At 39.0% G+C, this 243,793-nt stretch overlaps 2 protein-coding genes and 1 pseudogene across 3 annotated transcripts; 2 read left to right on the top strand and 1 right to left on the bottom strand.

The window, feature by feature from the left end:
- Nucleotides 1–413: 413 nt before the first annotated feature.
- On the bottom strand, nt 414–2,087 carry LOC133086910 (serpin B4-like; annotated as a pseudogene).
- A 5,510-nt stretch (nt 2,088–7,597) lies between these two features.
- EPRS1 (glutamyl-prolyl-tRNA synthetase 1) lies at nt 7,598–74,690 on the top strand. Its single transcript, XM_061187304.1, has 32 exons — nt 7,598–7,785; nt 11,524–11,608; nt 14,439–14,538; nt 15,399–15,555; nt 17,166–17,305; nt 18,578–18,672; nt 22,209–22,335; nt 23,030–23,222; nt 25,053–25,224; nt 26,635–26,868; nt 27,925–28,009; nt 28,432–28,491; nt 32,417–32,527; nt 35,829–35,965; nt 37,351–37,558; nt 38,174–38,286; nt 41,687–41,804; nt 47,025–47,384; nt 54,380–54,613; nt 55,748–56,010; nt 57,936–57,987; nt 58,466–58,675; nt 59,061–59,133; nt 60,448–60,527; nt 60,760–60,861; nt 61,911–62,066; nt 62,538–62,735; nt 63,208–63,381; nt 67,174–67,334; nt 69,745–69,823; nt 74,252–74,316; nt 74,423–74,690. The coding sequence occupies exons 1-32, from the start codon at nt 7,740–7,742 to the stop codon at nt 74,571–74,573; spliced, it is 4,539 nt and encodes a 1,512-aa protein (XP_061043287.1). The 5' UTR covers nt 7,598–7,739; the 3' UTR covers nt 74,574–74,690.
- Nucleotides 74,691–85,913: 11,223 nt separating this feature from the next.
- SLC30A10 (solute carrier family 30 member 10) lies at nt 85,914–127,372 on the top strand. 2 transcript variants are annotated; one of them, XM_061185321.1, is made up of 4 exons: nt 85,914–86,364; nt 113,282–113,359; nt 119,209–119,448; nt 126,873–127,372. In XM_061185321.1, exons 1-4 carry the CDS (start codon nt 85,914–85,916, stop codon nt 127,370–127,372), a joined length of 1,269 nt encoding a protein of 422 aa, XP_061041304.1. The 2 variants fall into 2 exon arrangements, with proteins under 2 accessions (XP_061041304.1, XP_061041303.1); XM_061185320.1 differs by lacking the exon at nt 85,914–86,364 and adding an exon at nt 111,967–112,597.
- The last annotated feature ends 116,421 nt before the right edge of the window (nt 127,373–243,793 follow it).

Below are 243,793 nucleotides of genomic sequence, written 5' to 3'. Positions count from 1 at the left end.
TTACGTCCTAGCACTAATCTCACCAGTAAACAGTCCCACTCTCTTCTGAACTCTTAAAGCATCTCTGGACTCAACCAGTCATTGGGCCCCTGGAATGCTGTGCTTCGTACTGCAGTACAAAAATAAAAAAGTGTCCAAGTTAACAAGTTTGGAGAGCAGGTGTAATTTGGTTTGGTTCATTTAAAACAGGTCACAAACAGAACAATATTTCAAATTTAGAAGATAACAGTATTGAAATATCCCCTTACCTTATCTTAAAGTTGAACATTTTGTCCAAAGGGAATTTTAATGGGACAAAAAGAGGGTTTCTCTTGTGTGTGGAGAGAGATTGCCTGACATTCTATTTCAACTATTAAATTCTTAGTGATGACTATGATATTGGAAAGGAAAATGAATCAAAGAGAACCTATTATTTCTAGCAGTCAATTTACTGGAACATCTCTGTGATCTTTTCCCAAAAGTAGTGACAGGCTAATAGCATCTAAGGGGAAGAAGCTCTGCCAAAGAAGATGATGCCATTGGTTTTACTGTGCTTGATAAAGAGAAAGGGTAATCACAATAGAAATGTTCATAAATTGGTAATGATGCTAGAACAGTTTCCACACCAGTGGCAGCTGCAGCCTCCATGCTCTCCTCAGTCACCTCCACATAGAACTTGTGCAGGATTTTAGACACCATGATGCCTGAGAAGTCGGTGTCCTACTGACTGAAGGTGTCCACCATCTCCATGGCTCCCAGCATGGCCTTGAGGGCCTAGCTCTCTTCCATTTTGAACTGAGGTAAGTACAAATCCACATCACTCTTGTTCACGTTCTGTGAGCTTGCCCAGGCTCTTAATTTCTCAGTGGTGAGTTTATCCTCAAGCTCCTGCAGACCATTTACTTCATTTGGCAGCAGCAAAGTCATGCTTGGATCAGCAAAATCATGCTTGCTTTGTATGGTATTTCCGGGATCTTGGCTTGCACATCCTTCAGGAAGGTGAAGTGAAGGGTCTTGCTTTGTTTCATCATCTGCATGGATTTGCTCACATCCTTGTTCAGCCAAGAGTCTCCTTCTTCAGTATTTTCTTTATCAAGGTCCTGGTCCCACTGCCCTTTGTAATAGACTGTGTCCACCAGAGCCAGGATGGCAGAGCTGCTGAGAGAGCCCTTGGGAAATGGATCCTCGATTTTTTTTCATTCATTTGGTTTTCCACCCAGGAATTAATCTTTTTACTTTCTTCTACAGCATTTACAAAACCAGCATATTCCACACTGACTAGGTAAAATTTCTTAACATTATTCAAGTACTCCTAAAGAAATTGATACATCATTTCTCCTTAGAGTCTGTTGGTGAGGTTCAGCTCAATATGTATCAGTGGGTTTCTTTAATTCAGAAGCTTTCGAAATTGGGGATGCACATTTCCCGACTTTTCAGCATGATCTATTGTAGCTCTTAATTTTGTGTTCATTAAAGTAAAGGACCTCAATTTTGAATGCAGTGTTTTCTCAGGCTTCTACACAGAGCAGGCCTAAGGCTGATGAGATACTGACAGGAAAAGAAAATATTGTCCTCTTTTGACTTTTTGAGCTTATGAAACAGATCAAATGCAAATTGGGTGTTTGCTTCACTGAGTCATGTGCTGGTATTTTCAAACTAAAGACCTATTATGCTTTTAATTTTTTGATCTATATTTTCTTCACCTCAAGCTTTTCTTTTCCACAAATTACTGAACTGCAGAATTTTTGCCTATAAATATTTTTAAATAAAATATACCTTTTAAACTTAAAAACAATACATATTCACTAAGTGAATATTCACTGTCTTCACAGTACACATAAACTTTTTCATAGTGCTTTCCTCAGCAGTTATAAAGAAAAATAAGTTATCCACAAACACCATTTTCTTTTTTAGTGTCTGCTAAATATGGCACATATCATGACATTTATAATTACAGTTTTCTCTGCACTACCTTCTATAAGAAAGAGGCACAGCCAAGAGTAGAGAACTGTTATCAATGACACTATGATAAACATGATTTACTGTATACAGTAAGACGCTGAAGAATTTTTAAACTTTGTAGTAGCCAGTCTCCAAAGATTGCCCATCTATTAGTTTCCCAGAGCGGCTGTCACAAATGACCACAAACTTGGTGGCTTAAAGCAACAGAAATTTATTCACTCACAGTTCTGGAGGTCAGAAGTCAGAAATCAAGGTGTTGGCAGGGTTGGTTCCTTTGAAGGCTCTGAGGGAGACCATTCCATACCTCTCTCCTCCTTACTGGTAGTTTGCAGTAATCCTTGGCATCCCTTAGCTTGTGGCTGCATCACTCCAATGTCCGCCTCTGTCTTCACATCTCCTTTCCCCGCTGTGTGTCAAATCTCTTTCTCCTGTCTAGGATGATGTCATCGCAAGATTCTTAACTTTATTACATATGCAAAGACTCTATTTTCAAATAGTTAATATTTAGAGGTACTGGGGGCTAGGACTTGGACATATCTTTTCCAGGGGACACAATTCACCCCACTACAGTCCCCAATGAAACACACCTCCTGGTATTCATGACTTTGTATAGTCCCCTCTTTTGTATCTAGGCGGGTCCTGTGACTCATTGGTCACCAATCTAGTGCCACAGAAGTGATGCTGTGTGACTCCCAAGGATAGATCAGGAGAAGTCTTGCAGTCTTCATCTTGGTCTTTTGGAACCTCCACTCTTGGGGCAGCCAGCCACAACTTATAATGTCTTACTACCCTGCTTGTTGTATCACATGGAAAGTACCTGAGAAAATGTGGAGAGTAAGCAGCATCCAGCTGAGCCTAAGCTTCCGGACTTCCTATCCTAAGCACCAGGTGAGTAAAGTTTTTTGCAATTTCAACCACCCTAACCTCCAGTTAAATAGCACCAAAATACCCCACATGATGTTACTTGGGGCTTCTATTGGTTACTCAGCCAAGGACTGTCCCAATTCCTAACCCACAAAAATATGAGATCTAATAAAATGGTGGTGTTGCTTTAAGCCACTAAATTTTGTGGTGATTTGTTAATAGCAAGAGATAAACAGAAAAACTTACTTTGAATTTCTATTTTTCTATTGAAAATAAATAAATCACATATTAAAATAAGGGGACCAACAATAGTTAAATAAATTTAATTGTAAGGAACCAATTTATAATTAAAGCATCAAGAATCCTGTTAGATAAGGAACTAAATTATTCCTCCTCCAGTTCTTACAAATCCATACGTGCACTTTACATTTAACTCATGTCTTTAGTTTTTAAGTCTTCACGTGTGTTATTAGGTGGGTTATTGAGCAAGCATAGTATATTACAGATTGCTTTACATGCATTTATCCACTCATTCATTCAACTCAACATTTATTGAGACCCTTCTGTAAGTCAAGCACAGTGAATAATGTTGGAGACCCAAAGATGAATAATACATAGCTCTTGGCATTGGAGGGCTCAGGTTCAGTGACAATAGTGGGCTGGTTTATATCAGAGATTTGCATCTGAAAGATTCTCCAAAGCAGGATCTACAAATCTTTCTTTAAGAAATAAGTCAACTTTCCCTCCAGTGATGAAACATCAGATCTTTGAATACTTGGATCCTTCTCATTGGACTGGGCTCAGTGTACATGGCTTCTCAAAGAGGCCTTCTTTGACAACTGTATCTGAAGTTCCCCTTCTCTGATTTCATCCCTTTTAATCCTATCATACCCTTTTGTTGTTTTTATAAAACTTATTATTTTATGAAATTAGCTGGTTTATTTTTTGCCTCATCCCACTATAATGTAAGCTCCACGAATTTAGAGACCTTAGTTTTGTTCACTACATATTCCTAGCACAAAGAACACTGCCTGGCACATAGTTAAAATGTTAACTTAAAAAATGTTGAATGAACAATGTATCAAAATTACTGTAGTATGTGTTGAAACCTTTTATGGTGCCCTCTCTATAAGAAACCTTGAGAATGTCTCTGTATTTAATTTAATTCTGGTCTCTGTATTAGCACAGTTGTGCTTTCCTCAACATATAGTAAATATTTTTCCTCTTGGCTTTGATTCCAATTTTTTAGCTCATCCCAAGAAGGTGAATAGGGTTTCATGCCATCTATTTAGTGTTCTAGCTTCTCTCTTGATGTCACCTTCCTTTTACATTCTTATTGTTTGCTTTCCACAATTAAAATGATTTGTTTTATCACGTTTCTAAGTGAGGAATCGAAGGATTTACTCATCAGAACAAGATAAGGCAATATAATAAGTATGATTTAAACTTGGTAAGATCCCAGGTGACTGTTTTCCATTTTGCAAGTCTCTCATAGACCTGTTTTCCTGATATCCCTCAAACTAGCCGGTCAAAGAGCAGGCCCACATCTCTGCATTTGCCCTAAAATGGGATGAATAAAACCGATTCTAGTTTGGTAGTGAGTCACTAATAGGCAAAAATGTAAAGTTTTGTTCTTAAGCCCTTTCCAGGCACTTGCTTTCCACAAGGACAGCTCTTAGGCTCCTGGCCCAAAGCTCTTGCCTCATTCCCTTTGCTCAGCAAGTCAAACAATAAAAAGAAACATTCAATATCTAATTTATTCTGTTCTAAGATAAGAATTAACACATAGTTGCAAGAATACCTAAATTTTGTAAGATAAAAGATGCAAATTTATTTATTTACTTTTAAAAATTTATTTATTTTTTATTTATTTTTATTTTTGGCTGCATTGGGTCTTCATTGCTGCGCGCGGGCTTTCTTTAGCTGCGGCGAGCAGGGTCTACTCTTCATTGTGGTGCACGGGCTTCTCATTGTGGTTGCTTGTCTTGTTGTAGAGCTCCGGTTCTAGGCGCATGGGCTTCAGTAGTTGTGGCTCGCGGGCTCTAGAGCGCAGGCTCAGTAGTTGTGGCGCACAGGCTTAGTTGCTCTGTGGCATGTGGGATCCTCCCGGACCAGGGCTTGAACCTGTGTCCCCTGCATTGTCAGGCGGGTTCTTAACTACTGCGCCACCAGGGAAGTCCCGCAAATTTATTTTCATTGTTTCATAATTCTTCATTATATTTTTCAAAGTCAATTTTGTTCTGTTTTTTAATTAATTATTTATTTATTTATTTTTGGCTGCGTTGGGTCATTGCTGTGCATGGGCTTTCTGTAGTTGTGGTGCACGGGCTTCTCGTTGTCGTGGCTTGTCTTGTTACAGAGCTTGGGCTCTAAGCGCGCAGGCTTCAGTAGTTGTGGCACACGGGCTCAGCAGTTGTGGCTCACAGGCTCTAGAGCGCAGGCTCAGCAGTTTTGGTGCATGGGCTTAGTTGCTCCACGGCATGTGGGATCTTCCCGGACCAGGACTTGAACCCGTGTCCCCTGCATTGGCAGGCGGGTTCTTAACTACCGCGCCACCAGGGAAGTCCCGCAAATTTATTTTCATTGTTTCGTAATTCTTAATTATATTTTTCAAAGTCAATTTTTAAATAATTAATTAATTAATTAATTTTTGGCTGTGTTGGGTCTTCGTTGCTGCACACAGGCTTCCTCTAGTTGCAGTGAGCAGGGGCTACTCTTCGTTGCGGTGCGCAGGCTTCTCATTGTCATGGCTTCTCTTGTTGTGGAGCATGGGCTCTAGGCACACAGGCTTCAGTAGTTGTGGCTTGTGGGCTCTAGAGCTCAGGCTCAGTAGTTGTGGCACACGGGCTTAGTTGCTCTGCGGCACATGGGATCTTCCCGGGCCAGGGCTCTAACCCGTGTCCCTTGCATTGGCAGGCGGATTCTTAACCACTGTGCCACCAGGGAAGTCCTCAAAGTCAATTTTGTATCACTCCCCACTGCCCCAGCAATCAATGATTTTCTGTCCTTTTCCCTGTACCAATTATGATAGAGTAGGAAGGACTCCTAGTATGTGCCGGGCATTGTGGGGAATCCAAGGATGTCTAAGATAAGGTTTCAGCAAACAAGAAAGTGGAGAGCTAGCGGAGTGTGCAGAAGGGAAATCAATTTCAACAAAGAGGTAGAAAGGTGCCGTGTGGTACACGTAGGATCACCTAGGGGACTTGATAAAATGAGATTATGGATCCCAGCCCTACAGATTCTAACAGGAAGGCAGGGGTAAGGGAATTGGTCCTGTTCTGACGCAGGTACCTTACCTACTCCTGAGGATGGCCATACATAAGACGGAGCCATCTCTGATAGTGGGTTAGGACAGGCACGGATAACGCCTCTATAACTGTATTAAGCACTCAAGGCTCATATTTAATTTAAGCAACACTCACTCCCTAGTGATAATAGAGATGTCTTTGGGAAATTGAGATATTTTTGTAATCAGTCCTTGGTCCCTTGAGCTCTAATACCAGCCCCTGGAGTATGCTTGCAGAACACTCGCCAGCACACACGTCACAAGGTTTAAGAGGAGGACAGACGACCCTCTAAAAGGCACGCTTGCACAGTCCAGGCAAACAGAGCCAAGACAAACTGAGGCAACGGCTTTTAGCATTGCCTTTTATAAATAAACCCTTTATTATTCAAGTACGAAAATCACTTTTGAAAATACATTCTTCTTTTGAAAGAACTGAGGAAAATGAGAAAAACCTCCCCCATCCCCAGTGTAACCATGGCTGTTGGTCTACATGCTTCCAGGACTTTTTTTGTGTTTACATACAGTGCCCCCCAACAGTATGATCTCGGGTGGCCTCAGCCTGCAGTGGCTTGAAGCAGGGTTTCGGTTCCCGGCCAGAGATTGAGGCTGGGTCACAGAGCGCCAAATCCTAGCAATTAGACCGGTGGTCAGTGACAAGACCCTGGCTGTTCGGCTTTGCAGAAAAGAATTCCCACGAAGACAGAAAGCAGTGAAAAAAGTAAAGTGTTTATTAGGAGGAAAAGAGTACAGGACATGTGGATAGACACATGGGAGGACCCTAAGAGAGGGAAGGAGAGAGAGAGAGAGAGAGAGAGAGAGAGAGAGAGAGAGAGAGAGAGAGAGAGAGTCGTGCCCTTGGCGTAGTTTAAATCACTAATAAGGGGCATTTCTTCTGTGTTCCCTTTGGCCAATCATTTTGATTCTCCTGGTTCTGAGTCCATGTTTGGTTTATCTTACGGTCCTCCCATGTGCACACGCATCTCTCAGCCAAGATGGATTCCAGCGAAGAGGCCTATGGGTAGCTTGGCATCACTCTCCTTTTGACCTCCAAGGAGCTTTCTAGTCGGGAAGGTCTCCTCGACTTCGAGAAGGAGAAATAGGTGGTCTCTTATCTTTTACCGGCGCAGGGCCCAGCCTCCTCTCTTGACTGCCCTGCTATTGGTATTTCGGAGTTTCTGTCCACAGGGAACGAACTCCAATTGCTCACCCTGGGGGCGGGGCGCCCATCTACCTCCTGCCTCAAGTATACCACCCGTTTGTGGGTTTTGTTTTGGGCTTCCGGTGAACGCCCATCACACTGCAGAAACCGTCTTACCACTTACTTTTCTCGCTTTACGAACTGTCGAAAAACGTCGTGCGTTTCAGCGTCTCTCCCCCTTCAGCGGCTGGAAACTCCACGTTGGCCCTCGTGACCCTAGATGCCCGGGGCAGGGTGGAAGGTCCCCGGAGCAGCCGCCAGACGGCTGCGGCGGGCGGTGATGACGCACTGTGCTGTGCGCCAAGACGCTGGCTGCGGCGCGGGGGAGGGGCTAAGGCTTCCGCAGCGTCAGGCGTGCGCACACGTTGCACCTTCTCGCCTTGGGCGAGTCGGGGGTGTTTCGGGTGGCAGGGCAGGCGCACTGACAGGTAGACTGACGGAGCAGTGCAGATGGCGACGCTCTGTCTGACTGTGAATTCGGGAGACCCTCCGCTGGGTAAGGGCCCGGGGCCGCCAACCTGTGTGGGTTGCATCAGCCTGGGAGGGTGCGGGGCGGGGAAAGTCGCCGCGCCCAGGCTTGGCGCAGTGACGGTCACGGTCTGGGAGGTTAGGCCTGCCTCTCACCCCCGAAGTGTACACGGGGTAGGCTCCGCGCCCGTCGCCCTCTGTCCCTGGCAGGTGGATCTGCTCCTGAAGACATTTTTCTGGGGCGTGGAGATGGGCGCGGTGTGAGCCGGGGCAGGGCTACCCGAGGCTCAGCTTCGGACCTTTTCTCCCAGAGGGATGACTCCCAGCTTACTCTCCTCTCCCTTTTAGAAATGATGTCTCCTGGAGACCGAGCACCGGACGTAGAAATAACATTTTTAAAACTTGAAATCCCATTACTTCGCTCCCCCTCCTTTAGCGTTTTCCCCTAAATCCACTTATCTTTACCTTCCTTCCTTCGTCCTCAGAAAAGATCTTCAACCCCCTTGACTTAACTTTTCTTTACGTTTCATTGGGTTCAAAGGGAACGAGGAAGATGGTCGTAGAAGCATTTAAAATTTTAACCGAGGTTGCATTTATATTAATTAAAGGTGGAAGGGTGATTGCTGGAACACCCAAGTACACTGCGGACTGATGGGGTTGGTTTACTACACATCCGATGGAGGTAGTAAACGTCAGAGAAAAGGTCGGACTTGTCATCTTCCTGATACATCTTAAATTCGATTTGGAATTGCATTTTCAACGTGGCCAAGGTTACTGTGGATAGATAGCTTAGGCTTTCTGCTGTTTTTTTCTATTGCTTTCAGAAATTACACAAAATAATCAGTTTATTGAGCTCATATTTGTTAATGCATTTCTTAACATATGCATGCAAGTACTTTTCTAATGTTTGAGAGGCCTAGACTTTTAGATACAGTTGCCCACATAGGGCTGATGATTACTCAGTACATTCTCATTAGAGGGTGTTTTGAGTCTGTTGGAACAAAAAACACAATTTAATAGCCATTTAAAATACTTTAATAAATGATAATGTTTTAGCATATTGGTTCCAGTAATTATGGGCTAACCTCACACAAATCAATGAACTCTAAAAGAACTGGGTTTGATTCTGCAGTTGGAAAGCACTAGACAGTGTGACCTCATAGTTAAGGGCAACGACACTTGGTTCGTGGAGACCAGGTCCATACTGACTGCCACTTACTAGTTGTGGAACCTTGGCAAGTTCCTTGTTTGGCATCTCCCACTGTTTCCTTGTTTGAGAAACACGGAATAATATCTCCCACATTCAGTTGCTTGCCAGAGTCAAATGAGACTGCAGGTCAAGTTCCTGACACACTGTAGATACTCAATAAATAGCTGTAGTTTTTACTGATGTAATTTAGAAAATCACCCTGAATATGATAGACCCGTTTTCTTAGTGAATTATAATACTGAGAATCCCATCTGCCAGTATTCTGGAAGAGGATCTTAAAGAAATTTGTTGTCATTATGAACTATAGACCAATTATAGAATATATATTTCTATTTGCTTCTGTCCTTCCTTTTTTTGTTTTTGATTTAATTGTTGCCAATTGTTTAATTCAAATACATTCTGTTTTTAAATAATCAATATAATTAGATGAAACATTCAGAAAAACAGATTGCATTGTGAGAATTTCCCTTATTTTATATGCATTCACCATTTTTTTTTAATGTTAAAATAAGTTCACACTTAAAAAGGTATAAGAATAGAACAAAGAACATTTTTTCTCCAGTGCCTTTGGAGAGCATACTGCAGATAATGATGCTTCAACACCCCAGAATACTCCAATATACATCTCTCTTAAGTAAGAAAACTCTATATGACCTCACAGGACCATTAAAATCAGGAAATACACATTGATACAATTCATCCATCTCCGTAGTGCAAGGATCAAAATCTAGGATCATACCTTGCACCTACTCATCACGTTTCCCCAGTTTCTTTCAATCTGGGATGGTTTTTTTTAGTCTTTCATAGGTTTAACCTCTCTGGATATTACAGGCCACTTACTTAAAGAATGTCCCCTGATCAGGTGTTTCATGGTCCCTCATGACTAGATTCAGGCTACACATCTTTGGCAGAAATAGCGTAGAAACAATTCGTTGTTCTTCATTGCAGCACAATAATTGGTACCTGAATTTTTCCCATTACTGATGATCTAATCTTGAGTACTTAAGATGGTGTCTGACAGCTTTCCCCACTGCAGAGTTTTCCGTTTTGCAGTTAACGGGCATTTTGTGGGGAGATGCTCTGGGACCATGTAAACATTTCACTCCCCATCAAACCTTTACCCACTGGTTTCAGCATCCGTTGGTGCTTCCTGCCCAACTTGATTATGATTAAGATGATGCCGGATGGTGACCTTCCATTCTGCCGTTCTTTCCACATGTATTAGTTGGCATTTTTTTGTGAGAAGGTCTTTTTCTCGTTTAAAAAATTTCATAGCAAAACATAACTTAATAGGTTATACTCCGAATTATTTTTTATTTTCTGTTTTTAAAGTTAAAATTTTTTATTTTTAAAATTAGTTTTATTGAGTTATAACTTGCATATAATAAAGTTCACCAATTTTAAGTTGTAAATTGATTGACAGATATGTACAGTGTGTAACCACCAAAATAATGAAATAAAATATTTCCCTCACTTAAGAAAGTTCCCTCATGCCCCTTTGCAGTCAATCCCCTTCCCCCATCTCTGGCCCTTGATCGTCACTGATCTGCTTTCTGTCACTATTGTTTTGCTTTTCCTAGAACTTCATATACATTGAGTCATATCAAACTATTGTATATAGGATAGTTCTTTGAGATTCATCTATCTTGTTGCCTGTAATAGGAATTCAGTTTCAAATTTTGCTGTATAGGATTCTTTGGTGTCAGTACTCTAAAACTTAGATTATTTACTTTAGTGGTTAAATTGGCCCTATTTGCTAGTGGGAGCCCCTGCAAGCTGACGTCTGTGTCCTTTTGGCATATCTCTTATCATTCTTTGAGTACTTCTTGCTTTTTAGCACAATGAAATTTTCCAGGTTTATTTTGTACCTTCCCTACCACAGCCCTGTCTCCAGTGGAGCATGGTATTTAGAAACCAGTATCTGGTTACTAGTTGTCCATCTTAGATAAATTAAGGACAAAGGATTAATGAATATTTATTAAACTTTACGATGTGTTGAGAGGCACATATCACTGTTTTAGAATATGAGTTCTGGACTGCCGTAGACCTGCGTTCAAATCCTGACTGCCACATATTAATCAAGGACTTTGGGCTAGTTATTTAACCCCTCCAAGCCTCAGTTTCCTCTTCTATAAAACAGAGATAAAGGTGCCTACCTCTTAAGGTTACTACAAAGATTAAAAATGATAATGAGTGTAAAGCATTTAGCACAGTCCATACCACATAGTAATCACTCTAATACTATCAACAATAGCTTTTATACAAGGTACTATTCTAATTTCTTCTTTTGTCCTGAGAGAAGGAAAGATTAATTTCAGTGTCCCTAACTGGACACTGAGTATATTCAAAAGCAGTTGGATTATGCCAGGGAATGGTTTCTGGTTTGTTACTTCTCCAAGACCAGAAGGCCATACTTTGCGTCTACAGACTCTAGGGAAAAATGTTTACTCCTTGCAGGTCTTAATACTGGTTTGTTGACTCATCCTCATTGCTTTATGATTCAGGTTTTAAATACCACATTGTTTACAAAGAGAAATCTTTTCATCTCATTTTTAGGAGCTTTGTTGGCAGTAGAACATGTTAAAGACAACGTCAGCATTTCTGTTGAAGACGGGAAAGAGAATATTCTTCGTGTATCTGAGTAAGTGCTTTTATATCTTGGTTTTCAGTACTGAACAGCATTTTAAAAATATTTAGGATTAAATGTTGTATGCTTGTTTTACTTGCTAACTGGTAAACGGTCCCTAAAAAGAAATATACTTTCTTCCTCATTCTAAAAGAACTATATCCAGAGACATATCTGTCAGCACACTATCTGATCACATATCTAATCTGTCAGAAAGAAACTAGAGATATACAGAAAGATTTATATATATGGGTTTTAAATTCTATTGTAATGTATTCTGGTGGAAAATTGGAAGTTTTTAAAATCAGTAATAATAGGAAATAAATTTGGTAAGTCCACAGCATAGAATATTAGGCATCTGTGAAAAAAAGGCTTATGAAGAATTTTTAATGATGGATATGTTCATAATCTAATGTTAGTAAAAAAGCAAGACATAAATGTAAAATTACATATCTGCAAAGAAAAAAATGAGAAGTATACAGCACTTTTAGTATTATTTCTTTCTGAGTTTTGGAATTGTGGGGTTGTTTTTTTCTTTTTGCTTCTCTGTGTTTTCAAAATTTTCTGTAATGAGCATATACTGTATGTTCTTGATTAAGATGGATTATTTGCATCCCAGGATATAGGGAAGATTGCGTGCACTCGGACTTATCTCTTTCTTTTGAAACCCACTGAAAAGAATTTAAAAGAACTGGGAAGGGAAACATTCTCGTTTAACGAAACTAAGGAATAAACACAACCTGGTTTCAGATTCTTTTAAGAATACTTTGCCAGGTCGTGGAATTTGGACCATATTGAAAGGGGGTTTCAAGGGTATTCTCAAGCAGGATGCAGATTCTAAAATGGTTTAAATGGTCTATAATAAACTGACAGAAAGACTTGTATTGGGGAAGGGCATCGTATGCAAAACACTCACTCACACAAACGCACCCTCCACTCCCCGTGTCCTCCTTCCTCCCATTGCAGTTGCATCAGAATTTTGATTGGGTCACCATTTAGTGTTTACACTGGGAGGGTCCTGTAAGTTGTGTTCACTGCTGAGCCACATACTATGATTGCTTTTCATGTACAATTTTTACTTTTCTGTGGAATTATTGTTGTTTGCTTTGTTCTCTTCTGAAGCCTTTCTGATTCCTATCTTTTCTGTGTGACTTCAGGAAGTTTGTGGACATCTTCCCTTAGGATTCAGTATTTAGAAATTTCACAATAATATGCTTTGGTCTGGATCTATTTTTCATCTGTTCTTCTGGGTGCTTGATTGCTCCCTTTAATGTGGAAACTTAGAAATCCTCTTTTGGGAAATAAGAACATTTTTTCTTTGATAACTTTCCATTTTCTGTTCTTTATGTGGATGCTGGGATTAGTCCTCTTATTTTCTTAAAGTGTCACCTTCACTTTCCTTTTTTTTTTTTTCACTTTTCCTCACTTTCTGGAGAGTTCTTCAACTTTTTTATCCCATTTTTCTATTGAGTTTTCGTTTTTGCTGTTACATTTTTTGTATCTGAGCTTTCTGTTATTTATTATCTAGATATAGTATCCTGTTCTTATTTTACGATTGCACTATGTCTTTTCATTGCTCAGAGGAAATTTATTCACTTACTTTTAAAGTTTTCCATTCCTTGATTTGTTCAGTTTACATCTGTGTGTTTGTTTTGGTTGCTACCTTTTAAGTTAAAGGCTTTCTTCAGATATTTGGTAACTCCTTATGGTTTTCTTAGATTTTGACTGGGAGAGTAAAGCTATTTACAAGTTCTGAACTCCAAGGTGAGCCTGTCAGTTCTGAGCTTTACTCTGGGGCGATCTGACTGAGCTGCTCATTTGAAGGAACTTCTGGTGTCAGTATCCTTGGTTCTTTTCTTCCTGGGTGGATCAGATTATCTGTCCAGAGAAGACTTTCAGTCTCCTGTTTGGAAGGTGAAGGAGAGCTGGTGCCAGAATATTATGGGAGCTGAGGGTGGGAAGAAGGCTGAGGGTCTCAGCATCCAGTATCGCGTGTTCTTTTATTCTCTCTGTTACCTCTGTAGCCCAACTTGCACCTGTGCCACATTTCCCCCATTTGAGAGACCCTCGGTTTTAGTCTTTAGAGAATAAGGCTCCGGTTTTTGCCAGGACTGGGTAAGAGGAGTAGCCAAGCTCTGCAGAATAGGCTTTGGAGGTATCTGTGTTTCTGACTGATTTTTAAGTAGACTTTCAACCAAGCCTCCTTATTTTAGCCCCAATTCACTCTCACTTCCAAGGATACCTGGTTTCATTGATTCGTAAGTCTTTAGAGGATTCTAAAATTTAAATTGGGTTGGTTTTCAGCTTTGTCCACTGTCCAGTTAAGATTCAGTTTTTTCAGGCCTATTAACGCCATCTGCTTTCTAGCTTCTGAAATTTTACTGCTATTGTCTCTTCTCCTTAGTCTCTTTTTCCCTGTAGGAGCAGTTTTGATGAGGTTTGATCTACCATGTTTACCTGGAAGTTGATAAAACCAGCTTCTTTATGACAGTATATCCTTGGCTTCATTGCCTCGATTTATTTTAAATCACTTTATTCTCGATATCCCAATTTTCATATTTTCACCACTGAATAGACATGTAGAAACCAATAGTTAGAAAGATAAAACATCATATAGATAGTCTACTCTGAAGTGAATTATTGGATTTAGCTGCACATCTCAAAACAAATTAGAATTTGATAGAATAAAGAACAAATTAGATCTATATTTTTTACTATACTAGAAAATACATGGTATATATTTGTATCTTATTATAAGACTTCTATTTTTACATTTTTCAGAAGTCTCATGACTTACTGATTTGCTAGAGCCACAGTAATATTTTATCTCATGCTTATATTCTAGAAATGTGGTATTCACGGATATAAATTCCATACTTCGCTACTTGGCTAGAATTGCAACTACAGCTGGGCTGTATGGCTCTAACCTGTTGGAACATACTGAGGTAAGGAATGAACGTTTCCTTGGGTGTGTTTTATTTTGTTTTGATTTAGGCTTTGGCTCTTTTGCGAACTTCATTTTATTGTTGGCTTATGGACTATTACTCTATTTAAGGATATTAACAGAGTGTTAATCAGAGACCAAGTTAAGGAGTTCTCATCTGTTTTTATTTTCAGAAAAAAAGTCTTAGCTCCTAAGTTTGCACTTTCAAACCCATACCAGCTGTTGAGTCATTTAGTGCTGTCTTCCTCTTCCTGGATTCCTAGAATTTCATAGCTGGATGTGACTGCAAAGGTCATCTTATGCTCTTATGCAACTTTCTTACCTGGCAGATGAGGCAGCAGTTCTTGAAAAGTTACAAGGGCCCCGGGTCACACACATTTTCCTTTTTAAATATATACCTTATTAACTATAGCAGTAGTAGATTAACTTTCAATATGGCACTTCAGATGCCTTTTTTTTCCCTGTTTGTATTCAGCTCTAACTTTCCTAAATCTTACAAAATTCAGAATACAAAGAATAGTTTCCAAGTATTTACTTTTAAATTCCGCAAGTGGATGAATCCGTTTGGCTGGGTACTGTCTGTTGCATTCGGTCAGGCTCGTTATTCCCTCCTGCTTCCAGCTCCCATATTTTCCTTTTTCTTCCCTGAAGTGCCTCTTCACACCCCTGCAAAAAAAAAAAAAAAGAAAACAGAAAAATAACCATATGTGTTTAAGTGCCAGTTTAGATCCCAGGCAATCACAGTTAAATCCACGTAGTGGTGAATTCTGTAATTGAGATGAGACAGGCATGGTTCTGACTGAGGTCGTTTGTTTGCTTGTTTGTTTAAATCTAAACCCTGGGATGCATTTCTTTTCACAGATTGATCACTGGTTGGAGTTTAGTGCTACAAAATTGTCTTCATGTGATTTGTTTACTTCTGCAATCAACGAACTCAATCATTGCCTGTCTTTGAGAACATACTTAGTTGGAAACTCCTTGAGCTTAGCAGATTTATGTGTTTGGGCCACCCTAAAAGGTATCAGTAATTCTTTTTGAAGAATTTCTATTTTAATTATTTAATATTTTGCTGGATAAGAGGTACATATATTTCTACGTATATGAGCATCTGTCTACCTAATGGCAGTCACTTAGGACTTTCTCATAAAGGAATGACCTCCCTGGCTATTTTATTCCTCTCCGGTTACAGGAATTCCCTGTCCTCTGCTGTCCCTGGAGGTTGGCCCCATCTTGCTACTGCAGCTCCTCTCGTGCCTTTGGAGCTGGCCTTGTTCCTCATCCCATTTATGTCTGCACCTTTCCTGTCTCAGCCATTACTTAACTCCAGTTACTGTTGTTTCTGGTTGCTCAGTATGTGTGTGTGTGGGGCGGGGTGAGCTGGAGTTGTTTCCCTGGGAGGTCACTTTTTCCGTCTTCTGTGAGTAGTCAGAATATGGGATTGATGAGAGATACAAAGGGGGCTTGAATTCTGTTAGTTTATTTAAAAAAAAAACAAAAACAAAAAATCCCTGCAGCAGATATGCCAAAATGTTTTATCATTCTTTAAATCCGGGTTATGTGAGCGTTTTTAAAATTTCTTTAATATACTCTGTACCTTTTTTTTGGGCCACGCCCCGCAGCTTGCAGGATCTTAGTTCCCCGACCAGGGATACTGAACCTGCGCCCTCGGCCGTGAAAACGTGGAGTCCTAACCACTGGGCCGCCAGAGAACTCCCTCTCTGTACTTTTTTTTGTGGCTTAACCTTTTCTCCAAATTAAATTAAATTGTTATAATAATAACCAACGTAAAATGAAGGACTTTCCTAGTTAGAACTTTTCATCTGTAGGTTTATGACATTTTGGTCTTTTGATTTTTGAGTTAATGTTCATAAAAGGAAGATAATATCTTATGGAGGTAGCTTTGTGATGCTAAAGAATTACGTAAACTTTCCTTCAGTACCATTTTTTTTTAATTAATTAATTTATTTATTTATTTATGGCTGTGTTGGGTCTTCGTTTCTGTGCGAGGGCTTTCCCCAGTTGCGGCGAGCGGGGGCCACTCTTCATCGCGGTGCGTGGGCCCCCGACCATCGCGGCCTCTCCCATTGCGGAGCACAGGCTCCAGACGCGCAGGCTCAGCAATTGTGGCTCACGGGCCCAGCCGCTCCGTGGCATGTGGGATCTTCCCAGACCAGGGCTCGAACCCATGTCCCCTGCATTAGCAGGCAGACTCTCAACCACTGCGCCACCGGGGAAGCCCCTTCAGTACCATTTTTGATATTACAACTGAAGAAAAGAGCTACTTCTTGATCTTGATTTTTATTTTGTTCTCTAGTTGATCCACTTAAAGCTTTTCCTCAATTATGAAATGGAGCATTGGCCTTCTAGTGGGTGTGTGGCAGTGGTGAGGGCAGGATTTAGGACTCACTCTAGTGAACTGAAATGAAAAAATATTTTAGATTAATTTTTGTGAATTCTTAAAATATGTTGAAGTATTAGAAATCACTTCCATGTGTACCCAGATTTTTAAAATTGCATTATAGAAGCACAGCTTTAAGCCATCTCATTTACTTAAATTAACCACGACTGGAACTTTGCTTTTGAATTTGCAGATATGTTGAATGGTTTTAAAATTATGTTTGCTAATAGGAAATGCTGCATGGCAGGAACAGCTGGAGCAGAGCAAAGCTCCAGTTCATGTAAAACGCTGGTTTGGTTTTCTTGAAGCCCAGCAGGCCTTCCAGTCAGTAGGTACCAAGTGGAATGTTTCAACAACCAAAGCTAAAGTGGTAAGCCTTTAAAATTTTTTTTAATGCTCACATCTTGTCTGCCTGAGATCTTAGATCAGAAAAGAAAATTATGTTCATAGTTTGGTTGGGTTTTTTTTTTTGCCCGATCAATTAAAAAGGATCTTCTTGGAAGAATTTGTCATTGTTGAGTCTTGGCTTGCCTTTAACTGCTTGCCTACGTTAAGCCTTAATCTTCATAATTATATTTCTAGATGATTATGATCATCCAGTGTGTGTCCCTTAGGAAATCCAAAGTCCAAGTAACTAAAATTACATTATTTTATAGCTATACCATCTTTTCTTCCTCCCAGATTTTCTGTTCTCTGGCTTTTGAACCATTGTGACCTTTGAGTCCTGGAGTTCTGTAGTGCCTTTTTGTTGATTCTGTAGGAAGATGTGACATTGAATACAGTAGGAAAAGGTCCTTTCCCCCAACTAGAGTCTCTCTACTTTGATCTGTTTACATATTACAGATAATATGTTTACATATTTACATATTACAAATTTTACTCCGATGCAGTACAATTTGAAAACTGTTGTCTGCTTGGGTAAAGACACCACAGTCATCTCACTTGTTCTGAGAAAGTATTCACCACTTTCCACCTCTAACTGGTCAACAAGTTCCATTATTACTTCTTGTATTTATAGATTTGATTTCTGTCTCCACTGCTGCTGATTTTTATTGAGGCCTCATTACCCCCAGCTTGTTTTAAGACCATAATCTCATCACTGAACTTCCTTTTTTTTTTGGTCTCTTTTTTCTCGTTGAGACTTTGCACTGTACTGGGTATAGTTTTAGAAAATACAGATAAGTAATTCCATACCCCTGAGGATTCCCCATTGCCAGAAACATAAAAGTCAACCTTATAAAGGCCTTCATGTTTTGGACTCAATCGACTATTAGCGTCTTGCCTACCCACTCAACATGCATTCCTAACATTGCACTGCTCTTCCCTGACTTTGAGTCTTACCTGTGCCGTTATTCCTTTTCTTAGAATGACTGCCCTTGTATACTCTCCATCTGATACATTTGCATTTATTTTTCAAGGTGCAGCTTGGTTCTTGCCTCCTTTTACATTTTCCTGATGACCTTAAATGCTGTTGGTTAACTTCAACTGATTTTGAATCTTCAAGTGCAGGGACAATATTCTAGCCAATTTTTTCTCATAACCATGCTTGGTGCATAGTGGGTACTGAGAAAGTATTTGTTGAATGAATTTATTCTTAAACATTTAACCATGTAACTATTTTTGTTGTTGTTCTGCTTTTCAGGTACCTGAGAAAAAGCAAGATGTTGGGAAATTTGTTGAGCTTCCAGGTGCTGAGATGGGAAAGGTTACCGTCAGATTTCCTCCAGAGGCTAGTGGGTAAGAAAATATAACTTATAATTGGATACATTTAGTGGAAAAGCTTTAAGACAGTTATCAAATACTTTAAAAATCAATAGGTTAATGTATAGAAGGAAATAAGTAAGATTTTAATTGTGGGAGTTAAAATTCTAAACATCTTAATAGTTAATTTATAAAAAGTTTGTAGTTTTCGCTTATTAAAGCAATAGGAAAAATAACATTTTATTTTTATTCCAGGCAGAATTTTAATTGTAAATAGAAACACATCCATTAATAGAAAGGCTTAAGTTTTATTTACATTTTGAGATTTTGGGGGTGTCTTTTAGTAAGGGTTTGTATTTGTACCCTGAGCAATCCTTTCAATTAGCAGAAGAAGTTATGGTAGATGTATTTTAAGTTATTTTTTCCCCAAATAAAGTAAGTGGAGTCCTGAAAAGCCCATTCCTATTCATTTGTTTCCACTATTAGTAGGTTTCAAAACCCTTTTCAATCTTGGCAGCCACAGAAAATAATAATACATGACTAGCTTGTTAGGGAAAAGGACTGCTCTGGCTGGAGCCACCGGCATGGGTCTGCCTGGGTCCTTGCCCAGCATCCCCCAAGGCTGAGGGCAGTCTCTGCCTTTGCACATGTCAGTCTCTGTGACTCATGCTGGACGAACTTTGTAAAAGAACCCTTCCAGTGATGCTAATATAATAAAATGCCTTTTGTTAAAGCAGTTAGCCTCAGGAACTTAGCCATTGGGAAAGTATTGTGCCATATTTTACACATGAGATGGTTTTTTTCCCCCAAATTTTGTTTAATTTCAGATTTTGTGTTCTATAGCCAAATTCTTACCCATCTGTGATAAATGGAGTATGTAGACAGTAGGAAGTGACAGATAAGGAAACAATTTTATTTTAGCTGTTCTTAATGTAGTTCTTCACAAACTGTAAGTGCCATTAACAGCAAACCAGTTTTAGAATTCCACATTTTCTTTCTGCTTTTCTAAGTTTGCCAATTTAGGTGGTGAAGTAAAGGACAGGTAGAAGGAGATGAAAGGGAAATAATGGTTCTGGGAAATACACAGACTGAATCATTAAATGATTGATTGATAGCTGACTAAGTGGAGTCAGTCATAAATAATACTTACTTTACATAGTTTAATCCCCTCAGATATCCTGGGTCCCTACCACCCAATATTCTGCTCTTGTGTTCTTGGTGTGAGAGGTCATGGTGTTCCGCTGGGTAGTGACTTTAATGGTTTGATAAAAGCTAGTTTTTTAGCCATGGCTGTTTATAGCTATGCCATTTGAACGTTTGTCCCTTTGGAGTCTTTTTATATTTTCTGTCACTATCACTTCTTGGAATAGTGAGCTCCTCATATTTATTATTTACTGTATAAAATATGTTTATTTGTTGTGAATTATGTCAGTTTCAGTCCAACAGTTGAATACAGTTTTGGAATTTAGAATATAAGTCAGTGTTCAGGTTTAATAACATTCATAATTTTGATCATATCTCCTTATACTGCAAAACAAGTCTTCTTTAATTAGTTTTTTAATCATTTTTTTTTCCTGTGTCTTTCATGAAGGCCAGGAGGCTTGAATTTTGCCTTTTATTCGTATTCATAGCTAACACATAGATAGCACCTGTTATGTGCAGGTACTTACCAAGCACTTTACATGTAGTAACTTGTTTAATCCTGTCAGCCCTGTGAAGAAGGCGCTGTTATTATCTCCAGTTTTCCAAATGGTTTCAGAAACTGATTCATACAACGTTTTAGCAACTTGCCAAATCCAAACCTACGCTGTCTGGCTCTAGAATGCGTATGACTAAAAATTATATGCCTATGTCTGTTTTGTGTGGGAAAAGCCCAATATAGCATCAGTACTAACTAATGCAGCATGGAACATATTTTTCTTTAGCTCTCCTGATGTAGTTGTCTCTTGAGCCAATTATTTTACTTATCTTGGGAATATTTTATAGTCCTGTTAGCTTTTCTGAGGTTTAGAGTTGTTAGAATTGCACACATTATTTTAGATTCAGAGATAGTATCTTTAAGTATAATAGTTTGATTTCATCACGCCTCTTAAGGGTAATTCCTGTATGTAAAGCACATTAACTGTCAATTAGTAGGTAGTCAGTGATTATTAGTCTTCTTTTTTCTCTTCTTAACATGTTAATTGGATGTAACACTTTCAGTGAAAACTGCACAAAGTATTTCTGTTTCGTTTTCAGAACTCACAGTCCTTTGTTTTACTTTTAATAAACTTTAAATTTTAGAGTAGTTTTAGATTTATAGGAATATTGCAGGAAAAAAAACAAAAAACCAAAAAGTTCCCTTGTACCTGTACCCAGTTTTCCCTAATGTTAACATCTTACATTACTATGGTACCTTTGTCACAATTAATGAATCAATATTGATATATAGTTATTACCTAAACTCCATACTTTTTTGGATTTCATTAGTTCTTCCCTAATGTCCTTTTTCTCTTCCAGGATCTCATCTGGGATGCTACTTATGGTGCTTTATTTTATGCAGAGAGTTTTGAATAACCCTGAATGCATTGCATTGTACTTGTCTGCATTAGCCTATGCATATAAACTCTTTAAAATTGAATCATTGACCTAGAATGCTGTGTGAATATCTAAAGAAATAGATTGATTTTAGAAATGATATAAAGACATATCATTGTACTTTTCCCTCCCCTCTTGATATCAACTGAGATCAGAGGTGTGCATGAAACTAGGTGACTGTAGAGCAGTGCAACTGTGGCTGCTGTTATTGATGAAAAGTGTATTTTCAACAATAGTGGTTTGGGATATTGCTTTTTGCCCACTTCATTGATAGAGGAGGATGTTGATATGTAATAATATTAACAGTGCCTCTGATTTATTTTATTCTATGTAATGGTCAGCTGCCCATAGAACAGAATAGTGTTTTCATAGGTTGTGATCTGTGGAATATTGGTACTGGATGAGACCTTCAAGATCATTCAGTTAAAGTCTTTTCATTTTGGCTTCTGAGAAAACTAAAGCCTAGAGAAGTAAAGTACTTTCTTGTGGCTTTCTAATTCTCATGTGCTCTTTTATTTAGTTATCACAGTCACAGTGGCATCCTCAGAGGTGCTTCTGTCTTGTTTGCAATGGTCGGGTTCCCAGTTCTCAGTAGCATCTGGTCTTACGAAAGATCCACGATTGTGTAGCATTGCAAACAGTTTTGGAAACAGTTTTCCTCTAACTAAATTACCTTTCATTCCTCAGTAAAAAAAAAAAAAAAAAAAGGAAAATAGAGATTAGCCTTAAGGTTGTAATGTTTGTAAATAACTTATTCCTTTGTGAGATTTTACATATGAAATTGTTTCTTGTGATTATTTTATAAATGTTGTAGTCTTTTTTTCCTTCCTCAGGGGCAGATTTTCTATTACAGTACTTCTTGTTAGCAAATAAAATAAGACTGGAATACCAACTAGAAGGATTTTTGTTTAGTTCTCATCTCCTCAAAAAGGTTAAGTTTAAGTATTTAGTTAAAACATGTTAACGAGTTTCTTTGTAAAATGTTTTTGTTTTAGTTACTTACACATTGGGCATGCAAAAGCTGCTCTTCTGAACCAGCACTACCAGGTTAACTTTAAAGGGAAACTGATCATGAGATTTGATGACACAAATCCTGAAAAAGAAAAGGAAGATTTTGAGAAGGTAATTAAAGGTGTAGTGATGACCCTTTGTCAGTAAAGTTGATTAAAATTAGAGGGTGACCTGGTACCTTCATGGTATGAAAATAAATTAAGTTTGTTCTCATAGCTGCTTCTTTTGCTCATCTGTATATTCTTTGCCTGAGACCTAAGCCAAGAATTGTTGAGCTCCCATGCCAAAAAACTTAAATTTATTTTTTTCCTCCTCAACTGTTGTAGAATTTACTTAAGTGTTACATTTTCCTACAAGTATCACTTTCTTAAATGAATTGGTCACTAGAGGCAGGTTTCCTTTTTGTCATATAATTTTATGAATGAAACGAACACTAAGTAGGTATTGGAAAATGTGAAGGTTTCCTAGCCTCTTATATCATCTGTTTAGAAGCACTGTAATATATTCAAAGAGAGGGCAAATAATTGTCAGCATGACCAATAATAATCAGCTTTTCCAGAATAAATGGAAAGCACCATGAGATCAGCTTTCTCAGCTGAAAATTTGGAGGCTAGTATAATGAATATCTCTCTCTTTTTTTTTTTTTTCTTTTCTGATCTAATATCATACAACTTCCACAGCCATTTCCAGGCTCTGTAAGACTGATGGTGTATTATTACATTTGCCCAAATGCAGGGTCAAGGATTGAAAATACACAAGAAAATGCAAAAGATAAACTGATGGTTATTTTGGATTCTTATTGCAGGTTATCTTGGAAGATGTTGCAATGTTGCATATCAAACCAGATCAATTTACTTACACCTCGGATCATTTTGAAACTATAATGAAGTATGCAGAGAAGCTAATTCAGGAAGGGAAGGCTTATGTGGATGATACTCCTGCTGAGCAGATGAAAGCAGAACGTGAGCAGAGGATAGAATCCAAACACAGAAAAAACTGTAAGGCACATTTAGTGTTTTATATTTTAATCGATATTCTTCTTGTATTCTGTGTCTTCAGTAGAAAATGATTTCTGTGAAAGATGCTGGTTTGAAACATATTTGGAAATATGTTTCATATGTTAGTTCATCTCTTAGAAATCTTTTCTCTTTCTCTATCATCTTTACATTGTTATTACTTTGTTAGCATGTGTGTGCCCTCAGCATCTCACTTGTTACCTGTAGTCTTTTGCATTGCATTCACTCCGTGTGATTCCTTCGTCAACTTTTTGTAGTTCTCTCAATTTAAATACTGAGGCTTTCTAATTAGAATGTTTGATGATAATGTTAGCCATACCCAAATCTTCCTGTCAGCGTGTGAGTAAATGTGAATATAATATGTAAGCTTGATGCTATCCAATGTCTGAAATATCACTTAACAAAAAAGCATATCTTTGTTATTACTTGTTCCTGAGCTCTGAATCTGGCTATTTTTATTCTGTGATGATGTTCCAGAACTTCCACACTACTATACTTAAATCTTTTTTTTTTTTAAGTTTTTTTAATCTTATTATCCAGCCTTTTTTTAATATATATATATATATATATATTTTAAATTAATTAATTTACTTATTTTTGGCTGTGTTGGGTCTTCGTTGCTGCACACGGGCTTTCTCTAGTTGTGGCGAGTGGTGGCTACTCTTCGTTGTGGTGTGCGTGCTTCTCATTGAGGTGGCTTCTCTTGTTGCAGAGCACAGACTCTAGGCGCGCAGGCTAAGTAGTTGTGGCTCGTGGGCTCTAGAGCGCAGGCTCAGTAGTTGTGGCGCACGGGCTGAGTTGCTCCGCGGCATGTGGTATCTTCCTGGACCAGGGCTCGAACCCATGTCCCCTGCATTGGCAGGCAGATTCTTAATCACTGCTCCACCAGGGAAGCCCTATACTTAAATCTTGAGTGTCACATTTGGGAAGTGTAGTAAATTCAAAATCTTATGGAAGTCTGTCTTTTTTTTTTTTTTTTCACCCCCTTTTAAATGTTTCTCTACATTTTCAGAGATAGTTAACACCTGGACTTTTAGACCTAACCTGATTCTTTGAGAACAGGTAAAGTGTCCATTGTATCTTAAGTAGTTTCCACAGAGAATCATTGTTTAACAGTTCTTTCTTATTCATATGGGGCAGGTACCTACCTGACATAGGTAGGACCGTAGTCAGTGGGGATATAGAGTTTTTTCCATGGGATAAACTTGTATCACTGTTTCTATCATCTCTCATTTTTTGGGATCCAAGAGTATCCTGCTTTCCGCTGGAATGACTGAAGGTGCTTTTGGGGAGCCAAGGGGCTCAGGCTCTCAGCCAGAGATATGTTCTTTAGATGGGCATGTGCTGCAACACCAATGCCTGGGCTGGGTCAGACCGGTCTGTCCATTGGGTGTGAGGTGACAAAGGAACAGAATGCTTCTACTTCAAACACCCAGTGTTAAATTGGAGGGGGCGACTGACTGGCCAGTTGTGCCATGATGGGAACATGGAAAACACTGGCTGAGAGAAGCCTTCAGGCCTTAGACATCATCTCTTACCCTTCATCAGTGCTACATCAGTGGAATGTATTGACTTCTAAAACATATAGAGAGTACGTTTCCTAAGTGTTTTGTGGAATTTCTTCATTAAAAAAACAATGCATTTACTCTTGGTATCAGATATTGGAACTATTACGGTACTTTTAAACTAGTGGTGTGTGCTTATAAAATCAGAATGAAAATTTCTGTCAAATTATAAGGCTGTTAAAATAATTTGAATTCAACCAGATTAGTAATACATTAGATAAACTATAGTATAACTATCATTTTATAGCTGTTGAGAAGAATCTACAAATGTGGGAAGAAATGAAAAAAGGAAGCCAGTTTGGTCAGTCCTGCTGTTTGCGAGCAAAAATTGACATGAGTAGTAACAATGGGTGCATGAGGGACCCAACGCTTTATCGCTGCAAAATTCAACCACACCCAAGAACTGGAAATAAATACAAGTAGGTGTATTTCATTCATTATGCTCGGTAGCTTACTATGCTTTTGCTTTGATGCCTCTGTAAACATGGAGTAGGGAGTAGCTGCAGAATAGTCAAGAGATCTGGATCTTTGTTCATTCATGGCCTTCGGTAAAGCATGTAGCCTCTCGTTACTTAGCTATCAATTAAGGTTATACTAGGTTATGTCTAAGATCATTTCCATCTATAAAAGTCCTTGAGTCTGCCTAAAGTTGCATTTTATGTATTGATCAGGTATACTGTGTTGTGTTTCTTTAGATGAAGATACTTCTTTTCCTATTATAAACTTTGATTCTGCTAGACATAAGGTTATTCGTAAACATGATAGAAGATTTAAAGAAATATGAACAAGAAAGTATCGTGTTTTTTCTAATTTTGGTTAGTTTTCTGTGTGGTTTTCAGGTTCATAGATTTTTTTTTTTCTTTAAATCTCCCCCACCTGGCCATTAATTTATAAAGTAACCATAGAATATATTTTCTTATACTTTGAAGAAGCCTACTACATACAAATGCTGAATTGTAACTTCTGAAGAGATTGGTGAATGTAAATGATTTCCTGAGTAGCTAATGTAACTTTCTTTAAACTTGTGGGTACAGGTATGTGTATCTGTATCCGGACAAACACTTCATGTGTGTATATGTATGTCCTTCATTTTTAACAGGACAATTGCTCCTTGTTTACTAAGCAGATACTTTGAATACATTTGGAAAAGTGAATTTGGGTACACATTTTCAGTATCAAATAATTACAAAGCATAGTGCAGTAGCATCTTAATGAAGTTGTATCTTAAAACTTAGAAGGCATAATGCAGTAATACATTTTAAAAAATTCAAATGGAAACTGCGGATGTGTTGTGTACATTATTTTAGACAGAAATTGTTTTTAAGACTATTCCATCCTAAATGGAATTTTAATCAACCTAATAATTTTCTTCTCTTTTACTTGTCAGAGAAGGAAACATTCTATTCTTGAATGCATTTACTTATGAAAGTATTAAACCTAGAGATTTACTTGTGTGGGATTATTTAAGATATTGAAAAGCTAAATTCCCTTGAAATTATTATTGCTTCTTACCATGATATACATTGGCCATTACAGAAATGCGATTATAGAATTCACTGCGCCAGTATCCCATTGTCTGTTAAATTGCATATTTGCTTTTTTGTTTGAATATTGAGTGGGTAATTGATTCATTGTCCTCAAAGTCTGATTAAAAAAAATGTTTTGATGTACTTTGAGTATTATGAGTCATAACACCTGTTGGTTTTTAAGGAAGTCTTACCTTGTAAAGAATTATGTTTTAAATTAGTACGGCTGCTTATAATGCCTAATCTAAGGTGAAAAGGGTAAAATCCTTCATTGATTTTCAACATATTCATTTTTTTTCCTAGTGTTTATCCGACATATGATTTTGCCTGCCCCATAGTTGACAGCATTGAAGGTGTTACACATGCCCTGAGAACAACAGAATACCATGACAGAGATGAACAGTTTTACTGGATTATTGAAGCTTTAGGCATAAGAAAACCATACATTTGGGAATATAGTCGGCTAAATCTCAACAACACAGTGCTATCCAAAAGAAAGCTCACATGGTTTGTCAATGAAGGACTAGTAGATGGATGGTATGTTTGCTGTTATCTAGAATTTTGAGAGGAAGTCAGGACATGGTATATCACTAATTTTTAAACTGCTTTGAGGGTTGGGGAGGATGAATGGGAGGGGTTGAAATGGATAGGGCTATAGGGTTTCTGTTCCTTGTCTTTATTTTATCCAGGTTCTCAGGTACTGCTCTCTTTTGCTTTAATGCAGCAAACATGGAGTGCCCATGTTTGGGCACAAAGATGGAGTCCATGTTTGGGACTAGAAAAAGTTTGAAAATCTCTGTAGCACATTAATAACCTATATGAGATTTCCATGAGAACGATGAGTATAAAAACTAAAATCATCTTAGAGGCATGTATCCATGTAAATGAAACCTGTTCAGTTGGGTTACCATACTTATAAGCCTAAGAATGTTTTTTTTTTTTACCTGAATTAACACGAATGTGTGTATTAGTTTTTATTAGCATCATGTAACAGTGACACATATTAAGTATATATTGAATAATATGTAATTTTAGACTGTTTTACTGTGGAGCTGAATTTGATAAAGGGGAAGTTTACCTTGGGCCGCATACAAAGGGTGTTATTGCAAACTTACTGAAGTTTGCAGATCTCTGCAGAATATTAATAACCAACATGTATATTTTTTACAACCCAAAAGGCTTTATAAAGTGTATTTGTACATGAATGAGAGGCTAACCATCTCTTATCTGTGTCTCATGGTCATATGTAGAATAGGGATCTTGTATGTTTGTTAAATAAAAAGCAAATAAAAATGTTGTAATGCATATGTTTTCTGTATTTGAAGATGTCACCTTTGTGTCTTTTTTCAAATGTACTTTTACTGTTTCCAGTAGTGCATTTATTTTACTGAGTAATTTTTGACTAGTAAGCAGCTTTCTTCTTCCATGAACTTGGGCTCAATGGTATTATGATCTGCCTAATTATTATAACCAGCTCTTAGTCCAAATATTTAGCAAATGGAATATAATGTTAGGCAGTAAGATATATTGTACTCTCTGCACCTACACGTTAAAAAAGTCTCCTTGGTTCTTAAAACTTGCTGTATTTCCCAGGGATGACCCACGATTTCCTACAGTTCGCGGTGTGCTGAGAAGAGGGATGACAGTTGAAGGACTGAAACAGTTTATTGCTGCTCAGGTGAGTTATAGTTTCTTTTCTACCTTCTCTGTTTGGATTTTTAAGTATCTAATAATATCCTTTTAGTCTTTATTATTCCTGTTGTTCTTTCTGTTCTTTGCTTGTTGCTTATAATGCAAGGGCAGAGTGTTTTTGAAAAAAACACTGTTATAATAGTGGAAAATTGAGAATGTCCTAAACTATGCTAGGGTTGGACAAAGGCAGCTGTGGTGTTTTTACCCACTGAAACATATGACTCTAACAGTTATGACTCTATAACTGTTCAGGGTAACGAGATTAGTGTGTACATACTAAGTTTTATATTCCAGTGGAAGTAAACTTGTAAGTATTGATTGGGTTTATTTTCTAGCATGCTTAACTTAAAGAAAATATTCTGGTTAATACTTCTTGCCCTTTAAGCTGTTCTATTATTGTTTTTCTAGGGTTCTTCACGTTCAGTTGTGAACATGGAATGGGACAAAATTTGGGCATTTAACAAAAAGGTACATGTTTTGACTCCTGGTCCTCCTTTTTTCATGCCTAACTCCTAAGTAATAGATTACATGTAGAATTCATTAGTGTGCTCATGGTAGGGAAAATTTTGTGAAGAATATTACAGTTTTGCAGATTTTTCAGGAAAATGGAATGTTTTACTTTTTTAAACATATAAAGTGCATTAAGCCTATAAACTATACCAAACAAGAGCAATGATTAAAACAAACTTGGAGTTATGGGGAATGGTAACAGTTTTTTCCTTAAATCTTTTTTGAACACTTTGCATTTCATTTTTCTGCTTTCAAGCTGCGAGCTCTCTGTAAGAAGGTATTATTTAATGCTTTTATTTGCCTTACTTAGCACATAGCTTTGAGCATATTACATGTTATAACCTGAGATGTTATACAGCTTTGAAGCACAATCACATTTATATGAGACTTGCTTATACAGACCCACTGAAATGCATTATTCCTAGTTTAAAAAAACATGTCCTCTAGTTTTCTTAGTGGCAAAGGGAAGATTTGGCTAACTCCATTCTACTGTTCCCTTGTTTACTGAGAGGACATAGAGTTTTAAAGTCACAGATTTCATTGAATTGTATTGAAGGTTCGTTAATTATGATCCCTGTCTTATTGAATCTAGCTTAAAAAAAAAAAAAAAGCTGTGTCTTAAATAAAAGTCAAATGAGGAATACTGCATATTGACATTGTTAATTGGAAGCAGATGCTTAGACACTATAATAAGGCAAATCATTAAAGTGCCATGTTTTAAACTATGGTTTCTGTGATTGTGTTCTGTAAATTCTTTTTCTTTGTATTGCTGCTTGATTGTGCTGATGCCTTGCCTCAAAAAATAGTTGCTTGTCTCGCATGTGTCTTGAATTTATTTTATTTAGTCTTTTGTGTTTAGTCAGTTTTTGGATACATAATGGAATTATTAATTGGTTCGCTCTGTTGCTGCAGTTACTAATAAATACATTCAAAACTTATAGGCAGAGTTAACATTGGAATACTTTTCATTAATAATCCATGTACATTTAGTTCAAATATAAGAAATACATTTCACTACAGGCCGATAATTCTATAGGGTCTGTTAAATGAACAGCATATTCCCCTGTCTTCTTTCCTTCCATTTTCTCTCCCTAGATAAATCACTTTCAGCTCTTTTAGATCATTGTTTTGGTATTTATTGCCCATATCTCTAAATGAGATGTGTGTGTTGCTTGTTCTTGATTTTCTGTTTGTTTGTTTGTTTTAGGCATCATCAGTTTACTTTCCACAAGGGAAGATGAGGATTTAGGTCTCCTATTTTTTCTCATAACTCGTTGGCTTTCTTGTGGCTAATTGTTTTGTTTTGTTTCCCTCATTTGTTTAATTTTCTAATTCCATCTCAGACTCTGCGCAAGTTGTCTAAATTTCCTGCCAAAATGTTCGCGTGCCTCAGGTATTTCAGTTTCACCTTAGAGACATCTCTGCCGGGGCCTTCGTGCTGCTCACGTCTGATCTAGATGAGAGGCCTGTTAACTTCTGAAGCACAGCTGTCTTCCCAGGTCAATCTTCCTCATCATCCTGGGAATTCCCTTTGCTTTTCTTCTGTGATGGATCATCTGGTTCTTGGATCTTCCTTCTCTTTTTATTGCCTTTTTGCTTTGCTGTACTATATCCTCTGGTAGCTCCCTGAGAAGGGGAGCATGGGATGAAGATTTTTGAGACTTTTATATGAACAGCTTCTTCACTTTGAAATTTCACAATGATGTGCCTTGGGGTGGGTCTGTTTTCATTCATATCCATTGGAAGAACATGTGGCTTCCAGACTGGAAACTCATTCCGTCAGTTCTGGGAAATTTTCCTGAGTTCCTTCTGTTTCTTTGTTTTTTTCTCTACTATGTTGTCTTTCTCCTCTGTGGAACGTTTCTTGAGCACATGTTGGGTTTCCTGGTCTGTTGCTCTAATTTTGTTTTCTCTCTTATTTTCCATCTCATCTTTTGGCTCTACTTTCTGGTAGATGTACTCAGCCCTATCGTCTCAACTTTTGTTGAGTTTTTCATTTATGCTGTCGTATTTCCAAGATTTCTCATTTGTGCTTTGAATTTTCAGAATGGGGAAAACTCTGGGGACTTGACCTCTAATATCATACATTTTCTTAATACCCTTGTCTCAGTTCAGAAACCTCAGCTTCAGAAGAAGAGTCTCTGGATCTTTTGGAGTAATTTAAAACCACTGATCCAGAGATTTTGAGAATTGTACAATTTTAGAACTGAAAAAGACGTTAAAATCTTTTAATCCAAGGTTTCCAAAACTTGTCTGCTCCTAACCATCCTGTGGAATGCTTGTTTAAACATGAATTTCCAGACTTGACTTCAGACATTAGAGTCATAGTCGTTCAGGGTTAAGTGGCATGAGGCTCTGTGCCGGCCAGCGCCCTAAGGGGTCATTGTAATCTGTCGAGTGTGAGAAGCAGCGCCCTAAGGGGTCATTGTAATCCGTCGAGTGTGAGAAGCAGCGCCCTAAGGGGTCATTGTAATCCGTCGAGTGTGAGAAGCAGTCTTCTGCTCTCTTTGTCAGTTGAGGAAGCTGAGCTGCAGTGAACTGAAGTTAGTTTCTCAGGTTGGATCGTCTCGTTTTGGCTTCTTTAAAAGAAGAAATTGTATCTTACTGGCTTAAATACTAAACTGAGTAGTCACAAATTAAATCTGTGATCATTCTAACCCAGTAGAAGCTGAAAGAAGGAACCCTCAACCAGTAAGAATGACTTTTAAACCTCAAGGAAGGAAAGAATGAAATAGTGAGTTTAGAGGGAGGCTGGTGCTGATTTAGTACTGGCATGAAATATAAGCAGGTAGGGAGTAGCAATCAAGGGGAAGTTAGATGGCTTTTCAGACTTTTCTGACTGACCCTCTGAGCATGGTTTCTTCTCTAAGTTCATTCAGAATTTCTGAAAAATACTCTCAAAGCAAACAACAACAACAAAATACCAGCCAAACAATAGCAACAACAAAAACCCAATATGAACCAAAAGACACAGCCAAGTTTAATTAGCCATACCACTATCTCCTGCATCCTTCTAATGGGAAAAAAATGACTTTTATTACTTTACTTAGCTATTTGACTCCGCACTTGCTTCTATCTACATTTTTCTTCCAAATGCTTTATTTAGTATCTAAATACTGCTGTTGTGATTGGTCATCATGGATAATTTTAAATTGAATAGTGAAATGAGAAAGATACATCGTATCCAGAAGGGGTGCTGCTTCTGTTTTGGAGGTAGAGTAGGTTAGAATGTAATGAGTACTACCATTCATTCAGTTAACCTGTAAATATGTGTTGATTACCTGCATGTGCCAGGCCCTTGGGAACACAGTGGTCCCTATATACGTGTGTATATATATAGCATGCAGACCAGTAGAAATACTTGTTTACTTTTAATCTATAGAGTTGCCTTATTATAGTGACCTAATGCTGTTCTGCTTTTGATGGTGGTGTGTTGCCTAACACTGCCTATAGAAAATGATACTAAAACACATATATCTATATTCCTTCAAAACAGTCTTCTCCAACAATACAAAATGGAGTATCACATTTACCTGTAGGATTGTTACATAACCCCACAGGATAATTTTTCTTTCTAATATCAGAGTTAAAAATTACTTTCAAAATATTTCTAATATTATGCTTTAACTATTGGTTTCTTTTCGCTTGTCAGTAGTTATTCTTGGAAAGGAACTCTAAATCCTTCATGCGGTCTTTGTTTATGATTGTTTTTCTTTTTTCTACTTGACAGCTAAATGTTAGAGAAGAGTTAGCTGGTAAACCAAAAAATTAGTAAATGCAGTAACAAAGAATGCCAGTTGTTATTCCTGTGCTATTACTTATTTTATTGATGAAGTTCTAAAAAATATCTGAATGTTTTAACACAAGGATGCCTTTGTTGCAGGTTATTGACCCGGTGGCTCCACGATACGTCGCTTTACTGAAGAAAGAGGTGATCCCGGTGAACATCCCCGAGGCCCAGGAGGAGATGAAAGAAGTAGCCAAACACCCAAAGGTCATCCTCCAGTTTCACCAATGTTGTTCTCTCTGTTAAAGGAGCAGGATAATCAAAGGGAAAAATGTGCTTTGGTGGCAATAGCATGATTGGGGATCATTTTTGATCCAGCATTATTTGTCAGGATTTCATACTAATTAAAAAAAATTTTTTTTTCAATTTTTTATGCAGTTTTTAAAGGTTACTTTCTGTTTACAGTTATTACAAAATATTGGCTATATTCTCCGTGTTGTACATCCTTGAGCTTATCTTACACCCATTTGTTGTACCTCCCACCCCCTCACCCCTATATTGTCCTGTCCCCCACCCTTCCCCAACTGGTAACCACTAGTTTGTTCTCTGTATCTGTGAGTCTGCTTCTTTTTTGTTATATTCACTAGTTTGTTGTATTTTTTAGATTCCACATGTAAGTCATATCATATAGTATTTGTTTTTCTCTGTCTGACTTATTTCAGTTAGCATAATGCCTCCCAAGTCCATCCATGTTGCTGCAAATGGCAAAATCTCATTCTTTTTTATGGCTGAGTATTCCTCTGTGTGTGTGTGTGTGTGTGTGTGTGTGTGTGTGTGTGTGTGTACACACCACGTCTTTGTCCATTTATCTGTTGATGGACACTTCGGTTGCTTCCATATCTTGGCAATTGTAAGCAATGCTGCTATGCACATTGGGGTGCATGTATCTTTTCGAATTAGTGTTTTTGTTTTTCTCGGATATATACCCAGGAGTGGAATTGCTGAGTCTTATGGTAGTTTTTTTTTTTTTTTTTTTTTTTTCTCAGCCTCACATTACTTCTTGAACCCATCCAGGTGGTTTTTTTTTTTTTTTAAGTTAATTAATTAATTTATTTTTGGCTGTGTTGGGTCTTCGTTTCTGTGCGAGGGCTTTCTCTAGTTGCGGCAAGTGGGGGCCACTCTTCATCGCGGTGCGCGGGCCTCTCACTATCGTGGCCTCTCTTGTTGTGGAGCACAGGCTCCAGACGCGCAGGCTCAGTAGTTGTGGCTCACGGGCCTAGTTGCTCCGCGGCATGTGGGATCTTCCCAGACCAGGGCTCGAACCCGTGTCCCCTGCATTAGCAGGCAGATTCTCAACCACTGCGCCACCAGGGAAGCCCCCTTATGGTAGTTTTATGCTTAGATTTTGGAGAAACCTCCATACCGTTTTCCACAGTGTCTGCACCAATTTACATTCCCACCAACAGTGCACAAGGGTTCTGTTCTCTCCACATCCTCGCCAACATTTGTTATTTGTGTTCTTTTTGATGATAGCCATTCTGATAGGTGCAAGGTTACATATCTCATTGTGGTTTTGGTTTGCATTTCCCTGATGATTATCGATGTTAAGCATCTTTTCATATGCCTGTTGGCCATCTGCATTTCCTCTGGCAAACCGTCTATTCACTTCTTCTGTCCATTTTTAAATTGGCTTGTTTGTTTTTTTGATGTTGAATTGTATGAGCTCTTTAAGAATTTGATACTAATTGAAGTAAACGTTTTTGTGGATTTCTTACTGAAGAAATTTATTCTAGCGGTATTACTGTCGACAGCACATCACACAGAACTGTTACACTCAGTTGGTGCCTATTTTTTATTTTGTGGAGATGGCATGTTAGTGTATAATAAGAATTTATTTCTTCCTGGAGGTATTATATAATCCATGCTCTTATCTCTGTGTGAAAGCTGAGGTGCATTCTCTGTTAGCTGGGTTATTCGCTATTGCCTTTAAGCCAAAACATTTGACCTAATAGTATTGAATCACAGCTTGAGTCCAGAGTCTATCACGCTGCCATTGGCTGTGTTTTAGAAAATATCAGTGAAGTGACAATGATATCTGTCTATCTAAATTCAGAATATAAATCTTAAATACAGGTAGCAGGGAGTTCCTCTTAGTTAAGCCATGTTTGTTGTCTCACATGGTTATAACTGCTAGGTTGATAGCCTTGAAGCAAAAATAGATCCTTTTGTTCCAGCTTTGTGAGCTGTCTGTAAATATCTTTATTATCCAATGAAGCTTACGTCCATAGACTAACTCACTCGTATACTAATAGACTAATATATGCATAACCTTACTCATAACTATGTTATGTTCATAGACTAACTCACATGTAAGATAATATGCTTCATGAAGAGCTATAAATGTTCTAAGTGGTAGCCTATGATTGCCTTTCTCTGTATGACATTAGCTTCTGTTTAATTTGGAAGACTTATTTTAAGGGTACCCCTAATAAGATCTGGGGAGAGAGAGAGAGAGTGTGTGTGTGTGTGTGTGTGTGTGTGTGTGAGTGTGAGATTGATTTGGCTTTACCGTTGCCTTTATCTTGCATCTGATGGGTTCAGCCAGGTGAATGGTGGTTTCTGATGTATCATACTGCCCACTACAGTTAGCTTAAATGTGAAGCTTAATGTTTTAAAATTTGAACGGTGAGAATAAAGCTTTTTAAGGGTGCTTATTTGTAATAATAAAGAATAAGTAATAGTTAAATAACTAATTGATTAGGAAACACTTCTAATGATGACTGGATTGCTCAGTTTGCTCTGTGGAATTTTCATTATCCTTTCCCTCACAAAGTGTTCTATATTTAGCCTGTCAGTATTCTGTTCTGAGCCCAGCATAGTATAAGTTGTTGCAACATACCGAGTTTTTTCAAGTCCATTGGTGCATTCAATGAACAATTATTGAACGCGTGTTATTTAACATTTATTCAAAGGATCTTCTTACACTTTTTTTTCTTTTGATTTCGGTCAAACAAAAATCTGAAATTTAACAAATATAGCATTCTTTTTATTTTCCAGATCTCTTTTTCTTTTTCATATAATACATACCGAAAAGGCAGAAAATTTGTTTTTCTATACATGTATGCTACTGTCTTTAAAATTTGTCTCCTAAAATGTGAAAGATCTACCATTTCCTGCTAAGATGACGTCTGTTCCTATAGTGATGTTCCACAGCCACTGATGAGGAATGACTTTATTTTCTCCTTTGCTGCAAAAGCAGTGAGATTTTTGAGGCTAGCAAAGCGGATTCTGGTTGGAGGGACACTGTGAGACAAATACTGTCTTAGCTCTAAAAACAAAGAGTGATTGTTTTAGGCTGGAAGTAATCTCAGGAGCAGACCACCTCATCTGACTCCAGTACATTATTGGTCAAGTGTCTGACCCAGGGTCCCAGAGCTGGGAATCAAACTAATACAGATGACTTCTGTTTTTGTTAAGGAATAAAATGAATGAATGTATAAATTTCATACCGGGTTCAATAGTTGTTGTTTCAACGAACATTCTCTTTTTTTTTTTTTTTATCAATCAGAATCCTGATGTTGGCTTGAAACCCGTGTGGTATAGTCCTAAAGTTTTCATTGAAGGTGCTGACGCAGAGACGTTGTCAGAGGGTGAGACGGTTACATTTATAAATTGGGGCAACATCAACATTACTAAAATACACAAGTAAGAACTTTTTGTTTGTTTTCAAATGAATATGGAAGGAAAGTCTTTTATGTTTATTCATTTATTAAAAATTACCTAATTCAGACCCATTCATGATGCTGGCTGGTACATCTGCCCAGGCATAGACGCTGCAAATTCTGGACACATTAAGGTTTTTTTCCCATATATGTTTCATTACATTAATAGGGTATTAGGATATTGCTTGTGATGTTGAAAACGACTACATGTAGGTACAAAAAATAATTCTAATGCTTGAGGCCCCCCCTTTTATCATCTAATTCTCAGAATGCAATTGCATGGTGGAGAGATCCTTTGGACAGAATTTGTATGTATAACATTCTTTATCCTAAAGTCTACTTTATTTTTAAATTTTTTTTATTGGAGTATAGTTGCTTTACAATGTTGTGTTAGCTTCTACTGCACAGCAAAATGAATCAGCCATACATATATATATATCCCCTCCCTTTTGGCTTTCCCTCCCATTTAGGGCACCACAGGGCATTAAGTAGAGTTCTCTATGCTATACAGTATGTTCCCATCAGTTGTCTATTTTATACCTAGTATCAATAGTGTATGTGTGTCAGTCCCAGTCTCCCAATTCCTCCCACCCCACCCCTTTCCCCCTGGTATCCATACTTTTGTTCTCTACGTCTGTGTCTCTGTTTCTGCTTTGCAAATATGGTCCTCTGTACCATTTTTCTAGATTCCACATGTACGGGTTAATATACGATACTTGTTTTTCTCTTTCTGACTTACTTCACTCTATATGACAGTCTCTAGGTCCATCCGTGTCTCTACAAATGACCCACTTTTGTTCCTTTTTATGGCTAGTATTCCATTGTATATATGCACCACATCTTTTTTATCCATTCCTCTGTTGATGGACACTAAAATCTACTTTAAATTTAATCGTTTTGTGGTGAATATGAACTTTCCAGTTATTGTAGTGTGCTACACTTACCAGTTTGTTCTTAAGATTACACAAATGGGACATAGTATGCTAAGATTAATTTAGTAAACTCTGAAATCTCAATTGTCCTGTCATTATATATGATGTCAAGTAATTGATAAATGTTTTGAAATACAGTATTTTAGATTTTTTAATGCTTACTCCAGGTGACTTTAAAATTCATAAACATGTTCATGTTCTTCATCAGATGTATGGGGGATCTGTCCACATATTAGAATCTTGATAGCAGGGACTCTACTTCATTCATCTCTTAACCAGTTAATGTCTGGCACCTACTAGAAACTCAAATAAATGTTTTATTTGAAATTTTTCCGAAGAAAATTCCCTATCCATTTATTACAGGTACAGAACAAAATAATGCATTTGTGGCAGTTAAGGTTTGTTTTCTGAAAACACTTTCCTCTCTTATTTTTAGAAATGCAGAAGGAAAAATTGTATCTCTTGATGCAAAATTGAATTTGGAGAACAAAGACTATAAGAAAACCACTAAGATCACATGGCTTGCCGAGACCGAACGTGCTCTTCCTGTCCCAGCGATCTGTGTCACTTACGAGCACTTGATCACAAAGCCCGTACTGGGAAAAGACGAGGACTTTAAGCAGTATATCAACAAGAACAGTAAGGTAGCCTCCTGAAAGAAACCCTGTTTCATCTTCCTCTGTTGTATCAGTATAACCTGTTCTTTAGAATTTTTAAAATTAGTTTTAAGTATTTGTTTCCTCAGATAAAATGGAAAAGATTTCTAGAATTTTGTTAAAAATGATATAAAAGAATAATGTTCCCATTTTATAAATTCTAGAAACTAAGGCACAGTGAGGTTCAGTAAGTTGCTTGAGGACGGGCAGTAAGGGGTAGAGCTGGGGTTCAAACCCAGGCCTCCTGGCTCTAGAACCCTTGTGCTTTAGTGCTGTGCCAGCGTGCCTTTCAGCTAGGTCTGCGTGTGCTTCTTGCATTGTACTTCATATTTATAGTGGGAGATTTCTTTATATCTGCAGGGACACCAATCAAGTTAGTTAAAAGGTTCATGAAGCCCATCAGTATATAAATGTTAACTTCTAGAAATATAATAAATAATTGTTATTTATTTTAATATTTCACTGTTTTACTGCATGTGCTTAAGTAGTAAAGTTTTTAACATATCCTGTTGCAGCTGCTGGAAAAGCTGCTTGCATCTTAGGGTTGTTTTTAGTGCTCTGATGTTCAAGAAAGTGTATTTTGGTCTTATACCGTCTTTACAGCATGAAGAATTAATGCTGGGGGACCCCTGCCTTAAGGATTTGAAAAAAGGAGACATTATACAACTCCAGAGACGAGGCTTCTTCATATGTGATCAACCTTATGAACCTGTTAGGTAAATCAGTGTAACTGAACATTTAAATGAAAATGCTTAAAATTCTTATAGTGAGTAATATTTTAAAGATTGAACTTCCACTAAAATACTGTACCTAACAATTCTCTGTTCAGTTTCATTTGTTCTTCTGTATTTACTATTTCAGACATCATTGTAACAAATTTTAACTTTGAAACAGCATAATATTAACAAATTTTATTTCTAGAACTAAACCATTCATCTTCACATGGTCCAAGTAAAAAGAAAAAAATTTCAGTGTTATCTTTGGATAAACATTATAACTATTACCTTTTCTTTTTTTTCTAAATTTATTTTTTATTGAAGTATAGTTGATTTACAGTGTTGTATTAATTACTGCTGTACAGCAGAGTGACTCAGTTGCACATGTATATATATACATTTTCATATTCTTTTCCATTATGGTTTATCACAGGCAGCTTTTCTTTATAGTGTACTTTAATGAGATATATTGTAGAATACAAATAGTACAGCAAGTACATTTAGAGGATTATAACAAATCGTTGTGTTTTTTTTAAACCATGAAATAATAGAATTACTAGGAGAACTTTCTCTGAATTTTTATTCGCGTTTCTTTTTTTGTCTTTGCTATTTTTTATTGCTTCTCTTTAACTTTGTGATCAGACCTCACTCCTGAGCTCCAGACTTGTGAATCTAATTAATGCCTTTTAGACATCTCTGAATAGATAACTTTCAAGTACCTCGAACTTCAAAATTCAAGATCCTAGTTACCATCTCTCCTCAGTTCTTCTCCTTCATCCCCCATTCTAATCAGTAAACCTTGTTGTTTGTACTGCTTGCCTAGTTCATCTCTGTGCATCCACTGCTCTGCCTTTGTTTCAGGCCCTTAGCATTTCTTCCTTGATTGCCAAAACAGTTTCTAAAGTAGTCTCTTCCTTCCAGTTTTGCACTTTTCTGATCCAATTTTCATATGGCCCCCAGTCTAAAAATTTCAGAGTAACAATTTTATCACATTATCCCCCCCTGCTTAATAATTCTTGTTAGCTTCAGAGGAAAATCTAAACTTCTTAGTCTGGCATGCAAGATATTTCATGTAATGGCCTCTCGACCCACCTGAGCCATCTGTGTTGTAGTTTACCTCTTCCTGATCCCTTCTGTTCAAGATACTGGACTGCTTGGGGCTTTCCAAAGTCATCAGCTACCTTTGAACTTCTTGCTTTTTCCTGGAATGGCCGTGCTTCTTTTTCTTCATCTGGGTTACCTTTCAAATGTTACGTCTTCCAGAGCTTTCTTGTATTCCTTTAATCTGGGTAGGCACCCAACCTATGTGTCCCCATTGCAGTGAGCACTTTCCTCTTTAGAATATTTATCACGTGCTGTTGTATCTATCTTTCTGTCTGTCTGTCTATCTATCTTGTTTCCACCACTGGAAATTCATTAAGGGCAGATACTTTTTTCATGTTCATCTTAGTATCACGTTGCCGTTAGTCAAATAAGACCATGTGTGTAAACGGCATGCACGGTGCCCAGTACTTATTAAGCCCTTGTTAAATATTTAGTGATGGTGGTGGTGGTGGTGGTGGTGGTAGTGATGGTCCCAACTAGAGTCATGCCCAGAAGAGAGTAGGCTCTCAGTTTATTCTGAAAGAATTGTTGAACTTTTCGACACATGGTGCTGTATCAGCAACCACATGCAAGAGTGAGCGGACCCCTACCTCATACCATGTATAAAAATTAACTCAAATATGGATCAGGGACCTGAATTAAGAGCTAAACTATAAAACTCTTAAAGGAAAACATGAGTTTAAGTCTTTGTAACCTTAGCAGTGCTTTCTTAAATATAACACCTAAAGCATAAGCAACCAAAGAAAATATACATAAATTGGACTATATCAAAAATTTTTGTGCTTCAGAGGACACCATCAGGAAAGTGAAAAGACAGTCCACAGAATGAGAGAAAAACATTTGCACGTGTATCTGATAAAGGACTTGTATGCAGAATAAATAAAGAATCCTTACAACTTGATAATAAAAGGACAGTTAAAAACGGACAAAGACATTCTCCAAAGCAGATATACAAGTGGTCAATAAGCACATGAATAGATGCTCAATATTATTAGTTATTAGGGGAAATGCAAATCAAGACCACAGTGAGATATCATTCCGTATCCCCTTGGATGGCTGTAATCAAGAAGGCAGGCAGTAACAAGTGTTGAGGATGTGGAGAAATTGGAACCCTCATACATTGCTAATAGGATTGTAAAATGATGTAGTTACTTTGGAAAACAATGTGGCAGTTCCTCAAAAAGTTAAATATAGTGTTATCATTTGACCTAGCATTTCCACTTTTATGTATATACCCAAGAAAAGTAATAACATATGTTCACACAAAAATTTGTACATGAATGCTCATAGCAGCATCATTCGTAATAGACAAAAGGTACAAACAACCCAAATGTCCAACAGCTGATGAATGGATAAACAAAATGTGGTGTATCCATACAAGGGAATATTTTTCAGCCATAAAAAAAAGTGAAGCGCTGATTCATGCTATAACATGCATGAACCTTGTAAGCATTATGCTAAGTGAAGTAAGCTAGTCACAACAGACCACGTATTGTATGATTTCGTTTATATGAAATGTCCAGAATAGACAAATTCATACAAACAAAGTTAGATTAGTGGTTGCTAGGGACCAGAGGCATGGGAGACTGGCAGGTAGGGTACAAAGGGCCTTTTTAGGGTGATGAGAATGGTTTAAAATTAGATAGTGGTGATGGTTGCACAGTTTTATGTAACCAGGGATAGTGTACTTTCAAAGGGTGGAGTTTTTGGTATGTGAATTATATTTCAATATGGCCATATTCAGAAATACTGAAGAGATGTATAGGATTCTGTTGTCACTAAATTCTGTCACTTATTTTTACTCTGTGGCCTTTGCCACAAAATTCAAAAAAATATTATGCTTATGAGTAGTCTCAAGGGCAGTGGATTTTGCTAATGACTGTACCCTTTAGAATTGAGAAATTCCTACAAAATAAATGTTGTACAGAAATTCTTCTGCTCATAAGCAGATTAGGTGTGGTATGTAGATGCATTTCTTTTAAGTCAAGAGTGAGACCATGAACATCCACTAATGCCATTTCTGGTGGCCAGAGTAGATGTAACTTTGTCCTGGACTTAGCATTTTCATATCCATGAAAGTTCATAAATTGAAAGTTTATGGTTAGCACTGTCAATTTTTATATATTGTTTTTAAACTACTCTGAAGAGACTCTGATTTGAATAAGAGAATGGACTATATACTTATACCTTGAAAAGTATTAACAGTGCCATTGAATTAACCTAGGAATTCAATTTTAATTGCTGTTCAGATAATTTTGTTCAAACAAACTTTTTTGTCCCTTCATTTTCTTTTTAGTCCATATAGTTGCATAGAAGCTCCATGCATTCTGATATACATTCCTGATGGGCATACGAAGGAAATGCCAACATCTGGGTCAAAGGAAAAGACCAAAGTAGAAACAACAAAGAATGAGGTAAATAATTGACTTTTATGGATATGTCTCTAATCAGTGATCTTTCTGTCCTAGGGTTTAGAATCTGTTTGTTTACAAAGATTGTCTTCCTCACTGTTGAGATCTAAGAAGACAATAACTCTAACTTTTGCGATTTTTGTTGTTGTTGTTGTTCTTTCTTGTAAGATTTTAAAATACCCTGCAAAACAAGATTTTCAAAAGTTAATTTTTTTTATGTGAAAGAGTAAGAAAGACTAGATTAAAAGAATCTTTTAGAGAAGCCTTTTTTAAATTCTAATAGAGCTGCAGTAGATCCTTGCCCAAGAAAACAAGTCGTTACGACAGTGTTAGGACGGTGACCTGGTTTTCTGGCCCCCTGTCTGTACTTTATCAAACTCCAGTGCATCTTGGAGAGGAGCTCCCAACAGTCATTGAGGTTCAGAAAAGAGAAAAAGGGCAGATAAGAAACTTTGCCTCTTTCTGGTTTTTTTTCATCTTGGGGGTAATGCTTAATCTCTGTCTTTAAGAATGAGTTAGGAATCTTCCTGGCAGTCCAGGTCTGGAGGACATTCCAGATAGAGACACAGCTTCTGTCCTCATTTTACAGGATGTGGATTTGAGAGGCCGTGACATGTCTAGAGAATTCGGGAGTTTATTGTGCAGGCCAGAGGTCCTCAAACTTCCTCATTTCATAGCATCCTTAGTTTCCCAGTGATTTTTTTCATGACACCTCTAGGCTGAATGAAATTCCTAACTGTTCTCTTTATTAAGTAGTTAAGTTCAAGCAACTAGATAAATATTTATATCCCAGTAACTTAGTAACCATTTGAAAAAAATAATATACATACATTGAAGGAAAAGAAACTTAAATTTCATTTATAAAAGATTTTGTTCTTAAATGTTAAATATTTAAATTACATTCTTATTTTTATTTCATTCCTAAAATGACGTATTAATTGAAAGAAAAAAATAATACTTTTATTTCTTTCTTGAACCTTGGACTCAGATTGGACACTACCATGCTTATTTTCTGTTTCCACAATGATTTTCCTGTGGTATTTGATTTTTAACACAACAGCTGTGAAAAATCCAGCTTTGCAAAGATATGGCATCGTTGAAAGGAATGTAGCACACTCTAATGTTGAAACCGAGCCACCTTGAACTTGTAGTATGCACTGTTTGACAGATGTTGGATATGTTACTGTTTACCTTAGATATTTAAAACATCCCGTGGTGTCCCTAGGAATTTCCAGTGGCTCCCTGGAATACCTTGCTGCATAGTTTGGGGTCCATAGGTGTTGGCAGTTGGGTAGTCATTGAAGATTTGGTAGCAGTGAAGAAGATGGTTTGGAGGGTGGATTGGATGTAGGATTAGAAGGTGTGATAAGTGGTCAGGAAGCCAGAGCATGAGGGCATGGAGGAAATAAAGTAGGACATGAATTTAGGAAGTAGAATAGGAAGACAGTAACTTCTAGTATTGTTTTGGTTGACTAGGTAAGTGAGTGGTAAATAACCTGAGCTAGGGAAGACAGAAGCACAGTTTATTAGGAGATACAAGTTTGGAACTATTAAGAGCGGGAATGTCATGACTTGAGCTTTTAATTTACACAAACTAAAAGCTATGTAGTCTTAGCCAAAAGAAAATTAAAGGAAGAGAAGTAAGAATTTAAGTAGGGCAGTATCCTTGTGCTATTTATATACCAGCAGTTCTCAAACTTTTTGGTTTCACACTTAGAAATGATTGAGGACCTTTGTTTACGTGGATTATATTTATCAGTGTTTGCCATAAAAATTAAAATTGAGAAGTTTTAAAAGAATTTATTAATTCATTTAAAAAATAGCAATAATAAACCCAACCATATGTTTATATAAATAACATTTTTTTATGAAATATAACTTTTCTAAAACAAAACTTTTAGTTAGGAGAGTGGTATGGTTTTGCATTTTTGCAAATCTTTTTAATTTGCCTTAGCCTCCAAGAAACTGCACTGTGTACTCATGAGAGAGTGAGAGCAAAAAGGACAAATTACATCTTATTATTATCATGAAAATAGCTGTGACCTTGCAGACCTCCTTTGAAAAGGTCTCAGAAACCCTCTGGGGTTTGTAGGCCACACCTTGAGAACTGCTAGTATATATACTAGAATAGCACGAGATGGGAAATTTGGCTACTGTTCCCTCATTGGTCCCAATTTACACCTGTGCCTCTCATCTTTTACATTTCCTGTAAAGTTATTAGTATTATGCTATGAGTTAATGTATGTGTTCTTTTTTTTCGGTCTTCATTGCTGAGCGCGGGCTTTCTCTAGTTGTGGCAAGCAGGGGCTACTCTTCGTTGTGGTGCACAGGCTTCTCATTGTGGTGGCTTCTCTTGTTGCGGAGCATGGGCTCTAGGCATGCGAGCTTCAGTAGTTGTGGCACGCGGGCTCAGTAGTTGTGGCTCGCAGCCCCTAGAGCACAGGCTCAGTAGTTGTGGCACATGGGCTTAGTTGCTCTGCATGTGGGATCTTCCTGGACCAGGGCTCGAACCCGTGTCCCCTGCATTGGCAGGCGGATTCTTAACCACTGCGCCACCAGGGAAGCCCCAGTGTGTGTGTTCTTGAAAAACTTTATGTTCTACAAAATGACATACTAATCAGGAAAAATAGGATTGGGGCAAACCACTAAAAACTTGCATCTTTTGTGGTTTCATTCAGATTGTGGCTGGGTAGCAGTCACTGAAGGCTCAGCGAGGCTGGACATCCCAAATGGCTCACCCACATGGGTGGCAGTTGATGCTGGCTGTTGGCTAGGAGCTCAGTGGATGTGTTGACAGACAGCTTCAGCATGAGTGTCAGGGTGGTGAGACTTTGTATATGACAGATCGGGGCTCCAGAAGTGAGCGTCCAGTAGACAAGTTCGAAGCATCACTGTATGGTTTATGATTTAACCTCGGAAACCTCACATAGCGTCCCTTCTGCCATGTTGTATTGGTTGAACAGTCATAACCTTGCCCAGATTCAAGGAAGAGGATGTAGAGGAGGCTTCTTGGTGGGAGGAGTATCAAAAAGTTTTTGGAAAAGCTTTGAAACCTGCGCAGATCCTAATAGAAGTTAAAATACAGTTGACGGGCATTTGTACCCAACATTGCAGTCAGCCATCGTTGCAGCCTTAAACCTTAGTGGTACTGCTCTCTCTTTTGATATATAGATCTTTGAGGGTATTTGCCTCCAGTAGATACCAGTGTTATCAAAATTAAAGTCTGGGGCTTTCCTGGTGGCGCAGTGGTTAACAATCCACCTGCCAATGCAAGGGACACGGGTTCGAGCCCTTGCCCGGGAAGATCTCACATGCTGTGGAGCAACTAAGCCCGTGCACCACAAGTACTGAGCCTGCGCTCTAGAGCCTGCAAGCCACAAGTACTGAAGGCTGCATGCCACAACTACTGAAGCCCACGCGCCTAGAGCCTGTGCTCCTCAACAAGAGAAGCCACGACAGTGAGAACCTGCACACAGCAAGGAAGAGTAGCCCCCACTCACTGCAACTAGAGAAAGCCCGCGCACAGCAACGAAGACCTAACACAGCCAAAAATAAATAAATTAATTAATTAATTTAAAAAAAATTAAAGTCTGATCCAGGGAGTACCCTGCTTCAACACTCTTTTTTTTTTTTTTGAGCAGAAGAGGATATATAATATCTTTGAAACTTCTTCATCCGTGCTTGCACCTTCATTAGATGGTTTAATGTTATGGAAAACAGTTTTTTTAAAGTACCACCTACCCTAAAGGAATGCACTTATACAGACTTTCTCGTTCTTCTGTAAGATTGTCATGTATTTCTAAAGCTTTCTCTTTAATTGTGAGTAAGCTTTTTCCTTTATGCTCCTTTGACATAAAACATTAACACACTGGGAGAAATCACCTACAAGGTGATGTGATTTTTCAGCATTATATTGATATTGTTCCCCTGTATACCAACCATGAATGAGTCAGTTCATCTTACCAAAAATAAGTGTAGCAGAACAGACTGTATATAGTTTTGATACAATGGCTTCCTTTATTGTAGTCTTCCCTTATTCTATAATATTATGCACTTATATGTGCATATTAATGTTTATGATTGTACATATATATACCTCACCAAAAAAAATACTATAAATTATGAGTGATTTAAGGAATTTTGGGGGACTAATTTTTTAGTGTATGTGGGTTTTGACTTACATGGTGATTTTAGAACCTAATCTCCATGTAAAATGCAACTTTGATACAGCTTGAGGTGCCTCTTAGCTATCCAGGTAAAGATGTCTGGAAGACCATTCAGAATACTGGGTCTGGTATCAGAACAGAGTTCTGAAGTAGAGACAAAACATTTTGGAGTTTAATACATATGGCTCAATGAATATGTATGAGATTATTCTGAAAAATTAAGTAGAAGACCATTAAAAAAGTCACAGGGAAGATATAGTGTAGCAGGGTTTTAAAGTTGGAAGGGTTTCAGTAGGAGGAAAACATTCTAAGCGAAAGAAGAGCATGACATTGAGAATAAATATAGTATAGTTATTCACTATCCAGAAATCAGTTTAGGGAACATATCTCTGGATTTGTTGCACATGCTTATATACAACCATATGCCTGTAAATATATAATTTTACACAAATGGAATTGTTTCACAGCATTACTATAAAATTGTTTCACAGTATTTCATGGAGCTCTTGCCTTGTCAACAATCTAGATACATCTCATCTTTTAAAAAATTAGTAATAATACCTAACTTAATTGATATTTACTTTTTCTCAGCCTTTGTAACTAAGAGCTTTACATAGATTTATTACCTTTTATTTCCCATCAACCTGATGGGTTCAATACAATTATTATCCCTCTCTTATGGTTAAAAAGCAGAACTGGCTTAAGTAACTAATTCAAGGTTGCACAGCTCGTGTGTGGTAGAGCAGTGATTTGTTCTCAGATCTGGTGGGTGTGTCATAATTTCTTTAAATAGTCCTCTAATGGTAATGATTTAGGTTCAGTTTTTTGCTGTAATAAAAATGCTCCAGTGAGTATCTATGTACCTCTACCTTTGTTTACTTCTGTTATTTCTCATTAGGATAAATTTTTAGGAATGAGATTATTCATTTAAACTTTTTAAGGAGTAAAATTTTTAAATTTTGTTTTTAACTTAAAACATTAGAAAACAGTTGGATATAATTTTGTGGAAAGATTTTTAACATGAATTAATTTTACTTTTGGTTTTCTGCCTCTGTAGGCAGCTACTCCTCTTAAGACAAGGTCAGCTCCTTCTTTGAATAATACTTGCGCTACGTCTGAGGATTCCTTGGTCCTTTACAACAGAGTGGCTGTTCAAGGGGATGTGGTTCGTGAGTTAAAAGCCAAGAAAGCAGCAAAGGAAGATATAGATGCAGCTGTAAAACAACTTTTGGCTTTGAAGGCTGAATATAAGGAGAAAACTGGCCAGGAATATAAACTTGGAAATCCTCCTGCTGCGATAGTACAGAATGTTTCTTCTACATCATCATCAGATATTCTGGAAAGTAAATCTCTGTATGATGAAGTTGCTGCACAAGGGGAGGTGGTTCGTAAACTGAAAGCTGAAAAAGCCCCTAAGGTCAGTATCCTGGAATGAGTTTAGACACATTGTAAGTTAGCTTATGAGGTCAAACGACCTAGGCTAGTATCATCTTATGAGACATGTTGTCTATAGACTGTCCGATTGAGTATTTTGACGTAACAATCAACATTTATTGATACGTGCTATCTGCCAAGCTCTGGAAATATTAGTGCGAGACAGCTTACCATCTAGTGGGGGCGTGGGGCTGAGGAAGAGCCATGCACAGACTGTAATCCTGCGGGATATGTGTAAATGGCTCTCAGAAGTGTCTGTGTCTATAAGTGGCAGGCAAGGGGGCAACAGTTAATAAAGGATATTTAAAGTAGTCCTGAAGTAGAAGAAGCCCTTTAAGGTGAATGACTTTCAGAGGAGGTACTCTTAGTGTAGATCTGTGGTTCTCAAGCTTTATTGTGCATCAGAATTACCGGAGAGCTGGCTAAAACATAGACTGCTGGGCCCTACCTCTTGAGTGTCTGCTTCAGTAAGTCCAAAGCATGCACAGAGTATGCATTTGTAAAAAGTTGTTCAGGTGGTACTGATGCCGCTGGCCTGGGACTGGGTGTAGAAGATGCACCAGCAAAAGTTCGAGGTATATTCAGGGAATAATGAGTTGTCAAGAGGTTTCTGACCAGTGACTATTTCAGATTTTTCGTAGGGGAGCCCTCAAGTGATACCACATTTTGACTGAAGTATAAATTTCATTCTCGTTTTAATGCTATCTTTAGGAAAAACATTTAGCCAAGTGGGTGGTAGCACTGAGTGTGGTACAGGATTGCTTGCTCTAAATAAGAGGCAAAAGGAATGGCATCTGGGATAGAGAAGAATCAAGTTTAATAATCAAGACATGTAGTTCTACTCAAATAGTAGCATAGTTCTAAAACATGATCAAATTAGTAGTGCTGTAACTGGATAAGTAAGCTACCAAAAACTGTAGAATCTGGGCTGTGGCATGAACACAGAGAGATGTGACGAACCACTGGGCTTGACTTACGTGACTGGAGGAGATCTGTTCTAAAGTGTTCCCGGGGATCTGTCGTCTGGTCAACATCCTGGGCTTTGGTTGGAGAATGATTGAGTAACTTGAGGTTGTAAATTCCTCACCTCATTAACAAGTTTTTCTGCATCTGACTAGAAACCCTGTCCCCTAAGATACTTTCATTCATGGACATTTGACCTCTGCTGAGGAGAGCAAACGCTTTGGGGAGATCTTGGGTTTTGCTCCAGGAGTTATTATTTTTCTGTCTCTTCATTGTGAAGTGTGAGAAATCTTTTCTCCTTTCTCTTCAACGAGCCTGTTGAAGTCCTGCATAGCTGTGATGCTCTAAAACAGCTTTGCTTCAAGGAATGAAGGCTGGTAGGTGTATGGGTTGGGCATATAAACCCTTGATGTTTCCTATCCTGTGGTGAGGTTAGGAGCATTTTGTACTCTCTGTATATGTCATACACTCACTATGGACCCTTTTCTAGATGTAATTTGAGGGGAAGGGCTTTGCTCTTTACATTCCTTCGTTCTGAGTAGAGTATGTGGTATTCTGTGCTGATTCTTGGTCAGCTGCTTACGTGTGGGGCAGTAACAACGGCAACCATTATACTCACAGCAACAGCCAACTCAATTTCCCATCCTGCTGGGTTAATGGATCACATCCATAAAATAGCACTGTTGAAGTTATGAAAGTCAGCCTGTGGGTAAAAAACTCTAAATTTCTTTGGAAATTGGGCAGGTACTTTCACTAGGTGCTTTTTGATAATGATAAATGTGATACTGAAATGAATCTGACTTCAGTGTAGTTTAACCTACATTTATTGAAAGCCTACAATGTACCATATCTGTGTTTCAAAATATTACTTATATATATATTTTTTTTTCTCTAAATGCTAACAGTAGTAAATTGCTCTTTTTTCCTGAGAACCAACGCAGTTACTATGAATGGAAGTGTTATGTAGACTATATCTGGTACTGTTCACTATACATTGCTATTTTTGCATTTAATCCTCACAACACCACATACAATAATATTCAAATAATACTCCTTTTTTTTATTTGTTGGTTTTAGTAGCCAATGAGAAACTACTTTCTGAAGTGAATATGAATGTAAAAGTAACTTCCTGAAGTTTGCAAAGTGTGGATTCCAATTTTGACTCATTCCCAAGTTATTTCCAGTTAGAGACGTTCTAAGCACCAGAGAGTCATGGTTTTACTAGTTTGTTATTATTTATTAAGCAAGTCTGTGCTTGTTTTACATTAATAATTTGTCTAAGCCGCTTTATCATTCCATTTCCTACGTCATGTTACTACCACTAAAGTAAGGAAAGTGGTCGGCTGAGGTTTTATAGTTACAGGTTTCAACGAGACTTTTCTTCCTCTATTCGTTCCCCCCCCCACCCCCTTTTCTTTTTCAGGATCAGATCGGTGATTCCGTGCACGAACTTTTAAGCATGAAGGCAGAATATAAGCATAATGTGGGCAAAGAATAAAAACCTTCAAGTCCACCTTCCGCTCCCCTTTCCTTTTCCTCCTGCCCAGTAGATTGTTGCGTTACAGTGGTGGATCAAGCAGAGTGTGAGGTGGAAATCCAAGAACACACCAAATATTTAATAACTCTTACTGCTGAGTTACTTTAATAGTTAAGGCCACTTTTCAGATTTTAAGTATTAACTTTGAAAGTTTTAAAGTTGCAGTTCCAAAAAATAAAGTTTTGGTTTTGAACAGATTCTTCTGATTTGAAATTTGAGTGAAGCGTTTTGAACATGAATTTATAGTATTTCTTGAAATGGGAGTCAGAAAATGGTAAGTCAAAGGTTTTATGGAATACTATGACACTTCAGACTCCAGGACAGGGCTTGGCAAACTGTGGCCTGCACCTGTGTTCTGTAAGTGAAATGTTCCTGGAACACAACCACACTTACTAGTTTACATATTGTCCATGGCCGTTTTAGCGCTGTAATTCCAGAGCTGAGTAGTTGCAACAGACTTGCAAAGCCTAATATATTTACTGTCTGGCCCGGGCCCTTTATTATTGAAAAGTCTTTCCCTTAGAGGAAAGACTTTTCAGAACCTTCATAGTTAAGGATTTTAAAAATTGAAGTAATGAATGGCAGCAAAATCAGATGATGACTACGTTGAATCAAAATAATAATCGGGCTTCCCTGGTGGTGCAGTGGTTGGGAATCCGCCTGCCAATGCAGGGGACACGGGTTCGAGCCCTGGTCTGGGAGGATCCCACGTGCCGCGGAGCAACTGGGCCCGTGAGCCACAACTACTGAGCCTGCGTGTCTGGAGCCTGTGCTCCGCAACAAGAGAGGCCGCGACAGTGAGAGGCCCACGCACAGCGATGAAGAGTGGCCCCCGCTCGCCACAACTGGAGAAAGCCCTCGCACAGAAACAAAGACCCAACACAGCCATAAATAAATAAATAAATAAATTTATTAAAAAAAAAATAATAATAATAATAATAATCCACAGTTGTTTGGTCTTGTCAAACCTCGTCTATGTTGAGGGGGTGCTGGTCACCTTTTACTTCTGCGCTGGCAGCATTTTAATTCACAGCACCTTGCATTTCATGCCCCCAGTAATTCATCTTAAATGTTTTGCCAACCTTTGCTCTTTTGTATTTTACACCAGTGTTTTTGGTTTTAAAACCCAAATCACAGTTTATCAAGAAAGGAGACACATTGTTATATCCCTTTGTCCATTAAACAGACTGTTCTAGAAAGCCACTACTCCTCACACCCACCCCAAATAGCCTTAAGAATTCTCAGGCCAAAAAATAAATGTCGTAGGCGGAGAAAATGAGAAGAAACAAACCCGTCTTTCCCTTGATGGTTTTGAGCTTCTTGTTTGGAATTTGTGTTAGTGGGTTTCTGCAATATTTGTATGTGGTACTTAATGCAAACTTACTTTTGCTCTAAGCAAGTATAAATCCAACCATCTTGTGAAACAAGACATTTCATAAGACTGACTTCAGCTGAAGGATCTTCTAGGAAAATCAGAGGAGTTTGTATTGATTTATTTGTGTCAGAAAAGTAACAGATACGTTGTGATGTAGGTAAGTGAACCAGATGAGAAACGGCAAAACAGGTGTTCTAATCCAGGTTGACTGAGGAGTCTGGGCCCTTTCCTGTGCTGTATTGGTTCCTGGGATCCAGGTTCAGTAAACGGGCTGTTTCTTACAGGCTTAAGCTAAACATAGATTTCTAATCCATTGATTCAGAGAAGAAAATGCCTTTCTTTGAAAACCTTCAAACTTTAAGTTTGCTAAATCTCCAAGCAGACTTTTTAATATGATACAAGCTTCGCACTCCCCCTCCCGCATTTGAAAGACTCCCTCTTCTGATTACCATTCACCACCAACCCCCGCCCCCGACCCCCCAACGAAGTGAGAATCTTTGCTTTGGGGAGTCGTCATTAATGTGTGGAGGTGTAATTCCCTCAGCTGTGTTAGTAAGGAGCAAAGGTGGGTGACTGTGAATAGAGTTGGAAAAAAATAAAGTTTGAAAAAAGTATTTTTTAAAGCTTTTTTCACTGATCGTTGAGGTGCTGAGGCCATTTTGAAAGGTTCTGTTCTTACTGTTTTGAATTGGTTAAGTTCTAGGTTTTTCTTTTTATTAAAGTTGCCTCCTTTCCCCATGGGGAAATGCTTCCATCTAGTGGCTGCCGCAAAAACAGTTTGTGTACTTTTCATGCATTCCAACCAGGTGTGTTCTCGTCCATTTTCTACATTTTCAGTCATGTTTTAAATCATTCTTTCAGCGTCATTTTTACTTCCTCAAATTCCCATCTTAAATCTTTACTGAAGTCTTTTTGTGGGCTGTTTCCATTCTTATTCATCCGCATCAACAATTATTTATTGAAAACTTCTTTCTTGTCTGTGTTGGCACATGTTAGGTAAGTTTAAGACAGTCTTTGTCCATTAAAGACTTAAGATCTATTAACAAGTGCTTTTTAACATTCTGCTGTTGTGTAATCTTGTACTACTGAGTAGTACTTTCCAATTTCTCTTTGTAAATGTCTTTTAATCCAGAAAGCTAGAATATTAAAAGAAATTATTTTTTTCTCATTCTATGAGACGTAGTCAAGTAAGAATCAAAGACCTCTTTTGAAAAAGCAGTGTTCATGGCATGTTAGTAAGATTAAATTGAACGTTGAAATTTAGATCATTGTCTCATACCTTCTATAATGCGATGCATACTATTGTGTTCAAGATGAAAGACTCTAGAATAAACCGTAGATTAAAATTCTCGCTCTACCACTTACTGTATAACTTTGGGTAAGGTACTTAATCTTTCTAAGCTTTTCTTCTTTCTTCTATAAAATGGATAAGGGTTGTTTTGAGAATTAAGTAAGATGGTCCATGTAAAGCACTTAGCATAGTATCTGGCACAGAGTAAATAGGCCATAAAATGATAGTAATTATGTTTTATATTGATAATTCTAATTCTTTCAAGAATCTTTAGGTACCTTCTAAATCATCAGATAAGACTGCATAGCAAGTAGTATGATTTCACTGTTTCGAAAAATAACCTGAATAATTTAGTTAACTAATAATAATTTAGTTGGAGAGGATATAGACATATATAGTTTTACTCCACTTTTAGAATATTTCATTCAGTAATGAAGTAGTTTGTCCATATTAATTTTCTCCTTTATAATATTTCAAATTGTAATCTTGCCACACAAGGGTTTTTCCTTTGTGAAATGTGTGCCATCTGACTTCAAACTCTAGTCAATACCTGCTTATAGTATAAAATGGAACTTCTTTCAAATAGACCTCTTTTTGTAGAAATGGTTACAGGAAAGTCCCTTAACTATTTTATGCCATTTTCTTTCTTCTAGCTTATGGAAGTTTCTTGATTCTTATGTGTCTGATTAACTATGTTCTTTTTCTTAGGATTTTGTTGTGGAAACATTCAGTTCTAAAGACAGAATATAAACAAGAGACAGGTCAGGAGTACAAATCAGACAACCTACTCATTTCTCTTTGCAATTTCTCCTCTTACCTTTACTTCCTCTGTGATGCCTAGTGTGGCAGACTCTAACAGGCAGCAAAACTGTATCATAAAGTATCGGACAAGGAAATGTCAGTTGCTGTTTTGTACATGCAAATTCTTTGAAGGTATACCGGTTATTCCTGTGTTCCTTTGACCCCCATTTTAGTATTCTTTCTGCTTGTGTTGGGTTCCTCTTAGCTATTTGGAGCACTGTTAGAACATAGCCATAAAACTTGGATAAGGTAATTGGGAGGCACTTTTTCTCTGTTTTGATTGATGCCTTGACTTTCCAGTGGTATAGTATATAGTATATAGTGTAGTTTGTGGTTAGATGGTATCACCATTCAGGTAAGGTGTCCAGCGTGGGCACTTTGCCTGTCCTTCTCTGCTGAAGTCACAAGTGTCTCAGTTGGGCTGAGTATTTCATTCTTTGTCATGATAATTCTGTTGAAGTATCAGAGGCTGATATATATAGGTGAATGTCTAATTAAAACCAACATACCTTCTCATTTCACTGTAAATTTTTAAGAGTGATGTAGCTATTCTTTAGTTGAGTCCATACTGTGGGGTTTTTTTTCCAGTGCTGTATTTAGTGTCTGTTTAATAGGCTGAAGAAAATAAGGATTCATATAGGCAAATTCTGATTTTGTAAATTCTGGCTCCACTGTTTACAGTCCCAGGGCTTGGAAACTGACAGTTTGCTGGGATGTTCTATAATTTGTTTACATATGTAAAGTGTAAAGTCACAGTATTATATGTGTATTTGCATTTATGTTTACTTTTATGATTTGTATATAGATTTATGATATTTATATTTTGAACTTTTCTTTAGCTTTCATCTGCTATTTTAGGCTGATGATTTAGCTCCTTTGTGCTTGGGTTTCTCCATGATGATTATTTACAGGGATATTTTGGTGGTAGTTAATGATTTTTAATAATCACTGAAATTTTCAGAAATTTCAGAAAGCATTAAATACTTATCTTTTTTTCCTCTTTTATCTCAGGCTAAAGTAAATGAAGCTGTAGAATGCTTACTGTCCCTGAAAGCTCAGTATAAAGAAAAAACTGGGAAGGAGTACGTTCCTGGTCAGCCCCCATCATCACAAAGTTCAGATTCAAGTCCATCCAGAAGCTCTGAGCCTCGTGGTCCAGAAACACCAGAAGCCAAATCACTTTTTGACAAAGTAGCTACTCAAGGAGAAGTAGTTCGAAAACTTAAAGCTGAAAAAGCTTCTAAGGTTAGTGTGGTATTATGTTTGTGTGTTTTTGTTTCTTACACTACAGGCCGTTTTCTTTGCCTGGAACCCTTTGTGTCCCGTCAGATTTGGCTAACTTCTACTCATGATGTTGGTTCTCAAGTCTTTCATCTTGCCTTTTAGAGAAGTGTTCGTTGATCCTAACCCCCATCCCCCATCCCCTATCCCCCATCCCCCATCCCCCATCCCCTATCCCCCATCCCCCATCCCCCATCCCCTATCCCCCATCCCCCATCCCCTATCCCCCATCCCAACTAGAGTGGCCTGGTCATTCTCATATGACACTGCCTTTCTCTGACATAACACTTAAATCGTTTAACAGCTAGTTTAATTGTTAAGTTGTCTGTTTCTCTCTTGTCTGTAAGATCCTTGAGAATAGGGACCTAGACCATATCAGTGCCTGGCATATTGTAGGCCCTCCATGCGTACTCTTTGTTTGACTCATTCTCCTAAAGCTCTGTCAATCTCAAATGGCAAGTTTTATCTTGAGCTCTAGTATAGTATGCGCTAGTTGTATTATCTTTATGGGAGGAGGATTTGTTGGTACCGATTCAGATGAGTGGAAAACAGTAAGTCGTTATAGGTTTTGAAGTTTAACCAGTAATATAGAAACTTGATTACTGTCATTTTTTATAACTGTGAAATGTTCAACTTATGTAATTTAATGACTCAACTTAAATTACAGTAGAATACATATTATATCCTAGTGCTTTCTAATAGGACTTTCTGAGATGATGGAAATGTTCTCTAACAGTTCTGTCCAGTACAGTAGTTACTAGCCGCAAGGGCTGTTGAGCCCTTGAAATGCGGCTACGTGACTGAGGAACTGAATTTTAAGTTTTATTTACTTTAATTTAAATTTAATCGGCCACATGTGGCCAGTGGCTATTCTTTGAACAGTGCAGTTATAGTACAGTTTTTTAGTCAGTATTTTCCAGTTCTGTTTCTGTTTCTCATGCTCTTTTATTCACTTTCAGTAGTGTGTATTTGACATTCTCCACCCCTACCTCATACCCTCTGCCTTTGTGTTTTCAAATCTGCTTCTAAAGTGTTGGACATTGGTGCTGAGACAGTGATTTGAATTAAATGCCCTTTTCTCTTTTTCTTTTATTAAAGGATCAAGTAGATACAGCTGTACAGGAACTCCTTCAGCTGAAGGCACAGTACAAGTCTCTGACGGGAGTAGATTATAAGCCTGTCTCTGCCAATGGGGCTGAGGAAAAAGATAAGAAAAAGAAAGAAAAAGAAAATAAATCTGAAAAGCAGAATAAAACTCAGAAACAAAACGATGGCCAAAAGAAAGACTCTTCTAAAAACCAAGGAAGTGGGCTGTCATCAAGTGGACCAGGGGAAGGACATGGACCTAAGAAGCAGACCAGGTAATAAAACGTGGAAACTTCATTTGAAGTGAAGCAAAGTTTTGGATGAAGTCAACTTTTAATTATTTTTTTAAAAAAACAAATTTTGGTTAGTTTGACTATCACATTAAATTGGAGAATGCTAAAGGTATAATGTCAGCAGAGAGCTTTTGTTCATTTTCTGTTTATTTATTTAAATAGGTAACACATTCGTTTGCTTGGTTCAAGCATCTTAGAATATAAAAAGTTCAGTGCAGTCTCACTCCGATGCTTCCTTCCCATCTTCCCAGTTCCTCCTACCACCATAATGAATTGGTAACCACTGTTACTAGTTTCTTCCCTATCCACTGAGAGATTTTCATTTGCTTACACAATTAAAAACAAATATATATGTGTGTGTATATATATATATATATATATATATTTTTTTTTCCCCCTCTTCTTCCTCCCTTGTAACACAATTGTTAGCCTAACTGTACACATTGTTTTGCACTTCAGCAGATTTTTCAGATGAAAATCTTTTGTGGGGACTAAACGAGAACTTTGTTCTCAATAGGCTTTTAAAATTGGTTAAATATAAAACAAAGCGGGTTTAAAGACAGCACTGTGGAACAGATGGTGTTTCAATATCTTCTAATCCATATGAACAATATGATTCCCCCATTATCCACAACCCAAAATTAGAGTGAACTTTATGTGAGGTTCACTCTAAGCTGAACCTAAGTTAGGCTGTTGTTAGCAACTACTGTTTAGAGGTACTTTGGTGTTAGATTTGTTTAGCTGAATTTCAAATTCTGCCTCTCATCACTCACAGTATACACACAGTGTCTCCTCAAACAAGAGAATACAACAGTTATTTTCTTTCCCATTGACTGGGTGATCAGCATTATAGAATAGTAGAAGTGAGAATAGAACTTCTCATTTTTTACCTTCTGACTGCTTGTGAAAGGGCCAGATTTCATGTAGGCATTTTGTTGAGATGTATCAAAGTGAAACAATGGAGAATTCAAACATAAATACATTAAGATTTTAAGCCAATAAAGCCTTGTTTGTAAACTCTAAAAAGATGTACCTTTTATAAAACATAACTAATGGGTAGATTTTTCTATGTGGATCATAAGACCACAATTTCCTGGATAATGGTTGGTGTTTCAATAAAAAGATTATTGTCTAGAATAGTTTTCTTTGATTTCTTAGAGTTTATTGCACAATCACCATCATTAATGACTTCAAACATTTTTTTTTAACATCTTTATTGAAGTATAATTGCTTTACAATGATGTGTTAGTTTCTGCTTTATAACAAAGTGAATCAGTTATACATATACATGTGTTCCCATATCTCTAGAATAGTTTTTTATTGCAGATCTAATTTATTTTGGAAGCATCTGTCTCTGCAACTTTTATTTACTGTGGTTAAAGGAAAAACTTATAGAAAAAAAACTTACATGTAAGGATATATATATATATACACACTTATATATTGACACATGTATACATATAGCCATTGTCTTTACTACTTTTTACATATTACTTTCAATGAGACACTGATCTTACTAACTATATTTTTATCTGGATTGAAACTGGCAAAAGATTCTTTTTATTTTTTAGTGAGAACACTATGTGAATAGGCTCTGTCTTTGCTACAAATACATTTCCTTATAAAGAACTTTGTAAAAGGAATGTCTGCATTAAAATCATAGCTTTTGTTACGCTTATTAGCTTTCCTAGCTTTTGGTGGATAGCATCACACGATCTTTTAAGAGATGATTGAACTGTTTTCTAGGTTAAGAACATCATGGGAATGAATATAGAAGAGATATAAATATAGAAATAACTCAGACTGAAGAAAAACCAAGCTATTTTGAGGTTTAGAGGTTTATTTCCATTCAACCACAAAGCAATTGCTGGATGAAGAGATTTGTATTTTATTTTTTATATCTGCAGGTTGGGTCTTGAGGCAAAAAAAGAAGAAAATCTTGCAGATTGGTATTCTCAAGTGAGTATGGGTTCAGTTGATTTTTATGTTTGAAATTTCTCAAAGGCTACTTTATATTTAGATTCTAAATCCAGACACAAAGTAATAATGCATAGTGCCTTTAATAATACATAGCATAGTCATGTAACATGTCAGATTTCAAAGCAATGTCACAGAAAGTATTGAATTGAGAAGTAGCCCTATGAGATAGTCATTATTTGATTTTTTTGTTTTGTTTTGTTTTTTTGCTGAGGTAAAGGGATTAGTCCTAAGTCACAAAATAGTAAAACAGCAGAAGCAAGGTTAGAATTCAAGTCATCTTAAGAATTTAGAGCCCTGGTGTTTCACAGTCTAGAATGATCCATTTTACACGCCCATTAAGAGGATGCGCCAACAGGGGAAGCCTCCAGACTTGAAGCTTGGCTATCATACTCTTGGCACTTATACTATAATTTTGGTTCAATTTAGGCTTCATAGACTATATTTTTCTTTTAAAAAGGTCATCACAAAGTCAGAAATGATCGAATACTATGATATAAGTGGCTGCTATATCCTTCGTCCCTGGGCATATTCCATTTGGGAATCCATCAAGGACTTTTTTGATGCTGAGATCAAGAAACTTGGTGTTGGAAACTGCTATTTCCCCATGTTTGTGTCTCAAGGTGCATTAGAGAAAGAGAAGACTCATATTGCTGACTTTGCCCCTGAGGTAAGTTAGCCTGCTTTATTTATTTTTGCAGTTTTCTGTCATGAACTCAGAAGTATATTTTCAGTTCATACTTGAATAGTAATTTAAAAGGCAAGTTACTGCAGCCAACTTAGAGAAATGTAAAGCCATTTAAAAAAAATTAGATTTCTTTCATCAGGGCAAGTCATGATTCTTTTTGTTACATTCACTAATTAACTGGCTTTTACTTTTCAGTAAACATTATAAAGACAGTAAGTATCTACCTTTTCTCACAGTGAACAGAAGCAGTTATTTTAACTTGCCTTAATTGATATAGCAAAACTTGAAATAGAGATTTGACTATATCTTTGCTCTTCCTCTGAAGTGCTGTTTAAAAAATGTATGAAAAATGATTTCATCTTACTAGGTTGCTTGGGTGACAAGATCTGGCAAAACAGAGTTGGCAGAACCAATTGCTGTTCGTCCTACCAGTGAAACAGGTGAGGATGGGCCTTGGAACACAGGAGAAAAGCTCATTGAACATTAGAGACAGCTTCTAGAGTTGAGTCTCACCTTTTATTTTGTGATATTTATAATCCTTATTGATGATACCAAGTTTAATGAATGTTGATGAAGATGAATGCAGACTTAAGTGGCGTAGAATTTTATTCTCTGTACAGTATTCATTGTGGAGCTGTTTATCATTAGGATAAAGATTTTTTTAAAGCACTTTTAAATCATTTTTAATTTCATGCTCTAATTTTTCAGAGCTTTCCAAGAAGTTTTATTCTTGGAATAGTTTTTATTCTTGGAATTGATTATAAAATTGCAAACACTAATGTTTAATGCCTTATTTTCTTCAAATTAGTCATTTTAATATTACATTTACATTTATATAGGGATTTTATAGGTTACTAAGTGATTTCATTTACACCTTGTATTATTCTAACAGTAGTGTAGTTAGGAAAGTAGGGACAGCTATTGTTATTTCCATTTTGCAGGTTAAAAAAAAGATCTCTGAAGGGTTAAATGATTTTCCTAAAATTGCACATAATAAATGGGAGTACCTCTTGGAAATTTTGAGTCTTTGGGCTTGTCACTGTCTCCAAAGGGATTATCTATCTTTAGAGTTAAGGATTGTTTGCTTTTTATTTGATACTTTTAGCGATACTCTTGTATAATAGTATAATGATGTATTATTAAAATTATGACACCAGCTTTTTTTCACATACCAGATTGGCAAAGTTATATTTTGTTTTACTAATTATAGATAATCCTGAATAGGCTATGATAAGAAAGGCACCTTCACTTAAATTAGCAGTTAATGGCAAGAGGTTTCAGACCCTGGGTAGATACATCAGATGGATTTAACCTAAATTCTGCTTCTAATTCTGGATTCAGCAAGTGATTTAACTTCTCTAAGCTCAGCTTCCACGTTGTCAATATTGAGATTATGATATCTATTTCGTGGGTTGAATGTGAGGATTGAACAGGATAATGAAAGGAAAGAACTTAACATAGAACACAGTATATACTATAAGATCTTCACTTAGTGTTTTTAGAAGTAAAACAGCCGAAAAGCTATCAAATTAAATGTAAATCTCATTGTGAAGAAAATAAAATACGGTCAGTTATAGGCGGACTTATTCCCTTGACTAATTCGTTTGATGAAATACAATACCGTTCACTTACCTGCACAAGCATAGCATTTTAATTCCTATTAATTACGTTTCCTGTTTAACGCTAACCAGCCTTCAAAGGGGAATAAAACCTTTAGTGACTAACTCTGCCTGTATTTTCCTGTGTCTTTTCAGTAATGTATCCTGCATACGCGAAATGGGTGCAGTCCCACAGAGACCTGCCCATCAGGCTCAATCAGTGGTGCAATGTGGTGGTAGGTGCACACCCCTTCTTACATTCTTTCATTATTCTTCTTATTCATTTAAAAACACACACACACACGGTTTTTTTTTCTTGTTTTTATATTCAAAGGATTGGGAGTATGGAAGCATTTTTGAAGTATTTTGGATTACAATTATGATTTCTTATTACTTACCATATAAAGTTGTTAACCAAAAATTGAAAAGCTCTCTCTAAAGATTAAATTGTGTTCTTGCCTCTTCCAGCGTTGGGAGTTCAAGCATCCTCAACCTTTCCTACGTACTCGTGAATTCCTTTGGCAGGAAGGGCACAGTGCATTTGCTACATTTGAAGAGGCAGCAGAAGAGGTATAACAGTTGTCTTCCATATTAATTATGTTCTAATTCTTTGTCCAGGCTGTGCTTTTTCCCTCCCCTCCAGCTGTAAGTAATGCAGTGCTATCTATTTACATAGTAATCATTCAGTAAATAACTGTAAGTTGAAATTTGGTCTGATCTCAAAATGACATTAAAAGATAATTTCCTGGTATAAATTATTTTGTTCCTTAAAATTTATGTATCTGTTACAAGAAAAAACAAGTTAATTCAAATGTACGTGGACTTAAGAAACTGCTTACTGAAATTTTATTAGAAAATGTGCTGTTTTAAATTTTCAGATGAAAATAGTTTTGGACTTCAATGTATAGAAGAAATTATAATCCCATGGGTGAAATTAATTATTCTTCAGGAGATTTTTTACCTTTGTTACTGTGTATCTTTCATAAGCATTTATTTTCTCTTATATTCTAAAGTTATTTATATTTTAAAAAATTATTCCACTTATTTGCATACTGCTTTGTTGAATGTTTTAATAAATTCACACTGGCTGCTTTGACCTTTCCATAAAAAAAGATTTTTATTGTTTGAAGTGCTTTTCCCACCACAATTAGTTTTTTTTTCCTTTTCTTTTTTAATACATTTATTTATTTTATTTATTTTATTTTTGGCTGCGTTGGGTCTTTGTTGTTGCTGCACGGGCTTTCTCTAGTTGCGGCGAGCGGGGGCTACTCTTCGTTGCAGTGCGCAGGCTTCTCATTGCAGTGGCTTCTCTTGTTGCAGAGCACGGGCTCTAGGCGTGTGGACTTCAGTAGTTGCGACATGTGGGCTCAGTAGTTGTGGCTTGCAGGCTCTAGAGCGCAGGTTCAGAAGTTGTGGCGCATGGGCTTAGTTGCTCCGCGGCACGTGGGATCTTCCCGGACCAGGGCTCGGACCCGTGTCCCCTGCACTGGCAGGCAGATTCTTAACCACTGCGCCACCAGGGAAGCCCCACAATTAGTTTTAAATACTACAGTTTTTATAGATCTATCATCAATAAATATACCATAAATTTGAACACTTCATTTAAAACGTTGTTACAGGTTTTGCAGATACTTGACTTATATGCTCAGGTATATGAAGAACTCCTGGCAATTCCTGTTGTAAAGGGAAGAAAGACTGAAAAGGAGAAATTTGCGGGAGGAGACTACACAACTACAGTAGAAGCATTTATATCTGCCAGTGGAAGAGCTATCCAGGTATCAAACTGCTGCATAGGATTCCTAGGTGACTGTAAGCATAGCCTGTGGGCAGATCTGACAAGTTTCTTCTGTCATCAGAGAAGTAGACTCTTAAAAATCAGTATATCACATGCTTTCTAAGGCCATATTATAGTTTCAGGCTAATTTGTCCCATTCCCTGTAAATCTCCAAGGTCAGTTAAATCAAGGCTTATATCCTGAATTACCAAAGCATGGATCTTTTAAAAACCTTTGTAATTAAAGTAACTCCTATAAGAGGGGCTGCTCATAGCTGTATGCTACTATATATTTTTTGACTAATCTTCGTCTCTTTGTTGTATCAGTTATGCTTTAAAAACTTATTTAATATAAAAAATCAGGGAAGATAAAGCAGGTCTAGCGCCATTTTAAGGTGTGTGATCTTAACAGTAATTATTTTCAAAGGCATTAATAGGTTATTAAAATTAAAAGATGTGTTTCTCTATTTTAGGGAGCAACATCACATCATTTAGGGCAGAACTTTTCTAAAATGTTTGAAATCATTTTTGAAGATCCAAAGACACCAGGAGAGAAGCAATTTGCCTATCAAAACTCCTGGGGCCTGACAACTCGAACTATTGGTGTTATGACCATGGTTCATGGGGACAACATGGGCTTAGTATTACCACCCCGTGTAGCCTGTGTTCAGGTAAGGAAAATATTTCTGTTTATCATTTCTTTTATAAAATACAAGCCATACTTAGCGAAGAAAATTTTAAAGTGTGATTTTTTTTTCTGAGTGTCATTCAGGTAGATTTCGCTGATACAGAAACAACGTAGAATACAGTCTAGAGCTTGCTATTGTGTAACTATGTATATTATTTGTGTTACTTTTTTTTACTCTTAATTTTTTTACCTACTTTATAAAAATTTTAGAAATTATTTTTTGAATAATGATTTATAATAGGTTAAATGAAAAACAAATGTATTTAACATGGACAAACAATATGCAGCTATTAAATAGTTGCTAGATAATCTGCATAGATTAGAAACCATACAGGTTGATTTATGTGAAGGTTTATAGTCACCTGGATACTCCTGGATACTAGGTGGTGATGTGACTTCATTACTTCCATATACTGCTCCTTTGTATAAATTTGTGATACTGTGCTGGATTCTAGGTGGTGGTTATTCCTTGTGGCATTACAAATGCACTTTCTGAAGAAGACAGAGATGCTCTGATTGCAAAATGCAATGATTATCGAAGGCGGTTACTCAGTGTTAATATTCGAGTTAGAGCTGATTTGCGAGATAACTATTCACCAGGTTGGAAGTTCAATCACTGGGAGCTCAAGGTAAATTCTTCAGTTGCATATTTTACTCCCATGCTCCCAATTTGGATTTTTGTTACGTTAGAATTAAAGTGATCGTGAAGAGCTTGTTTATGGTTAATAAACCTCATATGGTTGTTACTAAAATGTTTATATCAAGAATTCATAAAATAAATACGTTATTTAAATAGACTATCAGAGTAGTGGTGCATGGGCATCAACTAGCTGTCATTGTTACAGCTAATCAGAGATTAATTTCATACTTGGTTTTTCACACCACATTGTTTCACAGCAGTTTGTTGATTTTTATTTTCTATATTCAAGGCTAGTCTAAATTCTGGTTTAATGTTTTTGATATAACTTTTATTTGTTGCACATTGTCATTAATAGATGATCTGTATTCTTTATTCCATTTTTCAAACGTCTGGGATTTAACTTTTTTCTTACGATGAAACGGGATCTTGTTAGAAGTAGCAATTAGGAGTCAAGAATTTATAAACTCATATTACAGGCAGTGGATGAGAAGGTGTAGTGACATTGCAGCTTCAGTCTTTCAAATATGGAAGCTCAGTAATACTGGGATTATTCAGTGTACATGTCGGGTTCCCAAAGTTGCTAATCTTTATCCCTTTATTTGTTTTAAATGGCCCCTAAGATAAATCTCTGTGCTGAAGAATAGTAGTTATATTGATACTGCTTTCCTTTTTGTAATATATCTTTTCCTTTAACGAAGGAAAAAATTTATTACTCTCTTACCTTTAATGAAGACTTTAAAGGTGAATATTTTCTCTGTAATTTCCCTTTAATTGCAGTTTTTTTTACTTACTTTGAAATAGTGGTTGTGTGATTGCAGTAATACCTTGCTAAACCCATTTGTACTTGCCTGAGGTACCAAAAAGAAACCTGTTCCTTGCTACTAGCTGGATTGAAAGGGAAGAACAAAAGTCATCCACACTTACTTCTGTGTCTCTCCTCTTTCCCTTTCTCTTTCATCTCACTCCTCCTCCTCGGACTGACTTGACTTTGTCTCTGTCCCTCTTCTTTGCAGTACCCTGGTGAACCTGTACTGTGTGGGGGAGGCATCTTAGTATGACTTGGCTCCGCTGCAGCTTCCTTGTCTACAATAGTTAGGAAAGAAAACAAAGTTCCTAAGTTCTAAACTTGGGGCCGAAAATTAAAGAACAATGAGAAAGAGAGTTCGTTAGCTAGTGAAAAGTACTGCTAGTGCATTTAAGGCCAGGAATTTCCGAGGAAAGAAAACAGTTTGGGAGATCTAGATGCATAATTATTCGATAGTGATTCACGTTGTAAAGTGTGTGCGTGTGTGTGTGTGTGTGTGTGTGTGATTTATGTATTGTGAGGCTCACCCAGATTAATAAATGAGGTGTATGGTTTGGTTGCCAGACTAGGACCCAGCGACTGACTCCCATAACTCTTCGTTAGAAAATAGGGGAAAATAGGAAATAGAAAGGGGAAAATAATATGAGTGAATTAACTACTTTTTTTTTTACTGTATTGGATTATTAAGATAATTTTGTGTTGCTGTTGAAAGCCAAACAAAAAACAAGAGTCCCTTATAAGTAAATTCGTAACTAGTTACTTAGAAAAACTGCCAACAAAATACATGCCTCTTGTATGACTTGACCTCAGATGATCTTTCCACTTTTGTTTTCCGTTATCCCCTTTCATAGATCTTTTCTCTCTTCTCAGTCTATTTTTCCACCTCTGTGTCTTTGCTTGTGCTGTTTCTTCCACTTGGGTTATAAAATTTTTTATCATGAAACAAACACAAATTTACAATAAAGGAAGTACAGTACAAAAATTTTTTTCCCTGCCTGAACCATTTGAAAACAAGATGCTACCTTGATGCCCCATCACTCTACAAACATGTTCTCCTGTATAATCACAATAAAGCCTGTAAAATTAGGATGTTAACATTGAGACTTATTGCCATCTAATTCTAGGACCCGTTCAGGTTTTGTGAGTTGTCCAACTAGTGTCCTTCATAGCAGAAGGATCTAGTTCAGAATTATGTGTTGCATACAGTTATCATGCCCCTTTAGTCTCTTTTAGTCTGGAATAGTTCCTTAGTTTTTCTTTAGTTATCATGGTCTTGACATTCCTCACTAGCTTTTTACTTAATTAAAATTTTTTATGGGCCCATGGTTTCTGAGATTATTCAGTGGGTTATAATCTGTTACTATTATTATTTATTTTGATGCTCAAATTTGTCTTTTGTGGGACCAGTAGGATCCCTTAAAGCTAACTTTTGTGTTCTTTAGCACGTCCTTGCTTTTTGGCAGAAGATCTTGTAGGGTTTATCTTGTTCTCTCTCTCTCCCCCAACTCTGCAATTAGCCATATCTCTAAGAAGCCCTGGTTCTTTTTAGGAAAGAATGGTATTTAGTGTGGGTGTGCCCATCACTTTTGAGCTCTCATTGCTTCCAAGCCTTCTCAGTAGATGGGGCTATGGAATGCGTGTGCGTGTGTACATACACACACACACGTACGTACATACTCACATGTATTTACATCTATTTTTCTGTATCCATTATGTAATTTGATAACCGTGAGTTCACACTGATACCTTCAATTCCAGTCAAAACCCACGTGACCCCATCTAGTTTTCTCCCATTCCATATTTTAACTCTCTTCTCTGACAGTGAAAAACCTAGCTCCAGTTGTCCTTAGTATGTTTATTTGATCGGTCCCCCTGTGTTCATCCACTCTCTCATTGCTGTTGCCACCCACTCCCCTGCATGAGTGCCCTCCTCATCCCTCATGGGCTCTGACACCCCGTGCCAGGCTCTTCTCCTGTGAAGATGCCTTTTCACCCAGCTGCGGCTTCAAAACCTTGCTCTGAGCTGTCCCAGCTCTCCCCTTTTCCAGTACAGGATATAGTTCTATTGCATTTTATTGTCATGTCTTTTTAGTTTCCTTTAATCAGAAGTAGTTCCTCAGCCTTTCTTTGTCATTCGTGGCATTGACATTTTTGTAAATATAGGTCAGTTATTTTATAGTATGTTCTTCAATTCTGATGAATTTACTCATTAATTTTTGCCTTCTCCAGTAACTTTTCTTCTCTCTTCCAACTGAGGATAGTTTCTCACTTTTGATTTTCTGTACTGATTTTTATTATTTGTATGCATGCCTTATTTACCCTGCAAAACATGAAGCTTCTTGAGGACAGGATCTCTTTCTTATTCATCTTTTAAATCTCATTGCACTTAACACTGTTTCTTACACAGGCATGCATTGCATGAATAAAGAAAACAATAAAATAATGTAATAGTATATGATCAGAAACTTGGGCGGTGGAGCCCAGCAGTCTGTGCTTTGACAAGCCCTTCAGTGATGCTGATGCTCAGGGTAGAGCAGCCAGAGCTAGGGCTTCCCAACCAAAGCACACCACGTGCCATGAATGAGTCAAGGATGTACCCAGGTGGCTTGGGGTGGCTTCAGCCTCAAGAAGCCTTCTGTATTTACCCCCATGTGCCATACAAGTGTAATTTTCTATGTGTGCTGTTATGGGAGAGAAGTTAGGAACACTGAGCTAGACAACTGCAGCCACCCTCATGTTTCCCCGTTAAACTCTTAGCTCAGAACCACTCGGGCAGTACCGTCTTTCCTTAGGTTTATGCCTTCTCATTGGAAGAGGTTTCTGTAATATCTCAGGAATATTACCTACTTTTTAAAGTGGTTTGTTTCTGTCTTTGTTTTTTGGATTTTTATGATTTATAGTAGATAAAGCCATGGAATAAGTCTATATATTCAGTTGGAGACATGCATGTATTATGTTTAACTGCCTTTTTCCTAGGGAGTTCCGATTAGACTTGAAGTTGGGCCACGTGATATGAAGAGCTGTCAGTTTGTTGCTGTCAGACGAGACACTGGAGAAAAGCTGACAGTTGCTGAAAATGAGGCTGAGATGAAACTTCACGCTATTTTGGAAGACATCCATGTTAACCTCTTTACCCGGTCAGTTCCTTAGAGTTGCTTGTGTCTCTCATCTTCACATTGTGCTCAGCCTTTGAGATATATACCAAGGAATCCTTGATTGCCCCAGTGGGAAGTACTCTTTCCCTCTGAACTCTCATGGTTCTTAATTGGCCTTTCTCTTTGTGTTTTTTAACTTGTATTATGAATGTTTTTCTATATGCTTTCTGCTGCCTACTAAGTTTGCAGTGATGGACTGTCTGCCCCATGGAGTAATCTGGGTTAATTTTAGATCCAGGCTTTCACGATATATAAAATTTGAGGGACAAAGGCATGGAGTCTCACCTGTTGGATACACATTAGCAGCACCTGGGAAGCTTTTCAAAATACTTGTGCCTGGGACTCTCCCCAAGGGATGTTAATTTAATTGGTCTAAAATGGGCCTGGCACCTAGAGTATTAAATGCTCCCTAGGTGATTATGATGTGTCACGAAGGCTAAGAACCTCCTGATTGGGATTGGGGGTGAAAGGTGAGGGGAGGCCTCGGGGCTGCCCTGACTTCTGGAGTGGGGACTTTTAGAATCACAGATCTCAAGGCAGAGGCACTAAAAGATTGGTGGCATGTGTGTGGCACCCTATTTTCTTTCCTACCCACCTGAAGCAGAGAGGAAGGCCCATGGCCACTGGGAATAGAGGCTCAGTTCCTAAGGGAGAGTAGTGCCTGTATCTTACTCGTTTATCTTCTAATACCTTGTGCCTGATTCATATTCATGTTCAATAAATCTTGCATTTAAGGAGTGAACCAATTTTAGCTTTGGCTTTGGTGCTTATTTATGTGATTTTAGGCAAGTGATTTTGCTTCTCTTGGCTTGCTTGCCCTAAAATGCGAATGATAATGTATCTTTTGAAGGGTTACTTCACGGATTTATTTGGCCTACAAATTCATAATTCATGTGAAGTTCATCTGAACGCAGAACAGGCGATACTGTCAGAGACGAAAGATTAGAAAGCGGCCTGTCCTTGTTGCTACCATTCGAATAGTGCTCTCAGTGCAAAGGTGCTTTTCCAGAGACTCTCCTCAGGATCACCTGGGGGCTTTGGGAACAGAAACTTACCTGAGCCTCGTACCTGGAGATTCTGATTCATTAGTTTTAAGATACCTTCAGGTCGGGCTTCCCTGGTGGCACAGCGGTTAAGAATCTGCCTGCCAATGCAGGGGACACGGGTTCGAGCCCTGGTCCGGGAAGATCCCACATGCCGTGGAGAAACTAAGCCCGTGCGCCACAACTACTGAGCCTGCGCTCTGGAGCCCGCGAGCCACACCTACTGAGCTCATGCAGCTAGAGCCTGTGCTCTGCAGCAAGAGAAGCCACTGCAATGAGAAGTCTGTGTACCGGAACGAAGAGTAGCCCCAGCTCGCCGCAACTAGGGAAAGCCCGCGCACAACAACGAAGACCCAATGCAGCCATAAATAAATAAATAAATAAATAAATAAATTTATTTTTAAAAAAAGATACCTTCAGGTTATCTGTAATGTTAAAATGCTCTCTCTGTGATACACATGTACACCCTTGGTTGGAAAACCACTGCTTTAGTGACTAAAAAGCAGGGTTATTTGTTGACATTTTTATTCAGTAAATTTATTAATGTAAGTTGCTTAAAGGTGCATTTTTCTCCCTCCTTAAGGCTTCAGCCTGGGAAGTGGCGAGTTCCTTCCTCTGCATCTCATTGGCTATAACTTAGTCACTTGGGCCCACCTCACTGCAAAAAAGTTGGAAGAAAAGGAAACAGATTTGGTGGATAGCTAGCAGTTGCTTCCAGGGTCCACACAGTCTAGCCCTGAGGTTCAGAAAAGAAAAATATGCCTTCTCTTCCTTGGTCACCACCTCATGTAATGTGTGACTTTGAGTGTGGAAGAGAATAATATTTATTCCCATTTCTGAAACCTGAGGTTCTTACAAAAGACTTACATAGTATGTGAAAATAGCTCGAATAATGTATATTTATGTGTTTTTCCTTTCTTAAACATTTTCATGCCTTTGTATTTGATTCTAACAACAATTTGATATGGTAGTTAGATTTGAATATTTTTCCAATTTTGTAGAAGGGAAAACTAAGACCAGAGAGGTTTAAATAATAACCCACTCTTGTAGGTAATAAGTGATAATGCCAGGAATTAGGATGTTGATCAGTAGAGATTTAATGGCGATTACAAAAGTAATTGTTACCTGTACGTGCTTGGCAAATTCTCCATTCATTTGGTGGTCACGATTATGCAGTGATGAGCTAACTGAGATTTACTGAATGTCACTGCTAGAGACAGAGTTGTGGTTCATATTGAATTCTTCTCTCTTCCAGGTTATTATTCTTTCATTAAATTATGCTATTTAAAAAAAAAAACTTTGTCATATTAGTAAGAAAAAATATGTATTCTTTTCTAATTGTTTGTTAGGGCTTCTGAAGACCTTAAGACTCATATGGTTGTGGCTAATACAATGGAGGACTTTCAGAAGGAGCTTGATTCTGGGAAGGTAAGAGACTTCCGCGAAGGTTTGAATATAAACATATTTCAATAAATGGTACTTTAAGACTCACTGAATTTATGCATGATGTTAATCCCTTTTTCAAAGCCTGTCACACAAAAGGATTATATATTACTCAGCATTACATACTCTTGTTTTCCACTGTCTTTCCTGCAGCATTACAACATTACATCATTTTTGGCTAACACTGTAAACTGATTATGTAAGAGTTTTTGTCTCATGCTCCTTATGCTGGCTGAACAAAATTCTGTATGACCCCTAATATTTTTATTATTGAAAAATTTTGTTTTCTCAGTTTGATGTAAGTTCCTAAAGTAAGCATTGTTCTAGTTTTAGAAATGTAATGTACAGATTCCTAAAATAAGGAAGACCCGTTTCTATTCTCTGAGCATATATACTTACCCAGATCTTAATTGATTGAACTTTCTGAATAATAAGTGAAACATATTACTTATTTCTAAGTAATATGTTTTTGTGAATGAGTGTGTACTTCTGGATTCCTTAAAACTACACAGGTTTCCCTAATGGCTCTTTAAGATTTTATCAGCTTTATGTGTTGTGTGTATGTAGATGTTGCCAGCCGATACTTAATTTTCATAAAGAAGAGGTCTTGATTTGCAAAGTTATTAATTCCTGGAATGAATCACTTATGAACTTTAGTATTTTGGTGCACATGTTTGATTATACAGCCAGTTCTGTGTCCCCAGGTTATAAATGAGAAAACCATGGACCAGAGTCTAAATAAATTACCCCAAGCCGTACAGAAGCAGACCTGGTATTAGAATTTAGATTTCTCTTCTGATTCAGCTTAACACATTATTGACTGGGGGATTTTTGCAGAAACTAATGCCTGTGGCCATAATACGTCTCTGGTCAAAAATGTGTTAATGTACTTTCCTCTGTATCTTTTTTTTTTTTTTTTTTTAATTCATGCTGAGGGTATAAGACAAAATTTTGCTTGGCTATGTTCATTCCCTCCTAATATGTCTTTTATTGCATGAGCTGAGAAAATGTTAATCTCTCTGGCTCTCAGTTTACTAATCTGTGAAATGAGTACAAAATAGATGGTATCAAAATCCCCTTCAGATCATAACTCTTCAGTATTTAGCCTTCTGTTATTCTTGGTTTATTGCCCTTGTAATCTTCCACCTTTCTGGTGTCCATAGTTTGCCATGTGACTTCAAACTATATATTTCTAATCTCTATTTCTTCTAGCCCTCTGCCTGCAGAATGGATAGCCATCTGATTCCATGTATATTTTTTCTTTCACTCTAATTTATTCTTTATAATTTTTTGTTCCATTAATTATTGACTTTTAAAATTTCCTGTATTATAGAAGCATGCTAGTCACTTTTGCAGTACAGTCTTAAAGACATTGCATAAGAGTTAATAAATCGATAGAGTATCAGTTAATCCATTGCTGTCAAAGAAATGAATCTCAGCAGATATTAGTGGAATCATATCTTTTATTCTAATATTAGATAAGATACAGGAGAGATTTCAACATCTCTCCTGAACCAGAATATAGTATTTTAGTTGTGTGTCCAAAGATCATGTAGAGACCAAAGCAGATTTTGTTTCTTGTATTCAGTAGTCAGTTTCATCCCTCATCTCACCTCATGTTGGTCAGCTTAGGTATGTTGACTGACCATCAAGCTAGCTTTGAGGCTGTTGTATATAAAGTTGGATTTACTGGGAGGGGAGAAGGAGGAAGGGATCTTCAGAACTTGAATGTAGGTGAGAGTTTGATTTTCTACTCTTCCCTGTTGGTATAAATGAAAAAAGACATTTTTTTTATGTCTGATTTATAGGACTTGATTTTAGCAAATTTTTCCAAGGGGATATGATCTTAATTGAATGAAAAATAAATGTCATTTATATGTAACATACTTATTACTGTTGACATTCATTATTAATCTATTGATCAATGATTTTTGAGTATTAATATTTCTCATCATTACCATTTTCTGCTGCAGAGTTCAAGATATATATTGTAAAAGATTGTGTCTTTTTAAAACATAGATGTAGAAATAATAAAAGACAAAAAGGTAAAAACCTTTCCATGGCTGAATAAATAGCCTAAAAATGCATGTTCTACTTTCATATTAATGAATTATGTGTGTAGTAAAAAGAAGTTTCAGGTCATATCATCTAAACTTCACTTTGAAGCTAGAAAGAATTAAAACATGGTTTTTTTTTTTTATAAAATTATCATTTATGAGTCCAAATACATTTAATAACAGCTTTCGTTTAATTTGTTCATATGCTGCACCATTTTAAATTTTAAAAATTATTATTTTAGAAATACTTTCTCAAGGCTTAGTGATTTTTTTTTTTGCTTGGAGAAAAGAGAATAAGACTACTTACTGTAAACTGTGAAAGTTATAAAAAAAATAGCTTTAAGTGTTGTGAGTTAACACAAGTAAAATTTCTGATAAACCAAATTTATTATTCAAAAACATTCTTTGTAATTGTCTTAATATTTTTATCATTACATAATTAGAGGCTGATTAAAGTTTTCCCCCTATTCTGTCTTTTGGAATGAATTGTAATTCTTTTATGAATGTACAGTTTTTTCATGCTTTTTGTTTGTATAAATGCTAATGATTTACCAAGTTTCAATACAGGTAAGTAACTTTGTGTTATTTCAGCTCTTATATCTCTAGGTTTGTTTTTGCTTCAGTTTTCATTGAAAAATTTCTATATTTAAATTTTATATTATTTATATATCCAATAATTATTAATTTTATATTATTTGTATATTTAATTAAAATATTTATATATTTAAAATAATTATATAATTGTTAATATATAATTTAAGTATATATTTTAAAAGCTGTACTAAAATTTTTCAAAATACTTGTTATTACCTTCCTTTCCACCTTCCCTTCACCCGTTCGTCACACCCACCATGCCTAGAAGTTGACCACCTCTTTATTGTCTTAATGCACATCATCAAAATAACAGTTTATCAACTGTGGGAATTAGGCTAACATATTTTGCTTAATCAACACAAGAGACGTAGAAAACTAACCCTTCCTTGCCCTGCACTAACGTTCTCCTGTTGAATTACTCGTTTTTTTGTAATGTCCTCATCTCTATTTACTTTTACTTTACTTCTTAGAGAAGCCTTTTGAAAAATGTTTAACCAAATCCCTGTGCAAAGACGGGTTTCCAGAAGGGACTCGATTTGAGCATGGAAGGTGTGGCTGGGACTAGTTGATGGGAAGTTGGCAAAGAAGCTGGATGACCTTCTAGTTGCTTTTAAACTAGCATTTCTGATGTTTGGGAATTATCCATGTCTTTCATCTCTCTGCTACTAACAGGAGTTCTTTATAGGACTAATGCATAATTATTATTGCAGAGAAGCCTCATTTTGAAGTAGACATGCGATGAAAAATTTAAGATTCACAGCTGTGAGAAATCTTAATTCTTGTCTAGTCCAGTATCCAATTTTACGAAAGAAAACTCAGGGCTAGAGATTTGCATATAGGCCGTGAATTTCAAAATTAGGATAAAATCCCAGGTCTCTTGATTCTGCCTATTACTCTTTTTTTTTTTTTTTTTCTTAACATTTATTAATTTATTTGGTTGTGCTGGGTCTTTGTTATGGCAGCTGGGCTTGTTAGTTGCAGTTCTCCAATGCCTCAGTTGCGGCACACAGGCTCCTTAGTTGTGGCATGTGAACTCTTAGTTGCGGCATGCACGTGGGATCTAGTTCCCTGACCAGGGATCGAACCCGGCCGGGCCCCCTGCATTGGGAGCACGGAGTCTTAACCGCTGCACCACCAGGGAAGTCCCACTGCCTATTATTCTATATGGTCTATGAAAGAAAATTTGAGAGGTTTTTGTTTCTGATACAAAATGATTTTTGATTTTTTTTTTTTTACTTTTAAAATACCCTTGGACTTGAAAAATGATTCACTTACCTATAACATGTTAAAAACAGCACGGTTTTTTTTTATAAGGATGTATAAAGTGAGGTTTGCTTGATTGTTAATTGTTATTTTAACAACAGCTTAAAAATCAGTTTACTATTTGTCCTTTCCCCTCTGTCCTCCTTGTAACCACGTGGCCAGGTAGAGCAGGCAGCAGTGCAAATTTGAAATGAAAAAGATTCGAAATTCACCCTTTGTTCCTTCTCTTCAGCACTATGTTGCAGCCAGTTTATTTGGACATTTAAGTGTATTGCAAAAATTCTTTGTTACATCCGGATGTTATATGATGTGTGGGTTTGGGATAGTGAAAGACATTCTTTGTTATCTTGAGTACCTCTGAGCAGAGTTGCTAGCAGGTTTGCAAAAGTACCATGGCCTGAAAAAGACTGGGAGACCTATCCTTTTTGCTTATAGGTTTAATAGAGAACTCAAATGTTCCTTTTACAGAATGTAAATACTGAACGTTTTTCCTTATTAGATTGCTCAGATTCCATTCTGTGGGGAAATGGACTGTGAAGATTGGATCAAAAAGACCACTGCCAGGTAAGATAATTACATGTAACAGATAAAACCCACGAGGTATTGCAGTGAAAAAGAATAGAAATGTATGGCATAAAAGAATGGAATTCTTATTTGTTTTTAATTTCAGGGATCAAGATCTTGAACCTGGTGCCCCGTCGATGGGAGCTAAAAGCCTTTGCATCCCCTTCAGACCACTCTGTGAGCTGCAGCCTGGAGCCCAGTGCATCTGCGGCAAGAACCCTGCCAAGTACTACACCTTGTTTGGTCGTAGTTACTAAGGGATAAGACAAAACCCTGTCTCCAACCCTCCTCACTTTTTAAAAAGTTGATACTATTATCTTCCCAGATATAGACAGTTTTATGATTTTTTTTTTTAAATAAAGGATCTAAAAGGAGGTCACATGAGAAAAATACCTATTCTTATGCCTAAATAGTAGAAAAGAGATTTTTCTGTAAACAACCCCAGTAATAAATATCATGAACTAATACTGTTCCATGTATTCATTTGTTTCCGAAATACCTGAATTCTATGCTACAGAGAAATTCCTATGAAGAGGTGACGATAACTGCTCTGATCTAAGTATCCCTCATGTTTCAGACCTTGAACCACCGGTTTTCTGTTTCTTCTCTGTTGGTGTACTTCTTTTCCATAACTCCTACTGAATTTAAAATTGCCCTAAATCTTTCTGATTAAAAAGCAAAACACAACCACGAATGTAACAAAAAAGATGTCTACTGAGCTCCTCTCTCCCTCTTGTGTCTCGTAGTTACTATGGCGTCTTCAAAAAACCAGTCATGCTTTCTGAGAGAGTGGTCAGCCCTCCTCACCTCTCTGCTTCCTATTTTGCGTTCTCCCTCGCGCTGCTCCTGCCTCCACCGCACCACTGTTCTCACAGAGCTCACGCTGCCACTCCTGCCCAGAGCTAACTTCTTCGTTCCTTGTCTTACCATAGCTCTCTGCTGCAGTTCTGCTGCTGTAACACGTTTCTCCTGTTTACTAAAATTACTCCCGTGACTTGCCCTGCTACCTTTCTGCCTCTTTTTCTCCGTCACGTGTCTCCCACTGGCTTCCCTTCCTTGGCCTGCTTCTTAGACATCAGTGCTCAGTGTCCCTACTTGGTCCTCTTCTTAGGCTCCCTGATCAGCCTTATCTCACCCCACGGTTTCAAATTGCATTAATAGGATGATGACTCCAACATTTTTATCGCCCAGTCTGACCTCTAGACCTCCATTCCAACTGCATCCTGGATTTTCTTGAGTGTTCATCAGCATTTCAGGGCCGCCTGTCTCAGAAACCTCATTTCACTCTCGACTCCCAGACCTGTTCCTCCTACAGTACTTCCTGCCTGAAAGGTCAGTGTTACCAAAATGGACCCAGTAACCTAAACCAGAACCCCAAGAGTCCTCCCAGTCAGCCCCTCCAGCACCCCAGCAGCCCTTATTATCAGTTGGCTGTAAAACATACGGCTACTACTTCTGATGTCTCTTGGGTCCACCCTGTCACAGATCTGGATTGCCTTCTTGCCTGTTTCCTCTTATGCTGATTACTATACTGGCCTCCAGTTTCATCTCCAGGCCAGATTCCACATTTCCACAGGCTTTTTTTTTTCTAGTGTACAGTTTATTAAGATGTTTTTCTTCCCCTTAAAATCCCTTCGTGACTCACCATCAATCACTAACAGGATAAAATGTAAACCCTTTAGCCTATTCTGGTTCAGCCTACCTGTCTCCAGTCTCCTTTTCAACCAATCCAGCAGAGTCCTTTGCAACCTAACCATTTGGGATTTCCTAAAAACAACACGCTATTTCTCACCTCTGGCCCTTTGCCTGAAATGCCTTTTATCCCTCATTTCTAGTCGACTTGGTATAGCTCCTTATTTCAGGGCCCTGCTCCAATATGCTTTCCCACTTGGTAGTGATAAATATACCAATAAAGGGCAAAGCTTCAAAAAGAGGAAATTCGAGCTGTGTTTTGAAGGGTGAGTAGAATTTTAATAAACAGAAGAGGAAGAACATTCCAGGCAGAAGGAACAACATATGCAAAGCCTTTCAAAGTATCTGCTGTGTATGAGAACACAGCAAAACTGTCCTTAAGTTGGTGAGAAATTGTCAAATGAAAGATTAAATACAGCATGCTTTCAAGATCAATGTTTTGAGCATGTGTATTCATATGCCTAGCTTAATGAGATAAATATCTGGGCCACACTTTTGTACTCAGAATCAGTATTTCTTATAGATTTATGGCAGTTCAGGATGCTTTATCTTGTTTTTCTGCCCTTAGTAGCTGTGTAAGCTCCCTATTCCTTCAGTTGTAAAATGGAGACGAAGTCTAATATCTATTTCATAGTTACTCTACCTTATAAAGTACTCAGAACAATACCTAGCACATAATAATAGCTAATGTTAGTTATGGCAGTGATGCAGGGTCACCTGGAAGTTGTTCCTTGTATACAGCTCTAGTTAACAGTTACTACCTTAGTGCCTAGGGATTTTTTTTTTGGTTTTTGTTTTTCTGCAAACTAACAAATGCTTTCATGGACAAGGGTTTTTTTAGCCAGTCCCTGACAAAAGCCTGAAAAGTAGATCAAAGACTCATAACATTTTGTTCTGTAGCCCCTGGCCATTTTGGAGGTGGCCATCTCTGACGCAAAGATAAATCCCCAGGCTATTTTTTGAAGCTTCAGATAAGTAGAGCTGATCACAGAAAAGCTTGACCTTTGCTCCTTTAAGGGAATCCACTATTTAAAGGAACTCTACAGTAAGTAGTTATGCTAAGGAAGGAATACTTCACCCCAAATCTACATGTGATAAATTGTCTGTTTTCTTAAATTGAGGTTCAGCTAAAATATCAGAACTCTTTCAGACACCTTAAGCGTGGTGGTGCTTTTCAAGAGTGTATAAACCTGACTCCAAACAATATCCTTTAAGAAATAATCACCAGTTTTTACTTGCAGACCACAGCCACTAACTAGATACCCGACTGATAGCCACAAAAGTAATTGTGTGCCTAGTGTTCGTGGTTTGCAAAAAGAAAACAAGTCAAGGTGTATTTACTACTGGCTCTGCTCACTGGGATTTCTGGTATAGATCACGTGTTAGCAATCTCTAGTTTATCCATGACAGTGTGTTTAAAATAGTTCCTGGACTTCCCTGGTGGCGCAGTGGTTAAGAATCCGCCTGCCAATGCAGGGCACGTGGGTTCGATCCCTAGTCCGGGAAGATTCCACATGCTGCGGAGCTACGGAGCCCACATACTGCAACTACTGAAGCCCTCTAGCTCTAGGGCCCACATGCCGCAACTACTGAGCCCGCGAGCCACAACTACTGAGCCCACGTGCTGCAACTACTGAAGCCCGTGCGCCTAGAGCCTGTGCTCCACAACAAGAGAAGCCACTGCAATGAGGAGCCCGCGCACCGCAACGAAGAGTAGCCCCCGCTCGCCGCAACTAGAGAAAGCCCACGCACAGCAACGAAGACCCAACACAGACCAAAAAAAAAAAAAGTTCGTAATTATGCCAGTAAGTCACATGAAGCCCTTATGAGAATTGGACATTAACAGCAACTCATTTGGCTGCTACTGGAGAGGCTTCGAGTCTTAAGATCAGCAGCAGTGGAACACTCCGTAAGACAAGCAGAAACACGGCATTATGGCTAGAGAGTGTGGATATATCACCCTACTTATATTCGATTTTAGTTATAAATATTGATACTAGTCATTTGTCATATAACTATGGTGTTCAGCGGCTGTCAGGAGCATCAAAAGTTTGGGGAGGCAGCTACCCCTACCCTGTTATTTTCAAACATATCTTCGGCCCTTTGTCATTTTTACTACGTCTAGAAAAGGCTAGCCATTTATTTCTTTAATAAATTGAGTGCTTGTTTTGTACAAAGTGCCAGAGCAGACAGTAGTGAGTTAAACCAAACATGCTTTTTCCCTTTCTTGGCTTTATCTCCTCAAAGGTGTTCTATTTTAGGTGGAAAATCAGGCAATCAAGTGGACACGGAGATGGAGCAATGGTAGGAGGCCATTGCCTAGTGACAATGACACTGACACGTCATGAGATGATCCTTGCCAATAGTAGCACACTGAGAACTACCCTACACTTGAGATGTTAACAGCTGGAAAATTAAACTACCCTATTCTGCCACACCCATCAGGCTTAATATAACAAATACAAACACATTTCTATGGCTCAGTAGGTGATGTTAAACCAGTGGCTTTGTTCAACTTTACTGGAAGATTTAAGAGCTTGGAACATCAATAGTACTGAAATGATATAAAAAGATCCTATTAAATAAGTCTCACGTAATAGGGGTATTTCAAATATATTTGAAGTATGTCACCAAAACCAAATTTTGTGATTGAGAAATACCTGCTGAATGAGTGAGGAGCTTGGGGTTTAACAGGCTGGTGACAGTGTTCGCATCGGGGTTACTTTATATGTGCTAAATAGGTAATCGTATTATATTTCCCTCATTCATTCATTTTCTCCACTCTCCTGGACAATTATTTCATAACTTTTTTCTCCTGGGATTTTTCCATACTTCCCCCTTCTGACTTTTGGTTGATCATCTTGATTTCTATTTCACTAAGATAGAGAAAATATGAACAGAACCCTCCACCACATCTACCCCACTCATATGTCCGTATATCTTCCTTCTCTGCTGTTTCAGACAAACCGTCTTCTTTTTTTTAAATTTATTTTATTGAAGTATAGTATATGATTTACAATGTTGTGTTAATTTCTGCTGTACAACAAAGTGACCCAGTTATACTCTTTTTCATATTCTTTTCCATAATGGTTTATCCCAGGATACTGAATATAGTTCCCTGTGCTGTACAGTAGGACCTTGTTGTTTATCCATCCTATATATAATAGTTTGCATCTGCTAATCCCAAACTCCCAATACTTCCCTTCCCCCTCCCCCTTGGCAACCACAAGTCTGTTCTCTATGTCTGTGAGTCTGTTTCATAGATATGTTCATTTGTGTCTTATTTTAGATTCCACATATAAGTGATATCATATGGTATTTATCTTTCTCTTTCTAACTTAGTATGGTAATCTCTAGGTCCATCCATGTTACTGCAAATGGCATTATTTCCTTCTTTTTTAAGGTTGAGTGATATTCCATTGTATATATGTACCACATCTTCTTTATCCATTCATCTGTCGATGGACATGTAGGTTGTTTCCATGTCTTGGCTATTGTGAATAGTGCTGCTAGGAACATAGGGGTACATGAATCTTTTTGAATTATGTTTTTGTCCCTATGTATGCCCAGGAGTGAGATTGCTGGATCATATGGTAGTTCTATTTTTAGCTTTTTAAGGACCCTCCACACTGTTCTCCATAGGGCTGCACCAATTTACACTCCCACCAAGAGTGTAGGAGGGTTCCCTTTTCTCCACACCCACTCGAGCATTCGTTATTTGTAGATTTTTTAATAATGGCCATTCTGACCAGTGTGAGGTGATATCACATTGTAGTTTTGATTTGCATTTCTCTAATAATTAGCGATGTTGAGCATTTTTCATGTGCTTGCTGGTCATCTGTATGTCTTCTTTGGAGAAATGTCTATTTAGGCAGATGAACTTCTCATAGCAAAGGGCAACCCCTCCTCTTGTGCATTTGTCCTCTCATCCCCTCTGGCCTTCTCAATGGTGGCACTTCAGCAACCCTCCCCATGTGTCATCACATCTTCTTTCACTACTGGATCTTTCCATCAGCTTACAAATGTGCGGCTATCTTCCCCAACCTAAAAATACCCTTTCTTGGCTCCATATTCCTTTTGCTTTACCGTAAAATTCCTTGAAAGAATTGTCTGTACTTGCCATCTCTGATTTCTCCTCTCTGTTCTCTTGAACCCACTTCATGTTTGCCCTCTTGCTAAGGTCACCAATGGCCTCCATGTGGTTAAATCCAGTCGTCATTCCCAGTCCTCATGTTTCTTGCCCTCTCAACATTTGACTCAGCTGGTTCTCTCCTCCTCTTTTTTTTTTTAACATCTTTAATGGAGTATAATTGCTTTACAATGGTGTGTTAGTTTCTGCTTTATAACAAAGTGAATCAGTTATACATATACATATGTTCCCATATCTCTTCCCTCTTGCGTCTCCCTCCCTCCCACCCTCCCTATCCCACCCCTCTAGGTGGTCACAAAGCACCGAGCTGATCTCCCTGTGCTATGCGGCTGCTTCCCACTAGATATCTATTTTACGTTTGGTAGTGTATATATGTCCATGCCACTCTCTCACTTTGTCACAGCTTACCCTTCCCCCTCCCCATATCCTCAAGTCCATTCTCTAGTAGGTCTGTGTCTTTATTCCTGTCTTGCCCCTAGGTTCTTCATGACCATTTTTTTTTCTTAGATTCCATATATATGTGTTAGCATACTGTATTTGTTTTTCTCTTTCTGACTTACTTCACTCTCTATGACAGACTCTGAGTCCATCCACCTCACTACAAAAAACTCAGTTTCGTTTCTTTTTATGGCTGAGTAATATTCCATTGTATATATGTGCCACATCTTTTTTTTTAAACATCTTTATTGAAGTATAATTGCTTTACAATGGTGTGTTACTTTCTGCTTTATAACAAAGTGAATCAGTTATACATATACATATGTTCCCATATCTCTTCCCTCTTGCATCTCCCTCCCTCCCACCCTCCCTATCCCACCCCTCTAGGTGGTCACAAAGCACCGAGCTGATCTCCCTGTGCTATGTGGCTGCTTCCCACTAGCTATCTATTTTACATTTGGTAGTGTATATATGTCCATGACACTCTCTCACATCTCACCCCTCCCCCTCCCCATATCCTCAAGTCCATTCTCTAGTAGGTCTGTGTCTTTATTCCCGTCTTGCCACTAGGTTCTTCATGACCTTTTTTTTTTTTTTTTTTCTTAGATTCCATATATATGTGTTAGCATACTGTATTTCTTTTTCTCTTTCTGACTCACTTCACTCTGTATGACAGACTCTAACTCCATCCACCTCATTACAAATACCTCCATTTCATTTCTTTTTATGGCTGAGTAATATTCCATTGTATATATGTGCCACATCTTCTTTATCCATTCATCTGTTGATGGACACTTAGGTTGCTTCCATGTCCTGGCTACTGTAAATAGAGCTAAAATGAACATTGTGGTACATGACTCTTTTTGAATTATGGTTTTCTCAGGGTATATGCCCAGTAGTGGGATTGCTGGGTCGTATGGTAGTTCTATTTTTAGTTTTTTAAGGAACCTCCATACTGTTCTCCATAGTGGCTGTATCAATTTACATTCCCACCAACAGTGCAAGAGGGTTCCCTTTTCTCCACACCCTCTCCAGCATTTATTGTTTGTAGATTTTTTGATGATGGCCATTCTGACCGGTGTGAGATGATATCTCATTGTAGTTTTGATTTGCATTTCTCTAATGATTAATGATGTTGAGCATTCTTTCATGTGTTTGTTGGCAATGTGTATATCTTCTTTGGAGAAATGTCTATTTAGGTCTTCTGCCCATTTTTGGATTGGGTTGTTTGCTGTTTTGATATTGAGCTGCATGAGCTGCTTGTAAATTTTGGAGATTAATCCTTTCTCCTCCTCTTTGAAGCACATTCTTTCTTGGCCTTCAGAATACTGTACTCTCCAATTTTCCCTTTCATCCCTCTGGTCCCTCCCTCTTATCTGTTTGTATCTTCTTTTTCTATTTTCTCTCATTTCCTTGGTTATCTCAGGCAGTCTTATGGCTTTTAAATCTGTATATTGTCAATTCTCAAGATCATGTATTCCCAGCCTATCCATCTCCTCTGAACTCCAGACCCCCTTGTTTAACTCCCTACTTAGCGCTTCAACTTGGATGTCTAATAGATACATCAAACGACGTCATTTCCACCTCTTGCTCCCACTCTGTTCCTACAACTGTCACCTTTGTTTTACCTTCATCTCAGTTGCAATGGCATTCTTCTAGGCCAAAACCCTTAGTGTCACCTTGACTGTTCTCTTTCTCTCGTACCTCACATCCAATTGCTCAGCCAATGCTGTTGACTCTAACTTCAAATATATCCTGGATATATTCAGGGCCCTGGGATTGCTTTAATGCTCTGCTGTTGCTGTGTTGAAACTTTGAATAGGGTAAAAAATTTAATTGTGATAAAATAACATAAAGTTTATCATCTTAATCATTTTTAAGTGTACACTTCAGTGTTGAGTATGTTTACACTGTTGGGCAACCAATCACCAGATCTTTTTCATCTTGTAAAACTGAAACTCAAAACCCTTTAAGCAACAACTCCCTCACGCCCTCCTCCACTCAGCCCCTGGCTACCATCATTCTACTTTCTGTTTCTATGAATTTGACTATGTTAGATAGCCCATATAATTGGTATCACACAACATGTCTTTTTGTGACTGGCTTATTTCACAGGGCATAATAATATCCTCAAGGTTCTTCTATGCTGTAACGTGTGTCAAAGTTTCCTTCCTTTTTAAGATGGAGTAATATTCCATTGTATGTATAGATCACATTTTGTTTATCCTTTCTTCTGTCAATGGACACTTGGGTTTCTTCCGTCTCTTGGCTATTGAGAATAGTGCTGCTGTGAACATAGGTGTACAAATATCCCTTTGAGACTCTGCTTTCAATTCTTTTGAATATATACCCAGAAGTGGGATTACTGGATCATATGACACTTCTATTTTCAATTTTTTGAGGAACTGCCATACTGTTTTCCATAGTGGCTGCACCATTTAAAAACTCAGTAATTTTTGAACAAGGGATCCTGCACTGCCATTGTACTAGAACCATGAGTTATATAGCTGGTTCTGCCTGGATATTCCCACTTCCTACCTGGTCTAAGTCGCCCATATTTTCTTTAGATTATTGCCAACAGCCCCCTAACTGGTACCTCTGCCCCATGGAATCTCAACATGGGATCCAATTATTCTTTTAAAACATAAATTAGATCTTGTCATTCTTCTCCATAATCTCCTGTCTCAGGACGCCACATGATCTGCCCCCTCCCTCCATCACCTCCCTGACTTCATATTCTATTTCTCTCCCTCAGTCACTCCTCCTCAACCGTGCTGAACTCTTTGGGTGGTCCTTGAACTTCCTATGCCCATTGCTTCCTCTGCCTAGAAAGATCTTCTTCAGATGTCTTCATGGCCCAGTTTCTTACCTCCTTTACTCAAAGAACATCTCAGTAAATTCTTCGCTGACCACTTTATTTAAAATTACAACCTCACCCCTTTGCCAACACTCTATCCCTCTTCTGTGCTTCGTCTCCATCATTTTTTATTACCAGCTGACATTCAATATGTTTTATGATCTATTTTGTTCATTACCTATGTCTTCCCCCATTAGAATGTAAGCTTCATAACGGCAGGGATTTTTCTCTGTTTTGGTCACTGCTCTCTCCCCAGAGACTAGAACTGTGTCTGACATGTAGGAACTCAGTATTTGTTGCATGAATGGGTGAACGAGATAGTCTTAGTGCAATAATTTTTACAACCTGGTTGTATTAGAAGTCTCACTGTTAGACTATCAACTGAATTGGAGATTATTTATGAGATGCTAAGGAAATTATTAAGGCTGCATCTAAAGTATCAGGTTTTAGTCAAAGTCAGTGTGTTAGTCTAAGTTCTCCAGATAAATAGAACCAATTGGATGTGTCTATAAATATAGACTTATTCAAAGGAATTGGCTCACATGATTATGAAGGCTGAGAAGGTCCCAAGATCTACGTGGTGAGCAGGAGACTCAGGAGAACCAATGGTGTAGTTCTAGCCCACAGGCTCGAGACATAGGAAGAGCTGATCTTTTGGTTTGAGCCTGAAGGTAAGAAAAAGCCAATGTCCCAGCTTGAAGGCAGTCAGTAGGAGGAATCCTCCCTTACTTGCAGGAGGGTCAGCTAGTTTGTTCTGTTCAAGCCTTCAACTGATTGGGCGAGGCCCACCGACATTAAGGATGACAATCTGTTTTACTCAGTCTACTGACTCAAATGTTAATCTCATCCAAAAACACCCTCACAGACACACTCACAATAATGTTTGACCAAATGTCTGGGCACCTGGAAGCTCAGTGAATTTGACATATAAAATTAACCATCAGGGATTTTTCTGTAAACCTACATCATTGGAAACGCCTCATAGATTAACTGTGTGGTTTCCTTTACTCATAGAACTAACTACCTGTTAGATCTGTGGGAAAGAGCTACAAGACAGAGCTGCCAAGTAAACTATGAAAAACCTAACAGTCAAACTTTTTAGCTTAGGTTTTGGCATATCCCAATGATCTGTACTGTTCTAGGGTGTGATGGCTTAGGAGTGAATATGATTTGAACCTAATACATTTTTAGAGGGTGTCAAATTCAGAACCATGCAGATCCATCTTCTGACCCTAAACATGGTCCTAAAGTAAATCGCTTGAGGAAATTGGATCCCAAAGATTACAGGTGGGGAATTTTGAAGTGTGTCCATATTTCATTGGAGATCAAAGAAGCCTAACTAAAAGAATTGTGGGCTGACTCACATGATAACTTCTTTTTGAAAGGGCTATTTTATCTTGAAGATTATGAGTTTGGAGGAACTAAGGTGATTGGCAGTGGAAAGAATCAGAACATGTGAAATTCCTTAAAAATTTATTGACTTAAATAATTTTGTCTGTGTTACACATAATTAAAAAAAAACCTTAAAAAAAATTAACCATCATAGTCAGACTTAAAATTCAGAAAATATTGGGTATAGTAATTTCACTATATTTCTTTAAAGGATTGACTGTAGGCAGTCTACTCAAAACAATAGAGGCTGCTACTGTTTTAGATGTTCGGGAACTGGTAAACCTTTAAGGGTTATAAGTGACAGATGATAAGATTAAAAACAAAAAAATTTCCTTGCATCAGTTAAATCAAGTAATTAGAATTTGGCCTTCTTCCTGAAACTAACTGGGGTTATGTCTTTAGGTCCTCCAGTTTAAAGGTATTATATCTTTCCTGAACATGAGGAATGTTTTTCTTGTCTTATTTATGGAGAACGTTTGGAAGTAGGGTGCTTGTTCATTCCAGATCAGTGGGCAAGGCAGTAGAAAAAAAATCACCCTAGCTTCTTCTTTGTCTTTCACTTACTGTAGCTCTAATGTCTGGATTAGTGACCCTAGAATATTCCCTGTTCCATGCAGTAAACAGAATTCAAAACCATTTACACAGCAGGTCAACAAGATATGATTGTTTATGTCAAATACTGGAGCAGTTATTGCAAACATGGAGCGTGGAATCTGAGAAGGCCACAGCTACGTGTGAGTTTCTGCGTGATTCAAACACAGAGGGTCTTAACTTCTGTAACGATACACAAAAACAAATAAACAAAAGAAAGCCCTCAAGTTCATATCTGGAAGTCAGTGTCTTCGATTTCCGCAAGTCCCCGCTCACGTGACATCTCTTGCTTAATTGCCCTTTAAACTGTTTTATGGCTTTATAGCAGCCCGTAAAAGGTGATTTCCAAATATGACAGGCGCTGTAAAGGCTGAAGGGGAGAGTTATCCAGGAACTGTAATCACTACATCTGTAGCTGCTCCCCTAAGAGCTCAGCCTTCCCAGGAAAGGGAGAGGGGCAGTGGAGAGCAGGGCACCATGGGGCGATACTCAGGCAGAAGCTTCCGTTTAATCCTCATGTGCGTTGTGAGCATCCTTCTTTTCGTGATGGAGCTGGTGATCTCCCACATAGGCAACTCCCTCTCGTTGGCCTCCGATGCTTTCGCCGTCCTTTCCCACTTAATCTCCATGATCATTGGTCTTTTTGGCGTAAGGGCCAGCAGCATAAAACAGCACCGGAAGAGCACGTTTGGCTTTCTTCGGGCAGATGTCGTGGGAGCATTTGGCAACTCCATTTTTGCCGTGGCCCTGATGTTCAGCATCCTGGTTGAAGCCGTCAAAAGGTATATTGATCCCCAGAAGACAGAGGCTCCACTGCTGGTTCTCAGCGCTGGAGTCATAGGGCTGCTCTTCAATGTTCTTAACTATGTCATCTTCTTGGACTGCTGTTACTGCGCGGCCCCAGGGCCCCAGGGAGACGCTGAAACAGGTAAATGGCTCCGCAGACATTGTAGTTGGGTCAGAGTCCTGGCAGGTGCTATCTTAGGGGGCCCCTGGGGGTGCTATGGAGAGAGGCCCCATTCATTTGATCGCCCTCTCGTCCCCCGGACTTTATTAAAGGTCTTTCTCCAAAGAGTCGCTTTCAGTCCAAAGTTCCTTATGAGCTGGGTGGCAGCTGGCCACATGGGGGTCTTTTTTAGTCACAGGGAATGAGGAAATATGCAGACAGGTAGACAGGGGGAAAGGCACTAAACTGCGGCCATAGAGGGAGCACTTTGAAAGTGGAGGTGCCATTGAAAGCAGTCTGCTTTAATTAGTGACTCATTTTTGTTTACCCAGACATGACACGACTGTGTTTGAATTTAAAAATAATATTTTAATGTCCCCTAAAAATATGTTCAAAAAATACTGGGGTACATAACCAGCTCCCATGGAGCAAAGGAGCAAACAATTGGTTAGGCAGATCAACTCTTAGGAATATATTCAAGGAATGTGATGTAAAAGGGAGAGAGAAAATAAAGCAGATGATCTAGTAAACTTAGCTCTTTTTTCTGAATGGAAATATTTGTATTTATTTATTGTAGACATCTGTCCTGTTTGAGAAAAAGGAAAGCTTATTTACATGTGAATCTTTAGGAGGGACTTAAGAGTGGGTACAAAACTCATTGGGTCATCGGTCAAAAGACTGAGTTAAGTCTTGGAAGAGAACAATAAATCGAAAAAAAACAAATCCAAAAGATAAATTATTAGATGGAACCATGTTTCTTCAGTGCCACAAAAGGAATTTAAAAAATATATGTTAAAAGCTTCTTGCAGAAGAGCAATTCCCAGTGCTTTTTAAGGAGTCGTGTAGCATGAACAGACCAGGTCCAAATCATGGTTCTCCTACAGGGCAGCTGTCAAATTACTTCACCTGGCTGTTTACCCACCTGTAATGTGGAGTCAATAAGGACTCAATGGGAATCTAAGTGTCTAGCACTCAATAGGCACTTGGTATAGACTAGTTATTGTTTTTTAAAGAAGCCACAATGCAAGCCTTTGAATTATGTGATCACCCAGTATCACTGAATTCTAATTTCTCATCTGGATTTTAAGAAATTTAAAGATTTTTCTTATTTGATGCTGAAAAGTTTTCTCTCACTAGTCAGGGCATCATATAACTCAGCCCAGGGACCTCAGAGTAAGAGTCTGCATCTTTTATTGTATTCCTCCTGTCTTTCCTGCCGTTGTAAACTTTCTCAGCTGGGAGCAGTCCTTTATTCTATCTTGGTCTAAGTTTTCCTATTGGTAGAATGTATGTTATGAGAATCTCTAAAGTATGTGTTAAGTATAAAAGGGAACAGACAAGAAACTAGAGTCTGTATCTTTATTTGATTTAATGAATCAGTTAGGACCTCATCTTTTGTAAAAGACAATAATTAGTTAACTTGAGATTTTATGCCTTGGTTACATGAGTCATCATGCAAAAATTACTCCTTGAGGTTCCAGATCATAAAATTCACATATTTGATATAGGAAAAAAATATTTACTGCTAAGTATAAGTTTAAGGCAAGGAAGCTGATCAAACCCATGGTTATTGACAATGATAGTGTCAGCATTACTAAACTTGTGTTTTGAGTTCTAGTTTTGTCTTTACTCTAGACATATGATATTTACCTGCATATAGCAAAAGCAATTTAGGCAAAGAGTTTGACTCTTTGACCAACACAAAAATTGGTGGACAGCCATAGTTCTTTTTTTTATAAATTGAATTATTATCAGGTAGATCTTAGTTCAGCCCTTGTTTGGGAAGCAGTACTTTCCAATGTTTATGTCCATGCTCAGATAGCAAGAGACTTAAAGACAAATATTTCACCCTGAACATATGGGTTTCTACTGTCTTAATTCCAGATTATCTATCTTCTCTTGAAGTGTTTGATGCTGTATAGTATTCTACTTTAAATAATTGTAATGATAGGTACTATATACACATATAGATAATGCTTTAAGATTTATGTTCTATGTTTAAATTATTATTTTAGGTACTATACACACATATAGCTAATGCTTTAAGGTCCATGTTCTTATGTTAAAATTATTATTTTGGTAGCTTTTGTATTGCTGAATTCTTCTATTAGAAATTTTAGAGTATTTAAACCCTCCAAGTGATTTTAGGATAGCTGCTTAGCTTCTTAGCATTTATGTCTCGAGTTATGTATTTATCACTTTCACTAAAATATACATTTTGATATCCTTCCCATCACCTAAATAAGCTTAAAGAGTAAATATTTGGCTTAGATACATCTTACTTATTGACATTAACCCAACTATCTCCTAGTGTAAGAAAAAATGTGATTAATCCATACATATTGATTTAAACCAGGAGGTGTAAAATAAGAAGAAAAAATGATTCTTGATTTCAAAAGATTCAACCCAAATTTAGGATAAAGATTTTCTATATATCTAAATTTTAGCTTGAAGCATTTTGAAGTACCTGAAAACTAAAGAACTGTGGTACCTCCTGATTTAGTGATCAGAATCAAATAATCCATCACTTTTTTTGGTGGGATCTGTGGCCAAAGAGAATTTTTTACTTGGCAAGCCTTTAGTCTCTCCCGGTTCTATGGGTCTTTTACACGTTTTGCTTTGTCTGGTGTAGGAATTGACACGAGTTATATTTTATGTCTGAGATCACAGAAGAGAAAGAAATAAGACCACTAATTTATTTTAAATATTAGCAAAACAGACTGTATATACTGTAAAGACTTTAAACCTCTCCGGGACTCATGGAGTGAGATACGTTGAAGAATCAGACAGAGGGAGGCAGAAATTTAAAAAATCACCTGGGAGAACAGAATGTCTGGAAGATTTAGTTGAGACAGGGAGTCTGGAAGCCTTAGATCAGTAGCTAGCCAGTGGGTGTCCATCTCCGACAGGAAAAGGTGATGGTGGAGCAGATTTGGCTAAAGTAAAAAGCAAAATGAAAAAAGTAAAAATTGCAAGCACGAAAGAAAAAAGCAAACAAAATAGGTTTAAAGTCCAAAATTTGGATGGCTATATGCGTGAGTGTATTCGGGGGAAGAGAGTTATAAATGTGTTTGAGGAAGAGGAAGAGGGGTGAAAACAACGTGTCGATTCAGATCCTAGGAAATACGGGGCACCCACTACCTTCTTTCTCCAGATTTAGGGATGAAACTTGCTTTGTTTGCATTTTTCCTACTCCTTGTTTACTTTATTAGATTTACCTTGACTTTCACATTATCTTTTATGTTTGCATTTTCTTTTTGATTATTTTTCAGGCTTGAGTTTTCTTTAAAATTTAATGGACAGAACTCTCTTTGCCCTTGACTTGCATTTGAACAAATACTGTGCTGTACATTGGCTTTTATTTTAAACCAAAGGTAATTTCGTGCAGCTCTGTCCTGGATAGGCTTGCCGTGTACAACAATTTAGATCTAAAATATCTGTTTGTATTTAAAAATTTTTTTTAACAAAATACCTTTCCTGTGTATTTATTAACATTAATTTTGTTTGGTTTCCAAACTGTTTTCTTTCCCTCTCTCTCCCTGTCTTGCTCTTTCTCTCTCTCTCACCACCTTTCTGGCATTACATTTCCCCAGCCAACCTGCTAGAGGCAGTGCCAGCCCAGTAATCAGCAAAGTTTGTTGCCGGGGAGGCTTTTAACAGGCTTCTGATTAGCTGTTCTCACAAGCTTCTCGTTGACTCAGTGCTGTAGACTAATGGGAACATTTTACACGGACAGTCCTGTAGACACTGAAAGTAACTCGCTTTCCTTTTAGAGCAAATTTTATCCAGAGACAAGCAAAGTAGGCAGGGCTCTGAGGGTTTAGGAGAGGCAAGGTAGGTGGGTGGGGGGGTGGAACTGGCTGCCTCTCTCCTGGCAGCAAGTCACGGAGTAAGTCAGAGATCAGAAACTTCACAAGTGAAGGCGGCTTTTCAAACCAGAAAGGGGAAGAAGGCTTTCTAGATATTGGTTCCCTGAGTACTTTTTCTACTTCAGAGGCAGGATTGGAATGATTGGGCGTTTGCAATAATTATTAAACAGTTTTAGGAAGCATGATGCTTATTCCCAGAAGGTGTTACTTTCTCGTTTGTCCATATCTGACACTCACTGTTGTTTTCCAAGCGTTTTGAACAGTTCACTTCCACAGGAGCACTCAGTGGTAAGTATACACACACCCACCACAGATCACAGCATCTATTCCAGAGCAGGTGCTCTTATGTCTCTTCTGTACATTCATGCCAGCTTGCGTACCCCCTCACCTCTCTTGCTGCCCAGGGACCGGGTTCTGGGTCAGTTATAGGAAACGAGTAAGAAAGATTAAAGGAAGACTGAAAAATAGGTGCCGTTTCATGGTTTTTAAAAAAAAAAAAAAAAATTATTTTTTTCTGGCTGCTTTGGGTCTTCATTGCTGCGTGCAGGCTTTCTCTAGTTGCGGCAAGTGGGGGCTACTCTTTGTTGCAGTGCACAGGCTTCTCACTGCAGTGGCTTCTCTTGTTGTGGAGCACGGGCTCTAGGTGTGCGGGCTTCAGTAGTTGTGGCACGTGGGCTCAGTAGTTGTGGCTCGTGGGCTCTAGAGCGCAGGCTCAGCAGTTGTGGCTCATGGGTTCAGTAGTTGTGGCTCACGGGCCCTAGGCACACGGGCTTCAGTAGTTGTGGCATGCGGGCTCTCGAGTGCAGGCTCAGTAGTTGTGGCGCACGGGCTTAGTTGCTCCGTGCCATGTGGGATTTTCCTGGACCAGGGATCGAACCTGTGTCCCCTGCATTGGCAGGCGGATTCTTAACCACTGAGCCACCAGGGAAGTCCCTGTTTCATGTTTGTGAAATAAATTCAACCGAAGAAAAAAAAGGAAGATAAAGAAACCAGCTCCCTGTTCTCAGCCATGTTTTTCTAATATGCAGAGGCCACTCTGTCTGACACCTGAGTTAAATCTTAATGAAAACCAAGTCTTTCTTGACATCTGTGAGTTGTCAGGTGCTGTGAAAGTCTAGGGAGAATAATCACAGCAGCATATCACATACGTTTGGAGCATTATATGTTTTGTGAAATGATTAGCGAGAAAGAATACTTGCTATTTCTACTTTTTCAGATAAGAAAACAGAAACAGAGTCAGGACCACAATCATGCAGCGAGTTAATGGTAGAGGACAAAGACTTAGAAGGTTTAATTATAAAACCTACTCTGCTTGACCAAAGAAAGAAAGAAAAAAAAACCATGGACAGTGAAAACTTATTTGGAAATAATCACAAAATTGCATGTCAAAAAGTGCAAATTAATACACCACAAATTGATCCTAATTCCAGTAGCTAAATGACCTCCAGAAAGTTACTTCAACTTATTAAACCTCAGTTTCTTTATCTGTAAAGTGGGGAATTATCTATCTCCTAAGGATGTTGGGAGGATGAAAGGATATAGCGTGTATAAACTGCTCAACATGGCACTTGGTGGTGGTGGTTGGTCGTGATTGCCCAAGGGCTGAAGGGACAAGAAGAAAGGAAATGTTAGTAAGATCCCTCTGTGGACAGGTCCTTGCCTACTCCACATCCACGGACCGGCAGCTGACCTCATCCCGGGCCAACACACACAACGGTTTTCTGTTGGTCATACGTATGGTCCATACAGATCCGTCGCCATTCCTGGAAAACCTCACAAAGCACATGTCTTCCTGATGACAGGTTAGTAGCATCTTTAGTGGGGTGACCCAGCAGGAGCAGCGACTGTAACAGGAAAATACAGGTTCTGGAGCTTCTTCCCTCTTTCACTGGGTCTGACCCTGGAGAAGACATTATGAGCCTCACCTCAGGTATCATTACACCTATTTTAAAGAATCTCCATGCTTTTCTTTTGATAAATAATAATACCTTCACGATGCATTATTTTTCAAAGGGCTCTCGTAAATGTTGCATTCCTCATCTTCAGTGCTCAAGATAGCACTTTGTAGAAGGGCATTACTTGTATTTTTCAACTGTTAACATTATATATTTTAAACTGTTGTAATGGTATTAACATGTCAACATATCACTCATTAAAATAATGCAAATGTAGCTCGTATTTCCAAGTCACATATTTACCAGTTACGAATGAAGAAACCGAGACATGAAGTGTTTTTTTTTTTAAATAATTTTGACAAATCTTGATGTTTTCAACATTTAGATTTTTTTTTTAATTATTTATTTATTTATTTTTGGCTGTGTTGGGTCTTTGTTTCTGTGCGAGGGCTTTCTCTAGTTGCGGCGAGCGGGGGCCACTCTTCATCGCGGTGCGCGGGCCTCTCACTATCGTGGCCTCTTTTGTTGCGGAGCACAGGCTCCAGATGCGCAGGCTCAGTAGTTGTGGCTCACGGGCCCAGCCGCTCCGCGGCATGTGGGATCCTCCCAGACCAGGGCTCGAACCTGTGTCCCCTGCACTAGCAGGCAGATTCTCAACCACTGCGCCACCAGGGAAGCCCCTGAAGTGTTTTATAGTTAACACAAAATTGATGTTAGAACCAAGACTTTGCATTTCCACACCTCTTTTCTGCCGTAAGATGGTTTGCCTTTTAAATGTTCTGCAGTTCTGCCTGGTTAGATACTCCTATTTTCCTTACTGAGAGGCTTAATTTTCCAGGAAAGTGGGGTAAAAGTAAGCTTATTATTATTTTTTTCTTTTGGTCAGATGCTTACAAGATATAAAGAATATATTTGTTATTTTTTGCCTCCTTCTTGCTCTTTTGTGGAGACAGTAGTCATTGAGATTTATATAAAACATTGTATATAACTCCCTCTGATGATTATGACATAGACTAGTTTTGTCATCATTTTTTATAAGAGGCAATGATATCTAGAGACTCCTTTTTCCTAGAAGAATGTCTTCCAACATCTGTGTCATGCTATTTATTGTCTGCATCTGAGAAGGTGTCTGGAGAGAATTTTGAGGGAAGTGATTTTCGATGAACTATATCTGTGGTCTTGTTCTTTATCTGCCTTGACAACACTATAAATGTATCAGCCCAATAGACATTGGAAAAAAGAAAGATGATCCTTGACTCAGGCCAATGAGAACTAGAGGTTGACTCCTTATAGGAGAGCAACCAGGAAGTCAGGTTGAAGGAGGAACTGCCTGGACAGACCACCTGTTTTCTGTCGAATTCTTAACCTGAAGAAACCACCATGAGATTTTGCAGGAGAGAAAATAGGGGAGCCGGTAACCAGATCTATTGCTCCTGACCAGAGTTGATTGATGACATTGTTGGGACTTTATGGGGCCAATAAGTAATGTCTACTCATGAGTCTAGAGCTAACTGAGAACTAAGGGATCAAAGATAGTCAAATGGCGATTAAAATTGTAGCTCTGTTTTTGAAAAAACTGAATTGGAAGATAGACCTTGGATGTCCCAAAATGCTTCCTAATATTATACTTATCTCAGCAGTAAACATACCCATCTTCTTTGGGGCCAAGCTCAACAACGGGGGGCACAGAGTTGGACCCAGGAGCAGAGAGAATGGACACTCCGAGGACAGGTAGTTCAAAGTGTAAAGCACGGGAGGGGCTGAGCCAAGCTTATTCCTTTTACTAAGCCCACCAATGAGAGAAGACCTTCCCACCCCAGGAGTGACTTCTCACATGGAGGTTGGAGAGGGAATGAAGGGGTCAGTAAGAGCCTACGTGGTGGTCCCCTCATGGAAACACAAGACCAGAGGAATGATCTCCTCCCAATACTCTCCAGCTTTATGTGTTCTTCACTGGGGGCTCCCCTTGAAGAGCTAGGTAGACAGTTATCAGGATAGTATTGCTGTCAGTATTCACAAGGCCTGCATCCCCTACAATAACCACTGTTTCCTTTGGGTATTTTCCTTGTGACCAGTGTTAAGCAATTTTGATACCCATCCCCTCAACGACTAAAATGGATTAGAACAGAAAGTATATTAGTTAAATGAACTCTGAGGCCCCCAAAAATGTTCATTATTGCTCATTAGAGATTACATAGTGACATGAAATGATAACATCAAGATAGTCTAATAATTCAATGTCAGTAACATAAAAATGCCCCAAATTTAAATAACATGAATCCCCTGTTAATATCAAATTATAAGGGAAAAATTAAAATTCAAAATTAAATATATTTGACCTTATGACTTTCTATCTGAAGAAATCAAAGCCCCTGATTATTAACTTAAAGTCCAGATCAAAGATAAATCAAAACGAAATCACAAAACACCAAATCTTCCTCAGTTTGGGAACTTCCTCTGAGTTCAATCTCAGGCCTGGTAGAGTCATGATCCCTTCAGGAGTTTTAGTCTGGATTGTTTTCCACTGGAATAGATGGCATTCCTTCAGGACATCCAAGGTTGGATAAGTTCACCGCCTTTTAAAGATCTTTTCTTTGTCTTTGGTGTTCTTCAGTTTTGCTACAATATTTCCAGATGTGAATTTCTTTTTATTTATCCTCCCTGAGAATTGTCACGTTTCCCAAATCTAAGCATTTATAGCTTTTATAAATTCTGGAAGATTTTCAGATATGATCTTTTCTAGTTTTGCCTCTGCCCCATTTCTCCTTCTGCAACACTAATTAGATAATTCTAGATCTTCTCACACTGTCCTCCATGTTTTGTAAACTGTTTTTCATATTTTCTACTTTTTGTTGTTCTGTGTTGCATTCTAGGTAGTCTAGGTAGTTCTTTAGAGGTACCTGCACTTATTCAGAAATTGACATTGGTGCAATGTGTGTATATAGTTCTATGGCATTTTACCACATGTGTAGATTTGTGTAACCACTACCAAAATCAAGGTGCAGAATGAATACATCACCACAAATTTATCCCCCGTGCTACCCTTTTATAATCATACCCATCATTCCATATCCTCACTCCCCATCTCTATGCCCTCGAAACCACTCTTTCCATATTTATAATCTTCTAATTTCAGGAATGCTATATAAATGGAATCATACATATGTGACCTTTGAAATTGGCTTTTTCCTTTCAGTATAATGCCCTTAAGATCCATCCCAGTTGTTCTGTGTATCAGTAGTTTGTTTCTTTTTACTGGTGACTATTCGATGGTATGAAGGTAGTTGGGTGTATTTTTTTAGACTCTCTGCCAATCTTATGCCTTTTAATTGGTATATTTAGACCATTTACATTTAAGGGGTGTGGCGCTCCCATGCCCTCTCTGAGTGCACCACCATCCCAGCATCCCGATGTGTTCAAGGACCTGGAAGCTCCTGTTCATTTTCCCACCTATTTTCTCTCTGTTGCTCAGATAGGGAACTTTCTGTTATTCTATCCTCAAGTTCACTGATTTTTTTCTCTATCTTCTCCACTCTGCCGTTGAGCCTATTCATGGAGGTTTTTTCGGTCATGTTGCACAGCATGTGGGATTTTAGCTTCCTGACCAGGGATCGAACCCAGGCCCTCGGCAGTGAGAGCATGGAGTCCTAACCACTGGACTGCCAGGGAATTCCTCATTGAATTTTAAAATTTTGGTTATTGTATTTTTCAGTCTTAAAATTTCCATTTGATTCTTCTTTATATCTTCTATTTCTTTGCTGAGACTTTCTATTTTTTGATTTCTTTCAATTGTGTTTGCAATTGCTTGTGGAAGTATTTTTATAATAGCTACTTTAAAGTCCTCATCAGATAATTCTAACATCTGTGTCATCTCAGCACTGGTGACCTTTCTCACTTAAGTTGAGATTTCCCTGGTTTTTGGTATGATGAAAGATTTTCAAACGAATCCTGGACATTTGGGGTATTACGAGACTGTGGATCTTATTTAAATTTTCTGTTTGAGCAGGCCTTCTCTGACATGGTGCTGGTGGGAGGAGGGAGGTGCTGCTTTGTTATTGTAAGATGGGAGTGGAAATTCAGGTTTCCCACTTGGAGTCTGTTGACCCCCTGAGGAAGAGGGGTACTTCATCACTGCTGGGCAGGACTGGGAGTTCAGGCTCCCCACCAGGCCTTCACTGATAACACCCTGGCTAGTAGGAGTAGGGGTGCCTTGTATTGAGTTTTCAATTTCAACTAATATATTTTTCATTTATAGCACCTTGATCTTTACTTATATTTTCTTTACCTTCCTTTATTCCTGTATATTAAATATACTCAGTTTATATTCTGTAGCTGATATTCTCAACATCTGCAACTTTTGAATGTCTGATTCTGCTGTTTATTATTTTCCCTGCCTCTCTCAAAGTGGTTTCCTTCTTCATGTTTTGTGTGTTTCATAATTTTTTATTGTGAACTCATGATCAATGGAACTTTCTTTGAGGGAATTCTTTGAGGAATAGATTGTAAGTACATTTTTCCACAGAAGATTTGCATTTCTTTTCATTGGGTCCCTGAAGCCATTACCAACTTGTGAGCACTTTAAAAATTCTTTGCTTGAGGACTATTATTATTATTATTATTATTGTGAGAGTTTAGACTTCATTCCCACATGAAGGCCACAGTACCATTCCAACTTCCCATAGGGGATGTTTTTCTCTCCACCCAAAACCAAGGCTGAAACATGCAAGTTTTCATGCTGTCTCCTTTGAGGTAGTGAGTTTTTGTTTATTTTATCATTTGTTTTGTTTTGATTCAAACTTTCACCAAAAGATTTAACTTTATGAGGGGAAGCTCTGATCTCATCTTGCATGGATCTAACTTTTGTCTCTTATGCCATACCTGATCACGTGGCTATTAAAATCCAAGGCTAGAGCGTTTGTCTTTTATTGGACAGATATCCTTAAGTCGGATTCTGGCTTCAACTCACCTTTCTGGATTTGGGATTTCACTTCATTTCTGGCCTCTAAGTATTTTCTTAATTTCCTGCCACACTTTTTGAAGAGTCCAAAAAGTTTGACAGAACCACGTAATATTATCCCAGAGCTAGAGCACTTAATAGAGGTAAACTTATGTTCCCAGAACTCAGCACTTAGTATGAGCCAGGCCCTCATTACTACTTACAAGGATCATAGCAGAGGCTCAAGGATGTCAGAGGAAAGGGTGACTGACAGATGGAGTCTTCTTGGTTTCTGCCTCTCTAAGATGTGGGTTGGTATGTGCCAACAGACTTGGCTCTGCTGGCACAGACCTCACAACAGGAGGTTAATAATGATACCAAGATTTTTGTATCTGGTAAACCCACTGCATCCTTTTTCAGGGAGCGACATTTAAAATATTCCCTGCCTACTTGCAGAGTTTAGAAATTTGCAGCAATGACATCCTAGGCTCCAGATTTTATTTGTGGCACTTTTCCTTCCTAGTCAGTGTGTGTGTGTGTGTGTGTGTGTGTGTGTGTGTATGAGAGAGAGAGAGAAGGAAGGAAGGAAGGAAGGAAGGAAGGAAGGGAGGGAGGGAAGGAGGGAGGGAGGGAGGAGGGAGGGAGGAAGGGAGGGGTGAGGGAGGGAGGGATGGGAGAAGGAGGGAGAGAGGGAGGGAGGAGGTGGGGGAGGGAGGGGGGAGCGAGGGAGGGGCGGAGTGAGGGAGGGAAGGGAGGGAGGGAGGAAGGGAGGAAGGAAGGAATGCAAATAAGCAAACTCCTGAATTCCATTTCCATGTTGAGTGCCTATTCCTGCTCTGTCTACACTGACTCTCCTGTGAGTGGGCTCTTATTAATCCTGTGCTCTGTCTACACTGACTCTCCTGTGAGTGGGCTCTTATTAATCCTGTGCTCTGTCTACACTGACTCTCCTGTGAGTGGGCTCTTATTAATCCTGTGCTCTGTCTACACTGACTCTCCTGTGAGTGGGCTCTTATTAATCCTGTGCTCTGTCTACACTGACTCTCCTGTGAGTGGGCTCTTATTAATCCTGTGCCTCAGGGATTTGCTGCTGTCTCCAGCTGCAGAGCTGCTTAGGCCTGTGACTCCTGCCTCCTGAGGAAGCCTCTCCCTCACTCCCATGTTTGTTTCAGCCTGAGGGTCAGTCTCTGTGGATTTCTGAGCTGAAGCTGTTTTGAAATATTGGAAGCTCATCCTGTTGTTCCTGCTCCTGCTTTCCGACCCTCCAGAGATTGTCTGCCCACAGGCTTTGACTGTTGCAGACCTTGCGGAGTGGATCATCCTGCTGAATCTTCTGAAGTGTAGGAGGGGCTTCTAGTGTTTTCCTTCCTCTTGTGCTCTTCTCTCAGGAAGGCTCAGCTGAGTTGTTCATGGTTTCATGGCTTAATAAGTTCTTAAAGTTGTTCTCTTTCCTTCTCTACCCCACATAAGGCTAGTGTTTTTGTTGGACTTTTTTCTGTTTACTTGGTCCTTGTTTTCTGGGCCAGACATTTATTTTTCCAACATAGATTTTTTTTCTTATCACAGTGAGGGAAATGAATTCAGTGTTTATGGATCTGCCAAAAGCAACTGTTGTCCAAACAGATCTCGTCAACTCTCACCTCTCTGAGTTGGATCATCTCACTTGAAAAGCATTTTCCAAATAAACCAAAAGTCTAAGTCAGGCCTGGGCTCACACTATTATGTTCTTGCCTGATCCCCTTCAGTACATCTCATCCTCCTTTCCCCTGACCTTGGTGTCCTAGCTCTGTCTGTTCTGGACCTGTCCAACATGACACAGGCAAACCGCCACATCCACGATAACTGTTTTGCTTTGAAGGACATCTAATAACACCTTAAATATTCTATGCTAATCTTCCTGGCTTCTCCTCTCAAATAGCTCCAAATTGTGTAGAAGCTTTGGTATAGCTCTGCCAGTCTTTACATGGTGGTTCCCTGTTCCGGTTACTGTGTAACAAACCACCACAAATAGTGGCGTAAAACAGTAAAACAACAATCGTCTGATGATACTCAGGATTCTCCGGGCCAGAAATGGGAAAGCACATAGTGGGAACAGCTTGTCTGCTCCAAGACGTCTGAGGCCTCGGCTGGGAAGATTCAATGGCTGGGGGTAGCGAGGTGATGGTGAGAGGCTGCATCATCATATGTCTGGCTCCTGGGCTGGGAGGGCTCAATGTCTAGGACTGCTCACTGGACCCCTACACATGCCCTTGCTGTGGGGCTTGGTTTCCTCACACAGCATGGCCTCAGGACATCGTCCACAGTGGGTTAGGTTTCAAACATGAGTGTTCCATCAAACAAGGTAGACACCTCAATGCCTTTTCTGGCCCAACCTCAGATTGTATGGGTTACAAGCAAGTGACAAGATGGAAGGAGAATCAAGCCCTCAGACCCACTTCTGGATAGAAGCATCAAGGTCTCCCTGTGGAATAGGAGATATGGTTGTGGGCATCTTTGGAAAAAACTGTCTGCACAGTCTGCCCTCTGGCTATAGTTCACATCATTTCCACATACAAAATCATTCATTGCTCCCCAAACCCCTACAGTCTCATCCCATAGGGCGTCAGCTTCATGTTTAGGATCTTGTCATCTTACACAGGGCCAGGGCAAATGAGGCTCCTCAGGTGCAGCTCCTTAAGTCTTCTCCCCTCCATCCCCACCCTGAAGATCTGTGAACTAAAGAAACAAAGAAAGGGCCTGCGTTCCGCATCCCCAGCATATGACAATGGGGCAGATGTGGGACAATTGCTGTATTCCCCAGTTGCTTTTATTTCAGATGGTATCATAGCTTTAAGAGGATGCCTTTTTTGTTAAGACTATTGACTCTCTTTTTAAATTTTTTAAAAATTTATTTTATTGAAGTATAGTTGATTTACAGTATTGTGTTAATTGCTACTGTACAGCAAAGTGATTCAGTTATACATATATTTACATTCTTTTTCATATTGTTTTCCATTATGGTTTATCACAGGATATTGAATATAGTTCCCTGTGCTATACAGTGGGGCCTTGTTTATCCATCCTATATATAATAGTTTGCATCTGCTAATCCCCAACTCCCAATCCATCCCTCCCCTCCACCCCTTGGCAACCCTAAGTCTGTTCTAAGAGGATGACTTTTAATAGGTCCCTGCATCTGGTTCCCTCTGGGGGTGGTGAGGTGCATTCCTAGATGCCAGTCAGCCATCTGAAATCTTGCTTCCTATCTCTGAAAGATATCTTTGGTTCCCAGTTCCCAGTCTGATCTAATCTAATCCCCTCTTTAAGTATATTTAGATAGATGTGCATCTCCTTTTCTTTTCTGCATTTGTCTAGCCTGAAGAAAACTCTCTCTTCCTGTGGTGCAATGTCCTTGTTTTTGAGAGCAAACTACTCTCTCTCTCACTTCGCACAGTAAGACTGAAGCACATAGTAAAAAAACAGTCTTAAAAACTCATGCTCTCAAAGGCCTATTAAAACATCTATGACAGCAGCCATTCTTATGTAGGCAATAAGCTGCTTTGATTTGCCAAGGTCAAAATGCTGCCTGGCTCACACTTACTGGAGACCTAAAACTTAACAGCGCCTGCTCTGGCCTCACCAGAAGCCTCAATCTCCATGTGTTAGTTTGGCCTCTAGACTCTCACCTTTACCCTTCTCAAGGTTCCTGCCAACTCACCAGTATGTTAGGGCTTTAGGGACTAATTAAGAATACCCCTTTCTCACTCTCCTAGGTTTGGAAGCAATTGATAGGTAAGAGACAGATGATAGTTGAACATAACACCAACTTTATTATAGGTATGACATATTACAGGATATGGCTTAGATGTGTAGCAGCGAAGAGCTTTTTAATAGTTCATCCCAGAATTAAACTCACCCGCCCAGTTCCAGACCTCCCTCCACGGGACAGATCCTGATGGTTAGTTTCCCTCATGTCTAGGATTGCAGGTCTCTGAGGGAAGGCAAATCTGAAAAAGACAGGCCAGAAGAGGTTATCTGGGTATGCGCCACTCTTTCTCCCATGCTTACTAACCCAGGCAGTTATCCTGCCTCTGGGAAAAGGCGGGCAAGTGACAGGAAGTGGGCAGGAATGTTACTCCCGGGAGGTGCCCTTGTGGGGAATGTGAAGCTTGGGGAATAGAGGGTCTCCTTAAAACAAACAAAAAACCGTCAGCTGGAAGGATCCAACCTGTAGACTATCTGTCGGTGACCTACTTACCTTGATGGGAAGAAGCATATTTGGTAAGGAAGTTCTGAGACATGTCCAACCTGAAGTCACCAGATACCTATATCTTGATCCCTCCTCCACCCATTCCCACACTATCAGCAGACTTGGAGCTAAGTGCCCCACTCAAAGGTGCTTAATAAATAGCAAAGACCCAATGCGGGAACACACAAATATACTACAGAGAAAAAGTGAGAAAGGAACCAGCAAAAAGGCAGATGAAAAATACATGGAAGAATAATAACCCAGGTGACAGAAGTTGTTTTCAGCTAAAACAATGAACATGAACTGTCAGAACTCAGGGGGAGAAATGGAAGATTAAAAAATATTACAGAAATGAAAAACCATTTTGGAAGCAGTGAGACGTAGAATAAGCACTATGGAAAGCAATAGATGATGTGGAAGGCAAGCTTGAGAAACTGACCAAGGAATTTAAGGCAATTAGGAGGAAGATAATAGATATGAACAACAAACAATAGAGGTACTTCATGTACATACTAGGTGTTTCCTAAGGTAGAAAGCAGACAGATGTATCAGAAAAAAATATTCAAAGATATAATAGAAGAATTTATTCTGAAATATTCTAAAGGAAGATAAGAAAATGTGCAAAACAAAATGGAAAATTGATATGGAGCAATCAATGCATACATTTTGTGAAAGTTTCTGAATATCAGGCAAAAGAAAGACTCCCATAGGCATCCAGGCAGAAAACAAACTCATCTACAAGGAGCAAATGTCAGGCTGGATTCAGATTTCTTTACAACAATATGCAGTGCCAATGCCAGTGAATCAATGTCTACATAGTCCTGAGAGATAAAGTAAAGCATGAACCTAAGAATTGTATACCCATCTAAGTTTTGTTCATTTATAAAAGCAACATAAAGACCATATATATACATATCCATCCCAAGAACACTTGAAAAAAACCACTAAATGATCTGGTCAACTAAAATATGAATGAAGATGAGTTCAGAAATTCAAAAGCCATGGTATGAAAAGACTCTTAGTAAGCATTAAGCCAATTGAAATATAAAACTAAAGCTAATACAATGGAGCAAATATAATCTTTTTAACAGAAGGTGCTGGAAGAACTGGACCATCACATGCAAAAATAAATAAATCTAGACACAGACCTTATACCTTTCACTGAAATTATCTCAAAGTGCATCAGAGACCTAAATGTAAATTGCATAACTATAAAACTCCTAGAAGATAACATAGGAGAAAACCTAGATGACCTGATGTATGGTGATGATTTTTTAGATACAACACCAAAGACACATTCCATGAAAGAATTGATAAGCTAGACTTCATTAAAATAAAAATCTCTGCTGTGCAACAGACAAGAGAATGAGAAGACAGGTCACAGACTGGAAAAAAATATCTGCAGAAGTCACAGCTGATAAATGACTGTTAGATAAAATATACAAAGAACTTTTAAAACTCAACAATAAGAAAACAACTAATCATATTAAAAATAAGCCAAAGACCTTAACACACATCATCAAAGAAGATAAACACATGGCACATAAGCATGCTTCACATGTACACCTATTAGAATCTCTAAACTATGGAACACTGACAACACCAAATGCTGGTGAGGATGTAGAGCAACATGAACCGTACAACATTGCTGATGGGAATGCAAAATGATTACAGCCACTGTGTGAAACAGTTTGGAAGTTTTTAACAAAACTAAACTTACTCTTAACCATACGATCCAGCAATCATGCTCCTTAGTATTTACCCAAAGGAGCTGAAAATTTATGTCCACACAAAAACCTACACATGGATGTTTATAGCAGCTTTACTCATAGTTATCAATACTGAAAAGCAACTATGATGTTCTTCAGTAGATGAATGGATTCATGAACTGTACCTCCAGACAATGGAATATTATTCAGTACTGAAAAGAAATGAGCTATTAAGCCATGAAAAGACATAGAAGAACCTTAAATGTATATAACTAAGTGAAAGAAGTCAATCTGAAAAGGCAACATACACTGTGATTCCAATTATATAACATTCTGGAAAAGGCAAAACTGTGGATATAATAAAAATATCAGTGGTTCCCAAGGGTTGGTATTGGGGGAGAGTGATGATTAGGCAGAGCACAGAGGATTTTTAGGGCAGTGAAAATACTCTGTTTGATATAATGGTGGATAAATGTCATTAAACATTTGTCCAAAACCATAGAATGTTCAATACTAAAGGTGAACCATAATGTAAAATATGGACTTCGGGTAATTATGATGTGTCAATGTAGATTCATTACTTGTAACAAATGTACCACTCCGGCAGGGGATTTTGATAATTGGAGAGTCTATTATCTCCAATAATAGGTTGGGGCAGGTGATATGTGGGAAATCTCTGTACCTTCTGTTCAATTTTTCTGTGAATCTAAGACTGCTCTATGAAAATTGTTTTAATTAAAAAAAAATGTATCACCTAATTAAAAAAAAAACTAAAGCTAAATCACTTTCAGAATTCTATGTACAGAATAGAATGTAAATTATTTAGATACTAATGAGACTACCATCAGAAAAAATTATTAAAATGAAACCATCCCACCCCAAAATTTTACAGAACTTATGGGCTAGCGATATTAGAAGCCTAGGGAAATGGAACTCTCATACTTTTCTTTTTTTAATAAAAGGAAAAAATAAAATTGTCTTTATTTGCAGATGATATGATTGTCTACCTAGAAAATATTGGGAAATCTATGAAACAACTATAAGAACTAATAAGTGAATTTAGCAAGGTCAGAGGATAGCAGGTTAATATAACAGAATCAATTACATTTTTATACACTAGCAACAAACAATCAGAAATTAATACAAAGGCAATCTCATGAATTTTTGACAGAAGTATAAATTTGTACAATATTTTTGGGTGGCATTTGGAGGTGGCTATAAACAGTTTTAAATGCCCATACTTTTTGACTCAGTATTTCTAGGAATTTACACTCCAAAAATGAGCAATGAAAAATGTACAAGGATTTTTACTACAGAGTGTTTACATAAACAATCACAATAATGACCACAATGATGACAAAATACAAGTGGATAAAAAAGAAAACTAAATATCCATCAGTAGATATGAGGGTTGCTTAAATAAACTACATACATCTCTACTATGAAATAGCATAAGCAGGTAGAAAGAATGAGGTAATCATATGAGAACTTTCCAGGATAATGATATAATAAAATTATGTGATGAACTCTAGAGGATCAACATTTGAGATTTTTTTTTCATGAAACTGTTGCCATTGTCCACATGATACACTTGGTGGCAGAGTCAATATTTAAAGTCAAGTCTGCTTATTTCTGAAGTTCATAATATCATTTAACTCTTCCTAGCTGGAAAAACTTGAATAAGTTATTGACTTTTCCAACCTCAGTTTTCTCAGGATAGATAATGTCAGAAAAGACATGGGAACGTGTCTGAAGGGCACCCGTGAAGTTCTAGCTGCCATCATGCCTCCGATGTCCCAGCTCCATTTCGTTATATGACTCCACTGAAAATGGAAGGCACCATCTACAGGGCAGGATGAGCTGGACACTTGTTCATAATGTTTCACATAATTTCCTCTGCAGAAAAGAACTTAGTTTGTTCTGAGTGCTTTGCTTACCTCACATTTTTAAAAGTATAGCCATCTTTGCCATCTATATGACATTCTGGAAAATGCAAATATATGGAGACAGGAAAAAGATGACTGGATGCCAGGGGTTAAGGAAGAGGGAGGGCTGAATAGGTGTTGTACAGAGGATTCTTAGGGCAGTGAAACTAGTCTGTGTGATACTTTAATGGTGGATACATGTCATTATATGTTTGTCCAAATCCATAGAACATACAAGACCAAGAGTGAACCCCAATGTAAACTATGGACTCTGGGTTACAATGATCTGTCAATGTAGTTTTATCAGTTACAACTAGTGTACCATGCTGGTGCTGGATGTTGATAATGGGGGATGTGTATGGGAGAAGGTTATATGGAAGCACTGTACTTTGTGATCAGTTTTGCTGTGAACCTAAAACTGTTTCAAAAAATAAAGTCTACTTTAAAAAAAAGTTTAGCCATGCAGTGGATACTCAAATTCCTCCAGAGATCAGGTAGCTAATACAAAGAGTAAAAGCAGGTCAGCCTTAAGAAACATTTTTGTACTGCATGGCTTTCTTTTCTTTCATGCTTCCCTTTTTGATAGAGACATGGCTCCAAGAAACATCTCACTTTCCTCGTGCCTCTCTGATTTCAGGTCTTACCCCTCTCCCCTTGCTTACTAAGTTCTAGCCATCCCAGCCATCTTTTACTCCACGAAACATCCCACTCATTTCTCTGCTGTAGGGATTTTGCACTTCTGGGCTCTGCCTGGAATGCTCTTCCCAGTTCTTCTCAGGGCTGGCTTCTGCTGTCATTTAGGTTTCAGCTTAATTTTCATCTCTTTGGAGAGGGCTTCCATGACCATCCCATCTAAAGTAGTTCCACAGCTATTCCATAGTACCAAACTGTTTGAAGGCCACTGGAGTAGACAATTTATTTTCAAAATAGCCTTTATCACTACCTGACAACTCCCTTCCTCCCTCCCGCCCTCCCTTCTCTTCTTCCTTCCTTTTCTTTCTCTCTCCCTCTCTCCCACTTTCTTTTATTCTTTAGTTCATTCTTTCTTTTAATTTCCTGTTATCTCCTCTAGAATGTAGGATCTACAAGAGCAGGGTCCTTGTCTCTTATTCTCAGCTATATCCTTTCTTAGATCAGTGCCTAGAATATGGCAAATGTTCACTAAACATCTGTTGACTGACCAATGGCTCTCACTCCCCTGATTGATCAGTGGCTTCCTATTTCCCTAAGATTGAGTCCCAAATCCTTTACCTGGCTTAGGAAACTTTCAATAATCTGTCCTTTGCCACCCAAAGCCTCATCTCCTTCCACTCTACCACTCCAAACTCCATTCTCCAGGCCTTGGCTCATGCCATTCCCTCCTCCTTCTGGAGCCCTCTGTGCATTGGGGATATGGAAACCAGTGAGACAGACATGGTCTCTACCTCCCACATGGGCAGTAACACCCAATTACCACAGCATAGACACAGAGGAGAGGGGAGCCTAGGACTGAGTGCTGGGATGCTGCACTATTTAGAGATTTAGAGAAGAGATGGAGGAACTATCAATGAGATATAAGGGAAACCAAGAGGGTACATTGTTCAGTGGTCAAATGGAGAGTGTCCAAGAAGGAAAGCAAGGTCTTTATCAACAAATGTTGCTGAGAATTCCAGCAAGATGAGGATAGAAAACCAATGGATTCAAGAATTAGGAGGCCATGAGTAACTTTGACAAAGCCTTTCCAGTGGCCTGGTGGAGATGGAGATGGGATTGGAGTCAGTGGCAGAGAGAATGGAATTTGAGGAAATAAAGACTGTCACAATTTTTCAAGTTTTTCCTCTGGAGGGAGGAAGAGAATGAAGCAGAAATAATTTTTCCAGCACTGGGGAAGAATCGAAGTGAGGAAAGGTCATATTTATTTTGCCATTTTTTTTTTAAGGCTTAAATTTATATTTCTCATGTGTCTTGAATGTGCAGAAGGCGAGAAACCATTCTTAGCACTTTATAATAGGCATGGGTTCTTGGCCAACTATTGACCGGAAGTATCTGCTTGCAAGTGACAAAAATCCAACTTATATTTGCTTGAGCAAAAAGGGAAAATGTATTGGTTCACATAGTCAAGTTGGAACCAGAGACTTAAATTCCATTAGTGATTCTCATTTCTTTCTGTTTCCTTTCCTACTGCAGATTGAAGGGTATTGGAAAGCAAGCAGCGGGAAACATAATTACCAGGGGCTCTGAGTCACACCCTCACTGCTTAGTAACCAGACAAGGAATGGAAACCCTTTCTTTCCCAGATCCATTCTGAAAATTCCAAGAGAAGAACTCTGGCCCATCTTGGATTAAGTGCCCATCCCTTGAGTCAAGCACTGTGACTAATGGATGAGGAACTATGATTGGCTCAGCCTCCATTACATGCCCATGTCTGTGTCAAAGAGGACAGGGTATCTTATGAGAAGGAAGCAGGGAGGGAGTTCCAGACAACCTAAAACCTTAGCTGACCTATTTCAATTGCTGGTTGTTACAAATATAGTACTTGCTTTCTAGAACTCATGTTGATTATGGATCCATGGCTTCATAATTACAATAACAATGCCTTTTATTTGTCTATGTATTTGTACCTTCATTATCTTATTTGATGTTTAGAACATCAAATATGCATTAAGTAGTATGACGTTCTTATTTCCACTTACAGATTAGGAAACTAAAGCTCAGAAATTTAGTGACTGGTTTAAGTTGTACAATAATTTAGTGTTGGAGGCCGAGAATCTTAGTTTCCCTCTAGACTTTATTTCAATACTCGACACAACCTCTCATTTTGCAATGGTAATAAAGTTATGTCTCCCAGTCCTGTTACTCTGATTCTCTTTATTCTTCTACCATGTAATAACAGAAGATAAGGTCATGATGGACGAAGAAGGATAGCAATGATAGCTGAGAAGTTTGAAGTTGTATATTCATAAAATATTTTATTTTAAATATTTTAATATTCATAAAATATTTCACTAATCAATATTTTACATTCATAATACATTAATCAATAGTTAATTAGTCCTAAGCTAATTAGATTATTTGAACAAAGGGGGAATAGATGATCTTATAAAACCTAGGGTAATAGAAATAACTGTGAAGGGGATTCTACAATGTTACTTACTAGAAGTCAACAAGTCTGGGAATGATGATGGCCAGAAGTTAAGGAAAGGAGCCACTATTTGTTGATTATCTACTCAAGGTGCCATGCAGGGCCCTCCACTATGCTATCCTTTTTGATTCCCATCACCATTGTGTGAAAGAGTGATGTCTCTATCTCCAGATTATAGATGAGAACATAGACCACAGTATAGTGTAAACATAGCTTTTAAATACACTGGGAAACCAAAAATTCTGTGTGACTCACTTTATTGTGATATTCGCTTCATTGGGCTTCATTGGGGTCGTCTGGAACCGAACCCACAATATCTCTGAAGTCTTCCTGTACTTATTTTATGGGGCTGTTGTGAGGATGAAATGAGATAATGACTATAAAGTACTCAACACAAGGGCTAGGCAGAGAGTCAGAACTCAATAACCAAAAGCTCCCAATCCTGGGCAGATATCTGGAGAAAACCATAATTCAAAAAGATACATGCACCCCAATGTTCATTGCAGCACTATTTACAATAGCCAAGACATGGAAGCAACCTAAATGTCCATCAACAGAGGAATGGATAAAGAAGATGTGGTACATATATACAATGGAATATCACTCAGTCATAAAGAAGAATGAAATAATGTCATTTGCAGCAACATGGATGGACCTAGAGATTGGCATACTGAGTGAAGTCAGAGAAAGAGAAATATCATATGATATTGCTTATATGTGGAATTTAAAAAAATGGTACAAATGAACTTTACAAAACAGAAATAGAGTTACAGATGTAGAAAACAAACTTATAGTTATCAGGGGGTTGGGGGGGAGGGATAAACTGGGAGATTGGAATTGACATATACACACTACTATATATAAAATAGATAACTAATAAGGACCTACTGTATAGCACAGGGAACTCTACTTAATACTCTTTAATGGCCTATATGGGAAAAGAATCTAAAAAAAAAAAGAGTGGATATATGTATATGTATAACTGATTCACTTGCTATGCGCCTGAGACTAACACAACATTGTAAATCAACTATACTCCATTAAAAATTTAAAAAAAAAAGCTACCGAAACCTCATAATTCATAGTAACTATAAGATGCGGTCTAAATTTTTGGCAATTAACTTAGATTATATATGTATAACCTATATACATATAGATGTGTATGTATACATACACACACACACAAACTATATGTCTATTTACACACAACTATATATATATGTACACCCAGCGATATGTATGTATATACATATACACACAACTATATATATCAGACCATTTTCCTTAAGTGCTTTTGGTTGACATCCTTAGTCTTTAGACTTTCTTGAAGTCAGGAACTAGGCGCTGGGCAGGGCACTAGGCTTCCTCAGCCGCTGGCTTTCTAGTTCCACTGACTGCCCTCCCGGGGCAATGACATAATTCTTCTTATATGCCTTTGGTTAGCAGAATGACTGGGCAACAGGCACAAGTGATATATTTTTGCTGCTCTCAGGTTTTTCTTGCAGTTGTGAATGGCAGAGAAATGCAATCAGCGGGGACTGTGTTAGCGCTGTCAAGTGATCTCCAAAAGGCCTTTCTCTCTTATTTTCATTGCTTGGCTTTCTGTCGTAGGTTACATGTCTCAGGGGTTTCGTAGTCTGCAGTACTGGGGCACAGCTTCTTCTTGTATTAGAGTGTGTCATCTGTGGCTCAATAGCAATTTTGTTACACATGCTGTATTACTAATACTAATACTAATCATGTGGCCCTCTGGACCACTTCGTTCTTCCCTTCTCTTGCCCACTCTCTTCTTCATCCCACACCTTCTTTTTCTTCCTGTTTGCTTTTTTTTTTTTTTTTAAATAAGCAGTTAACATTTATTGAGTGCTTACTATTATAATCTGTTACAATAGCACTGTTATAATCACTTTACACCTATTAACCCCTTCAATCCACACAACCTTATGAGAGGGCACTATTATTATCCTCATTTTACAGTAGTGAAAACAGGCCCAGACAATTAAGGAACTTGTGCAAGACCATTCAGCCTCAAAACTTTCATCAGCCTGTATCTCTTTACTGCTTTTTAGTTTTTGGTCATTTTAATACTAATTTTTGAAGAAGACTTTATTTATTGATTTATTTTTGAAATAATGGTGGTGTGTGTTTTTTTTTTAATTTTATTTTTGGCCGCGCCGTGGGGCATGCGGGATCTTAGATCCCTGACCAGTGCTCGAACCCGTGTCCCCTGCATTGGTAGCACGGAGTCTTAACCACTGGACCTCCAGGGAAGTCCCTAGAGAAGACTTTAAATGATCAATTTCCTCAAGTTCTCAGTGTAGGGATATTTTCCTGGAGGTGGGAAGGGAACGCATCACAGGTTCCCAGAATTTCGAGGATCATCTGGTATAAGGTGGAACCCTCAGATCCAAGAAGTTTTTGCATGCTTGTTAAGGACCCTCGGGGACCATTAAAAGACAAGATCATGCTTTACAAGGCTAAGGCAATGAATGGGACTAGAATTAGAATGTTCCCTGAATGGATTCTGTGTCTATTTTGGAGTGAGACATTTTTATTCATCTCCAAGCCAAAAGCAGATGTGTTTTCTTAGTAATGGTTAAAGTTCAGGGGTTGGGGATGGGGGAGGGAGAAGAGAGATCATCAGACGTCACCCTCAGATCTTTTTCGGAATGAGACAAGAGTATAAAACTAAAACAAACCAATAAAGAAACCTGCAAGGTTCCCCCACCCCGCTCCCTGAACTGACCAAGAGCAAACACTCATCTTCAAGGACCTGGATCCTTGATTTTTCCCCGAGTCCTGGAGACAGTCCTTTTCTGGGTAACATTTACTTGGAACACAGCCTGTTGTCAACAGAAAGGCTCTATTTGGAATAAGCCTTCACGTAGGTCAGTCACCGAACTCTATCAGGTCATTCTGGGAGGGACCCATGGGGGTGAGGAGAATATTCTCTCCAATGGAGAACGGAGACAAGTACACAGAGGAGGCCAGCCTTGTCTTCTTTGGTGGCCAAGGGACCTGCACCTATGGCAGAGAAACTGCATTTCTGAGAGCTGGGAGGGGGTGCCAGGCTCACAGAAGTGTGATCTGAGCTCTCCCCCAGGGCTGCCTGCAGTTCACCTCTGGAAGGCGACCTTGTGAGCCAAGTTCCTAAAGGCGGCCAGGGATGATGCTGGGCCATGAGGGGGTGACAGAAGCGAGAGTGTGCCCTTTATGAAGGCTGTGAGCAAGAAAAGAGGATAAAATAGCTATACCACGTGTGGTGGTGGAGTGGGAGCGCCAAGTGAGCAATCAGCTCAAACTTCGCAAAATGCAAGGCAGGAAGCACCCGGAAGGGCAGGGTGGGACGGGTCGGTGCTCCCTGCTTAGTAGGGGATCTGTAATAAATCGGCGTCTGGGCACGTACGCGAAGGTGTTCACGTCCACCACTGCGAACACACCCCGCAGCAGTCAAGGTCCTTATCACTAAAAGCCAACAGTCACGGCCCGGATGACCGGAGGGACTGGAGAAAAGGGGTCGTCGGGTGAACACCGCTTGTGTTTAGGGGGTGTCTGTGACGAGTGCCATCCAGGCACGCCCCCTCTTTTCGGCAGCTCCCCTCTCTGCCCACTGCCGTCCTTAGAAGGACAGACACTGGCCCGTGGCCACGTGCCAAGGGAGGCCGAGCCGCGAGGGAGGGGCAGGGGTCGGGGAGGCGGCGAAAGGTCCCTTAGATACGGCCGCCCGGCCCTTCCTTTAGACTCTGGACGTGCGGGACCGGGGCCGCTCGGCCTCCGCCTCCGCCTTATAAGAAGCCCGGGCGCCGGCGGGCAGGGCGGCCCGGGAGGCGGGGACCAGGCCACGGCAGAGTCCAGGGCGCCGCGCCCCACCTGTGGCGGCGGGACGATCGGCCGGGCGGGGATGGGCCGCTACTCGGGCAAGACGTGCCGGCTGCTGTTCATGCTCGTGCTCACCGTCGCCTTCTTCGTGGCCGAGCTGGTGTCGGGCTACCTGGGCAACTCCATCGCGCTGCTGTCCGACTCCTTCAACATGCTGTCGGACCTGATCTCGCTGTGCGTGGGGCTGAGCGCCGGCTACATCGCCCGGCGCCCCCGCGGGGGCCTGAGCGCCACCTACGGCTACGCCCGCGCCGAGGTGGTGGGCGCGCTCGGCAACGCCGTCTTCCTTACCGCGCTCTGCTTCACCATCTTCGTGGAGGCCGTGCTGCGCCTGGCCCGGCCCGAGCGCATCGATGACCCCGAGCTGGTGCTCATCGTCGGCGCCCTGGGGCTGGCCGTCAACGTGGTCGGGCTGCTCATCTTCCAGGACTGCGCCGCCTGGTTCGCCTGCTGCGGCCGCCGCCGCCGCCAGCAGCAGCGGCATCAGCAGCCGGCGGCCGGGGGCGGCCCTCGCGGCGTCTTCCCGGGTCCCCAAGGCGCCGAGGGCCGCTGGCACGCCGCCGCCCTGCCAGCCCCCGGCCGCGACTCGGCCGTGACCCTCCGTGTGGCCTCGGTGGACGAGAAGGGGGCGACCGTGTTCTCCAACGTAGCAGGTGCCTTTCGGTTGCATCTTCTGGACCGCGTTGCCCTTCCCTCCCCCGCGCGCCCGGTCCCTTCCTCCTCGCCCCACGCCCTCTTTTTACCTGTCTGCTTTAAAAAAAACAAAACAAAAAAACAAACCACAACTATTTCCTCTGCCGGCCGGCTTTAAGTCTGTGCCGCTAACTGAACGTGTTCCCCCGATTTCTTTTCTTTTTCCTCCTGGGTCCTCGGGCCCCCTTTGCTTCTTTTCCCCTCCCCCTATTCTCTTTGTATAGGAGTATTGATTCTCTTGGAAATCAGTTATTATTATTGGGCAACAGATAGCACTCCCCACCCCTCCCTCCTCCATTGGATACTATCTGCACTTTGTTTTTCTCCCTCCCCCTTTGCCCATCCTTCCGTCCCCCTGGGAGTTATGGGTTTGGGGTTGGGGGGTGGATTCCCACTGCCTCCTTTTTTGTTTGTTTGTTTGTTTGAACTTGAATGAAAGTGTGAAAGAAGTCCAAAGGTGAATCACAAGGCTGATTTAAAAGCCAAAATGTGCTACTCTGGGCTGTGTGTTTGGAGAGGTGGGGTGGGGGTGGGGGGCTGATGAGGTAGTGGGCTTTGAAAATAACAAAACGCTTTTTTGAGTCCATTGGTTCTTTTTGTTTGTAGAACTTATACACAACACAAGGTTTCTTCTTTGAATGCAGGTGATTCCCTGACTACGCAGAATGAACCAGAAGAGACTATGAAAAAGGAGAAGAAGTCCGAAGCCCTGAATATCAGAGGTAGGATTGACTTGGGGTCAAGCTGAAATCCTTTTCAGTGTTACACATGGACTGGGTTGGACTCTTCATTTCTGTTTGCCTTTTCATAGGTGTGTTAGAAAGTAGGCTGGTTACATGCAGAGACTATTACCTAGGTCTCTTGCCCAATCACGGCATCGATTCTGGGGGAGACAGAGTTGCTAATGATTTATCCTTGCTCCACTTAGGCCCATGTTCACGCTGACTGCTCCAGAGTCTCACAGATCCCTGGCATGCTACCGCTTGATTTTGCCCGCCCATGGATATTGCTAACATAAAATGCAGCCTGTTTGAATTGGATATCATTTTGATAAAGGTTGGAAGAGAGTAGGTGGGATCTATCCAAGGTTATGCCCCAAGTGACCTTGCTGACTGACCCGCATTGCCTCACTTATTTTGGCCAGAAAACTGCTCCTGAGATGGTCTGTTGGTTCAGTTGAGTCTCCACCTCAAGGTCCAAAGAGGGGGGTTCTGGGGAGACAGAGGAAGGCACATCACTTGCATCCCTCCTACCATGCGCTCAAGGTCACAAACCCAGGTCAAAGTTTAGCCCTGGGAGTTCAAAAGTGGGTTTCTTACCAGACACCAACATGGTACACTACATCTCCCCTTTCCAACTTCTTGGGCACAGATTTTGCTTCAGAGTGATTCAAGAAAGCCCAATTCCCAATCTGATGGAGAATTTCAACAAAAGTTATGCAGCCCTTTACATTTAGATGGTTTGAGGAAGCCTGAAGTGGGGCTTAGAGGTAAATAATACAAAGAAAAACAAATAATGCAGGAAACGCCTTCATTTCTGAGAGTCTCACATCTGTTTTACAAAGTGATACCCAGAATGAATCTGGAGGGAAAATCAGAAAAGAACAACAGCAGCACATGAGCTCCTAAAAATTTCTAAGTGAATTAGTTAAAAAAATTTAACTGCAACAGGGGAATTCCTAAAAAACATGGTGGTGAATCTTTTTGGAAAGAGCATCTGTGATGAAAACTCATAATCCTTTAGTTTATCCTTTTATTTAGGCTCAGTTTAAATATAAATATATATATATAGAATATATATATTATTACTATGTATTACATATATAATATATATTAATAACATATATATTCTATATATATATTTAATGGGTTTTTAAGATGGAGTTCACCATCATAGCACTTTACCTTTTCAAAGCACATTCTGTTTTTTATTCTTTCTTTAATTGAGATATTATTGGCATATAACACTAGTTTCAGGTGTACAACATAATGATTCGATCTTCGTATGTATTGTGAAATGATCACCACAGTATAAATATAAATACATGAATAACAGTGTCTGGTTAACATCCATCATTATGCACAGTAACAATTTTTTTTTTCTCATAATGAGAACTTTTAAGATCTACTCTCTTGGCAACTTTCAAATATATGGTACAGTATTATTATATTTTTCTTATTTTATTTATTATTATTTTTTAATACACATTTATTGGAGTATAATTGCTTCACAACACTGTGTTAGTTTCTGTTGTACAACAAAGTGGATCAGCCATATGCATACACATGTCCCCATATCCCCTCCCTCCCACCCTCCCTATCCCACCCCTCTAGGTGGTCACAAAGCACCGAGCTGATCTCCCTGTGCTATGCGGCTGCTTCCCACTAGCTATCTATTTTACGTTTGGTAGTATATATAAGTCCATGCCACTCTCTCACTTTGTCCCAGCTTCCCCCTCTGCAGCCGGTGTCCTCAAGTCGACGCTCTATGTCTGTCTTTATTCCTGCCCTGCCACTAGGTTCATCATTATAGTCACCCTGATGTACCTGGCATCTCCATGACTTATTTATCTTATAACTGGAAGTTTGTACCTTTTGACTCCATTCACTCATTTTGCGCACCCCTCCACCACCTCTGTCAACCACCAATCTGTTCTCTGTATCTGTGAGCTTGTTTTTTTTTTTTTTTTTTTTAAGATGCCACATACAAGTGAGCTTGTTGATTTTGTTGCTCAAGGAGACGTTTGTCCAGGTGCAAGCACTGCAGCAAAGGGTCCCAGGTCCCAGGTCCCAGCCTGTCTCACCACCATTTAAGACAGACGAATAGTGGGGTGAGGAGGGCTTAGGCAGGCGGATCTGGTTTGAGTTCTGTCTCTGCCTTCCTCTAGCTATGTGACCTTGGGCAAGTAACGTTCCCTCTTTGACCTTCAGTTTCCTTATCTACATAAGGGAGATAACAGCAGTGCCGACATCTCTGTGCTGTTGTGAGAGATACATGGCTGATGGGAACAGCACAGAGGATTCGCTTAATGAATCACCTTCCCATCAGTTCTGTGCACTTACTTCTCAGTGGGTTTTCAGACGTTGTTTCACGTCCTCTTTTTTTTTTAATTTCTACATTTTATTTTTATTATAAATTATATATGCATAATAAGTGACTCAAATTTCAGCTAGACATAGAAATAACAAAATAAAACATCTTTTGACTAGCATGATAATAAGACATTATCCCTGAAAGTCTTTGAGATGGCAACATGCAACACAAATGTATTCAAGATAGCTGAGTCACTAACAAGTTTCAGAGCTACAGATTAGGTCACATCAATTTCCAAGCGTTCTACTGACTCTGTTATTCTATGATCCTGACAGTCAATAGCAAAAAGCAAATCACTGCAGTATTTCAACAGTTTATCCTGCCATACACACACACACACACACACACACACACACACACACACCGGCTATGTTTTCATTAGATTTTTATACACATTTTTTTCTAGTATCACGTCCTCTTCAGAACGAGCCTCTTCGAGAAGTGAGGCAGATGTTATTCTTATTCCCATTTCACCAGTGAGAATCTTGCTTCTCAGAGAGGTTGACTTTCACAAGATCCATGACCCACAGAGACTGTCAGGCCTGTGACTCTAAATGTAGCGCACCCGTCTCCCACGTTGCCTGACAAGCACATCCTCTTCTGCAGCCTCCTTTGAGTTCTCTGCTTGGAACACCTTTGCTCTGAGTTTCTCTGCCTGGGACTATTGCCTTTTGAAGTCTGTTTCCTCTTCAGAGTCTTGCCCATCTCTCGAGAAGCCTTTCTTGAGATTTCTCATCACAGGGAATAATCCTCCATCTGGAAGTTACTGACGCACTTATCCAGAATCCTGCCAGTGGACTGAGGTCCCCAGAAGATAATGACTATCTTTGCATGGGAGGCCAGAAAACACACAGCAATATCTCAGGAATTTAGTGAAATGAAGCTGTAAGCAGTTTTTCAGACTGAAGGTCATGATAGTTTGGGTTGTAAAGTCAATTTAGTAGAGTATGATCAGCATTTTGAAAACTAACTAGAATTGAATGAAATAGAATAGAAAATAGTAATAAATCCCGTGTAAGGATAGGTTTTGTTTTTTCAAGAAACATTTGTTTCAGTGTGTGTTTGTGCCTGGGCTAGGATGCAAAATAAGATTCTTGCTGTGGATTATGTGAAAAATAAGTTTGAACACTCTTTTATATAATTCTTAGGGGCCAGTAATGAGATTTCTCAGAAGGAGAACCTGAAACTGGAATTTAGGACTTAGATGGGGCAGGATGCACAACGGTTCTCTAGTCATACTATGGAGATTTATATCCCCACACACTTTCTAGCTGTGTGCTCTTGGATAAGTTACTAAGCTACTCTGTGCCTCAGTTTTCTCATTTGTAGAGTGGAGAGAGTAACCACTTTAGAGAGTCCTTAAGAGGACTTAATGTGTAAATACATGTAACATACTTACAACAATGTCTGGTGCATATATGTTAGCTAGCAGTACAGTTATTATAATTAAGTAAAAGGCAGAAGGTACTCTATGTCGTGGAGTTATGACTGACCAACCAGAAAACAGTTTTTTTATTGAGTGCCTAGATTGTATGCCTCCAGTGCTAAAATACAAACAAAGGAAATGCAGGGTACGACCCTCACCTTCATGTTACTTATAGTCTAATGGAGGAAACGAGGCTGACATCCATGAAAAAGAGAATAACAGATGGTCTCAGGCAGTGAAAATGATGTCGAGTGCATATAGGAAATATTTGGTCTTCATATTTTTATGGTAGTATTTTGTACTGTCCTGGAGAAGGTTAAAGCTTTGATCTTCAGTTCCTCCTGGAGAAACAAGCTGTAGAGACGAACTCTTGGGAACATTTTGAGTTTCTCTCTGTGGCTGAGGACAGGGACTGGGGAGTAAGAAGCTCCCGTAGGGGTGGGGTGGAAAGAAGGGGGCACAGAATTTAAAAATGGGACTACTTAATGTATTTATTGAATCGGACCCTATTACCATAAGTAAACACTCAGCCAGAAGGAGATGTGGGGATTCTTTTTATTCTTGTATTGTTTTGGTGGCGGGGGGGGAGGTTGCCACAAACTACATTTAGTGTGTTTACAAAATGCCATTCGACCTATGATGCTACTCAGAATCTTAGAAGTGCTGCCAGGAGGAAGTAACCTCTTCTAAGTGAAACTATTCAGTTGCAGCCATGAGTGAGTTGTTAGTATTTTGGATGATTATTAATTCTACTGAGTGAATCTGGGATACATGGAGGGACAAAGCAGATCTTTCTTAATCCATATACTTTCTTCTAGAGCAGCGCTTTGAAAACTTTTATGTGCATTTAAGTCACCTGGGGATCCTATTAAAATGCAGAATCGATTCAATAGATCGGAGGTGGGGCCTGAGATTCTGCCTTTCTCAGAAGCTTCTAGGTGATGTTGATGCTTCTGGTCTGCAAACCATACTTTGGAAAGAAAGATTCTGATGTTGCTTTCTGTAAAAAAAAAAACTTTGTGTTTATACTTTATAATCCTAACAAATCTCCACCCCATTCACGAAATCCCAGCTCAGTCTATGTCCAACAAACAACTGGACACTTAGATTTTCTTTAGAATTACACGCTTTCTGTATCATAACCGAAAACTTTCGAAGTGGTTCCCTTAAGTAAAGGCATCCACAATTTTTGTTATTATCTGTAGAATTTAAATGTTATTTTATTGTTACAAAGGGCTCTTTATTTAGTGGGAATGTTGCTGGACACTGTGGAGGACCTCTTAAGCCAAAGGCAGTTTAAGTGACCACAGGCTAAGTGAGAAGTAGGTAAATGCATTTAGGGAAGGGGAAAATGGATCAAGGTAGAGGGAAGACAAAGAATAAATAAATAAATAAATAAATAAATAAATAAAAATATTATATTTATCCTGTAACAAACCATAATGGAAAAGAATATGGCAAAGAATATGTATACCTGAATCACTTTGCTGTACACCAGAAACTAACACAACGTTGTAAATCAACTACACTTCAACTAGGAAGAAAAAGTTTGAGAATTCCCTGGTGGTCCAGTGGATAAGACTCTGTGGTTTTACTGCTGTGGGCCTGGGTTTGATCCCTGGTTGGGGAACTAAGATCCCACAAACCACGTGGCATGGCACCCCCCCCCCCAAAAAAAGGAATTGTTTAAAACAATTTAAATCACACCTGTCTGAAAGAAAAAGAAACCATTTGCATAGCGTCTGTTTACGGCTTGGTGCCCTCTGATGGGTGGTAGGTGGCAGCAATGTGGCACCTTGAACTGGCACAGTCCCTCTTCCCACAGGTGTCTGCAGCTCAGAATCTTCCTAGGCTGTTCCAGGTTCTCTGGGTCCTGGGATGGTGACCTGAGGTTTTGTTTTCTGTGCAGCAGTGGCCATTGTTTTTTGCTTTCGAATCCAGCCTGCTGTTCTAACTGAACAGAGAACAAATAGCAACAGGTATTCATAGACTTGGGAAGCCAAGTCAGTGAGTGTCACGTGGGCTTTATTGGTCTTTCTTTCTTCCCCACAGGGGTACTTTTACATGTGATGGGAGATGCCCTGGGGTCGGTGGTTGTGGTGATTACGGCCATCATATTCTATGTGCTTCCCCTGAAACATGAGGACCCATGTAACTGGCAGTGCTACATTGACCCCAGCCTGACTGTCATCATGGTCATCATCATTTTGTCATCTGCCTTCCCACTCATCAAGGAGACTGCTGCCATTCTGCTGCAGATGGTCCCCAAAAACGTCAACATGGAAGAGCTGAGTAAGTCATGCAATTCTTATCTCGAACCACTGCCCAGTGAACGTTCTTCAGACCAAAGGGCAAGCATTATTTCAGAGCAGTGTTTGATTTATGTATCCTGAAATACTTTAAATCACAAAGCAATAGAGACATCCTCACATGTTTTGTAAATGACTGCTGCTACTAAAATGACTCACAGCTCCGAGAACCAAAGGTCCTTTTTAGCCCATCATTCTCTGACTCTACTGCAAATTTTTAAGAATGTATTGCTTGGGCAATACCTATTCCTGGGCTATTTATTTACCTTCATGTCAGAGATTTATTCTAACTCAGATAAGGCCACTCTGCCCAGGACTTGATTTTTATTTCCCCTATTCTGAAAACATGAGTCATTCCTTCCTATTCTAGATCCTACTTTTTAGTTAACTGATTTTTGTGGGCATGCAAGTCACCGTGTGTCCTATAACACAGTAAAATGGACCATATTTAAATTCACTCATTCAGTAGTGGAATCTGTTTCTTTGCTTTGCTCAAACAGAAGGTCAAACTCTCACTTGAGTTTATGTGCATCTGAGGATATAACATTTTTATAGACTTTATAGAATGTCTGAATGGGAACTCTCCAGATGTTGGTGAGAAACTGAATGTGCAACTTTAGTTCTAGTGTTTCTAAATGGAGATGAAGTTTTTATAGGAAAAAAAATTTTTTCATGAATATTTGCTATTATTCTATCTATCATTACTTCATCAGTGAGCCAGTAAACATGAACTATAGCCCAGGCCCACTATGCAACTGAAAGTCGGAAGACCTTATTTCATGACAAATAACTGAAATTAGATTTGATGGGCCTTAATATATTGAACAGCCATGGCTAGCCTTTCCTCCTACAGGCATGATTTACAGTGTGACTGTCCTGAATGCCTACTCTTTGCCCAGTGCTTCAGGCAGAGGATGACAGAGGTAAAAGAGGCTCCAAGGAGCAGATATACAGCATCATTTTCCTCCAGGGGCTTGTTTGCCAATGGAAAAAACAAAATAAGCATATACAAAGCAATTTATGATATATATTGGCTTATATTGCCTTTTAACAAAGTAATATATATATATTGAAAAGGAGATATTAAAAAAATTAGATTGTAATAATGATAGCAACACTTTTATGATACTTATTACATGCTAGGTAATATTGTCCAAGTGCTTTACTTATATTAACTCATTTTAATCCTTAAAATAAACTTATGAGGTGCTGTCATTATCATTCCTAATTTACACATAAGGAAACCAAGGCACAGAGGGACTGGGTAAATTTTACAAGGTCATGCAGGTAGTAAATGATTAACTGGGATTCAAACTCTAGGTGGCTACAGGTTGTTCATAATCACTGTTCAATACCATCTTTCTAAATACATACTAATTTTAGAAAGTATGGAAAATATAGAAGAGCCTAAATAAGAAAATAGAAATCTCTCATAATCCTACCACCCAGAAATTACCACTCTTAATATTTTTGTGTTAGTCATTCAATAAAAAAGACTTAATCTACCTAAAAAAATCATTTTTGTGTGTATATATATACACTGATGTTTCATTTTTTAAAAAAAGGAAAGATAAGCAAAATAAGAAGACAGAGAAATACGCAGCAGATGAAGGAGCATAGTAAAAACCCACCAGACCAAACAAATGAAGAGGAAATAGGCAGTCTACCTGAAAAAGAATTCAGAGTAATGATAGGAAAGATATCCAAAATCTTGGAAATAGAATGGAGAAAATACAGGAAACATTTAACAAGGACCTAGAAGAACTAAAGAGCAAATAAACAATGATGAACAACACAGTAAATGAAATTAAAAATTCTGCAGAAGGAATCAATAGCAGAATAACTGAGGCAGAAGAACGGATAAGTGACCTGGAAGATAAAATAGTGGAAATAACTACCACAGAGCAGAATAAAGAAAAAAGAATGAAAAGAATTGAGGACAGTCTCAGAGACCTCTGGGACAACATTAAACGCACCAACATTCGAATTATAGGGGTCCCAGAAGAAGAAGAGAAAAAGAAAGGGACTGAGAAAATATTTGAAGAGATTATAGTTGAAAAATTCCCTAATATGGGAAAGGAAATAGTTAATCAAGTCCAGGAAGCACAGAGAGTTCCAGACAGGATAAATCCAAGGAGAAACACACCAAGACACATATTAATCAAACTATCAAAAATTAAATAAAAAGAAAAAATATTAAAAGCAGCAAAAGAGAAGCAACAAATAACATAAAAGGGAATCCCCATAAGGTTAACAGCTGATTTTTCAGCAGAAACTCTGCAAGCCAGAAGGGAGTGGCAGGACATATTTAAAGTGATGAAAGGGAAAAACCTACAAGCAAGATTACTCTACCCAGCAAGGATCTCATTCAAATTCAACAGAGAAATTAAAAGCTTTATGGACAAGCAAAAGCTAAAAGAATTCACCACCACCAAACCAGCTTTACAACAAATGCTAAAGGAACTTCTCTAGGCAGGAAACACAGGAGAAGGAAAACACCTACAATAACAAACCCAAAACAAATAAGAAAATGGTAATAGGAACACACATATCGATAACTACCTTAAATGTAAATGGATTAAATGTTCCAAACCAAAAGACATAGACTGGCTGAATGGATACAGAAACAAGACCCATATATATACTGTCTACAAGAGACCCACTTCAGACCAAGGGACACATACAGACTGAAAGTGTGGGGATGGAAAAAGATATTCCATGCAAATGGAAATCAAAAGAGAGCTGGAGTAGCAGTTCTTATATCAGACAAAACACACTTTAAAATAAAGACTATTACAAGAGACAAAGGAGGACACTACATAATGATCAAGGGCTCAATCCAAGAAGAAGATATAACAATTGTAAATATTTATGCACCCAACATACGAGCACCTCAATACATAAGGCAAATGCTAAGAGCCATAAAAGGGGAAACTGACAGTAACACAATCATAGTAGGGGACTTTAACACCCCACTTTCACCAATGGACAGACCAACCAAAATGACAATAAATAAAGAAACACAAGCTTTAAATGATACATTAAACAAGATGGACTTAATTGATAGTTAAAAGACATTCCATCCAAAAACAATAGAATACACTTTCTTCTCAAGTGCTCATGGAACATTCTCCAGGATAGATCACATTTTGGGTCACAAATCAAGCCTTGGTAAATTTAAGAAAATTGAAATCATATCAAGTATCTTTTCCGACCACAACGCTATGAGACTAGATATCAATTACAGGAAAAAATCTGTAAAAACAACAAACACACGGACGTTAAACAATACATTACTAAAAGATGTATTGTATACAAGAGATCACTGAAGAAATCAAAGAGGAAATCAAAAAATACCCAGAAACAAATGACAATGAAAACATGATGACCCAAAACCTATGGGATGCAGCAAAAGCAGTTCTAAGAGGGAAGTTTATAGCAATACAATCCTACCTCAAGAAACAAGAAAAAATCTCAAACAACCTAACCTTACACCTAATGCAATTAGAGAAAGAAGAACAAAAAAAACTCCAAAGTTAGCAGAAGGAAAGAAATAATAAAGATCAGATCAGAAATAAATAAAAAAGAAATGAAGGAAACAATAGCAAAGATCAATAAAATTAAATAAAAACTAAATAATAAAACCTTTTTCAGGTTCTTTGAGAAGATAAACAAAACTGATAAACCATTAGCGAGACCCATCAAGAAAAAAGGGGAGAAGACTCAAATCAACAGAATTAGAAATGAAAAAGGAGAAGTAACAACTGACACTGCAGAAATACAAAGGATCATGAGAGATTACTACAGGCAACTATATGCCAATAGAATGGACAAGCTGGAAGAAATGGACAAATTCTTAGAAAAGCACAAACTTCCGAGACTGAATCAGGAAGAAATAGAAAATATAAACAGACCAATCACAAGCACTGAAATTGAAACTGTGATTTAAAATCTTCCAACAAACAAAACCCAGGACCAGATGGCTTCACAGGGGAATTCTATCAAACATTTAGAGAAGAGCTAATGCCTATCCTTCTCAAACTCTTCCAAAGTATAGCAGAGGGAGGAACACTCACAAACTCATTCTATGAGGCCACCATCACCCCAATACCAAAACCAGACAAAGATGTCACAAAGAAAGAAAACTACAGGCCAATATCACTGATGAACATAGATGCAAAAATCCTCAATGAAATACTAGCAAACAGAATCCAACAGCACATTAAAAGGATCATATACCATGATCAAGTGGGGTTTATCCCAGGAATGCAAGGATTCTTCAACATACGCAAATCAATCAATGTGATACACCATATTAACTTATTGAAGGAAAAAAACCATATGATCATCTCAGTAGGTGCAGCAAAAGCTTTCGACAAAATTCAACACCAATTTATGATAAAAACCCTGCAGAAAGTAGGCATAGAGGGAACTTACCTCAACATAATTAAGGCCATATATGACAAACCCAAAGCCAACATCGTTCTCAATGGTGAAAAAAAGGAAACCATTTCCACTAAGATCAGGAACAAGACAAGGCTGCCCACCCTCACCACTATTATTCAACATAGTTTTGGAAGTTTTAACCACAGCAATCAGAGAAGAAAAAGAAATAAAAGGAATCCAAATCAGAAGAGAAGAAGTAAAACTGTCACTGTTTGCAGGTGACATGATGCTATACATAGAGAATCCTAAAGATGCTACCAGAAAACTACTAGAGCTAATCAATGAATTTGGTAAAGTAGCAGGATACAAAATTAATGCACAGAAATCTCTTGCATTCCTATACACTAATGATGAAAAGTCTGAAAGAGAAGTTAAGGAAACACTCCCATTTACCATTGCAACAAAAAGAATAAAATATCTAGAAATAAACCTACCTAAGGAGACAAAAGACCTGTATGCAGAAAACTGTAAGACACTGATGAAAGAAATTAAAGATGATACAAACAGATGGAGAGATATACCATGTTCTTGGATTGAAAAAATCAACCTTGTGAAAATGGCTCTACTACCCAAAGCAATCTACAGATTCAATGCAATCCCTATCAAACTACCAATGGCATTTTTCACAGAACCAGAACAAAATATTGTGCAATTTGTATGGAAACACAAAAGACCCTGAATAGCCGAAGCGATCTTGAGAAAGAAAAACAGAGCTGGAGGAATCAGGCTCCCTGACTTCAGACTATGCTACAAAGCTACAGTAATCAAGATAGTATAATATTGGCACAAAAACAGAAATATAGATCAATGGAACAGGGTAGAAAGTCCAGAGATAAACCCACACACATATAATCACCTTATCTTTGGTAAAGGAGGCAAGAATATTAAATGGAGAAAAGACAGCCTCTTCAATAAGTGGTGTTGGAAAAACTGGACAGCTACATGTAAAAGAATGAAATTAGAACACTCCCTAACACCATACACAAAAATAAATTCAAAATGGATTAAAGACCTAAATGTAAGACCAGACACCATAAAACTCTTGGAGGAAAACATAGGCAGAACAGTCTATGACATAAATCACAGCGAGATCCTTTTTGACCCACCTCCTAGAGAAAGGGAAATAAAAACAAAAATGAACAAATGGGACCTAATGAAACTTAAAAGCTTTTGCACAGCAAAGGAAACCATAAACAAGATGAAAAGACAACCCTCAGAATGGGAGAAAATATTTGCAAACGGAGCAACTGACACAGGATTAATCTCCAAAATATATAAGCAGCTCATGCAGCTCAATATCAAAAAAACAAAGAACCCAATCCAACAATAGGCCGAAGACCTAAATAGACATTTCTCCAAAGAAGATATTCATGTTGCCAACAAACACATGAAAGCATGCTCAACATCACTAATCATTAGAGAAATCCAAATCAAAACTACAATGAGGTATCACCTCACACCAGTCAGAATGGCCATCATCAAAAAATCTACAAACAATAAATGCTGGAGAAGGTGTGGAGAAAAGGGAACCCTCTTGCACTGTTGGTGGGAATGTAAATTGATACAGCCACTATGGAGAACAGTATGGAGGTTCCTTAAAAAACTAAAAATAGAACTACCATACGACCCAGCAATCCCACTACTGGGCATATACCCTGAGAAAACCATAATTCAAAAAGAGTCATGTACCACAATGTTCATCGCAGCACTATTTACAATAGCCAGGACATGGAAGCAACCTAAGTGTCCATCGATAGATGAATGGATAAAGAAGATGTGGCACATATGTACAATGGAATATTACTCAGCCATAAAAAGAAACAAAATTGAGTTATTTGTAGTGAGGTGGATGGACCTAGAGTCTGTCATACAGAGTGAAGTAAGTCAGAAAGAATAAAACAAATACTGTATGCTAACACATAGATATGGAAATAAAAAAAAAAAAGGTTCTCAAGAACCTAGGGGCAGGACAGGAATAAAGATGTAGACGTAGAGAATGGACTTGAGGACACGGGGAGGGGGAAGGGTAAGCTGTGATGAAGTGAGAGAGTGGCATGGACATATATACACTACCAAATGTAAAATAGGTAGCTAGTGGGAAGCAGCCACATAGCACAGGGAGATCAGCTCTGTGCTTTGTGACCACCTAGAGGGGTGGGATAGGGAGGGTGGGAGGGAGGCTCAAGAGGAAGGGGATATGGAGATATATATATACGTATAGCTGATTCCCTTTGTTATACAGCAGAAACTGACACAACATTGTAAAGCAATTATACTCCAGTAAAGATATTTAAAAAAAAAAGAGGAAAAAATATCATACCACATATACATTCTAGCTATTTGCCTTTTCACTTAAAAATACATTATATACCCTTTCTCATATCCTTAAATATGCAACTTACTTTTTCACAGCTGTATCATATTCTATCACATAATTGATTTAACAATTTCCATTTTTTTTCATTAACACAAAAAGCATTGCCCAAACCATTATTGTACATAAATATTTGGTTATTTCTTTCGGTTAAATTCCTAGTATTAGAATTGCTGGTAAAGGTTTTTGATCCACATTGCCAAATCCCCTTTAAAAAAGGCTTTATATTCCCACTTTATACTTTATATACTTTATATTCCCACGCCAGTCCATCAGAGTGCCGAATGCCTTGTAAACTCAACCACCCTGGGCATTTTCAGGAGGGGATTGTTATGAAACTTATTTTCTTGAATTGCCTTTTATGGGCTAACAGTGTATGGTAGAGGAATTCAGAGAGGAAGAAGAAGATTATGGGAAAATGTACGGGAAGATGTACCCATATACAGTACAGCTATTTTGCTTCCTGTTATTCTTAGTAACTACATCATTCTGGTGAGAATGCTTAAGGGGACCCTATCCTCCCGTGGTGGTTCCATGTTTCACATGGAGCCCTCACCTTGGGTATTGTTTTCTCTCCCCTATTCTAGTGAGTAAGCTCTCTGCCGTGCCCGGAATTAGCAGTGTCCATGAAGTTCACATCTGGGAACTGATAAGTGGGAAGATCATTGCCACTCTGCACATCAAGTATCAGCAGGACGGGGGAGATCGGGATGCCAGTATAAAAATTCGAGAAATCTTCCACAACACGGGAATCCACAATGTGACCATCCAGTTTGAGAAGGTGGACCTGAAGGGGCCCCTAGAGCCGAAGGACGTGCAGTTGCTCTGCAGCTCACCCTGCATCTCCAAGGGCTGCAGCAAGCAGCTGTGCTGTCCCCCCGGGGCGCTGCCTCTGGCCCACATCAATGGCTGTGCCGAGCACAATGGCTGTCCCCCACTGGACTTGTCCCGGAGTGATGGCCTTGGGAGACGACAAACAGCAGAAGTGGCTCTTGAAGTATCTTTGGAAGGTTGTCTGAGTGACCACGGACAAGCTCTTAGCAAATCTCAGGAGGACTCACGTTATATCAACAGCACACATTTTTAGTTTGGTGCCCACATCAGTAAGCTGTATAGGCGAGGCACTTTGGAACCACTAGCTGGGCTTGTGGGAAGAGATTTGTGGGTCATAGACTCTGATCACACTCACAGTGTGGACACGCTCTGTGTTCAATAGGGGGTTGGCTGTTTGGGATGTTAGTTGAACTTGTCTGTTAATTTTTATGTGACCGAGAACCCTTTTACATTATCCTGGGTGTTTCATGCTGCTCTTCAACAGTTTTGTTTGAACATTTATTTTCCGAAGCAAACGCACTAGTATACGTATCAGGGACATTGAAGGCTGGGACTCAATAATTGTGGACACAGGATTCAAAGTAGTTTTTGTTTGAAATTGCTTAGAACTGCTAGCTGACTCTCAGGTGAGCTCATAGCCAAGCACATCAAAAAAACTTAAGAACCATAATAGCTATATTCTTTTCTATTCCACTGGGAGATCATAAAAGAGGAAAGTTAGGTAGTCCTACAACTGCAGAAAGTTTTTTCTTTGACTAATTTTTGAATAAACGTAAAACGAATAGCTAGTAAGGTAGAAAATATTCTCAGAACATTAGAGGACGTCAAGTTTATTGGGGGTGGGGAAAGGCAGGAAGAAAATGCATTTTGATGATTTCTTCATTTTGAGAAGTAGAGAGAAAAAGACTTTCTGCTGTGAACTGAACTACAGCTATAGGATGTTTCAAATGTTCAAATACATAAGATGCTTTTTTTTTCACTTGGAAGTGTGGGAATATTTCTACTTCTTTAAGTATGACACAGTACTTATATACTGTCTTTTAGAGTCCGTCTAGTTAGGACTGTTTTCATTTATTGCTTATTAATGATTTACTAATTTGCCCAAATTTCCCTTCAGTCTTCTTTTATATGATCACATTGATCTATGTAGCATTTACCAGGAGAAAATGAGTATTCTCGGGATAGGAGAATATATGGCATTGAGTATGCATTCTTGCCCAAAAAATAAGCTAGATTGACTTTCCTTTAATTAGACATATTTTAAAGTATTTACTATAGTTGCCAACTAGTAATTTGATGGAAAAGTGTATGTCCAAGGGAGAGATGAGAATTAATTAAATTGCTGCCTTTAATGTGTTTCAAGGAGCTTACATTTTTCTTTTATGTCTCTTGACCCATATTATCAAGTTCAAATACATCTATGAGAATCTGATTTTCGTTCCATGTACTGGAGAAACATCTGGCATGAATTTAACAAACTGTTTAGGCAGCAATATTTTCACCAGAACAGTCTCAAAATAAGTATAAGAAAACGGGAGGTGCCTCGCTAAAGAACTAGAATCTTTTTTGATGGGTTGCAAAATTGACTGTAAAAGATCATCCCTCAGGCTCTAAGCATTGAGTCTGCACAGTTTAGAATCTTCACAGTTCTCATCAGAAATGCTGGATTGGGAACAGAAAAAGCACCCACATTTTTCAACACAAACACCATTTAAAAAACTGTGTCTTAAAAAAAAAACAAAAAACAAAAAAACTGTGTCTTAGTTTTAAATTCTAAGGCTGAAATAAAGAAGCAACTGTGATCAGTAGAATAGGAAAATTTTTATTCCTTGAAAATTTATTATCCGCGTTTAAATTGGCCATGAATTAGGTAAATAGAAAAATGCCTAAGTATGTTTTTATCCCTAGGAGTTTATTAAACATATATACTTAATAGTATTATATAGTATGTACTATAGTGTATATATACTTAATAGCTAAAACGGGGGTAGATATAAGGCAACATTTTTACTTTTAATATTAAAAGCATGGCATGTACTCACACAAAACAGAGGATTCTCTGTGAAACTCACCACAGTAATATGTGGACCAAATTCTTTTGTATAAATGTTGGTTGAGATGCACTGATTAGAGCCAAAGAAGAAATGTCTCTCACTTCCAGATTTGAAGGTCTAATTTGATTTCATATCATTCTGCTTTTATTAAAAGGGAAAAATTATAATTTTATAATTTTTTTTGCAGCTGGGTAAAGGAATGCATATTAGTTTACATCCAAATAATGTTCTTTAATTAATCTCTAAAGTATTTTTCTGGAAAGGAAAAGGCTCTTAATTCCAACATAATTAAATCTAACCTCAGAAAATTATCTCGATGGACATTTATGAACATACCGAATTATGGAATGCAGTCAATGTGAAATAGTACCTTTTGAAGACAGTTGGGATCGGTGTGTTTAATAATGTCCAAACAAGCTAATTAAGTGCAATATTTTTCTATTGGGTTAGGTGCTTGCATTTGCCACTCAGGCTCTGTGATGCCTGCTGTATGGTGTTTTTACTTGGATTTTACTCTCCCTTTAGTTGTCCTGCATTTTAATTCTCCCAAGGAAACAAAAATATTTTCTTTTTTCCTTTGAATGAGTTCTGCAAAGTGGCAGTGGTGCCTAAACAACACTGTTTTTTTTTTCTGAGATTAGAAAAATACTGCTACTCAGTTTCGCGTTCCTGTGTGCTTAGGTTAGTTTCAGAAAATTCTCTCTCTTTTTTTTAGAAACTGAAAATAATTTTTTAAGAGTCTAGGGAATCCTCTGTGTGTCAGATCAGGACCAGCCATCAGGTGTTCTAACCTGGGGAAGAGGGATAGCCTCCTATTTCTATGGAAAGAGTCCTTTCCGCATTATTTCAGCACCAGCTATAGGAAAAACTAAGTTTGCTTTTATTTTCCAACTTTCAACTCTGTTTGTGAAAATAGAGGTTACTTTTTTTTTTCACGATATTTGTCTGTTATGAATACCCGTGGGGCTACCAGGTTCCATTGTTGACAGAAAAAAATATTATCCCTTTAATTTTTTGATCAATAAAATAGGGAGACATTGAGGAAGAATTTAGAATACTCTCCATGTTTAGTTACGTTTTTTTCCTTCTTCCTTTTTTTTTTTTTTTTGCCACCAGCTGGCCAAACTCTAGTGGAGGTAAATCAGGAACTTCAAAGTTCAGTAGGAATGGGTGCTTTGAATGTCAAAGAAATCACTGGGGTAGATTTTGGATCATAATAAACTGCCTTTTGAGGTAGTAAGAGCTTTTGCTATGCTTCTTCAATCTCCTTGTCCTTGACATTTGAACTGGATAACTCCTTGTTGTGTGGGGCTGTCTTGGCCTTGTAGGATTTTTAGCAGTATCTCTTGGCTTCTACCCCCTAGATACCAGTAGCATCCCCCCAAGTTGTGACAACCAACAATGTCCCCAGACATTGCCACAGGTCCGCTGGGGAGCTAGCCCCTAGTTCTGAGCCACTGACTTAACCTAAGTAAGGGTTCTTGAGGGATATTGTTGATGAAAGCCCTTCCAGGGCCCAGTAATCCTTTTAATCTAATCACTCTGCAGAATTTGCTCTTTAAAAAAATATTTTTAAAGGCTAGATAAAACTATTTATAAAAATACAGTCGTCTTTACATAGAACAATGTAATTTGGAAAATAAAGCCCTTATAAATCTGACTATACAGATCAGTCAATATAACAGTGAATGAAATGCTCTCACTGTTCTGTGATGATCTCTTCAACTCATGAATATCCTCAGTTTGATCAGCTCACTGCTAAATGAGAAGGGGTTACATCAGCACAGTTGATTCTTGGAGTTAAGGTGTTTAATTTCCCACCAGTTTTAAACTTGATGATATTTTTTTGTTACTGGTTTCTGACAAACAGCGCATCTTAGTGCAATGACAAATTCGGATGTTAAAAACATTTTTTTATTGTTCATGACTCACTTAATCCTTTGCCAAATCATATCCATTTTTTTCCAAGAGGACAAAATACATTTCCTGCTTTTAAATGATCCCGCGTGTAATGTATCTTCACACTCTCGCAATTAAAGATCGCAGAAAAGACTGGTTTAAAAAAAACGAGGAAACGCAACCTAATTTGGGTTTCTAATTTAGGCTTAGTAAGCATGCCTATTGTATAGCCCTTGTCGTTCACTTGATAAATTGTCACCTATTTGCGCTTCTGAGCGTATTTGCATGTGATCAGCCCCAGGAATAAAACAGGAATGAAGCTGTTGAATCGGGGAACTAGCTGCTCAAATGGAACTTGCATCAGACCCTAATCCTCACTGTAATCTCAATGTTCTTATGAACTTGCAGTTTAGCTAATGAAAATGTGCATTGTTTTCTGGAACTTTTCAGGTGTTTCATTCTGGACTTTTTTTGTTTATGTGGAACTTTCTTGCTTATTGCTAGATGGATCAATGGTCTCCTCTTGGTACAAAGCCAGGCCAGAGACACTGAACCTGCTCTGAATTCTGATGGGAATAACCTGGAAAGGATGATGATTTTCAAGGGAGAATAACCCCTTCCTGGAGGTCTGAAATTATGTTACAGTATTGTGGAGTTTTGTTGCTTGAAGTCTTCCTTCTGTCCTTACAGGTGATTTTGCCAAAGTATAATTGCCACATTTGGGGGAATTATTAAAACTCTAAGATACAAAGTTTCAATAACTCATCGCTAATTGCATGTGAAGTCCCCCAGTGATGTATGCACAGATGCATACCTTTAAAAGTGAAGATGTTCAATGGTGCTATCAATAAAAAGTTTTTAAAATAAACACATGACTGAGAGATATGTTTATGAAAATTAAACAGATAACGCAAAGTAGCTGAACGCATTTTGTCTTTGTCACTTTTACTCTAGTCAATTTCCACTCAGTAACTCCGTGGATTGATTTTAATAATTCGGGACTAATTCTGTCTCCATTTCACACCTCTCTGCCACTCTCCACTCTTGGCAGAAATGTCACCAATTGACCCAGCTACCTTACTTACTGTAACCTGGACTGATCTGGTTTTCTAGTGGGGCCTGTTTGGCCCTGACTACCCAATGGGTTTGTGTAGGAGGGGAACTCCTGGGATTTAGGGCATGGTGAGAGGTTAGGCTTTTTTTGGGAGAGACCCTATAGATTTGAAAATCTCTCCAATGAATGGACTGGCATCTTTATGACTATTGAATAAGGGGAACAGTCTTCCACTTCTTTCAATTGCTTTTATCCTACCCATCAGTCAACTGATTAATCGGCTTATACTTATTGTAAACCATGTACAAGTGCTTCTTGCCTCTAAGGAGTTTATAGTCTATATGTGAAAAAGGCAGTCCACCTTTGTGGGAGTTTAAAGAGAGCTACCTGTAGCCTGGATGGCCGGGGAGTGGGGGGATCTTGTGCTGGAGGTGTTCTGGTGCTCAAATGTGCACATTCTAAGCCCTGGGCAACATCTGCAAAAGGAGAGGTTTACATAATATTTCATGACCATTAGCTTCCTTCAGCAATAAGAGTCTGGAGTATGGAGCAGGGGTGAAAGTACTCAGTACTCTAGGGCTTAGGCTCCAGAATCTCTGACTACTCTGTTTAAAAGAGAACCCAGCCTCTCTCTGTGTCTCTTACCTTCCTTAATGTTTCTTCATAGCACTGTCGCTTGGTAACATTGTATTACGCATTTGTTTATTTCCTGTCTCTCCAAATAGAATAAGGCTCTGTATAATCCACCACTGTGTTCTTCCGCCTCTACCCCAGTGCTTGGAACAGTGCCGCAGTACCTGGCACATGAATGAATGAACACATGAATGAACGAATAGGTTCAACACTTGGTGTTCCTGGTTGGAGGCTTTGGACAAATCATTGAACTTCACTGTGCTTCAGTTTTCTTATCTATAAATGAGGTTAATGATGAAAGTCTGTGTTATCTTCCTTACAGGGTTATTGTAGGAATCCTAGGAGATCAAATAGGTGAGAGCAGAGTTAAATGTCAATGGATTTTATTATCTTATGCTTTCAATCTGGCGCTCGCATCCTTCCTGCTCTTATCTCGCCTCCTCTCATCTCTGTAATCCCACTTTGTCAGTTAAATACCACTTAAAGCTAAATGGCACTAAACAGTGGTACCATCAACACGGGTAAAAGTGAGGAGGAGAGAATGAAGAGTCAGGGACAGCGCAGAAGATTTCCATTTGAAACTAGCCTTGGAATAGTTCAGTGGGTGAAGAAACAGGGAGAGGACAACCCATCTGGAGAGCTGAGACTTCATTCCCTAGGCAGCAGGTGCTAAGCTTTTGTAGGAGGGTTGTTGGAAGGTGCAAATTGGGGAAATACCAGGAACAAAATTTTTTGGTGAAACGATTTTATGTAGACATCTTCCCCACCACGATCTATGCTGCTCTGTGTTCAGTGTTCAGCAGACCTACCACCTCGTCTCCCACCTCACGCAGGATCTTGAGCCCCAGGAGCTGTTGCTAAGGACTCCCTGGGGATGTCCTACAGGAGTCTACAGACATTCCACATTCACTGGGAGTTTGTCCCAATTCTTTTTTTCTCTAATGAAGTATGGTTGATTTACAATGTTGTGTTAATTTCTGCTATACAGCAAGGTGATTCAGTTATTCATGTATATATACATTCTTTTTTAAAATATTCTTTTCCATTATGGTTTATCATAGGATACTGAACGCAGTTCCTTGTGCTGTACAGTAGGACCTTGTTGTTTATGCATTGTATATATAATCGCTTACATCTGCTAATCCCAACTTCCCACTCCATCCCTCCCCCAACCCCCTCCCTCTTGGCAACCACAAGTCTGTTCTCTGTGTCTGTGAGTCTGTTTCTGTTTCCTAGATAGGTTCATTTGTGCCATATTTTAGATTCCACATATAAGTGATATCATATGGTGTTTGTCTTTCTCTTTCTGACTTACTTCACTTAGAATGATAATCTCTAGTTGCATCCATGTTGCTGCAAATGGCATTATTTCGTGCTTTTTTATGGCTGAGTAGTATTCCATTGTATATATGTACCACATCTTCTTTATCCATGAGTTTATCCCAATTCTAAAATCAGCGTTCCGTGATGCTCCTCTGTTGGTTTTAGTGGGAGCATTCTGCCCACAATCCCTCCTCCATGCTCCTCTTCCCAAACCAGCTGGAACCTTGCTGCCACATTTAATACCACCTTCCCTCTCATCCCGTGTCTAACTAATCTTTATGCTCAATTAACGTTCCCTTCAAAGGACTCTCCACGTCAGCCCCTCCTTTTCTATTCCTGTCCCGTTTCTTGGGCGCAGCTTTAACACCTCACACCTGTGCTGGTGCAGAAAGCTCCTGACCAGCCTCCTGGCGCCTTGAACTTCCTGTCGACCCTCTTGTTTCCCTCTGCTCCAGGAAGAGGACAAACTCCTCAGCCTGTCGCCGAAGCCCCCTCTGCCCCGCCGGGCCCCAGCAAGCTTTATCTTCTTCAGCAGACAAGAAGAGCACCAAGATAACCTAAGGAAGTTAGAACGTGAGAGGGTGTAAGGGTGGTTCCTTGTGGACTGGTAAATGGAGTTTCGTATGAGTTGGGGAGTGAAAATCACACAGTAGCCTGTCCTGTTTATCCTAAAAAGACATTTTCACTTTTTTGAGTTTTGAATGAGATTTGCCAAGTGATTTCCTTTCTGCTCTCTCTCTCTCTCTTTTTTTTTTTCTGATTCCTTCCTTTTCTATGTTAGCATGTCACTTTGCCCCAAAGGGTGATTTTCTGTGGATGACAAACAGCCACTCTTCCAGCCCTAGTGTCCTGATTCAGGAGCACGGTCTGAAATGAATATATTCCACGCAGGGAAATAGAGCCACGATCTCGCTCATCTTTTGTAGGCAGAAGGATGGTGGACTTTCCTTTGTCTCATACTTGAACCGTATGTTCACAGAGGTGGCTGTACCATTCTAATGAGCTCCCATATAGAGTCACAATATTTGGTACATCACACTGGTTCTTTTTTTTTTTTTTAAATGTTTTTTGTAATAGCAACTCTTTTAAATTTATTTATTTTTGGCTGTGTTGGGTCTTCGTTTCTGTGTGAGGGCTTTCTCCAGTTGCGGCGAGCGGGGGCCACTCTTCATCGCGGTGCGCGGGCCTCTCACTATCGCGGCCTCTCTTGTTGCGGAGCACAGGCTCCAGACGCGCAGGCTCAGTAGTTGTGGCTCACGGGCCTAGTTGCTCTGCGGCATATGGGATCTTCCCGGACCAGGGTTCGAACCCGTGTCCCCTGCATTGGCAGGCAGATTCTTAACCACTGCGCCACCGGGGAAGCCCCCACACTGGTTCATTTAGGCTTGGAGATGCAAATGTAATTTTCATGGAATTTTTAACCACAGGGCTGGGTGGGTTTTTTGCCTGCATTTTCTCAGGGGAGGGAGGGGAAGGAGGAGGTATAAATTCTCGGAGTGGCTGGTGTCGATATGGGCTTGCAGCAGCGATGATAATAACCAGGTCTTCTATCTGCCTCAGAAACCTGGGGCCTGTGCTGGGCTGTGAGTGTGTGGCTCTAGTCTGGTGTTCAAAAGTATTTAGAAAAAACAAATATGACACTTTTAGAAGGAGTGATGCCTGAAGCTTTGCTTTATAGCTTTTGCTTTCTATTGTCAAAACTTGCACATCAGAGAGCTTCCTAAGTGGGGAGATGTGATCTGGCCCATGGCCTGACCAAATCTAGGTTATAGAAAAGGGCTTTCCAGGAGGGTGAGAGGAATTGGGAGATTGGGATTGACACGTATACACTATTGATACTATGTATAAAATAGACAGCTAATGAGAACATACTGTATAGCACAGAGAACTCTGCTTAATGCACTGTGGTGACCTAAATGGGAAGGAAATCTAAAAAAGAGGGGATATATGTATATATATAGCTGATTCATTTTGCTGTGCAGTAGAAACTAACACACCATTGTAAAGCAACTATACTCCAATAAAAATTAATTTTAAAAAAGAGCAAAGGTGTTTCCAGAGAGATTTTATTATAAGAATGAACATATACTATGAAGTATAGCTTGGAGTTTGAGCATTCTGGCTCTGGGGTCTGCCTGCTGTCAAGTCCCAGCTCCACCAGCTGCTTGACCTCAGGAAGTCCACTATCTGTGAATAAAAAAAGTTTCCTGAGCCTCATTTTTACCATCTGTAAAAGTGGAGAAAGTCATAATTCCTGCCTCATGAGATTTTCGGGAGGATTAAAGGCGATGGTCCCTGTGGAGTACCCAGCACAGAGCCCGGATCTATAAATGCTCTTAGGAATGCTAAGCCTTCTTTAAACTACCAACTTTAATAAGTAAGATTTCAACAGTTAGTCTTATTTTTGACTCACTACTCACAGTGGAAATGCCAAAATGTATAGCATAGACCAGCCTTGAGTGTCAGCCCCCAATTAGATTTTAAACGTCTTGAGGGCAGAGGCCATATTCCACTATTTCACCAAAGAACAATATAGACTTGATCACATACCGAAAAATCCCAAGGCACCTTATTCCTAGGAAAGCGAAATTGACCCAATGCTGAAGGGCTTCAGTGGATTACCAGGGCCCAGTTCTGCAGGACCTCAGCTCCCAACCAAGTTGGTGTCTCCAACAAGAGCTTTACGGAGGGTTTCTGGGTCCAGGTTCCAGTCAGAGGCAGTGAGGGCTTCAGCTCCATGGCTGTCACTGCCTTTCAGCCACAGACCACCAGGACACACCTGAGGGTAAATAATAAAACAAATGGGTTTTAATGCTCAATGCAGGGAGGGGACTGTCCACCATGGGGAACCATGAAGCATCTTAGCAAGAGTGTGTTCACAAGGATTTGTTACAGCATCTGGGCTGTGTTAGCTGATCTGGGGGAGGATTCAAGGAAGGGGGGCTTTGCCCTGGATTAGATGCTGCTGGCAAGTGGGATAATTCTATGACTGGGTGTCTTAATAAATTCTGTCTATAAGGTGAGGGGAATGAAGCGAGGCTTCAGTTTTAACTGGTAAAGAACAGCAGTCATTCATATTATCCTGGGTAGGGGGATGTCCAGTATTTCTCTGGCTGGCAGAGTGCTCTTGTTCTGTTTTTTTTTTTTTCATAATTTTATGTATCATCCACATCATAACATTTCCCACACTGTGTTTTTTTTTTTTTAATTAATTAATTAATTAATTTATTTTTGGCTGTGTTGGGTCTTCGTTTCTGTGCGAGGGCTTTCTCTAGTTGCGGCAAGCGGAGGCCATTCTTCATTGCGGTGCGCGGGCCTCTCACTATCGCGGCCTCTCCTGTTGTGGAGCACAGGCTCCAGACGTGCAGGCTCAGTAGTTGTGGCTCACGGGCCTAGTCGCTCCGTGGCATGTGGGATCTTCCCAGACCAGGGCTCGAACTCGTGTCCCCTGCATTGGTAGGCAGATTCTCAACCACTGCGCCACCAAGGAAGCCCCAATGTGCTCTTGTTTTTATCTGAGCTTAAGATCAGAGGGCAGAGTGACTTCTTGTCTGGTGCTGATGTCCTGAGAGATTGTGTTCAACAGAACACTCCGACTTAGCCGTGAGTGCCAGGCCAGTCCTAGCAACATCAAGGCCGAGCTGTGTCAGTTCCAGATGTCAGGGGACCTGCTTGGCTCTTTTGCATATTTTCAGTACTTAATATATTTGTTGATGCATTTTAATGAAGCAGGCTCTGAGCATGTAAATCCTGTTTAGAAGATCACTTAGAAGCTGTGTGACCCTGGGCAAGTTACTTCACCTCTTGGAGTGTCAGTATCCTCCAAACTTTTCGACGTGAGGTATGATACCTACTCCCAGGAGTGCTGTGAAAATAAAATGAGATCATGCATATTCCTGGCAAAGACTCAGTGACTTTAAAATGTTAGCTGTTTTTATTGAGCCCCTCTACGTATATATCTGCCTCCATGACTGTCTCATGTTTAGGACATGAATCAAATGCACTTTCTCCTTTTGCCTCATTTTATTTCCTTGCATCATGGGACTATTAAAAAAATCCTTTAAGAAAAGGGAACCCTCCTACACTATTGGTGGGAATGTAAATTGGTGCAGCCACTATGGAGAACAGTATGGAGGTTCCTTAAAAAACTAAAAATAGAACTACCATATGATCCAGCAATCCCACTACTGGGCATATATCTGGAGGAAAACATGGGTTTCAAAGGATACATGTACCCCAATGTTCATTGCAGTGCTGTTTACAATAGCCAAGACATGGAAGCCACCTAAATGTCCATCAACAGATGAATGAATAAAGAAGATGTGGTGCATATATGCAATGGAATATTACTCAGCCATTAAAAAGAATGAAATAATGCCATTTGCAGCAACATGGATGGACCTAGAGATTGTCATACTAAGTGAAGTAAACCAGAAAAAGACAAGTATCACATGATATCCCTTCTATGAGGAATCTAAAAAAATGATACAAATGAACTTGTCTACAAAACAGAAACAGACTCACAGAGTAAGAGAATGAACTTATGGTTACCAGGGGGGAAGGGTGGCGGGGAGGGATAGATTGGGAGTTTGGGATTGACATGTACATACTGCTATATTTAAAATAGATAACCAACAAGGACCTAATGTAAAACAAAATCCTTTAAATATCATGATTAGAAGACTTGCTAGATGCCTAAGGTGATTTCTTCTTTTGTGGTCACTCCTAGGAAATACTCTTCATGTCACTGCCGCCATCACTACTGCTGTAGCCAATAAGATGGTGTCAAATAATCAGGGCTAGACAGAGTCTGGCTAACGTGTGTGTCCTAGCACAGGGTGTCACACAGCTTGTCAGTGGCCAGACTGTTACCCAAATACTCAGGTAACTATCTGTCAAACATCAATACATGAATGAATGAAGGGAGGTAAATGGTGAAGTGTGGTTCACCTCTCACCCCACGGTCTGTCAAGTAGGTATTTTCTTTCTCTTTTGACACCAACATTCAAATGAGGCTCTGATATACAGTTTATAAGTCACTTCGGTGCTCATCACTTCACTGCAAAGAATGCCCTGGGTGAGATATCTGTGGTTTCCAACAATGTTGGCCTCCTATCTCCTCCTTACAGTGTCCTGGACTTGGACTTCCACACCCACATATGTTTCAGGCCATCACATTTGAAACAGATGTTTTGAGCCCCATTGCTCATATGCTAAGATAGTGTCCTTTGTTATTTGGGAGTTCTTTTTTTAAAAATTTTTATTGGAGTATAGTTGATTTACAATGTTGTGTTAGTTTCTGCTGTACAGCAAAGTGAATCAGTTATACATATACATATATCCACTCTTTTTTATTTTTTTATTTTTAAAAAATTTATTCATTTTATTTATTTTTGGCTGCGTTGGGTCTTTGTTGCTGTGCGCAGGCTTCCTCTAGTTGTGGCGAGCGGGGGCTACTCTTCCTTCCGTGGGCTTCTCATTGCCTTGGCTTCTCTTGTTGCGGAGCATGGGCTCTAGGTGTGCAGGCTTCAGTAGTTGTGGCACGTGGGCTCAGTAGTTATGGCACACGGGCTTAGTTGCTCCACGGCATATGGGATCTTCCGGGGCCAGGGCTCGAACCCGTGTCCCCTGCATTGGCAGGCGGATTCTTAACCACTGCACCACCAGGGAAGCCCTCCACTCTTTTTAAGATTCTTTTCCCATATAGGCTATTACAGAGTATTGAGTAGTTCAACTGTGCTCTACAGTAGGTCCTTATTAGTTATCTATTTTATATATAGTAGTGTGTATATGTCTATCCCAATCTCCCACTTTATCCCCCCCACTTTCCCCCTGGTAACCATAAGATTGTTTTCCACATCTGTGACTCTATTTCTGTTTTGTAAATAAGTTCATTTGTACCATTTTTTTGGATTCCACATATAAGCAATATCATATGATATTTGTCTTTCTCTGTGTGACTTCCTTCACTCAGTATGATAATTTCTAGGTCCATCCATGTTACTGCAAATGGCATTATTTCATTCTTTTTTATGGCTGAGTAATATTCCATTGTATATATGTACCACATCTTCTTTATTCATTCCTCTGTTGATGGACATTTAGGTTGCGTCCATGTTATTTGGGGATTCTTGATGTCTTTTTGCCTTTCTTAGAACTATTTTTTAAATTACTAAACTGTCATAAAACAGAATTGTGCAGACATGTATAAAGTGTTTGAGATAATTCCAAACCTCAGAGGAAAGCATGCTTAATAAAATAACCATTTCCAACTATATATTTTTTTCTTCAACTTGCTTTTTATTCATATTAAAAAACGGAAGTGTATTGATTTACAACAGTGTGTTAGTTTCAGGTGTACGGCAAACTGATTCAGTTATACACACACACATATGTATATATCTATACTCCTTTTTTGATTCTTTTACATTATCATTTATTACAAGATATTGAATATAGTTCCCTGTGTTTATCCTTGTTGTTTATCTATTTTATATATGGTAGTGTGCATCTGTTAATCCCATACTCCCGATTTATCTTCAACTTGCTTTTTATTTTAATTAAAAAAAATTTTTGTCCATGCTGTGTGGCTTTCAGGATCTTAGTTCCCTGAACAGAGATTGAACCCAGGCCTTTGGCAGTGAGTGTGGAGTCCTAACCACTGGACCACCAGGGAATTCCCTTCAACTTGCTTGTTAAAGTGAGCAATATATTCTGGCTACTTTCCAAGTCAGGACATAAAGATTCACTCTATTTCTATTAATAGCTACATAGTATTCCATTGCATGTCTATATCAATAAATATCTAATCTCCTACTGATGAATTTTACTTCTAGAAAACCATATGGACTTAAATCTACATACAATTTTATGGGTATTATGGGTGAGTATGTTTGGACTTCATGCCATTAAAAGTGTTTCTTCTTTATACTTTTTGCCCCCCCCATTTTCTATAATGAGTATAAGATACTTATTAATATCAGAAAAAAAGTTATTTAAAAATAGTATTCATTTCACAAATGTTCGGTTCAATTCAACATTGTCTCATATCTTCAAATAAAGTTGTTCCTTGACAACATAGACTGCATCTTCATATAATGATAACATTGACTCAGCACTCCTATGTGCCAGGTACTTGACATGTATACATGATCTCATTTAATCATCACAAATGTCTGCAAAGTCAGTTTGCTCTTTTACTTATGAGGAAAATAAAGCCCAGAGAGTGTTTTTCTTTATTTTAATTTTTAAATATATTTATTTTTTTCGCTGTGTTGGGTTTTCGTTGCTATGCGCGGGCTTTCTCTAGTTGCGGCGAGCGGGGGCTAGTCTTTGTTGCGGTGCACGGGCTTCTCATTATGGTGGCTTCTCTTGTTGCGGAGCACGGACTCTAGGCGCACGGGCTTCAGTAGTTGTGGCATGCAGGCTCAGTAGTTGTGGTGCACGGGCTCAGTAGTTGTGGCATGCAGGCTCAGTAGTTGTGGTGCACGGGCTCAGTAGTTGTGGCATATGGGCTTAGTTGCTCTGCGGTACGTGGGATCTTCCTGGACCAGGGATTGAATCTGTGTCCCCTGCATTGGCAGGAGGTTTCTTTTTTTTTTTTTTACTTCTTTATTGGTGTATAATTGCTTTACAATGTTGTGTTGGTTTCTGCCATATAACAAAGTAGATCATCTATATGTATACATAAATCCTCATATCTCCTCCCTCTTGCATCTCCCTCCCACCCTCCCTATCCCACCCCTCTAGGTGGTCACAAAGCACTGAGCTGATCTCCCTGTGCTATGCGGCTGCTTCCCACTAGCTATCTATTATACATTTGGTAGTGTATATACGTCAATGCTACTCTCTCACTTTGTCCCAGCTTACCCTTCACCCTCCCCGTGCCCTTAAGTCCACTCTCTAAATCTGCGTCTTTATTCCTGTTCTGCCCCTAGGTTCTTCAGAACCATTTTTTTTTTTAGATTCCATATATATGTGTTAGCATATGGTATTTGTTTTATTCTTTCTGACTTACTTCACTCTGTATGACAGACTCTAGTTCCATCCACCTCACTACAAATAACTCAATTTCGTTTCTTTTTATGGCTGAGTAATATTCCATTGTATATATGTACCACATCTTCTTTATCCATTCATCTATCGATGGACACTTAGGTTGCTTCCATGTCCTGGCTATTGTAAATAGAGCTGCAATGAACATTGTGGTACATGACCCTTTTTGAATTATGGTTTTCTCAGGGTATATGCCCATTAGTGAGATTGCTGGGTCATATGGTAGTTCTAATTTTAGTTTTTTTTTTTTTAAAAAATATTTATTTATTTATTTATGGCTGTGTTGGGTCTTCGTTTCTGTGCAAGGGCTTTCTCTAGTTGTGGCAAGCGGGGGCCACTCTTCATCGCGGTGCGCGGGCCTCTCACTATCGCGGCCTCTCTTGTTGCGGAGCACAGGTTCCAGACGCGCAGGCTCAGTAGTTGTGGCTCACGGGCCCAGCTGCTCCGCAGCATGTGGGATCTTCCCAGACCAGGGCTCGAACCCGTGTCCCCTGCATTGGCAGGCAGATTCTCAACCACTGCGCCACCAGGGAAGCCCCTAATTTTAGTTTTTTTAAGGAACCTCCATACTGTTCTCCATAGTGGCTGTATCAATTTACATTCCCACCACCAGTGCAAGAGGGTTCCCTTTTCTCCACACCCTCTCCAGCATTTATTGCTTCTAGATATTTTGATAATGGCCATTCTGACTGGTGTGAGGTGATACCTCATTGCAGTTTTGATTTGCATTTCTGTAATAATTAGTGATGTTGAGCATCTTTTCATATGCCTCTTGGCCATCTGTATGTCTTCTTTGGTGAAATGTCTATTTAGGTATTCTGCCCATTTTTTAATTGGATTATTTGTTTTTTTGATATTGAGCTCCATGAGCTGTTTGTATATTTTGGAGATTAATCCTTTGTCTGTAGTTTCATTTGCAAATATTTTCTCCCATTCTGAGGGTTGTCTTTTCATCTTGTTTATGGTTTCCTTTGCTGTACAAAAGCATTTAAGTTTCATTAGGTCCCATTTGTTTATTTTTGTTTTTATTTTCATTACTCTAGGAGGTGGGTCAAAAAAGATCTTGCTGTGATTTATGTCAAAGAGTGTTCTTCCTATGTTTTCCTCTAAGAGTTTTATAGTGTCTGGTCTTACATTTAGGTCTTTAATCCATTTTGAGTTTATTTTTGTGTATGGTGTTAGGAAGTGTTCTAATTTCATTCTTTTACATGTAGTTGTCCAGTTTTCCCAGCACCACTTATTGAAGAGGCGGTCTTTTCTCCATTGTATGTCCTTGCCTCCTTTGTCGTAAATTAGGTGACCATATATGCGTGGGTTTATCTCTGAGCTTTCGATCCTGTACCATTGATCTATATTTCTGTTTTTGTGCCAGTACCATACTGTCTCAATTACTGTAGCTTTGTAGTACAGTTTGAAGTTGGGGCGCCTGATTCCTCCAGCTCCGTTTTTCTTTCTCAAGATTGCTTTGGCTATTCAGGGTCTTCTGTGTTTCCATATGAATTGTAAAATTTTTTGTTCTAATTCTGTGAAGAATGCCATTGGTAGTTTGAGAGGGATTGCTTTGAATATGTAGATTGCTTTGGGTAGTATAGTCATTTTCACAATATTGATTATTCCAATCTAAGAATATGGTATATTTCTCCATCTGTTTATGTCATCTTTGACTTCTTTCATCAGTGTTTTATAGTTTTCTGAGTACAAGTCTTTCATCTCCTTAGGTAGGTTTATTCCTAGGTATTTTATTCTTTTCGTTGCAACAATAAATGGGAGTGTTTCCTTAATTTCTCTTTCAGATTTTTTGTTGTTAGTGTATAGGAATGCAAGAGATCTGTGCATAAATTTTGTATCCTGCTACTTTACCAAATTCATTGATTAGCTCTAGTAGTTTTCTGGTGGCATCTTTAGGATTTTCTATTTATAGTATCATGTCATCTGAAACAGTGACAGTTTTACTTCTTCTTTTCCGATTTGGATTACTTTTATTTCTTTTTCTGCTCTGATTGTCGTGGCTAGGACTTCCAAAACTATGATGGCGAGAGTGGACATCCTTGTCTCGTCCCTGATCTTAGAGGAAATGCTTTCAGTTTTTCACCATTGAGAATGATGTTTGCTGTGGTTTTGTTGTATAAGGCCTTTATTATGTTGAGGTAGGGTCTCTCTATGCCCATTTTCTGGAGAGTTTTTATCATAAATGGGTGTTGAATTTTGTCAAAAGCTTTTTCTGCATCTATTGAGATGATCATATGGTTTTTATACCTTAATTTGTTAATACGGTGTATCACATTGATTGATTTGCGTATATTGAAGAATCCTTCCATCCCTGGGATAAATCCCACTTGACCATGGTGTATGATCCTTTTAATATGCTGTTGGATTCTGCTTGCTAGTATTTTGTTGAGGATTTTTGCATATATGTTCATCAGTGATATTGGTGTATAATTTTCTTTTTTTGTGATATGTTTTTCTGGTGTTGTAATCAGGGTGATGGTGGCTTTGTAGAATGAATTTGGGAGTGTTCCTCCCTCTGCAATTTTTTGGAAGAGTTTGAGAAGGATGGGTGTTAGCTCTTCTCTAAATGTTTGATAGAATTCACATGTGAAGCCATCTGGTCCTGGACTTTTGTTTGTTGGAAGATTTTAAATTACAGTTTCAATTTCATAACTTGTGACAGGTCTGTTTATATTTTCTATTTCTTCCTGGTTCAGTCTTAGAAAATTGTACCTTTCCAAGAATCTGTCCATTTCTTTGTGGTTGTCCATTTTATTGGCATATACTTGTTTGTAGTAGTCTCTTATAATCCTTTGTATTTCTGCAGTGTCAGTTGTTATTTCTCCTTTTCATTTCTAATTTTATTGATTTGCGTCCTCTCCCTTTTTTTCTTGATGGGTCTGGCTAAAGGTTTATCAATTTTGTTTATCTTTTCAAAGAACCAACTTTTAGTTCTATTGATCTTTGTTTTTGTTTTCTTCATTTATATTTCATTTATTTCTGATCTGATCTTTATGATTTCTTTCCTTCTGCTAACTTTGGTTTTTTTTTTTTTGGTTCTGTTCTTTCTCTAGCTGCTTTACGTGTAGGGTTAGATTGTTTATTTGAGATTTTTCTTGTTTCTTGAGGTGCGATTGCATTGCTATAAACTTCCCTCTTAGAACTGCTTTTGCTGCATCCCATAGGTTTTGGGTCATCGTGTTTTCATTCTCATTTGTTTCTAGGTATTTTTTGTTTTCCTCTTTGATTTCTTCAGTGATTTCTTGGTTAGTTAGTAGCACACTGTTTAGCCTCCATGTATTTGTGTTTTTTACAGTATTTTTTCCCCTTGTAATTAATTTCCCACCTCATAGCGTTGGGGTCAGAAATGATGCTTGATATGATTTCAGTTTTGTTAAATTTTCCAAGGCTTGATTTGTGACTCAAGATGTGATCCATCCTGGAGAACGTTCCATGTGTACTTGAGAAGAAAGTGTATTCTGCCACTTTTGGGTGGAATGTTCTATAAATATCAATTAAATCTATTTGGTCTAGTGTGTCATTTAAAGCTTGTGTTTCCTTATTTATTTTCATTTTGGATTATCTGTCCATTGGTGTAAGTGGGGTGTTAAAGTCCCCTACTATGATTGTGTTACTGTAGAGTTCCCCTTTCATGGTTGTTAGCATTTGCCTTATGTATTGAGGTGCTCCTATGTTGGGTGCATAAACATTTATAATTGTTATATCTTCTTCTTGGATTGAGCCCTTGATCATTATGTAGTGCCCTTCCCTATCTCTTGTAACAGTCTGTATTTTAAAGTCTATTTTATCTGATATGAGTATTGCTACTCCAGCTTTCTTTGGATTTCCATTTGCATGGAGTGTCTTTTTCCATCCCTTCACTTTCAGTCTGTATGTGTCCCTAGGTCTGAAGTGGGTCTCTTGTAGACAGCATATATATGGGTCTTCTTTTTGTATCCATTCAGTCTGTGTCTTTTGGTTGGGGCATTTAATCCATTTACATTCAAGGTTATTATCGTTATGTATGTTCCCATTACCATTTTCTTAATTCTTTTGGGTTTGTTTTTGTGGGTCTTTTTCTTCTCTTGTGTTTCCCACCTAGAGAAATTTCTTTAGCATTTGTTGTAAAGCCAGTTTGGTGGTGCTGAATTCTCTTAGCTTTTGCTTGTCTGTAAAGGTTTTAATTTCTCCATCGAATATGAATGAGATCCTTGCTGGGTAGAGTAATCTTGGTTGCAGGTTTTTCTGTTTCATCACTTGAAGTATATCCTGCCACTCCCTTCTGGCCTTCAGAGTTTCTGCTGAAAAATCAGCTGATAACCTTATGGGGATTCCTTTGTGTGCAATTTTTTGTTTTTCCCTGCTGCTTTTAATATTTTTTCTTTGAATTTAATTTTTGATAGCTTGATTAATATGTGTCTTGGTGTGTTTCTCCTTGGATTTATCCTGTATGGAACTCTCTGTGCTTCCCGGATTTGATTGACTATTTCCTTTCCCATGTTAGGGGAGTTTTCCACTATAATCTCTTCAAATATTTTCTCAGACCATTTCTTTTTCTATTCTTCTTCTGGGACCCCTATAATTAGAATGTTCGTGCATTTAGTGTTGTCCCAGAGGTTTCTGAGATGTGTTCAATTCTTTTCATTCTTTCTTCTTTATTCTGCTCCTCGGCAGTTATTTCCACCATTTTGTTTTCCAGCTCACTTATTCGTTCTTCTGCCTCAGTTATTCTGTTATTGATTCCTTCTATTGTATTTCTCATTTCAATTATTGTGTTGTTTATTTCTGTTTGTTCTTTATTCTTCTAGATCTTTGTTAAACATTTCTTGTATTTTCTCAATCCATGCTTCCATTCTATTTCTGAGATCTGGATCATCTATACTATCATTACTCTGAATTCTTTTTCAGGTAGCTTGCCTATTTCCTCTTCCATTTATTTGGTCTTGTACGTTTTTACCTTGCTCCTTCATCTGTGACATATTTTTTTGCCATCTTATTATTATTATTATTTTGATGAGTGGCATTGTGTTCCTATCTTACTGGTTGTTTGGCCTGAGGCTTCCCACACTGGAGTCTGTAGGCTATTGGGTAGAGCTGGGTCTTGGTGCTGAGATGAAGACCTCTGGGAGACCTCACTCCACTGAATATTCCCTGGGGTCTGAGGGTCTCTGTTAGTCCAGTGGTTCTGACTCAGAGCTCCCACTGCAGGAGCTTCAGCCCGACCCCCAGCTCGTGAAACAAGATCCTGCAAGCTGTGTGGGGTGGCAAAAAAAACAAGAAAAACAATAACAAAGTAAAAAATAAAATTAGACTAGGAAACTAACAGATATGTTAGAAAGAATATAAAAATAAAAATACAGATGAAACAACAACCGGAAGGTAAAACAGAACCACAGTTGTAAAAAAGAGGAGGAGGAAAAAAAAAAAGGTGGAAAAGGCCTTGGCTATGGAGGGAGGGCCTTAAGCAGGGGTGGGGTTTGGGCAGTGGGGGCGCCTATGCTCAGGACCCACAGGGCTGGAAAAGGCCCTGAGGGTGTGGGAGGTGGGGCTTAGGCTCAACAGAACAGAAGGGGCCAAGAGTGCCTTTGCCTCTGGTCTCAGAGGGCAGGGGATCCCACCTGGGAGCCCGGCAGGCTTCCTGAGCTCAAGTGGGCAGGGCAAATGCCCTCCTCTCCTTCTCTTCCAGGTCCTGGAATGCCCTCCCACCTGCCTCTCCTGTTCTCCCCCCTGGCCTCCCTCCTACACCCCCAGGACCAACGTGGCCCAGAGGGGGCCTCTGAGGGCATAGGACCCGGCCAGAGAGCTGGGCAGACTGGGCAGACTTCCCAGGCCGATTGGGCAGGGGAAACGTTGGGTGTGCTCCCCCCTGATCTGAGCCCCTGTGGATCCCTCCAGGGGTGAGAACCCCTCCCCCTTCTCAGCCACCCCTCAGGGGTGCCGTTCCTGTCTGGCCTCCACTTTTCCTCCCCCCCAGTCCCCCCACGTCCTACTGATTCACTTGGGGGTTCCTCCCGTCCCCTTGGGCATCAAGGTTCCCCCACTAGTGTCCGGCAGGTGCCCTAGTTGTGGGGAGGCGCAAACTCCGTGTCTTCCCACACTGCCATCTTGACTCCGCCCCCTTAATTCTATCTTTTATCCTTTATATAGCCTGTTCTCAATTGAGAACAGGCTCAATTGTAGATTGAGCTTATTGTAAATTCCATGCTGGAGATTCAAAAAGTTAAAAAGAAGAACACTAAATGATTGTCTCTTTAAGAGTCATGTCTTATATTTTTCTTCCCCATTTAAGTGAATTCTCTTTTATCCTCTAATTAAAGAATGGGTTTCTATTTTGCTGTCACATTTTGGATGTTGGATATGAACTTGGATTTGAACTGGGCTGTGCTTCAGTATCTTGGATAAGTCTTTTCCCCCTGGACCTTCTTTTCTCTCTCTGTGACATGAGGTCGTTGGGTGAATGATCTCCAGGGTCCCTTCAGTGCACCTATCCTAGGGTCTCATGGTTCAGGTTTGAGTTTCTTGTTTTATTCTTGAGCATCTTGAGTAATTCTTGCTACTTTGCTTCGGTGTCCTTCTCTGCTTGTACATCTGTGGCCCATGATGAGTCTTTCAGTTCTGTTCTTGGCTAACTTTATTTCCCTTCAGCTCCGCCCTGTTTTCTTTGCCTAAAGGTTTTTTATCTTATATCCTTTCCCCTTATTTTCTTGCAATGAATTCTTCTGGGCTCCTGTCCCCCTTGTAGCTCCCTCACACAGGATCTCTTTGTAACTCAAGCGTCAGAAGATTGGCCTAAGGTCTGTTCTGAAGGCCACTCGTGTTCTTTCAGGATGTCCTCCCCACAGGAGACAGCTGGATCCATGGAAATAATAGTCTTGCAAAAATTGTGCTTTCTTTCCTTTGCTAGAGGGTTTTGGCATCTGGTCTGTTACATTCCACTTCTATCTTTTTATTTTATTTTTTATTTTATTTCCCCTACATCTAGGAAGCTTAAAACTTTCTCTAAGATTACCTTTAAGCTTTAAAAACTCAACTTCCTATATTCTCTTTATGGATAACAGACAGCCTGATGTGGACTGTATTCCCAAAGCAGGATATGGGAAATGATTTTAGGTGATACATGAACAAACACCTTTTTAAAAAATATTGTATATTGATTTGAATGTTTGTTGAAATATAACTATCACATAAAACTTATAGGTTCACAGCTGTGTTATAAAAGCTCTCCTTTTTAATACATTTCCTTAACTAGCAAAAGCCTGATTTAAAGAAAATTCTGAAATAATGCAAGTTAACTTTGACCACTTAGTATAGTGTTTTAACATATGTTAATTCATTTAATCCTCAAAACAATTCTGTGAAGTAGGTGCTATTATTCACCTCCATTTTATTTATTTATTTATTATTATTTTTATAAGGTGAAATTTTTATTTGATATTTGTGTTTTGTTTTGGTTACACCATTTTAAAAGATATTGCTTATTGTTTTTTCAAGGATTCACAAGAGAAATTTTTCATTAAATTAACAGCTACAAAATTTTTTTCCCTCAACATAAGGATACATGTATGCACCAATTTTGTATTAAACATTGATTAAATACATATTTTAATTAGAAAAAGGAAATTCAACTATTCAATACTTTTTCTTTATTCCTAGATACCAGGAATTCACCCCCATTTTAAACACGAGGAAAGAGGCGTAAGTCAAGTCAGCTGCCCAAAGTCACAAAGCTAGTAGGAGGCAACACCAGGATTGGAACTTAGGTAGGTTGATTTCAGGACTGTGTTCTAACCACTAAACAATACTGCCTCAAGAAAGTAATAGAGTACATGGCATAAGATTTTAGCAAAAGTCATGAAGGTGGTTTTGAATGACTGAAGCTTGGAAAGCTTCCACGTAATGGAAAACACATGGGCTTTGGAGTTGGACATACCTCAAATGGTGGATTGGTTATTGATCAATTGTGTGTTTCTAGACACATCACTTAACCTCTATTAAAATGCTGGAGAAAATATAAGGGGCTCATTGTGTCATAAGTTTTAACACATATTAATTCCCTTTCCTCCCTGTGAATCTCATTTTTTTAATCCATAAGACACCAAGATCAGTGAATATTGAGAGGATTAGATCAAGTAGCAGTTATCAATGCATGGTAAGTGTTTGTAAAGACACACTGATGTCTTCCACTTTGTTGATCTCTCGTAGTGGACACCTTGACATTTATGATCCCCAAGTGCTTTAAGAAAAGGACGCTCTTACCTTCTCCCCACCAGCAACCAACACAGGGTCAGCCTGGTGAATTTCACTGATGCCAGGCTCTCCACTGGAAAGGGCAGAGAGTGTAGGGTAACCATAGCTAGGAAGAGAGTACATTCTTGATTGGAGCTGGGCTGATGGGAGAGGGGTTGTATCTCCATCAGAAGAGAAGGGAGTGGGAGATGGAGGTGACCTCTCAGGGGTCCATTCCAGCTCTATGAGGCCATGTGTGGGTAGCTTCAGAATTGGTTTGTTCACTACATGTATCATTATAAAACGAAGTTCTTGACCTGCAAGATGTAACTGTGGGCAGGGACAGCTGAGGTTCAAAATGGGAAATGCCTATAGCAGCATTCTTGTGGTAAAATATTTCCAGATTTTACAACTTTGAACCCATTATCCTGTAAGGAATAATACACATGGCTCCAGACTATTTACCCAAGTGATTACAACGGCATTTGGTAAAGATAGGGCCATTTTATTCCTCACAAATGATTAAACCTCTATGACTAATACAAGGGCAGTTGCATTTTAAAGGAAAAGATCAATTTGCTAAGCATTTTGAAAAATAGCCGTATGCCCTGGATACATAACTGAAAATGAAATTTCATGCATTTTGGTTGAAAGGGCTTTTTATAAGCCCTCCACCTCCCCTCATGAATGTATGTGCCTTTTTAAAAAAAGGCACATTCTCCTTGACTTCATTCTCCTTGACTTCTTCTGTAATGCAGGGAAAAGCAGAATTTGGGTCCAAAGCTCTAATTCAGGTCTCCGCATTTATATTTAAATGACCTTGGGTAATTCATGAACCATTCTGCACCTGAGTTCCTTATCAATAAAGTAGGGGTAATGACACCTGCCCTGCCTGCCTTTTAGATTTAAGGCGGGGGTTATCACATAAGATAATACATGTGAAAGTGTTTTGAAAACAGTGAAGTGCCATAAAATGCAAGTTCTTATTATTTTCCACATCTTCCGCTCAGACACCAGGTCATTTTCCCCTTCCAAATTTCAAGTGCCTTTCCTATCTCCTCCTTAAAGCTTAACTCCAAAATGGTTCAGGAGTTGGAGAATGTGAGATTCTGCTGTCCAATTTAAGCCTTGGTGACTACCGAAGAATTGTACCTTTGTTTGGATTTTTTTTTTTTTTGTAAACACAAAATGAAATCTCATTAACTTGGGGGAAAGTGATTGAAAATTATAGGAAGAAAAGGAGCAATTCAAAATACTAACACGAATTTATTATGTTTTTCCATAATAGTAAGAGTTTTACATGCCTACCATGTGTGCTCACCAATATTAGAGGAGATGCAAAAGAAACTTTTGATGGAGCTTTAGTTCAGTCTGCGTGTGTGGCTTAGCCTTAGATCTTCCATGAACACAATGCGGATTTGGTTTCCTACTTCCTTCAGTTGTTGAAAATACTTTATCTCATCTTTGGCTTGTCCAATTGGCAAATGATCTGAATCTACTGAGTCTGCAGGTTCTACAGTGGGATGTCTTGTCAAACGCGTGATACAAATCTTATCATTTTAGAGGCAGAGGGGATAGCTTGGGGCTGTGAAAACTTTGTGGAGGGGTGACTTCAGCCAATTGTTGAATATAGGGCAACAGGGACACAAAACTACAGTAAGTAGGGTAATTTCATTTTCTAAAGTTGGTTATTATTATTATTTTTTAACTACGTGTCAAGTGGACCCTCCAATGCTAATGCAAATGTGGCCATTAGCTCAGCTCAAGTCAAATGATTACACATTTTAAATTGGTATTGATTCATCAATGACAGTTTTTTCCTTCCTCTTAGACATTAGCATAATAAATTAGTCCCATTTAGAGAATTATACATGCAAGAGGCTGAACCATCATAGAATTATCTTAAGACAACTTTGTGGGACTACCATAAGTAATAATAGTAAATCTGAGTAGAACTTTATAGTTTGCAAAGTACTCTTAGATAAAGTATAAAATATTGGCATATGGCATCATGCATGCAACAAGGCAAAGCATGATCTACATTACAGTGTCAGAAGTTATTATTTACCTTTTGTGTATGGGAAAAAAGTTACAGAGAAATTCAGTGGGCTGCCTCCAGTTTACTGATGAGCTAAACTCTTTCCTCGGCTTCCATGATGCTGCTCCAATCTTTCTGGTGACTTGTCCTCTGTCTCCTTCACTGGCATCTCTTTTTCTACTGCTTCCCTATCCTCTGCCTTCTTTCCTTCTTTTAGTCCATGTTTTCACTTGATTGTGTCATGGTTTCCACCCCATGAATGGCTCCAAATCTTATCTCCACACTTCATTTTTTTCCTAAGCACTAGAGGCTCTGTACTTAATTGTCTGTTGAACATTCCCAGCTAGAGGTCTTATCAGCCTCAAACTCAACTGTGTTAAAAACAAACTTCATTATCCATATGCCAAATCATCTCTTCTTCTTGACCTCCTTAACTTTGTCAGTAACATCACCAACCTCCAAGCCACTGAGGCACTCCTATAATACGAGCTATCACGTAATGAGAACGTGTGTGCTGTATTTATGTTGTTTCCATAATCTTAGCAGAACCAGCTGAGTAGCGTTCTTTATTTCATTGCTCCTTGTTTCCCATATCCCTGGCTGAGGCTTGGTACCAGAGAGACCTAGCTCCCTATAAGAGCTTCTAAACAGATTGGTCGTGGTGACCCTGAGCATGTGACTTCAGCTCAGTTTTCCTAGAATGTAAAATGGGAATAAGAGTATCCATTTGTTTAGGAGGAAAAACATCTTGAGGTAGGAAAGAGGAGAAGATAAAAGGCAGGTGAATTGGTAGCTGAGGGACAGTAAGTTGAGGGGCTCCCTCTATGGTGGTCTCTATTTCATTCAGAAGTCAGGGTCCTTCTATTGAGAAAATATAACCATGAGGCCAGGCTGAAGGAGAGTTGTGAAAATTGCACAGCTGCTCTGAAGTAAAGAGCTAGGGAGGACCGGAAGGGATGGCTTAATTTACATTAAAAAGCAAGATCAGGGTGAATAGGGAACAAGAAATAAATATCTAAGAGTGGACAATTGAGGTTTCAGATTGCAGAGGTGGAATGGTTCCTGGTGAAAAGGGTGGATTGTAAGAGTGAGTGGCTGCTATAAAATGCAGGTGAAGGTTATTGGAATCAAGGAATTGGAGCATGGGCTACAGGATGGGTAATCCACTTGCATGGTGGAATTTGCTAGGATGATGGCAAGATTAGAAGATGGTGAACAGGTGTCAAATTAAAAAAAAAAAATAATGGCAAGGGGAGAGACCAAGGGCTGGGTATTCAATAGGCAAGGAGACATTTAAAAGGCGGCATGAGGACACTCCACTCTCTGTCATACCTCTGTTCTTGCAGATGTTCATGTCTTCTTTTTGTTCATCCTGCACAAAGTTTCCAGAATTATCTTTACAAAGAACAGAGTTGATCATGCCATTTCCGGCCTCAGAATCTTTCAAACTGTTCCCATCCTAAAAAGAATCTGGTAAAGAATGGATATATGTATATGTATAACTGACTTATTTTGCTGTACACCTGAAACTAACACAACATTGTAAATCAGCTATCCTCCAATATAAAATAAAAATTAAAAAAAGAAAAAAGTTGTTCCCATCACCTACAGGAAAAGCCTCAACTTCTAATTTAAAGTTCAAGTGAACTCTCTTCATCTTTTCTTTCCAGCCCCCCCCCCCTTTTTTTTTTATCACAGCCCTTTTTTCACCTCTTGTGTCAGTCAAACTGAATTATCTGCTTTTCCCTTATCCTCAACTTCTCTTTCTTACCTCTGTGCACTTATCTGCTCACGTTGTCTCTGTGACTAGAATGACTGTGCATCCTCTCACCCAGAAGCTGCACAAAGCTGATACTGACTCCCCCTGGCTTGAAGTGCTGTTTCTCTCTGAACTCCTGTAGCGCTTTACCTGAATCCCACTTCTGGCGTTTATGACATGGGCCTTATTTTACAATTTTCTCTCTGTGTATCTGATTTCAATGTTGCACAATTCTTGAGATGAAGGATGTTGTGTTGGCATCTAGCACATAAACTATAAGTGTGTTTATACACATATATACTTATATACAGATATATAAGTGCGTGTGCTTATATATTACACATATATACTTATATACAGATATATATGTGCATGTACTTATATATTACATATAAGTATATTTTAAAAATAATACTTTTAATAAAGTGGTAATATATGTAATACAAAAAAATTGAAACCACAGAAAGGCACCCCCCCATACATACACATAAAAAGAAAATAAAAATCCTAGGAATTCTAGCAGTTAGAAATAAGATTGCTAACATATTAGTATATAACCTTCCAACTGAAGGCTTAAATTATAATACATGGTCATAGCCCTACAATCCTTGGCTACACATTGGAGTTACTTGGTTGGAGTTACTTGGGGAGAGTTTGTGCCTGGGCCTCCCCCTTAAAGATTCTGATTTAATTGGTCTTAGATATGGCCTGGATATCATCTTTGAATTTGTGTAATAATAATATCTAACATTAATCATTACTGTTTCAAGCACTTTATAAGACTAGTTCTGAGTCATTGAATTCTCCACATAATCACTTGAAATTAATATTCTTGTTACCTATTCCTTTATTTCCTACTTTTAGTTGGGAAAACTAAAAACCAGAGAGGTAAGTAATTTGCCCCAAACAAGTGTTAAGTGGCAGAGCCAGGAAGCGAACCCAGACATTCAGACACCCTAGCCTACCAATGAGTATACAACCTGATTGACTGTTCCATAACATATATTCACAAATTATATATATTTAAAGATCAAAAGGATGTCATTCTTAAAATTGATGCATTTTCTATTTGCTTTCCAAGTATTTAGATTGCCTTAATTTCTCCTTCCTTGTCATTTTAAATATTGCAAGTTGATATTTAGCATGGCATAAGTGAGCAAAATGATCTGTTTTTAAAATATATTTTATTAGATGTTTGAACTTGTCTTGAACTTTGGTTTTATAATCTCATGAAAGGAAGCTTTGTATTTGTTTCTGAGAAAAATGTCCATGAATTTTATGTTTGGGGTTAAGGGTTTTGCTTTGACTACCCAGAGACAGTATTCCTGAGAACTCCTAACATTATCTCTCATATATTTGGTTTTATTAAAGTACCAGAAGGCTCTCAGGACATCCAATATGCAGGTCTAGTTCCATGCTCTTGAGATAAACACCCAAAGATGAAACACACCAGTTCAAGAAATCTAATCTGACTGCTGAAGCAGATTATAATCTAAGCATCAATTTTCTTCTTTTAAGAGCACGTCCCAAACTAGAAATCAGTATCTGTCAGACTCAGTACATTTGCAACAACTGGTTTATAATCTACATCAATGATACAATTATCAGTTGTGAAAAATACGTTTTCCCAAGATTGTTTATAATGCCCTTGCATCTGGTAAAGGAACATAGAGAAAAATGGGAATGTGAGAAAGAACTTAAACTTTTCAGAGCCTTAGGAAATTCATGTCAATTACCCAGACTTTATCACCGTTAAATTCACTGGAAGGAATCTTTCTAATCAAGAACATAGCAGAGTATCCATTCTCCTTCTTCTCCTCATTAATAGAACCCTGAATATTAGCTGGGCACGTAGATACTCAGAATAAAGACTACATTCCCAGTGTCCCTTGAAGATCAATGTGGCCTTGTGATAAGTTTTGGAAAATGGAATATATGGAGAAGTTGTGTGTGCAAATTTGTCCCCCTTCTTTCTGGCTGGCTAGAATGCAAATGTAATGGCTGGGACACAAGGAGGGGGTAACAAATGTGACCATTTTACAGTCAACAACTATGATCATTCTAATTGTGTGTGTTAAAAGTATCTTTTCCCACTTGGTGCTTACCTTTTCACTCTCTTAATCGTTTGTGTCCTTTGATAAACAGGAATTCTTAATTTTAATGCCATTCAGTTTATCAGGTTTTTACCCTTTTACACAGTCGGTGTTTATTGTGTGTTGTTCAAGTAGCTTTTCTACCTTAAGAGCACAAAGACTCTCCTATGGTATTTTCAAAAAACTTTGTTTGAGAATTCACAGTTAGATATACAGTTCTCCTGGAATTTATATATACATAGAGTGTGAGGCTGGGGCTAAGTTTTATCTTTTTCTATATGCCTAATCAATTGACCCTGTACCATCTATTGAAAAGATACTTTACTGCTATGCAGTGTCACCTTTGTCACAAATCCAGTGTCCATATATACATAGATCTGTTTCATGACTCTGTTCTATTACATTGGTCATTTGTGTATCCTTGGATAGGTACCACACTGTTTTAATTGCTATAGCCTCATAATAAGTCTTTATAGCAGGTGTAGAATTCTTGGTCAGCAGTCATGTTCTTTTAGAAGGTAAACATAGTATCCTTTTGTCTTCTGGCTTTTGTTATTTTTATAGAAATATCAGCTGGTTGTCCAACCTTTTTGAAGACAATCTTTTCTTTTTTTTCTTTCCCTTCCTTTTCCTTTCATTCTCAAAAATTCCTAAATGACCTATTCTCATTGTCTTTGGTTTTCATCAGCTTTATTATAATGTACTTAGTGTGGCTTTCTTTTTATTTTTTTCTGCTTGGAGTTCATTTCATTTGCAGTTTTTCATCAGCCATTATCTCATCAAATATTGCTTCTGTTCATTCTTCCTCTCCTTTTCTTCTCTGAGTAATCATATGTTAAACTTTCTCACTGCATCCAATATACCTCTTATCCAATTATGTATTTTCCATCTTTTTATCTTTCTGTGCTTTATTCTGAATATTTTCTTCTGACTTATGTGCTAGTCTACTGCTTCTTTTTTCCAGATATATTTAAATAGCTGTTATACCCATCCATTTCAATTATTTTACTTTCTAGCTCTTGAATATACATTTTTTAATTTATGTGCATACATATTTTTCTTAGTTTTCTGCTGAATTTTTCATGTCTTTTATTTCTTTAAATGTCTTTAGCATATTTATTTTAAAGTCTGTGTCTGGAAACCTAATAATTGGAGTCCCTGTTGATCTATTTATATTGTCTGATTTTTTTCCTGCTGTTTTTTGTTCGTGTCATATTGTCTTCTTTTTTGTCTGCTTAATTTTGATTGTGTGCTGCATATTGCATAGCAAAATTCTTTGTATAAATAATTTGAGGCTGGGCTAATCTTAACTTCCTACAGAGAAGATATCATTTTGCCTCTTCTAAGCAACTAGGGGGCACTAGCAATGCTGGATCATTTCAATCCAATTTACGGACTGAGAGGATTTGAAGTTGAATTTCTATCCTGTAAGAATCTACTTAATTCTGGTTAATCATCATTGGTGTCCTAAAAGGAGAAGAGAGGGAGAAAGGGGTAGAAAGCTTATTTAGAGAAAAAATGGCTGAGAATGTCCTAAATCTGGGGAGAGATTTGGACATCCAAATTCATGAAGCTAATAGGTCACTCCAAAATTTCAATCCAAAATCATCTTCTCCAAGACACATAATTATAAAACTGTCTCGAATCAAAAACAGAGAGAATTTTAAAAGCAGCAAGAGAAAAAAATTTTTTTCTCATACAAAGGAATCCTCATAAGGTTATCAGTGGATTTCTCAATAGAGACCTTGCAAGCCAGGAGAGAATGGGATGATAAATTCAAAGTACTGGAAAAAAAAAAAGACACAATGCCTACCAAGAATACTTTACCCAGCAAAGTTGTCCTTTAAAAGTGAAGGTGAGATAAAGACTTTCCTAATAAACAAAAGCTGAGGGGATTCTTCACCATTAAACCTGCCTTACCAAAAAATGCTGGAAGAAAATTCTTCAAGCTGAAATGAAAAGATACTAAAAGTAACATGAAAACATATATGTACAACACACTAGTAAAGGTCAGCATAATGTCAGATTCAGAATACCCTTATACTGTAAAACGGTAATGTGTTAACTACTTAACTCTAGCATAAAGATTAAAGGACAAAAGTATTAAAAATAGCTATAGCTACAATAATTTGTTAGTGGATACACAATATAAAAAGATGTAAATGGTGACATTAAAAACATAAAAGTGGGGAGAGTGAAAGGGTAAATTTTTCTTTGTAACTGATCAAAGTTAAATGGTTATCACCATAAAATAGACTGTTACATTCATAAGATGTTTTATGTAAGCCTCATGGTAACCAAAGCAATCCTGAGAAAGAAGAACAAAACTGGAGGCAGCACACGTCCTAATTTCAAAATATTCTACTAAGCTACAGTAATCAAAACAGTTGGTTCTGGAAAAAAAATAGACACCTAAACCAATGGAACAGAATCAAGAGTCCAGAAACAAAGCCTCACATATATGGTTAACTGATATTTACAAGAGAGCTAAGAATATTCAATGGAGAAATGATAGGCTCTTCAATAAATGGTGTTGGGAAAACGGGATAATCACATGCAGAAAAATGAAATTGGACCCCTATCTTACACCACTTATAAAAATTAACTTGAAATGGATTAAAGACTTAAACATAAGTTTCAAAACCATAAAACTCCTGGAAGAAAATGTAAAGAAAAAGTTCCTTGATGTTGGTCATATTTTTTGGATATGATCCCCAAAACACAAGCAACAAAAGCAAAAATAAATAGGTGGGAATGTATGAATCTAAAAAACTTTCACACAGCAAAAGAAACAATCAACAAAATGAAATCGTAACTTATGAAATGAGAGAAAATATTTTCAAATCATCTATCTGATAAGGGGTTGATATCCAAAATATATAAAGAACTCATACAACTTGATAACAAAAACTCCTAAACAATCCAATGAAACAAAATGGACAGAGGATCTGAATAGACATTTTTCCAAAGAAGATATACAAATGGCCAACAGGTACGTGAAAAAGTGCTCAGCATCACTAATCATCAGGAGAATGAAAATCAAAACCACAATGAGATATCATCTCACACCTGTTAAAATAGTTGTCACTAAAATGACAGGAGATGATGAGTCTTGGAGATGATGAGTCTTGGAGATGATGTGGAGAAAAGGGAACTCTTGTGCGCTGTTGGTGTGAATGTAAATTGGTGCAGTGACTATGGAAAAAAGTATGGAGGTTCCTCAAAAGATTAAAAATAGAACTACCATATGATCCAGCAATTCCACTTCTTGGTATATATCCAAAGGAAACAAAACCACTATCTATCTCGAAGAAATTTCTGCACAGCCATGTTCATTGCAGTATTATTTATAATATAGCCAAGGCATAGAAACGAACTAAGTGTCCATTGATACAGGAATAAATAAAGAAAATGTGGTGTCACACACACATACAATGAAATATTATTCAGCCATAAAAAGAAGGAAATGCTGCCATTTGTGACAACATGGATGGACCTTGAAGGCATTGTGCTAAGTGAAATAAGTCAGATGGAGAAAGACAAACACTGTACAATAGCACTTGTATGTGGACTCTAAAAACACCAAACTCAAAGAAACAGAACAGATTGGTGATTGCCTGAGGTGGGGGGGGTGGGGGGCAGGGAAGGGGCAAGGGGAAATGGGGAGATGTTTGTCAAAGGATACAAACTTCCAGTTATAAGATATACAAGTTCTGGTGATCTATTTTACAATGTGGTAATTATAGCTACTATATACTTGAAAGTTGCTAAGAGAGTAGATCTTAAATTTCTCACCACAAAAAGCAATGATAGCTATGTGATGTGTGGGAGGTGTTGGCTATGGTGCAGCAATGGAAGTCCTCAAAATTTTTTGTCCCAAGAGTTTGACAATTACTCAAGTATAAAATATATTGGTGAAGTTTTTTTAAATCTCTTTTTTTTCTGGAATAAAGAGGGTCTTTGTTTCTCTTCTCAGTCTCCAGAACATTAACCAGACCTCTGCTTGTATAGAGGAATTAATAGTATGACTCAAAAGAACTGTTCTCATACTGGCTAAGAAGACTGCTTTTGAGGGACTCATCAGAGACTTGGCTGCAAAAGCTTCAGTTGCCTGGGTAACTGAGCAAAGTAGAAGCAGAATCCTGGTATTCAATTGCTTCCCAAGGCAGGCTTTATTTAGTTCAGGAAGACAGGGAATGCTCTGTGATTCTTAAAGAAACTTGGTGGAATTTTGCATTACAATTACAGATTTGTAAGGCATCCCTTTTCCCTGTGTATTTCCTTGCGGGGGGCGGGGAAAGGAGTAGACTGCAATGATCTATTCTGTTCCACTGAAATAGCAGAAGACATTAAAAACATGAACAGTTATATGGTAAATATATACAATGGACTATTACTCAGCCATAAAAAAGAATAATTTCTGTCATTTGCAACAACATGGATGGACCTAGAGGGTATTATGCTTAGTGAAATAAGTCAGACAGAGAAAGACAAATACTCTATGTTATCACGTTATGTGGAATCTAAAAAATAACATAAATGAAAATACATAATGAAACAGAAACAGAACCACAGCTATAGAGAACAAACTAGTGGTTACTAGTGGGGAGAGAAAAGAGGGGAGGGGCAAATTAGTGGTATGGGATTAAGAGATATAAACTATTAATACTATGTATAAAATAAATAAATGACAAGGATATATTGTAGAGCACAGGGAAATATAGCCATTATTTTGTGGTAACTTAAAGTGGAGTATAATTTATAAAAATAATGAATCACTATGCTGTACACCTGAAATTAATATAATGTTTTAAATCAACTATACTTCAATTACCTACAGTCTGTCATACAGAGTGAACTAAGTCAGAAAGAGAAAAACAAATACCATATGCTAACACATATATATGGGATCTGAAAAAAAAAATGGTTATGAAGAACCTAGCGGCAGAACAGGAATAAAGATGCAGATGTAGAGAATGGACCTGAGGACAAGGGGAGGGGGAAGGGTAAGCTGGGACGAAGTGAGAGAGTGGTATGGACTTATATATACTACCAAATGTAAAATAGATAGCTAGTGGGAAGCAGCTGCATAGCACAGGGAGATCAGCTCAGTGCTTTGTGACCACCTAGAGGTGTGGGATAGGGAGGGTGGGAGGGAGACGCAAGAGGGAGGAGAAATGGGGATACATGTATACGTATAGCTGATTCACTTTGTTATACAGCAGAAACTAAAACACACCATTGTAAAGCAATTATATTCCAATAAAGATGTTAAAAAACAAAACAAAACAAAAGACAACATGAGCAGCTAGATGATTCAGACTGTGTGAAGTTGACCAGGGACCTCTTACTGAACCCTATGTATCCATTCCTGTTCTTGACTTCCTTAGCAAGATTGTAAGGCTGACGTTTTTTTTTGGCTGCGTTGTGTCTTTGCGGCTGTGTGCAGGCTTTCTCCAGTTGCAGTGAGCCGGGGTTACTCTTCGTTGCCGTGAGCAGGCTTCTCATTGCGGTGGCTTCCCTTGCTGTGGAGCACAGGCTCTAGGTGTGCGGGCTCAGTAGTTGTGGCTCGTGGGCTCTAGAGCACAAGCTTAGTAGTTGTGGCACACAGGCTTAGTTGCTCCGCGGCATGCGAGATCTTCCCGGATCAGGGCTTGAACCACTGTCCCCTGTATTGCCAGGCATGATTCTTAACCACTGCACAACCAGGGAAGTCCAAGACTGACTTTTTGGTGCAGGGAGCCATAGCTGTTTTTATAGCCCTGTGACAACTTTATAAGGGTTGAAAAAAATAGAACGTTATTTTCATAGACTTGTAGATTGACTCCTTGGTGAGAAAAAAAAGGTTTAATTTGGGTTCAAGAAATTGTTCCTAAATACTATAATAAATTTTCACCACTCTTATAGAAACTGCTTTGAATTCTAGTTTATTCTAGCAAATAATAGATAACCAATAATATTTCTTGAGTGAATTAATGAATGAACATTTTATTCCCATGTGATACTTTTCAAATAAATATTATTTTGCCATATTATTTGACAAGGGACTATACTTTTCCATTTTGACCATTTACTGGCAGATATCTCATGCCTTGAAAAACCTTAATCTTAAACTGGAATTTTTCATAAAATGTGAATAAGGTAACATAAAAATTTACATTCCTTAACAATAACCACATTTGTTAATGAGATGTTAGGATCAGGCATCTTTATTTTTTATCACAAATTGATAGTCATCTTATCTCCAATCCAGCTGATAGACACGTAAAGGCAAAAACACAAGTGAATGTTTTCTCCCATTCTGAGGGTTGTCTTTTTCATGGTTTCCTTTGCTGTGCAAAAGCTTTTAAGTTTCATTAGGTCCCATTTGTTTATTTTTGTTTTTATTTCCATTTCTCTAGGAGGTGGGTCAACAAGGATCTTGCTGTGATTTATGTCATAGAGTGTTCTGCCTATGTTTTCCTCTAAGAGTTTTATAGAGTCTGGCCTTACATTTAGGTCTTTAATCCATTTTGAGTTTATTTTTGTGTATGGTGTTAGGAAGTGCTCTAATTTCATTCTTTTACATGTCGCTGTGCAGTTTTCCCAGCACCACTTACTGAAGAGGCTGTCTTTTCTCCATTGTATAGTATTGCCTCCTTTATCAAAGGCAAGGTGACCATATGTGCATGGGTTTATTCTGGGCTCTCTATCCTGTTCCACTGATCTATATTTCTGTTTTTGTGCCAGTACCATACTGTCTTGATTACTGTAGCTTTGTAGTATAGTCTGAAGTCTGGGAGCCTGATTCTTCCAACTCCGTTTTTCTTTCTCAAGATTGCTTTGGCTATTCGGGGTCTTTTGTGTTTCCATACAAATTGTGCAATTTTTTGTTCTAGTTCTGTGAAAAATGCCATTGGTAGTTTGATAGGGATTGCATTGAATCTGTAGATTGCTTTGAGTAGTATAGTCATTTTCACAATGTTGAGTCTTCCAGTCCAAGGACATGGTATATCTCTCTCCATCTGTTTGTATCATCTTTAATTTCTTTCATCAGTGTCTTATAGTTTTCTGCATACAGGTATTTTGTCTCCCCAAGCAGCTCATGCAGCTCAATATCAAAAAAACAAACAACCCAATCCAAAAATGGGCAAAAGACCTAAATAGACATTTCTCCAAAGAAGATATGTAGATTGCCAACAAACACATGAAAGAATGTTCAACATCACTAATCATTAGAGAAATGCAAATCAAAACTACAATGAGGTATCACCTCACACTGGTCAGAATGGCCATCCTCAAAAAATCTACAAACAGTAAATGCTGGAGAGGGTGTGGAGAAAGGGAACCCTCTTGCTCTCATGGTGGGAATGTAAATTGATATAGCCACTATGGAGAACAGTATGGAGGTTCCTTAAAAAACTAAAAATAGAACTACCATGTGACCCTACAATCCCACTACTGGGCATATACCCTGAGAAGACCATAATTCAAAAAGAGTCATGTACCACAATGTTCATTGCAGCTCTATTTACAATAGCCAGGACATGGAAGCAACTGAAGTGTCCATCGACAGATGAATGGATAAAGAAGATGTGGCACATATATACGATGGAATATTACTCAGCCTTAAAAAGAAACGAAATTGAGTTATTTGTAGTGAGGTGGATGGACCTAGAGTCTGTCATACAAAGTGAAGTAAGTCAGAAAGAGAAAAACAAATACTGTATGCTAACACATATATATGGAATCTAAAAAAGAAAAAGGGTTCTGATTAAACTAGGGGCAGGATGGGAATAAAGAGAGAAATGTAGAGAATGGACTTGAGGACACGGGGAGGGGGAAGGGTAAGCTGGGACGAAGTGAGAGAGTAACATGGACATATATGCACTACCAAATGTAAAGTAGATAGCTAGTGGGAAACAGCTGCATGGCACAGGGAGATCAGCTCCGTGCTTTGCGACCACCTACAGGGGTGGGATAAGGAGGGTGGGAGGGAGACGCAAGAAGGAGGGGATATGGGGATATACGTATGCATATAGCTGATTCACTTTGTTATACAGCAGAAACTAACCCAACATTGTAAAGGAATTATAGTCCAATAAAGATGTTAAAAAAAAAAAAGCACAAGTGAATTACTACTTACCAATGTTTTTCACGGTAAGACTTATTAAATAGATGAATTCGTTGCAAAGGAAAGAGAAAAGATCTGAAATAAAAGTCGGAGTTCCCAGTTACTGTCGTCGGCCACGATAAGGTATTAAAGATAAACGATAACAAAGGTAGAGCTTGATAGCCGGTCTTTGCAAAATTGGGAAAATAAAACTACCACTCTGATGTGAATAAACATAAATTCACGAAAAGCATGTAATCATTTAAAATGTGAGTCACTGCCTGTCTTAAGCTGTTCACAGCTTAAACTCATTTATTCCCTCAATGATTCAACAAAGCAGATATAATTATTATCATCCATTCCCCTGTTATTCATTCCTCAGATAAGGACAACTGAGCTATAGAAAAATGAAGTGATTTCTCTAAATTCATCCAGCTAGTAAGTGCTAAAGCCAGGGTCTAGACCCAGGGAGTCTGGCTCCAGAGCCCTTACTCTTGACGTTCCCTCTCAAAAGTCAGCAGCGAATATAAATCAACTATTGTTTATCTTCAAATATCAAGTGAAGACCCAGCTCTCACAAGTTATGCTTTCGAGAAAAAAAAGAACACTATTGTCGTTGCTGAAAGAGTCTTCTTTATCATCTTTATTCCCAAGGGGGTAGACAGGCTTCAGGAGATAATGCGAGTAAAATACTTTCAGCTTTCTACAACTTAAAGGCAGAGAGAATTATTATCTATTCATGTGAGCAGTTTTATATACTATAAATACACACAGAAGGGTGCATATAATAAGTCAGATAAAAAACCTGTGTTAGATACAGAGAAAACCAATCCCCTCCCTCCCCAAGAAACATACAAAGGGCACAAATTTCATAGGCACGCACTTTTGCTGCATTATTGATTAGGCTGCATTTTTTGATTAATGGTTTTTTATTTTTATTTTTTAAATTCTGTCAAAGATTAGCGAGAGCAGTGGCTGTAAAGAATTTTCAGATGTGGAGGGAATAATTTTATTACTTTTATTCCAAAAAGACTACAGAAAGTCTTCAAGTGATAGACTGAAATCCTGGGTACTAAGATCTCCTGATGCTTTAGAATATAGACAATTTCCATTCATCATTAACTAGTTCCTGGATAAATTTAATGCTGTTTGTGTTGCATAATTTAATTCACTCAATTAACAGGGTAAAGATACAGATGTCATTAAAAAAATTACCCCCAAATGACAAATATTATAAATAAGACAGGCATTTTATTATATTAGAGAAAATGAATTCACAGTATACGGTTATTGGTTACAAAATAAGAGAACTGATATAAATGTAATGCTATTTAGATATTTACTTTTGATTTGCAAGGTGAACCATTAATCAAACATTTTGATTCAGTGGCTAAGGGAAAATTAATCATTGATACTATTAACGGCTTGTAGGAATGTTATATTAGGCAAGTGAGTTTGTTACTTCCGAATTTCCCCGCTGACAATAATCTCATTATATTTCTTAAAACCTGTAGCTTATCCAAGGTAGGCAGGAAGTTAAGTATTATAAGAAGGCAATTTTCAATACGTAGTTATAAATATGACACTCATAAGTTTCACATTTGAAATATTTTCAAAATGAAACATTTACTCAATTGCTAAACTTTCAATGTACTTATTCAGTGATTTAATTTTCTTTTGTAGAATCAATAACACACTTGGTTGTAATAAGAATGTTACAGAGTATCATATCATATAACTTGTGCACATGTATTTATTTTCTTAATATCAATTTTTATATCCTGCACCATGTTAACTTTACATCAGACCAGCATGAAGAGGACATGAAATTTATGAGTTCAACAGTTTTTCCCATATATATATATAATGGATTAGAAACAAATTAAAGAATCTGAAATTCTATATTTTCTTCCTAAATATCTTGCTTATTTTCTTAAGAATCTAGTATTTCCTATTAGAAATCTGATGTTATCTGGAATAGTTTAGCATGATATTAAAAGCTAAAAATATTTAATCCATAAAATCAGTTCTCCATTAATTCAGGAATGGTCAGTTATAATAGGCTTGGTGAGATAACGGTATCAATATCTTTCCATTTCCTTTTCGGTGTAATTGTCTATGTAGCTTTTATTTATTCCTGAAATACATTTATATTTAATTTTTATTTATATACTCTACAAAACTGATGGAGCTATTTAAAAATTTTGAGCACATTCTGCATTTTCTCATTTAATGTTTTTGAGTTGAGTAACAGGACTGTATTTAGTTTTGTTTTGAAAATGTCCTAGTTGAAGGAAAATGACTTTACAATTAATTATGATTGAACAGGTCAACATTTCGAACTGTGAGCAACTCATCTGCTTACCTCACTGGTTATAGTGCAATTTGCATTTATATTTCCTCAATATTTCTCCCCTTTGATTTCTTTGAAAAAAGAATCTGAAAAGTTACTTGATAATTTTATAAATAAATAAAATAATCTTCTGGTATGATTATAGTTTTGTTTGTAACAATTATGAGGACATATTTGTAACCTGATACATTAGTGTACAAATTTACCCACTCACAAGGAGTTAATATTTTTCAAACTGTAAAAAAAAAAGAAGACTAATGCTAATTTTTCAAACTCCAGCGTTCAGTAAATAGAATTTTTTTTGGTTTGTTTTATAATGGTACTAGAACCTTGTATGTTCTCAAGATGTAGAGAAAAATTTCTGGCATAGATTGATATAGAAGATAATTTCAAAGAGCCTACTCTTTTTTAAATTAAATTGCCCACATAGGGACTGCAGAAATCTAAAACTCAGTCTGGAATTAAGTCCTGTGTAAGCTGAGGTCCAACTTTCTATTTTACAGGTTTGTTAAGGGATTTATCCAAGCAAAAGCAGGATTTCCAAGGTTGACTCTCAAAGGAATAGGCTGTGTTTTATGCATCTAAATAGAGCTCAAATTTGTCCAAAAATTCATTCATGTTTATCAATACATAGTGTAAAAGCAAAGAAAATAACCTTTTGATAAGTAACTGATGAGCAATTAGTTTAGTAATTTTTTGATATGGATAAGTTTAGTAGGTAATATGAAACCAGTTAAGTTTCTACAATAAGAAAGCAGAAGAGGAGATTTAATAATCAACATTAAAAATTGTCCAAGGCTCTCTCAAATTTTAAATTTAATGGTGTTTCTCCTGCCCCCATTTAACTGTTTTCTAAGAAATTATTTTTCTGGAGGTTTGATCACCTATACTTTAAAAGTTTACCTCTTAGTGTATTACATTTATTAACATTTTCTTAAATACCTTATTTTCATTTTCATCAACTTGAAATATCCTCTGCATTTCACACAATGTACTTCACAAGAAAATTGTATATTATGCACACATTTTGCCTCTAGTTCCTTAAGCCAACTAAAGATAAAGCATAGACATGTAAGTTAATTTCTCTCACTGCAGAAGAAACTGATCATTCCTTCCTTTTTCCCTCTGAACTTGTACCCATATTTTGCTCTATATTATTCTGCAACTTTCTAATATGAAGCCTTATGCCCTGCAAAAATTATGCTGTGTCTAAAAGTTCAGTTTTGTAAGATTATAAGTTACAGGCTAAGTTCCCTACTATCTTGATTTACTGCCACCGATTGCATTCCTATTGGGATGACCTGATTTCATCCATTTCACTTACTTTGGGGACAGTCTACGAGTTTTCCAGGGTTGATTTAACCACTTTAGTCTCTTCTAGGAAAATAGCCTTTTTCCTTCCATTTCAGCATCAAAGCTTAAAATTAACCTTTAGTTTTAAAATATTTATATTTTATATATTCTTTGTACATTTGTATTATTTTTGTAAGATCAGGAAAAATGAAAACAGAAAAGTTTGAGAAATGAACAGCATGTTCTTTCATCTGTAGACACTTTGAAAAGAAGAAAAATCCCTACAAATGCAATGAAGAGATTATCTGATATTTTAACATATAAACTTGTTTTACTGGATTTAGTCAGAAACAAATAAAATAAACTATCACTTTTGTTTGGAGGAGAGAGAATATATATCTAGAGGTAGAGGGGGAATCCCACTGAAGCTGTTTTGACTAAATTCTTATTCGTTGCATGTTTTTTTGACATTGGTGGCCCAAGATACTGTCTACCATTGCTTAAGAAAGTATACTGAATGTGTAACTAAAAACAAGTATCTTTAAAATTTTAAGGTCGTTCAGATTTATATAAAATATGATAACTAATCTTAAAAATTATCTTGATTGCAAAAGATGGCTATGATGGAGAAAACTGATAGGTTTATTATTATTGTTATTACTAAATATTTTTATTCTAGCTTTGCATATTACTTACCCTGTGGCCCAAAGAAAGTTTCTACAGGTCCTCTTGGATTGGATGAGTTTTTTTTTTTACAAATCCTCTGTAGTTAGATACATTCACAGCAGCTTCAAAATCTATAAATGCCGAATGTGTCTGCTGAGAAAAATCCTTTCCTTTTCTCCTCAGGGCTATAGCAGATCCTAGTGAGTTTTGGAAGTTAAAAGCAGAAATCAAGCTGAGCCTTCATCTATGGCCTGGCAGCGCCTCCTTATGTCCAGGATCTAGAATATACAACAAATGATCTCTAAATCTTGAAGTGAAAAACCAAAACTGTTGGCTTGGGTCCTACTATCAGCAACAGAATTGGCTTTAACTCGCCATTTACTGTCTGTTGAAGACCCAGCACCAGTAATTTCTTGTTTTCTTTCCAGCCCCCCAATCTGGTTTTTGGGAGGTATTCAGTAGACTACTGAACATTAGGATATATTTGCTGGGATTTAATATGCTGGTCCCTTTGGGAGATCTGCATGTTAATTGCAGACAATACTTTAAAAAGAGGGGCTCCTGAAGTGTGGAATTTCTGGGGTCACTGAGTCAGTACAGAAAAGCCAGGATTAGGATGAGGTGAGTGAAGCTGAACCATGCAAGCGCAAGGTGCAATTCTGTATTTACATTTTTGACAGTTTGCTCATCCTGGATTTTCCACACTAATGTTTTTATTTTTATTTTTAAAATTTATTTTATTGAAGTACAGTTGATTTGCAATTTGCAATTTCTACTGTACAGCAAAGTAATCCAGTTATACATATACATAAATCTACTCTTTTTCATATTCTTTTCCATTATGGTTTATCATGGGATATTGAATATAGTTCCCTGTGCTATACAGTCGGACCTTGTTGTTTACCCATTCTGTATAGAATGGTTTGCATCTACTAATCCCAAACTCCCAATCCATCCCAGCAAAAAATTTTCTTTTTAAAAAGATTGTGTCAAAATATTATTTATCAGGACTTCCCTGGTGGTCCAGTGGTGAAGAATCCGCCTTCCAATGCAGGGTATGTGGGTTCGAGCCCTGGTCGGGGAACTAAGATTCCACATGCTGCGGGGAAGTAAGCCTGCGCGCGGCAACTACTGAGCCTGCATGCCACAACTAGAGAGAAGCCCGCGTGCCGCAGCGAAAGATCCCACCTGCCACAACTAAGACCCAATGAAGCCAAAAAAAAATTACTCATCCTAATTTCTATGTTTTTTGATTCCCCTTAAATTCTGCACCTCACCTGCCCCCACCCCCAATACCAGACGAGTGCCTTTCTTTCCTCACACTATTCCTGACCCGGTCAATAAGGAGTGGCTTTTTCTGATGTCTGCCATTCCTAGAACTCTAGATATTACACTACTAAGCTGCCACCCAGCTCACCTTGCCAATGAACTCAATGACCACCAGTGAATAAGCAGTTTCACTTCGTCTATCAGAAATACACAGGGGAACAATACTGAAAGAAAACTTGCCACCAATCCAGTGATGTTGGAAGGGTTTAATGGGTTCATGTAGCAAGGGAGGACAAGGTCTTTGGGTTCAAAGGATCATAAAATAATAAAGTTATATAACATTGGCACTACTCTAATTAAAAAAAATAAAGAACCTGCCATATTGCAAAGTTATTTAAGGGCTTGGATGATCTTTCACTTTGTGTGTGGCTGTGTTTTCAATAGTCATTATTCACATTTCAAACCGTTGCCTTTTTCTGGTAGGATGAAATAGATGTAACCAGATTAGAGAATGCCTCTCCTAAGAGCATAAGGTTTAATATTAACTTCCTAGAGAGCAGAAACTAAAGCTTCCAGTGGGCACTGAGGTCTCAGCACTGCCATGCCTGGAATGTGACCAGATTTCAGCCTTCAGATATCAGCGTCTGGGACTTCTGAGATGTGGTACCGTGAACCCTTTTGAGGTTTAGGACAGGGAAGAATAATTCCATGTTCGGCAGCCCTTCAGATTCGTACTGGTGCTTTTTTGAGTTGAACATGTAATGTGTTTTGGTGGCTTTTGTTTTTCTTCCATGATCAAAGTTTCCTGGTTTTAACAAAAATCAGAAACCCAGAAAGCTTTTAACTTCAGCTGGGCAAGAAGATAGGACTAGAGAGAGGATGATCTTGATAAAAACCAAGAACTTAAATTCACTTAAGTCTTTGCTTTAACTCATGAAAATAGGTCTCCACCTAATTTAGGATTTTTATTTCATTTTAGTATGACTGGGACATCTTCTTCACTGTGTTTATCAGGAATTAAAATCTCTGGGGGTGGGGAAGGATAAATTAGGAGTATGGGATTAACAGATATATACCACTTTATATAAATAGATAAACAACAAGGATTTACTGTATAGCATAGGGAACTGTATTCAATATTTTGTAATAACCTATAATGGAAAAGAATTGGAAAAAATATATGTATAACTGAATTACTTTGCTGTATATCTGAAACTAACACAATATTGTAAATCAATTATAGTTCAATTAAAAAAAATCTCGAGGGTCAAGGTATAGCAAAATCATTAAAGAACTGCCTATAACTCACTGTGGAAGAAATCTGACTATAAGTAATAAACCAGTTTAACCAGTTTCATATTTGACACGTGCTTGATTAGTAATAGTGATGGCAGCCTTCCATTTCCTTATTTTCTATTTCCACAGAAGTCAGAGAAAAAAAAATTAACAGTATATTAGGAAATAACTTCCTGTCATCTTTATAAAAAGCATGATTACATACTAGATACAGTAGATGCTTTTTTTGATATCCTTTTCATGGGAAGTTTTGTTTCTATGTTTTAAAGGGTTTTCCTCTGATACACATGGTTTAAATATGGTTTCATTAATTTTGACTTTCTGAGCTTGAATAATTTATATATACTGTAATTGGATATGAATTCAGCTAAAAATCCTTGTCCTTAATTTAACATGACTTTTAAATTAGTGTTTCAAAATTAAGAGAAAAATTTGGTTTAAAGAATATTAGCTGCCATACAACCAATGTCATAAATAAGAATAACTTGCATGATCAGTGTACCATTAAATTGTATCAATTAAGCCTCTCTATTAGGTAACACCTCTAAGAAAAGCAAAGTCAAAACTCCTAGGGTTAACATGCATAATACAGACTTTTCGTGAACTTTGGAATCTCTTGCATGTGTCCAAAAGGTCACAAAAGTATTTTCACAAGAGTCCCCATTTGTCTTCTTATTTTTCTATAATTAGAAATTTCAACACCTAATCAACAAGGACCTACTGTATAGCACATGGAACTCTACTCAATATTCTGTAATAACCTAAATGGGCAAAGAATCTGAAAAAGAATATATATATATATATATGTATAACTAATCACTTTGCTGTACACCTGAAACTAACACAACATTGTAAATCAACTATGCTCCAATATAAAATAAAAAGTAGAAAAAATAAAGGCACAGAATCCACAGTACATATGAAGATTATGTGGATAACAAAAAAGCAGTGTTCAGCTTAAAACTGATGTTAAATATTTTTTAAAAATTGCTTGTAATTTAAAAGAAAAGAAATTTCATTATTCAACACTTACACTTAAGATGAATAGACAATATTTACAAATTGAATTTGTCTCCCTCAATATATTTAAGAGCTAGCATCATTATAAAAATGTTTTATTTGTTTTATTGCATATATACTTTTTAAAAATTTTGGTTTATGTTCAGTTAAGCAGATTCTTGTGATCTAGCTTAGGAAACTGGCCACAGTTTTAAATACCACTACTATGGGAAAATGCAGCAAACTTTTGGAACATAGTATTTGCACTAGGGAATACCCGTGTTTGTTATAGAGAATCATGGATCCCATCATAGCCAGCTTTTCTTACTGAGGCATCAAAATGAGCTCAGTTTAGGACCATTTAAGTCCCATGGCTGAACTTAGATTACATGGTTTGAGATTCTGTGTTATTAACTATCAAGATGGAGCAGAGCAACTGATACAGAAAACAATCTTTAAATTGCTCTGAGAAAAGGAGGAGTAGGGCAGTAATCAGAATTTTGAAACATTACCAGTAAGATTAACTTTAATCACATGAGGCTGGATGACCAATTAATTTATAAAATACAGTGACTCACTTAAGGTATTAACTTAATATGTCAAATGGATGAAGTTGGTCTGAGGACTTGTGGGTCATAAAGGAAACTTTGTTTTGAATATGTTTAGTTTCATAAAAGTCACTTATCTTCACGTGTAATTAGAAACAACAATAGGAGTCTCACCCCTCCTCTCCTTGTGTATGACAAATTTCTGATCTGGTTTTATCAACTAGAAAATGATATTGGATGACTTTGAAAGGATAATAAATAATACAGAATTCTTGCCTTGGAGAAACATTTGAGTTCTTCAACAAAATAATTTATCTGTCTCTGCATACACTTAATGCAAATACTTTATTTTGTTTCAAGTAATTGAAAAGGTTAACCAGGAATATCTATGTTAATTAACCATTATTAATGCTGCTTATCTCATACATATATTGGGCATTTGATATACTTGAGTCATGATGAATTATAGTGTAAACCCAAAAATGAGAGTAGAGAAACCATGTTTTTATTTTTTAATGACACAGATAATTTGGTTTTGGTCTTCATGATGTGTCAGTGACATACATGTAATAGAAAGCAGTAAATTGAGAGGCTATGGTTTGGGATTTTCTTGAAGGAACACAAATACTACTAACCCCCCAGGAGTACTTCCTTCAAGATAATTTCTTGGACTGTAAAAAGCCCTGGATTGACTTTGATTCTCAACCAGTGTAGCTGGGAATTCAGAAATTTGCTATGTTTCTATCTTTTGTTATGGAATCGAAACAGGTACTTAACAAATGGTTAGAAATTTTTTTAAAAAAAATTTTACTTATTTAGCTAAACAAGTCATTCATATTTGTAAGAAAAAAGAACACACAGATAAAAAATAAAAGATAAAGTTATTTTTATGTCTGCTACTTGATCCCAGTGGTATAATATTATTTATAGACTGTGGTAAGTTAAAAATGCACATTACAACTCTAAAGCAACTCGTAACAACATAACACAGAGGTACAACTAATAAGCCAATAATGGAGGTAAAATGAAATTCTTAAAAAAAGAAATCAGTTAATCTGAAAGAAGGCAGAATAAGAAGGGAGAAAAAGAAGAACAACATATGGGACAAATAAATATCTAGTAGCAAGAAAGTAGAGTTAAAGGTAATCATATTGATAACCGCATTAAGTATAAATGGTCTAAATACTCCAATTAAAAGGCAAAAATTAGAGATTGTCAGACTAGAAAAGAGAGCAAGACCCAATTATATGCTATCTAGAAGAAATAGACTTTAAATATAAAGACATGGGTAGGGTAAAAATAAAAGATGGAAGAAGTATACCCTGTAAACATTAATAAGAAAACTAGAGTGGCTATATTAGTATCAGACAGACTTTAAAATAAAGACTATGACCAGGAATAAAAGGAGACATTTTATAATAATAAAAGGAGCAATTCATCAAGAAGACATCATGATTCTGAATGTGTATGCACCCAATAATAGAACTTCAAAATACATGAAGAAATAACTGACAGAACTGAAAGGGGAAAAAAAACAAATCCACAGTTATAGTTGGAGACTTCAACAATTCTCTCTCAGTAACCGATAGAACAAGTTGACAGAAAATCAGTAAGTTTACAGAAGAGCTGAACGACACTGTCAACCAACTTGACCTAATTGACATTTATAAAACATTCCACATAAAAGCAGAATTTGCATTATTTTCAAGCTCACATAAATTTCATCAAGATAAGTCATACACTGGGCAAGAGACCAAGTCTTTTTAAAAAGTTGTTTGATATCATACAGAGTATTTTTCTGACCACGATAAAATTAAATGAGACATCAGTGATAGAATGTTATCTGAAAATCTCCATATATTTGGGAATTAAGTAACATATTTCTAAACAACTAATGTATCAAAAAAGAAATCACAAGGAAAAAAAACCCACTTTGTTTTGTAACTCACTGTATTTACTTAACAGTATGTTCTAGTATGTTAATATCATCATATTTAATGACTCTCTTGCATGAAGGTAGCATAATTTATTTAGTCAGTTTACTGATGTTGGCCATTTAGATTGTTTCTAAGTTTTCACTTTTGTGAACAATGCCTCTGCAAACACTGTTGTATGAATACATTCCCTCTTTGCTTATTTCCTTAGGAAAAATCCTTAGGAGTCAGTTTCTCATGTAAATGTCTTTGATACACATGGCCAAATTTTCCAGTGGAAATTGTACAGTTTACTCTCTCCCTAGCAGTTTATGAGAATTGTTATTCCCCTATATCCTGGATAACACTAAACATTTTTTTAAAATAATTAATTAATTTATTTATTTATTTTTGGCTGTGTTGGGTCTTCGTTTCTGTGCGAGGGCTTTCTCCAACTGTGGCGAGCGGGGGCCACTCTTCATCGCGGTGCGCGGGCCTGTCACTGTCGTGGCCTCTCCCGTTGCGGAGCACAGGCTCCAGACGCGCAGGCTCAGTAGTTGTGGCTCACGGGCTTTGTTGCTCCGCGGCATGTGGGATCTTCCCAGACCAGGGCTCGAACCCGTGTCCCCTGCATTGGCAGGCAGATTCTTAACCACTGCACCACCAGGGAAGCCCAACATTTTGTTTTTAGATGTAAGATGTGAGGTAGTAATCTAACTAGTTAGCCAGTTGACTGACTTTTAAGAAGAGAACACCTTGTATTTGAAAGGATGATTAGCAGACAAACTTCAGTTACTCAGACTTGGGTATTTGTCAGACATTTTCTTGAAAATGAAAAAAATAAGTCTGTCAGTTCAAGGAAAGTAACTGACAGTATTTGTTGATAATGATAAAATTTAGTCTTTCAATTAAGAATTAGAATTTTGGAAAACTTGTTTCTCCCATCTTGATCTTGAAAGCCTCCCAATTCAACATTTTTCTGATAAGAGTGGTAGTGATATTAATAATTTTAGTTTTTTGGTATTATATAATGAAATGTGTCAATATTCAAAATATCTGTGTAATTCAAAGAGTCAATATTTTTCAAATGATCAATGATATTACAAATTCATGCACTAGTAAAAGATTCATTTGAAGTGCAAGATTTTTAATGTCACAGAGTAAAAAAAATCTCATTGATATGGTTTCAGATTTTGCACTGCAACTAACTTTAAAGAAATTACCATCTGCTGTGTTTTTGTATAGTATAAAAGAAGAATATCCACAATTATTTGAAAAGTCTATCAAAATACCCCTCTCTTTTCCAACTACATATATGTGTGAGGTCAAATTTTCTTCATAAACTTTAGACTTTAACCAAAACAACATATTGAATGTAGAGACAGATAGGAGAATCCTGCTGTTTTCTCTCAAGACAGATATTCTCAAAGCTGTAAAACAATGCCACTCTTTTCACTAATTGATTTTTGGTTTGGAAAATATGGTTGTTGTTAATAAAAATACGTCTTTTATGTTATCATGTATTGGTTTTATTATCTGTCAAGGAATTAATAAATGTTTTAAAGATATCTTAAATTTTAATTCCTAATATGGTAGCCATTGGAAGATATAACCCACATGAACTCTTTGGCATCTTCAATCATTTTTAAGAATGTAAAGAGGACCCTGAGCTCAAAAAAAGTTTGAGAACCTCTGTACTAAAGCGCCCAGTGTAGTTGCCGCTTCCTGCAGATCCAATTAGCATACTTTTATTTATGTACTGGAGCAGGGTGAAGTTCTGTGAAATATCAGCATGGTCAGGATCCCTGGGGATCATATTATGACGAAGAGTAGAATTAACTTCGCCCTGAGGCTAGACAGTACTGTTGGTCTTTCTGTGTAACAGTAAATGTCTTTTGACTCTTGCTACAGATGACCGTTGTTAAGAAAGCTTTCACCAAATTCCTAGGCGCTAGTAATGCTAAGTGACGGAGTATTCGTTGTATTGTTCCTGTAAAGATACAACATTAACATAGCAGCTGTGATTTGGGATGTTCTCTAGTTAAGTGTATGGTAGTCCACCATTATCTGCCACCATCCATCTCATTTTTATAGAGGTCGGACAGGTGAATTGGATCATGATAGGATTAGGCTCAGTGTTCTTGCATCTTCAGGTTTTTGATGGTGGTGATAAACTCTGATGCCCTGTAGAATTCAATATTGTTACTGATGCATTATCTTTCAGTTTCAGAGGCTTTCACTTTGTTCTTCCTACCATAATAGCCCTTACTCTATAGGTGGGGGAACCAGTGTGAAGGTTCTGCCAGTTGCAAAGTCAGTAGTCCCACTGTCCCCAGAGACAGACTTGGGCCATTTAATGTCTACATTATAACCATTTAGTGGTTTCTAAGATGCATCTCCTTTCGCTCTGAAGATCTTTGAATGAAAAGACACATTATCTACTCCCATCACCCTGCACTCTCCCCCTTCAAATACAGTGGCAAAATAGGGACTGGATAATTACAATAAATACTCCTGTTCAAAAAGGGGAGGCACATGGCAGCCACTGGTTGATGACAGTTCTGAAATACTCCTGGGGAAATGCTTACAGATCCTATTGGAGTGAGGATTTTTCCTTGATTAGGCCTTGCTTCTACTCTTTGGAGTTACTCCCCAGGGAACACTGTTCCTTGGCTTTGTCCTCTGAGACATACTTCCTTTTCTATCATTTTTGGTCAGTTCTAAAGAGGGCAGTGGAAAATATGCTCTTTAAGCATTTATTTCAACCTGCTTTAAGAACACTGGGGCCCCGAGATCTTTTTCTTTTTGAGGAACCTCATTCACTTTTAGTTCAAGTTAGTGACACTTGATCCGATGCAACTCCCTTAAAAACATTGCAGGCTTCTTATGATTTTGATTTAAGGTCACTTCATTAAATAAAAGCCCCATTCGTGATTATTTTTGAGATGTGCCCCTGAATACTTATTTATTGCTTCTTAGGGATTAAGCATCTATGGGACAATGTCTTTAAGGTTCTTAAGAGAGGGTCTACTAGGCACTGTCTTAATTCTTTCAGTGGTTTTAACAAAAGGTCTTAGAGCTACATCCTTGATTTTATCTTTGTTCTCAGGCCTTATTTTACTTTGAGAATCTTTATCACCTGGGGAGGCTACAGATGAGAAGCTGTTTTATTTTTCAACTCAGCAAGTTCTAGCCTCTTCATATTCCCTTTAAATTATACTTGCAATCACATCAGTTTTTCTTTAGCTCATCTCTTTCTTGCAATACTTTATCATATGCACCTAGAAGTAGTCAGCTGACACTGAGCATTTTGCCCTGGAAATCACCTTGCTCAGGTCCAGAGGTTTTTCCAAACTTCCAAATTGCCATGAGTGAGAGTTTTACCAATTGTTTTGCCACTGCACGACATGGATTTCATTTTCTCAGTCTGTTATAGCAGTTTCCTTGCTGATTTTTCTAGTTTCTTCCTGTTCTCCAGTCTCCAAAGCCAACGTCACATATTTTAGGTTTTTGTTACGGCAGCGCTAAACTTCGGGTACCAATTTCCGAATCATTTATCTATTGTCACAACAGTGCTGAATGAAGAACCATAATACCCCAGTGATATACATCAGTGAATATTTGTTTTTGCTTCCAGCTCTGTGGGTCTGCTAGTTCTGTAGCTCAGAGCTGAGCTCAGCAGGGCTCATGCATCTAAGGTCAACTCTGAGTCAGCCAGGTGACTTTGCTGATTTTGGCTGGGCCCTCTCATACATCTGGGGCTTCAGCTGGGACAACTACTTGACTTGGCTATGCTCCACATGTTTCTCCAGAAGGCCAGCCTGGGCTTGTTCCCATGGTGAAGCAGAGGGGCAAGAGGGAGAACAGAAATACTTAAGGCTTTTTGAGACACAGCCTTGTAAATGGTGCACATCACTCCCATTGTATTCTATTGAGTAAAGTAAGTCATAGGACGAGCTGAGATTTAAGACATGTGGAAATAGACCCACTCTTTATGACTCTTTTTTTCTAAAGCATCCAACTCTTTATGGATGCTTTAGAAAAGCCCATCAGAAGCAGAAAGGGAAAGCAATTTAATGCTGTTTTTCCCCTGTCTCCTTTCCCATTTGTCAGAGTCCACTCATGGTGCATTCATTCTGTGCTGTATCATCTGGCCCCTTTTATTTCTGTGCTGTATTATCTGGCCCCTTTGGTACACTGCTGGGAAAGCCATATCCCAAGTCCTGTGATGTGGCATTTCATGTAAGTCCAGAAGTGCTGAGAGGAGCCCAAGCCTCTGTAGTTTTGGAGGGCTTTACCAGGGGTTCTGGGGCTTCTACTGAGGCCGGTGCAATGGAGATCCTGCCAGAGTCTGGCACTTAGGTTTGGGGAGGCCAATTTAGCCAATGGAGTGAGGTGGCTGAGGATGTGAGAGGGGCAGCAGCCAGGACTCATCATGAGTGAACAGCTGAGGGACCCAAACCGAGATGAGACTGAGCAGATCCAAGGGGGGTGTAAATTGCGTCCAACAAAGTCACGTGCCTGGCAGTGCCAGGATTCAAACCCAGGCCGTCTTGCTCCTGAACACTATACATTACTGTCTCATATTTAATGCATGTGGTTAGTAATTTATCATTTACTCAAAGTCTCCACTCGTTTGCATAGTCGTTTTGTAACCAAATAGATGCCTGGTTTTTGAGTTGATCTTTAGATTTTCTAGAGAGACAATCATGTTGCAGGAAACGCCATGGATTACACACGCAACAACTATTCATGCGTCTTCTTTATTATTTTTTTAATAGAATCCCAGTTTTTCCTTAGGGATTCCCCACACGCCATCTGCTTGAGGGGAGGCAAACCCTATCCACATCACCAGGAGGGTCAGTTATGATTGGTCTGGGTCAGAGTAAGTCAGGATGGTCCTATTCGCCTTTCTGACGGGTGGCTTAGAATCACGGGCATCTGATACAATTCTGACCAAGGAGGATTGAGAGAAGCTGTGCTATGGGAAATGTTTTCTTTGTTAGGAAATAGGGACTCGGAGGAGATATTTTCTTCTCCTGGTGGATATTGTCATCAAAGTTTCACAGCCTTTTTGCAACCACAAAGAGCTGCGTATAGCTCAAAAGACTACACTTGTGTGCTGAAGGAGACAGACCAGACAGATGGAAAGAAGACGGTACTCAGTGGCACCACTGGACCTTTCCTACCTTGGAATTTTTATGAGTTAGTAAATATTCCTCATGTCTTAAACTATATTAGCTATTTCCTCTAATGAAAGCATTCTACCTAGTACACATAGCTCCTGTAAATAATGATAATTTTGCTTCCTCTTTTAAAATAGTTACTTATCTAAGCATATTTGTTAACACTTTAAGAACACTATTAAATGATAGTTGTGACAATGGACATTCTTTACTCATTCCTGATTTTAATGGGAGTGACTCTAATTTTTCAACATTGTGTTGAAAACTAGCCTTTGGTTTGAGGTAGATTTTTAAAAAACCTGTCAAGAAAGTTTTCTTTTCTCCTTAGTTTATTAGTAATTAAAAAAATCAGAAGTGGATGTTAAATGATTTTAAATAAATTACCACACTTTAGGGGATTGTCCTTATCCTCTGTTTTCCATGGTGATGTGGATCAGCTCACTGGAAGGTGGATAGAGTGGAGGAAAAACATTGGGCTTTTTCTTCTATCCATTTAATAGATGCATAGAGAAACTAAGGGATTTGTCCTGTCTTGGATTTAGACTTCTCTAATTCCTCTGCTAGAAGTAATCTCTCTCTGAGAACACTTCATTTGTACTTCTCTGTAACGTCATCCATCACCTCGTCACCCTCATCATCTATCACCCTCATCATCATCATCACCATCTTTCTCCTCTTCCTTCTCCTCATCACTATCACCATCACAGCAAAAATGGAACAACTGCCATTTGTAGACTGACTACTCTGTGCCATACACTGTGATGGTTGCTAATTGAGTATGCAAAATCATTTTATGAGATAGTTGTCATTTCTCTATTTTACAGATGATGAAACAGATCCAGGGAGATAAATTAACTTACTCAAAACCATGTAAGAATTTGAAGCCCATCGAGTTTGATGACATAATTCATGACTTTCCATTCTACTCTGTTGCCATCCACTGTAGTTTACCTTGTATTATGCTATGCATCTTTCACCTCTTTTACTATATTGAAAGAGTTTTGAGGGCAAGTGTGATATTTTGAATCATAATAAGAGATAGATATTTGATCTTTGTCTCCATCTCTGGCACAGAGCTCCTAAAACCCTTGGAATTTCTTAAATGATGGAATACAGGTGTTTTTATGTTATGTTAATGAGGTGACTTTTGGACCTCACTTAAGGATGGAGACTGGTTGCCAGGGGAACCAACCACGTGATTAGAGGGTTGGAACTTGCAGTCCCAACCCCCTGACCTCCAGGGGAGGGGAGGGACTGGAGACTGAATTCAATCACCAATGCTCAATGTTTTATTCAATCATGCCAATGTAATAAAGCCTCCTTAAAACCCCAAAGGACCAGTTTTGGAGAGCTTATGGGTTGGTGAACACATGGAGGTACTTAGAGAGTGACGCACTTCGAGACGGCATGGAAGCTCCGTACCATTTCCCCATACCTTGCCCTGTGCATCTCTTCCTTCTGGCTGTTCCTGAATTATATCCTTTGATAGTAAATGGTAATCTAAGAAGTAAAACGTTTCTCTGAGTTCTGTGAGTCACTCTAGCAAATTAATCCAACCCAAGGAGGGGGTTGTTGGAATCTCCAGTCTGTAGTTTGTCTGTCAGAAGCACAGGTGACAACCTGGACTTGTAACTGGAGTCTGAGGTATGCGGGGGCAGTCCTGTAGGATTGAACCCTTAACCTGTGGGACCTGATGCAATCTTCAGGTACATAGTGTCAGAATTGAGTTAAATTGTAGGAAACAAGGCAATGTTGAAAAATTGTTTGTTGGTGGTGGAAACCCTGCACCCACCCCATCCCAAACACACATTGCACTTGGCGACCAGAATCTTATCAAGAAACATCCCTTATTCGTCTCTGTATATACCCCATCCTCTAACACTGTATCTATACACAAAATGGGAGTGTATCTTGGAATATATTTATGTACTTTTCTCCTTTGCTGTTCAAAATTCTTGACCTCTCTGATTGGCCAGAGGTTTCTTTCTGTCTGGGGGAGAAGGGATATTCAACTTTTGACATCATAATGAGATTTCTAATTTTTTCATATCCTTCTTTAACTTCTTAAGGGCCAGGCTCCTAGAATTACTGTGTAGTAGGAAGAAGAGACACTATCCACCCTTGGTCACTGGTCTTGCTTATGCTAATTGGAGGACATTAAAAGTCTGGGGATTATGGAGAGAAGGAAGGGGAGAGGGATAGGAGAGTGGTTAGACCTGTGGGTTTTAATTTGTCTTTTCTGGGTTTTGCCCTGGAAAGGAGAGGTGTGTTAGATAAGTTGAAGAGAATACTTGTGACCTTGAGGATTCTTTCCTCACTCTCTGAAAGAAGAGATCTCATAGGCAGCTCCTGCATCCAACTTTGAAGGACCACACAGCTTAGTAGTACTGTATAGAGAGGCAGAGGAGCATCCTCAGTCTTGGCTTTCCCGAGGTCCCCGTGGTTTCTATATGGCGTGAACAGGACCCAAATGGAGCTGAGAGATGTTGGGGACTTGGCTGGAGGGAGTTGGTGCAGCCTGTGCAAGGTGACTCAATAGCGTTAGCCGCAGGGCAGATGGTCCAGGCTGGAGCTGAGTGGAAGTCAGCAGCTAGATCTCAATGGGGTCTATAGTGGTAGAGAGTGTGGTGGTGAGATATAATCATGGAGGTGGGATATAATCATGAAGGGTTGGTGGGCCTGGCTTCCTGGAAGCAAGGCTTGACTTTCTAAACTAAGAGAATGACCATAAGTTCATCAGTTGCAAACTTCAGCATTGTGCCCAGTAGGGCTTCCAGTACCTGGGCAGAAGACAAATCTCTTTGGAGACCAGAGGACACCATGACTTAGAGTCCTTCCCCTTGGTCACAAGGCTCTGTGAGCCACACCCCTTCATGGCTGCCTTGGAGAAGAAAAGTGGCAATGATGTGGAAGACTAAGAAATCTGAGTGTCTGGTCAGTTTTTCCTGGAGAGATCAGCATTTACTTTAAGGAGATGCTTTTAAACCATTATTCCCATTAACCAGTGGAAGGGGAATTAGAAAGAAAGCAATGTTGATACGGATATAACAAAGATGCCAATATTTATTGAACACTTACTATGCATGAGGCATGTGCTACATTTAATAATCACAATAATCCTAGGAAGTAGTTACTCTTGATGTCCCTATTTTACTTATTAGGAGATTAAGGGACAGAGAAATTAAGAAATTTTCCCAAGGTTACACAGTTCTGGTAGAACCAGAATTCAAAACTAGGAAGTTTGAAACCAGAACGTATTTTAAAATATTTCCTTTGCACATTCAAACTGGAGAATGAGATAACTCTGCAATTCCAATTCATATATGATAATAAGTATTTTGGGGATAAATAAATGTTATGGTAAATCAGATTAATAGAGATTGCACTTGTCTAATTGACATGTGGGCTTGGATTTGAATCCCATGGCATTGAGAATTGCTAAAGAAGCAGCTCTTGTTAGCTTGTAAAGTTTAAATAGGGGGACTGCTAGCCAGAAAGATAAGCGACATACTTATCTCTGTTTCCTGAATCATGTTGAATTGAGAGAACATTTTGATGGACTCTGGTGAAGACCCAGAAGTGTTACATTAGTGATTTTGAGATCACTTCAACCCAAGACAGGCAATAGACCAAGTCTCTGGGAATAAAGAGATAATAAAGAAAAGTATGAGGAGAATTTGGTTACACAACCAGGGATGCCATAAGATGAAGGGAAGGGCAGTAGTTGAAAGCAAGAGGTCTAGTAGTAGGTAGAGGAAGGTTCCGGAATGGCAAAGTCTACAGGGCTTCAGGTGTGCCCAGAACAGTAAGGATGGCCACAGCAGATGGAGAACTCTAGAAGGCTGACTTAGTGATAAGCCAAGATGCAAAGAACACACTGAGTTTAATGCTTGGAGAAATGTATGTGTCGTGGTCTCAGAAGATTTGTCTCCTAGGTGCTGGCTGTACTGCTGGCAGGAAGGTAAAGGAGCATATTACAAGATGACCAATATTGGAGGTTAGAGAGGTGTCTTCAAATTCCAAGGCTGGATTGCAGAGAATAGTAAAAAACTAACATTTTTTTGTCAAGATTAAATGTATTCCTTTTAATTTAAACACATTTTTAAAGCAAATATGTCTTTATATTTTGCCCTCTCACTATGTCCCTCCCACGACCTTTCCACCATTAATCTTTCCAAAGACTCACTAGTCAGGCAATGTGTCAGATGTTTTCCGGTATGTGCTCATTTAATCCCACAACATCTCTGTAAATTAGGCATTATTACTCCGCATTTTACAATGTGGGAACTGAGACTCAGCAAGATTAACCTCCCCAAACCACCTGCCGGTACAGCTGGAGTTGGAATTGAACCCTAGGTTGGCGTGATGCAAAGTCAATGCGCTATCTGCCCTTCGTCTACCTTGAGCTCCTCCCCATTCGCCTCACTCAGCGGTAGTTTCTGAGGCTTCCTCCTCGTAGTCACAGACTTGCTGATGCTACCATGACTCAACCACACCTCCCTGTCTACAACCACGGATACAGATTTTAAAAACTCTTAGGGCAGCGTTACGCATAATATGAATCAGCCCACCCTAGAACAAGATTTACTCTGGAGTTTTACCAGTTTATTAAACAAATATGATGAAAATATAAAATGAGTCCTTTATTTTAATTATAAACAGAGACTCATTTATTCAATCTTTCATTGCATAGTGATTGAGTACCTGCTACCTGAAAACACTATGCTGCGTCCTAGAGATGGTGGTGGGATGTGTGGGCGATAGAAAGACATCCCAGCCCGAGGTCCAGCCTCCTAGGATATGACAGTACTTACGATCTTTAACTGCGAAGAGTGAATTCAGCTTTGCTTGATTAAATAAATAACTTACAGTTTGATTATATGTAACAAAATGAACCTCACAACCAAGGTTTGCCAAAGCAAACACTGGGGGTAATAACGGGCAGACTCGGTGACCTTAGGTATGAGATTCCAGCGTGATAACAGCCCCATAAAAAGCTGCTGAATTGGAATTACCCAGGAGATAGAGTCTGGCAGTCAGTTCACTCAGCTTAAGGTGTTCCCTGAAAGCAATTCTCCAGGGAAGGAGGAGTAAGCCTGGGATACTCAGACAGAAGGGACAGATAAATGAGACATAATTCTAGTGTTTTTCGTTTTGTTTGATGACTCTCAAATATTTTCAAAGAGCCATCTGTAAACATGCAGTGTCCTAAAAAAATCTGTGTCGACAGCTTGAGTCTATTTGAAGAGGGTCATTTTCAGTGCCCAAGCTTCCTCTCAGATTTGTTGATAATTGGAGGAATGCAGTCTGTAAACCCAGCCTTTGTTCTTGAGACCACTCGTTTCTGTGGCTCATCCCTTGAGGCCCAGTCAGTGGAGGGGAACCGGTGATTGCCTGGATGCCTCCTTGTGGCCTGCGTGGACCAGCAGAACGGAATGCATGGATATAGGATGCAGGACCAGCAGAAAGGATGGAAGATAGAAGGCATCCTGTGCTTATGGAGGGCGGCTTCGGAGGTTGCTTGGACACAAGGGGAAGAAGATTCTGATTAATTTTTGCTGAATGCTAGGATAAAAATATGGGCTGCTTTGGTAGCTTTAATTATAGTAGCATGTGCAGGTTCATTTCTTGGTTGAATTGTGAAAATTCCAAACAAATGAACAAACAAATACATCTCTCTTTTTCTGACAAAAGAGAAAGAAATGCTAAATTTGTTTTTCTCTATTTTCAAATTTTATTTTATTGAACTATAGTTAGTTTACAATGTTGTGTTAGCTTCTGGTGTACAAAAAAGTGATTCAATTATACATATATATATTCTTTTCATTATGGTTTATTATAAGATATTGAATCTAGTTCCCTGTGCTATACAGTAGGACCTTGTTGCTTATCCATTCTATGTATAATAGTTTGCATCTGCTAATCCCAAACTCCCAATCCATCCCTCCCCCTTGGCAACCGCAAGTCTGTTCTCTGTATCTGGGAGTCTGTGTCTGTTTCATAGATACGTTCAAAGAAATGGGTTTGTATTTTACTTTTTAGAGACACTTACATGAGTGTTGAGTCACATTGTTGATTTATGGGGGGAAATTGTAGCCAAATGTCAGAGAGCACAGCACTTATGTTTGGTGACATTTAAGGTGGGTTTGGGCCCCTTCTCCAGATCACATACTTTGAGCTATTTATCTTGATTTCCTCCACCTTCCTCACCATCCTGGAAAGAAGATGGAATCTTCTGACTCTTCCACACTCTGAGTCCTCACTTTCCACCCATCTTGGGATGTCTGTTACTGCACTTACAGAAAGAGCACCCACCTGTCCTACATTTTGGACTGTTTTGCATAGATTAAAACTCATCGCTAGCATTTAAAAATAGATAAAAAATAGAAAATGTAGGTTCGCTTTTCTACCAAAATTGCCTACACAGGAAAAAATGTATGCTGCTTAAGATTCGTCCTAAATCCAACTTGTTTAAAGGACTAAATTCTGCATTGATTAAAAAGTTATATTACATATCTTTACAAAGGATCTCAAAGATCTGAGTCAAATTGTATTCCCTGAGTACCTAGTAAATCATAATTTTTTTTTTATCCTTGTTACATGGAAAACCTAATGTAGGTGATATTTTTTCTATTTTAGTATTGCACTTCTTTTTAAGAAATTTACCAGCCATTTCTATGTTTATTGTCATTATTATTTTAGCAAGGTTTTTATTTCTAATGATTCAGAATTTAAAAACCAAGATTTGTGTATATGTATTTGCCTTTGATTCTCACAGAAATCCAAACTACCTAACTTTCAAACACTTGGAGTCCCAGGAGAGCGGAATGTAATGCAGTGATTGGTGTGTCTTCTCAAAATTATTAAAAGGTGTGATTTTTGTCTCAAACCCAATTTACACATGTTTAACTTTCTTCTCATCGTTTCTTTCTTCCACACTCTCCTCACCACTCAGTATTATGTCTTCCAATTCCATCAAAATCCTAAAGGAATGTAATAAAAAAATTAACTATGCCTTACTTACTAGTCTGTTTCTGAAAGTATAGAGAAAAAATACGCATTGCCTCTAAATAAAAATTAAAAACTGAAGTTGATCAAAGGTCTGAGCATGAATTTTGTGTGATCTAAATTTTTAAGCCTTGGTTTTAATTTGAGGCATTAAGTTTACTTTGCTTTATTAAGTTTGGGATAACCTGGGCATTTGAAATGCTTTATAAATAATAGTGTCACATATAAGACCTGGCTAGGACTTCAGTTTTAAACTCTATTCCTATTCACCATAGAGACTTGAGGGCAGGAAGAAAACAAAGGAAAGAAAGTAAAACAACTTGAGACTGGAGTCAGAAAATCTGTAGTTGATATAAAGAACAAATTAGTGATTCCCAGTGGGGAAAGGGAAGGGGGGAGGTGCAATATAGGGGAAGGGGATTAAGAGGTACAAATTCTTACATATAAAATAAGCTACAAGGATGTATTGTACAACACAGGGAATATAGTCGATATTTTACAATAACTATAAAAGGAGTATAACCTTTAAAAATTGTGAATCACAGTATTGTACACCTGTAACTTATATAATATTGTACAGCAACTATACTTCAATTAAAAAAAAAAAAAAAAGAAAACCTGTGATTGAAACCCAGCATTGTCAAATCACATTGACAGGAGCAGCAAACAACTGATTGAACAACTACTATATGTCAAGTGATTTTTTTCTAGTTCTTTCACAGACTTACTAGCTGTTTGACTCCGAGAAAGTCTCATAACCTTTGTGAAATTTAGTTGTAAATAAAAATACTACTGTGTACCCATCTTACCTCATATGGTTGCTATGTGACTCAAATGAGATAATACGTAACATAGACATAAGAGCTAAAATTTACTGAGTACTTAGTATGTGTCAGGCATGGTTTTAACTGCTTTACATGCATTAATTCATTTATTTTTGTCAACTCTCCTACAAGGTGGGACAATACTCTTTCACTGACAAGGAAACTGCGGCAAAGAGGTTTAAGTGTCTTGGCCAAGTTTATATAGCTAGCAAGGATTTGAATGAAATGACAGCTAAGATGACTTGTGTATATATGTTTATTATTTTGCAACAGAAAGATCTCAAGTTAAATATATTGGGAAGTCTAGTGATCCCTAGGACCTCCAGTTAGGAGACTTCCATGAATTTGCACGTAGTTTGATGGTGCTGAAGGAACAGCTCTTGGGAGCTGGGACTGAGATCCATAAGCCTCCAGCTTATATCTTGTTATTTGGGCAGCTCAGTGACCAGTTCAATTTATGAGTGGGTCCTCTCTCCTTTCGCTTACTGTCAGGTTCCTGCAATTCACTCCAACTCAATTCACTCAATACTTTACCAATTTATGGTCAACTAGAGAGTCTGTCTTTCAGGAAAAAGTGACTTGAACACTTTGCAATGAAATGCAAATGCAAATGCAAATGCAAATTGACAAAGTGTATTTTTACATAAAGAGTAAACACAGTGCACTGGACCTTTCTCCGTCTACCTCCAACTTGTCCTTGTTTCTGGGAGATGTCAGGGTGTGACCTTGTTAAAACAGGGCGGGTGGGAGAGCAGAGATGGGGCAACACTTTGTTCTCGTACATGGAGGAAGCAGTGGGGAAACTTACCTCGTCTTCCATTCTTTCAATCAGGGAAGAACTTGCTTATGAGGAAGAGATAGGATCTTTGGAGAAAGTGACTCTACCTCCCATTATATTATAACCATCCAGAAAGTTGTAAAAGGGAATCCTGTGTTGAGTGAGGATGGACCAATGCTATAAGCCCTGTCCTTACCTTGAATTCAGTGTGGGTGAAACCAGACTCATGACCTGATTCTTGTTTCCAATCATCTCCCTCATGATTGTCCTCTTTGTGCCATGGGATTATTATTTACCACTAATGTTGGAAAACATAAAGGCATTCAGTATAGGTGATCAGAGCGTACTCTGGAGCCAGACCACTCACGTTTGACTCTATCTCAGCTCCGTCACTTACACCAGCTGGGTGATTCTGGGCACGTTACTCAACCTCAGTTTACTCCTATGTAAAACTGGGATAATAATAATTCCTGCAGCATATCCTTGTTGGAAGGACTAAATAGTTAACATTATGTAAAGTGCTTAGAAGAGTACCTGGCACAGAGTGGGTGCTCTATAATAATAGTAATAATTAATAAATAATATTATATTATACATTAATGATATATTAATTATATTAATAATTATAATATCTATTATAGTCTATTATTATTATTATTAATTATAAGTAGTAATTTTATTTCTTGTCTGTAGACTCTTGGAGCTCAAGGTCCTTCTGTTTTTTGCCTCTTGAACAAGTCACTGTCTTCTACAGCTCATTTTTTGGTTTTCTATCAAATTAACATTTCCAAATAAATGCCTTTCATCATTTCTTTCTCCAGCTCACAGCACGGATTGACCTCACATTGAATAGATGATAAGCTCAAACTTCTTTTTTAAAACAATTTTAATAGACTTTATTTTTCAGAGCAGTTGCAGGTTCACAGCAAAACTGAGCAGAAAGTACAGAGAGTTTCCATATATGCCTGCCCCTCCCCCCTATACACACACCATCAGCATCCCCCACTAGAGTGGTACATCTGTCACAACTGATGAAGTTATATAAACTCAAGCTTCTTTGATTACCAGTCAAGGCTCTCCACAGCTGGGCTTCCACCATAGCCTGCAAACTTTCATTTTGTAGGAAAGATGCAGACACTTTGGATGGTTTCTCGGTTCAGTTTCAGCGCCATCTACCGGACAATTTTTATTCTAACTAAAACTGAGCATCAGTATTCTAGCCTCCTAAGGCAGTGGTTCCCAAGCCCAGATATTGATCAGAATCACACCGAGAGTTATAATGCAGATTCCTGAGCCCCACCCCAGGCCCACCTAGGAACCAAATCAATGATTACTGGTAGAATCTATGAAAAAGCAAGGCCCTTTGATTTCCAGTCTTGGGTTCTTCCTAAAGCTGCTTTGGAGCAGTTCTTCAGGCTGTTCCTGGATGTTCAAAGCCTCCATCTGGACCCTCGCACCTGGGCCTGCCCCTCACCATGTTGTACATTGTGGTAGTTTTCCCCCCTTCCCTTCCTCCTGTTTAGCAAATGCCTTTCTCTATGTCTCATTCCCTCTCAGAAATCTATACAATTGGAAAGTAATATGTTAAAATAAGCATGCAAAATTTTTTTTAAATTTATTTTTTATTTTTGGCTGCGTTGGGTCTTCGTTGCTGCGCGCGGGCTTTCTCTAGTTGTGGTGAGCGGGGGCTACTCTTCCTTGCGGTGTGTGGGCTTCTCACTGAGGTGGCTTCTCTTGTTGCAGAGCACGGGCTCTAGGTGTGCGGGCTTCAGTAGTTGTGGTGCATGGGCCCAGTAGTTGTGGCTCACGGACTCTAGAGCACAGGCTCAGTAGTTGTGGCGCACAGGCTTTGTTGCTCCGTGGCATGTGGGATCTTCCCGGACCAGGGCTCCAACCCGTGTCCCCTGCATTGGCAGGTGGATTCTTAACCACTGCGCCACCAGGGAAGCCCCTGCAAATTTTTAAAAAGTCCATTTTAAAGTTTGCAATTAAATTTATTAAATTATAAAATTGGAAATACATGATCATGCTAAAAGAATCAACCAATACAGAAGTGTATTATTCTTTCTTTTTTGCCTCCCTTATGCTGGACCAAAATCTTCCATTCCCACAGCTACTGTTAACAGTAGGAATGAATCCTTTTAAGATGTTTTGTCTATGTTGAACACCATATATTCTCTTTCAAGAACACCTTTATAGAGATTTAATTGGCATAAAATCAATGGCACGTATTTAAAACGCACGATTTGATAGGTTTTGACAAATCCCACACCTGTGAAACCATCACTACACCAGAGAATGTTATCTATCACCCCCTGAAGTTTAAAAGCAAGGACACAGACTGGGGACCTTGAGTTCTACAAGTATGAAAAACATTTGACATGTTTCAGGGTTTTTAAGGACAACACATTCAGAATATGCCCACATCCAAATCCTATTTCTAACACTCTCTTGAGTTGAGTGTGTATTTTCTACGTGCCTTCTTCCTTTCATAAGGTGTAATGTGAGAAAAATCGCTTTTAAACACCCTGCCCCCTGGTGGACAGTTTGGGACTTACATGTTTCCGCGGCACCCCAAGCATATGAGACATGGGCATTTTTTCATCATGGCGGAGGTGCCTGTCGGGGCTGGCTTTCGGTTCATTTATCCCGAGGCCCCATTTCAGGGAAGAATAGGTAAAAGTCCGTGTAAGAGTCATGGAAGTATCATGAATAGTAACTATAGTAATTATTGTTTCATTTTGAAAGTCTCTGAAATCATTATTTTAGAATGCAAAAAGAACTTCTACCATTAGAAGATAATGGTAGAGCAGAGGCAATGGAGTAAAGCCGTATGTCTATGCATCATTTAAAAAGTTTTTAAAGAACTCTCACTTTATCTTATTTGACGCTCAGAATAGCCCTGTAGTACAGGTGATACCAACTCTCTTTTATTTATTTATTTATGGCTGTATTGGGTCTTCGTTTCTGTGCGAGGGCTTTCTCTAGTTGCGGCAAGCGGGGGCCACCCTTCATCGCGGTGCGCGGGCCTCTCACTATCGTGGCCTCTCCTGTTGCGGAGCACAGGCTCCAGTCGCGCAGGCTCAGTAGTTGTGGCCCACGGGTCTAGTTGCTCCACGGCATGTGGGATCTTCCCAGACCAGGGCTCGAAACCGTGTCCCCTGCATTGGCAGGCAGACCCTCAACCACTGCGCCACCAGGGAAGCCCCCAACTCTCTTTTAAAGGAAACGAGATTGAGGCACAAGGAGGTTAAATTATGTGCTTAAGGTTTTAAAATCAGGACTTGTGACTCCTAGTCCCATGAACTTTCCCTTACATTATACTCATCTTCTCCAAACTCTCATCTACTGAGGAGAAGACTGAATCCCAGTGAGGCTCAGCAATGTCTGTCCTACGCGTGGGAAGGGAGTAGGAGGAGCATTCGGCCAGGTCTGTTCTCCTGACTTACAATCCAGCACTCACATCACAGCTGCCTCTTCACTTTGCTCAAACCCCAGCAGTGACAACATCAGTGAACAACAGGTAGCTGATGAAACTCTCGTTGGAATTACTGCTCTGAATTGTGAAAGCAGGTGTGTGAAGCGTGAAAAATCTTCTCGGATGACTCCGATACAGACCACCAGCAAGATCCATCCAGGGCGGGGCCTGACCCTGAGGGGAAGGCAGAAGGTGGAGCGGGGCGGGGGGGGGTGAGGGACCACCCCGAACCTCAGGCAAACTCCGCAGATATTCCCAGGATTGGCTCTGACCCACATTCTCGGCCCCTCAGGATGCCAGGGAGCCACTCCAGCAAGGCTGTTTCACACCTGCCTTCTGACCTGGGGACCCACCCTCTCTCCTCACTGCAGGAAATGGGGGGCCGCTGAGGGAGCTGTGGCTTTTATAACAACCCCTGGGCAGGACTGAGACGTGTTTCCTGAGCAGCTCTTGGAGTTTGAGCTCTGGTGCTAAACACACTGGTGGGGCGAGAACGTCTTATTTCCTGGTCTCAATTCCTACTTTGGGGAGTTTTAATGAAGATTTGATCATTCTCCATGGGCTGAATCTTGGCACAAGAGTTTCCTGGAAATATAAAAATGTCACCTGAGCTTGCTTGCACTTAGGTAACCCTTGCTGGAGCAACTTAGTTTGAAAGAAACCCGGAGACCCTTCTAGTCCAACTATTTCAAACCATTTAATTATCAAACCTGCACAAACTATAATGGTTCTTTTGCAGTTGATTCAATTTTCTAGGGCCACAATTCCTGGAGCATGTATTGCTTTGTAAAAACTTTTTAAAAGTAAATGCTCACTCTAGATGCAAAATTTAGCACTACATGTATTTTCCTTGAATTCTGCCCTTGACAGGAAATACTGGAACTTTAAATTGTTGGGTGATCAATAGGAGTTTTCAAATTACATTGTGTGATTTTCTCTGCATTTTTTATCTAAGAGGAAAAAAATTTTTTTTTGCTGTATAAATATCGGTTCCAAATATCAGAATCTGAATTGTAGATGACTGAGTTAGGTTTACATCCCATTCTACTCTACCTTCAAGATGGAGGCTTGAAGGATGGCAAGGACACAGTGGAGGAAAGTATGGCTATAAGGTGAAGATTAATCCAAAACGTAAAGCAGGCTGAGAGAGGATTGGGCAAGCAAGAAAAAATTGTGAGAAGGTAAAATTTTTTCCTCCCATTTGTAGTATCTGCTCTTAGGGGACCAAAGGGCCTTAGGTGGAAGGAGCTGGGAGATTATAAACCTAGCAAAATTGCTGGAGTTAATTGACTTAGGAAAAAATGGGCTTTTCAGATGGACGCTCTTGACCTCTTTGGAGGCCATAGTCCAGGGAGAACAGCCAGATGTCAGAAAGATTAACAGAGACACGTTTGAAATCCAAGGAATACTGAAAAGTGGTTAAAGCTTCATGAAAATTTCTATAAAAGGTACAAAGGAATGATTACGTTATTCAACCTAGCGAAACACCCTAAATTTCTCATCAGTGGTTTATCTGCCACAAACCTTAATCTCAAGGCAGTTTCTAGGGTGATCAGATAATTTATTGTCCAAATTGGGACATTTTTGAGAGGGAAAGGGGTGCTATTAATAATTACACTTGAGCAACAGGTTTATACTTAGCCCATCCTCAGAAAACCAGGACATATGGTCATTCAATGCCTATCCCCCTGCTCTGTCCTCTATTTCTTTCAAATTCTGGCATCCTCTGGTTCATCTACATTCACTTTCTCTCCCAACTAACTGGTCTGTAGGATTTATTACGTTTTCCAAGAGGAGCCAGAATGTAAATCACTGCTTTGCCCATGGCTGGGATCAGTACAACAAAAGCCTGGCAACTGCTCAAATCTCATCTCTTACCACCATCAATCTTTCTCATTTATGTGTTAAAAGGAAGCCTCTGGGTCTAGAAGCAGGAGCACACCTAGCACCCATCTGTTTTTCTAAATACAATTCTCCAGTAAAAGGAATCAGTCTCCTTGGAGAAATGGTTAATTCTAGGTATAGAGCAGGGAAAATAAAGGATTAGCTGGGAGGGTCTTGTAGTGGCAGGAAATAAGGAAGTGCTCAAAGAGAAAAGCATGGAGGCATGTCAAAGGGGCACAGGCACCAGCCTGAAAGAGCTCCAGATGGCTAAAGCTGGAACAATTTGAACAGTTAAGAAAATATACATTATATATTGCATTGTAACCTAAAGTATAAAACAAATATACATAAGCTCATACTGATGTAAATAAATAATTAGATAACAAAATAAATAAACAGAGGAGAAGAGACAGATCTTCCTTACAGAAGAATTCCAAATAACATGTGTAGATATTCTACCCTCTAGTAGATGGAGCTTAATCTTCCTGTACTCTCCCCTCTGAACCCCCAACCAACTATGGGCTTAGTGACTCATTTCCAATGAATAGAGTCTAGAAAGGGAAGAGTGGTACTTTACAGTGGAGAAAACTGGCAATCACTACATTAACTAAAATGACCAAGGTTAACACCCGTGGTGATATCATGTTCCCGTCATATGCCCCCTGTGATGACGTGATGACAAAGGGTCTCCATCTCTCTGGTATTCTTCCCCAAACTCCATAACTCATGTCTAATCATGATTAAAACTTTCTGTAATCCCATAGTGAAGTGTAGTCTAAAAATTATCTGACCTGTAGTCCTCAAAACTGTTGAGGTCACGAAAAACAAGGAAAGACTGAGAAACTGTGAGAGTAGAATGGACTCAGATGACAGGACAGCTAAATGCAATATGGGAGCCTGAATCGGATCCTGGAACAGAGAAAGGACATTAGTGGAAAAACTGATAAACCCTAATAAAGTCTGGAGTTCAGTTAATAGTAGTGGATAACTATTGGTTTCCTAGTTTTGACAAATGTATCAAGGTAATGTAAAATGATCACCATGGGAGGGAAATAGGTTGAGGAATATATGTGAGCTCTCTGGACTATCTTTGCAACTTTTCTGTACATATAACATTGTTCCAAAATTTGAAGTTTTTTTTTTTTTTTAAAGAACACAGGAGATAGCTTGAAAAGTCTCCCCCCACCCAAGTCTGGGCAAATTTGAGCCTGTAAATTTGATTATAAACAACAAATTCAATTAAGATTTTTGAGTTTGTACTCATCTGAATCAATAAATCAATTGGAGAGATGGCAAAGCTCTTCCTTACCTTATACTGCCAACTAATAATTATAAGAGCAATAATGAAGTTAGAGAATCAGCAATGGATCCTAACACTAGCAATTGAAAGTTTGACGAGGAACGGTGTGTTTACCTAGTCTCAAAATATTTGCCTAAAAAGGAAGTACAAAGGGAAAAGCAGTACATTTATGGTAAAGAAATCTGGCAGACATCCAGAAAGGATCAACGTTAATATCACCCAAACTAGACAAACCAATATCATGTGCTTCTGGAAGTGATGCTCTGAGGACACCTCATCGCTTTCTGTGGTTTTCCTGCCACCAAAGTGCAATCAAGTCTTGGAGAAATATCAGACAAATCCTAATTAAGAGGCCTTCTCCAAACGAACTGGCTTATATTTTTCATAAATAGCATGGTCATGAAACATAAAAAAGGCTAAGGAACTGTTTCAGATTAAAAGGACAAAAGAGGCATGACCACTAAATGCAACATGGGATAAAAGATTGGATCCTACACTGGGAAGAAACAAATAGCTATTAAAGGACATTATTGGGGCAGTCGATGCACCGTGAATACAGACTGTGGACTGGATAGTAGTATTGTGTCAATTTAATTGTGTTGATTTTGATAATTGCATTGTAGTTACGTAGGGCCATGACGTTCTTACAAAATGCGCACTGAAGAGTTTAGTTAAAAAAAAGATACCTCTTGCTGCTTTGTAAGGAATATACTGTAGGGGGGATCAGATGGCAGCAGGAAGCCATTTGAAGGCTATTTGAGTAATCCCAGCAAGAGACAAACAAGGTTCTGATTGAGGGATGGTTGTGGAAATAGTGAGAAATGACTGCATTTATTTTGAAAGTAGCACTGAAAGGATTTGCTGATGGATGGGTTGTGGACAAGAGAGAAAATGAGCCAAGACTGAGTGACTGGGAGAATGAGGGGGGTGGTGTCATTTACCCAGCTGGGGAGACTGGGAAAGGAAGAGGCCTGGGGTTGGGGGAGACCAGGAATTAATTATTACACATTGCGGCTTGATTAGCCTTCCTGAAGTGTAGCTCTGAGAATTCCATTTCTTTAGCGGAAATTTTTCCGCGGAATGACCCAAGCTCTTTAACTTGGCATTCAAAGCCTTTCTCGGCTTGGCCTCATTCAAACTTTACAAAGGTGGTATTTACTTTCTCTTCAATATTCCTTTTGTTTCAGTGTAATTGAACTACTTGTTGTTCTTGATAAGGCCAAACCTCAGTATTTTTTCTCCTCTTGGTGTTTCCTGAAGTAGGATCTGTATACCTTTGTTGGTATGAATCATTGTTGTGGATGGCACATGTAGAAATATTTTTATTTTGATAGTTCTATGTTGATTTTAATGTTTGTTACAAAATGATAGCACTAGCACATGAAACCTGTGACTTCATGCATATTAGTATTAGCTCAGGTCTTGGTAAAACAGTTGATCAGTTTAAAGTTAATACAGAGAAGAATATTATATATGATGTTATATAATAATACCACTAAGAAATGGCCCAAATTATGAAGGTGGTACATGGAACCTGAAATTTGGGAAATACTCTACTCTTAGAGTATAATTAAAAAATACTTCTTATTATGGTAGAATTTCAAATATACCAAAAGTAGACAGAAGGTATCTATCATTTAGCATATAAACCAGATTGCTTAGACCTGCCCTCTGGCTCAGCACAATCTTCTCCAGCTTAGTAAGTCAGAGGAACCCACAGGGGTTCAGTATCAAAAGTCCCTGTTTCAAAATGAAGGGCTTTGGTAACCACCAAGGAATTTGAACTTTGTCATCTGATAATGGGATGTCAGTGAAATTATTTGAATAGGGAAATCGTGCTATGAAAGGGTTAAATTTTAGTTTAGGAAGGAATTATTTAGGAAGTAATAAAGTACGTAATATCATAAGGTATAAGGGCTGAGATGGTTTTTATAAATCTGGGGTTTATGTAATCTAACAGCACTCACTATTAAGGACCGTATCTTGTAAGGCAACCATGGTTCCAATCAGAGCTTAGCAGGAGAAATGTTCACTTCCTCTAATATGGCAGACACATTGGGGAGAACATGGGGTGTAGACTCAGGCAGCGTCAAGACTGTAAGACTCCACACCCATAATTTGCTGTTGTCTAGTTATGTGGCAGTGGGTAGGGCTTTTTAATTCTCTGAGCTTTTCTTTCATTTTCTAAGCATGGTGTTTTCTACACAGGTCTAATGAGATAATAAGACCTGTAATTATGACACCAGAGTAGACTTACCCTCCACCTCCCCACTGCCCACCCCTCCGTTCCAAGTCAATTTTTTTTTTTTTTTTAGTTGTGTGGGTGAGGACCTAGGGATAATTGTGGAGATGTCTTATAACACGTGAAGAAGGAATAAACGACAGCAATTTAAAACTTTGGCCTGCAAGCCCAATCAGCAGGTTATTCTCTGTTGCTGCCTGTGATGCATTTGGAAATAAATAAATCTTGATCGACGGAGGCGTTGATGTTAGTGAAGTTCCTCCCTTCAGCTGGCAGAAATCAGAAAGTATTGAAATGTATAGCAGTGATTTTCCTGGCCTCCTTCTCATAGAGAAGCAGTGGGATCTTGGGAATAGTTACGCCTTTGGAAAGAGAGAATTTCCTCAATTAGAGGAGAGAAAAGAGTAACGAGAATAAACATTTGGTAAATTCAGGAAATCAACTTCAGCTTGAGAAGCCCAAAAGGGAGTTTGCTTTGGGGGGTAGGGACCAATTTTCCAGGGCTGACCTTTGTTAACAGGGAACTTCTGATTTTAAGTTTGAAAGCTCCAAAGGGCTAATTCAAAGAGGAGAAGGGAAAATAATTTCCCTGGAGATTCCGGCTGAGACATTTGCATACTGTAAACCAATTGCCTGTTGACTGATGGGGTTTGAATTTTCCAGCCTGTACACTTTTAAAAATTTCCACCACTGAGTAAAATTATTCCCTAAATCAATTCCTATGAAAGGTGATGAAATAAATGTAAGCCAGGGTGAACTTCCTAGACTAAATCTTTATTATATTTTAAAGGGGGAGATACTATAGTTAGCAAGTAATTAAAAAAAATTTTTTTCACCACATTAAAAATAACAAAGAAAGGATTTGCCAAGATTGATACTCAGTAAAGCATTCTCCTTCCTGGTTATGTATTGGTGCCTTCCAGAAATTCACCTACAACACTTGGTAGAAATAATCTCAACATACACAAAATTGCTCGGGCAATCAATTAAGAGATGGTCTTAATTTAGTTCTGACCAATCTGTTTTACAGATTCTAGAATTCATAGAGCTAAATGGAATACAGCTATGCTCACCATTTTACCCCCAACGCTCATAGAGCTAAATGAATTGGGACAAAAAAATGGGAATTTGACTTAATATGTTTGGAAAAGCTTATCTTACCAGCACTTTACACTTAAACATGTATGTTCCAATCTGCACTCTCTTCAAGTCCCTTACTCAATTTCCACCCCTCCTCTCCGAGGAGATGCAAGTCTCCCTGTATCACTTGTTGGCCTTTCGCTGACTCCCCATGAGCTGCTGTTTACATAAATTGAAGCTCTTTAATGTGGCCAAATTTCCCTCCTACCCAGACTGCTTCTTTAGCCTGTTGCCTTTGCCTTGAACTTGACTCTCCAGGAGATCAAATGACTGGTAGTTCTGGATATAGAACATGATAATAGACTCAGGTCCTGCCTCCTGCCTGAAGCATCCTTCTGTCACTCCTTCCTTTTCACCTGTTACATGTTAATTTCCATTCATCTTTCAAGACAAAGCTGTCACTTTCTGCCTGAAGACTTCCCCCGCCTCTACTGCTATCCTCTTTACTCTCATATGACCTTGGAGGTACTACCATGATTACTTTTACTGTGGCATATTAAAAGTATCTATTTATTTTCACTCCCCTCATTCTCCACCTGATAAAATTAGATTGTAAGCTCTTTGAGGGCAGGAACCACACCTTATTCATATTTTTTTTTAATCTAGTGTTTTAAATATGGAAGGTGCTTACTAATTTTGGATGGATTTTTGAAGTCAAGTCAGATCTTGTCCTCAGGTGACTCAGGGTCTAGGGAGGAGACTGGGAGTAAGGTAACAGTGACAACACAGGGTCACATGTGTGCACAGGAGCCCGTCTGAACACAGAGATTGGGCCGCCTACTCACTGGCACTGACATTTACATGGATACATTGACATATAGCCTGCTTTTAGGTGTGATTTTTATTATTGCTGCCATTGGCTTACTTGGCTTTTTGGGGGTATATTGATTTATTTCTTTCCTTTTTTGTGCTTTCTTCTCTTTAATTTTTTTTTTCTTAATTTAATTTTTTATTTATTTTTGGCTGTGTTGGGTCTTCGTTGCTGCGCGCGGGCTTTCTCTAGTTGTGGCGAGCAGGGGCTACTCTTCGTTGTGGTGTGCGGCCTTCTCATTGCAGTGGCTTCTCTTGTTGCAGAGCACGGGCTCTAGGCATGCAGGCTTCAGTAGTTGTGGCTCACGGACTCAGTAGTTGTGGCACAGGGGCTTAGTTGCTCTGTGGCATGTGGGATCTTCCCGGACCAGGGCTTGAACCCGTGTTCCCTGCATTGGCAGGTGGATTCTTCACCACTGTGCCACCAGGGAAGTCCCTCTTCTCTTTAATTTTCTATGAGGCTTTGGGACAAAAAGCTTCACTTATTGGGCCTGTCTCTTCATTTGTAAAATGAGAGTGAGTTTGTGCTTGATGAATGAAGCTGCTTCAAGACATAATGTTGACAATCTTGTGATTCTCCAAAGGCTGCAAAATGTAGAGATCCATGGAACCAGAAGTCCTATGTGAGAGGACATTAAAATGGGACTCTGTGTACATTTTGGCTGATGCCCAGATTTGTTAACTATATCGTCGGTGGCAGACCACCTACGTGGAAGATGCTAAGGGCTGTGAACATGACTTTGTTACCTTTCGCTTATCTCTTACCTCAAGGCTATAAAAGATGTTGAAGATTGTTCAGAGAGACATTGGAGGGTAAGAATTCCTCTGGCGAGGGTTGTATTATGTCCTATTCCTCCTCGTGGGAGTGGGTGGAGTGTGAGACCCTGTACCTTAAGCCAAGTGTCGGGGGCACAGAAGGTTGAGTAAGTGTTTCCAAGAGCTTGGGAAACATAGAGTCTGGTGTTTGATGCCTTCCTGTATTTTTAAAGAATAATAATGTGTTGTTTCTTGCAGCGTATGAGGGTCAGGTGTTCTGGAGCAGTGTGGCTGTGCCGTTCTGGCTTGGGTATCTCATGAGGTTGCAGTCAGATGTCAGCCAGGATTGCATTCACCTGATGGTTTGACTGGGGCTGTAGGATTTGATTCTAGTTTGGTTCATTCATGTGACTGACAAGTTGATGCTGGCTCTTAGTGGGAAGTCTTGTTCCTCTCCATGTGGAACTTTCTACAGGGCAACTTGAGTGTCCTCTTGCCATGGTGGCTAGCTTTCTCAGCGTGAGCAATCCACAATGCCTTTTATGACCTAATCTTGGTAGTCATACATCATCACTTCCACTGTATTCTACTTGTCACACAGGCCATCCCTGATTCATTGTGGAAGGAGAGTACGAAAGGGTGTAAGAACTAGAAAGCAAGTATTGTTGGTTGCCATCTTGGAGGCTGGCCACCAAAAACTGTTATCAAGTGACCATAGACTATCTACTAAGGACAGCTTCATCAATCATCAGGGGTTGGGTACATTTTTATGATGTATCTGCTAGGTATGTCTTGTCCCATGCATAACTATGAAGCCAGTGACATATCTTCAAGGTTTCTGTATGCCTGTGATTTTCTGGGTCCTTTACTATAATAATAACCCTCTAGTTATCTTGATGCCTTCCTGTTTTAAAAGACAGTGTATTAATAAAAAATGTGAGTTATAATAAGGCCAACAAATCAGGAGACTCATCATTGAAAAAACAGTTTGTTTCTCATAGTTTCCCAAGAGGAGAGGCATGTTACACCATGCCCTGGGGCACACGAGGAAGCACCAGGGTCAGTCAAGAGGAAGAGGGAGAGTCTGTGGGTAAAAGCATCCTCCCCTCTCCCCTCAGTGGGTCTGGGCTGGGGGGCAGAGACGAGGGGGACAAGTTTCTGACTGTGTCGGAGTTTGGATGTAATATCAGTCTGGATTGGTGTTGGGAGGTTATTAGACTCTATTACATTTTACATTATTTAAGTGTGCTTGGGAAAGCTCTGGGATCTGCCCATGGTTTCATCTGGGGTCAGAGAAAGAACGTGGTAACAGGAGGGTTTGTAGAGGCAGATGGGGAAAGAATAAAACTGTATTTTGGTTACAGCCAGTTGTTTTCCATTCAAACCTGTTATATGAGCAGAAAGAATTATAAAGGTCAGTTCGAGATGGTTTATTTAAAGCCTCCTTTGCACAGAACAACATCCTAAGAACTGGGGGAATGGAAATTAAGTAGACAGACTATCTGTCCTTAAAGGGTTAACAGTTTAGCGAGAAGAAAGAACAGGTTAGTCTATTGCAACAGCCTGCCTCTTCCAGGTCTCTGTGACACTAGTCTCTCCCCACTTCGGGCCCCCTGGTCCTGCCAGGAGAGTTACAAGCTCAAAGGTGGTGACCTCCTGCCTGGAGATCCTGGGCTCCATCTGCATTCTGAAGCTTTCTCACTGGATTCTGGGTACCAGTTGCAGTGGCTTGACCAGGGCAAGGGACTTAGACAGACCTAGGTGTGAAGCATTTTTTTTTAAACTTTGGGTTTGTTTTTATTTATTTATTTATTTATTTATTTATTTATTTTATTTAATTTATGGCTGTGTTGGGTCTTCGTTTCTGTGCGAGGGCTTTCTCTAGTTGCGGCAAGTGGGGGCCACTCTTCATCGCGGTGCGCGGGCCTCTCATTATCACGGCCTCTCTTGTTGTGGAGCACAGGCTCCAGACGCGCAGGCTCAGTAGTTGTGGCTCACGGGCCCAATTGCTCCGCGGCATGTGGGATCTTCCCAGACCAGGGCTCGAACCCGTGTCCCCTGCATTGGCAGGCAGATTCTCAACCACTGCGCCACCAGGGAAGCCCGGTGTGAAGCATTTTGATCTTGGGTCAATTACTGAACTACTCAAGCCCATCTTCCCAATCACTAAATAGATATAATAAAATCTAGCCCTTGGGCTTGTTGTGAGAATTAAATTAGTGTTTGTTAAGGGTTTACCAGAGTGCCTTCACACTGAAGTGCTTTATAAATGAGAACTATTGTTATTATCATCTGTGCCAATGGGCCCCTCCCCACCCCTCTGGCCTTCTCCCTCGTGTATTTGAAACCTACTGGATGAGTTTCAAATGACTCTAGTCTGTAGACTATCTTTATGGTTAGATGCTTCTAGGGGGAAAGAAATGTAAAAAAAAATTTTTTTAAAGTAAACTACGGAGTAGTGCCTGACATCATTCTTAATAAAACAGAGTTAAGGAGTCCAACTGGAAAGGTTGATGACTTTGTAGTAACTTTTTTTGTGTATGAGTATACCAGTGAGATTGGGCATGTCAGACACATTTATATTTTGCAGAAGGGAGTAATTTAACTTTCCTTTGTATGTGATGTCCATGAAGCTAATTGTACCTGGGATTTATAATGACTGATCCGTTTAGTGAAATGGAAAGACATTTGAAAAAATTATAAAGTGAAAATGTGGTTGTTTGTCGTTCTTTTGTTAGATAATCTTTAATTGCCCCCGCCAGTCTGATATATGACAATTGGCTTTCCCAGAAGTAATTCTGAGTCCCCTGAGGCCCCGTCTTTGTTTTCTAGTGTGATTAATGAAAATCTTACCTTTCCAACAGATAGTGTGGGTCTTTAGGATAAGGATTATCTCCATTACTTAAAAAAAAAAAAAAATATATATATATATATATGTATATATATTTTTAGTATTCTACAACAATTAGATCACAATAATTATTCATTTACGCTGTCTTGTGAGTGACTCTTGAATCATTAAAAGTAGTTTAAAATAGGTTCATGGTACTTTTAGTGTTAATCCTTTTCCACATCCTCTTTGAACATAGCTATTTGAAAACTGGCAATCTGTGTATTTATTAACCAGAACAGTCCATTCTCAAGCCCTGCCAGGTAACAGGGAGTTCCCTGCGTTCTTTTCATTGTTATGGCCCATATGAGACTTGATGAGTGAATGGGATCCATCCTCACACATGTCTTAGCATTTGGATTCACACAGATCCTGAAATTCAGAATTAATATTTGATTTTAAATTCTGATGTGGAAATACGTGCCCACTGAGAATTCTGCTGAGTTGGTTTGTAGAAAATACATATTAATTTTGTTAAACTGAATGCATTTGCATTTATTTTCCCAAATAACCACCAGCTTGCTTAACAAAAGGCAGATAGAGGCAAATGTTCCTTGGTTAGTGACTTTTCTATTTTTCTCAGGGATGCTTTCAACAGAAGCATGTGTGTGTGTATATATATATATAAATAATTTTTGGGGGGGAGCAGTATCAGTTTACATTGTCAGTTGAAATGAGAGAGCTCTTATTTAAACATCTTTTTGACTGATTTTTCTTACATTGTCTGAGTAGGTGATGGCCTTGATGGGACAGTTTGTCAAACACACACAAAACCCAGTGTAAGGCCAAGGCCTGACTGATTAGGTAAAGATAGAAAGAGCCACTTTTAGGTTCAGACCGTTTATTAATTATATATCCAACAAAGGGGAAAATAGCCGATGGCACCCAGCTCCCTGTGGCCCTTATCCCACACACCAGAAAGCACAACCCCGAATAAAAGGGGCTGGACCACAGCAACACAGGTTATGGGAGTCCCCACTGCCGAGGAGCCAATCATAAACTGCAGCTAAGTGGATTTATCCTCTGCGTTTCTGCTTTGAGTGAGGCCAAAAAGCCTCAGACCTCATCAGAACCTGGGAGGCCATGAGAACTGTCTCCTGACGGCCTTGCAGGGCAGACAGGGAGGTGAGTGGGCAGGGCCTCTTGGCCGCCCCCTCTCAGGCCTCCCATGCTATGTGTTCTGAGGGGATCATGAGATATTCTTTGAAGACTCAGAGGAGCTGGGCTTCAAACCTTTCCTGCGTGGCCTACGTGGATACATGGGAAGTTGCCAGGCCGCCATGGCGGAGCTGTTGCCCTTGGTCATCCTTTGGAAGCAGCCGCCCCCGTGATGGTTGAGTGAGGCAGCCTGGAGCAGGGATGCCCGCGCTCCATGTTGAAGCTCTGGCTTGTTCTGCTTGCCCAGTTTTCTCATGGCTGCTTGGAATCCATTGTGAAGTTTTCCTCTGGGCAGATCTCAGGGACTGGGTAGGAGAGCTTAGGTCTGTTCCTCTTGACCTCAAGAGGATGCCCACTTTATTAAGAAAGGGGAGCATTTTCCGAGTGTTTTGCTGCAGATTTGGCTGCACTGAGTTCTAGGTGGTAAGCACAGCCTAGTGGTTCACGGCTTAGACTCTGCCCTTGGATAGTTCTGCCGTTGACTAACAGGGTGAATTTGAGCAAGTTCTCTCACCTCTGTAGCTCTCCATTCTTCATCCATAGACTGGGGACAATAGCATGAGAAACTTGTGTGAAGCAGCACAGGCAGCATGACTGGTGGTGTCTGATGCATTGTAAGCACACCATGAATGTAGCCTTTGTTATGGCTGAGAACATTCAGTGGTACTGAGTTTTCTAGTGAGCTCCTGGGATAGGGGAGAAAGACAAGGGGAAAAAACCCCAAGCTTTCTTAATTTACCATATAGCTGAATTAACTGAACATGGGCAAACAGTCATAAAGCAGTCGATCAGTGAACATTGACAATGGTTACACGGTGGTCTTTGTAAAGGAGAGATCAGTGCTCATAGGATTTATCTTCTGGTTGAACTGCCTTTAAGTTTACCTCTGAATTGGCCCAGCGACTTGTGGCTACAGGTGGCAGGTCACTTGGCAAAGGCCACCACCAAAGAGTGCTGTCCACAGAATCTCTTTGTAGAATGGTCTTGGCCAGGGCCCGTGCACACACCTTCATTTTCCTCTTGCAGTCCTGCCTGAGGAATACCCGCATAATCCGTTTGGTCACTTTGACTGGAACAACCTGCCATTTTACATCCTATGGGATGTTTGCTGAGGACATGAACACAGGTGTGTGCAGATGGAGGGTTGAAGGCACAACCATTTTCCAATTAGGATCCCCTTGGTTCCCTGAAACCCGATCACAAGGAGTGAACCAGACGCCCCTGTCTGGAGCTCTGTATTCAACTCAGGATCCAACTCTCAGTGGAAAATTAAAACCAAAGTCATTATTATATATTAGAGTTATTAGAAATGCAACTATTACCAAGAGCCTGTGGGCATGTGTGGAAAATACCATAATTAAATTAAATTAAATTAAATCCAGCAGCTAGAAGTAACATTTTCCACTAAGGAGGAGGAGGAGAAAGAAATAAAAATAAGCCCACAGGAGAATTCCAAACCAGAAAAGTGCAAGAAGTGGCCAGGATTCTTCTAGGAGAAGGAAGATGTTATAACTGTTATTATTATTATTATTGCTGCCCTGAGATAATGGAAAAGTAATATGTAAATTTGGAACAAGATGGGAACTTTCCAGGCATTGGGAAACGATGTTTATTTGGAAGACAGTGAATAACATTAAAGCCAGAAAAGGAATAGCTACTATTATGGACAGAAGTTTTATTTGTAGTGATTATCTAGAGTAATTATTCAAATAGGGACTATCAGATCAGTGGGAAAGCAGTGCTCTTTCAATCTTGCCAGGGTCAGAGGAGGGTAAAATTATCTGCTGGCAGATTCAATTCTCATGCTTTATTTCTGGAAGATTAGGGGAGTGTTAAGATGTTAGGTGATGGGTAAGACTGGACCTTTAGCTTTGTCTTGAAGAAAGTGTCTGTTATGAGGATGGTAGAGAAAAGAAGGTGGAGAATTAGTGGGATGAACCCTTATATGTATTTTTTTTGTTTTTCCATTTTTGAGATATGCTGCTACAAAGAGGTTGGATGTTCTCACAAAGGCTCCTAGGCATATTCCCATGTCCCTTAGGACTAGAGGCTCAGAAAGGCTTTCCAGGGGCAGAAGCTTCTTCTGGTTAGTTGCATTGCTGGACCAGATTCTGTGTTGCCTGATTTGCTGGCTTCTTCTGCAACATCAACATTGGCTACAACTGCATTGCTTTTTCAGAAATTAGGACAATCCTGGGGTATTTTTAAAAAATGAAGTGGTCCAGGCAGCTCGAGGGTGAGGTAAGAGTACACTCAGTACTTCAAGGGTGGCAGCTCCCTAGAATGCATGGCCCAAGGAATCCCCTGGCAGCAATAATTGAAGCAATTGCTGTTCTTGAGATTGGTGGTTATGGGAAGTTTTGTATCAGAAACTATTGTTTTTCTTCTGTATCTGAGACATTTATTATCCATCTGAATTCCACCAAGAAGGTATCTTTGCTCTCAGATGGCTTGTGTTGATCTGGTTGAACTCATCAATCAATTGGCACATTGGACTTAGTTGATTTATCCTTGGCCAAATAATCTAGCTTGTGTCAGTCAAAATGATTGAACCGGTTGCTTGAAGGTAACTCCGGGTCATTCCCAGGGGATTGTGATTGAAAGCTCTGAGACCCAGAAAGAATCCTGTCCTCTCCCCCTGGCATTGTTGGGACATTCTGCACAAGGACTGGCTTCACTTTGCTCGAGGGAGAAGCCGTGAGGATTTTTAATGATTTTAGGAATTTTTTATGGCGAGTTCATTCTTTGCAGTTCTAGGGCTCTGGAGGGACAGGGGAGGTCATGAATTCTGGCATCCAGGCTGGCAACACTGTAGTCAGTTGGGCTCTTTGGATCTGCAGTGGGGCTACATTTGTCTCTGGCTATAAATAAAGACTTCCTCAGTTTACATAAAAGGGGCTCACTCATACCCCGCAACCCTCCATAGGAAAGACTGGAGAAATCAGGGACTTATTTAATGTAACATAATTTAAAGGAATACACAATACCCCTTTCAGATGCACAGAATTTGAGAGCCAAATGCTGTACCTCGAGTAGTCTGGTTTTATTCCCATGCAGGTTCTCACAGGGTGTTACTGGAGGGGCGATCAAGCCCTGGTTGCAACAGTAAGTTTGTAGCTTTTTCTTTAATCCTTGCAAAGTGGCAGGATTCATGTGGAGTGTGAAGGGAATCAGATACTTATAATCATTTTTATCTAGCTGGGTCAGGTCTGCAAAACTATACAAAAGGCCAGCAAGCCGTTCAACCTGCCTCATGGAGCAGGGAAAAGAACTGGTTTTACTTCTATAGAAAACCCTATCATTTGCCAGTTGAGACTATGGATAATTTCAAGTGATTCTCAGAGGTTTCTTTGTATTATGTTCTCCAGTTCTCTCCACAAAAAAGTAAGAAAGATAAGATAATATCAGGAAAAATAAATCACATTCCTTTAAAATATTTTTTTCTACGTGTGTTTCTAATGCCTGTAACAGAAATTATGAGGAAGAAATGTAAATGATGGCTTTATGTGTTTGATGGGTTCTCTGAGGTCCTCATGAAGTCAGGTTGCCAGAGGCAAACTGGGGAGACAGACAGGGACGTGCAGGACAGAGAGAGGAGTATCAGAGAACTCCACACTATTTCTAAGGAAGCGCACGATTTATGAAAAATACTGTTAAGGTTTTTAGAGTGTGGCATCTCCATTTCCACTGCTGTATGTGTGGATGTGTTTAGATGGAGACAGGGAGAGCACAGCTGGAACACGGCAGGGTGGTTGACAGCTAGAAGGACTGTGTAGCTCACCACCCCGGCTACCGAGCTGCCTTCCCAGGTGGGTTGGAGGAGAGAGTTTTGGGGGGTGCCGTGTAGTTTGAGAAAATCAATGGAAAGATTAGTTGAGAGTGATAGAGGATCCCAAATAACCTTTGACACAGACCTTACCTCCGTGTCAAGTGCTGAACACAACAAGGGGTCAAGTATTGCCCCGTTGAATAAATATCGCTAATTTTATTGGCTTTGCTGTCATTCTGGCACAGCCAATTTCCATAAATATCACGAACCAGTCTTCATCCTAAACATGATTCATGTAAAATGGTTCCCATAGGGTGGAAAGCAGAGCTGATGTATGCAAGAAGGAGCTTAGTCTAGGAAAAATATGTATATTTCCTCTGTATTAGGCTACTTATTGAAAGGTGTGAACATAGCTTTGGATGTGGCCTCTTGTTTTTTTCTTAATCCTGTGAGAGAGAGACAGCATATGGTTAGAGCGTGGACTTGAATCAACAGATCTAGATTTGAATCCCAAATCTATTATTGATTAGCTGTTTGATCCTAAGCATGCTGCCCAACTTTTTTCAGCCTTAGTATAGTTGCAAGGATTAAATGAGATGATGGATCAAAAGTGCTTTCAATTTTTTCAACTATAATCTGCAGGAGGAAATACATTTTTTGCATTATTAGATGGTGTACCCAAATGTACACAGAGAGAGAAACACATAACTTTAACAAAAATTTTATGAAGCAATAGTTACCCTTACTATGTGTAATACACTCTGATATTTTCTGTTCTATTCTATTGCATATTTTTAAGGAATTCTGGTCATGATCCATTACATTAATTTTATAATCCATCAATGAGTTGGGACCCATAGCATGAGAAACACAGATCTAGTACTTAGCACAGTGACTGGCACACAGTCATTGCTCTGTAAGGAATAAATATTGCACTTGGGAGGGAATGATGTCATGTAATAGGTTTATTGAGGCATAATCTTTTGGCCAGAGGAAGTTGTAATAAAAACGCTAAAAGTTTCTTAATGAGAGTAGCATGAAGCTTGCCAATATGATAGAAGCACTTTCTCCTCCTCCTCTTCTTTCTGATTAAGGCACAACATTGAAGACCAGAGACAAAGACAATGGAAAAACTTTAAACAAAACATCATTCCTTTTTCCTTAACATAATTTAATTAAAATTTCTTAGCCTAAAGATTGATTTCAGAATGGTTAATATTGATAACTTTGAAAAATAAATACTCAAAGGGGGAAAACAGCAAGGATGTTGTTTATATGTAGTTAAAGCACATTTAACTAAAAGCAGAAAAGGTGAGGCCTGATTAGTTTCTATCCAATAGATGACGGTAGAACATCATTTTCTCCTCTCTTTTCTCCTTCAGAAACAAGGAGAAAATTAATTCAGTGCAAAGATGATATAAGTATACTTGGTGTACTAGTCTTCTGTTGCTACTATAGCAAATTGCCACAAATGTAGATGCTTACAATAACTCAAATCTATTATCTCACTGTTTCCGTGGGTCAGAAGTCTGGGTGCATCATGGCTCAGTTGGTTCCTCTGGTCTGAGTATCACAAGGCTGAAATTAATGTGTTGGCAAGGTTGCATTACTTTTTTGGAGACTTTGGGGTTAGATCTCTTCCAAGCTCTTCCGGGTTATTGGCCCAATTCAGTTCCTTGTGGTTGTAAGACTGAGGTATGTTTCCTTGCTGGCTGTCAGTGGGGGGCCAGACTTTGCTCCTAGAGGCTGTCTACCTTCCTCCTCAAGCTTTCCATGTGGCTCAACAGGGAGTTGAGTCCCTCTCACCCTATGAATCTCTCAGACTTCCCTTTCTGCCACAACTCTCTTATCCCAGCAGAAGAAATTTCTCTGCTTTTAAGGGCTCATGCAATTAAATTGGGCCCACCCAGATAATTCAGGATAATCTCTCTATCTTAAGGTCTGTAACCCTCATTATATCTGCAAACTCTCTTTTGCCATGTAATGTACCATATTCATAGGATCAGAGATTAGGGTGTGGGCATCTTTGGCTTTTATTGTTAGATTTTTCATGGCTCTTACAGGTACTGAATAAACCTTAAAATTATAGAATTTTAGAGGGGTATGACATTTTAAGATTCATGAGTTTCAACTTCCTCATTTTTCAGATGAGGAAATGAAATGGAATTACTTGTTTAGTCTTACAGGAGGTTGGTGAAAGGGTCAGGGGTACAGCCCATGATTCTTGATCTTTGGTCCTTCTTCACGGCTCAGATACTCAGAAATGCTGATGGATTATGCTCCTGGGTTGGTGGATCTTTAGGAAGAAATAAATGAAGAGTCCTAGCAATGGGCAAGCCAGGCTTTTTGTTTTTCCCCTCTCCAGATCTGACTTCTAGGAAGCATTTGCAAAGTGGAATTCTGATAGTTATTAAGGGTTATTTTATATCATCCTAGAATGGTGGAAAATTTTAAAAGGCTTGATTCTTAAAAATACCAGGGACATTTTAAAAATTTCTCATCCAGTTAATTTAGATGAAAAAAAGAGAGCAATTTTGTTTTCCTTCTTCTTAATATAGTAAAAATACCATTGTTTCTGAGGTTAATAAAGCCTGAGAGAATGAGGAAGAAAAGGAGTGAAAGAGGATGAAAAGAGAGCCTAAAACCATCAATTCCTTGTTAATATCAGTGGAAGCTGGAAAGAAGTTCTATCTATCTATCTTTCTTCCTATCTATCTATCTATCTATCTATCATCTATCTATCCATCTGTTAATTATTCTTTCATTCCCACTTCATTCAATCTATGTTTACTGAGGTCCTATTACATGGCTGGTGCCATGCTAGGGGCTGCGATACATTGAGGAATAAGACAAGGCATCTGTCTTTAAGGAGCTAACAGTTTAGTCAGGAAAACAGATATAGGAACAGATGTAATAGCATGTTGTCCCAGAATTGTGACTAAAACCCCAATGTGAAAGTAAGAGGCTCAAAGAACCCTACTTCTTAAGAAGAGGCAGAGGGGAGTCAGACAGCTCCCTCCAGGGCTTCCTAGGAGGCAGTAGAACTTCCAACCATGACCTGCCACTGCACCAAGGATGAAAGGGTAAGGAGGGGGGTGGTGGCAGTTTACATAAGAAGTCTTAAATTTTTAGAGTTGCTAGCATTGTGGGGAGTGCAGTGCTCGTGGTAAGAGGGGATTGCTACCCTCCCATGGGGAGCACAGGGGTTTCTTTTCCTTCTTTAACATCAAATGTAGGGACCCCCTCAGACAATCATTTATAAAGCCTGGGTGTGTCTGCTGCAAGGCAGGGGGAGACTGACATCTCATACCCCAGGCATCAGACTTGCTGATCTACCCTTGAGTACCCAAGACAGAGAAAAGAACTGGAGGGAGACCTCACGGTTCAGAACTCTTTTCTGCAGCAACAGTGCCATGACCTGCACAGGTACCAACTGGGAAGGGGCCGTGAATCTCTAATGCATTGAATGTACCCTCCAGAAGGTGGATGGCCTTGAGCCCTTTTGCTGACATTCCATATAATAGGGCTGCCCACAGGATGAAGGTACTCCTTTTTCAAAGGGCTGTTGGATGGACCACTCATGACAGGAGTTGGGAGGATAGAAGAGATGGAGTTAAGATGTCCCACAGCAGTGAACCATGGAGCGAGGAGGCTCCTGTGATATCCTCAAAGGATCTGGAATCTGTGGATGGAGGAGGGGCAGCCATGAAAGAATGTCTTCCTTCCTGCTCCAAGTCTCTCAAGCCAAACACTTGACTTGAAAGGAGAGAGAGGGAAAGTTTTGAATCAGATATGAGCCCAGCCTTATTAACAGGATGGGGCTGAGTTTTAACAGCTGAAAATAGCTAGAAAGTTATGGGACCTGCCTGAGGTATTAAAGGATTTACTATTGAGCAGGGAAGGAAGATCTGACAGAGTGTGAATGAAAACAGTGATTAAAATTTTTTTGTTGTTTGTTTCCCACTGATTGGAAATTTTAATTCCCTCAATACACTGGTTACAAAATAAATGCAAAACAGAGTTGACTTGTCCTATAACGGTGGCAAATACAAGTGTTTTTCCTTTCTTGCACAATGTTTTGTTTTTCCCGAGAATTAATAAAATTGTTTTATTTTTGGTTTGCTTATTACATTTGGTTTTCTATTTACGTATCCCAAATTCAACCCCAACCATTTCCCCCAATTGTCAAAACCTCTTGGTATATTGAAATACATAAGGTATTCTATCAAATTCACCTTGTTGAAAAAGTTGTTTTCAGAGTCTTTCCTGATCTACTTCAATTTGAACTGATTGATTGCTCTCTGGGTCTGCCACAGATTAGTCATCATGTGACCTCCCAATAATATTTTTTTTTTGGAATTCCTTTTGTGATAGAGCCCCCATTTTCTGGATTCCAGGTCTTCTTTTTCTTAATTTACTTCTTTATTTTGGTGGAGTACTTTCTCCAACAACTGAAAAATATTGCATGGGACATCAATTTGGGGGACCTTGCATATAAAACATATTTTTAGTCTATCTGTGGTAATTTGTTTACCAAATAGCTGCAATAATTCCCCACCCTGAATTCGTGCCATTGGGTAGCCTCTGACCATACTGAATCTGGGCTTTGGTCAATGGGACAACATCAAACACGAAGTGAGCAGAAATGGGAATGCTTGTGCATTGGGTGTGTCCTCTCTTGCTTCCCTGAAATCACTATAGGAAGAAGATGGGCTAGTCTGCTGGAAGATGAGAGATTGTGTGGAACAGAGGCAATCTGTTTCAACTGAGGGCCCCTCTTCTTTCTGTTCTAGACCTACCAGCCTGCAACGTGTGTATGAGGCCATCCTAGATTATCTAGTCCCTGGTGAACTGACACCTGACTGCAAAGATTCACCAAACCAGCAGAAGAACCACTCTGCTGACCCACAGAATTATGATAAATAATAAATGTTTTGTTTCATTTAAGCCAATAAATTTTGGGCTGATTTGTTTTATGGCAAAAGCTAACTGGTATTCCTATCATGACACTTCATTGATAGTTCAGCTGGGTAGAGAATTCCGCACTGAAAATTATTTCCCTTTAGAAGTTTAAAGGCATTGCTCCATTGTCTTCCAGTGTTGCTGTTGTGAAGTCTTACCCATATAATTCCCGTTTTTCTGTGTGCATTCTTTTTTCTCTCTTTGAAAACCTTAAGATTCCCTTTTTACCTCTAGTGTTTTGAAATTTTGCAGTGTGCTTGGTCTGGGTCTCTTTTCATCTATCTCCCTTTGATGCAAATGGGAACTTTTAAACTGAAATTCAGGTCTGCCAGCTCTGGAATTCTTTTATTTTTTTTGCTGAAATATTCAGTTGATGATTTCTACCCATGTATTCTCTGTGTTGTCTCTGAATTTTCCTCTGTTTAGATACTGAACTCCTTGGGTTGCATCTCAGGTTTTCTTATGTGTTCTTTTCACCTTTGCACTGCTTTGTCTTTTTGCTCTATTGGAAAATTTCCTCAAATTTCTTTTCTCACACTTTTTTTTGAGTTTATAATATCTGTTATCATATTTTTAACTTAGAGCTATTTCTATTTTTTCCCTGATGGTTCTGTTTTTAAAGAACATTGTTTTTGTTTCATGGAGGAAATGTCTTTTATTTCGCCAAGAATATTAATCATTGTTTTTGGAGTTTTTACTTCCTTGCATAGTTTCTATCTCCTTGAAATTCTTCTGTGCTTGCTTGTCTTGGTTTTTAACGACAATGAAGCTGTAGAATTTCTAGGTAATTTGAAACTGGGAGACACTTTGAATGCATTGGGTCACAGAAGAAAATTCCAAGTAATCTTGAGCAGTTGAAGCAGGGTGTATCTGAGAATAAAATGTAACATTTGAATATAAGGTTGCGTTAGCTGTATCAAGTGTAATATGGGAGAAGTGTAGTTTAGAAGAAGAATATATAAAAAATGATTTAGAGGTTTTACTTGATTGTTGATTTAATTGATAGGAAGTTCATAGTACTTCCTTTAGTGTACCAGCAGACCCTAAAAAAGCTAATGAATCCTTAAGGTTTCATTAATAAAGGTATAACATTTAGAATGAGGGAGGTGATTGACTTACTCTACTTGGTGAAGCCATATTTTGGTAATAATAATGATAGCTACAATTTGTTGGGCAATTTCATTGTGCTTCGCACTATTTTAAGTGCTTCACACATACTAACTTATCTAATCCACATTTTATGATGAGAAAAAGAAGACACAGAAAAGTATAAGTTTCTGTCCAAGGTTACACAAATAGTAACTTGTCCAGGGTCATGCAAATTCTAACTAGAAGAGTTAGATTTTGAACCCAAGGAGTATGGCTTCAGAACCTATGCTCTTGACCCCCATGCTGCATTGCCTCTCTAACTATTGTATTCAGACACTTGAAAGAGATCTGGACTGGAGAGAACACACATGATGGTAAAAGGACTTAAAACCAAGCTAGACAGGGATGAACTGAAAAGACCGTGGGTGCTAGAAGAAAAGGCTCACAAGAAACAGATAAATACCTTTAAATATTTGAATAACTATTAAGAGGAAGAGGAATTAGATTCATTCTCTCTGACTCCAAAGATAAAACTAGGACCAGTGATTGTTACTTATTTCGAGGCAGATTTTAGCTAAGTATTCAGATGACCTCTCTAATGACCAGGTTTTAAGGGACTGCTCGAACTGCCTTGAAAAGAACCAGTTCTGTGGCATTGGAAATGTTTAAGAAGGAGCAGGAACGCTTGTGGTAGGATTCAAGCATCAGTCAAGGGAGGGGGTTAGATGATCATTAAGGTTTAAAATCTTGAGGTGCTAGAATTTTCTTCATTAGGCAAACAGGCTATTTTGAGAAGGATCCCTAAATTCCCCAGAATTTGGAAGAGAAGGTCATCTGGAAGGTCATTTTTGTCATTCCCCTTGTTGCAAGTACATCTGTGTCCAAACCAATGGAAACAGTTAAAAATATTCCTCTCCCACCATCCGCACCACTCCCTGCCTCTCTCTTTGACAGCCTCCAAAGGAAGCATCATAGAATTTTAGGTTTATAAATATTTAGGGTTGAATGGACAGTTATTGTTTAGTGTGACACTCTCTTTGCAGATGAGGGGACCAAAAACTGTGACACGACCCTCCCGAGGTCACACTGCTGGTTTGTGGCAGAGCAGGAACTAAAATCCAGCCCTCAAGACTTTAAGTTCAGTTTTCTTTTGCAACATACAACATTATCATTCACACTCCCTTTGGAAACTTCTTCCTTGCATCTAATTTAAATTCTTCACTGTGTGCTTTAATCCCAGTTTCCTACCGTCTCCACTAAGAGCGGTGAATGTTGGCCATTTTTCCTGGCAACAAAAAGTCTTTTGTCTTGAAAAATGAAATGCTCTGTTAGCTGTATGTTATAGTCTCCTCCCCTGGGATGGGGCGATGTCCATTTCACACTTGAACACATCTGAAGTTAGCAAGGATTATGAAGAATAAAGGGCAAAACTAGTAGTTAACTGCTGTTTGCAGTCATTTCTCAAACACTTGTTTGAGACCAAGGATGAGGTCTCGTTCTCACATACTTGTAGGGTTCATGCAGACATCCTCTCTCCAGGGACAGGCAGTTGTGTATTTCATAACTGACTGAAGGCATTGTTCCTACCCAGCAAAACTGGAGCCAGGTGGACAAGCCAATGGGGTCCAGAACTTAAAATAGCTTTGTCTAAGGGAATCCTTTTCCCACTACTCTGTCCCTTAATTTCCATGATCTATCAATACATTGACATTCAATTCCTCTTGAGCTGGGCTTTCTAAGCATGCAGGCACTACCTCTTTGCATATGAAAACAATTTGATAACACTTAGATCAGTGTTCCCTGCGCTGTAGGAAGAAAGCCCAGGTGGCTATAACCCTGTATAACCACAGGAGGGCAGGAGAGGCTAAAGAATGAAAAGAAGGCTGGCCCTGAAAACCAACTCTTTGTTCACATATAGAGGCCAAATCCTCAAATGATCTGCAAAATCTGGCAACTTTAAAGAACAATAGCGAAGTGTTATGCATTTAGTGGCCAGCTTGCTAGCTTGACCATCCATAGCAAAGCAGAGGACTTCTGGGCTCAAGATTTACAAGCTGTGATCTTTGGCAAGTCTGTTAACCCCTCTGAGTCTCAGTTTTCTTCTCTGTAAAAATGGAGCTGGTATTGCACATCATCCCGTCTTATGGTGGGACCTAAAGAGCATGGGGAAGCACCTGCCCCGGTTTCCTTGCAGCCCTTCTTAGGAGTTGGTTCTTTACGCTCAATGCCACTCTTTCTTCAATGCCAAGTATCACTCCTCTGAGAAGCCCTACAGCATCCCTGATCCAACTAAGCCTGGATGGGATGGTGTCCCCAGGCGGAAAGAGGGGGAAGAGGGAGGGATTGAGGAGGGAGACCCCAACACTGGCAAAGTTAACTTCTTCATATTTACTTGGGGGTCTTAGGTTTAAATTTAACTGAATGATAATGATATGTTTGCACCAAGTGAAGGCTAAATAACATCCCAGAAATTTGTATAAAAGAAGGCTTTGTAACTATTTGAAAATAGAAAAGGGCCAGAAGTATTGAATCATCATATGGTACCCAGTGGTATTGTCTCGGGATCTCGAAGGAAACTGTCCTGAATGTTCATTCATGATTTCATTTCAGCCAAATGACATTGTCAGGCATGTTAAATTCATGTAACTGACTTGATTGTCAGTGGTTTTTCAGTTTTCTTCATATTTAAAATTTAAACTTATTTTATAGTTATGTATCAATAGTTGTACATATTTGATCAACATTTGTACATATTTAGGTCACAGTTAAAATAATTTTTGTCAACACTAGGAAATTGCAAAATTTTTTTGAGTTCAAACATTATTCGTGTTTCAGAAGTCCTGGATTAAAGGAGATTTAAGGGAGTTTTTACCACACCAGGGTTCAGTCAGGGAAGGAGAACCATTATGAGAGATACAGAATAAGGGGTTTTTTGGAGGGATTTGACCTCACAGAACTGTGGGAGCCGGTGGAGATGTCTGTGGAAGGCTGTTCCCTAACCTGCACCATACAGAGGATGGAATTCTGGGAAACTTACTTTTGGACTAGCTAAGTTGACAGAGTACAAAGCCCTCAGAATGATTCATTTTCAGATATTCCTGAGATGAACATTTAAGCAGAAACTACCCCATGGTGTATCTTCAATGAATTACTATTGAATGAATAAATGATTTAAAGAGGAATATTGAACTTTAGTCTCTAGTATCTTGTTGATCCCAATTTGGCAGTTTAGTACAGGGTTTGGAATGTAGTTGGTGCTCAGTGAATATATGTTGAATAAATAACTGAATGATGTGGGAGTAAAAGCAAAGGACTGTCAATCAGGTGGCTTGGAGTGGTCCCAGGTCTGCTACTGCTTAGCTGTGGGACTTAGGGCAAAGCACGCAGCTCTGTGGCCTCCGTTTGGTGGAAGGGGTCAGATGAAATCATCTCTAAGTAACTTCTTTGCTTAGAAATTTTGTAGTCCTATGAGTTTGTCAGATGGCTTTCCAAACTGGGTGCTTCATATGTGGAATAAGTTAGAGAATGTGAGTGATCGTTGAGAAAAGCCGTCATAGGTGGGACTCCAGAGCTGAGTCCTGGAATCTAGCAGTTTGCACAGGGGCCTACTTGGAGGATGGTAAATAGGAAGAAGAAAGACAGGTGCAGAAAAGGGAGCTGTGAGGGAGCTCAGAGCCAACTTGGTCTGCTTGAAAATGGTGCCTCAGGCTGGCTCTAACTCAATCAGAATCTGGCTTCTCATCCACATCGGTTTTTGTGCAGAGCTAATTTTTCTCTGCAGCAAAGTTCTCTGTCCCAGAGCAAGAGGCAGTGTCATCTTGGATTCCCAGGCTCTCTAGGACACAGGCCCTTGCCTTTAAAAGCCTTCTCTCTCTGCTTGGGCACCGATTTCTGAAAACCACCCCAAGTCGGCCAGGCCTTCTCAGGCATATGCTGTCTGTACTGAACTTGGCTGAAGGCTCCAAATATTTTAGGACTTGATGAAAATGGGGTGGGAAGTCTTTTATTGCAATTTCTTGTGTTCTTTCTTAAAGCAGCTGTTCTTTTCTTTCTTAGTATGTAAGATGTCCTTTGTAGTCTTTGAGCATGAGACAAGAAAAATCTCTAGCTTAGACCATGGGAAATGATAAGAACCATGGTAAACTCATTCCTTCTTTAGATGGAACAACCATTTTCCTGTGCGTACTATCCTGTCTCCCTGGCCACATCCCATCCCAGGACCTTAGAGGTATGAGACCCAACTCAGGTTAAATTCTACAGTTAATCTAGAACTTAGAGTCAATCATCAACTGTTTACTGATTATCTACTATGTTGTTTGGCTAAGTAGGTGCTGGGGGAATCCTGAAGTATAATTAAGCATAATACTTTTGAAGAATGAATCGCCTTCTTGGAAATAGAATGAACAAATATATGAGCAATTAGGAAATTCAGGTACACTACAGTTGGGTTATAATCATGGTAGGGCTTTAGGAAAGAGCTTTACAAAACTATGTGATTTGCAGAAAAGTCTTCTTGTAGGTGTTGGGTGTGAAATTTTAACAGTTGTAAGAAAAGAAGAAAAACATTCTAAGTTGGAGATGGGAGTGACCAGGAGGTGATAAAAAGCATGAAGGGAAAGTGAACAAAAAGTAGAAGGAATGTTTGGTGGAGATGCAGTAGCACTTCTGTATGTTTTTAAACTCATCTTTCCTTGATATTTCTAGACCCTTCTAAGGCAAGATGCCATTCTGGGGTTTAGGAGCTCCTTGGCATCATCTAAATCTAGGGATGGGAGCCTCTGTTCTTGGAGAATATTTTTAAAGAATTATTATTCAAGATATCCAGTTTAGAATCCTGGGCTTACAGCCACATTGCTGGACCCTTTCTTATTTTTATAGTGTGACTCTCACTTTTTGCCTCTTTCCCTTCTAGCATTTCAGCTTCTATCAGTTGTGGCTCTAGAAGAACTTTACAGGTGGCAAGGCTAAAAAAAAATTATGCCTCCCCCCCTCCAAATACCTCTTTAATTTATGCCTTTCCATCATCTTGTATAGCTTTCCAAAAAATGAAACACATACATAAAGACAAACTGTACTCAGTATGATGAGTGGGTCAGGGAGACACGGGCATCTTGATCATTACCCAAGGCTCCGTGGAGGAATTTAAGTTGTTTGATTTGTAGCTCCAGACCTGGTGAAATAGGTAGTATTTCATTTGAATCCTTAGTGGGATTCAGGCTGCCAATATCTAGGCTTTGAAGTGGTTTCACCTCCGATGATGTAACTGGACTCCCTGTGTTGGGCTTGAAGAGGCTATTTCTCAGACTCACTCCTGTTCTCCCACATGAGTCAGCGGTGGTTTGCCAGCCTGGGAACCCGATCTGACTGGCACTCTGGTTTCCAGCATTTCTCCCCAAAGGTCCGTATTTCCTAGATGATTGGAGAGCTGAAGATTACTGTACGTTCTGTTTGTATGTGTGCTCATTGGAGGGAGCAGGTGCTGGGTGGGTGCAAGTGCTGTGAATTTCAACTCTCTGAATTTGATTCTGATTAAGAGTGACTCTACTTACCCCCATTTTTTTTTCGTCCATCCACACTGAAACGGGGCTTGTTTGACTCTTTCGTTCCCATTAGAGGACATTAGTTTTACCCTTTCCCTGGTTGGTGAACAAAATGAATATTTTTATAACTCAGAATCATAGAATATCTGCATTCCAAGGTTTCCCAGAAGTTACGAACCTGAACTCTCTTCTTTCCAAACTTTTTCCATGGCCCTACGTGAGATATAGTTTTGAGGATTTTCTGAAAGGTAGAAGCAGGCTTTCCACACCTCGCTTTACCTTTGAATAAAATTACTCTGCCAGAAAGCTGTGTGCTTGGGATGTGTTTTGGCTTCTTGAATAAATGTTTCCACTGAATTTCACCATGATGCTATGTATTTCACCTACACTGAGAAATGAGGTAGAGACGACTGTGTGAAACATACTGTATTTATTGTCAGGAAGTTTTGGAAAACATTATTCTATGTCATACAGTGTCTTCCGACCAGGAGAACAACAACAACAAAATAAGTCAATAGAGTCTCCCATGTTTCAATATCAGGAAAAATGTGTTTCTCCCGAACTGTGGTTTCTTAGGAAAAACAATTTCATAGTGGATATAAATAAAATCTCATTGGATTGGTCCCTGCTGATTTGAAATTTCTTGTAGTTCATACACATGATTTTGATCTTAAAGTAAGTGTGGCCGACCTTGGAATTTGTGCCCATGGTACCTTCTTTGCAACCCAGCGTCATAAAGTCTTCACCTGGTTTGTAATCATGGCCTCAGGTTACCGTATTTGACCTATGAATGCTCATTTGATTTGTAGCTGATAAAATAGTCTGGGGAGAGTAAATGATATTTATTTGAACATGTTTTGCAGTTCGGAGGTTGTATTGTGTTTCTTCTTCTATCGACCCAAATCTTTTCATCTAGATCTCTTCACACTAGGTGGCAGGAGTGCCTCAAAGAGGAGTTTAATTCCCTAACCCAGGACTTTAATAGCTTCTGGGGGGCAGGGGATCGGGGGCGGGAAGGCAGATATTTATGATGGACCCTGGGATGTCCTACTCTGCTGAAGTGAGTGAATGTGTGGCTTGGGTCTATGATTCTGGGCCTGTGGCCTCACACATGTTCTTTTTGCCTCTATCCTTGTGCCCAAGAGACAGAGAGAGGGAGGGAGACAGAGAGACAGACGAGGCTGGGACTGGTAGGGGAAAGAGTAAGATTACCTTCTTTTTTTCTTTTATTAAAGTGACGGCAATTGAATTTAATAAACAAGAGAGATGAGAAGTGTCAAGCTGTTGTGCGCCCTCATCGTGGGCCCCTGGTGAGCTGCAGAAGCCGGGGGTCTGTCATTGCCTGTGTAGCTCTGCTGTGTTGATAGGTAGCGGGTTAGCAGAGTTCCTGCTTGGAATTCTGCTCATGTATTGTTTTCAGATCTTTCAGTTGTTTAGTTGGTGTGGTGAGGAGCGCAAGAATTGGACGTGTGTGTGTGTGTGTGTGTGTGTGTGTGTGTGAAACATGGCCTCCTTCTTAGATTTGGCTTTGTCTTGGGCAAATCACTATCTTCCTAATACTAAGTATGCTCATTTGTGAAATGGGGATAATAATAGTCCTTATTTCAAAGTGTGGTTTTGAGCATTAAAGGAGCTAATACATGTAAAGTATTTGGCACACGGTATGTATACAATATATGTTACCTGCCATTTTTCGATCTTGGACAAATCAAACTCTGTGAACTTCAGTTTCATAACTGATAAAATGATTGGTTTGAATAATATGATGTCCACAGTTTTTTGTAGCCTCCAAAGCTTGAAAATGTGTGTGCTGTGTGTACAGTGTTTTTTTGTATCACTCATAGGGTCTCGTACGTGGCTGGGCACACCATAGTTACTCTTGTGTTTATTAGATGCATGTTGAATTCCAGATGAATAGAAAACATAAGGACCTATGCTTCTAGCTTGATTTTATTTTACATATAAGAAGATGGTTAGGGCATAAGTAATATATTCCATTCTTTTTCCTCTTGTTCATTCATTACTTCTTTTTTTTTTAAATCAAAAAAAAAGATTTGTCTATTTATTTATTTATGGCTGCGTTGGGTCTTCGTTGCTGCACACGGGCTTTCTCTAGTTGCAGCGAGCGGGGGTTATTCTTGGTTGCGGTGCTTGGGCTTCTCGTTGGGGTGGCTTCTCTTGTTGCGGAGCACAGGCTCTAGGCCCGCGGGCTTCAGTAGTTGTGGCTTGAGGGCTCTAGAGCGCAGGCTCAGTAGTTGTGGTGCACGGGCTTAGTTGCTCCGCGGCATGTGGGATCTTCCCGGACCAGGGCTCGAACCCATGTCCCCTGCATTGGCAGGTGGATTCTTAACCACTCCGCCACCAGGGAAGCCTCATTCATTACTTTTAAACTAGGGAACATTTATGGACCAAATCCTTCCTACCTCCCAGGAACCGAGCTAGAAGCCATTAGGTTTAGAAAGCTAAGGTAGAACGTGACTCCTGTCCTCAAAGCCCTGACTTCCAGACTGTCCAGAAGACAGACTGTAAAGTGGTGCCACAGAATCCAAGTCTGCGTGGGATCTCATTGGAACACAGGGTGAATGAACTTGTTATATTAGGGAATTGCAAGCTATTTGGTATAGCTGGTGCATGGACTACTTATGGTGCATAGCGCTGGCTGGTGAAGTTACTTAACATTTTCTAGCTCTGCAGTGGGCATAGGCTGTCAGAGTTGCACATTTTAAATTTAGATGTGCATAAAATTCTGCATTTTTAATTGATGGAAGTCTATGCTGGCTTTATTTTAACAATTTGTTCTAAAAATTTCTATAATAGAAATGGTAACAGGAACAATTGCATTTACTTTGCAGTTTATAAAAGGTTGACACTATCTCATGTGGTTAATCATAATAATAGTCTCTTCCATTTAATGAGCCCCTGTTATTGACCATGTTCTGTGTTTGACATCTGACATATGTTATCTCATTTATTCCTAATTAGAACCTTTTGTGTCAAGAGCCCAAGTTTACCAGTAAGGGGTGCTGAGGTGGGGAGGACCAGATTAAGCTCTGTGAGAGCAGAGACCACGTTTATCCATCCATCTTCTATTATGTCTCCAGCATCTGGTATGGCCTGGCACGTAGTAGGCATTTCGCTGATATTTGCTGACTGACAAAATGAAATGACTTGTCCAGGGTGGCATAACTAGGAAGGAGTAGAGTCAAACTGAAAGGTAGCTGACTTTGACAATTTAGATTTGACATCATCATGGCTAGAGAAAGTCTATTTTCTGTGATGTAGAAGAGAATCAAGCTCAGAATATGTCCTTTTGGCTACAGAGCCTTGTTAGAAAGGAACACAACCTTGGTAGTCAATTGATTTCATTTATCAAGGATATTGTCTCTTTGGTGAGCCAGTCTTTAGCTGTATGTGGGATGGCAGAGTAGGGACTCTTTACCCCTTTCCTAATCAGGTGGATGTGATGAGAAAAGCAAATAGGACCAATGGAACACTTCATTCCTGCTTGCCTTTCTTCTCTTATAGCCAAGTATCGATGAGCTTTCACCTTTTGTTAGTTTTGAATCAGGCTCAAAGGGATTTGGGGAGATTCTTTCATTTTTCCTATACCATTGAGACATGAGCGGGCTCCAAAGGTAGAAATAAATGTATTATATTTCCGAGAAATCTTTCTTCTCACTCTTTGTATGATCAAATAACCTCTAGTCAAAGGCATTCTATTATTGTTTCAGCTTCTGGTCTTGAAGGTCATTTTGACTGAGGAAAGGTCATCAAAATTTTTGGAAAAAGTTTCTCTAAAGAAAATTTTTTTTGAGATTTTTGAGTTTAGCTTCTTTAAAAAGAATAATTTTCTCTTTAATGAACTTCTTGAATAATTCAGCAAATTACTGATTGCATGTCCTATGATGGGTGCTGGGGATACAAAGATGACAAGACACAACCCTGTTTTCAAGGATGAGAAGTGGAGATGGGCTTGTAGGCAGATCACTGTTGTACTTGCTGTGTGTGAGACCCTCAGTGAGGGAACATGCGAAGGTATATGGATGCCCCAAAGAGTCAGACACAGAAGCCACAGGCAGCTTCCCAGCACTGGCAACTTGAGGCTAGGAGAGCACTATAGACTGAATGTTTGTGTCCTCCAGATTCATATATTAAAATCCTCATTCCCAGTGTAATGGTATTAGGAGGTAGAGACCTTCTTAGGTGATGCCTTATAGGATTAGTGCCTTATAAAAGAGACCCTGGAGAGCAACCTCACCCCTTCCATCGTGTGAGAATACAATGGGAAGTCAGCAGTCTACAACCTGGAAGAGGGATCTCACCAGAACCTGACCCATGGCATCCTGATCTTGGACTTCCCAGCCTCCAGAACTATGAGAAATAAACTTCTGTTGATTGTAAGCCACCTAGTCTGCGGTACTTTGCTATAGCAGTCTGAACTAAGACAGGGAAAGTGAAGAGGAAGGGATGGACTTCTAGGAGGGGCAAAATCACCTGCTGGATAGGAATGGGTGAAAATTCCACTGGCAGCAATCTGATACCTCTACTGCATCACTTTGATGTCCAACAGCCCACCAGATTTTAGAACCAGATTTAGCACTGCACGTATTATTATGGTCTGTTTCATATTCCCCAGCTGAAAGAAGCTGAGCTGTAAAAGACCTAAATGGTTCTCAGGTGAAGAAGCTGGACCCCTCTTCCTCCACTGATGGCCACTGATGCATGTACTTCTCATGGTCATCCTTGGGTGGGTGCTGAGTTGCTGACTTGTCCTTGGCCATTTATCTTGAGTCTTGTGATATTATTTATTCTTTCTGCAGTCTCTTCTTCCCCCCTTTTCTCACCTTGTTTCTATTCTGTTGTTCAACCCATAACAGGGATTATCTGTACTTATTCTAAGAAATGTGGTAAAACAGTTCATGCAGACCTGAGTGCAAAGACTGTTGGGCAGAACTGACTAACTGCATCTACTATTAGAGACTGAGAGATCCCTGGAGGACCAGGGGTTCCATAACACATTCAGTAATCTGACCAACTCTCTGCTCTTGACTCCCAGCTGACCAGACGGAATCCATGATGTTCATCGACATGCGAGACCAATGTTAAGTCTGAAAATGCCAGCATTAACAGTTTGTCTCCTGCTTAGAAGCTAAGGGCAGGTAGCAGCCATTCAGAAACTCTGAAATGGCAAAGTTAGGGAATTGGGTTTTGAAAATGAGTCACCCAAACATTTTCTTTCCAAACATCTGCAGGTTGTTAGCCTGATTTATTTTGAATTAAAAAAATCTTTTTGAGCTGGCTGACAGCTTATTTTAATTCCCAGCTGTTAAAATGTTTCAGCAATTGGAATTAGGGGCTGTACCATTGCTTTTGATGTGGTGGGAACCAGTTCAGCACTCAGGTACACCTGGGGGAACTGCCCCTTCTCATCATGGCCCTTCCTAGTTTTATTTCCTTCTGTTTAAAAGCTTGGTGCTTTGAGCTCTTTGTTTATGATCTATTTGCTTGGGTCTTATAGGACTGGTGGCCAAAGGAGTTTAGCTCATATCCAGGATGTGGTGGCTTTTATCCAGCACATAGCGCTTTGTGGCTGCCTTAGATTCTTTCTGAAACAAGTTGGGAGAATAAACAAATACACAAATAAGTTTATATTTAATTAATATTGCCTCGTCCTTTCCAAAAATATGCTGAAATGAATTTTCTACTCAAAGCTGTGGTTCTTATAAATGTTTTCAAGATTTCTGTGCAGATGGTTGGCTTAGTAAGGGCCTTTGACTTGTTCCTCATATTTCCCTGGTTGTGGGTGAGCACCTCTCTTTGTTTGCTGTGATTTTGGATAAAGGACTCGGAGACTCCATCTTTCCTCTCTCCCGATCCAGCCCACCACAAACAGTAACACAACCACCACCATCTTCTACTACCAACACCAGCAAGAGGCTGTTTCTTCTTACTTCTAACTCCCCTACCATACCATCCTATCACCTTTTGCGGCTAATTTGCCCCCCAAATTATGTACACTAGCTACTTTCAGCTCTTCAGCTCCCCTTTATGACTCAGTTTTTTCATACGCATTGTGGTTCACTCCCACCACTCTGTTGAGACTGGGCTCTCCAAGGTCATGCATGGCTTTTCAGTTGGTCCTCTTGTGACTTGACTTCTTCACTTGTTCCTTGACCTCTGTGTATCTGCATTAAGGGAGATTTTGAAGCCAAAAACTAGAATGATGGATTGGGACATTAAATATTAGAGTAGGGATTTAGGACTTCATTAAGTAGGCACTGGGGACTCAATCATGTTTGTAAGCTACGTTTAACCAAGCAGTACGTGGATTCATCCAAAGAGGAAAAATGAGTGGAAGATTGTCACTATAGTCTAGGTGGAGAAAAGCACTGAAGTTATAAATGAGAAAAATGATAAAGAGAATTTAATATAAAGCAAAGATGGAAGCTATATTGAAGGAGTCTAATAGGCAAGACATGGGGACTGATAATATATGTGGAGAAAAAGTAGCAAGAGAGTCATGTCCTTCTTTAATTTTAACCTTCTTTTTTTTAAAATTTATTTTATTTTATCCATTTATTTAATTTTTGGCTGCATTGGGTCTTCGCTGCTGCACGTGGGTTCTCCTCTAGTTGCTGAGAGCGGGGGCTACTCTTTGTTGCAGTGCACGGGCTTCTCACTGCGGTGGCTTCTCTTGTTGCGGAGCACGGGCTTTAGGCGCACGGGCTTCAGTAGTTGTGGCACACGGGCTTAGTTGCTCCGCGGCATGTGAGATCTTCCCGGACCAGGGCTCGAACCCCTGTCCCCTGCATTGGCAGGCAGATTCTTAACCACTGCGCCACCAGGGAAGCCCTAACCTCCATTTTTGACCTTCATGTTTTTGCTCATATTCTTGCTTTTTGTAATGTCGTTTCTTGGTCATCCCTGTTTGTTGAATTCCACACTTCTTATCAGGACTGTTTAAAATTTTCATGAAATCTTCCTTGATCACCCCAGGTAGATATTATCTTTAATTTCTAAGAATTCTGTAATACTTAGTATATCTTAACTTTTATCTCATTATTTTACGCAATCTCCTCAGTATGGTTTTAGGTGAATGGCATGTGATTATCTATCTAGATATAAATGGAGGAATAAAAAGATATAGGAATAAGGAAAGTGAGAGGAGAATGCTGGTAAGTATAAGGTTACAGGGTCTCATGACCAAGGTGAAATTACAAACTCTTTTTCATGGATGGTATGAGTTTGAATTTTTCTCTATCACGTTTTTACTCCTTTTATTTCAAAATATTTTAACTTGTGATAAAGTTTTAAAGTTAGATCCTCAGGACCTTTAGTTAGAATAGAATGAATAGGAGGAACTCAGCCTTTGGTAAATATTAGTCACACTTTCCATGTCTCTCAATGAACTGGAAGAGGGTTCAGGTTCTCATCCCTGGAAATTTAAGAAAATTTTCTGTTTATGATTTTAAGTTAAACAATTCTCCACTATTATCTCCTGAGAATCTTTCTGAAGAATTTATCCTCATGTGGCTGAATGCAACTTAACCTGTTTTCTAGAATTGTGTTGGTCATACCCAACAAAACAATGTTTTTTTTCCCCGCTGGGTTTTCTTTCTCTAAAGAACTTATGTTTCAAGTCTTAAGAAAAATGTAGTATTGAGTGTTTGAGTAATACATTAAGGAAAATGAATGTTCTCTGCTTCTATCCTTCTATTTTAAATGTGACTAAACTTTGAGAATCATTTTAGAAGGCTTGGGTAATGTTTCTAGTGAGATAATCCCAGATGCAGTTGAGTTGAGAACGAGTTTCATGGATGCTTTCTAAATGATACATTCTTACACATGAGCACGTTAAGAAGATGCCTGGCTTTCTGTTTTTCCTCTTTCTCTGCGTTAATATATAATCTACTTTGCCTCTTTTCAATGATGACTAAACTGATTTGCCTTTTCACTTTCTTTCACATATTACAAATATGGTTTCACACCCAGAATTTATGAGAAAGGCAACTTTTTGTGAAAAATGCTAATTTCAGAACCATCTTCAAAGATTCTCTTCAGGAGTTCTGGGATGGAGCCCCATTTTCATCACCCCACCTTTCCCTGAGGATTTAGATATCCTTGGGATGTGCACCACACTTTGAGAAATACTGGACTAGAGAAACTCGCAAGTGAACTTCGCCTTTCATGACATCATCTGTTCCCAGTTGCCTTGGCCTCCTAGGGAGTGACCAGTAGATTTAGATTTGTAAGTTTCTTCTAACCCATCTCTTTGGAAGAGTTATTATAGGGCATAGACCCTATTACAGCTCAGTACATATGAACTGAGAGGATTCCCTTACGATAACCTCCCTTTATCATTTCTAACCTCTTAATCTTGGGTTGTGACCATTTTGCATATCTCAGGGAATCCTCAAATAGCCTTTCCAAAAAAGTGCACTGAAAAGTAAATTAAAAGTAAAAGACATTTTAAGTGGTATTCAGGTAACAGATAAGAATTTGGACTTAATGACCCTGAAGTTCTATAATTCAATAAAATGTGCTTCTGTAATGTTATACTGGATGTTAAAATGACATATTAAGATACAGTAAAACTCCTTTCTCTGAGAGAATGTGCAGCTAAAGTTGTGAATTTACATCTCATCTCTTTCCAGACTTTTCTTTTCCCCTTTTGTGCAAAATACTTGCTTTTATCATTTGATGTATTATTGTTTTGGTGTTTGGTGCATAAATATTACAACTACTATGAGTAACTGGACAGGCTATTGACACTGTTTGCCAATTGTTATAAATAAGGAAACCAAGACCTGTCAAAATGTCAGAACCAGTTAATGATAGGGTCTCAATAGCTGTAGTTACCAGAAGAATGGAGAGAGGTAGATGCCATTTTCTGTGATACTGTCCCAACTGTGTTAAACACCTGTCATCATTTCATTCTTCTTAAAAAATTTTATTCTTACTTGAGTCATATGAGGTAACTATAATCATTTCAGTTTTACAGAGGAGAAAACAGAGGCTCAGAGAGGAACCCGCCTTGATCACACTGCCCTAAGTGGTAGAGGCAAAATATGCACCGTGGCTTGCCTGCCTCTGAAGTCTGTGCTTTTTTTTTTTTTTTAGGATTCCTAATTCAGTTTAGCAGATGCCAACTGAATCAAAATAGGTTTTATTCTGATTCTGTTGGGGAACTGACCCTTTTCTAAAGTTCGCAGCTGTTGATTGGTGAGTGGCTGGGCATTGTTTCTAGGATAGCATGTATGTAAAACTGGAGAGGTGGGCGAAATCAAGACAGAGCAGAAATAGCTATTTGAAGGGTTTCAAACCCTTGACCAACATTTGCCTCGTGGGACGGTTCTGATTTTGCTACTCTTCCCTCACCTCTCTCTTTTCAAGACTTAGCTTACCTTAACCTGAACCCTTCCTAGTGGTGGGCACCCCATTCACAAGGGAGCAGATACCAGATGGGAGAAACTGAAAAAGCAATTGTTCAATGATTGTTCTTATGAGTTATATACTCATGGTTGGAAGGCTCTGATCTGAAAGCTTGGCTTCAAATCCACTGAGAAAATTGCATGACTTAAGCGGTGAATTGGAGATGGGAGTGGGAGTGGTCGACAGTGAGGACTAATTTGTTCTTTAAATTTACCTAATGGGTTGCAAGGGTGGAAATATCTGCTGAGGAAATGTGATGGATTCTCCTAGGAAACTGACTTCACCAGATAATTCTTTAGAAACTGTTTTCAGAAAAGAGACAAGTGGCATGAATCTATCGACAAAGAGAATCAGCTCTGTGTCTGGGACTGGGTCAACGATCTGAGCGGCATTCCAATCGAGACACAGCTTAGACATTTGTTCAGGGGGCAAGTGCTCATGCTGAGTGATTTTCAAAGCTGTTCCAGGGCATTTATCAGGCTTTTAAACTCTGGGTCATCTTTCCCACGGTGTGAAGGCCAAGAGAAGGGATCCTGAGCTCTTTTTCCCGGTCCCTAGGATGGGAATTCACGGGGAAAATGTCACCTATTCTTGTCCCACAAAAGAAAACTTATTCATCAGTTGTCAAGCAGAGGAGCTTCAGATCCTGCAAATAGGGGAATTACTGACACCTTATCAGCAGTACCCACACCCAGCCCAAGCTGGTGCTGCAGGGAGAGTGATGCTGTGGCCACGGGTCTTGTCCTACTTCAGGTGAAAAGGGGAATTCATTCTGGACTTCTTTTGACATCATCCATTTCCTTTCAAGTCCAGTAAAAACATGCACTCCAAAACCATCACCTCTTTTACTTTGTACTGGGGGGATTCTAGGAGAGAGCGTGAGAGAGAGGAAGAAGAGGGGGAAACAGCCTTTTCTCACTCAAGAATATTTCACATCACAGGATTTTCCTTCTTCTCTTCTGTACTGTTAATACACCCAAGATCATCATATCCTTTCAATCACAGATTAAAGACGCAGGGTGGGGGGAAAAGAGGAAGAAACTGTATTTAACAATTTTGTTCCATTTATATTACTAGCAATTAAAACTCTTTGTGGTCCCCGCCCTGATTATAACAGCAGGGGCCAGGAGGCCACCACCCTGCTATGAATTCATTTCCAGTCCAGCCAGCTAGGACAATTGTTCATATGAATTAATGGGTCCTGCTAGACCTCAGCTTCCCCATCTTCGCCTTACTGAGCACAGCCCCGGGCTTCAGCGGCTGCAGGTGTGAGCACACCCACTCCCGCCCTTGACCCAAAACACATACTGAAATTGGTGCATGTGTGAAACATGCCGTACCTCCAGCCTGGGGAGTCAGAACAAATCTAGCCGTGTGGCAGGGGACCTGAGGTTGCTCCTCTGCCCCAGTGAAGGGGTCTTCCCTCCCTCCCCACATCTGCCCACCCTTCTCAATTTTGCAGTATGCTTGGATACAGCCTCTTGGGGAGGTGAAATACAGTGTCGCTTTGGGACAGCTGTGGTTTGCTCATGGAAGCAGAGGTGCTAGAGTCACAAGTCGAAGGCGTGGATGTTGCCAGCATTTCTTAGGAGTGAGCCTTGCAGACACATCCCAGGAGAGGAAGTTAGGTTAGGGCAAGACAAGTGACTGAAATTGTTTAAAGGCTGCAAAAAGATTTAAAAAATTAATTGCTCTTCGTTTGGGGTTATGATGTCCCTTTTCCTGGGTAAATCCACAGGCAACGTGAAGTTAGAGTGCTCCAGCCTAGACCTGGTAGATTCATGTCAGAGGAAATTAGAATTGGGGGAATTTGTGTAGGAGCTGAACTGTGAGACAGCGTTGCCACTTTAAATTGTGTCTCCCAAGGCAAACCTTCCTCACCTCCCATAATTGTGAATTATCCTGGCGTCTGAGAAGAGGCTGCCTCGATTCAGGGTCTCCTGTACAACAGAGGGACAGCGGGCTGGGGTTCACATCTGGGGGCGGAGCAGAGACAGAAAAGCGCCTTGTACCTGGCAGTCACTCAATGATTAATCGAGTAATATAATTAATAGATTAAATATATAATAAATAAATACATTAATTAATTATTGAGTGACTGAATGAAGGATTTTTTAAAAATAGATCGTTATTGGAGTATAATTGCTTCACAATACTGTGTTAGTTTCTGTTGTACACCAAAGTGAATCAGCCATATGCATACATATGTCCCCATATCCCATACCTCTTGAGCCTTCCTCCCAGACTCCCTATCCCACCCCTCTAGGTCGTTGCAAAGCACAGAGCTGATCTCCCTGTGCTATGCTACTGCTTCCCATTAGCTATTTTACATTCGGTAGTGTATATATGTTGATGCTACTCTTGCTTCGCCCCAGCTTCCCCCTCCCACCCCGTGTCCTCAAGTCCATTCTCTACGTCTACATCTTTATTCCTGCCCTGCAACTAGGTTCATCAGTACCATTTTTTTTTTTTTTAGATTCCATATATATGTGTTAGCATACTGTATTTGTTTTTCTCTTTCTGATTTACTTCACTCTGTTTGACAGACTCTAGGTCCATCCACCTCAATACAAATAACTCAATTTCGTTTCTACGTATGGCTGAGTAATATTCCATTGTATATATGTGCCACATCTTCTTTATCCATTCATCTGTTGATGGACACTTAGGTTGCTTCCATGTCCTGGCTATTGTAAATAGTGCTGCAATGAACATTGTGATACATGTTTCTTTTTGAATTATGGTTTTCTCAGGGTATATGCCCGGTAGTGGGATTGCTGGGTCATATGGTAGTTCTATTTTTAGTTTTTTAAGGAATCTCCATACTGTTTTCCATAGTGGTTGTATCAATTTACATTCCCACCAACAGTGCAGGAGGGTTCCCTTTTCACCACACCCTTTCCAGCATTTATTGTTTCTAGATTTTTTGATAATGGCCATTCTGACCAGTGTGAGGTGATACCTCATTGTAGTTTTGATTTGCATTTCTCTACCTAACACCATACACAAAAATGAACTCCAAATGGGTTAAAGACCTAAGTAAGACCAGACACTATAAAACTCTTAGAGGGAAACATAGGAAAAACACTCTTTGACATAAACTACAGCAAGATCTTTTTTGACCCACCTCCTAGAGTAACAGAAATAAAAACAAAAATAAACAAATGGAACTTCATTAAACTTAAAATCTTTTGCACAGCAAAGGAAACCATAGACAAGATGAAAAGACAACCCTCAGAATGGGAGAAAATATTTGCAAATGAAACTATGGACAAAGGATTAATCTCCAAAATATACAAACAGCTCATGGAGCTCAATATCAAAAGAACAAACAATCCAATTAAACAATGGGTGGAAGACCTAAATAAACATTTCACCAAGCAAGACATACAGATGGCCAAGAAGCACATGAAAAGATGCTCAACATCACCATTTATTAGAGGATATTTTTCAATAAATTTTGTTTGACAGGTTATTGCCCCAGAACCGTGGAAGATGTGCTCATTTTTGAGGTTTGCAGCTGTTCCCTCCTACCCGAGGTTCTACTCAGGCATCATATACCTATCATTGGTAGGTGTGAGATGTAGCAATCCCTGTGGACAACTTGGAAGGAAGGATTGATGAGTAGTGTTTTGGTTCCTACCTATTACTTCAATGTAAGCCAAATTCCTCTAATTTTTTATTTTTAAAAGATAGGAGATTTCATGTGTGACTTGATTTTTCCAAATAAAGATATTAACTTTTTACTGAACATAAAAAATGATAGGAGATTTCTTATGCCCTGTGCTGCTGGAGTAACCCAAACTAATGGAACCCCTTGAGGGAAACAAAGCAACCAGAACTCAAGAGAATCCACTTTCATGAGAGGCTTCAGATGGTGGTTTAGATCTAAAAAGTGGTGGCATCTTTAAGACAACATATTGCTTGGGAAGGGCATCTGGCTTGGTCAACCTGATGTAGGGTGAGATGCATCATTAGCTCTTGGATGAGGTCCGTGACCCATGTCAACATTAGGGACGAAATCCCAGGTTGGTGGTGCAACTTTTGAGACCTCCTATGTTATAGTAATTTCCAAATGGTTTAGTAAAGTTGAAAAAAAAAGAAAGAGATGAGAGAGAAACAAAAGATTCTCTTTCCCTCTGAGTAATGAGACTCTTGGATGAAAGGCTTGGTTTCTCTCCTCATCTTCCAGTTCCTGCAGGGGAGGGGAACTCTGTAATCTGGGTAGTAGGTTGGCATTTCTAATTTGACCCCAGTCTCGTCCTGTGTGTATGAGATGTTGACAAACTACCAAAGAGTCTTGCTTGAATGATGAGCTGCAGATATCAGCTTGAGTTGAATACTAACAAGAACTGGCATATGACTCCCACTTCATTGAATTTCCTTTTTTCTCTTGCCAGTAGACATGACAGCCCAGGATAAGGTGACTAGGAGATCATGAGGGCAAATGTGACACAAAGCAGAAGGCTATCTTAAGCCTGCCAGCTGGGACAGGAGCCTTCCATTGCAGGGTAGAAAGGAAATGGGACCACCACACAATTTTATGGATCAGTATTCACTTCTTCAGATGCAAAGAGAGGAGTCATAGTTACCTTGCATACATTTTGATAACATCTCTTGGGCTAGAGGTAAGGGTAACTCACAACAGATAAACTCTGCTTTTGCTCTGGCATTGTCTCCTTTATCTGCAACATGGGGGTGTTGAGTGATGCCACAGGCAGCTGGAAGGGCTCATTTATTTGACCTAATTATTCCCACTGTAGACCTGACTCATCATAATGGGCTCTTCTTCAAAGGAAATGAGAGCCATATTGTCTCCTTGGCAGCAATGGAAAACAAATGCTATCCACAGAATGGCTGTTAGATTGAAAAAAGGTGCAACTCACTTTTGGGGCCAGTCGATATTTAATGATGTTACCAAGAATAGAGGACTGGAAAGAGAGTAGTGTCAACTTCTGACATTCTAGCTTTCTAAAAATGTTCTTAATAAAATTAACTTGCGCTTGGATGCCATGGACAAAAGTAACCACATACTCAGAACCATGGGAAAGATGGAAACCTTGGTTGGGGCATTTTTATTAATAATTGGCTAACTCCCTACGGGTACACTGGGGAACTTTCCACATGGGTACCTTATTATTTCTTGGTCCTCTTAGATGCTCTATTGAAGAATTGAAATTGTTTCTTCTTTAAGGGATAGGGAAATGGAGAAAGAGAGTTGAAATGACTCTCTTATTACCCTTAGGCAAATCAAACACAGAATGGGAACAGCCTGCCACATTCCCTCTGTGAAGCCTTGGAATGGACCACATTAGCTCAGTGATGAATTTCTGAATGTTGAAACTTCATCTTAGATAATCACAAATTGTCCGTATTGAAACGCAGGTGCACTGAAAATAATCATTTCAATGTTCCCTGGTTCCACCTTCCCGTTTCATAATTCTGGTTGAGAATGTCACAACCCTAAGAATTTGGGAAAGATACAAGCTTGGCTGATCCCTGAGGCATAGTCTGGCCCTCTGCCTTTTGTTCAGCAATTCCTGAAGCACTGGACTGCGAAGATGCCCTGTTGACAACATCATTCAAAAGTCAGCCCGTTGTTGATGGAGTGGAACCTCCCAGAACACGGTGTTTGATCTCAGCCTGGACCCTCCCTGGGAGAAGGAGAGGGAATCCCACAAGCTATTTGTAAAGAAGATCCTGTTGTTCCATCAAGTCCTCTGACACCGTAGCAATCTGTGCATACAGTTGCAGTTGGCATTCTGACACCTGCACGATGTTTTCATCTCTTTCCTGGAGTTGAGGCCAAAGCCTGAGGTTCCTTTTGACACAACTCTGAAAAAACTCTGGCTTTGTGCTCTCCAGCGCTCTGCAATAACATACCAGCTCTTCAGTGCAGCCAATGTTTACTTAATTGGTGGGAGGACTTTTTAATGTCAAAAGGAAAACATTTCTTCTGCATTCCACGCAGGTAAGATGTGGTTTGCTGTTCTACAGGGGTGAGATTTGGGGTGAGGAGGGGATGGAGAAAAGAAAAACAATCCCATTTTTTTTTTCTTTAGGGCTAAAGTGGTGGGTGAGAGTGGATGGACAAGAAAGTGAATCAAGTGATGGGGGAAGATGAAAGATCAACAGACGTTGTTTGAAAGAGTCAGAGCTATGACTGAACATATGCTGGCTTTGCAGATAGTTCCCAAAATAGATGATTAGTAGTGAGAAGCAACTGGTTTCTGATGCTTATCAGAAATTAATATATTATGATTAATATTAATGATATTAATATTAATATCATTTCCAACTGTTGGGATAAGATACAGGGTAGGCTATATATCTAAAAGAAAGTGATGACTAACTTCATGGTGCATTGGATTAGATTTCACAGAACTCTTTACTGGCCAGACAAAGTTGTGAGCTAAGTAAGAGGAGGAATTTACCACAGGATAAAAGGGGCTGGTACCTTGTAGTGGTCCTTTCAGAAATTCTGTATTTTAATTAGTGCTAATCTACCAGCAATGGAAGAGTCATCAAGAAATCAGGGCCAGTGAGTGCAAGGATGGGCAAAGGGGACACACTGCAGACCAACTAAGCAAAGGGGCAGGCTCCCATTGGGAGAGTTAGTGCTCTACCTTCTCCAAAGACCCCCGGGTGGGTGACTCCCAGACCAGAGATTTCTTGAACCTCTAATATTACCTGGAAAAGTGAAGAGGCTGAGGGTGTCCTGTTTTCAGGGGAAGAACAACCTTGCTCTAGGTTGTGTTGCTAAATGTTTATACATTTTTACAGCTTGGATTTATTTTGACTGTGGTCATTCATGAAGGATGTCTTAGTTCATCCATTTCCTCCAAACAGAATCTGCCAAGGACTTTCCCTAGGATCTGCTTACTTATTACAGGAACCAAGAGAGTCCCAGCAGGACAGAGGCATGTGGATGGCTGAGAACAGCCCTGGAGGTAAAAGTATGCTAACAAGAGACCCCAAGATGTGACAAATGTACCAGTTTGACTTCTTTTCTGGATGCACATAGTGCCTTCACTTCCCTTTAAAAGGAGGGTAATGCTAGAGTTTCTTGAAATGCTCACAAGTCCTTGAAATAGACCGCAGGGATTTGCAGTGATCTATGTAGGCTGGACATGCTTCAAGTGGAAGGTTGATGACTGAATTTTAGTCCCTAGGGCTAACATTCCATTTTACAGATTATGGTATCCAGCTTTCAAGTTCAAGCTGAGCTCTGAATAGCTGTTAGGTCTTTGATGCTCATATACCCAGAGCCTGATCTTTCAGTTGACTGCTGATTGCAGAGGCCTGTACCATACACTCTGGGAGTGATATAGGATGTCGTAGCCCTGGTCTCCTCCTTCAGCACAAATGTGCAAAAGCCCAGTTGGTGAGGGTGAGCATGTGTAGGGGGACAGGTTGATTTGTTCCTTTTTAATGTAGTTTTCTTTTTTTTTTCAGATGGAGTGAAACAATTACATGCAATTATTAGTACATTCTATAAACATTTATGGTCATCTGTGTCGGGCTGAGATTCAGAGTTAGATAAGACACAGACCAGCCATGAAGGAATTTATATTTGGTTTACATTTCTCTCCCCTCAATAGGCTCAGCCTGAGAAGCACAGCAGAATTCTCATTTACCTTCTGATCTCTGCCATCTAGTGTAGAGCCTGGTCCAAAATGGGTGTTCAACACATGTTGAAATGATGTGTCAAGAGAAGTTTGCCTTGATATTTTCCTTTCCTTTTCTCTCACCTCACATATACCAACTGACTGACTTCTTCCTCTCCAAATACCAGAATGCTTATTTCCCATTGGCTTCTTACAACTCCTGTGAAGAGAAACAAACTTTCCCCCTTCATGGCAATGGTGACTTCCCAAAAGTATGTATTATGAACCACAAAGGCAGGCATTTTTTTTGTCCTTTTGTTCACTGCTGTATCCCTAGTACCAAAAATATTGTCTGGGATGTAGTAATTATATGTTGAATTATTTGTTGAATGAATACATCAAATTGAAATCAGAGCCAAAAATCCTAACCTATTAGACAGGTTAAGCTACGCTGCAGTAACAGACAAATCTGCAAATCTCAGTGGCTGAACACATATAGGTTTATTTCTCTTTTTCACAAAGTTGGCTGTGGGTCTTGAAGCTTTCCAGATCAGCTCCTTTCCCAGTGGCAACACAAGGATCCCGTCTGGCTGCATCCCGTAGCTATCTGGTGTGGAACGTGTTGCTCTTGAGTTGCGGTTGTAGGGGAAGAGAGGGTGGAAGGGCTGCACATTGACTTGATTTTGCCTGGAAATGGTGCATGTCACCTCTGTTCACAGTCTTTTGGTTCCATGGCTGAGCCCATGAGTATTTGGTGAGCGTGCCACACTAGAGATGGCATGTCAGGGCTTGCTAAATGATGCTGTAATATCCAGGGAAAGCAACTGTTGGCATCCCACCCTCACTCTTACCACTTCAGTGCCTGCAGGCCAACTTCCAAATGCCAACATCTGCATTTCTTGGTCTGAAGTCTATCTTGGGACCCCAGAGCTTTGTGTCAGCATCCTGCTTTGCCTCCAGCATAGAAGGTTCTCAGTGCCAGGAAACTATGTTATGTCAGGCTGAGCTTCAAAGTTGAATAAGACATATAGCAGCCATCAAGGAGTTTATACTGTTTAAATTTCTGTCTCCTCTACCACACTAAGCTTGTCCAAGGCAGTATCCGCTCAACCAATGACTGATGGGAGTTGGTGTATAAATACTTCGGATCCCTCACTACTCAGGTGACATAACCCTGAGATGCATTTTCTATGCTGGCTCCCAGAGACCCCAGCAGGATTAAGCTCCATTCGTCCTCAGTAGTGACTAGCTTGATAACAAACCTATTAATGGCTGTCTTCTCTACCTTTCCCCATTTACTTCCCTACACTGTTGGCAGTGTTTCTTGGGATTCCCTTTCCAAGAAGCTGTTGGCACTTGAATTCACGTCTTAGGATCTTCAAAAGGGGGAGCTCCAAACTAAAATAGAAAGTTACCTAAACAGTTCTCATTCTATGTGTGTGTGGGGGAGGGGAGAACATCATACAGATTTGGGAGGGGGCATAAGAGAGACCTCTTCTACTGTCTCCATTTGTAGAACTGTTTCATTAGTGGGAATGAAGGAAGAGAAAAGAACACAAGTGAGCCTAGAGGAGACTCCTTGAGGTGCCAGAAAGCCCTTCTCCTGTACCATGTTGGTAAAGACATAAAGCCTGGACCTTGTTATGAAAGTACTGGCTCCCCGAAGTCCCAAAGGCTTTCTAAGGTGGGTCAACTACTGCGTAGTCAACATAAAAGTTGGGGTGACACATTTCTAAGCACCTTGGTGGGATTCCAGAAGTGTATTTGGACAGGTTGACAAGCAGTCATGGCCCCTCATTGATGTAACACAGGTCTCGGAGTCCGGGCTGGACCAAGTCCTGAAGTGGGAACACTGGGCTTTGATGGTTCTTCACCTCTCCTTTTAGTGTCTTCTGCTCCTTTTTGGTGATCTTCTATGCACCAGGGTCAAATAATGCTGAAATGATCTTATAACTTATCATCCCAATAAGGGCATTTCTTTTATTACCTCCCCTGTATACCAATGAGAAAAATAAGAATTCACGTAAGCACACCAAAGTCACTCAGCTGGTGGTGTTGCCAGCATTTAAAGTGGTGCTTTCTTACTGTACCACTCCTGTCTCTTATTGACTCTGCGAGAGGCTTCATGGCAGAGGCGAAGGGGCTGGGGCTCTGGCGTGAGAGTCAGGGCATCCAGGAACACTCTCAGGTTTGGTGCTTACGCATCAGGGAATTTTGGCAAGTCCTTTGGCTTCTGTGGTGCCAGTATCAGTACCTATAAAGGAGAAGCTTAGGACTAGATAAAAATAACAATAACAGTAGCAGCCACACTTTCCTGTATACTTAGTGGCTCTGTTAAGTGGCTTAAGACTGTTAAGAACATGGATTCTGGAGCCAGAAGCCTCAGTTCAAATCCCAACTCCATCACTTACTAGCATGAGATATAGGATAAGTCACTCATAAATTACCTTAACAGCCTGATGACAGTACAATTGTCATACAGTAAAATGTACATACAGTACAACTGTCATACAATAAACTGTGCATATTTAATGTGTATAATTTTTAAGGTTTAATAATTAATTTTTAAAGTTTAATAGTTTCATCTTTAAAATGTATTATATATATTTTTTCAGGTTCTTTTCCATTATAGGTTATTACAAGATACTGAATATATTTCCCTATGCTATACAGTAGGTCCTTGTTGTTTATCTATTTTATATATAGTAGTGTGTAATTGTTCATTTTGATATGTGTATATAGCCATGAAACCATGAAACTATCACCACAATCAAGATAATGTACCTATACACCCCCCACCTTCCAATTTCTGCATGTCCCTTCCTAATAATCTCCTTACCACCCCTCCCTGTCTCCTATCCTCTGCTCCACTCCACAAGCAACCACTGATGTTTCTTCCACTATAGATTAATTTGCATTTTCTAGAGATTTATACAAATGAACTTTTGCAGTAGGTATGGTTTTTGGTTTGACTTCTTTCACTCTGCATAATTCTTTCGAGATTCTTTTTGTGTTGTATCAATAGTTCATGTCTTTTTAAAAAAAAATTTTATTGGAGTATAGTTGATTTACAATGTTGTGTTAGTTTCAAGTATACAGCAAAGTGAATCAGTTATACATATACATATATCCACTCTTTTTTAGATTCTTTTCCCATATAGGCCATTACAGAGTATTGAGTAGAGTTCCCTGTGCTATACAGTAGGTCCTTATTAGTTATCTATTTTATATATAGCAGTGTGTATATGTCAATCCCAATTCCCAATTTATCCCTCTCCCTGCTTACCTCCTGGTAACCATAAGTTTAATTAATTTTTTGGCTCATGACTAATGAGGATGAACATCTTTTAATGTGCATATTTGCCATCATATATCTTCTTAGATAAAGTGTCTGTTGAAATATTTTGTTCATTACAAAAATTTGTTTTTGAGAGTTCTTTATGAGAGTTCTTTATATCCTAAATAATTCGTTCCTTATTAGATATATGATAGTAAATATTTTCTCCATTTCTGTGGCTTATATTTTCATTCTTTGTCAGTGTATTTCACAGAAAAAAGTTTAAAATTTTGATAAAATCTGATTTATCAATTTGTTCTTTCAGGTGTAATCCAAAGTCAGGTTTTCTCCTATGTTTTCTTCTAGAAGTTCTAGAGTTTTAGGTTTACCCAGTGTGTGATCCATTTTGAGTCAGTGTGGATCAAAGTTCAATTCTGTAGCATATAAATAGTCAACTGATCCAACACCATTTGTTGAAAAGACTACTTTTTCTGCACTAGATTGCTTTTGCATTTTTGTCAAAAATCAGTTGTCCACGTATAGATCGGTCTGCTTCTGGACTTTCTAGTCTGTTTCATCAATTTTTTTTGTTTAAATTTACATCAATATCACATTGTTCTATAGGTTTATAATAAATTTTGAACTAAGGTAGTGTTAGTACTCCCATTTTGTTCTTTTTTGAAGTCATTTTGGCTCTTCCAGGCCCTTTGCACTGCTATATGCATTTAAGAGTCAGTCTGACAGTTTCTACAAGAAAGCCTGCTGAGATTTTGATTAAATTTTTGTTGATTCTATAGATTATTTTCAGGAGAATTGACATCTTAACAATATTGAGTCTTCTGATCCATGATCATGCAAACTGGGACACAATGAATAATTATGCTGGGACAGCCAGCATAAACTAGGGCTGTTCTGGGCAGCCTGGGAAGTGTGGTCATCCTATCTCGTGCCCTCTCATCATCCCATAAGATGACATCTCACTGGTGGCATGGTTCCCAGAACTCTCATCTACTCCTGTCAACTTCAAAATTTATTATGCTTCCAGTAGTATTAAGTACATTCCTGGCACAAATATATCAATAAATAAAGTCCTAAAATCTCAGTATCCCATTGACCATTTTTCCTGTATGACAGGAGTGACAATGGGCTAGCCTGATAAATCAATCCCTAGTAAGAATTACATAGCAAATATATTATTCTATTAACTTACTCATTCTCATCACTTATGATTGTATCCGACTTGCATATTCTTTAAATTTTAAGGACTAATTTTGAAAGTAGGTGTTTGAAGAAGGAAAGTCTTTTAAATAGTTTTTAAATGTCCATCCCACTGAATTAAATTAAATAACAAATGTAAAATACCCAGCACTATTTCTGGTGCATCCTAAGGTCTCTGTAAATCCCTATGTCTTGGAGCATATCGGAGCCCTGGAGAGTCCCTGCATCCGGTCAGGAAGGGCTTTCCTCAGGAGGGAGAGGAAGATGTGAACCCTGGTCCTCCTGTATTCTTCTGGGTGGATCAAAAGCAAAGCTCATCTAAAGCTGGCTAAATAAAACTCAAAATATATCGTAGCAAAAAATCTGGATGAGTTCTTCTTGGTATCAGTGCCAGCAATCTTTCAAGACACTTGGGGACATGACCTTTATTGCTTTTTGCTGTCATACACTCAAGGGTCAGGGCTTGGGTAGAGTAAGGAAGGAGGTGGTAACTTTGAAGCCTGAAGCTATTTTTGTGAGCAGGAAGCGAAGTATCAAGGATGTTATTCCAGAATTTTCTCTCTTCCTAATTCTGTATCATCATGGCTTCCTGTGCTATGCTTCTTCTCTGGGAGGCTCTGAATCCATTCAGGTGGTCAAGATGATTAGCTCAGCTGGTTAAGCTATGGGGCTAAGGAAATCAAGGTCATAGGTTCAGTCTCCATATGAGCCAAATAACTCTGGACATAAAGAAATCTGTCCAAGTCCTCAGATCGCCTCACTGACTCTCACTAGCTGGCTTGAAAATATGTGTTGTTCAGGGCCTGGAACAAGGATAGCTGAATAACAGGCCTATCTCCAGTCCTGGAGAATTCCCCTTAGAGGAGGCCCTCCAGACGTTAGAAACCTCTTGTTAGATTCTGGAACTGTTCATTAATCTGGCAGCACGTCACTTCAAGGCCTGGTGTTTATCTTGAAGTAATTTATGAGTGGCTGAGGATTTTGCATTTTTGTAAAAATTGATTGTTGATAGTGTACCAGCCTACTTGAATAAATGATTCCTTGCTTCAGTATGCTGGAATGCAGAATCAACTGAGTAAGACTTGAGGAGGGGGCCACAGGCCAGCAAGTTGGGGTTTCAAAGGTTGAGTTATTCATTTAAACACTTCCATGCTGTGCCTTCCATGGACCAGGCACTGTTTTTGATACTTGGGGTATAAGTACCCATTATTTCCACAATGTTTTCTTAAAATTTTATTGAAGTATATTTGATTTGCAATGTTGTGTTTATTTCTGCCGTACAGCAAAGTGATTCAGTTATACATGTATTTTTTCACATTCTTTTCCATTATGGTTTATGACAGTATATTGATTATAGTTCCCTGTATTTCCACAATGCTTTAATGCTTCTTCCCTGCTAGGCATTGTACTGGACCCTAAGGGTGCAACAGAGAATGAGACACAATCCGCGCTCTCAAGGTGATCTGGGTTTAGGGCAAGGGGTCTTAACCTTTGTGCCATGGACTCCTTTGGCAGTCTGGGGAAGCCTATGGAAACTTCAGAGGAACAATTTTAGAGGCATAAGATAAAGCACATGAGATTACAAAGGAAACCAGTTATAATACAATACTGTGGTCAAAATATTAAATAAATATATCAGTGCTAAGTATTGAACATGTAGCTAATGCTGAAAGCTCAGCCTCTCTGTACACCGGTGCCGAATCGAATCTCTGAGACAGAGTTTCGGGTGAAGTAGAAAAGAATAGCTGTATTGTTTTGCCAGGCAAAGGGGGACACAGTGGGCTCCTGCCTTCAAAAACTATGTGTCCCAACCCAGGAAGATTTGATGAAGAGTTTTACAGCAATAGTTCAAGGGTAGGGTTGCTGACAAGGTTACGGTGTGTGCAAGGCTTGCACTCCTTTAATCTCATCTCAGGAAAGCTTCTTGATGAGCTTCTCTGGTTCCTTTAGTCTGGCCTCAGGTGGTCTTCTCCGGCATGGAGAATGCTGACATCTTCCATTTGTTGGGTTTTTAGTCTATAAAAGGGCTTAAAGACATTGTTATGTGTGTCCCTTGAGGTGGAACCAGGACCCTGCCCCAAGGCTATACTATTGTTTCTTGGCTATTCCTCCCTTGGCTCTGCATACCTTCCCTTCCCAGATTAGCAACTGTTTGAATCTGCCCTTTGGAACTCAGAGAAGGTCATGGAGGCTGAACAGAAAGGCTTCCCATGCCCAGGAGCCCCTACAGGGTCCTGCTCGGTTTCATAACCATGGTCCACGCCTGCTCACAGCTCCTTCTCAGGGACACTGGCCCCATCTCATCTCCTGCTGCTGAGGGGTCCTAGCCTGCCATGCTTGGATCTGTGTGTCTTTATTCTCCCAGGCACAGTGGAGTAAAGATAGGGAAGCACCGACCTGAAGGCTGCTGTTCCATCTTGAGTAACTAAGATGCTCTTACAAAAGAGTGGTCTCAGTTATCACGTCATCCTTAGGAACGTGTAACTGGGAAGGAGGATGCATCTCGGATATGGCAGGGAACTGAAGATGAAAAAATGCAAACAGTGGGCTCTGGTGCAGAGCTGTAGTCTTGCGATGTCAAGAGCCAGGTGAGCCTATGAGGAAGCTGAATCAATGAATAAACAGAGTGACCAAGAGAGAGAAGAGAGCTAATAAGTCGCTTGTAGTGGGAGGAGAGGTAGATGAACACACAGAGAAGCAGAAAAAGCAGAGTAGCTGAATGGGGTCAAAAGCAGAAGCTTAGAATGCAAATCTAGAAATCTTTTTGCTGAGATC

The sequence above is a fragment of the Eubalaena glacialis genome, chromosome 3 (assembly GCF_028564815.1).
Source record: "Eubalaena glacialis isolate mEubGla1 chromosome 3, mEubGla1.1.hap2.+ XY, whole genome shotgun sequence".
NCBI lineage: Eukaryota > Metazoa > Chordata > Mammalia > Artiodactyla > Balaenidae > Eubalaena > Eubalaena glacialis.
This window is presented reverse-complemented; position numbering and strand designations above follow the sequence as displayed.

Bases quoted from the DNA above. Each gene is read 5' to 3' on its own strand.
- EPRS1 (XM_061187304.1), top strand. From the start codon at position 7,740: ATGGCGACGCTCTGTCTGACTGTGAATTCGGGAGACCCTCCGCTGG. The intron at 23,223-25,052 runs GTAAGGCACATT...ATCATTTTATAG, and splicing joins ATCCAAACACAGAAAAAACT to CTGTTGAGAAGAATCTACAA. The intron at 69,824-74,251 runs GTAAGAGACTTC...TTTCCTTATTAG, and splicing joins AGGAGCTTGATTCTGGGAAG to ATTGCTCAGATTCCATTCTG.
- SLC30A10 (XM_061185320.1), top strand. From the start codon at position 111,967: ATGGGCCGCTACTCGGGCAAGACGTGCCGGCTGCTGTTCATGCTCGTG. The intron at 113,360-119,208 runs GTAGGATTGACT...TCTTCCCCACAG, and splicing joins CGAAGCCCTGAATATCAGAG to GGGTACTTTTACATGTGATG. The intron at 119,449-126,872 runs GTAAGTCATGCA...CCCCTATTCTAG, and splicing joins CGTCAACATGGAAGAGCTGA to TGAGTAAGCTCTCTGCCGTG.